The 285062-nt window shown below is 45.5% G+C and overlaps 6 protein-coding genes, 2 long non-coding RNA genes and 2 other non-coding genes across 21 annotated transcripts in view; 7 read left to right on the top strand and 3 right to left on the bottom strand.

Annotated features, from left to right (window-relative positions):
• Positions 1 to 29291, bottom strand: part of LOC127694632 (uncharacterized) — a 30048-nt gene extending 757 nt beyond the window's left edge. Inside the window, exons 1-4 of one of the 2 annotated variants that reach the window (XR_007979831.1) lie at positions 29046 to 29291; positions 19165 to 19275; positions 14125 to 14222; positions 1 to 3401 (exon numbers count right to left, since the gene is read on the bottom strand). The exon at positions 1 to 3401 is cut by the window's left edge and continues 757 nt beyond it. This is a non-coding gene — a long non-coding RNA (uncharacterized LOC127694632). Of the gene's footprint in view, positions 3402 to 14124; positions 14223 to 19164; positions 19276 to 19391; positions 19458 to 29045 lie in introns of those variants that run through there. The other variant, XR_007979832.1, reaches the window with a different exon arrangement.
• Positions 9305 to 20134, top strand: LOC127694631 (uncharacterized). 2 transcript variants are annotated; one of them, XR_007979830.1, is made up of 6 exons: positions 9305 to 11129; positions 15634 to 18628; positions 18763 to 18852; positions 19075 to 19244; positions 19375 to 19930; positions 20036 to 20134. It is a non-coding gene; the product is annotated as an uncharacterized LOC127694631 (long non-coding RNA). The 2 variants fall into 2 exon arrangements; XR_007979829.1 differs by having other exon boundaries at positions 15634 to 18852; positions 19775 to 19930.
• Positions 29292 to 37768: 8477 nt separating the features above from the next.
• On the top strand, positions 37769 to 37875 carry LOC127695635 (U6 spliceosomal RNA). Its single transcript, XR_007980018.1, has one exon. It is a non-coding gene; the product is annotated as a U6 spliceosomal RNA (small nuclear RNA).
• Positions 37876 to 41611: 3736 nt separating this feature from the next.
• Cdkn2aipnl (CDKN2A interacting protein N-terminal like) lies at positions 41612 to 49512 on the top strand. Of its 4 annotated transcripts, none has more exons than XM_052196985.1 (6): positions 41612 to 41917; positions 44196 to 44295; positions 44391 to 44461; positions 45384 to 45471; positions 46134 to 46242; positions 49214 to 49512. In XM_052196985.1, exons 1-3 carry the CDS (start codon positions 41622 to 41624, stop codon positions 44397 to 44399), a joined length of 405 nt encoding a protein of 134 aa, XP_052052945.1. In that variant the 5' UTR covers positions 41612 to 41621; the 3' UTR covers positions 44400 to 44461; positions 45384 to 45471; positions 46134 to 46242; positions 49214 to 49512. The 4 variants fall into 4 exon arrangements, with proteins under 4 accessions (XP_052052945.1, XP_052052943.1, XP_052052944.1 ...); XM_052196983.1 differs by having other exon boundaries at positions 44674 to 45471; XM_052196984.1 differs by lacking the exons at positions 45384 to 45471; positions 46134 to 46242.
• A 9831-nt stretch (positions 49513 to 59343) lies between these two features.
• Ube2b (ubiquitin conjugating enzyme E2 B) lies at positions 59344 to 73941 on the bottom strand. 2 transcript variants are annotated; one of them, XM_052196981.1, is made up of 7 exons: positions 73839 to 73941; positions 73454 to 73522; positions 71174 to 71254; positions 68419 to 68444; positions 64791 to 64880; positions 62054 to 62142; positions 59344 to 60597 (listed from the first exon to the last, which is right to left on the bottom strand). In XM_052196981.1, exons 2-7 carry the CDS (start codon positions 73495 to 73497, stop codon positions 60469 to 60471), a joined length of 459 nt encoding a protein of 152 aa, XP_052052941.1. In that variant the 5' UTR covers positions 73498 to 73522; positions 73839 to 73941; the 3' UTR covers positions 59344 to 60468. The 2 variants fall into 2 exon arrangements, with proteins under 2 accessions (XP_052052941.1, XP_052052940.1); XM_052196980.1 differs by lacking the exon at positions 73839 to 73941 and having other exon boundaries at positions 73454 to 73612.
• A 3803-nt stretch (positions 73942 to 77744) lies between these two features.
• Cdkl3 (cyclin dependent kinase like 3) lies at positions 77745 to 157022 on the top strand. 2 transcript variants are annotated; one of them, XM_052196825.1, is made up of 14 exons: positions 77745 to 78008; positions 78407 to 78586; positions 85086 to 85280; positions 91410 to 91588; positions 92864 to 92976; positions 95673 to 95812; positions 98506 to 98594; positions 99424 to 99583; positions 99674 to 99999; positions 101944 to 102037; positions 103996 to 104158; positions 105107 to 105204; positions 152156 to 152270; positions 156930 to 157022. In XM_052196825.1, exons 2-13 carry the CDS (start codon positions 78422 to 78424, stop codon positions 152222 to 152224), a joined length of 1791 nt encoding a protein of 596 aa, XP_052052785.1. In that variant the 5' UTR covers positions 77745 to 78008; positions 78407 to 78421; the 3' UTR covers positions 152225 to 152270; positions 156930 to 157022. The 2 variants fall into 2 exon arrangements, with proteins under 2 accessions (XP_052052785.1, XP_052052786.1); XM_052196826.1 differs by lacking the exons at positions 152156 to 152270; positions 156930 to 157022 and adding an exon at positions 109338 to 111214 and having other exon boundaries at positions 77829 to 77915.
• LOC127695767 (U6 spliceosomal RNA) lies at positions 150680 to 150786 on the top strand. The gene has a single exon (XR_007980114.1). It is a non-coding gene; the product is annotated as a U6 spliceosomal RNA (small nuclear RNA).
• A 9445-nt stretch (positions 157023 to 166467) lies between the features above and the next one.
• On the top strand, positions 166468 to 189855 carry Ppp2ca (protein phosphatase 2 catalytic subunit alpha). The gene is made up of 7 exons (XM_052194743.1): positions 166468 to 166828; positions 179868 to 180077; positions 183918 to 184091; positions 184623 to 184712; positions 185111 to 185272; positions 186978 to 187096; positions 188344 to 189855. Exons 1-7 carry the CDS (start codon positions 166727 to 166729, stop codon positions 188414 to 188416), a joined length of 930 nt encoding a protein of 309 aa, XP_052050703.1. The 5' UTR covers positions 166468 to 166726; the 3' UTR covers positions 188417 to 189855.
• Positions 189856 to 214698: 24843 nt separating this feature from the next.
• Skp1 (S-phase kinase associated protein 1) lies at positions 214699 to 229351 on the top strand. Its single transcript, XM_052197353.1, has 6 exons — positions 214699 to 214815; positions 220112 to 220208; positions 225116 to 225189; positions 226439 to 226582; positions 227660 to 227800; positions 228665 to 229351. The coding sequence occupies exons 2-6, from the start codon at positions 220112 to 220114 to the stop codon at positions 228698 to 228700; spliced, it is 492 nt and encodes a 163-aa protein (XP_052053313.1). The 5' UTR covers positions 214699 to 214815; the 3' UTR covers positions 228701 to 229351.
• Positions 229352 to 234556: 5205 nt separating this feature from the next.
• Positions 234557 to 264305, bottom strand: Tcf7 (transcription factor 7). 5 transcript variants are annotated; one of them, XM_052197350.1, is made up of 11 exons: positions 263862 to 264301; positions 263634 to 263700; positions 263046 to 263170; positions 244191 to 244302; positions 243136 to 243226; positions 241325 to 241417; positions 240190 to 240309; positions 239417 to 239579; positions 239205 to 239312; positions 238693 to 238741; positions 234557 to 236293 (listed from the first exon to the last, which is right to left on the bottom strand). In XM_052197350.1, exons 1-11 carry the CDS (start codon positions 264111 to 264113, stop codon positions 236214 to 236216), a joined length of 1260 nt encoding a protein of 419 aa, XP_052053310.1. In that variant the 5' UTR covers positions 264114 to 264301; the 3' UTR covers positions 234557 to 236213. The 5 variants fall into 5 exon arrangements, with proteins under 5 accessions (XP_052053310.1, XP_052053312.1, XP_052053311.1 ...); XM_052197351.1 differs by having other exon boundaries at positions 236208 to 236316; positions 263862 to 264302; XM_052197348.1 differs by lacking the exon at positions 234557 to 236293 and adding an exon at positions 236328 to 237476 and having other exon boundaries at positions 263862 to 264305.
• Between the last annotated feature and the right edge of the window lie 20757 nt (positions 264306 to 285062).

Raw genomic sequence — 285062 nt, 5'->3', positions numbered from 1 at the left:
GAGTACGCAGAGCACAGAGGTTTCTGCCTTTCTGAAGAAAGCGGAGAAGGGAACTTGAGTAGGCTGGTCATAAGATCCTGCTTCCTGAGGACGGGAGCTCATGAGAAGCCACAACTGGGAAATTTCCTATGGGGGTGCTGGGGAACAGCCATTAGAACAGGGGCCAATACAATATCAATTGTTATTTTCCATGGGGCGAAGTGGTGGCCGTATATCAGAAAGCCATTAATAGGACCCCAAGTATGTATGAAGTCAATCTTAAGACTTAAGGATGTGGCTTAGCTGGTAAAGGGCCTGTTAGCATGGATGGAAGCCTGGGTTTGATCCTCAGTATCTCATAAATGTAGCACTGTGATGCATCCTGTAATCTAAGCATTAAGGAAGTGATAGCAGGAAGAAGTTCAAGGCCATTCTTAGGTCATCTTTGCTTCATAACAACTTTAAGGTTGGCCTGGGATATATAAGACCCTGTCAAAAAAGAAAAAGAAAAAAAAGAAAAAGAAAAATGAAAAATAAGGTCAATTTGCTAATGCTGAGAGCTTTAAGAGTCTCAGTTGGTCAGAAGAGGTGCAAGTTCCTTGTCAAGGGTGGCTCAGCCCATGGGTGAACCTCCAGTTCCTAGCCCAAGTTTAGAAGTCCCCACCCTGACCACTAATACCAGAGACCCTGCTGAGTAGCCATTTTTACTGTCCGCAGGGCTTGGGTTCCTTGCCAGGATTTCTGAAAGCTTGCCCTGGGGCAAGTAATTTCCCAGGGTTTGTGTCTGGCATGAGGATCACAGCTCCTGCTTTCTGCCTCCCACCTCTGGAAGAATCAGAGGAAGCACCTCAGCTCTTGAGCTTACAGTGGGAACACAGGGGAGACTTCAGATGTGGGAGCAGTCTCCAGAGGTGGGATGGAGGACCTGCACAGACCTGAAGTGCCTGGGGCAGGAAGCTTCTGTGCTGACTCCTCCAACCCACACACCCTGGCACAGGCTGTCTGGGTCTGAGTATGTTGGGCACCAGGAGTTGGCTCGCTTGATAGTGGTCATGCAAGAAGTATGTCTGCCATTCAGGTCCTTGGCCCTTGCCCACCTCTAGTCCCCTGGTTTCCTCAGCACTGGGCAGTCCAGGCAGTAGGCAAGAGCGCTCCAATTACAGCAGGAAGTTCTCTGAGAGCTTTCTTTCTTTTTGTTTTGTTTGAATCTCATGTAGCACAGGCTGGCCTCAAACTCCCTATGTACCCAAGAATGACCTTGAACTACTGATTCTTCCTTGTACAAGTGTGTGTGTGTGTGTGTTGCCCATGCCATATGTGTATGCTGAGACCAGAGAACGTCATGTGTCTTCTCTGTGATTCTCTGTCTTATTCCCTTGAGACAGTTAGCTTGGAGATATTTTTCAGCTAGCTGGCTGCCAATAAGTCTCAGAGACCATCCGGTCTCTGCTTCTCCTCTCTACCTCCTCTCTACCCAGGGCCCACGTAGCAAAGCTTAGTTTTCTGTACAGGTTCTGGGATCCAAGCTCAGCGCGGAGATCCGCATGCTTGTGCAGGAACCGCTCTCATCTCAGCCTCTCATATTTCTTATTTTTAAAAAAATCTATGTATGAATATATATGTATATATATATGGTATACGTGGTGGTCTGCCTGAGAATGTCCCCCAGAGGCTCATCTATTTGAATTCTTAGTCATCATGGAGTGGAACTGTTTAAGAAGGATTAGGGGGTGTGGCCTTGTTGGAGGGGGTGTGTCACTGGGGGCAGACCTTGAGGTTTCAAAAGCCAATGCCAAGCCCAGTGTTGTCTCTCTCTGCCTGCTGCCTGTCGAGCAGGATGTAGCTCTCAGCAACTTCTTCAGCACCAAGTCTGTCTGCATGCTGCCACAGTCCCTGCCATGATGATAATGGATTCTCTGAAGCTGTAGGCAAGTCCTCAATTAAATGATTTCTTTTAGGTTTTCCTTGGTCATAGTGTCTCTTCACAGTAATAGAACAGTAGCTAAGATGTGTGTGGGTGTCCATGCAGAGAAGGCTATGTTGAGTGTCTTCCTCTGTAATTATCCATTTATAATTTTTGAGGCAGAGTCTCTCTCTAGACTAGGATTTGAATTTTTTCAGATAGACTAGAAGCTAGCAAATCCTGGTGATCATCTAGTTTCTAGTCCCTTGTTGCTGAGATTACAGGCATGCAAATTTGCTACACAGATGCTGGGATCAAACTCTGGTTCTCATAATTACACAGAAAGTACTCTTAACTGCTGAGCCATCTCTCCAGATCTTTTTGTTTTGTTTTGTTTTTTTCGAGACAGGATTTCTCTGTGTAGCCCTGGCTGTCCTGGAACTCACTCTGCCAGGGCAGAGGCAGGCAGATCCCTGTGAGTTCAAACCAGCCTGGCATACATAGTGGCTCTTTAGTTCTGGCAGACATCTTAGTAAAAATAGGGGGTTACAGAATAATTTGAATCTCTATAATCCTGGACACCCTAACCTGCCCTGTTACTCTCCTGTCACTCTGAGGTATAGTTATAATTAGTTCTATCTGCTCAAGGCAAACAGTTCTAAAGTCACCAACCATTGCTCTTCACTAAGTCACACAGCACCAGTCATCTGCAGTGATCCAAACACCTTGAAGCGCCATGGGGACTACTGTAGGAATAATCGCACATGTTACTTCTTCCCTGCTATTGTGCTTAGCCAATGCTAGAAGTAAACACCAGGAGGGATGCATGGTAAGACTGTGGCCAGCGTTTGCTTCTTTGTGGGTTCTTCTTTCTTCTACCCCTTTCTTCACTTTTTCCACGCTTTCAACACCCCTAAAGCTAGATAGCAGATAAAAATGGATAGAAAGGAACCTCTTGGGACTCCTAGCCTTAATATGCTTTCTGAAAATTTCCCAGGATTCCAAATGTTACACAGTCTCAGAAACTATCTGCCATTGGCAAAATCACACCCCTGCTAGAGCACAAGGCAAATCACAGTCAGCTGCTGTGGACAATCAGAAACAGTCCTGTATCTCACACCTGAGATTAAAATGAAAACATATTCTAATATTTCTGTATTTTTTAAAAAAAAGAAACCAAAATTTCAAAACTGTTAGTCCAAGACCCTGTCTCAATAAACACCAAAGCCTTGTCTTACAGACAGATAATGGACTGAGAGCCTGTGGTAGACTCCAGCTTTCTTTTTTTTCCTTTTTCTTCTTCAAAGATTTATGTATTGATTATCTGTAAGTACGCTGTAGCTGTCTTCAGACACCCCAGAAGAGGTCGTCAGATCTCGTTACAGATGGTTGTAAGCCACCATGTGGTTGCTGGGATTTGAACTCAGAAACTTCAGAAGAGCAGTCGGTATTCTTAACCGCTGAGCCATCTCTCCAGCCCCCAGGCTTCTGCTTTCTTTACAGCATAAGCTTCAGGACTCTGAAGGAGAAAGCACAGAAGAACAAGGCTCTTGACCCAGAAGGGAATGGACACCCTGATGTACTGAGAGGGAGAGATGGAAGGTCCATTCTAGGGGAAGTGAGAGAGGACCATGACTGGATATGAAGGAGAGAAGAGCAGGTCAGCAATAGACATGATATGGTCGTGGTCCAGTGTGGAGGTGAAAGCCAGACTGTTGGCAGTCTAGTGCTACAGACTGGCTGTTTCCTGGTCTCTAAAGAAGCTGAGTAAATACCCTACAGAGGATGCTTAAGGATTTGAGTTCCTCGTGCCCAGGTTTATGTGGCAAAAATATACAGAAAGTGAAAATTACCACTAATTTTTAAGAATTTATTTATTTTGTTTGTACACAAATAGTGTTCACAGGACAATTTCTGAGAGTTGGTTTTGTTCTCCCACCATGGGGGCTCTAGGGAATTAACTCAGGTCATGAGATTTGGCAGCAAGAGAATTTACCTACTGAACCATCTCCCCAGGATGATTTTCACTTAAAAATATTGATTTTTAAAATTTGTTCACGTGTAGTTTTGTATGTATGTTTGTCTGTCTGTTTTTGTGTGTGCTGTGTGAATGTGGGTATCTATGGAAGACAGAAGAGGTCATCATCAGATTCCCTGGACCTGAAGTTACAGGTGATCGTGAGCTACCAGATGTTGGGGCTAGGAGCACAACTCTGGCCCTAAAAGCAGGAAGTGCTCTTAGCCACTGAGCCCTTTCTCCAGCCTGTTTTAGGCCTTTGATCCGTTTTGTGTTAATACTTGCATGTGGTTTAGAATAAGGGTCCGATTTTGCTTTGTTTGTTGAAAAAGACTGTCCTTTCTTCGCTGAGTGATTTTGTCACTCTTATCAAAAATGGCTTGATACTAGAATCGTGTAATGGCTCACACCTGCACTCTCAGCACTGAATGTATAGGGTAGAAGGATCACCTTGCGTTCTACATCAGCCTGGGCTAGAGCAAGACTGCTAAAAACAACAAGAATACAACAAACCTGCTGTACCAGGCAATTTTCTGTTGCTGTATTAAAAGACCCTAACTGGACACAGCTTAAGGAAGACAGCTTATTCTTTCGGCTTATAGTTTCAGAGAGCTAGGTGATACTGTCAGCAGGAGTCCGAAGCTGGCTGGGCACATTTCATTCACACACACAAAGCAAGTAGGAGGCAGAACAAGGCTAGCTTTCTCAAAGCCCATCGGAGCCTGGACATTATCCTCAGCATATCCTCCAGTCACCCAGGCTCTTCATGTCCCTTGTTGGTTTATGGGAACAAGACCTTCCTATCCTAACTCTTAGGAGCAGTGGCTTCCTCAGAACTGTGACAGAGAATCCCACAGAAGACTTGAAGGAAGGGAGGGTTTATTTGGATTCATGGTTTAAAAGGGGATTGTTCCTCGGGATAGGGAAAGCACAGGAGAGTTTGTGACTGCAGGATCGTGTGACTTAGGTCCCTCATGTGTTGGTGGGCCAGGAACCAGAGCATTTGGGCTGGAGATGGGTTGGATCAGAACCCTTGAAGTCTTACTCTGAGTGGTCCACTTCTACCAACCATGCCTTCTTCTCCAAAAGTCCCACAGCCTCCAAAGCCAGGACTCCCAGCAGGGAACAAGTGTTCAAACACATGGGCAAGGCTTCACCCCACGAACACTAGCAGAGTTCTTGAAGTGGATGGACCCTCCGTGAAACCTCTAACCTTTAGGTAGGCCATTTCTGCCTCAGCCAGCTGTCTTGCATGTCTCCTCAGGATAATGGAAGAGGCTGAGGTGTACCTCAATGAAAGAAAGCTTGATCTACCTGTAAGAGGTCCTGGGTTCCATCTCCTGCATTGGATGAACACCACACACACACACACACACACACACAGTATTGTGTATTGTCAGCTCCTAATCCTGACAGAACCAGGAAGAACCACTTGCTGAAGAATTAGGTCATTGTAGCACTGTGTGTGTGTTTACTCCAGGCATGTAACCCTGGGCCTCTCACTTGCTAGGCGTTCTTTCTATTGAGCTCTGCACCCCTGGGGTGTCTTGTAGGATCTCATTAGATGAGGCTTATCTGCAGCCGTGGGAGCAAAGGTTGCCACAGGTGGCCTTGTGCACCCTGCACTCCTGAGAGATGACTCACCTAGACCTCAGGCGTGGCCTCAGAAAAGCTGCATCACAGCCAGGCGCTTAAGAGACAGAGGTCCATGACCTACACCGTGGGACTTGTTGTGGAACCCCAGGCTGGGGATCCGGCTCAGCGGCAGAGGGCTTGCCGGGATGTGTGAGGACCGGGCTTTCGGCGATGGAGCCCTAGAAAATTCCCAGTTGGGGGAAGAAACCTGTTCAGTTGAATTTCCTGTTTCCCTTCCTCTGTTCTTCTGCCTCCTCTCCTTCCTCTTTTCTTCTTCTTCTTCCTTCCTTCCATCCTTCCTTCCCTCTTCCTTTTTTATATTTAATTGAGGCAGGGTCTCTATGTGGCTGACCTGGAATTCACTATGTAAACTCACAGAAATCCACCTGCCTCTGCCTCTCCAGTGCTGAGAGTAAAGGTGCACACACCACACCCAGCCTCCTTCTCCTTCTTCCTCTTTTAAGCATATTTTAATTAATCCATTGAGAAATCTTGTCTCAAAAAAAAGTGTTGTTCTCTGAAAGTTGTTCTCTGACCTCCACACGATTGCTCTGGTACATGCACACTACCTTCCCTCCTGAAGAGGTGTGAAGGGAAAGAGGCAAGGCACTGGTGAACTTGGAGAAGCTGTGGTTAGGGTCACAAGGTCCAGCCAGTGACTCTTTAGCACAGATGAGGAAGGGTGTCACAAGTCCCCACCCCTAATCATGAAGTAATGGTTATGGCTTCTGAGGGAGGAAGTGTCAGTTTTCTTTGAGGATGTGGCCCCCTGCTAGGCCCTGCACACCGTGGAGGATGCTCCCCACTGAGGAAGATACAGGCAGCACAAGATGGACTCAATGGATTATTTTAAAATAGAGGAGACAAAGTTGGGGGTGGGGTGGAAGGAGTTAGGGTGACTATGATGAATTTATATACTATATGAAATTCTCAATGCCTCAATTTCCATGCCCCCGACAGCATCCTGGAGCCTCATTGGGTCACCATTGAACTCCTAGAGACCCAAAAGAACTCAGAGGTAAGCCAGAGTATGACCAAATATATTGAAGCTCTTCGAGCCCCTAACTGGCAGGGCCCTTCTTCTGCCTTGGCTGAAGGCTAGAAGAGTCTAGCTATGTGCCTGGGGCAGCCACTCCACATCTGTGGTGTCTAGCAGTGTCTCAAACCTGATGCACCCAAACAGAGGTCTGCAGCAGGTGTCTACTGCTTTCTGCGGACTAGATAGTCCCATCTGGCCTTAGCACTCAACACTGCCTTCATTTGAGGTAGCTCTCCACAGTGAGTCCAGCATACTTGCTTAATGCTTCTCTCTCTCTATGTGCATGTGTGTGTCCGTGTGTGTCTGTGTCTGTGTCTGTGAGTGTGTGTGTGTGTGTGCGCGCGCGTGTGTGTGTGTGTGTGTGTGTGTGTGGTGGGGTGCATGTGTGAGTAAGTGAGTGTGTGTGTGTGTGTGTGTCTAGGATCCACATCCTTGACCCTCAAGGCTCCCCTCCCCCTTGAATGCTATCCTGAATTATAAGCTGGGACCCTGGTCCTGGCCACCATAACCATCCACCTGAAGCCATTCATTTACTTCCTCACAACTTGTCAAGCTTTCTGTAGGTCACTTGGTCATTGGGACAAAGGCTTGACCTTTTGGCTTGACAGGGACGGTCTGCACACCCACATGACTACACTTCATCACATCCCGATCACACACTCATCCCGTAAGATCCTTTCAATGTCTCCAATATCTGTGGCCCCTCTGGCAGGGGCTGTTGCCCTCCTCTCTTCTTGGCCACTCTGCTTGCTTCTCTTAACTCTTAGTTGAGATGCTAACCCCTGGGGTGAACCATCATGGCCATCATGGGGTAGGATGACCTAACATGGCATTAATGTACTTCCATCTCTTCTGGAGATGGACATGCTTGCATAGCCCTGTTTCCTACATCCTCTACTTAGGGTTCACTTATCCCCAGACCCAGCCTTACTTTGGGTGACAATGGAAGGAGAGTCACCATTTTGCCAATAATGTCACGAAGCTCTGTAGTTTTCTGGGAGGTGGCCTCCCAGGCAGGGGACCAACTTGGAGGAAGAAAGGCCACACTACACACCTGCCTTTTCTACCTCACCAAGTGACCACAGACTTGGACTCAGCTCTGCCTTGGCTTGTTCTGGCTGGCTATGCTAGGCCAAGGGCATTCTCTAGAGACCTGTGTGCCTTTTGAACTTGAGTTTCTGGCTCTTAGGTGAATTAGAATGCTATTCCCACAAGAACTAGGAATGCCTCCCTGGGGCTCTGTGCTTTGAACTGTCTTGTAAAAGAAATCAAGAGGTCCCACACTGACTTTGGGGGTTTTGTTTCTAAGTAAACCCATATCACCACACTCTGAAAGCTTCTACTGTTCATTCCCAGCTACTCTGCCATCCTGCATCAAGCAGTTTGGGAAGGTGCCCAAGAGCCCATGGGTGCCCATGTGCTTGTCCAGCTAACTGCAGCGGGGTCTAGGAAAAAAGGCGGTCGGGATGACACACTTGTTTTACTGAGCACACATCTGTAATGTGGGAATGTTTTTACAAGCATGCACGGCTCCTGTAATTAAAGATGCAAATCCAATAAAGAGCCCCAGCCCTTAGGCCATGGGTTCAGAGTGCTGAAGTTGGGCCTGGTCAGGTGGGACACAGAGAGAGAACAGTGGGATATGGTGAAAGAGAAATCCTGGGCCCCAGGGGAGCATGGGGGATCTTTTTAGGGGGACAACAGTGAGTGAATGAATGAATGAATGAATGAGTGAATGCTAATGCCTAGGTTCAGTCAACACAAGCATGGGGACCTAAGTCCAGCCCTGGAGCACACATAACAAGCCAGGAATGGTTGTGTGTACTTGCAATCCCAGTGCTGGGGAGTTGGAGATAGGTGAATATCCAGGGCTGATAGGCCAGCCAGCCTAGCTGACTTCCTTACCTCAAGAAACAAGGAACAGGGCAGAAAGTGACTGAGAAAGCTGCTCGAGGTTGACCTCTGTCCTCTAAATGTGTGATTCCTCAGAAGCCTCATAGACAGACAGACAGACAGACAGATAGGCATGCAGGAAGACAGACAGGCAGGCATGCACACACTCACGCATGCATGCACGCACGCATGCACACACACACATATACTGGATGCAGAAAGAGAATATAGGGTACTAGTGAAAGGTTCACAGGACTTCAGGTAAGGCCATAAGTGCCAGACTGAGCCAGAGGGATGAAACCTGTCCAGAGCTGCCAGGAGACCCCTTGCACATCCCAGAGAGATGAGCAGTGACCAGAAGAGTGTCTTTCTATATGACCAAGGACAGATCTAGTCTTGCCTGCCCACCTTGACTCTGAGAGAACCTGGTGCCCTCTGACCTCACAGAGTTCATGCTTCCTTCATCCTATAGAATAACCCCAAAGGGGCTTTTCAGTTGAGACCTCAAACAGCTCAGCTTTTCTCCACCCCTTTTTTTCTGGGTCTTGAAGGGAGAGCATGCTTGCACAGCACACCTGCTTAGAGTGTGTCAGTATGAGCCTGGTCCCTTTTTGTACTGTAGAACTGACTGCGAGGGCTAGATGGGTGTTTAGGCAACTAGGGGGTTCCCATGACTTCTTAAAGGACCCAGAAATCTTGGGGACTGGGTCTGACGACAGGTCACAATAGGTCACCCAATACCCTTTCTAGATTCGTCTTCTGCCCCATTAGAGGTGGCTGTGCAGTCTGGGCTGAGAATCTACCCAGGTCACTTGGGGATGAACTTTATGTTATCCAAAATTCTCCAAGGGCAGATACATCCCACACTCCTCTTAATTTACAGGTCAGATACCAGAGACCCAAAGACAACAAGAAGCCCAGAGGATAATGGCATTGTTCTCAGCTTAGCAAGACGGCTTGATGGCAGGAGATGAAGGCCACACTAACCCCCAGGGAACCAGAGACTTAAGAGAGCAAAGAGCACAGCAGGTCTGGGATTCCCCTAACCTCTGCCCCAGGGAGTTCGCAGGTGCAGGGATGCATGCTTCCTCAGATGCCTGGTCCTTCCTGCAGGTGTCACCTCCTCTGGGTTTCCTTCCCTCACAGCTTCCCCAGGACGCATCCACATTTGGGGGTGGGGGGTGGGTGCACTCATCTCTGCATTTTACACTCTCCAGCTGCTGTTTTGCTTTGTCTGTGTGCCTGGGGTGATGTCAAAGTCTTCCTCTACTCTGGATCCCCGGGATGTGGGATGTGGCTATTCTATTGTCTTCATCATTGAGCAGGTGCTAGATTAGCGTTGGTACAACTGAGCTGTAGCCTGCAAAGTCTAGCCTGGGCTTGCTCTGCTTTCCTTTCTCTGTAACTCGGCCCCGCCATCCTCCTGTCTCAGTCACCCATCAACCTTCCTCATCTTCTCCTCAAGGATGGGGAGACTGGACTCAGTCATCAGCTGGACCGCTCTTTCCTTCTCTCTCCCTCCCCCACTCATCTCTCTGAAAGTATCATCAGCTCAGGTTGGTCTCAGACTTGCTATGTAGCCAAGGATGACTTGGCTTTCAGACACTCCTACGTCCATCTCCTGAGTACTGGGATTACAAGCATGCACCCCATTCATGTGGAACTTGGGGGAGAACCCAGAACTTGGGTTCACGGCCTGTGACGCAAGCCCTCCTCCAACTGAGTTTCAGCTCCAGCCACTGTAGGTATTTCTCTGAAAAGGACAGTCTACTGAGAAGCCCGCAGAGGTCCTCCAGACCTTGGTGACCACTGGACACTCAGCAAGACAGAGGAGAAAGGTTGGGAGAATGCTTGCTGTGGTGACTGACAGTCCAACGTGTTGGTAAATGTAAGTTCGGCCCAAGCAAGCAGGGGAACACAGGATCCGACACAGATGGTCAACTGGAGGATGCAGGACCCGAGACCTCATCCACTTGGGCCACCTCCCCTAATCATGGGTACAACCAGGTAGGTCGAACACCCCCACACTACCTTCCATCCCACAAGTACCACAGACTTCACTCTGTCCAACCTCGTCATCCTCATCTCCAGGGAGGTCCCAACATCCACGCTGTCTGTAGTATAACAACTAGCCATTCCCACCAAAAAGACCTCGCCAGGAACCTGCTATTCTTTGAATGCCAAGCCCAAGTTTTCTGTTTGCAGATTTTGCCTTCTTCTAAGGCCAGGGGTTCCTGCCACTGGCCACTCAGAAAAGTCGGAACCTGGTCCTCCTCCAGCCTCCAGGGAGACAGAGAACTAACTCATGCTTTGTGGGCCAGGTCTTGGCGTCTCACACCCTTTCCAGCTGAGTCCAGCTGTTAGGGCCCTGGCTGCAGACTCCAGGAGGTCTCAGGGCAACACCACTGCTCAGCTCTGAGCTCGCCTGCATTTGGTTTCTTCGGTTCATTGATCAGGAATCATACGATCTTTTTCAAAACACAGCTGGTGGAATTGCCCATCTGCGCCTCTGCATTTGGACCTGATACTAGGCAGCCTGGAATTTGTCTAAACCTGCAGTTGTGCGTGTACGAGGAAGCTGCTCTCACCAGGCCTCCTGTGACGGGCAGATGGGGAATCTGCTTCGTCTTCAGGACCACCCTTGGCTGGGCTTCAAGAACTGAGTATGTGTTGTTGTCGTTTCCACTTTGTGTGTGTGTGTGTAAGCCATAACACCCATTTGGAAGTCTAAGGACAATTTGTAGAAGTCAATTCTGTCCTTCCACCATTGGGGGTCTCAGAGATTGAACTCAGATCCTCAGACTTTTCAGTAATCACCTTTGTCCTCTAAGCCATCTTGCCCTCCCCTGACTTTGTAATGCTCATTTGTCTCCTGAGCCCCTCTCAGAACAATTTTCTCTTTACATTTATGTATATATGAGTCATGAGTTATTAATATGTACTTCTCAATAACACACACACACCAGCCAAGATAGCTCATAAGTTCTAATCCAGACAGAAACCCAAGGTCTGTGATGTCCTCTACGCCCCTCCTGCCCCCAACTTTATCAGTGTGGCAGAGACTGATGCTTGACCTCTAGTGTATGGCCGAGCAAGCACAGACTCTCCCAGAATAAATACTCAGTTTGCCAGCCTCCTTTGCAACTATGCAAACAAGTTCTGATAGTTCGACACATGTAGAATGTTGCATCCAACATCTAGAAAGCATCCTTAAAGGAAAAAGAGCATGCCCTGTCTCCTTTCTGGCCTCGAACTCAGAATTCCACCTGCTTCTGCCTCCCGAGTGCTGGAATTAAAGGCATGCTCCACCACTGCCCGGCTGAAGCTTCTTTTTTAAGGAGAGCAAATATGGTTGCCAGTTTCTAAGATGGCTCCCAGTGACCCTTAGCGCCCAGCTCCCTATACTTTTGCTGGTTACTTTCTCCCTTGCAGTAAGAAGGACTGGCCTGTGTAACCTACAACCTGAGCTATCATAGAGATGCAGCTATAGGAAGCAAAGCATCGTCTGCTAAAATGTCGTGAGGGACATGAATTGTGCTTTGCTGTCTCTAGGGTTGCTAGCTCCAGGCCATGAAAGGCCAGGGGCCCTGTGTTGGGTTCCTTTCAGTGACCGCATGGATTAAGGTCACAGTAGGGAACCCATGCTTCCTGTCAACACCAAAGGTCAACTTCTCAGCATGTTCCACCCGCCCTGCTCAAGCCTTCAGATGACCACAGCCCCACTGACATCCTGACTACCGCCTCTTGAACCATGAAGCTAAGTCACTTCCAGTTCTTGATCTACAGGAAGTGTGAGGTCAGTGATGTTTGGTCCTGTTTGGAGCCACTGAAATGCTCTTTTCTTTTGCAGACAGGAATGCAAGCAGAGCCTTGTGTAAATTAGGCAAATGCTCTACTACTAAACCACACCCCAAGCCCAAGCCAGAAGTGTTCGGGCCTCTGTAGCCTGGGCTAGCCTGGAGCTCACTATGTACCTGAGAATGACTTTGAGCTTCTGATCCTCCTGACTCTATTTCTCAAGTTCTGGGAACATAAGCATAGGCTATTCTGTGTGTGTGTGTGTGTGTGTGTGTTTGCATATGATGTGTGTATAAATGCATGTGTGTGTGAATTTGGGCACATGCACATCATGGCATTCAGGTGGAGGTGAGAGCTCAGTCTTGGGTGTCAGTCCTCCCTTCCCTTCCATGTTTGAGACATGAGGGTCTTTTGTTCCTCTCTGCAGATCCCCCTTTGCTGGCCTGTGAAGTTATGCAGACTCTTCCCCTCCATCCCCCCCCCCCCTTGAGACAGGGTTTCTTTTTTCTCTACCTCACATCTCACTCTAGGAGCACTGGGATCACATAGTCCTGTTACTACTGTAGCTCTGAGCAGTGTGAAGATTCTAGAAATCCAGACCCAAGTCTTCATGTTTGTGTGGCAAGTGCTTCATCCACTGAGCCATCTCTCCAGCAGTTTGTTTTTAATTACATTTGTATTTACTTGCTTGTTTGGTGCATGTGTGTTCATGTATGTACCTAGACACACACACACACACACACACACACCGCTCGCGGCACATGTCCTTTCTGTCTCTCCGTTTCCTATTGGATGATAGTCACTCTAACAGTCTACAACTGCAAGCACACTTTACAGCCTGTCTCAGCCATCCTCCTGCCCACAGCATGGGGAGGCCTCAGCGTTTCTAAGAGGATGGTCAATTTGTTTGTTTGTTTATTTGATGGTTTTTAAATCTGTAGTTGTGTACAGTGGTACACCCCTGCGTTCCTAGTACTTGGACAGCTGAAGCAAAGGAGTGATGAGCCGGAGGCCGGTCTAAACTATGTTGTGAGGCCCTGTCTCCAAAACAACTGGGGTGTTGCTCAGTTGGTAGAGTGCTTGCCTTGAGCATGCAAAGCCCTGGGTTCCATTCCCTAGCATTGCCTAAAACCAGGCACCAGAGAGTCTGCCTGTACTTCTAACACCTTAAAGACAGGAGTATCAGAAGTTTAAGGTCATCTTCTGATATAGAGTGAGTTCCAGGCCATCCTAGGATACATGAGACCTTGTCTCAAAAGCTAAGAACAAGGGATTTAAGGAGATGGTTTTGTAGGTAAGAGGATGTGCTCTTCAATCATGAGGACCTTGGTTTGAATCCTCAGTGTCCATGAAGAAAGTTGGTTATGGCTGTACTGGGAAGCAGAGACAGATTCTGAGAGACCCTGTCTCAAGGCACCAGAGCCAGTTCTAAAATCTTGTGAGATTTTTAGGGAAAAGTATACCAAATAGGCAAAACTACATCTTGATAAGGTGCTCCAAATCGGCCATGGCAGTCCCAGGGGACTGTCTGCCTTCTGGGGAGAGACTCAGGCGCTGGCCATGGACAGTAAGCCTGCTGAGTGAGCTACTGTGGTACCAGGAATTCCTCATTGCTCAGTACTGGCCTCCACAGCTCAGCCTGGCGACTCGGGGGAAACACCCCACCCCACGCCACAGAGGATCACACAGGAGTGGGAATATGATTCCACCTGCCCCTCCTCCTCTTGAAAGGCGTCCTGCTCTGAATAGCTTGCAGCTGAACCAAAGAATCACTGCCAAACCACTGCTTGCACAACAGCACACTTCCGAGGAGGTATACCAAATATTTGTTGACTGAGTTGTGTCTTCCTTCTGACTTACATGATGGTCCAGATATGCGCTGGCATCTGCGCTTGCGGGTGGGTCATCGGCTGGGAACGGCTCCAAGCACTTCCTATTCCTCCTCTTCCTTAACCAACCTACAAGATTTTGGTTTGTAAGGATAGAAAGGCACTGAGTCATGGGTGGTAGTGTCATCTTTCATCCTAGGACTAAGGAGGCTGAGTCAGGTGGATATCTGTGACTTCAGCATGGTCTACATAACAAGATCCAGCTAGGCTGACATAGGGTGATAGGGAGATCTAGTTAAAAAAAAAAAAGATTGAAACTTTCCTTCTAGAAATTTCTTTATTAGACAAGCTAGTAAGCTCTTTGTCTTCACTGTTTGCTTTGATTTATTTTGTTTATTTATATTTATTTTTGATTTTTTAAAGATTTTTCTTATTTTTATTTTAATGTGTTCTACCTGCATGCATGTTTGTATACCACTTGCAGGCCTAGAACCATAAGAGATCAGAAGAGAATGTGAGATCCCCCTGGATCTAGAGTTGCAGACGATTGTGTGAGCTGTCATGTATATTCTGAGAGTTAAATCTGGGTCCTCTGGAAGAGTAGCTGGTACTCCTAGCCACTAAGCCATATCTCCAGCCCCTTGTTTTATTTTTTATTATTTTTTTTATTTGGTTTTTTTTGAGACAGGGTTTCTCTGTATAGCCCTGGCTGTCCTGGAACTCACTCTGTAGACCAGCCTGGCCTCGAACTCAGAAATCCTCCTGCTTCTGCCTCCCAGAGTGCTGGGATTACATTACAGGCGTGCACCACCACCGCCCAGCCTTATTTTTAAATTAATTAAAAAATATTTATTTATTTTATGTATACGAGTACACTGTAGCTATCTTCAGACACACCAGAAGAAGGCATCAGATCCCGTTACAGATGGTTGTGAGCCACTATGTGGTTGCTGGGAATTGAACTCAGGACCTCTGGAAGAGCAGTCAGTTCTCTTAATCGCTGAGCCATCTCTCTAAAGATTTTCATTTGTTTTCAGGTACGAGTGTATATCTGTCTGTGTATGGTTTTGTGTACCCATGTGTAGGTGCCCACCCGTGTGCAAAGAGGCCAGAACCGACATCGGATCCCCTGGAGCTGAACTCACAGTTGTGGGTGCTGGGAACCAAACTTGGGTCCTCTGAGAAGGCAGAAAACATTCTTTAGTGGCAAACCATCTCCTAGCCACATCTCCTCTTTATGTTTTTGTTTGTCTGTTTTGGTTGACAAGGTCTCATGTAGCTTAGGTTGGCCTCCAAGTCCCTATAGAGTTAAGGGTGACTTTGAACTTCTGATCCTCCTGCTTCATGATGTCCGTGTCCACTTGGTTCAGGACTTCTAAGAATTCTACCAACTGAGCCACATCCCCAGTCCCTCTGCTGTGTTCTTTGTGAGTAGCATCTTGAGATGTGAGCTCTACCCTCCGCAATGAGACCACCACTGAACCCTCCCTCTACCTTTGTGTGGTGCATCCCCACCCACACTTGGAATCTCTGAACACAGGTACTTTGTTCACCAAGTCCTCCTGATCAAAGCAGACAGAAAAGAAAGAGGGGATGGACCCACAGCTTCCCCTTGCTGGCCTGTTCTCTCTGCTGGCATGAGCCCAGATCCCTGCTGCAGTGACCCACCAAGCACAAAGCTTCCATCACCTCCTAAGTCAGGGAACGGTGCTCAGAGAGGTAAGAGCTTCTTCCTGCCAAATGTGTGAAGAGGGTGAATCTTATACTCACAGACACTCCCAAAGATGCTTGAGCTCAGACCTCCCCCACCCCTCCCCACATCATCTGACCACTTTACTCCCTCCTCTAAGGCCCCCAGAGGCTCTCAATTGCTTCCAGGATGCAGTCCAAGCTGTAGGTCTGGCTTCCTTGCCTCTCAATTTGGTCCCAGCTATGTCTCTGGCACTATCTCCCTCCACCACTGTCTAACTATCCATTCACCCTGGAGTCCAACTCAGGCTTTGTCTAAAGGCTGCTTTCCAGCTCCTCGGAGCTGCCAAAAAATGCCTCCCTCCAATGGCAGCCTGTCTCTCATTAATGGATGCCATCAGGACCGCATTACGGAAGATGCTGACGCAGGCAGCGCCCAGCTGGTTCAAGCACAGGGCCTCTCCCTGGGGTTCGCACTGCCCCTGGGACTGCACCTGGACAGATCTCATGCAGATTGATTTCCAGCTCTCCATAGGAGCAGCTGCAGATCCCTCCCACCTCCCGAGAGCTGTGGCGCAGAGGCAGTTGTATTAGGACACATCACAGCATCTTGCTGCCAAAGTGACAGCTACAATTATGCTTCGGCCGACAGCTGGAGATGAGAGGATGTACAAGCAGCCCAGGCCTCACGAGCTCCCATGAATCAGCAGTTCGTGCTGTGTACCCAGCTAGAGGTGGGGTGGGCTCCTCCTGCCACTCTGCAGGGCCTCTGCTACCTGCTGCTGTGTTGCTTACAGAACTCAGAAAGCACCTGGAATCCTCACGTGAACAGTAGAAGCTACCCAGGATCCAGGGGAACAGAAGAGTCAGGTTGGCAGCCCCAGACAAGAGACAGCCCTGAGGGACTTAGTTCCTATGCAAAGCCAAGGACATACCAAGAAAGGGCCAGTATGCCAGATAGCCTGGCATGGGTATAGGGCTCAGGTCTCTGCTGAAGCCCTAGGGTTTCATCATGAAGCCTGACCCTGTGCAAGACACTCCCAGCTTACCGATGTTAATGTCTGTGTGTGTGTGTGTGTGTGTGTGTGTGTATGTCTGTGTGAATGTCTGTATGTGTGCGTGTGTGTGTTTATGTGTATGTATATTGGTGTGTTCATGTATATGTGTCCGTGTCCGTGTGTGTGTGTGTGTGTGTGTGTGTGTGTGTGTGTGTGTGCTTAAATGCACAGAGACCAAAGGACAGCATCATTCCCTAGCTCATCCCCTTGAGACTGGCTCTCCCCGTACCTGGAACTTGCTCTTTTCAGCGATACCAACAGCCAGCAAGCCCCATAAGCCTTCTCTCTCTCTCTCTCTTTCTCTCTCTCTCTCTCTCTCTCTCTCTCTCTCTCTCTCTCCCCATAGCTATGGGTTACAGGCATATGCAATCACACTAGTTTTTAATATGGGTCCTGAGGATTCAAACTCAGGTCCTCAACCCTGTGTGGCCAATGCTCTTCCCATGGGGCTGTCACACCAACCCCAGATGTTGCATCGTTTTCTCTTTGTCACAGGTTTTCCACTGTTCCCAGTGTCTCAGTGAAGAAACGGACAGAATCACATTAACTTGTCCAGTCTGGCCTTGAACTTGTGATCTTCCTGCCTCAGCTTCCTGAGTAGCTGGAATAGAATAGTTTTGTTTTGTTTTTTTTTCTAAAGAAAAGCTAGAGCTCAGCAGTGGTGACACCTTTAATCATAACACTCAGAAGCAGAGGCAGGCAGGTCTCTGAGTCCAAAGCCAACCAGCCTGGTCTACAGAATGAGTTCCAGGACAGCCAGAGATACACAGGAAAACTGTCTCAAGTAATGAAGAAGGAGGAGGAGGAGGAAGAGAAGAGAGAAGGAGAAGAAAGGAGAAAAAGAAAAAAGAAAAAATTTACTTTCACCTTGTAGATACAATCAACAAAAACTATGAGATTAGCTGTTCAAGTTTATTTTTTATTTTTTCTTTCTTTTTAATTTTTGGGGTTTTTTGGGGGGAGGGGTTCTTATTGTCTAGGCTGGCCTTGAATTCAGAGATCCTCCTGCCTCTACCTCCCAAGTGCTAGGACTAAGGGTGAGTGCCACTACTGCCCAGCGACTCAGTTTTTCTTTCTTTTTTTCTTTTTCTTTTTTCTTTCTTTCTTTCTTTCTTTCTTTCTTTCTTTCTTTCTTTCTTTCTTTCTTTCTTTCTTTCTTTCCTTCTTTCTTTTTTTTTTTTTTCCGAGACAGGGTTTCTCTGTGTAGCCTTGGCTGTCCTGGAATTCACTCTGTAGACCAGGCTGGCCTCGAACTCAGAAATCTGCCTGCCTCTGCCTCCCAAGTGCTGGGATTAAAGGCGTGCACCACCACCACCCAGCTTCAGTTTTTCTTAATGCTTTTCAAATTTATCTATATTTTATTTTATTTTATATGTACAACTGTTTTTCCTGCATATGTACATGTGTGTACCTGTGAGTACCTGGTGCCATTGGAGGTCAGCTGTCACCCAGAACTGGAGCTGTGGATGGTTATGAGCTGCCATGTATATTCTAGAAATTGAACTCAAGACGCTCTGGGTAAACAAGGTTCTTAACCGCTGATCCATCTCTCTAGCCCTCCAACTTTTCTTTGAAGCATGGTCACACTCTGGTCCAGGTTGGCCTGAGAAGTCAGGTGTTCCTCTGACTTCACCCTCCAGAGAGCTGAACTCCACAAGTCCAGCCTCTGTACCTAGCTCTAGGTGATCTATCTGGCTTCTGGGTTTGGTTTGTGACTCCTTATCCTTGTCCTTTGAATGCCATCTTGGCTACAGGGAAGGAGAGTCCTCCAATGCAGCCTCACCTTGGGTAAGAGGGGCCCCAGAGGACATTGGCTTGGGAAGGAGCTATCACTAAGGGCAGTAAACAACAGTTATTTCAGGTGACAGGCTCTGAGAACTGGAAGAATGCTTGGTATATGCCCGCATGTTCTGCATTTACAGGGGTCTACAGGAGCTGCTCTGTAGCCTGTGTTACCTGAGGGGACAGAAGACAGGAAGAGCCCCTTGCCCTGTCCATCTTGCATGAGCCAGGTACTAGCCCCAACCTCAGGAGATGGGCTGAGGTCAGCAGAGCTGTCCCAGCACTGTGCAGAGCCAGACACAGACAGCCTAGGTTGTAACAGGCTTGCAACTTTTCTCAGAACTCCCGATGGGGGTGAAAGAATGGGGGCGGGGGCAGCGGGAGAAGCAGGAACCTGTTTGTATTTCAACTGGCGGCTGCCGTGAATCACCAATTGCATTTTGTGCTTTCAGCCTGCAAAGGCATCATTTCCACCCAGCCTCACATGGAGCTGGCGGCCAGAGCCTCTTAGTGGGGCTATAAATAGCAGATCATCAACTCACCTCTTCTGAGCTCATCGTAGGCTCCGTTTACTGTGCGTCTTCCAGCTGCCGGCACGTCACCTGTCACTCAGATTTCCCAGGTGAAGCTTGGCTGAGAGACTGGGGCGTGCTCTGGGTGTGGGAGGCAGGGTTTGGGTTCAGGGTGACAGCAAGGGCAAAGGCAGACTTTTGAAGAGCTTGACATTTAAAACGTCATAATTATAATTCTAGGTCTGTGTGCTTCTCACCAATTAAATGCAGCAGCAAGGGACTGTCATTGCTCTCCAAGTCCTAGAAATCAAAGGCGGAGGAGTCTCCAAACTTACACCTAGGGAGGAGAGCCACACAGGCAGAGAACAAATGAAAGGGTCTGTACTTTCCTGAGGACTTGTCTCCTAGTGCTGAACAACATAGGCATGGCTGCCTGGCTTCTGCCATGACACATTTCTCAGAATTATGCCTAGCCCTTCCATGGAGGATGCTCCCTATAGGTCAGGCACCATGCCCAGCCTCCAGGCTGGCATCGCATGGAGTCCTTGCAAAAGCCAGATGAAGCTAACAGCTCGTAGACTTTGCATTGTGAGGGGAGGAGTCCGCTGTCAGTTCATACAGGTGACTCACTCACGCGCAGACAGCATTGCAATCCAGCTGCGGAGCTGCAGAGCCGGAGCCTCCAGCCTCCACCCTCACTACCTCCTGGGGATGAGGATTGTGTGTGTGCCCGCATGTAAGGAACTCCAGAGAGCCAAACTATAACCTCCTTTCTCGGCTCTAGACATTCACGACGGTGAGTGGGAAAGATGCCCACAGATTCAAGAACCCCTTTGGCCTCTTCAGTGTCCTACCTCATCATCTTATCCCACATATGATTTTCTTCTGCCTTCTTATGCAGGAAAAGCACCTGTCTTCCCTTCAGAGTCAGTCCCTGTGTTTGAAGAGACGTTTTAAAAATACAGATTCTGGGCTGGAGAGATGGCTCAGTGGTTAAGAGCACTGACTGCCAGAGTGAGCGGGACTGGAGCAAGCTTAGGTCTTGAGTTCAACTCCCAGCAGCTACGTGATGGCTCACAACCATCTACACAGCTACAGTGTGTGTACTCAGATACATAAAATAAATAAAGAAATCTTTAAAAAATGCAGATTCCTAGTCTCATCTCCAGACACCCACAAGGAAATCTCAAAGGAGTGCCAGGCAGATGTGGTGGCATAAACCTTAAATGTCACCACTCAGGAGGCACAGACAGGCAGAGCTCTGTGAGTCAGAGACCAGCCTGGTCTACATGAGTTAGAGGCCACAAAGCAAGTTCCAGGTCAGCCAAGGTAACACTGTGAGACCTTGTCTCAAATTTGTGTGTGTGTGTGTGTGTGTGTGTGTGTAGAAGAAAGAACAGATGGGGAAGAAAGGCTATAAAGGGTAGAAGCTAGAATCCAGATCCTTGTGTGTGTGTGTGTGTGTGTGTGTGTGTGTATGCATATGCTGATGTTTGGGGGATGCGTTAGTGCATGCAGGTGCACATGTATGTGTGTACCTGTGTGTATGGAGGTGTGCCACTCTCGGGAATCACCCTCCTTGTGTTTTTGTGACAGGTTCTCTCTCTGGGTTCCCTGGTTAGGCCTGGAGCCCCAAGGACCCTCTTCACTCCACCCCCCTACACTTTATAAGCATTCACCAGTCAATACACCTGGCTTTTCTCACACAAGCACTAGACATCAAACTCCCCAGGGCTTCCCATGCTTGCTCTTAGCAAACACGTGGCCAGCTCAGCTATCTAACCTCTGCCCCAGGATCTGGATCTTTAAAAGCCCTGTGAGCATCAGGCAGTGGTGGTGCATGCCTTCCATCTCCAGTAGAGGCGGTTAGCTTTCAAGAGTTCAAGGACAGCCTGGTCCACATACAAGTTCCATGACAGTCAGAGTTCATGAAGCCCTCTCTCAAAAACAAAACAAGACAACAAAAAACAGACCCATGAGCTGTCCATCAAGGAACCCCTTTATCTAACTGCCTTACCTCATCCAGCCTTTCCTATCTGGACTCTCTGGTCCAGCAGAACTCTCTTGAAGAACAGACTGCCTTGTCAAAAGCCTAGGGTTGCTCGCTGCTGCCTTCAGGTAAACCAAAGTCACTGGTGTGGCCTTGACATTGGCTTTGCTCGCTCTCCAGCACGCGCCCTGAGCTGGGCTCTGCACATCGGCCTCCCTTCCCTGTGCCAGCATGAGCTCTCCTTTCCTTCTTCGACTTCTCCAGACTCCAGGCTGCACCAGACGCCGTGATGTACAAGGCCATGGTGGTCCTAAAACTCTGAGCCCTCAGCACAAGGCACGAGGCACCCCGGCTGAAAAGGCTTTGTGCCGAGCACAGCGTGCCTGGGAAGACTTCATCACAGGGGAGTCTGAGGCAGGAAGACTTCCAATCTCAGGCCAGTATGGCCTACATGGACAGGGAGTTCAAAGTCAGCCTAGCTGAAGAACAAGACCCTGTCAAAAACAGAGGGAAAGTTCTATATAATTCTAGCATCAAGCAACAGAAGGGACTCCCATGGCAGACAAGGCACGGGAGCAGGGACCTGGAAGGGACTCTAGAGTACATGGGCCTTAGTCCCATTTCAAAGTCTTTCTCCAGGTTTCTGTTCTTCCTCTCCCCCAGTGGAAGTCACTGTAGGCTTTGTTGCTGTTGTCCAGAAGCTGTTGTCCAGTGCTTTACTAAGACCAGATGAACCAGGGGAAAGCCATGCTGCAGGATGGGTGTGATGGTGTAGGCATTTAATCCCAGCACTCAGGAAGCAGAGGCAGGTGGAGCTCAGTGAGATCAAGGCCAGCCTGGTCTACAGAGTGAGTTCCAGGACAGCCAGCTACATTGTGTGTGTGTGTGTGTGTGTGTGTGTGTGTGTGAGAGAGAGAGAGAGAGAGAGAGAGAGAGAGAGAAGCTTTCAATTGGATTTAACAGAAGTGTGCCCTGTGACTCTGTCTGTTCTGTTCCCACACCATATTGAAAGGCCATCATGGAGGATCAAATGCAAACTAAATCACATGATTTTTTTTTTTTTTTTAAGAATAGACAAGGGGATGGAGGCAGAGATGTCAACCCAGTCTTAGAATGTAGGAAGGGGGCAGTAGTGGTTACCACAGCGGCACAGGATGGAGCAGAGGCTTGTGTCCTGCAGTGGGGACACGGGAGGACTCAGGCCAAGCTGCCAGGATGATAGAGAGCGCGCGCGCGCGCGCGCGCGCGCGTGTGTGTGTGTGTGTGTGTACAAAGAGGACAGGACAGGTGGAGGCTGGGAAGGCCTCGTGCTTGCTGCCTGCTTACCAGGGCCTGGCCACACAATTCCCTGCTCCCCAGGGAACCTGGATTAGCATGCCAGGTGCTTTTTTGTGAGGGTGGGGGTAGGCAGGAGGGTAGGGGAGGAGTGGGAGCGGTGGAGATACTGAAAGCTCTCAGCTTCCGGCCCCGCCCCTCGACCTCACCCTGCTCCTAGACAGCTAGGCCCACGCCTCTTCCTTCGTGGGCTCATGCATCCTCCAGGCTGCAGACTGAAGAGCCCTTTTCTGCAAAACCAAGCAGGCTCCATGAAAGACCTATGGGGACAGATACTTGACGTCCCCAATGGAAAAGCCAACTGAGACTCACCGCCCTTGGCCGGAAGTCCCCGTCAGACAAGCCCCACCCAGGTATGCTAGCAGTCCAGTCATCTCTTCCTTCCCCACACAGTCCTATCATGTGGCCAGTGCTGGAATCCCCAGACATTTCAGGAATGCCTCAGCCATGAGACCCAGGGTTGTGCCTGCGGGCGAGCAGTGGAGGCAACCGCAGAAGAACTCATAAATTCTGGGAGAAAACCTTAACAAGGTCTGACATCCTCAGAGAGACAATCAGACATCTCAAGGTTCATTATCACAAACATCAGGGATAAAGAAAGAAAGGATCCTGGTAAACACAGTGAGTTCCAGGATAGCCAGGCCTACATAGAGAGGCCCCACCTCCAAACGGAAAGACCCTAAGAGAATAGAGAGAAAGAGAGCACATGGCAGATAGAGTTCTGAGGTCCCCAGAATCCACACTGAGACAGACATGGCATCTCTCTGATCCCAGAACTATGGCGAGACAGGATGCAGAAGGCCCTGGAAGCTCACAGGTCAGCCAGCCTGGTGTAAACAACAGTGAAGAAGAGATCCTGTCTCTGAACGATGTGAGGTGAGAACCGGCACGTGTCCCTGGACTAAATGTGAACTTTGTGGCTCACACCTGCACCCCAAATTCAAAGGGAAAAGGAGAGCAGGCATGCACAGGAAGGAAGCAAAGTGAAGCTGGAGAGATGGCTCAGTGGTTAGAACACTGGACGGGAAAGGATAGAAAATAATACAGCCTAACTCTAATGACCCCGAGAAGTCAGAAGTTTACAATGCTATCTCGCTTTGTTCGAAACTAGGTAAAAGGTCACATTCCAGAGCCTGCCCTTTGTTTAGAGCTAGCAGAAAGGCCTTGAATAGGTGATCCTGGCCCCATAAGGTAACTGGAAACGGGCTAAGCTTATCTTGCTTCTGTAAACTTACGCCATTACCCCTATGCAGGAGTTCACGCAGCTGTAGACATTATAGGAAACTAATTGGTCCACTGAGTGGGCTCCAATAATTTAAACTGATTGGCCTAAAAACTATGGAGTGGTACAAATCAATTGGCTTGCATTTCTCGGGCTCTCCATGCTAAGAAATGGTTGGTTTGTGATTTGCGGGCTCTGTTGTAAACTTATAAAAGCTGTCGCAATTCGGCACTCGTGGTCCTCAGCCCTCTAACCCTGCGTGGTGTACGGCTGTGGAACCCAGAATTCTGGAATAAAGAAAGAAATCCTCATGCTATTGCATCGAGACCGTTTCTCGCGAGTGATTTGGGTGTCGCCTTCCAGGGTGTGGGGTGCTGGGGCACCCTCGGTTTTTGGGGGTCTTACAGACACTCTTCCTGAGGACCCAGGTCCAGTTCCCAGAAACCACCCGGCAGCTCACAGCCCTCTTCAATAGCAGTTCTAGAGGACCGGATGCCGCTCCACAGGATCCCCCGTGCCTAGGAGACACACAGCCTCACATGCACACGCCATGAACGTGTTAACAGAAAACTGATCGTACTAGGGGCATAGCTTAGTGACATAGTGCTTGACTGGCATAGCTTAGTGACTTAACACTCGACGGGCACACACAAGTCCCTGGGCTCAGTCACCATGTCAGCACTGCCAACAACATAATATTGACTTCACCAAAGACCGCAGGAAACGGTGAGGGAGGGCTGGCAAAACGGAAACAGATCTCGTAGAGCGGGGCTGAGACTGTAACTTGATGATTGGGTTCTGGGTTCAATGCCCAGCAGAAAAATAAAACTTAAAGACAGAATAAATGGGTGAATAGTCTCATCTCCTATAAACTACCAGGTCAAAAAACTAGCAGTGTAAGAGCAGCATTCTAAAGCCAGGTGTCGTGTGCCTGATCCCAGCATTCTGAGGTGGAGGTGGGCAGATCTCTGGAATTTGAGGCCAGCCTGGTCTACAGGCCATTAGGACCACAAAGGAGAGCCTTGTTTTGTTGTTGTTGTTGTTTTATCTTTAAGCACAGAATTTAAAAATGAGAAGAGGCTGAAGCAGAGGGAAACGGTTGAGATGCTTGAGAGTACTGACCTCAGGATCTCCAGGGAACAGAGGTAGGACAGAGTTGGGGGACAGGGAACTGCAGTTCCACTGTGTGCTGTTTAGTGATGTTCAACTTTCTATGTCTTGTGCAAGTATTCAATATTTTCATTAAAATTTTTTTTTAACTTTCTTTCTTCACCCCCTGCCACCCAGTGGTAAAGATTAAGCCCAGCTTTGAGTGCACGAAGGAAACACTCTACCACAGAGGTCGCCTACAATGTCGGTTGTATACTAAAAATTAATATAAAATAAGATCTGGGTGGGTGGGTCTCGGGGGTTGAATATTTGCCTAATGGGCAAAAAGTCCTGGGTTCAATCCCCATCTCCCCCTCACTGTAATGAATTTCCTGAGGGAGGAAAAGGAGCAAAAACGAGATGGTTGTGAGTTAATTATCTCTTTTTCGGTTTTCTGCTGCAGACCTTGTCCATATGAACTCGTAGAAGAAGAAGCCACACCCACCTTAGGACTTTGGCAGGCAGACTGGTGGGTTAGAAGGAGATGTGCGTGGGAAGAGCTGGAAGGTCGCAGATGAGAAGCCAACATTATCCTGGGCCATCTGAAGTCCTAATAGCCCTTTATTGCCCCTGTCACTATCTAACCTAATATCCTTTTGACTATCCAGTAAAAATGTTTGGAATGTTTTCTGAGCAGACCAGTAGCTTCACGATAACATCTGTGGCCAGATGTGGTGTCTCAGGCCTACAACCCCAGCCCTTGAGAGACTGAGTCAGGCTTGTTGGTTGGAGGCCAGCCTGAGCTACAGAATGAGACCCTGCCTCAAAAAGACAAAACAACAACAACAACAAATGCAGCATCTGCAAGCCATGACCTGACCCCATGTCCCCATCAAGATATTTGATAAGTGCTTCTGTGTGCAGCCTTCTTTTGTCCTGTGACATAAAAGTTGCTGTAATTGCTCCTGCGGTGGCCTATGTTATTCAGAGAAACCCAGGTCTTCATTCAGGGGCCATAGACGCTCAATTCTGGCTCTCATATTCCCTTTGGGGGTGAGAACTGTTTTACGTCAACATCTCTGTCTCTGTTTATTTTCTTTCTTTCAAAGCCTAAATCTTGACTGGAAAATGTGGTAACATTGCCAGCTAAAATACACTTGGGATATTACTTACGCTAAAAAAAAATTATCACTGCTTATCTGAAACTCAAGTTTAACTGTGTTTCAGCACCATGTAGACCAAAATTGAAATGATACAGAGAAATGATCTGTGAAGTGTTCCATATTTTAAATTAACTGAGCCAAGTGTGTCTTTAATCCCAGCACTTAGGAGGCAGAGACAAGATGATCGATGAGAGTTCAAGGCCAGCCTAGTCTATATAATGAGTTCCAGGACAGCCAGAGCTATGCAGTGAGACCCTATTTTTGAAAAAAATAATAAATTAAATTAAATTAAATGTGACTTAGCCAAGCTTCATGGTGAGTTTAATCCCTGGACTCAGGAGATACAGGCAGGCAGTTATCTGTGAGTTTTAGACTAGCCTGGTCTATGTGGTAAAACCAACATGGTAAGACCTTGTCTCCAAAAGGAGAGGAAGAAGAAAGAAAGAGAGGAAGAAGGAGAGAAGGGGAGACAGAGAGAGAGAGAGAGAGAGAGAGAGAGAGAGAAGGAAGAAAATGAAATGAGTGGGTTTCTTTGGGGGTGGGGCTCTGGGTAGCGCTAGGGATGGCCTTGGAGAGAATGGTCTGTTGTCGAATAACATCCCTATTGCTCATCCTGCATCCGCACTGGACAGGCCAGGGGCTGTAAATGCAGGTTATGCCTCACTAGCCCCACAGTTAGGACTGTGACCACACAGCCAATGACAAACTGCAAAGTTCCACTGTAGCAACTACTCATAGACCGAGAGATTTATACAGAAACTAACCACACTTCCTGGTCATGTGCTGATGGCGATTGGGGATTGTGGCTGGAATATTGGGGATTGTGGCAGGGCTCTGCTGGCATTCTGTCAACAAGAGAGAGGAGCTGGGCGCTCAGGTCAGTGCTGGTGCACTTGCCTGGGGTGTGAGTCCAGACAGACGCTCCCCTGGATGTGTGGAGCCAGGTAGCTAGTCAGATGTCAGCAGTGCAGAGGTCTTAGGATGGCTGCTTTCTTTGTAATCAGTTGCTGCTGAACCTGAGGCCTGAAACAGCAGGACTTACTTGCTGGTCAAAACAGGGGTGTGTGGACTGTGTCTCTGGTTCTGGGTGGAGGTGTGTCATTCTGATCGGCCCTAAAGATTGGAGGTCAAAATCTAGCAAGAGGCTTTCTGGTCTAGAATGGAGACATACTTTTGTCTCTTCCCTTAAGTGTACTGGGGCGTTTGTACTCTGTATGCACGCCAAACACTCACGCGCATGCGCGCGCACACACACACACACACACACACACACATACACACACACACACACACACACACAACTAATTAATTAATTAATTGAAAAGGAGTTAAGGCAAATGGCCCTGTCAATCTCCTGAAGATGGTGGCAGACACCAGCAATCCCAGCGCTCAGGAAGCAGAAGCAGGCGGATCTCTGTGAGTTTGAGGCCAGCCTGGTCTACAGAGTGAATTCTGGGATGGCCAAAGGTACACAGAGAAACCCTGTCTCAAAAAACAAAACAAAAACCAAGACAAAACAAAACAACCCTCCCCCCCAAAAAAAAGAAAAAGAAAAAGAGAAGAAGAAAATATTTCCCAGGAAAGCTATGTATTCTAGAGACTTTAACAAAAATGTAAATACTACCTAACTAGGGTTGGCACAATGGCGTCGGCATTGTCCACCCTCACCTGAGAGCTTGTCTTCCACACTACACTTTGTGTAGCAACCTGGGCTTGTTTGTTTGTTTGTCTATATATTTATTTGGTTTTGATTTTGGTTTTGGTTTTGGTGTATTTTACAAGACAGGGTTTGTCTGTGTAGCCCTGACTGTCCTGGAACTCACTCTGTAGATCAGGCTGGCCTCGAACTCAGAAGTCTGCCTGCCTCTGCTTCTTGAGTGCCAAGACTAAAAGCTTGGGTCACTTCCACCAAGGTAATTAAAAAAAATTATGGGTATAATTGCCTCCATGTATGTTGATCACATGTGTGTGGTGACCTCGGAGAGAGTCAGATCTCCTGGAATTGAAGTTAGAGACAGTTGTGAGCCGCCCTGGGGGTCCTGGGAACCAAACCCAGGTCCTCCGGCAATATAGCTACCTCCCTCCAGCCCCCTAGATATCTACTTATATTGTGAATTTATTACAGAACTGGAGATTTAGCCTTTATTTGATCTTCCCAGGGATGGGGCAGTAGGGGAATGGGGAAGGGGGTATTGAGGGTTAAGTGTGTGAGTGCTATGTGTGGTGTGTGTGGGGGGGGGTTAAATTCAATGCAGGTGTTATTTTTGTATTTTCAGACGGCACTAATTGAGACTGGTCAGAGCTCTTTGCTTTGGGAATAAAGTCGGGGGGGGGGGGTGCCCTAGCTGTGCCCTCTTCTCTGCCCTCTCTGGGTGTGGCTGCCTGCTGGCTCAAGTGCCGTCTTGCAGGCTCCTGCAGAGGGAACACTTCGCCTTGCTGACATGTTTGGATAATGTCCTTTTCTCTGGACTCTGACCCATTTCTAATCATAGTGAGTTCAAGGCCAGCCACCGCTACAGGGAGAGACTCTGCCACAAAACAAAAGCCAGACAAGGTGACACACACCAGCGTTCAGAAAGAAGAGGCCAGCATATCTCTGAGTTTGAGGCCAACCTGGTCTACAGAGGAACGCTTGTCTCTAAAAATCAAACCAGTCAACCAGCCAACCAGCCAACTAACCAACCAACTAACCAAATAAACAAACAAAACCAACTTTCCCTGTGCTCCCCCTACAAAAAAAAAAAAAATGATAAAGACATAAACTACTCAGGGAGTGGGTATAGTGGCTGGTGGCAGAACATCCGTTTAGTATGCTGAAGGACTTTTCCACATCATGACCAGAAAGGAAGCAAGGGACAAAGAACAAAGAAAGAAAGGAAGGAAGGAAAGAAGGAGGGAGGGAGGGAGGTGGGAGAGAGAAGGATGAAAGAGAGGGAAAGAGAGAGAAAGAGAAGGAGGGAGGGAGGGAAAGAAACGAAGGAAGAAAGAGACAGAATCTAGCTTTGCGCGCGCACTAGCCCTACACTTGTCTTGAAAAGCAATAGAGAGCGAACAGCCCTTCACAGCGCTTCTCCTGGGGTCCTCTGCCCGTTTGTAAGCTAGCTCCACTTACCTCCATCTGAGTACTTCAGTCCATCAGTGCTGTGCTTAAAATAAGGCACTCAGTCTGAAGTTCCCGGGTATGGCCCCAGGCAAGCAGAACAGGAAAGCGCCTTCACTCCTTGTGATCTTCAAGATGAACGCGGCAAGCAGAAGCAGCTGCTAAACTGGTCTTCTAAGAACACGCTCTCGTACGGTTCTGGTGGAGGCAGTCTTGTCTAATGAAACAGAAAGACTGTTAAGCTTGTGTTTGCAAAGGCTGAGGCAAATATCCGCCTGATGTGATACTGAAAATAGCACCTTCTAAGAAAGCAAACGATGTTCTACAGGATGTGGCAGGCAGAGTTATCATCATTAGTGGACTAAAAACTAGCTTTCCATGTACTTGGGAAAACCCTGTGGTAGAGGTCTTGGCTGCTGGAGAAGCAGACGGAGGGGTAGAACCCTCCATATCGGTGTGTTGCTATAACCATTGTCTACTACTGCAGGATGGCGAAGTGGTCAACAGGGTGTGCTGCTCTCCCAGAGGACCTGGGTTCAATTCCCTCTAGCTACATGGTAGCTCGCAGCTGTCTCCAGGTCCGAGGAACCTGGCGTTCTCTCACTGCCTACATGGGCACCAGGGACAGTGCACAAACACGTGCGCATGCAGGTAAAACTCTTGTACACATAAAATAAAGCACATTTATTTTTTAAAAAATATATTTTTTTAAAAGCTCATTTAAACGGGGCTGTCAATCACCCAGACAGGAAAGCTCCTTATCAAAAAAAAAAAAAAAAAAAAAAAAAAAACCTTTAAGAAATAGTATAAGGCCCACCTGGAGAGGTGGCTCAGAAGTTAAGAGCACTTTACTTCCTTTATTTATGTGAGTACACTGTCACTGCTTCAGACACAGCAGAAGAGGGCATCACATCCCATTACAGATGGTTGTAAGGCACTATGTGGTTGATGGGAATTGAACTCAGGACCTTTAGAAGAGCAGCCAGTGCTCTTAACCACCAAGCCATCTCTCCAACTCCTCTCCAGCCCTTAAAATAAATCTTAAGACAGATTGAAAGCATATAAAGCCTGCCTTCCAGTGTCGGCTGTGTCTCTCTTGTCTTTGTTTGTCACCCTATGAAAGGCTTCCCTCCTCAATGGTCCTGCAGCTGTCGTCCACTCTCACGCTGACAGAGCGTTGTGTTTTATAATGGCCCCACTGGTCATGGCCCACTCTCGCCCTCAAGGACCCCACTTCACTCCAGAATGTACTCTTATTTGCCCTGTGTCGCATCTGAATGCTTTTGATTACAGGTTACAAGGAATGGTAAGCCAACTGGAGACCAAGAAGATCCTGGAGGCAGCTTCACATAGCGATTTTAATTAATTAATTCATTTATTTATCTATGGATTTTTGTTTTAGTTTATTTTAAAATTTTATTCATTTGTTGTGTATGTGGGATGTGTATGGACATGTGTGTGTGTATGTGTGTGTGTGTATGTGGGGTGTGTATGTTGTATGTGTGTATGTGGGGTATGTGTGTGTGTGTATGTGGAGTGTGTATGTGATGTGATGTGTGTGTGGGGGGGGGGTGTGTATGTGGGGTATGTATGTGGGGTGTGTGTGCGTGTATGTGGGGTGTGTGTGTATGTGGGGTATGTGTGCATATGTGATGTGTGTGTGGGGGTTATGTATGTGTGGTGTGTATGTGTATGTGTGGGTTATGTATGTGTGGTGTGTGTGTGTATGTGTGGGTTATGTATGTGTGGTATGTGTGCGTATGTGTGATGTGTATGTGGTATGTGTGTGTGTATGTGGTGTATGTGTGTGTATGTGTGGTGTGTATGTGGGGTGTGTGTGTGTGTGTGTGTGTAATGGATAATGCCATGGCACTTACGTTGAAGGCATTAAACAACATTCAGGAGTCATTTTGTCTTTCTACCTTGTGGAGGTAGGATCACTCATTGTTTCTGCCATTATGCAGCATATTCTGGGCTAGCGGGCCCAGTAGCTGTTGTGTAATCCTTCTGCCTCTGCTCCTATCCCACCACAGGAGCTCTGAGATTACAGATGCCCACTGCTGCATCTAATTTTTTACTTGAGTTTAGGAGATCAAAGTCGGGTCATCAGGAATGTATGAAAGCAGTTTAGCACCCAGCCATCTTGCTGGCCCATCACTTAGTATTTTTAATATTTATTTGTTTATTTATTTATAACAATAATTTATTTTTTTAATTTTATGTATGTGAATACAGTGATCTGTTGCTGTCTTCAGACACACCAGAGGAGGGCATCAGATCTCATTACAGATGGTTGTGAGCCACCACGTGGGGTGCTGGGAATTGAACTCAGGACCTTTGGAAGAACAGTCAAGTGCTCTTAAACACTGAGCCATGACTCTAGCCCTTTAATTTCTATTTATTTTCAGCTTTTATGTAGGCTTTCCCCCTCCTTGACCACATGGCCATGTGACACAGACCATGCAAATAAAAGTTACTTCCTGAGCTTGTCTGGAAACCGTGGGGTCCATGCTCCCAGCCTTCACCAGAAGGCTCCCATGAGCTGTGTCCGGGGCTGCCTGTTACCTGGTTCACCTCCCCTTCACATGGATTAAACCCAGTGTAGAGAGCCAGGCACCGTGGCACACACTTGTGATTCAAACACTCCGGATTGCAACTCCGAGGCCAACCTGGGCTATGGTGGTAGTTTGAATAAGAACAGCCCCCATAGCTCACAGATTTGAATTCAAAGGTCCTGAGTCACCGGGGAGGGGCACCGTTTGAAAAGATTAGGAGATGTGGCCTTGTTGGAGAAAATGTGTCAGTGGGGGTGGGATATAAGGTTTCAAAAGTCCATGTCAACTCTCTCTCTCTCTCTCTCTCTCTCTCTCTCTCTCTCTCTCTCTCTCTCTCTCTCTCTCTCTCATTATGGTTCAACTCACAGCCAGAGCTACTGCTCTTGTGCCCTATGTGCTGAGCTGCCACTCCCCCCCCCATGATAATGGACTACACCTGTGACCCTGTAACCCAGCCTCCATTCCACGCTTTTCTTTATAAGAGTTTCCTTAGTTATGGTGTCTCTTCACAGCATAGAACAGTGACCTAGTCAACCATGTCGCAGAACCCAAACCAGCAGTCATGGTGACTCCCACTTCATTCTAGTGGGTGGGAGGTGGAGGCAGGAGGATCATGAGCTCAGTCACCCTGAGCTACATCCCTGAGCTGGACGTCCTGGGTTCTATAAGAAATCACACTGGCTGGAGAGATGACTCAGCAGTTAAGAACACTGGCTGCTTTTTCAGAGGACCTGGGTTCAATTCCCAGCATCCACATGGCAGCTCACAACTGTCTATAACTCCAGTTCCATGTGCTCTGATACCCTCACACAGATATACATGCAGGTAAAACACCAATGCAGATAAAAAATGAAAATAAATAAATCTTTGAGAGAAAGGAAGGAAGGAAGGAAGGAAGGAAGGAAGGAAGGAAGGAAGGAAGGAAGGAAGAAAACAGGCTGAGCAAACCATGGAGAGCAAGTCAGTAAGCAACACCCGTTCATGGCCTCAGCATCAGCTCCTGCCTCCAGGTTCCTGCCCTGTCTGAGTTCCTGTCCTGACTCTCTTCAGTGATGAACAGTGATTTGGAAGTGTGAGCCAACTAAGCCCTTTCCTCCCAACTTGCCTTTGATCATGGTGTTTTATCACAGTAATAATAAACCTATATGAAGCAGATCCTGCCTCAAAAAAGTCAAAGCAACAAATTTAAAAGGAAAGCCATCCCCAAACAACCGAGACACACAAACAAAAGAGCAGAAACCAGAAGAGTTAGAAGTGCTGGGGTAGATAAAAATGAACTATGCTCAGATTTCCATGTCGGGAACTCTGGGTCACAAAGGGAAGACGGGCTGCTCCAGAGAGCTCCGATGGCCCTGGACCGTCAAGACTGTAAGACCAGTGTCTGGCCATTCACCAGCACCAAAGGCGAAGATGCAGCCCAGAGATATGGAAACATTGGTATCAGGTTTCTGATGAGGGATTTGTCAAAACATAGTAAAACCTTTGAAAGTGTATACCTTCTCTTGAATTAGAGAGAAACCAACTTTGTCAGGAGGAAACCACCTACTACATGTTCATGGAAATATTGCTGAAACTACGAACCATAGAGGCCTTGATAAGGGTGGTATGATGATGATGATGATGGTAGTTTCCATTATTACTGTTATCAGCAGCAGCAGCATTATTTATTTTCTCCAGTCCTATGTGCTGGGCATAGGGCTAGCCTGTGCTTCTGTTTCCAGCTGCTGACCCTATTTAGAAGGATGAAGAGATGGAGTCTCTTTGAAAGAAGCAGGTCACTTGAGGTAGACCTTTGAAGGTTTCATTAGCTTCTGGCTCTACCCTGAGCTCTCTGTTTCTTGATTGCTCAAGATGTGAAAGGCCACCACCACCCCCACCACAAGCTGCCACTGCATGCCAAGAACCCGTGTGCTATGCTTGGCTGACCCTGCCATCATGGCTGATCTGTGGCTCGCTGGAACCATGAACCAAAATAAGCCTTTCTTTCCAAGCTGGTTCTGGTGGGCATTTCAACCATAAGGATAAGAAAATTAACCAGTAATGTCCTTCGTCGACAACAGAAGATGGTTCTTTTTTTTTTTTTTTTTTTTTTTTTTTTGTATTTTGTTTTTTTCTAGACAGGGTTTCTCTGTATAGCCCTGGCTGTCCTGGAACTCACTCTGTAGACCAGGCTGGCCTCGAATTCAGAAATCTGCCTGCCTCTGCCTCCCAGTGTGCTGGGATTACAGGCGTGCGCTGCCACCACCACCACCACCACCACCCAGCTAGACAACAGAGGATGGTTCTTGCCAACTCAGGGAGACCAAAGGAATTTATTTCTTCCTGGGGCACAACAGCAGGCCAGGAGTTAAACATTACTAAGACCATTGCACGCTGTTTTTTTGTTTTTTAATATTTATTTTATATATATGGGTGCACCGTAGCTGTCTTCAGACACACCAGAAGAGGGCATCAGGTCCCATTACAGATGGTTGTGAGCCACCATGTGGTTGCTGGGAATTGAACTCAGGACCTCTGGAAGAGCAGCCAGTGGTCTTAACTGGCCGAGCCACACATTGCATACTGTTAACTGAAGCACAGCTAATGGTAATGATAGGCCTTCATTGTCAGCTCCCTTTTGAATACCTTTCCCTCTCTTCATTCTTTTCTTCCTCCCTTTCTCTCTCTCTCTCTCTCTCTCTCTCTCTCTCTCTCTCTCTCTCTCTCTCTCTCTCTCTGTTTCTGTTTGTGGTCAGGGCAATTTGACTGTCTAGCTGACAGTTGTTACAAGCTTCCCTTCTGCCCAGGCTGCCCTGAGCCCAGGCTCGAAGGCCAAGCATCCCCTCTCTGGCAGCCAGCTGGACAAAGCCAGCCCCTCATGCCAGCAGCCTGCTTTGAACACTTCGCGTCGCGGATGTCTTGAGAAAGCTACACTGCAACCACAGCTGTTTGCTGCCAAAGCACTACTCCAGCTCCAAAGGGCCCTGTTCCAGATACTTCTGTTTCAGATAGCTTGAGCCAGACTCTTTGCTATGGCAAGTCTTGGTAAATTTTCAGTTGTTTTCACCCAGTTTGAGCGTCATTGCCTTCCATAGTGGCCCAGAAGTGTGTGCTCTTTCATCTGAACGGTCTATACTGTGACCGGTGGAAAGACAGTCTTTCATTTGCATGAAGGATTATGCCAGCGCGCAAACACCCTTGTCTACCCACTTCTGGTGGTGCAAAAAAGACACCCTTCTGTGCTGCCCCCTGGTGTTGTGACATTAGGTCTATTAAAAGGCTTTCTCTCTCTCTCTTTTTAATTACTTGTTGTTTGTTTCTTTGTTTTTTGAGACAGCAACTCACTCTGCAGCTCTGGCTGTCCTGGAACTATACAGAGCAGGCTGGCCTCGAACTAGCAGAGATCCACTTGCCTCTGTCTCCCAACTGCTGGGATTAAAGGTGCGTGCCACCCTACCTGGTCTATTACTTCTCTTTTTAAACTTTAAACAGTTGTGTGTGTGTGTTGTTTACATGTGGAAGTCAGAGGACAACTCTGTAGAATTGGCTCTTTCCTTCCACCTTTGCATGAATTTTGGAGATGAAACTCAAGGGGCCAGACCCTCGGGGCAAGCCCTTTACCTGCTGAGCTATCTTGTGGGCTTCTGCAGCTTACTTTTGATTTTCCTCATTTGTGAAGCAAGCTGATCTGGGAGTAGACTGTGGGGACAGCCACAGGACAGTAGCAGCTGTGAAGGTGACAGCCTCTGCAGTGGCAGCCACAGGAGTGGTTAGAGGGCACCTGAAGGGTCTCAGAGAGTGCTGGGTAGGGGGAGCAGAAGTTACAGACATAACAGAGGCCATGAAGATCGGAAGGCAAGAAACTATAAGTCCCAATCACTGGACAATTTCCATGGAGCTGCTGAGCCTTAAGGCCTAAGAATGTCTGCACGCTAGGCTTGAGCTGGGAATCTCGAGCCCTGGTGGAAGCTGGGATCCCAGGACCAGAGCTGTCACACTCTCAGGCGCTGCTTACTGCTGAATGTTGCTGGCCACTGCTCCTGTTTGCCTTTGGCAGCCAAGGGTTACGATAGCAGCCACATGCCAGTGCAGCTGGTAGTTAAAGCCAGCACAGGAAGCCTCCAACCTGAAGAGTCTCTGGCTGCTGAAGTCTGGAGCAATAGGCCCCAAAATGTCAAGGTTTGGAGCTGTGAGCCTCTGGGCTAGCCATTGCAGGCCCCAGGCTTTGGACATTCAAAGGCATGGGAGTTTAGAAGTTAGGAGATAATTACATCACCTATTCAATAATCTCCAAGAGCAAAAGGGACTCAGCAGCCAGCATTGATCTCTGGCAGGAACAGGGCAGTGGGGCCAACACCTACATGACATTCAAAGGAAGGAAAATGTGGGTCAAAGATCCCATACAGTCAATGTACCTTCAAGTGTGACATACATATACCAACACAAGTGTTAATCCCAGCTCTCAGGAGGCAGAATCAGGGGGTTCTTTATGAGTTTAAGGGCAGACTCATCTATATAGTGGTTTCCAGATCGCCCAGGGATATGTAGTAAGAAAAAAAGAGACAAAGCCCCAATTTTTTTGTTCTGTAATCATAATACTTGAGAAGCTGAGACAGGAGGATTTAAAAGTCACCAGGTACATCGTAGGTTTGAGACTAACCTAGGTGACAGGAGATGCTGTCCTCAAACAATGGCAATATCAACAGAGACAGGCATGGTGTTTTCTTCCTGCAATCCCAGACCTAGGGAGGCAGACACAGTAAGACTGAAATAAGTTCAAGGTCAGCCTGGTCTACAGAGCAAGTTCCAGCTTTAGCCCATGTTATAAACTAAGGCCTTTTCTCAAAACCAAAACACAGTAACATGGGGACTATGGAGAGAAGGCTTGGCCCTGGCTGTTCTCACAAAGGACCCAGGTTCGGTCTCCATCACCCACATGATGCAGACTGCTGGTGACACTAGTTCCTGGGAACTGGTTGCCCACATCTGGCTTCCACAGGCGCTAGGCTTGGCAGGCACTACGCTGACATTTGTGCAGACAAAACACTCACACACATAAAAATAAACAAATGCATTTTTTGTTTATTTTATATTAAGGCCGGGTCTCCGTACGTAGCAATGGCTGTCATGGAAGTCACTATGTAGAGCAAGCTAGCTTAAAATTCACAGAGGTGTGTATGCCTCTGCCTCCTGAGTGCTGGGACTAATGGTGTATACCACGCACCACATTTGGCAATAAGACTTTTGTTTGGTTTTTTTTTTTTAATTGTGTCGCCTGGAGAGGTAGCTCAGCAGTTAAAGACACATGTTCTTGCAGAGGACCCAGGTTCGATTCCCAGTATGTCAACTCTCAAAACTGTCTATAACTCCAACTTCGGGGATCTGACATCCTCTTCTGTGCCAGGCATGCATGAAGTACACAGACATGCATACAAGCAAACACCTATACACACAACATTTTTAAAATTAAAAAAAACTGAAGTCCAAAACTTTTGTATTTTGAAGAAGCCTGTGTGCAAAATGCCACCAAATGGCAAACCCTACCATAAACAGTATGACACAGAGAGAGAGAGAGAGAGAGAGAGAGAGAGAGAGAGAGAGAGAGAGAGAGAGATGAGCTTCTAATACATCTTCTAGAATTAGCTCAGGGTTTCTAGGTTTTCAATCCAAAGAACTGGTAAGATTATTCCAGAAAATAATCTTGGGAGAAAGAGGAAGAGAAAAAGAGAAGAGGTAGGAAAAGGAAAAATAAAGAGACCCAACCAACCAACCAACCAAAACAAAAACCACAGCTAGTGAAGCCCAGAGTTCAGTGGTACACTACGTAGGCAAGAGTGGTGTGATGCATCTAAAGTCCCAGCTCTTGGGAAGTAGAGGCAGCAAGATTAGAAGTTCAAGACCACCCTTGACTACACAGTGAGTTAGAGGCTATCATGGACTACATAAGACCCTGTCTTAAAATAAAAATAAAACTTAAATAGGTAAAGGAAGTGAGAGGGCTTGTTTGTTTCGGTTTTGGGTTTTGTTTGGTTTTGGTTTTGAGACAGGATCTTACTAGAGATGGCTTTCTGGCCTAGAACTCTGTATGTAGATCAGGCTGGCCTCAAACTCACAGAGATCTCCTTGCTTCTACCCCCCAAGTGATGAGATTAAAAGGATATTTGAATATTAAAGTTTCAAGTATAAAAAACATGAAACCGTGTGCTGGCTTGGGCAGCACACTTGCTGAAGTCGGAATGACGCAGAGAGGATCAGCACAGCTCCTGTGCAAGACTGACATGCAAATTTGTGAAGGGTTCCATATTTTGTATTTGTTACTAAGGATGTTTCTTCCAAAACAAATAATGCTACTCTGTCTTAAGAGATATTTAAACCTACTTTTTTTCATTGATTTAAAGGAGCTTAAAAAGATCATATAAGAAAAGAACACATTACTGCTTTCCCTACTTTGATCGCTTCCAGGGAGTAAATGGATGTTTGGAATTAAAAAGAAAAGACAATGAAACACATGGTATAAAAGATATATAAGGAATAAAGAAAAAACAAAGTAGATAATGGGTAAGTCTCCTGGTTCATGGGAACTAAAAACACACTGCCTGTCTTAGTTAGGGTTTTACTGCTGTGAACAGATACTATGACCAAGGCAACTCTTGTAAGAACAGCACTCATTCTTACAGGTTCACAGGTTCAGTCCATTACCATTAAGGTGGGAACATGGCAGTGTCCAGGTAGGCATGGTGCAGGAACAGCTGAGGGTTCTACATCTTCATCTGAAGGCTGCTAGCAGAATTCTGGCTTTCCAACAGCTAGGATGAGGGTCTTAAAGCCCACACCCACAGTAACCACACCTACTCCAACAAGGCCACACCTTCTAATAGCGCCACTCCCTGGCCTGAGCATATACAAACCATCACACTTCCTCTGCGCCAGAAGACCAGGAGTCTTTCCTCACAGGGCCCTGGAGGCTGTGGCTGCAAGCAGCAGCCTCCTCAGGAGGTGCAGCCTGTACTGTATTTGGATTGCCCCAGGGCCTTCGAGATGGAGTTTTTGATGGACATGCTTGTCTCTGAGCTCATCCATCTGTACTCTAGGTTGCAGTCCTCCAAGCCCACCCACCGCCTTAGGGAACCCCCTGAACACAGTGGCCAGGTCCTCACAAGTCAGGAGGTCATCATGTCTATCCGCTTCAAGATGCAAAATAAGGAACATGTGTCTGAGAGCCTGGGAAAGGCCAGGTTCAAATTTACTGGTCACTAGAAGATCTACATCTCAAAGGACCCAGACTTCATCAGATTTAATGCAGATGAATTTGAAGTTATAGCAGCTGAAAATCAGCCTATCTCTGGTGTCTGTGGGGTCAAGTACACTGCCATTAGTGATCCCCTAGCCCAGTGGTGGCCATTCACATCTAAGGCTTTCTCCTGTGTGGACTTCCACATACTGCCAGTGATTACTAATACCACGCACTCACATCCAAAACAAGCAAGCAAGCAAGCAAACAGAAACAGCAAACCACAAAAACAGATAAACTGGCTCATGCCTGCAATCCTAGAACTTAGTGAGTGGAGGCCCAAGGATCAATATTTCAAAGCCAGCCTCAGCTATCAAAGGAGTTTGAGCCCATTCTGGGCTACATAAGAACCTGCTTTTAAAAAGCATGTACGGAGACTGGAGAGATAGCTCAGTGATTAAGAGCACTGACTACTCTTCCAAAGGTCCTGAGTTCGAATCCCAGCAACCACATGGTGGCTCATAACCATCCCTAACAAGATTTGACGACCTCTTCTGGTGTGTCTGAAGACAGCTACAGTGTACTTACATATAGTAATAAATAAATATTAAAAAAAAGCATGTACCACTCCCCCAAACACACATAGCAGCCCACCTGTAATCACAGCATTTAGGAAGCTAAGGCAGGAAGGGTGAGATTTCTAGGACTCTCTGGGCCACAGAAAGGGACACCATCTCAACAACTAAGTAGATAAAACAACAAAATGAAAGTATATGCACAAAAAGCCAGACTAATTGGAAAGATGCATCATTGCCATGTTTGTAAACTAGAAGATTCGCTAGTGATATGATGCTAATTCTTGTCAGACAGTGGTGGTGCACGCCTTTAATCCCAGCATTTGGGAGGCAGAGGCAGGCAGATTTCTGAGTTCAAAGCCAGCCTGGTCTACAGAGTGAGTTCCAGGACAGCCAGGGCTACACAGAGAAATCCTGTCTCAAAAAGCCAAAAAATTAAAAATAAAAAAAAAGTTAATTCTCCAATTGATCCATAGAGTCAACATGATCCTGTATGAAATATCAACAGTCTGGTTCTCTGGAAGTCAACAAAGAGATGCTAACATTTATATCAAAATTCAATAGCATGGCGGAATACACTTAAAATGCCAGCTCTGGGGAGGCTAAGGCAGAAGGATCTTAAGCTTCTGGCCTATGTTATTTAAAAAAACAACAACAACAAAATAAACAAAGCAACTGTGGCTGTAAGCCACAATGAGGGTGCTGGGAACCAAACCCAGATCCTCTGGAAGAGTACCCAGACCTCTTAACTGCTGAGCCATCTCTCCAGCCCCCAAGTTCTCATTTCTGGACCAACCACTGCAGTAACCAACTGAGGGACCAAGGATGTAGCTCAGCGAAGCCTCCAAAGTGTTTTTAAGAGACAAGGGTGTTTCTCTGATGATAGGATGGCAGCAAACTTCCAGGCTCAAATAATTCTCCTGCCTTGACCTGTGGAGTAGCTGGGACAAAAGGTGTCTGTCACTGTACCTGGCACATCAAAATGTTCTCAGAGTCTGGCCAGCTGAAGCTAGAATCAGAATCATTAGGAACCTTGACTCTGGGTATCCAGAGCTTCACTTGGAAACCTGCCACTGCAATATCAGTCAGAGTGTGCCGTCTACATCCCAGGGACGCAGCTCTGGTCACCGTTATCCAGTTAACGTGCTGACTGCTGGGAAAAGCTGTTTCTGTCTTTGGATTCTCATGTTTGGTTCAGCTGTTCCATGCAGGACTGTCAGTACCATGTCTTCCTGAGGTGAAAGGGGTGTCGCTCAGCACGGTCCTGATCTTCACTGCTCTGCCATTTCCAGACTGGATTGCGTTTCTGCCTGCTGGGATCCTAACACTGAAGTAGAAGCTGCAGAAGGGAAGCAAGCAATTGTAGGCCAGCTTGGCTGTGCAGTGTAAGACCCTGGGGGACAGGGATGATCTGCAGTAGCAAACCACATAGAATGAACTACCTTGAAGCCCACTCACCACTGCAGAATTCCTTATAGAATTGGAGATCCTGAGTTCTAGGCTTTCTTCTGACCCAACCTTACATTTTATATTTTTACATTTGTGTGTGTGTGTGTGTGTGTTTAGACACCCAAGTACCACAATTTGCATGTAGAAGTCAGAGAACAATCTTGAGTTGGTTTTCTCCTTCCATCATGAAGGTCCAAGAGGTTGAACTCAAGTGGCCTTCAGTTCCTCACCACCACTTCCATACCTCAGAGACTAAACCCTTGCTTCTTCAGCTTTGTGGCATTCTGAATTTTATGACTTGTCAATGTTTTTTTGACTTGGGCAATTCTTTCCCTAATGTCTACCTCCATCACAAAGTTCTTTAGAGTGCAGCATCCTGGCCACCAAACAAAATGCCTTGTAAGCCCTGATTGGATGATGAATAGATCAAGATGGGAGAGTACAACCTCAGTGAAGACTTGAGATCACAGTGGCTCCATAAAAGAGAACTCTTCACTTCCCAGGGAGATCAACAGAACGTAGGGCAAACCTCAGCTCTGGCGGAGGATAGGCAGATGCCTGGGGAACACCCCAGGGCAAAAAAAAAAAAAAAAAAAAAAAAAAAGAGCACTGCAGAGCCGGTTGGACACCCAGCTGTCAGCTCTATGCTGGAGGGCGGGCCCCAAGATCCCCAGCAGATGCAACACGCGATGGCTCGCATTAGACCTCCGAGTCCCGCGAGGGCGCTCCAAGTAAGTCCTCCAGAGCACTTGTGCTCAGCCGTGGTCGCTCTAGCCGCGTGGCGGCGGAGGCGCGGTGCATGTCGGGAAAGCGGCGTGCTAGTGCGATCCTTAGCGGCGGCTGCAGCAGCGAGACCATGGTAGGTGGCGAGGCCACCTCCGCGGTGGAGAAGCTAGTTTCCGGCGTGCGGCAGGCGGCCGACTTCGCCGAGCAGTTCCGTTCCTACTCGGAGAGCGAGAAGCAATGGAAAGCGCGCATGGAGTTCATCCTGCGCCACCTGCCTGACTACCGAGACCCACCCGACGGCGGCGGCCGCCTGGACCAGCTACTGTCCTTATCCATGGTCTGGGCCAACCACCTCTTCCTGGGTTGCAGGTGCGGACCCCCGACGGCTGGCTGACCTTGTCCCCGTCTGTCGACCCTCAACTGGAGCATATACATTGCTCCACGCCGAACTTGGCTCCAGCCTCCTACTGATCCCCTCTTAGCATTTCCTAGGGAAAGATCTCTCCTCCGAGCCTCGCTTTTCTCTTGTGAATGAGTGGTTGCTCTGCCTACTGCAGCTGAATGACAGGGACAGTGCAGGTGTGCTCTAAGGCGCCTGTATTGCAGTGGTCATTTTTATTACTGTTGATTAGCCCGGAGGATTTCCTTTTCAGAGCGTGTTTAAAGTCCATTAGCTCTTGTCACCCAGTGACAAAAGTGCAGACTCCCCCTCTAGATGACGCCACCCAGCAAGAGGATGTGAAATATCTCAGCATTGGTGGGTTTCGCAGGATGTAATCTTTCTCCTCCCGGCTTCCCTCTTAGGAAAGTAACCCATGCTTTCTTGTTGCTGTCCTAACACCCTGCCCTCCCCAGCCATTGCGATCACTCCAGGAAGAGCCTGGCCCTGAGACCTGGAAAAGACACCAGGTTTTTATACTCCCTTGTGATTTTTATTTTTTAAGGCAATCTTCCCTTATAACTGAGACTGGCTTCCAGTTTATTATATAGCCCAGGTAATCCTAGAACTCCGTCCCCCACCCCAGCCCCAGCACCTATGGACTGAGAGGCGTGCATCTCCTAGCTCTTACAGACTTGTAGAGTTTCTTGGAATTTGTGTTTGAGCAGGAGAACCTCGCTCTTAACTTTCTTGCTCTTCTCCCCCCTCTTCTCTTTCTGCTCCCACCTTGCCCTTCCCCCTCTCAATAAACCTCACATGGCACTGTTTAAAAAAGAAAAGAAGAACAGGAGAACCTCACTCAGACCTGATGTTTGTAGTGTCTAGCTGGTCACATGAACCCTCCCGGCCAAACTGCTTGGTTTACTTTTTGGTTTTTGTGTTAGGGATGAAACCCAGGCCTATACACATCCAAAATAAGTACTCTATCACTGGGCATCACCACAAGGGCTGAAGCTACTTGGTTTCAGATCTTGGGATATTTGTCAGAACAGGATGTGAGGACATTGAACCAGACACACCCATCACACACACAGGCCCATCCTCCCTCCTGCCTTCTAGGTGGCCTTTAAACTCTCAGTTTACAGGATCCAAGCTCAGACAATGACTGAGAACTGAACAAAAGGAATAAATGGTGTTATTTTCATGAGACCAATGTTTTGTGTGTTTTAAAAATAATCCAGTTTTTGGCCCTCAGATCTCATCCACAAATTTGTACCATCAGGTGTATGGTGCTCCTGTTTCTGTAATTTTAATTTACTTTTTTTGTTGTTTTGTTTAAACCTATTTTTAATTTTATATGTATGGGCGTTTTCTCTACATGCCTGCACCATAAGAGTGCCTCGTGCCACTGGAGGCCAGAAGGATTGGATTCCCTGGAATGGAAGTTGCAGGTGGATGCTGGGAATTGAAACTGGGTCCTCTGAGAGCAAGTGCTCTTAACGACTAAGTTATCTCTCCAAACTCCTGTTTTTGTAACCTTTTTTTTTTTTTTTTGGTTTTTTTTGGATTTGGATTTTTCAAGACAGGGTTTCTCTGTATATCCCTGGCTGTCCTAGAGCTCACTCTGTAGACCAGGCTGGCCTCGAACTCAGAAATCTGCCTGCCTGCCTCTGCCTCCCAGAGTGCTGGGATTACAGGCATGCGCCACCACTGCCCGGCTTTGTAATTTCTTTTTAATATTTTTATTTTATTTTATGTGTATGGATATGTAACAAATGTGTATACCCAGTATCCTCAGAGGCCAGAAGAGGGTGTCAGATCTCTGAGACCTGAAGATAAGAGCCATGTAGAAACTGAACCCAGGTCCTCTGTAAGAGTCGCAAGAGCTCTCTCAACTGCTGAGTCTCCTGCCTCTTGTTTTTGTAATTTTTGAAACATCTGCTATGTTGGCATTCTTCAAGGCTACGTCTGTGCTCACATGCAGGAAGAACTATTTATTAACCTGTATGCTGAGCACCGGTGGTTTCCCCTGCAGCATCAAATCAGTCTTTATAGAACTTCGTATGTATGCATCTGTATTCCAGCTACTGAGAAGGCTGAGGCAGGAACGTTGCTTAAACCGCAGATGGCATAGTGTGATCTTACCGGTGACCAAGCAGTCCGGTATTCTAGGGGTAGCGTTTACAGTCTATTAACTACACTTTCTTATTAACCCGTCATGACAGTGTGTCTTCTCAGGTTTTTACCTTACCGCTTTTCATTGTGCAGTTACAGTAAAGACCTTCTGGACAAGGTGATGGAAATGGCTGATGGGATTGAAGTGGAAGACCTGCCGCAGTTTACAACCAGAAGTGAACTCATGAAAAAGGTGAGAAGCATTTGCAAGTGTAGACATATCTTTGATTTTTGAGCATTCTTGTTTCCTGCTCAGCAATCTTAAGTCCTCTTGTTATTTCTTCACAGTTGGTGTAAACCTTTTCTTTACTAAATAACAAGTCAGCGTGATAAATTATGCATTGTCTGTGGAGTAACAGGTAGGCTGGTCTCTTTGGTTTGTCTACAACAGTCCTTTTCTCTTGGTGCCAGGGGTTGAACCACACTCCTTATGCTGGAAAAATTAGGAACCAGTACAAAGGGTCCTAAAAACAGACTAAAAAACGTTTCCGGGTTATACTGCTCCTGAGGGACTCTGAATGACTATCACAAACATTTTACAAATCCATGTTTATTGCTGCACCATTCACAGTAATCAGCCTTGACACCCATCAGTTTGTGCGTGGATGGTGAAAATGCAGTCCGTATACATCACGAAATCTTGTTCAGCTGTAACAAATGATGAATTTGAGTGTTCACAGGAAGTGGACAGAAATGGAGATCGTTATGTTGAACAAAAAAGGCTAGAAGGAAGAAAAACAAGCACCATGTTTTCTTTCCCAGGTGAAGTGTATTGTTTGTGCATTAATAAGAATTGAGGCAAGTGCTTTCCCTGAGCTGTGTCTCCAGTTTTTCTTTACTTTTTTCACTGAGTCTTACCCAGACTTCACTTTGATCTTTAGCCCGGCAGGCCTTTGGATCACAGTCCTGCCTCTGCTCCTTGGTGGCCTAGATGACACATCTCTGTCTCTAGCCACAGCTGTTTGGTTTATTTATTCACTTATTTTAGTTTTTGTTTTTTGTTCTCTTTCCTCCTGAGTTCTGGGATTATAGGCATAAACCTCCAGACTTGGCTTGTTTTGCTTATTTAAAAAAAGAGAATTTTGGTTAGAGTGCTAAAGTTAGAAGTACTTCATTTTAGAGTAGTTCATACAGGGTATCTCTGCCTCAGCAGGTCAGGGCTGGACCAGACTTGTGTGGACTCTGACTAGCTGATTAATAATGTGGTCGGGTAATGTCCAGACACCACAGCTTAGTTCTGGTCTTCAGGACTTAGTCTTACGGCTGCTACCTTGTCTGCAGTGAGCTTTGCCCTGGAGTCTTATGTCTGGATCCTGGATCCTGGATCCCTGGAGTCGGGGAGAGGCAGAGGAAACTGGAGAATAAGGCTGTGAGTCTTGGCTATACGCTACCCCCACCCCCATGTGTTTTTCTCACATCTGTCCTGGTCTCTTTAGGCAGCAGAATTGCTCCCTTGTTTCCTAAAGTTTGTTTGATATCTGTCTGGCCTTTGATATAAAATTTCAGATTCTTTATTTGGATAAAATATAAGATTTACTACTGAGCGTGACTCAGGAGATAGTGTAACCATGTAGAAGCCAAGAGCGCAGGGCCTGCTCTGCTCTGAGACCACAGACATAGGAGGCCACCTACTTCTCAGCCACCCAGTCTTCAGATTTGCTTGCATTCAACTTGGTAAATCTGTGGGATGTGGCTTTCTGGCAGCTGGTGAAGGTCAACTTGATCTTATGCGAGGGGTCCATCACGTGCTTCTTATTCTTAGCTCCGGGCAGATGTAGATGATGACCTAGCCAGTATGAAGCCAGGCCACCACGTCCTGGAGCTTCCCAGAGACATCTCAAATGTCTATCTGGAGCCCAGGCCAACAGAACAGCATCCTACTGAGATGGGTGATATGGAAAGGGTGGAGCTATGCTCAGTAGAGAAGCCATACTTGCTCAGATGTACTTGAGACTTACACTCCAGGGCTTTGAAAGAACCAGTGTGTACAAACAAAATAGGAATTCTTCCACTTTTGTCTTCTGGCCCAAGGCTCGGAGCAGTGAGATGGCTCAGCCAGATGGAGGTGTTTGCTGGCAAGCTTTAAGACCTGAGATCGGGCCTTAGAACCCATGGTGGAAAGAGAACCAGCTCCTGAAAGGTGACTGCTAAGCTCCACACATGCTCTATGGCCTGCTCACACACATGAGCACACACAGAGAAATCGATCACAGTGTAAACAACGAGATTCTTCCAGGAGGCTGCAGATGTGTGTCTGTGACAGTGCTGACCTAGGTGTGGTACCCCCAGGTATCCACAACAAAACAGACTCCTGTAAGAAAGCTGTTCACGAGAACAAGTCACCCTGCACTGAATGGTTTGTGAGTCGGCTGCAGAGAATTTGTCTTTGAGATAGTTTGTCCTTCCTGTCAGGTGAAGCTGAAGAGTACTAGACCAGACATCTAAAAGCCCTGTCATTGTGCCGGCCAGAACTGAGCCTCTAAACTTAGACTGTATTTGGGGTTTGGAGTTAGCTGGGACGTGGAAAGGAATCACTCAGCATTGTTGGCGCCTGGAGACCAAACAATGATGATGACTTTGACATAAGCTCTCTGGAGTAAAGTTTTAAAAATACATTTTGCCCTCCTGCAGCTTTTGGGCAGGTGTATCGCTTCCCAACTCCTCCCTTTGGTCAGAGGAATGAGTGTGACAGGTGGGATTTGGTCAATAGTTGGGAGGAGTATGTGCTCTCTCCTGAAAAGGGGAATTCAGCACAAGCATATTGAGAGAGAATGAGAATATTAAAAAAATGGATGTGACCCTGTGGGCCAGTCCTGTAGTCCAGAGTCCAGGAAAGGTGAGTCATCCACATGTATCCACGACTCAGTGGGCTGAGTGTCCACTTGACACTCTGGAGGGACTGGAGAGGTGGCTCAGTGGTTAAGAGCACTGACTGTTCTTCTAGAGGTCCTGAGTTCAATTCCCAGCAACCACATGGTGGCTCACAACCATCTGTAATGGGATCTGATGTCCTCTTCTGGTGTGTCTGGTTGAAGGCAGCTACAGTGTACTCACATACATTAAAAAAAAAAAAAAAAAAAAAAAAAAAAGCCGGGCGTGGTGGCGCACCCCTGTAATCCCGGCACTTGGGAGGCAGAGGCAGGCGGATTTCTGAGTTCGAGGCCTGCCTGGTCTACAGAGTGAGTTCCAGGACAGCCAGGACTACACAGAGAAACCCTGTCTCAAAAAACCAAAAAACAAAACAAAACAAACAAACAAACAATAGAGCACTAGTTGCTTCTCCAGAGGATCCTGATTCAATTCCCAGCACCCACATGGTGGCTCACAATCTCTAACCCTAATCCTGGGGCATCTGACTCCCTCTCTTGGGACTTCCTCAGGCGCCAGGTATACACTTAATGCAGACATACATGCAGACAACATACCTTTATGCATGAGTGTTGTGTTTAGTTTTTGTTATCCCACTTTAAGCTCTGGGCCCAGGTATCTTGGATCCGTGGATGAAACACACACACACATTATGTTATATTGCTTTAGCTCAGTGGCTGGGATCTTCTAAGCCTTCCTCTGCTATGCAAAAGCCCTTCTTTTCCCTCCCAGCTCAGCACCCGAAGTCTGCTTTCAGCCTGGTTATGTTTCTAATCTCATGCCTACCACCCCAGGCTGGTGGGGACCTCCTGTCCACCATCCCAGGCTCAGTGAGGAAGTGGCCACTCCTGGGTCTCACATGGCTGTGGCCTTTTCCCCCTCCAAATTATTACAAATCGCTTTCTCCTCTGCTAGCCTGCCTGAGGGAGAACTGGAAGTCCTGCCTATTTTGCCCAGCTCATTGGCAACTAGCATTGTTATTGATCAATCAAGAGCCAGTTGGGGAACAGGACCGTAGCATCAGACCCAACCCCTACATCTCACCTCTTCTGTCCAATTAAAAAAAAAAAGGCTCTTCTCTCAGACATAAATTGAACAAAACCATAGCAATCATGTACATTACAAATTATGATATAGTTAACATCCAGTCCATCATATTTGTCAGTAAAATTCTCTACCATCATCCCTAACTTAAAGACTTGCAATTCTATCCCTGGATTTTGTTTAGATATTAACCTGTAACACCATATGAAAACCATGTCTTCTACTCTGTAACCTCTCTCTCAGTGCTAAACAACTTGAGTTTGATTGTGAGACTATAACTAGTCTTCACCCCTATCAGAAATCTGAGAATGAATTAAATGTTGCCTGAGTATATAGGAAGCACTACACATAGCTTCCAAAATTTAAACAATTGTGGAGACAGTTGACTACTTGGACAGCCCCTAATTTCTACACATGAGATAAATAAATCTAAGTGAGGTGACTCAGGGATATCTCCCTGGACCACATTCAGGTGGTTTCTTGGTCACACTGCATTCTCCTGAGTATAGAAAGACTTGTATTTTATCTTTGCTGAGGGTTTTTGGCTTAACTAGGAAATAGGTCATACTTTGAAATCTCTTGATTACTAAAAAGACTTTCAGGTTGATTCACTCCCAGTGCTCAGTGTTAAGGGAATCCATTCAAACACAAGGTGACAGTCAGTGATTTCTTCACACCCTCCTTAAAAGTTTTCTAAAGCAGCATTTATATTTACCAAAGGTGCTAGAGCACCTGGAAGGAATCTGTGGGCTCTCGGTCACCACTGTTTGCAGACTCGCTTTTACAGTTGTGATCGTGTGAACTCCAGAAATACGTAACCTTCACTTCTCCTAAGTGCTCTGACTCAGTGCGGAGTACAACAAAGTACCACCTGAATCTTGCCGCAGCGTTGAATATAGCACAGTGAGTGTCTGAGGGCAGAGATTGGCGGCAGGCGTAGTATTTCCGTTGTCACTTTAAATTGTGAACACTTATAGACAGCAAGCCACAAGTCAGGGAAGTAAGGTTCTGGATTCCAAATGGATCATGTGGTCAGTGTGTGGCTGCATTTTCTGTATGTAGTAAAATATTAATAATTTTTGAGTAGACTTGCCATCTGGGTCGCACATAAATATTCCATCACTGCTTTATTTGAATGTGTGAAGATAAACTTGATTCATGGGACTTGATGGCTGTGTAACTTTCTTTTTTTTCTTCAGCATCAAAGCTAAGGCAGAGCTCCACATTTCCACTCTGGAGACAGAAAGGAGGCCGGGGTGAAGGTGACTCAACATTGCAGCTCTGAGATTCCTCGTATTTGCAAGCATAGATAGAGGCAGCTTGAAGAGGATGGGGCCCGAGGGCTTCTAAGAAGTCTCCATTCTTCCAGGATTGCTGTAAAAATACACACGAATATTTATGTATTCATACATGGCGAACTCTCAGAAATTTCATCAGGATTGTCAAAGCCAAACATTGTTTGAAATAACAATGACAGGTGATAAATTTTATAATTTGATTTTTTTTCTTTTTTGAGCATACCTGTTTTGCCATGCCCCTGTCCGTGTTCATCCTGAGGCCAGGCAGAGCCTCTGTGTCCTTATTTCTACCTGAGCCCACTGTATACTTGTACCTCACTGCTGATGGCCACCAAAGGACTGTGCCCTAACCAGCTGTGTCACTGGGGTACCCCACTGCTGGGCTCAGCGACCTTTGTGTAGGAAATGGGACTCCTGTCGCAGGCCTGAAGTAGCAGAGCTAGCTCACAGATAGGAGGCCATAGACAAAAGAGCATCCAGCCTCATTTTAAAATTCACTGAGGACCAGAGATGTAGCTCAGTGGTAGAGTACCCGCTTAGTGTGCTTGAGGTCCTGGGTTTGGTCCCTAGAATTTCACGGAGAGAAAGAAAATAGCTAGATTTAAAAATTGCTGGAAGCATATATGGTTTTGTTCAGCCAACCAGATGGTTTCTAGGCACTAGACACTCATGTGCCTGCATTTTGTTTGTTTGTTTGTAGAAGGCTTTCAAACTTCGAGAACTAACTGCCTTGCATATCGCCTCTGGATTGCAGTGCAGCCCTGCCTTGCTCTGAGACAGTGGTATTGGCATTCCCACTGACAGCTGGTGTCTGTGTTCTGATGCCCCTTCCAGTTCCCTGTATTTAGTCACCATGAGATAACTGAGCTGTGGGCAGCCGTGGAGCAGTGTACTCAGCAGGACTTATTAAAGGCAGGCCCATTATGGCCAGGAAGACAGTGGGGTCTGCCTTAGCTTCATTTACTGGATACAGGAAATTGGACATCCAGAAACTGGGGCTACTGGTGTTTGGCATCAGAGCAGTGGGACACATTCTTGTTTGTGGCTTGAGATAAAGGCCACATCTTCATGTGGCTTCAGCTCCAGTCCCCAGTGACCATTGATTTGATACCTTGGACAAGCTTCTCCAGGCAATGAAAGATGGCCTGTCACAGGGGAATGGCAAGGTGGTAACTGTTGGAGGGTGGAGCTCTGTGCTCACTGAGCTAGGGCCTCATCTTCTCAGACGCAGAAGCCTTCATCCATTCTAATCATCTGCAGATTTATGAGGCTTAAAAACAAAATGCACTTTCCATAGATTGTTGACTTTATTTTCTGTGAAGTTAGGTTTGCGTTGTGTGATTTCTTCCCATAAGCCTTCAGTTTACTTCAATGTTAGTATTTGGACAACTGGAATCAAGAAGTGAAGCTGGCCTGCAGGCATGGCACCTTGGGCCCAGTATGACATAGTTCTGTTGTCTTTCTGTTTTCTGTTCTCCAGCCTTTTTGCTTTTCGTTTTTGGTGTTTTTCATTTCCTCACCTAAGCTGCCTGCCTATCTTCTCATTTTTATTACCTGGTGGCTGACTTACCTATGAAATTAGTATTGTGTTTTTTGTATCCCTTCCCTGGCTTGTGAGAATGAGATCATATAGAGGGACTTAGGCACACCTCCAAGGCATGCCCAGGAGAGGACTTTGAAAAGTGTGTATCAGGCCATGGGAAGTGAGTACAGAAGCTTAAGATACGAGGTGCTTACATTGGTGATGCTATGCCCGGAAAATTACTCTCTGCAATATTCCTGAGAAGTTAATTTGGAAGAGTACACACAGATTTTTAGAGACAGTAATTTCAGAATTTAGAAACCACATTTTAGTCATGGAGAAATTGTTTCCTTCAACAAATACTGAAGAAAACTTCGTGTGTGTGTGTGTGTGTGTGTGTGTGTGTGTGTGTGTGTGTGTGTGAGAGAGAGAGAGAGAGAGAGAGAGAGAGAGAGAGAGAGATGAACTTCCAAGTTCTTTCTTTTTTTTCTGGAAGATCACACACTTGGGTCAGGTGGGGGAAGGGTAGGGTGGCTGCCAGCAGCCGGGCAGTCTGCAGCGTGTGTTTGTCAGTAATGGAGGGGGCTTGGTACCTACGCTCTGAAAGCCAGCTGAGGAAGCCCATTGCATCACCTAGACATACTCAAAGCCCCGCAGAACCCAAAGACTAGAAACTAATAATGGATCTGTTGCCTGCTTTAGATGTGGGCTCCTTTGTCCTGGAGATGAACACATGAGCCAGAGTCCTGACAAACAGGACTTCCCTTCTTGGAGAACTGTGGGAAGCTAGTGTCTGCACATGTCTGGCACAGCTGTGCCTGTGTCTTGTTCTGGGTTTTCTCTCTTAGAAGCTGGAACATGTTGGAACCAAAGCTTTTGACAAACTTGGTCTCACTCAAAAGAAAAGCAAGTTTCCGTAGTGCCCTGCTTTCCCATCCCACCACAAGGCTTCCTCGGAGATGGCCTTCCTATAGAGAGGGAGCAGTAGAGCATGTGGCCTTCAGACACCTGAGAGTTGAGTCTGACAAAGAGCAAGCAGGAGGTACTGAGCTGGAAGCTACAAATACAGATCCTTGAAAAGTGGTAGATCTTGGCTAAAGCTCTGTTGGCTACTTGCAGCCCCAGCCCCAAACCCTAGGTATCTTGGGACCCAAGAGCTCTGGGTCTGGGTCTTGAGCCCTTCAGTGTGTCAGTATGCTCCTGTCCTTCATTGTGTATACAGCCTGCGACAAGCCTGTCCCATTCATCCCTTTTTTTTTTTTTTTAGATTTATTTATTTATTATATGTAAGTACACTGTAGCTGTCTTCAGAAACCACAAGACGACGTCAGATCTCTTTATGGATGGTTGTGAGCCACCATGTGGGCTGGGATTTGAACTCATGACCTTCGGAAGAGCAGTCGGTGCTCTTACCTGCTGAGCCACCTCTCCAGCCCATGTCCCATGCATTCCTCTAAAACAGTAGATTCCCCTTTACTCTGGCTAGAGTTCTAGGCTAAGGTCACTACTTCCACTTAAACCTTAGGTTTTAAGCATCTCAATTGCTAAGTCGATTATTTGTGCTTCCCTCTACTTTTTGTATTCAATTATCTTTACAATTTGCTAAATTTGTTGTTTTTGTATTGAGACACAGCCTCACTACATAACCCAGGCTAGTCTGGAATTTGTTATGTAGACCAGGCAGGCCTCACAGAGATCTGTCTGCCTCTGCCTCCTGAATGCTGAGTTGAAGGGTATGCGCTGTAGACTCCACAGGCCCTCTGCTGTCTTCTGGGCTTCCTGTCCAGGGCTTTGCCTGCCCAGGCTAGCTGCAAAGACAGCAGTATTTATTTTCCTTTGGTATTGTGTGTTGCTGCTCTGATCACTAGATTCTTGATGCTGATTGTGGCTACTTCACAAGCTGTTCCACGCAGATGTTTGCCAAAGCATCTTTGTGGGGCTGGAGTTGAGTGCCTGCCTAAAGAGCATGAAGGTCTTTGTTTATCCCCAGCAATGCATAAACCATGTGTTGGTGCATCCCTACAATCCTAGCACTAGTGTTTTGGCTGACTTCTTTGGACTCTCGGCTGGTTGCAGGTGTGCACTGGCCTAGGAGCTATCTCGGATCCACAGATGAAAGACACACACATTAGCTAATTTTTTAAAGTGCCTTATTGGCTCTGTTGCTGGGCTCTTATAAGCCTTACTACAGCTAGTGTGCCCTTACCTTTATTCCTAGCTCAACACCTCTAAATCTGCCCTCAACTTAGTTGCCTGGTTACCTTAGGTGAAGCCTGGTCTTTCTGCCCAAGACACTTTCAGGCTGCCCTTCAGTGGGCCTCTTTTCCACATTTTGGAAGATCTCCCCTGTAGCTCTGAGTCTGTTCTGTCTCTCTGTCCCAAATATCCAAACCTTGGCCCTCTCTTTTCTCCTAGTCTGTGAGAACCTGGAAGTCCTGCCTTTCTTTCCTCCCAGCCATTGGCCACTGCCATCTTTATTGATAGATCAAAAACCAATTGGGGGCAAGGACCTTCAGCATCAGTAAACACAGATTCCCAGTTAAATCAAAGCATCAGAACCACCCTCTACATCTCACCTTTTCTAATTTAAAAAACAACTCTTCTCTCAGAACTAAATTGATCATAACTACAACAGTTATGTAAGTTACAAAGCATGATATACAATCAACATTCAGTCCATTATATTTGTCAGTTAGATAAAGTGCTCTTCCATCATTCCTGATAATTCTATCTCTATTCTGTTTTGATTCATCTCAAAACTACACTTTCTACTTTTATGTCTTTAATGCTAAACAACTTAAGTTTGCTTATGGGACTATAATTAGTCTTCAACCCTGTCAGAAATCCAAAAATGAAGTAAATATTACCTTTTCTATTTAAGCAAACTGAAAATACTTTATAATTAAATCAGAATCTAACAAAACCATGAATTTGCTATCTGACCCCTAATTTGTGCTACCTAATCATCTTCAACAGTTTCGGGTAGGACACAGTGAGAATCGTGAAGCGTGGGAGAGAGGCGGGGACAATAGCTGAGGGGATAAGACAACCAACCTTGTAAGTTTTCAGGCCACTTCCTCGACTGGGCCTGGGGTAGCAGGTGAAGAATTAAAGAGTGCCCAGTCATCGAGTTAACAAAGGCATATTAACTTTACCTTCAGGCCAGGTAGCAACAGGGCAGACATTGCCTATTTCATCTACAAACAAAATATCCAAAATGGACACACTATGCAGAATAGTCAACTGATAGCTCTGCCAAGACATGGTAAACAGTTCTTCATAATTCTGCTTAACAAAGGTTCTGATACTTTGATTTAATTGGGAATCTGTTTTTACTGATGCTGAAGGTCCTTGCCCTCAATGTCTTCTTTGAACTGTGAAGGGGGTACTGTCAGGAGCAAATGTGTATCTAGTCAAATAATCCTTAAAAATGAAATAACAAGAGGATTTCTGAGTTCGAGGCCAGCCTGGTCTACAGAGCAAGTTCCAGGACAGCCAGGACTACACAGAGAAACCCTGTCTCAAAAACCAAAAAAAAAAAAAAAAAGGCTGAGCTTTAGCCGGGCGGTGGTGGCGCACGCCTGTAATCCCAGCACTCCGGGAGGCAGAGGCAGGCGGATTTCTGAGTTTGAGGCCAGCCTGGTCTACCAAGTGAGTTTCAGGACAGCCAGGGCTATACAGAGAAACCCTGTCTCGAAAAACAAAAAATGAAATAACATTAAATGTCACATTCTGTGGCTTTCTGATGTTTTTGAAGACTATGTAAAGTATAACGGAACTGTTAAACCTTAACTACTCAGCCATTTCTATTTAAGCAAACTGAAAACACTTTAATAATTAAATCAGAATCTAACAAAACCATGAATTTGCTATCTGACCCTTAACTTGCATTACCTAATAATCTTAAAAAGTTTCGGGTAGGACACAGTGAGAATTGTGAAGCCTTGGAGAGAGGAGGGGACGATAGCTGAGAAGATAAGACAACCAACCTTGTAAGGTTTTTTTTGGGGGGTGGGGGTTGATTTTTTTTCCCCGAGACAGGGTTTCTCTGTGTAGCCCTGGCTGTCCTGGAACTCGCTCTGTAGACCAGGCTGGCCTCGAACTCAGAAATCCACTTGCCTCTGCCTCCCAAGTGCTGGGATTAAAGGCATGCGCCACCACTGCCTTTGGCCATTTCCTCAACTGGGCCTGGGGTAGCAGGGGAAGAAGAATTAGGAGTGCCCAATCATTGAGTTAACAAAGGCATTTTAAGAATAACTGGTGTGTGTGTGTGTTTTCTACCTGCAGATCTGAGATAGCTCCTGGGTGTGTGTGTGACCAGCCAGGAGCACAAAGCAGAGGAGACAAAACTGGCTACAAACTTTCTAGAGGATTACAAAAGAATCAGACATTTAAGGTCATCTTTGATTATGTACTAAGAAGGTCAGCCTAGGCTACATAAGACTGTCTCAAACAAAACATCATGGGTCTGGAGAGATGGCTCAATAGCTAAGAGCACTGGCTGCTCTTCAGAGGACCTGATTCAATTCCTAGAACCCACAAGGTCTGAACTCCAGTTCAAGGGGGATCTGATGACCACTTTTGACCTCTGCAGGGATCAGACATCCAAGTGTTACAAAGATATCTGTGCAAGCAAAATACCCATACTAGCACGATTATAAGTCTGAAGCTACCCTGGACTACACAGTTTTAGATTTGTCTGGGCTGTAGGAGACTAGTTTGTAGCACACATTTGTGTGTTGTAACCAAAGCCAGGAAAAACGTTTTACACCAAATTCTCCCAGCCTCGGTGCCAAGCTTCGGTGTTGGCCTTGCTTGTGCTGCTGGCTTGCAGAGGACACCAAGGAAGAGTGCTCTAAAGGAGACCTTTCACCTCACCCTGCCTCATACAGCATCTTTGTACCCATGGGAACATTTCCAGGACCAAAGTCAGTTGCAGTACAGTAGGTTGTCAACTTTTCCTGACATAAGCATGTAGCTGAAGCTGGTGACAGACCAGCATCCCCAGAGCCCTCCCTTATCTCTGCCAGTGTGATCAGTTACCAGGTCCAACAAACATTTTTTTTTTTTTTTAAATGAAAAGGGAGAGTATCTCTCTGGCTTTGAGTGAGGTGATAGGTGAAGGGTTTCCTGTTTCTTGTTTTCTTTGAACCAACCCTGTTATTAAAATTTCCAATTCCATTTTCTAAAATGAATTTATACAGGGTCAGTCGGTGCAAGCTCTTCAACACCCTTTAGAAGATCCATTAGGCCAATTCAGCTGGTAAGCAGTGGTATTCTTGGAAAAAGATCTTATTTATAAAGGGGGAACTTTATGCTCTGAGTTTCAGAAAGAAAGTAAGCATAGCAATGTCTTTGCTCCTAAGAGGGCAGCTAAAGTGCAGTGCCTTCTTTCCACTACCTTCCAAGACATGGTAAAGTCCTCAGATTCTAAGAATGAAGACTAATGAATTCACAGACTCTGATCCTAAGAGGGATTCATTTCCTTCTGAGACTTCAAAATCAGTTAAGGTCTCCAAAATAGTTAAGCAACATCTCTCTCTCTCTCTCTCTCTCTCTCTCTGTGTGTGTGTGTGTGTGTATGTGTGTGGTGGGGAGTTGTTTGCTGGGTTCAAATCCTAGTCCTTATACTTGCTAAAGCCAGGTGCTCTGCCACTGAACCACACACATAGTCATTTTCAACTGTGACTATGTAAATCCACTCCCTAGTAAGCTTGGCTATCTGCTCTCAGCAAGACACTGTCAGATGAGTGCCACACGGCCAGAGAGCATTAGTTACACAATAAATGGCAGTTAAATCCTTCCACAGGCAAGTTCCGCATCCAAGTCTCACCCTTCCATATACCAGAGGATGGCTGGAGCTAATGATGAGCTGTGGCCTGCTGATGAGCAGGTCCTTCTTATTAATTAAAGTTAATTCCCTAGCATCCTGTTGAGTAGAAGAAACATGAAAACCTCAAGACTTTTCTAAAATTATTTTTAAAAGCTATAGCAGTGATAGGACAAATTTACTAAAAATGGTGCATGTGTTCAATTATCTGCTCTTTCCTCAAAGGCTTTCAAAAGATTTCTAGTATCTTTGTTGTGTCATATACTTTGGTGGAAAATGACCTCTATTGGACAGTAGCTCATTTTCTCCCACACTAGATGGGAATTAAATGGAGCTCTGTTAAAGTCTCTCTTTGGACAATTTTACACCTCAACACCTTCAACTACTAGATTTCTCCTTACACAGTTAACCCAGATTCCACACCCCATGGCTGGACACAATAGAAAAGAACTGTGATCCACACTGTCTACTCCTAGGGTTTGTTATACAACTGGATGACTACATTTACCTAACGTGCCTGGGGTCATTTTGATTCCCAGCAACTCAAAACAGACAAAACTCTGCATCTTACCATTTGAGCCCAAATGCTTCTTTCTGGAGGCAGAGGGTCTCACTCTGTGTAGCATGGTCAGCCGCAACCTCACGGAATCCCCGTCTGGCCTCCAAATGCTGACATGCAAGCATGGACCACACCACACCCACATTATACCCGTGTCCTTGTAACATCTTTGTGTGTGCCTGTGTCCCAGACTGCTTGTGCCCACAGGTCAGTAGTCCCAGGTCCCCTGGAGCTGGAGTTACAGAGTGCTGAGCCCGACACAGGTGCTGTGAACTCAAGTCCTCGTCAAGAACAGGATGTGGTCTCAACACTGAGCCATCTCTCCAGCCTCCAGTGTTTCTTCTGTGACTGGGAGAAGAGCTCTTCAGTACAGTGCTTCTCTCACACTCCTAAAGACCTTGGTTCAACCCTCCTCCCACCAGCAACCAGCACACTGCAGAGGCAGGGCCTTCGTTTTCCGAGCACAGAACAGTCAGTGATCATGGCAGCACCTGGCTCTCTTCATTGCCTTCCACACATGAGGTTTAGATGAGATCTCGAAGACGTCAAGTTGCACTGGTTTTGTGGTTATGTGTATGGGATGAGAGCACATGTCCCATGTTGAGGTTGGAGGTGACAGGACAACTTATGGGAGTCAGTTCTCTCCTTCCATGGGTCCCAGGGATCTGATTCTGGTTTGATGGCTAACAACTTTACCTGCTAAGCAATGTCACAGCTGCCCTCTGGGAGTAACTTAATGGACCTGTTTTATTGTTAAGAGGGCTAGGCTTGAGGAGCTAGAGATTCAGGGGCATTTCCTGGATAGAAAGGGAAATGGTTTGTTGAGAAATCAGTCCTTTATATCAGAGAGCAGGAAGTTTCTATACCCAGTCTTTCTGATGTGGGGTATGTATGTGAAGGTGGGAAATGACGATAAAAAACTTTCCCACTGGAGTCTGTATGTATAACTCTACCAAATAAAGTAAAATCCCCTTAATATTCCTTATGCTTCAGAGTTCACACTACTCCCAAAGCTACCTCATTTCCTAGCTGGTTGACCCGAGACACCTCATCTCTCTAGTTCCCTGATCTGTAATAGAACAGTGCCCAGTTTTATGCTTAAGTGACACCTAAGTACTAGGAACAGTGCCATGTGGGCTGCTCTTTGCCAGGCCTGTCCCTGAGGAAGTGCATCTTGTGCACATACAACTAAGTCCTATGCATATCTATCGCTATATCAATGTCTTCTTAGTTCTAGCTTCTTGCTGTACAAATGTATCTAGATCAAAACTGATCATTTTTGTATGATAAAGCATATGAATTAAAGATCCAGATTAAAGAACATTTCTAAGGACTTTCTCCAAAAGTCAGACTGGCCAGATAGGTAGAAAAACTGAACAACTGGCTCACCATCTGACAAATACTCGTTTTAATTGTTTACCAAGTACTTGAAATGTTTGTTTTCGAATGGATGAAGAAAACGGCTAAGAATAAATACGGTGCTGACATACTTAGGATGCTGTTTAGTGAAACAGTAGAGCCCTCTCACAGGTATTGCTTATTTACTGTCCAAGTGACTGGAGGAGAGTTGTAGAGCTAAATAAACGGCAGAAGCATCACACGTCTCGCCATGTCCCTCAAGTGGCCTGGAATTCACTATGTAGACCAGGCTCAAAACCATGATCCTCCCAGCCTCCCAAGGATATAAGCAGGTTATGTGCCACCATGCTAAGCTTAATAAATTAGTATTTTTATTTTAATTATGTGTCTGTTTATGTGAATGCCAGTCTGATTTTGTCAGAAACTTTGGATCTCCCCCCACCCTCCCAGCTGAAGTTACAGGCTACTGTGAACTGTCTCAAGTGGGAGCTGAGCAGAGATTGGGTTCTTGCAGAAACAGTACATGCGGCAACCACTGAACCATCTCATCAGCCCTTTGGGGTAACAATTTCTAAGGGAAACTATCAGTTCTTATCCATCCCAGTTTTAAACTTTGCTTGTAAACAGAAGACATGGTCACTCTGCAACCCAATGTTCCAGCAGAGAGGCTACCAGAGCACATCTCTAGGAGGCTGGTATGGATGACAAGGAACTCAGGCTCACTGCAATAGCTGTTTCAACTACTAGAGAGACTACACAAGTGGTTCAACAGAATTTACTTGTATATTTTCCATTTTCTATACTATTTGAAGGCATAGGATAGCTTTGTATTAGCTTTCTACAATACTGTGTTTTAAATCTATCCAGTAAACTAAGATGCAGTACAACTTGTATACAACTGAGGAGGTGAGAAGCAACTTGGCAGGCCCTGGTGCTCAACAGTTCCAGAATAAACAGGTAGCGCGCAGCTGCATTAAAAGGTAGTTTGCAAATATTCAAGTTACACCAAGGTTCCTTCCAAATCTCTGCCTTGCTCAAACCAGCGCAACCGGCCATTGCTAATACTGCGGCACGGCGTTTGGTAAATGGTGATGGTTTTACTTTCTTCTTAATCAAAAGCCTGTGAAGGTGCTGCCACGAAGCAGAATAAGTCAGCTCTGCTCGTGATCGAGGTGCCAATTGTGAAGTCACAAAAGGTACAGTTTACATGAGAAACGCACATTAACAAGTGGCCCAAATACAGAGCTGGACAGAACCAGACCAGTAAGTCTATAGTTACTCAACTGAACTAACATAAGTACATTCAAAATAAAGCCGGAGATCAGAATTTGTTTTAGAATCAAATTTGCAGACTTTCTTGATAAAACAGAAGAGTGACCTTCTGCAGTTGGAAATGAGGCTCTCACCTGGCAGAGACTTCACAGTCCCTCCTGCACAGGTAAGGAAATAAGTGACAAAGTCTCTTGCACTGAAGTTATGTATTTTAACAGCTTTACATGTAATATTCATATATAAAAAACTTTAAGTGCTTTTCTCCAATTTAAAAATCTAAAGAATTCAAAAATAAGGCATTCAATATTTGAAAAAAGTACAGATTTACAAAATGTGTATATTCTGTCATGAAAACTCCACACCAACATTATACACTTGGAAAAAAATACAAACAGGATATATTACAAATTTATGCAGCAATAACTTAGTTCACACCATGCAATAAAAAGTACATTAATCAAGATACACAAGCTTTTGTAGGTTCTAAACTGAAGGACTTTTTGTTTTTTCTCTGCAGAATCCTTAAAACCCGTGGCACTTAAAACTTGCTAGCCTTTCTACTGGGAGGTAAATTATACACAACAACGATGAAAGATGAACAGACCAGGTGTCTATTATGAATCATTCCAGCTTTGCTCAACAATGGCCGAAACTCTCTTCTCATACTCCCGTTTGTTTTCCTGATAAAGCTGTGCTGCTTGGCTATTGGCTGGACTGTTTGGATTTGGTTCATCCAACAGAGACTACAAGACAGAGAGAGAAGAAAATGCTGTTCAGTTATGTGCTATTAACAGGACTCATATAAGGACAGAAAAATTACACAAAACAGAATTACTTAGAAGTTCCTATGTCATCTTTTAGGCCTCAAAACCTTCAGCAATGGCACGAAGCAGGTGTCTGCTGCTAAAGAATATAAGCTTCCAAAACAATTTTCAGTTTCCTTGAGACTTGCCATTTCAAGGAAATCAGCCACAAGAATATTAATTAGCACAAGAACTTCCTCACCATGAAACAACAGCTTAATCTGGTTAAACTATAATATCTGTAAATACCTTAGTAATTTAATTCAAGTATTTTTTTACTGCTAGTTTTCTCTCATTCTCATTTTCTCTCTCTCTCTCTCTGTAGCCCTGGCTGCCCTCAACATAGAGATCCATCTGCCCCTGCTTTCCTACATCTAGGATTAAAGGTGTGAGCCACCACCGCCCAGCTCCCAGATCCACTACTATCACTTTTCCTGGTGGTGCTCAGAAGCTGGGCATGCTGGGTCAGTGTTCTAGCCCTAACCACCGTCCCCCATCCCTAGGCCTAAATCTCATTACTGTGATTACTCACATATGTTTAGCAGGGAAGGAATAAAAGAGTAAAGTTGTGGGATGACCAGAGTGGGAAAGAAAAGTACAGGGCAATGAGCAGGCTAAGGCTAACAGTCACTCTTCCGTGTAGACCGTATCTTAAATATATGAGACATGGGACCAGAAGTAGACTATGACAGGGGTGGGGATTAGGGACACATAGGCATTGGACAGATGAACAGAAGATGAGCAGGATAGACAGACAGGTAGCAGGAATCAGATATGAACCAGTGTCAGTGATGTAGTGTGAAGCATTCTAACATTCCCCAGAGATGAGCAGAACAGGGCAGAAAGACTCACAATGATGGACAACATTGAACTGAAGCTTTATTTGTTTTTGTTTGTTTGGTTTTGCTCCTCTCAAATCAGCACAGCTACATCTGCCTCCCTAGACATGGACCAACAGTTACCGCCCCTCTTTCTTGAATGGAACAACACAGGTACAGGTTCTTTGTACCTGGCAGTTCCTGGAGGTCCCTGTGGTTTTCTAAGCAATCACTTTACTTCTCTCCAAGATACTATGTGGGCACAAACAAGCCTTACTTGGGAGACTGTAGACACATGATAAGGAAACAGGTTGTGATTAGGCTTGGTGGAACACGGCTGTATCTGAAGCATTTGGGAAGAGAGACAGTCTTCCATGGATCAGCCTGGGCAACGAGATCTCTGCCTTCCAAAAAACCAAGCTGTGGATTACATCTCAAATGTCAGCTAACAAGTGTGGAGCAGTTGGGGTGTTGTCCAAGTCATGCATTAATTACTGGGTGCTGGCAGGTGGTCCTGAGTAACTGGTTATATCCCATAGAATATGAAGAAGTTGTGGTGCATCTGAACACAAACTTACCTGAATTGAAGTTAAGATGGAAGAGACATCATATGTGGGACTCCATCGATTCTGCAGGATATCTAAACATATGCTACCATCAGCATACACTGCAAAACAACACAAGTTAGTTACAAGCAGCTCACATTACACTGGAAGAACTCTTCAGCACATTCAGTAAATAAACACCTCTGCCTTACTGGAAAACTTGTTCTGAAGTAACATCTGCCTTACTACCAGTTAAGGAAGCCATCTTTGGAAGGCTGAGGGAAATTTTTCTGAAGCATGCCATACATTCATTACCCCCATTTTGGGTCCAAGGTTGCAGCTCAGTGGTAGCATGCCTGCTTCCCATGTGTAAGCCTGGGCTCACTCCACAGCACCCAAACCAAAACTACTCCATCTTTCTTAAGTCTCAAACAAAGATCCTAAAAGAACCTCACTTCTAGAGACGATTCTCAGATTACATAATCTATGAGGAAAAAAGCAAACTCCTTTGTGGTCCAAAAAAGATCTGGCTAAACTATGGCATTCATGTCTGGAGGTGCAACTTGGTGGCGGAGCAGTTATACTCATGGACAAAGTGAAATGCCACCTGTCTACTGTGTTTGCCATGAAAATAAGGAGGTTTTTGTTTCTAAAGAGGTTCTCACTATTATAGCCCTGGCTGGCCTGGAACTCACTATGTAGACCAGGCTGGACTTGAACTCAGAGATTGGCCTGCTCTGCCTGAAAAAAAGCTTAAAGATTGTATCAAGTAGTTCCATATTTTGATTTTTAAAAAGTATATAAATACCATTACTTTGATTAAATGAGGACAGATATTTATAAAATTAATGTCAAAATATTTGCAGCTAATATTCACCCTTATAATATACATCCCATCCCTGAAACTCCTAGCTACACACAAATGGAAGAAAAAGTCAGGAAGAATGAAGTCAACGCTCAAGGAAAAACTTTATCCACTTAGGCCAATGTTACAGATATTGACAATGCATGTGACTTCATTCATTTAGAAGAGCGTCATGTAGTCAAGGCCTGGGACAGCACTAAACTCTAATACTCCTGCCTCTCTCTACCTCGGAAAGTGTTGGGAATATAGGCATGGTCTACTTTTGGCAATATTGCCAAACTGAAAACCCTCAGAATCAGAATATTCTCCATAGAAACAGGATTGAGGGGGGGAGAGAGACAATGAGGGAGGGAGGGGGGAGGGGGGGAAAGAGAGAAAGAGAGAGAAAGAGAGAAAGAGAGAAAGAGAGAGAGAGAGAGAGAGAGAGTGAGTAAATCCTAGGGTCTCTTCATTCCATCCCTGTTATTCACCCTGGGCAGTTGTACCTACCCCTCCTGGCCTCACTTCTTCTCTGAGCTAACAGTTAACCTTAATTCAGACCTTTTGGCTTGAGAGTGTAAGTCAGCCACTTCTCATCTTTCCTATAGAATCAAATGACACACACACACCAGAAGAACAAATAACATTTGATAATTTTAAAGTCTTGAACTAGTTCTGATTTTCTTTAGATGCCAAAAAGAAACTTGCATCTAAATGTTCATCAACTGATCCACAGGTAAATAGAATCTAACTAAATAGTAATATATTATCCAAGCAGTAGAGACAGAGTACAGCTATAATTATCACAACAAACAGGTCCAGAGTTTACACAGGTGAAACATCAGTAAGTGCTGTGTGCTCTAAGAACTTATCAATGCCAAGTGCCCAGACTATTTGTTGTATCTCTTAAGAGAAAAGGAAGCCAGCCACATTCACATTCTTGCTGTGTCTGTGACTACACCCAAACTACTGAACTGTGTAATTTTAATGTGCTGTACTTTTGTAGTATAGCGTAAATGTGTAATGCAGTGGTGGAGGACACTTTCAATCCCAGTACTCTGAGGCAGATCTCTGAGTTCATGGTCAGCCTTGTCTATAAAGCAAGTTCCAGGACATCCAGGGCTGCCTTGAAAAATCAACCAACCAACCAACCGGAATGGGCAAGTAGAATGGTGCATGCATTATACACATGAGTGTGTCAACCTGAGACTAGGCATGTAGCTCAGGCTGTAGATTGTTTGCCTGCTGTGTAAATTTCTAGTTTGATCCTAGTACCACATTAATTGGGCATGGTGGTGCCTGCCCATTAAGTACCTTGGAGATGATCCAGAGTTCAAAGTCATCCTTGGATACATCAACCTGACCGCCCTCATTTATCTGATCCCATCATTTATCTGTTTTACTCATTTGAGTGTGCACACATGTGTATGTGTGCTCTAATAACACATGTGGAGATCAGAGGGCAACATGCAGGAAGGGGTTTTATCATGGGAATCCTGGGAACCGAATTCAGGTAGTCACACTTAGTGCGAAGGTAACTTTTTACCTACTGAATCATTTTATTTTGTTTTGGGAGACAGGGTCTCATGAAGTCCAGTCTGGCTTTAAAGTTGCTAAGTATCTAAGAATGACATGGAATTCCTAATTACCCACCTCCTGGCTTGAAAGTGTGGTTTTAATAGCTAAAGAGGTAAAATTTGTGTTAAGTAAATAAATGTTTATTACTTTTAATTCGGATGTTATTAAATTACTTTAACTCCCACATGGAACCTATTAAGATTCTAGCAATGAAACTGTAGCTAACACAGGCATGGAAGCAGTATTCGAAAAGCAGCCCTAATTGTAAGAATACACTTTACCCAAGGGGAGGAACAAACCCTCCCAACCCACATCCCATTTCACAGAGTCTAAGAGGCTGCTACTTACCATTTGGATGAAACATTTTGGATAAAAACCTAACGGTTGGTGGTTTATTTGGATATTCTTCAGAAAATTCTATTACTAGTTTAAAAGTACCTAAATAGAAAACAAACCAAAGTACAATAAAGACAAACATTACTTTTAAATGTCTTTGTCAAATAATTCTTAATTCCATATCAAATTCTGCACAACCACACTTGTTAGCCCAAGAACTCTCACTTAGCATATAAAACATCTAAGACACTTCTGTTATAGATGATGGACAAGCAACGCTAGCAAAGCTCAGAGGACAAGCCCTTTTGTGGCCTACTGGAGAAATGTCATATCTGATTAACTGATTGATCAGTATGCTTTGTGCAGGCAGGTAGGCAACACACCTAGGATGTGTGTAGAGGCCAGAGGTCAATTTTGTTCTGAAGTTAGTTCTTTCCTCCCACCTTTACCTGAGTTCTGGGAATCAAACTCAGATTGTTAGGATTTGTGTGGGCAAGCTCCTTCACCCTCTGAGCCATCTCACCACTCCCAATTGTCTGGTTTTGGGAAGGCCCAGGCCCTAGCTACTACTATTTTAAAAATACACACGTAAAGAACTAGAAAGTTGTTTACAGCTTCAAAGGAGGGTGCCAAAGGATTCTGAGAGCTGACTCCCTTCTGCCAAGGAGAACTTAGGTGCTAATACTGATGGAAAAGGTAGTTTTATTTTCATTTGAACATGCTAAGAACCAGTTATGTATTTCACATCTTCACTTGTCATAGACTTAGAATAAAATCCACTTTGTCTCTTTTTGTTGTTGCTATTATTTGAAAACTTGGGGTTAGAGAGGTTGAAGACATAAGCTATACAGTGCTAAGTCCTATTTCATATCTTCATACACATTAATACAGGAAACAGATAGTTAGCAAAGTTAGTCTTAACTATTATGCTGAGATCAAACCACAAGGGTCTGATGGAGGTCTTAAGCATACCCTCTGCTAACCCACACCTCCAGCCCTTATGTGTTTCAACTCTACATTCTCATTCTGAAATTATAAAACAGCTGGACTAAATCAAAACAAAGCAAAAGCTGGACTATATTCAGTTTCAAGTAAGCATGTGAGGTGGTTGAGTTTTTTCTTCTCAGGAGCACTTAGTTCCTCAGTCCCACTATGGGTAAGCAGTAGACTCATGGAACTGAGAGGCACAGAGAACAGCACACACTATGATTAACTCACCATGGCAACAGACACAAGAACACCAAGAACCAGATAGAACCAAGTGCCAATACCAAGTTACAAAACAATTTTGTGGCCTGAATATTACCACTTTCTGATTTCCAAAACATTGTTTTGTTTTTTAAAATAGCATTTAATTAAAATAATGGTTGCAAAAATCTCTGAAATTCACACAGCTGAGATTTATTGGCTCTTGTGTTTCAGTACAGACTGCTTCCAATAACCTACTGGAACTTGTACCAGAAATCGTTAACTTGACAGCTGGGGACGTAGCTCAGTTATAGAACACTTGCAGAGCAAGCAGGTAAATAGCCTTGTCTCAAAATAAGTTAGAAAGGGTTGGGGCAATGGCAGCTCAATGGAGAGTGCAGGCCTGGCACACCTGGGGTCCTTCTCCAGCTGTCTAAACAGAGGACCTTTCTCCGGTCCTCCAATCCTCCAATTTATCAAAAAGTAACTGAGCCTTACTATATATTAACCTAAATAATACACTTAGGAGACATACTAAATAACATAAAGACTTGATAGTGACAAAAACACCACAATTCTGCATTTGTACAATTCTCCTTCACGTTTGGTTTAAAGATGATGCTGGGTTCTCTTATCTACATGCAATCTGTTACAATATGTTGGCTGACATATAGTACATGAAGAAAATATGGCTCCATACAATATGTAACTAAAAAGGATTTTCACAGCTCTTTCAGATATCTAGACTGGTCTGATATTGCACAAGCTTTTTTTTTTTTTTTTAAAGGTTTGTTGCAATGGAGCATCGGGGGTGGGGGGGAACACCTCTCTTTACTCAATTACAAGTTTAATGAAATTAAAAAAAACACAGAAATAAAAAAATGTAAAGTACAGCTGAATTTAACTGCTGTACTTTAAAGTTATATCCATTTTTTTTTTTGGACAATGCTACAGACCAGACCTAAGGCCATGCCAGGCACACACTTTACTACCAGCTACTTACTACTCCAGGCCTGCCAGTCATTCTTTCAAGAAAACATGTTTCATGAAAAAACCAGCAGCCCAAGCTCCAACTGACTTAAGCTTTTGAAGTCCTTCTGATGTCCCTTCATCACGCAGAGTATTAAGGAACAGACCGAGAGGTCCAAAAGTTATGACAGAAGCAATTTCAACTATTACCAAGTCCTTTTAACATGCAAAGAACACAGCAACTGTTAGCACAGCACGGGCCGGTCTCAGCTTGTTCTTAGACGCTCACATACTCAGGTACAGATCTAGCTTAGTTAGGCTGCTTTTGTCCCAGCAATGCAAAGGTCAACACAGCAGTGATATCATGATCACAGTCTCCTGAATGGGGGACTCAAGACATCATGAAGGGTTTGGGAATGGACCACAACCGAGAAGTCCTGAGATAGTTAAAGTTTGCTACAATCATTCAGTAGTTCCTGGGATTCCTCATTTGTACCTAGAAATAAGTAAGATGACAGTGTGGCATGTATCCCTAGATGTGCACACATGTTTAGTAAGAAAGAGGATAGTCCTAGCACTTGGAAGACAGAGACAGGAGACTACAGTAAGATCCATCTCAAATATATAGATGCGAAGTTATTCTGCAGCATTTTTGTCTAATACCTACATCTAGAACAGCCTTATTATTCTGCCACAGGTACTTAATATTCCAGAGTCCAATCACGGTACCACTTGCTTCTCAGGCTTACACGTGGTCCCCTCACGAATAGTTCACAATATTTATTGTCAATTATTCTGAATAGATGAATTCTTCAGTCATTCCAATAATTATAGCAAAGCTGTTTAATTTTTTAAAATCCACTATAATTAGGGAAAATCTTTCAAACTTGCTTGAAGTCAATTTAATAAACTTAATTGTGATTACAGATTAGAACCATCCTCCCATTTTCCTGGCTCTGTTACATAGACCCAACTTGAGACGCAAATGACTACACAGTGTTTCTGGGTGCTAAATACTGAGTACTGAAGCTCCTGGTAACTATGGACTCAGGACTCAGAATGCCTGGCAGCGCACTGCTTGCCTAGAACATACCAAGCTCTGGATTTGATCCCTAGCACTAGGTGAAAAAAGAAATGAAAAATTTTACCATGAGCCCCTTATCAAGGCAGACAATAAAGCAAGTAAACACAATCACCCACTGGTAGCACCCGAGGAGCACCCTCTATTAGGCTGCCCAAATACCAACTATTTTGTAACACAGACCACTGAAACCTGCAGCTCTATAGCCACCCATGTCACTGAGGAAAGTGGTGAGAGGTGACCAAGATGATCTGCAAAAAAAAGATCCTCATGAACTCTAACTTTTCATTTGCTTGCTTAGTATGCAAAGAGCTTATTACAAGTAGAGCCTGTCTTCAAATAGCGTTAAGAGTCTCTGACCAAAGGGCACCCTTTAATATGTAGATAATAAGAATTACTTACCATCTTCAAAGGGTGTCCCTTCTGGTCTGAAAACAAAAAGATCTCTGATTAAAAGAAGTTTTTTACTCTTCTTTCTCTGTCTTCAGGGAGGGAAGGATAAGCTGGGGAACTAGGAAGGATGGCTCACCCTGCTCCTGAGAGCTTCGTCAGAAAGCCATAGCCTTGACTTGAACTCAGGCAGCACAAAGGATTCTCAATGCTCAAGTTCTTTTTGAAAGGAAACTTGTCTATGGTTTTGTTGCAAAAAGAATACAGTAAAGCTGAGTGTGGGAGCGCACACCCAAGTGCAGCGGTGCTCACCTTTATTCCTAGCACTGGGAAGGAGGAGGCAGGTGGATCTTGAATTTGAGGCCCGCTTGGACACTGAGTTTCAGGACAGTGAGAGGCTACACAGAGAAACCCTGTTTTCAAAACCAAAACCAAACAACAAACAAAAACCCAAGAGTCTACAAGTGGGCATGGTATCACACACTTGTATTCCCAGATACTCAGTAGGCAGAAGAAAGGGGACGTCAAAGTTTGAGGACTGCCTAAGATACACAGTTTTAGGCCAGCCTGACTAACTTGGCAAGACCGTCACAACCTAAAATTTTAAAAAGGATGGTGCAACACACAGGGAAAAAAAAAAAAAAAAAGAGCAGGGTGTGTGTGTGTGTGTGTGCGCGCGCACACAGGTATCATAGGCCAGGCTTGCCTGACCATGCAGCAATCATCCTGCCTCAGATTCCTGAGTGCTAAGATTTATTAAGTAACGAGTTGAATTTTGAATTTCTTGAGATAAGGTCTTACTAAATAAATAACCCAGGTTGGCTTCGACATTGTGATCCTTCTGCCTCAGCCTTCCAGGGGCTATGATTACAGATGATTGAAAACAAGACTTCAAGAATCTTAGGCAAGCACTCCACCACTGAGCTAGCTACATTTCTGGTCCCGCACTAGTTATAAATGTAAACTCTTGTAAGACAGTTTCCTGATTAAGAGTACTTGAAAATATCTCTTGCAGGAGTTTGGTTTCTAGCACCCACGTCAGACAGCTTACAACTTTAGGATACCAGACACCGGCCTCTGGCTTCCACGGGCACCTGCTCTCTTGTACACATATCTTTCACACCCTAGTTTGTTTTTATTTGGTTAAGATACAAGATTTATTTATTCTATGTAAAGTACACTGTAGCTGTTTTCAGACACACCCATCTCATTACGGATGGTTGTGAGCCACCAACTGGGATTTGAACTCAGGACCTTTGGAAGAGCAGTCTTAACCGCTGAGCCATCTCTCCCATCCCAAACCCTAATTTTAATCAATTACCTGGGTTGACTGTAAAATCATACCATACCATAATCCCATATATAGACAAACACACATAATCCAAAATTTAAGTTTTAAATCAGAAAGGACGTGCAGGGCTAACAAGTTGGTTTAGCAAGCAGAAGTACTTGCCATACTATCTCTTGAACACATGATGGAGAGAGAAATGACTACACAGTTGTCATCTGACCTCTACACTGTTACAGACACCTACTCACAGCCAGCCAGCCAGCCAGCATGCGGGCGCAGACACTTGCACACACGTGCACAAATAATAAAAAATTAAAAAGGTATTAAATATGGTGGCCCATGCCTGTGTTCCCAGCACTGAGGATGTTGAAGGCAGTGGATCCTAAGTTTGAGGACAGTCTGGAAAATGCATGGAGATTTTTATTTGTTGTTTTATTGTGAGACAGGGCCTCAGTAGGCAGCCTGGACCTTAGCCTGCAAGTGCTGGATCAAAGGGCTGAACCCCACCCTTGTCACCAGTCCATCTCAATAAAATGTCAACAGTGCTAGGAGAGAAGCTCAGTGGTGGAGCATTTGCCTGAAGTGTGTGAAGATGCTCAGATTCAACCCCAGCATCACCCAAAGTAAACCTATTTCTATCAGTGGCTTCTCAGTGGGCCGTACATATATGATTTTTTGCTGAAAGTCTTGTCACAGCAAAGTTTTCAGTCCTTTTGGTACCAAGTGTTTTTATGACTCCAACAGTACGAGCATAAACACTTGCGCGGTACATTTTATATGGTGTGATTTACCTCATCTCCTTTATCAGCCCATTTAATTCAAGTATTTACTTACTAGTGTGGGGGGTCAGTCAAGCCCAGGACCATATGCATGGCAGTCGAGCAGTCTACCACTCAGAGGCAGGAGGATTTCTGAGTTCGAGGCCAGCCTGGTCTACAGAGTGAGTTCCAGGACAGCCAGGGCTACACAGAGAAACCCTGTCTCAAAAAAAAAAAAAAAAAAAAAAAAAATCCAAAACCCCCCAAAATATATAAATAAATAATAATTTAAAAAACAAAACAAACCAAAACAAAAAACCTTAGGATCAGTTACCTGGAGTGCCATAAAAGCCGCACCATAGCCAGGTACAGTGTCATACTCCCACAACCCCCGCTACTCCAGAGGGACTAAAGCAAGAGGATCACTTCAGCCCAGTTCAAAATCACCCTGAGCAACACTGCAACACCCTGGCTCAAGAGAAAGAAACCAAATTAAACATAACAGCAAGGAACAGACTACCTTTATATAACTGCCCAGACGCAATGTTTCAGGAGCTGGGTATAAGGCTTAGTGATGGGAGCATGATTAGCACAGGAGGCCCAAGGGTTCTCAAAAACAGTGCCTCCTACTCCACAAGTGAGTTTCAGACCCAACATCAGCCTCTTTCCCTAGTGCTTATATACTTACTTTTCCTGAGCATTCCCTAGTTCGACTCACCCAAATATAACTGCGTTCCACTGCATGATGTTGTTTTCAGATGGTGCACCACTGACCCCCACAGGTGGGTCCTCTTGCAATCTAGAAATCCAGAGTAGTCATTTTCAGAGTTGAACATAAAGGTCACAGAGGTCAAATTCTACTGAACTTATTCTGAGAGACTGGCTAGACTGACTTGTTATAGTTGGAGCTGAAATGAGCTACAATTCAAATAAATCAACCAGGTTAATATACTTATTAATATTACCAGTGATCTCTAAGTCCAAAGGGCTAGGAGATCGATCATCCTTCTTCAAGCAGCAAGATTTAAAATATGGTCTCTTGAAGAACTCCTGACTGCCCTCTTGACCCATTAAAAGTTTACAATTTTAGCAATGAAAAATACTTTTAGAGAACCTGCAACTACCAGGTGGTAGTGGTTGTCCACACCTTTAGACCCAGCACTTGGGAGGCAGTTGAATCTCTGTGAGTTGGAGGCCAGCCTGTTCTACAGAGTTCCAAAACAGCCAGGGCTACACAGAGAAACCTTGTCTCAAAAAACAAAAACCAAACACAACAAAAACAAAACAAAAGCCTACAATTTTCCTACCTTAATCATGGACAGAACCCCAGTCCTAACTACAGACACTGCACAACACAAAAACATAGGAAATCGTTATACACTAAATGACTGAAAAACATATTCAATTTAACTAGAAAGCAAGTCTTACTTTATGGCCTGTGCTTCAGACAGTGGCTTTCTAAAGCAGCCAGAAGCTTCAGCTAGCTTTTCTAGCAGTCTCTATTTTAAAGACTCTCCTCTCAGGCCAACTATACCTCAGGCTTTCATAAAAAGCTTCATACACTGCTTTCAACAGACGCCATCATCAATTTCATGTAACCTCAAGATCCTTGGAAAACCACCAAAGGCACCTTGTATTTAACTGGGAATCAAGTATAGAAATTGCAAAAACGAGCAAGAGATAAATAATAGATGATATATTATCCATAATGAGGAGTTTTATTTGCTTATCAGTTACAGAGCTAATCAAATAATGACTTGAAGCCTTGGGTGACTTTTGCACCAAAAAGGGAATCTCCTTGTCTGTCAGATCATAAAAACAAAAACAAAAACAAAAAACACAACTACCTGTCCATCACACAAAGTATGTCGTGATTTTTAAGTGGACACTTGGCAATCAGTCCACATAAGAAGTGTACTAAGCCACTAACAGGACTGAGAGGGACGGATTTACTGCTTGAATCCTCAATTTTAAGTGGCTAAAATCGGCAACAAATTAACAGATGAAGCTGTCCAAGTCCCAAGACAATAGCTTCCGAATGCCTCATAAAGGGCTTTATAAAGGCAAAGTTGAGCGGTTGCTTCCAGAGAGGCAAATCTAAGCTTTTATATTACAGATTTGCCTCAATCACAGCAGATCTCCCCAGAAAGAAAACTTGGGAGTATCTTGTCGCTGGATTTCAAGTTACTGTTTCTACACTTGTATGTTTCCAAGGAGAGGTAAACAACTGGCAGGGGAGGGAGAGGTCATTTTCTTCCTTCAAGTCCCACATTTCCTACAAACTCCTATTTTCCAAAAGGAGGCCCAGGTGGAGTATCAGATTAGCTCCCGTCTGACGGAAGGCTTTTTTCCAGGCTGGGGAGGCTATAGATAGGCCTTTATTCGGTAGCCAGATCTTAGTTCCAGAAGGCACTGGCTAGCTCCAGGCCCAGGTTTCCAGAGCCAGTTCTCAAGGTCCTTCCAGGTGGGCGGGGGCAGATCGGGTTTCGGGGGATGGGCTAACCACCTCCGGACCTCGCGCAGCAGACCCCACCCTCACCACTGCAGAAAGGGAAAGAGACGTGGGGCAATATTCACCCCAACCCCTTTATAATCAGGAGATCACGGGGCCCTGTAACAAAGCTGGACTGGTCCGCCAAGGCGAGGCCTGAGCCTCAGGGGCTCACTCGCACCACCTGCGGAGGGGACGCCGCAGGGTGCAGAGGCCGGAGATGAAGCGTCTGCATCTGGCCTAGGTGGGCCTCTGGACACCTAGGCCCAGCGATGGCCACCTTCCCATGGGGGGGTGGGCAGGAGTAGTACGGACTATCTTTACTCAGACAGAGGGAGGTATGAAGCAGAGGAGTAAGAGCCGCCGGTGAGCCGGGGCTGCCGCGGGTCCCCCAGGCCCACTGCCCGCCTCCTCAGAGTCACCAGGGGAAGATATCCCGAATCCCCGCCCTATAGTCCGTGGCTTCGGGAAGAGGCCATCATATTGGGCTAAAACGAGGTCCCTTACCGCTTGAAATCCCGCATGAGCCTCCTACGGGCCGGGGTCGACATGCTCCGCAGCTGCCCCGCGGTCAGTCTGAAAGAAAAGAGTCCCGTTCGGCCCCCCCACCCCCCGGCGCAGCGGCCGAATCACTGTGGGTCGCCGCCGCCACCGAGACTGCACAAACAACCCTGCAATGACGTCTCCCTCCGCCGCCTCCAGATCCCTCCGCCCTCCGCCAGTACCACCGCGGGAGGAGGGGAGAGGGGGCGGGGCGAGCGTGCGCGCGCGCGGCACCGGAGGAGCGGGAGGCCGTCTTCCGGGGCTTGTTGCTGTGGGGAAGCTATCGTGGGTCCGCTCCGTGCTCACACTGAACGCGGCCGGCCCAGCGCCGACGGAGCCCACAAGCTACCTTGCCTCGCTCCCCTCCCCCCGTCGCTAGTTTCAAGTTCGGCCGGACGGGGAGAGAGTGGTGCATCCGGAGCCTGAGATTTCAGGGAGAGGAGGTGGGATGACGTCAGATCACGTGACCGCTAGCGGTGCTGTCAACAATCCACCCATGAGGGGGAGGGAGCGAAGTATCTAGAACCACGTGTGCCTGTGACGCCATCAGAACAAGTCACGTGACGGCCCAGCCTGGCTCCTGGTTTCAGGTCTAACAAAGCAGGTCCTTGAGTTTAAGGAGTTGACACCTCTAGTCGTACATTATTCTTTTGGTCCCAAGGTACTGGGACTTTGCATAAGGAGACGTTGTGGAAGGAGCCGCTTGCGTTCTGAGTCTTTAAAACGGAACAAAAAGTCTGGACTTAATTCTGTATTTCAAGTGGCTTAGCAACTCTGGTACGTGGGACAGGTACTGAAAGTGTGGCAAAGCCTTGTAATGAACAGCTTTGAATGCTACGGTCGGTGCAAATGACATGGGATTAAGGGCATTTGGATCAATAGCCTGTTCCTGCTAATGGGGTTTCCGTACTTGGAATCTAGACGGAAATGAGAGTGGAATAGATTGCCCAAGCCTTAAAGACTCCATCCATGGAGTCTTTGAATTGGAATCTGTGAATTTGCCTGCGGTGGGGCACAATTGTATTTCTCAAGAAACGAGTGGGTGTGATTTTAGAGCATATCAATGGGCTGCTGGTTGTCAAAGAAACCTACAGAAATGATTCAGATCAGAGGAAAGATGCTGCAGACATGGGTGGGAGTTACATCTCGAGTCTGAGATAACTCATTACAAGCAAAGAAGCCAAATGGACCGGAAGTCGGGGGAGGGAAGAAATTCGTAGCAGGTCCATAATCACCACCACCACAATCCCCCTGACCCCTACCCTCCAACCCCTCTACTCCCAGCCTCCAGCAGGCTCCTGGAATTCCTGTGGTCAGCATCTAGCCCTGTTTTGAGGATTTGTTAGTTCTAGAGACCGGAACATTGTAGTAGACATTCTTTAACTCAAGAAAGGGAAAGAGCATGAGACTCCACTGCTGCACTCCTCATAGTTACATGAAACCAGGAAGGGTTAACCTTTTCCACTGTCCTTATCCCTCCTTTCTTCAAACAATTCTCTTGACTTAAAATGACCTTGAGAGTCCAGCGAGTCTTGGTGCATCCTGCTAATCCCACCATTCGGGAAGTGGAAAAGATCACGAGTATAAGGCTAGCCTCAGTGAAGCGGGATGGTAACCACCCTGGGCAGACTGAGAGTCTCATCCCTCCCTGAAAAAAAGTAACATTAAGGATTGTCTAACTCTTAATAGCCCCTGCTGTGTCCTCACAATGTGACTAGGCTAAAGGTTAAATATTCTTTTTTTTTTTTTTTCGTTTTTTGAGACAGGGTTTCTCTGTGTAGTCCTGGCTGTCCTGGAATTCACTCTGTAGACCAGGCTGGCCTCGAACTCAGAAATCCACCTGCCTCTGCCTCCCAAGTGCTGGGATTACAGGTGTGCGCCACCACACCCGGCTAAGGTTAAATATTCTTACCTTTATATTCTTTTTGAGGTATTCGCTAGAACCCCAGGGCCTTATGTAGCCCTGTAAGATTTTATTGAGGAGGATGCAGTGCACAAGTCAACTCCAGCACTAGGTAGGCAGAGACTATAGGCCTGCACATTCCACAGCACCTAGAGCACAGAGACCGACCAGTCTCCGGGGAAAGCCTATTCCCTAGGCTGGCCTTCAGCTCCTCTTTGAGTAGCTGGGATAGGTAACAAGTGCCTTGGCTTTTTTCTTCCCGCCCTGCCATACCAATCTTCCTCATGGTCAAGAAAGAAAAGTGTGTGTAGAAATATATACAGTGAAATAAGACTCTTTGTTTTTTTTTTTTTTAAATGTCATTCTGTGGCTTATCTAGCAATTTACTACTTTTAAAAATGGTCGGGATAGTGTTTTGTTTTGTTTTGTTTTTTTACCCCACCCCCCCCTTTTTTTCTAAAATGAAATGTTTTGATAAATTGAATGTGCTTCCCCAAAATATTAGAGGGCAGAATGTTAACAAGATCCACACAATTTCATGGCCAGGAGGCTTGCTGGAAACCTATAACTGCAGTCTTAGAACTATAATTTCACTTTTTAAAACAGGGTATATGTAGCTCAGGCTAGTCTGGAATTTGCTATGTAGAGCAGGCTGGCCTCCATCTCACATAGGCCTGACTTCCTCTCTCCTGAGCACTGGTATTGTGAGTTAATTTGTGATGGCAGAGACTCACTAATTCATGGTTTGTGCAGGTTTCATAGTATTAACTATGACATTCTTATTTATAGAGAAAAGAAAAAAAAAATCAAACCAAGTCCTCATCAAGCTCCAAAGTCCAGCTCTAGCAGTTAGTAGCAAAATTTGGTATGCTTCTAAACTGTTTTTTTTTTAACGATTTATTTGTATGAGTACACATACAAATAAAATATTTGTCTGTCATTGTCTTCAGACACACCAGAAGAGAGCATCATCCCATTACAGATGGTTGTGAGCTACCATGTGGTTGCTGGGAACTGACTCAGGATCTCTGGAAGAGTAGTCAGTACTCTTAACTGCTGAGCCATCTCTCCAGCCCTAAACTGTATTTTTATTTTTTAAAGCATACTAGTTTCTTTTTTACACTACTCAGCACACTTGTGCACATTCATTTGTGTGTATAGGTCACAAGGCAGCTTGGCGGAGTTGGTTCCCTTTCCACCATGTAGGTCCCAGAGAGTGAACTCTACTCTGCCAGCTTCGTGGTCTCTTCCCACTCAGTCATCTCGTTGGCCTACTTTTGTCTTGTTTTTTGTTTTGTTCTTTGGATTTGGTTTTTTGTTTTTTGTTTTTCTTTTTTTTTGTTGTTTTTTTTTTTTGTTGTTGTTGTTGTTTTTGAGACAGGGTTTCTCTGTATAGCCCTGGCTGTCCTGGAACTCACTCTGTAGACCAGGCTGAACTCGAACTCAGAAATCTGCCTGCCTCTGCCTCCCAGAGTGCTGGGATTACAGGCATGTGCCACCACCTCCCGGCTCCTTGACCTGCTTTTATTACTACAGTTAAATCAAGATCTCTAAAAATGGAGCCCCATAAAAAGTTCTGCGGATTATTTAAATGTACATTCCCAGGCGTCCTTGTACATTACTCGGTCTGTGACAGAGTCCGGTGAATCGCTTTCCTGAAAAGTTTTGTGTTTCACCCATCATGAGTGTTAAAAAAGTACTGCTAGGGCTCGATATGGTGGCACATAGCACAGCACTCTAAGCAGACGCATGATCTCTTGGGAGTTTAAGGCCAGCCTGGTGGTATACATAGTGAGTGCCAGGCCACCCGGAGCTACATAGTAGACCTTGTCTCAAAACAAAAAGAGATTTCTGGTCATTGGAAACAGTAGTAATTGCAGAGTGAAAATGCGTACAGAATTGGTGTTAGAAATAAGTCAGGCGAGTAGTGAACGCTGAGATGTGATTTCCCACTGGGCTAAGCCCCCTACCCAAGAACCATCTCGTCCCTACTTTAAGGATTATGTTAACTTTTGGGGTCGAAATAGGTTGTATGGACTATTAATGCAGCATTGGCAAACTGTAGGCCCCATAAGTCTTCCTTAGAGCAGTTATCTCCGTCAACCTCCTAGAACCAGGCACAAGTAAGGGACCAGCAATCACCCACGTGACAAAATGCTCTCTTGATGGGCGAAAGCCTCAAGGGTGTTCATTCTGCTATAAAATGCCCTGCTCTCCCTCATTCCTCATCACCTGCAAGCACGTGGGCCACCTGCGTTCCTCCCCCATCCCCTTGCAACTACCTTCCGCTTGGTGTCACTTTCCCTTCCGGGTCAGGACCCCAGCAATTTCCAGTCTTGCGTACTGTGCTCCGAACGCGGCAGGGCTCCGCCCTCACCGCGTTGCCAGGGCATCCGACTGCCCTGAGCGGGCAAGGTCGGCCAGGAGAGGAGGTGTGGTGGCCCGTGGCCGGCTGGGACTTCCACGCAGCCGGGCCGGCGGGACTGCAGGATGGGCTGAGGCGGCGGCGGTTCTCAGGACGAGGTCGACAGCGCGCCGAGTCGGGCCACTCGGGTTGGGGCTGCACAGACTGCGTGTTTGAGGAGAGGGCAGGACGTCTGAGTGACTAGGGCTGAGGTGGGGTCCCCGTGCTTGGTGGACCGTGACCTCTAACAAGGGACCCGCAGTGTTTGTTGGTGGGATTTTTTAGCTTGGCTTCCATTGTTTCTGACCTCATATTCTAAATCCCGTATTCTAAAAGGATACCTGAATTAAAAGTGTATCAGATCTCTCTTTTATTCCTCAATCCCCCTCTACGCAAAATGCTAGATTAATGAAGGCTATCCTGCGTCCTGGTGAAAGTTGGAGCTTCTCAGACAATTTAAGAGTTCCCACGAAGCGGCTCTGCTGTAGCTAGCAGTTCTAGTTTTTGTTCTTATACCCGAAAATAGTGGGGTTATCTCTATGCATTATCCAGCTTATATAATTGAAAGTGTGAACGTTTAACATTTTCTTTCTTTATTTCTGTGAAGTAGAAGCCAGGCTTGAAAATGGAGATGTATGAAACCCTTGGAAAAGTGGGAGAGGGAAGTTACGGAACGGTCATGAAATGCAAACATAAGGATACTGGGCGGATAGTGGCCATTAAGATATTCTATGAGAAACCAGAAAAATCTGTCAACAAAATTGCAACGAGAGAAATAAAGTTTCTAAAGGTTTGCTTCTTTTGCCTTTTATTATATATATATATATATATACTTAATGTTTTCCCATTGGGACCTAACTTACTATGCAGCCCAAACTATCTTGGAATGCTTTATTTTTTCCAGTGCTAAGATTTACAGGCCTACATTGAAACACCCATCATCTTTTGCCTTGATTATGTCAGTCAAAAGAGAAATTGCTATGGGAGAAAAATAAGATGTATGAAAGAATATTTCCATTAACATATATCCTAAGACCTGTCATAGAGAAACCTTCATTGGCTACAGTCTGTACTTTTTTATTGATAAAAGATTTGTGTGCTTGTTTATAACAATTATGCTAATATTGTAAAATCATTCAAAACTATTCAAGTATAACACTTAATAAGGATGTCTGCTTTGAACAAGGGATTGTGGAAAAAGCTAAGAGAAAGAAGGGAAAAATTGTTTTTTTTTGCCAGGTATTGGGGTGCATACCTTTAAATTCCAGTACTTGGGAGTCAGAGAAAGGTAGACCAGCCTGGTCTACAGAGTGCATTCTAGGACAGCCAGCCAAGGCTGTTAAACTAAGAAACCCTGTTTTGGAAAAAAAAAAATGTTCCTTAGTGGCATAACTCCGCAGCTGGGTATAGTAAAATAACCCCGATAAGAGTGGTTCATGCTGGGCCAGAGAAGGCTCTGTGCTTAACAGCACTTACTACTCTTGTAGAAGATAGAGTCAGTTCCCAGCACCCACATCAGCAGGTTCACAACTGCCTGTAACTCCAACTCCCAGGGATCCTGTACCCACTTCTGGTTTTCAGGGACACCTGCAGGCATGTGTCACAATCACATACCCACACAGGTTTTTTGTTCATTTGTTGTTTAATGTTTAATATTAAATTTCACAAATTCCTGTTTGATGGGGAAGGTTTTTTGTTTTGCTTTTTGTTTTTAGGGTATGTGTTTGTCCTTGAGTGATGCGCAGCGTTTGGGTAGGATGGCGATACTACTGAGTTCCAGATCAGGGGAACAGTATTAAGGTCAGAAAGACTAAAACAGGCCAGAGCAAGAATGGAAAGAAAACGAAAGATACTTGTCTATGAGTTTCCTGTATAGAATTAGAGAGAGGTGTGATTAATGTAGTAAGTTGGAAACAGATTTTAAAGTGTTTTAGGCTAAGAAGTCAAAACTTGGTTTGGGGGCTTGAGATGCTAGGTTGGTAGAGTGCTTGTCGAGTATGCCTGAAGTCCCAGGTTTGATCCCCAATAACATATAAAACTGAGAGACAGTGTATAATCCTGTTACTATCCTTGGCTACATACTGGGTTCCAAACCAGCTCACGATACATGACACTGTCTCAAAAAGCACAAAAATAAATTTTTTAAGTGAAGATTTTAGTTAATACTTTAATTTAGCAGTGGTCTATAGACTGTATTAGACTGAAAATTAAGGGGGTCTGATAAGAATTTAATCCCGGGATGCTGCTAGTATCATGAGGCCATTTTTAGAATTCAGCAGTGTAAATAGATACAAAGTTAAAATGATAGGCTGCAAATAACACAGGAGAGCATAGTGTGGAAAGGAGTCAGAGATGCCCTGAAGTCCAGAGAACACTACAGCTGATGTGAGGTGGAAGAGAGCTTGAGAACTGGGTGAGGTTCGGAAATGTTGACCTGGAGGGGACAGGGACATGCAACCGAAGACTATTAGGCTTTTACAAACAGCAGCAGTATTGGGAGCTCAAGGCACTGCAGGTGTGCTAGGTCTACTAGGCCAAAGCACTGAGGCAGTGTAAAGAATGTGAACAGTTCCCTGGAGAGGCCACAGCTAGAGACTGAAACTGGGTGGAGGGGGACAAACAAACCTCCAGATAAAATTGTCTAGTCACTGGAATCTAGGTGCATTCATTTCTCACCTTGAGACTGAAGTCTAAGTGCTTTTGAGTAATGGAGATCATAACTAATCCTGCTGTCTTTATCTGGAACAAAAGAAGTGTTTTCCTTCTTTTTTATCTGGGTTAGATAATATAAGTCAGTTAGCTTCTAACTAGGATATTACACTAGCACCTGTACACAGTCAGAACTTCTCTATTCTAGACTGTAGGAAGGAAAAATTAAAAGCTAGTAAAGAAATCACAATTTTATACTGTAAGAGACACCAGTCCCTGCCTGATGAAATGAAACAACACTGTCAGGCAATTTGTGCTCCTTAAGTGAGAAATAAAATTAGGAGAAAATTAGTAGACTAACAGAGTTCATAGCTAGAGACTGAAAATGAGGAGGAAAAAGCCTCCAAATACAAACTTTCTAGTCACTGGAGAAAGTTTCAGTGCATTAAGGTTTCTTGCCTTGAGCCTGGAGTCTAAGCAAACTGAGCATCCTGCCTCCTCTCTAGCACTGAGATTACATGCAGCACCATGCCTGCTTTGTTTACATTTATTGTATGTGTTCATACACATCAACAGCCCCACAGGTAGAGGACACAGGGTAACTTACAAAAATTGGAAGGCTCGCAAGGATTGAACCTGTGCCTTTACCCCTTGAGCCATCTAGCCACCCAGTTTTATGTGGTGCTAAGGATCAAACCCAGTGCTTTGTGCATGCTAGACAGCACGATACCAGCTGTTACAAATGCATGCAAGAGGTCTCACTCTATATCCCTATCCCTGGATGTTTTGAAATTTGCTATGTAGACTAGGCTGCCCTCAAACTCACAGATCTGCCATGTCTGGCATATGCAAATTATTTTAAGACACTTTTTTTGTTGTTGTTGTTGTTTGTTTTATAAGAAAGAGTCTCACTATGTAGCCCTAGCTGCCCAGGAACTTCTTTTGTAGAACAGACTTACGTCTAACTTACAGAGAGAGATCTGCCTCCCTCTGCCTCATGAATGTTGGGATTAAAGATGTGACATCATTAGCAAGACACTTTCAACTACTCTGACTGATTCCGATAGCCTGGTCCAGCTGCTTTCTGTCCCTCCCTACCTTTCTTCCTTTAAAACCCTGTTAGACTTAAAATAATTTCACTTTATGTTTATGGATGCTTTGCCTGCATGTATGTCTTTGTACCATGTTCACGAGTGTCCACAGAGAACAAAAGAGGATGTCTCATTCCCTGGAACTGGAGTTGCAGATGGCTGTGAGCCTGAGGGTTTAGACCAGAGCCCTAGGGACTGGAGAGTTAACTCGGAGTTAAGAGCATTTGGTGCTCTTTCAGAGGACCTGGATTCTATTCCTAGAACCCATAGAGAGAAATCTGATGTTCTCTTCTGACCTCCCTGCGCACCAGACATGAACCTGGTGTATGGACATACATGCAAGTAGAATAGTGAATTTTACACATAAAATAGTCAATACATGTAAAAGAACTAGAGTCCTCTGGAAGAGTAGCCAGTGCTCCGAGCTGCTGCTTCCTTTTCTTTACACAAAGTGTTACTGCATAGTCCAGACTAGCCTGAAACTCACTGTATAGCCCAGGCTAGATCACACTCTTCTTCATTCTGCCTCAGCTTCTGGAGCCCTGGGATTACAGGCATATGCTACCACCCACTACTTTTCAATTTAGCATAATCTAGTAAGAGATTTCTTAACATTTGTTAATATTCTTAACCTAAAATTATTGTCCAAATTACTCAATTTTAACTAAATTTTAGAATCTCATTAAACAACCAATTGAGCAGTTAGAACATCTATGAAACTGTTGTCTACTAATAGCAAAAAATATAATGAAGTACATTTAAAATGTGTGTCCCTGGCTGTCGTGGAAACTCATTTTGTTGACCAGGCTTGCCTTGGACTCAGAGCTCTGCCTCACAATCTTAGGGATCAAATTCTACCACCTGGCTCTCTACTGCCTCAATTGTTTTATCGTCTTGATAAAACAAGGCGAAGGGCTGGAGATAAGGCTTTTCGTGTTAGGAGCACATGTTCTTGCAGAAAACCTGGATTCAATTCCCATCACCCATATGGTACCTCACAACCATTTGTAACTCCAGTTCCAGGCTGGGTACCAGGCATGCACATGTGCACAGACATACATGCAGAGCAGACAGGAAGCCCATGGTTTACCCTAGGCGGCCATTCGTGTGGTGTTCCAGAGTACCCGCCCCGCACTGTCCCCTCTCTGCTGTCAGGGTTTCAGGGCTGAGCATCACACTGGGACTTCATGCTAAACACAGAAACTGAGAGCAAAAAGAAGGAAGGAATCTGGCATTGTATTTGGCACAGTTTTCTACTAGTCATGTAGAAGGATTTTAGTCTCGGTTAGTCGCAAAGAAGTAGAAAACTTGACATTGTGCCACTGGAGTAAAAGCAATATAAAAAAAGTATAGTTTGCTAATGAAGCTAATACTAAAAAATACCGTTTTTATCCAAATTAGTAAATATTTTTGATTTTAAAAATGACTATTTCAGAATTGATTGTAGTAAGGATAATAGACTGAAAAATAGAATAAACTACATAAAATATTAAGCTTCATTTGTTTCCTATACTGATACATAGCAATTTATTTTTGTCATTTTAAAATCATCAAATATTTAAAAGCGTTTGTTTGTGTATATGGAGTATATATGTATATGTTTAGGCATACATGTGTATCTGGAAATCAGAGGTCAATACTGGTCAGAGGGTATCTGCCTCATTTCCGTCTTCCTTACGTTTTTTGAAACAGTCTCTCACTAAATCTAGAGCTCCCTGACTGAGCTAGACTGCTGAGCAATGGGCCGCCCCTCCATCTACCCACCCCCACTCCGTTCAGAGCTGGTCACAGGCGCCCACTGCTGTGACTGGCTTGCCTGTGCTTGCAAGCACTTCTTCCCAACTCCTTAACACTATGTTCTGACCATGTTTATACCAGTACAAAAAGGATTTGTTTTTAAGATTTATTTATTTTATGTATATGAGTACAGTGTAGCTGTCTTCAGACACACCAGAACAGGGCATCAGATCCCATTACAGATGGTTGTGAGCCACCATGTGGTTGCTGGGAATTGAAATCAGGACCTCTGGAAGAGCAGTCAGTGCTCTTAACAGCTGAGACATCTCTCCAGCCTGGATTTTTTGTTTTTAAAATTAATTTTTGATTGTATGAAATGAGTGTTTCACTGTGTTGTCCAGGATGGCCTCAGATTCATCTTCCTGATTCAGCTTCCCAAGTAGCTGAAACAAAGGGTGTTTTGTTGTTTAGTAGAATTGTAGAATAGACAGTGAATAAAAAGACCATGAATACTTGTATGTTTGTGTCATTGCTGTATCATTTCACGTGTTTGCAGGTATTTTAAACATTTTGCTACTCTTTTTATTATGAAGTAGATTGATAAATTACACCTAGAACTTATGGTTTATCCTCTAGAGTTTAAGATCAAAATTAGAGAATAAGCTGTGTAAAAATATAGCACATCTTAACGATGCTGAGGTCCATGCTTGGGCTGGAGAGATGGCTCAGTGGTTAGAGCCCTTGTTCTGTCAGAAGTTCTGGGTTTGGTTCCTAGCACCCACACAGTAGTTCACACCCATCCTTGAATCCAGTTCTAGGAGACCTAACATCACCCTCTTCTAATCTCTGGAGGCACCAGGCATACACATGGTGTACATACATATATGCAGACCAACACTTACACATAAAGAATGTAAAAGCCCGTGCTCATGAAAACATGAGGACCTTAGTGGCTAGGTCTAGCTCAGCTCAGCTTGTGAGAAGATCCCACGTTCAGTTTACAGGAAACAAAACAACTGCACATTGAAAGTGGTAGCTCATATTTGTTCTAGCTCTCCAGAGGCAGAGACAGAGACAGAAAAGTTGTGAGTTCTGGGCTAGGTGGGAATACATAGCAAGCCCTTGTCTCTAAAAATCAAAATAAAAACAACTACAAAAATAACCAACATGAAATGAGGTACATTTTATTTTATTTATTAGTTTTTATTTTTTGATTTTTGTTTTTTTTTGGAGCTGAGGACTAAACCCAGGACCTTGGGCTTGCTAGGCAAGTGCCCTATCACTGAGCTAAATCCCCAACCCCTTGTTTTGTTTTGTTTTGTTTTGTTTTGTTTTGTTTTGTTTTGTTTTGTTTTGTTTGAGACTGGGTCTCATAGTGTATCTCTGCCTAGCCTGGAACTCCGTATGTCCACCATGTTGGCATTGACTTTGTGGAGACTGACCTGCCTCTGCCTCTCTGGTGCTGGGATTAAAAGCCTGTGCCACCAAGCCCAACTCATAAAGTCCTTTTAAATGTCATGTGTTAAGTACAAATCAAATTAAATTATAGCAAGACATTTCTTATAGCATTGTGGCACACTAGTTCTAAATTATTTTAATGAGCAATCAGATGGCAGCATCTTTCACCTTTTTCAGAGAAAGAAATGACTTAGAGTCATTTTTACACACTAAGAATGTGCCAAACCAATTGAGATACTCTGTTGAAAGAAAAGAAACTAAAACTGCTTTCGTTTCTTTTCAAAATGATATAGGTGTTTGTATGAATTACTATTTGAAATAATTTTATTTAAAACTTGTTTCTTTTGTCAATAGCAATTTCGGCATGAAAACCTGGTCAATCTGATTGAAGTTTTTAGACAAAAGAAGAAAATTCATTTGGTATTTGAATTTATTGACCACACAGTCTTAGATGAGCTACAGCATTACTGTCACGGGCTGGAGAGTAAGCGGCTGAGAAAGTACCTGTTCCAGATCCTTCGGGCGATTGAATACCTGCACAATAATAACGTAAGTGCTTTAGAGTGAGCCCAGCTGGGGCCAGGATGACTCACAAGTGCCACTGAGACAGCTCTATTTTTATGAAGGCTGTTAACATTTTTCTATGTGTAATACTAATAGACATCCTAACAACGAGGAGTGGGGTATTGCCTCTCAGTTTATTTGCAGAACCCAAAAAACATTTGAGTACTTGGTAATTGTAATTATAAGTAAATTGAGTCTGAGGTGTGGTTAGTTTCACTAAGCTGTGACCAGAATACTGAGAGAATACATAAAGGGAAGAATTATTTGTTTTGTCTTGTAATTTAGAGGTTTCGGCCCATAATTCTCTTGGAGCATCATGGCTGCAGAAGCACAGGACAGTGTGCTTGTCTCATGTTAGACAAGGGACGGAAAGAAAGGGTCCCAGACAGGGTGTATTCCCTAAAGGACATGCCCCACCTCCTCTAGCAAGACACCCATCTAATGTTTTCTGAGCCTCCTCCAACAGTAGCAGCAGTGGGGATGGCAGCAGTGGGGATGTATCTTTCAGTGAGCCTTTTTTGGTTTTTTTTTTTTTTTTTTTTTTGGATTTGTTTTTTTCAAGACAGGGTTTCTCTGTATGGCCCCGACTGTCCTGGACCTCACTCTGTAGACCAGGCTGGCCTCGTACTCAGAAATCCCCCTGCCTCTGCTTCCCAGAGTGCTGGGATTACAGGAATGCGCCACCACCGCCCGGCTTCAGTGAGCCTTTTTAATAGGACACTTCATATCCAACCACTGACAGAGACTGAAAGTAGTGCCAATGATTTGGCTTAAAGGAATTGCCAGTAAACTAAGGACCATCTCTGAGGAGACGCACGCCAAGGTTGACCGTCAGAGCTGTGCTTTCATAGAAGCATCCTTAAATGACCAGAGGCTTAGGGGCAGGGCGGTGTTAGACCAGGCAATGGCATTCTTTCAGAGTCTTTGTTTCTTCCTTTCTTTTATTTATTTATTTTTTTATAGTTGATGTTTTAATTCTTTTTTTTTTAAACATTTATTTATTATATGTAAGTACACTGGAGCTGTCTTCAGACACCAGAAGAGGGCATCAGATCTCTTTATGGATGGTTGTGAGCCACCATGTGAATGCTGGGATTTGAACTCATAACCTTTGGAAGAACAGTCAGTGCTCTTACCCATTGAGCCATCTCTCCAGCCCCTCTTTTATTTTTATAAGTCTTTATTTTGTTTTTTTCCAAACAGGGTTGCTCAGTGTAACCAGCCCTAGTTGTCCTGGACTCACTCCGTAGACCAGGATGGCCTCAAACCCAGAGATTCACCTGCCTCTGCTTCCTGAGTGCTAGGATTAAAGGCATGTGCCACCACACTCAGCTTGCTTTGACTTTCTAATAGTGCCTCATAGCTTCAAAAGCTATTTTGATAGCAATTGGAATTCATGTAGTAATGTCCTTGCCAGCTAGATCCAAGAGGAGGCGTTAGGAGCAGATAGAGCTGGGCCTGTGGTACACATCTGCATTTAGCAGGGTCAGGCCAACCAGGGCTACACGACCAGACCAAAAACAGCAGGTCCAGCCTTTGAAATCAGACCAACTGTGTTTTCATTGCAAGTTAGCTCTGAAAACTCACATGATTTGTAGAACTAGAGCTGACAGCACCATGATTCTATATGAGACATTCTATATGAGTTCTATATCCTAGAACTCATTCTGCAGACCAGGTAGGTCTCAAATTCACAGATATCTGCCTGTCTTTGGCCGTCCAAGTGCAAGGACTAAAAGCATATGCCATAATGCTTGACAAGATTTAACCTTCTTGTTTCTTTGTTTAATATGAGTACACCATAGCTGTCTTCAGACTCACCGGAAGAGGAGGTTCCCATTACAGATGGTTGTGAACCACCATGTGGTTGCTGGGAATTGAACGCAGGACCTCTGGAAGAGCAGTCAGTGCTCTTAACCATTGAGCCATCTCTCCAGCCCAGATTTAACCTTCTTAAGCTTCCTTATCTGCAAAATGGCAAGACTTTACCTCACTCACTTAAAAATGCCATGGAGGCCATAGATGGAAGATGACAACCTGCCCCCCCTGCGCTCTCTCTGTCTCTGTCTCTCTCTCTCTCTCTCTCTCTCTCTCTCTCTCAGCACCACAAAATTACACAAAAGAGTAATGCATGATGCCAGCAGGAGTGTGGGCCAGTAAAACAGTAGAATGAGCTACTGCTAAAGTAATGAATACAGCTAGGACTTCACTAGACAAGTGACACGCACAAAGGCAGACACTGTAAGATGCAAGTCATCCTGAGTAGGGAACTTCAGAGAGTGGCATTAAATCAGCTTCAGGGACCAGGAAGGAGGAGACATGGTTGCACAGTTGCCCTGCATGGAGTTTTTTCCAGAGCACACACACATGTATACAAAGTATATAAACATTTTAAAAGAAAAGTCATGAGTGACAGAGATGACTCAGTGGGTAGCTCTACTTGCTGCTAAGTATGACAACACCATTCCTGATATCCTCTCAGCTTCCCTCACACATTCACACACACAGAGAATGTCATGGGCCACACATGGTGGTGCTCACCTTTAATTCCTGCACTTAGGAGGCAGAGCAGGACAACCTCACCTGGTCTGTACAATGAGTTTCAGGACAGCCAGCACTTCAGGGTGAGACCCTGTCTCAGAAAACAAAAGAAAGTCATAATGAGACTCACTGTTTTTACACTAGTACTAAATGCTAACAGAGGGAATAAACAAGGTGATGTTCGGGCTGTGCTGCAAGCACAGTGCAGGCTTCCTGGAAGCATACGTACTGGTTACTGAGTGCCCTGTTTCCTGATTTGGAGCACTTTTTTTTTTTGCTCCTAAGTTTTTGTTGAAAATGGAACATTTAAAATAATGTGGAATTATAGAAATCAGAGTTTTCCATCTCTCTCTGTTCCTGTCTCAGACACAGACAGCCAGTGACTGACTGTTGTGTCTGAATGCTGAGTGCTGCTCTGTAGTGTGGATCCGCATACACTGCCTGGCAGGCGGTTACTTCTAGCTCTGGCTTTATAAACACTGCTGGCAGCAGCTCTGGTCTAGTTACTTTGATGGTTACTGCTGTTTTTAAAGAGACAGTTTTCCAAAGAGACAGGGTCATGTTTTGCTTTATGCTAGAGCTGGGACCCAGGGTTTTGTGAGTGTTCAGTGAGGGCGTACCACTGAGGTGCATGCCCAACCTGTGACCATCACTTTTATTGTAGTTATTGTAGTTATGGCATGGCATCATTTTTGAGATAGGTAAAGTACACTGTCTTTATTCATAGATAACTTGTTCATTTGCATAGAAAATTCCCACAGCAAAATAGGATACAAGATGAACATCCCAAATCTGTTGTTTTTCTATATATTAGGAACAAATCATTAGAAATTAGAATCTTTATATACAATTCATGGGCTGTAATGAGGCTTAATTGGTAGAGTGCTTGCATGTAGCTCTGGGTTTGATCCCCAATACTACATAAAATTGAATGTGGTGGCACACCCCTGAAATCCCAGCACTTGGGAGGTAGAAGCAGGAGAATCAGAAATTTAGTTTTTACTTAATTCGCCTAATTTTTGGTTTTTTGAAAGAGGGTTTCTGTGTAGCCCTTGCTGTACTGGAGCTCACTCCATGGACCAGACTGGCTTCAGACTCATAGAGATGAGTTCTGCCTCTGCCTACTAAGCTCAGGGATTAAAGATGTATATCTGTAAAAGTTACTTTTAGCCGGGGTAGCGCATGCCTTTAATCCCAGCACTTGGGAGGCAGAGGCAGGCAGATTTCTGAGTTCGAGGCCAGCCTGGTCTACAGAGTGAGTTCCAGGACAGCCAGGGCTACACAGAGAAACCCTGTCTCAGAAAAAAAAAACAAAAACAAAAACAAAAACAACAACAAAAAAAACCCAAAAAATTAAAAACAAACAAAAAGTTATTTTTATTCACCTGAAGTAATTGTTCTCTCCAAGGCTTACTCACTCAGTCTGCTAACCTAGACCTAGAATGTTTTCGGCCACTGAAACTTGTTATTCACCCTTTCTAGTTCTTTCTGATTCAACTTGGCTGTTCTGGCTCAAGCTCCTCTCTCCAAGCTGACTGACTGATTCAGTCTGGCTTCTTTCTCTGGCTCTTACTTTTTGCTCTGCATGGCCTCATATTAACTTTGGCAATCTGTTCTAATCTTCTAGCTCCTTCTCATCCTCTAGCTTGTTCTGTCTTCATCTGTGTCTAACTTGTTCTCTCTTCAATCTGTCTCTGTAAAACTTCCCTGATAAAACTGCTTTCTCATCTCTCTCTGTTATTCTCTTTTCAGTAGCCTCTTTTTACTATCTGTTCTCCTGAGAATTGAGCATATCCTGTTCTGTCAAATCTTTCTCTGATTCCTCACTTTGTCTGCCACTCAATTAGACATCACTTTCAAACTTGGATGCTTCCTACAAGTGTAATCAAAGATCCTTCAACATACACTACCAGCTCAAAAGATTATTTTTGCAACATTGTAACTATAGTTAGTGACTATTGTGTTATTTAAAATTTCTGAGAATACATTTTAAATTCTTTTTGTAAAAATGACAAAAGGTAAAAGAGTCATACCTTGGTGGGTTTTGGGTTTGTGTGTGTGTGTGTGTGTGTGTGTGTGTGTGTGTGTATCTATTTTGAGGCAGGATCTTTCTATCTGGTTGTCTTAGTAATCACTATGTAGACCAGGCTGGCCTCAAACTCATAGTCATTCTCCTATCTCAGCCTCCCAAGTGCTGAGATTAAAGCCATGTGCTATCACACCTCTCACAGTATTTTAATAAAAACATTTAATGAAATGTGTGCAATTAATAATTATATGAATATAATTTATGTCAATTAAAACATTTTTTAGCCAGCTGTGGTGATATGCGCCTTTAATCTCAGTACTCAGGGGGCAGAGGCAGAGGCAGACAGATCTCCTTGAGTTCAAGGCCAGCCTCATCTACATAGTGACTTCCAGGACAGCCAGGGCTATACAGAGAAACTGTGTCTGAAACAAAACAAAAAACAAACAATGAACCCACAACTAATAAAACAAAAAAACTTTCGAATTCTTTAAAAAAATATCTGAAGCTGGGCGTGGTGGCGCACGCCTGTAATCCCAGTACTTGGGAGGCAGAGGCAGGTGGATTTCTGAGTTCTAGGCCAGCCTGGTCTACAGAGTGAGTTCCAGGACAGCCAGGACTACACAGAAACCCTGACTATATATATTGGTATCTTGGGCTAGAGAGATGGCTCAGTGGTTAAGAGCACTAACTGCTCTTCCAGTGGTCCTGAGTTCAATTCCCAGCAACCACACGGTAGCTCACAGCCATCTGGGAAATGATGCCCTCTTCTGGTGTGTCTAAAGACAGCTACAATGTACTCATCATAAATATAAAATAGATAAAAATCTTTAAAAAGGATAAAAAATAAATATCTTAAAAGAAGACGTGCTGAGACTGAAATGGAGCAGTTAGTAGGGAAGAGATGCATGAATTTGTAGAACCAAGTGATAAAATGTCATGGAGAGAAACAGAGGAACAGAGCGTGTGTGTGTGTGTGTGTGTGTGTGTGTGTGTCTGTGTGTGTGTGTGTGTGTGTGTGTGTGCGCGCGCCTGTGATCCCATCAGACCAGGACTATAAGGATATCCTTGTCTATAGAGAGAGCTGAAAGCTATAGTGGATGACATGAGACCCTGTCTCAAAAAAAAAAAAAAAAAAAAAAAAAAAACCAGGGGAAGGAGGGGGAGCCTGATACATGTAGGATAAATGCCCTACATTTAAGGGACAGAAAAAGGAGAGGCTTGAGAGGTGTCTATTTGATGTGGAGCAGTTTCTCCCAGCATGGGAAGCAGGGGACAGTCTACAGTATTCTCCCAGAGGGTTGACTGTGGAGACAGTGGGTACCTGCTGTGTCAGTAAGTCCATTTGATCTTAGAGTCATCTCCCTTTCAGTGTCTGTTCTGGCTTCGTTTTGAAGTTATGGGTGGAGAATATCTAACTTTTTACTTGTGCTTAGGAAATATCTTCATGGTCAGCTGCAAGTTAGATTTTTCTCTGAATAGTTTTTGATACTGTAGAAAATGAAAACCCATCTTAATCCATCTTATTTTGTTTTGATTTTTTAAAGATTATCCATCGAGATATAAAGCCTGAGAATATTTTAGTCTCCCAGTCAGGAATTACAAAGCTCTGTGATTTTGGGTTTGCGAGGACACTAGCAGCTCCTGGAGATGTTTACACAGACTACGTGGCCACACGCTGGTACAGAGCTCCGGAACTGGTGTTGAAAGACACCTCCTACGGAAAGTATGTATACTCTGAGATCCCACCTGGCTTATCCCAGGTGTGCTGTTCTCCCTCCTCTGTTGACACTCTGCCCTCTGTGTCTGGCTCCAGTCAAAGAAAAGGGACACCTTTAAAGGTACCCGAAGCCCCTGTGGCACTGTGCTGCTGCAGCTGTGTCTGGGCTCACACCTGTGGGTTCAGTGCCCGCAGCTGCTGGAGGCTCATGTTCTTACACTGTATCCAGCTTGCTTTAATCTGTGCTGCTGCCTCTGTGGTTGTTCTGCTCCTGTGTTCTATAAAGATTAAACGAGTTTATATTTTGTTTATTTATGTGTGTGGCGCTCGAGGCATGAGTGTGGAGGTTAGAAAACAGAAATTAATTCTTTCCAATTCTGTGGGTCCCTGAGATCCAGCTCAGGTTGTCAGATGCAGTGGCAGGTGCCTGTACCTGCTGAGCCATCTTGTCAGGCCTCTCCAAAGAATAATTTACTATAATTCTGTGTTGAAATAGGATCTACTGGGGCTGGAGAGATGGCTCAGTGGTTAAGAGCACTGACTACTCTTCCAGAGGTCCTGAGTTCAATTCCCAGCAACCACATAGTGGCTCACAACCATCTGTAAGGGGATCTGATGCCCTCTTCTGGTGTGTCTGAAGACAGCTACAGTGTACTCATACATGAAATAAATAAATAATAAAAAAAAAAGGAAAAAAAAAGGAATAGGATCTACCAAGTTTCCTGTTTGTTGGGAAAAGTGACACGCCTTCCTTATAAAGACCGAAAGTAATGATTTATTTTAAACTGTGCTTTTCTAGATGGCTCATAAAGAATTGTCATCTCACAATTAACAAATATCCTGTAGTAAAAATTTGTAAATAATACCACTTAAACATTATCCTTCCCAGACCCCTGGTTTTGAGATTGTCTTACTGGTGAACTGTGACTGGCCTGGAAGTCAATATGTAGACGACACTGGCCTCCGAAAACCCCAGAGACCACCTGTTTGTGTCTAGCTGGTGCTGGGATTAAAGGTGTGCACAATGCTCCTGGCATTCCTGCTTTTGGGGGGGGGGGCGTGTATTAATCACATCACACATGTATTGGGACATTTTCTTGCTTGTATACACTTTGATCATGTTCATCTGCCCCTAGTTTCTCCCCTTCCCCACTTCCGCTGGCAAACAACCTTACTCTAGCTTTGATCTTATATAAAATGTTTCTAGACTGCTTATCATACATATTTGTGCCTGACAAAGTAATTTAATCTGTGTTTTTGTTTGTTTGCTTGTTTTTCCAGACCGGTGGACATCTGGGCTTTGGGCTGTATGATCATTGAAATGGCCACTGGCAATCCCTACCTTCCTAGCAGTTCCGATTTGGATTTGCTCCACAAGATTGTTTTAAAAGTAGGTAGGTATTACTGCAATCCTCTGCCCCATGTCTAAGTAACCACTGCAGATGAGTTATGCTTGAAGCCCATGCTTAGTGAATGAACACGAAGGAAAGATCTTGTCTAGACAGGTGATGGCAGATGGATGCCTGTGCTGATACAAGAGGTAGAAAATTCTGTTTTGATGATAGTATTTTCTTTGCAGAATGCCACATGTTTGTTAATTGTTGGTGCTAAGAAAAGTAGTTCAGGGTCTATGCCACTGAGTTAAATCTGCCGCTGCAGGGCTGCAAGCTTTCTAAAAGCACTGGGTTAAATCTGCCACTACAGTGCTGCAGGCTCCCTAAAAGCTGCTGTTCCAAAACTGAAAGCTACCCTCTGCTTACATTTGTAGTCAAGGACTTTTTTTTTTCTAAGAGAAGCTTCAATATATCTTTCATGAACAGATTTCAGTATCATAAACACAAAATGATAATTTAGGAAGAGAGCTATCCCAGGATTTTATCAGATTCCACACATGAGGGGCCCAGAGACACCAAAAAGCAGTGCAGTGTCCCCATTAATTACTAAGTTTCCTGAACTTCAACTTTCTTTTTATTTTCCATTAATTTATTTATTCACTTTATGTCCTGATTGCAGCCCTCCCCTTTCCCACTCTGTTCCTCAGAGAAGGGGAAGCCCCACTTAGGTACCACTCCACCCTGGGACATCAGGTGACGTCAGGACTAAGTGTATCCTCTCTCACTGAGGCTCAACCAGGCAGCCCAACTATGGGAAGGGAATCCAGTGGGGGGGGGGGGGTGTAGAGGGTAGGGGAGACAGACACAGAGACAGTGCCTGTTCCAATTGTTAGGGGACCCACATGAAGACCAAACTACACATTTGCTATAAGCTATGCATAAGGACTTTTAATAATAAAGTTGACTCAGAAGCCTTTTGAAACTATTAGAGGCCAGGCGGTGGTGGCACACACCTGTAATCCTAGCACTCGGGAGGTAGAGGCAGGCAGATCACTTGTGAGTTCAAGGCCAGCCTAGTCTACAGAGTGAGATACAAGACAGCCAGGGACTACACAGAAAAGCCCTACGTATTGGGAAAAAAGTGTATTGGAGATTGAAATTTAGTTATTTACTCAAATAACCCTCCTCTTCCTCTTCTTCCCCCTCTTCCTCCTCCTCTCCCTCTTCTTCCCTCTCCTTCTTTTTGGTTTTTCCATACAATAAAGATAATTCCCCAAGGCATACCCAAAGGCCTGCCTCCCAGTGATTGACAATTAACACTGAACACCACAACTACCTAAACATTTTGGTGGTTAGCCTTGTGAGTGGTATTTCATCTGCATGAGGGGCTTGAGGAGCCCAAAGTGAGCTGGGGAAACTCTTCATAAATGTAATTGCAGGATTCTGACAGAGGGTACTATGAACAGTCATTAAAGCAGTAAAGCCAGAATAGCACTGACTAAAGATGATCTAAGGGTCGCACTCTGTGTGCCTTTATTTCGTGCTTATTTTAACTTACATGGGAGGTTATTTTGTCTACATTCCACAAGTGTGCCTGCCAGAAGACAGTGTCAAAGCACTGGCGTTATGGAGGGTTGTGAGCTGTCATGTGGGTGCTGGGAGTTGAACCTGGATCCTCTGCAAGAACAGCAAGTGCTTTTAACCTGTGAGCCATCTCTCCAGCCCTTTATAAGCCTTTAAAAAGCCCTGTTCTGAGACTGTTGGATGGAAGCTTAGAAGTGACGGCATTAACCCTGTCATTTTTCAGAGGAAACCAAGGCACATAACCACGAATAGACGCACTCCATACCACAGTATTAGTTGTGGGGAAAGGTGCTGGAGCCCATCGTCTCCACTGAGTTCACAGTTCTTTGCACTCTGGCTGTTTGTCTGGTCTCTTCTTCTGTACCAGCCATTCTCAACCTGTGGGTCATGACCCCTTTGGGGGTTACATATCAGATATCCTGCATATCAAATAAAAATCAGCAAAATTACAGTCATGAAGTAGCAACAAAATAATGTTGGGAGTCACCACATCATAAGGAACTGTATTAACGGGTTGCAGGGTTAAGAATGTTGAGAACCACTGCTCTATAGACTACTTTGGTTTCTGAATTGCTTTACTATTTTAGCTGTTTTGTTTAAGGTTTAGGTCTAGAAGACTGATGGCTACTTGACATTTATGTCATTAAGATACAAATAAAGAAATATGTTAATAATCCCAGAACTCAGGAGGCAGAGGCAGGCAGATCTCTGAGTTTGAGGTCAGCCTGGTCTACTGCAAGTTCCAAGATAGCCAGGGCCACACAGAGAAACCCTGTTTCAGCCCCTCCCTTCCCCAAGTGTCAAATTTTAGTGTTTTTGCTGGCAATTATATATTATGTCCTAGAGTTTGGGGGCGAGGATGGAAGGACCATATGGTTGCATGTATTTTGCTTACTGGAAGAAACCTCAATTTTTAAGACTTAATAATTTTTAAGTGGAGCCAGATATTGAACCTAGGGCCTCACACTTGCTAGACAGGCTCTGTGGCAGAGCTGTGCTCTTAGTCCAGAGCCTCTAGTTTTATGGCATACTTAGAAATTTCCTTTCAACTCTAAGATAAAAACTAGTATTCTTTTTTTTTTTTTTTTGTCTCCACATCGATAACAGAGTGAACCACATGGGGATTTTGTCTGAGAGCAACTTCGTGACTCAGACATTTGTTCTCGTTTCAGGCAACCTGACCCCGCACCTGCACAATATCTTTTCCAAGAGTCCCATCTTTGCCGGGGTGGTTCTTCCTCAAGTTCAACACCCAAAGAATGCAAGAAAGAAATACCCAAAGCTCAACGGGTTGCTGGCAGATATAGTTCATGTATGTTGAGACATTAAGACTGGCTGAGAATTTGCAGAAATTATAATATAATGGGGTCTTTTCTTCTCTTTGGTGTTAGAGATGGAACCCACAGCTGAGCAAGTGTTCTCCACTGAGCCTCATTCCAGCAATAATGCAGTTTAAAATATGGCTTGAAAAAGATTCCAGAAAGACCCCTAAAGTGATGTTAAACTGTTACAAATTATCAGAAATTAAGAGAGAGAACTTAAAATTTAAGATACTGTGGAATAAACTAGGAACACTTGAAAGACTTTCCATGTTTTCCACCACTTTCAGCATCTGGTCTACCAGGCTATGGTTGATCTTTGTCCTGCATCATCCTAACTTTCTACAGAGGCATCTCTTGGCAGCTCTCATTTGAATGCACCAACATTCACCTTAAGTTAGAAAACAGTGAGGTGTATGTCTGTGTCTGTGTCTGTGTTGGACTGTGTGTTGTGTAAGAACAGTACTTGATAGTATGAGTAAGCATGCACATAGGTGGATCTTGCATGCATTTCTAGAAGCCACAAGCTGATGTCAGGTGTCTTTACTTGAATCCCTCATGTTTTGTTGTTGTGGTTTAGTCAGAAACTCTTTCTGGGGTATAGCTCCGGGATATAGTGCATAGTGAACAGGCACAGGTCCTGGGTTCAGTCCCACAGTGAGGAGGGAGACAGAGGGAACAGAGAGGGAAAGGGGGACAAGAGAAGGAAATCTCCCTTTCAGTGAACCTGAATCTCCTGGCCAGTGAGCTTCCATCCACCTGTCTCCTTGCTGGTTACAGATATATGCAACCATGGCATCTGAGCTCAGGTCCTCAAGCTCACCTGACCAACTGAGCCATCTCCCTAGCCCGTACATTTACTTTACATTTACATTGTGCTTATCGTAGGTAGTGCATGAACACAGCACAAAATTCAAATAATGTAAGGTGGGTTTATTATGAATAGCAAATCTTATTTTATTTCTCTAATCAGTAGTTTTCTATATCAGGAAGAGTGAAGAGACTTATTTCTAGTAAGGGTTGTATGATTGTGTTGTAAAATCCTTGTTTCTAATATACAGTTCTTTTTTTGGGTTTTTAATTTTAGATTTATGTGTACAGCTATTTTGCCTGCATGTATGTCCATGCACTATGTGTGTGCCTAGTAACCACAGGCTGGAAGAGGGTGTTGGGTCTCAAAGTTCCTGACAGTATCCATCTGCCTCTGCCTTCAGGGTGCTGGAATTAAAGACTGTACTGTTAGCATCTTCTTGGCTTTTAATCACTGAACTGTCTCTCCAGTCTTAATGTAAACTTCTGAAAAGAAACACAGTTTCTGAAATTTCAGAACAAGTATAATGAAGTATACTTGCAGATACTGGTAGACATGGAAACCTGAATTCCATCCCCCAGAACCTAAGGGAAAAGCTGGGCTCTGGTGTGTACCTGAATCTTAGTGTTAAGGAGGAGGGGAGAGGAGGATCCCTGGCTTCCTGCCAGCTAGTCTGGCTGAATTGGAGCTCCTTGTTCAGTGAAAAATAATCTCAAAAAACTCTAACATCAACTTCTGGTCTCCACACGTGTAAGTTCAGCTGCACACATGAGCCCATACATACACCACACAAACATACACAGTCTCACTTTATGAATGTCTACTATCACAACAGAATCAATCAAACAAAAGACGTGGCTTGCAATCTTCCCATCTTACTATTTGTAAGGACAGCCCTTCTAACCCTGTGAACACTGTTGTGCAGCAGAGCAATAGAACTGTTAGTTTATACTGTGCATTCGGAAGATAGCAGAAGCATCTTTTTATATTTTCATTCTGGTCCTTCTACATAAATTCTTAGACAAGAGCCAGTAAGATGGGTTGGCAGGTCTAAATGCTTGCTGCACACCTGGTAGCCTTAATTTCTTCCCAGGAACCCACATAAAGGTGGAAAGCGAGAACCAACTCCACCATGTTGTCTTCTAAATCCCACACATGTGCTGGGGCAAGCCTCCTCACCAGTGATAAATAATACTAGCCATCTGAAAGATGTCAGACAGATGACTTAACATCTCAGGACAACAATGCCTGTGACGTGAGCTATAAAGAAGTACTGGAAAAAGCCTTCTCTCCGGAAGAGTGCACTTTATCCAGCCAGACGCCTTTTATTCCATTCCTAACTTGATTGTTTGCTATAAAGACAGTTATAGATGGACCATTATCTGCAGCTTCCTGCTCACAGCCTGTCCAGGAGTTGACTTTGGTTATTGGTGGTTTCCTCAGCTAAACCATTCCGAGGGCAGAAAAACAGAGAAGAGCTGTTCATTGATTTTTATTTTTGCTTGCCTGCATGTGTGTGTACCATGTATGTTTGGTGTCTGCAGTGACCAGAAAGGGGATTTTTATGGAAGGCCTGAATTCAATCCCTAGATCCTACCAGGTGACAAGAGAGAACCCATAACATAGCTGTTTTCTGGCCTTCCTGTGTGACCATGGGTGCACATGCTGACATTCACACAAAATAGTAACTTTTAAAAGTTGCAAGAGTAAATTTCTTAGGTAAGTAAATGGTCAAAATTTAGTGTTAGAAGTCTGCTTGTTTACAGACTCTATTAGCTATGGGTAATAACTTTGTCACATGTCAAATGTTAAAGACTTGATTTTAGGGGCGGAGCCAAAAACCTCATCTTTTATTAGACTTTTTTTCTTTTCTAGGCTTGTTTACAAATTGATCCTGCAGAGAGGATATCATCTACTGATCTTTTGCGTCACGATTACTTTACTAGAGATGGATTTATTGAGAAGTAAGCATGGGTGGTCTTCCTAGTGTTTTCTGTCAGGGGACTTACTAGAAGGGGAATCACTAGATAGAACAATGTTACAAAACACAAATATTCATTTAACAGAAACCTAGTGTAAGTTACTGTGTCAGGTATTGACCAGATACATGGTAGGCAGCTAGCTTTATTCTCAGTGTTATAGGCAGTGTACTCGGATACTACAGCTGCAGTCTCACCCTCACCGCAGATCAGAGGACATGTTTAATTCAAGAGCTTTTTAAGGCTTGATTTCATTTACCTTTAAAGGATTTGTTTTTATGTATGTACATTTGCACGTGTGTAAGGATGACTGTGTAAAGTAAAAGAACAGTAGATCTCCCGGGGGGTGGAGTTACAGGCATTGTGAGCCACAAGCACCGTGACTCAAACTCTGTGTCAGTCTAAAGAGATGAAGAGCTTCTGTACCAGAATTCAAGTGACATTTCATTAGATTCACATCTCAAAGGGAATCCAATGTAAGTCTGTTTTGTAAGTTTTATGTGGTATATTTTCCTACCAAAATGCCTGAAAGATCTGCTGCCAGCACACAATTATTGTAGGGTAAATATTTACACCATTTTTGGCTGGATATGGTGACACCTGTCATCCTGGCACTCAGGAAGATGAAGTAAGGGGATTTTATCCTTGATACTGAGGTGGGCTACACAGTGAGAGCTTGTTACAAACAGACAAAAATAACACCATCTCTTGGTATCAGTTATGATTACATAGCATTTTTAATGCTTGATTGAATGATTCTATTATGATAAACCATATAAAAAAGATGATTGGTTAATATTGCTTGATTCATCAGATTCATACCAGAGCTGAGAGCTAAATTATTGCAGGAAGCAAAGGTTAATTCATTTATAAAGCCAAAAGAGAATTTTAAAGAAAACGAACCTGTGAAAGATGAGAAAAAATCAGTTTTTACCAACACTCTGCTCTATGGAAACCCATCGCTTTATGGAAAGGTGAGCACCTCCTTGCCTTTTGTTTCGGCCTGCATAGTTGCACACGCTTAGGGTTCTAATGACAGCATTCTCTACATCTCCTCTTTCCAGGAAGTGGACAGAGACAAAAGGACCAAGGAGCTCAAAGTCAGAGCCACTAAGGCCAAAGGGGGGAAAGGAGATGTCCCAGACCCGAAGAAGACAGAGTGTGAAGGTGAACACCGCCAGCAGGGCACAGCTGATGACACACACGCATCACTGGACAGGAAGCCTTCTGTCTCAGAAGTAACAAACCCTGTCAATCCCAGTGCGAGTTCTGACGGCGTCAAAGAAGACCCACACTCTGGGGCTTGTATGACAATGCCACCAATCAACCTGACAAGCAGTAATTTGTTGGCCGCAAATCTCAGTTCAAACCTCTCCCACCCCAATTCACGGTGAGCTAGTGAGAGGAGGCTTGGTTAGTAACCCGTCCTCCTGTGTGGTGCATTGCAGACACGTGTGGACAGTGTCCGTGTGGAGCGGACCTGAAAAGGGTCTCCTCAAGTTGCAGTCACATAGTAGCAGGACATTTGCTGAGGAGTTTTTGGGAATGTTAATGAGACATTTTTTTCTTCAGCTATATAGGTATTAAACTTTTTTTTTGAGACAAATTTCCACAGAGCCCAGACTATCCTGGAACTTGCTTTGTATCCCAAGTTGGCCTCCTATAGATGGTCTACCAGCCTCAGCCTCCTCAGAGATGGGATTACAGATGTATGCTATTATTGACCAACTTAGATATTTAATTGTTCACTGATACATTTGGGATAGCATTAAAAATATTTTATGTCTGTATGTGTCCTTAAGTATTTGTATGAGCACCACCACATTCATTCAGTGTCTGTGGAGGCCACAGGGCATCAGATCCCCTGGAGCTATGCTTACAGGCAATTGTGAGCCACCCAGTGTGGATGCTTGGACAGTACTCTCAATGGCTGAGCCCAGAATATCTTCTTAAAAGAAAAATATCTCGTATTTGAAGAGAAAAGGGATGATTTCACTTAGGTTTTGGCATCCATGTGCCTTGTTGTGTTAGTCTACGTAGTATTGCTATGCCAAAATAATTGATACTCTACTGACATCAGATACTTTCTAGAGTGTTGTTTGGCTTATGGTTGTAGTGGCCAGAGCATCCAACAGCATGATACCACTGCTCTGGCAAGGGCTCCTTGGCTGTGTCACAATCATAGCAAAGGAGGAGACGAGAGACTGACCACATGTAGGGAAAGCATGTGTGCCAATACAGGAGAAAGATTTCAGGGAGGTGCCAGGGTCCTTTATAAAGACCCACTTTTACGGAGTATCCCTCGAGTGCAAGAACGCCTCCTAAGGAAAAAAAATCATCAATCCATCTTGAGATCTAGTCACCTCCTTTTTGAGAGTCCTCACCACTTGCAGGCTCCACCCCTCTCCACACTGCACACTGGGAACAAAATTCTAGTATTCGGATCACTGGAGGACAAACCATATGTAACTGTAGCACTCAGTGCGGCAAAGTAAGCTCTATTTCTGCCTCATGCAGATTCTCTCAGTGGAGAAAAAATAGTCTAAAATAAGGCTTCATAGCAAATAGCTTTTCAGTAGTGTGCTGGCAGGAAATCAGTGTCCCAGGCCAGTTTTAGGTTTAGAATCTCTGCTGCAGATTGAGAGACTGATCATGAGACTTCTCGAGCTGGGGACTGGTGATGGACAGTGAAGACATCAGATCTGTTTGCAGATTTACACTGGAAGATACATTGGCCTAACCAGAGTCTGGCAGACTGATTTAGGCTACAGGTTGTGAGGATGAGCAGTCTTTCTGGATAAGCCAGTGGATTTGTCTGTGTAATTCCAAAGGTACATCAGACCATAGGTTGCGATAACCAAAGTGTTCTTGAGGTGATGCCTGCGTTGCACTGCCAGTAAACCATGATTGGAAGCCAGTCTCACACAAGTCCAAAAATGCAGAACTCCAGAGGTGAAATGATCCCAGTTTAGAATAGATACAAGGGAACAAATGGGCCCAGGAGTCATTTCCTGACATGTTCTCACCGGGGGTTAGCCATCCAGTGCTTGTCCTGTCCTAGAGTTCTCAGAACTTCAGCCTCGAAAGTTGCCTTTTGAGACTCAGTGTTCTAACAGTACCATGGTATTAATCCTTTCCTTTTTCATAAGCCAGGGTCTGGTTATGTTGCTTAGGCTGTCCTTAAATTAAAAATCCTCAGCCAGCCACCTGAGTGCCAATGTTATTGGTGTTTATAGCCTGGCCCACTGTTTTTTATAACTTACTTGTTTGTAACGCTAACAGAAGGACAATTCTGGGAGGTTCTAATAACTTCTTGTTTATTTTTAATTAATAGGTTAACTGAAAGAACAAAAAAGAGACGCACTTCTTCACAAACTATTGGACAAACTTTGTCTAATAGCAGACAAGAAGACACAGGTCCCACACAAGTAAGGCAAGATGCTAGTATTAAAGTATGAACTTTTGGGCTGGGGAAATGTCTCAGTCAGTAAAGTGCTAGGTGAGCAAGCATGAGGATCAGAGTTGGGATCCACAGCACCATGGAAAGAACTGGGCACGGTAGTACACGCTTGTAATCCTACCGCCGGGAGTCAGAGAGAAGGAGCCTTAGACTTTGCTGGCATCTAGTCCAGCCAGATGAGTGAGCTCCCAGTGGGATGAGAAACCCTTGTCTTCAAAAACAAGGTCAGAGCTGGGCGGTGGTGGCACACACCTGTAATCCCAGCACTCTGGGAGGCAGAGGCAGGCGGATTTCCGAGTTGGAAGCCAGCCTGGTCTACAGAGTGAGTTCCAGGACAGCCAGGGCTACACAGAGAAACCCTGTCTCGAAAAAACCAAATCCAAAAAACAAGGTCAGAGCTATCCAGAAAGACATCCAGTGTAACATCTGTCTTCCATAAGCATGTCCATGTGTATCCTCACACACATATACACATATTAGAACATGAACACACAAACATGGAATGAGTAAGTTCATAAAATATGGCCTCTTTAAACATTATCTACATTTTTTTTTAAGTTCTCACATTAAAAAAAAAAAAATCCCTCCCAGTGCTGGAGAGATGGCTCAGCAGTTGAGAACGCTGGCTGTTCTTCCAGAGGACCTGATGGCAGCTCACACCTGTCTGTAACTCCAGTTCCAGAGGATCTTACACCCTCATACAGACATAGGTGCAGGCAAAATACCAGTGAACATAAAATAAATCTTTCAAAACCATTCCCTCCCTCCTACCCTTTCTCCCTCCTTCCCTTTCTCTCTTACCTATGTTGGGACAAGTCTAAGACTTCGCAGGTGCTGAGTGAGCGCCCACTGAGAATCTCCTTACCAGCCCCTCTTTTCTTCCTGAAAGTAGACCGTGTTTCCCTGTGCGTCTAGCTTTTGGGTTGTCGCTTTATCTTTTTTTTCTTTTAGATTTATTTTATTTTATGTTATTACCTACTGGTACTTGTGGAGACCAGAAGAGGGCTTTGGTTCCCCAGGAACTAGAGTTGTGCATGGCTGTGAGCCACCATGTGGGTGCTGAGAATTGAACCCTGGTCCTTTGCAAGAGCAACAATTCCTCTTAACTACTGAGCTGTATCTGTATCATCTTATTCTTTATCTTAAATTGTTTACTAATGTATGACTTCCATCTTTACAAATCACAAGACTTGTGCTTTTCTCTTTCAAAAATATCTTTATGGATTAAAAACACTTGCCAAATAGATGGAGTTTTCTTGCTCTGGAAATGCTAGCCATATCTTCTCTCTCTCTCTCTCTCTCTCTCTCTCTCTCTCTCTCTCCTCTCTCTCTTTTCCCATCATTTTTTTACATAGCATAGTTTATAACATTCAAGGCACAGCATTATTTATAATAACATAAAATTGAAACATCCAGGTGGGGGTGGTGTATACCTTTGATCCCAGCATGCAGGAGGCAGAGGCAGGAAGACCTCTGTTAGGTTGAGGTCAGCCTTGCCTACAGAAGTGAGTTCCAGGAACAATCAGGGCTGTTACATAGAGAAACCCTGTCTTTAACAACAACAACAAAGTCAAGATTGTGATTCTCTAAATCAAGAACAGTAAATGGACTAAAAACCTCACTGGGAGTCTGGCTGCTTCTGTGTTTAGTGTTGTTCTAGTCTGTTGGTTTGTGTGTTTGTTGCTTTTGTTTTCTTAGGGTCTCACTATGTATCCTAGGCTGACCTTGAACTCGAGATCCTTCTGCCTGATTTCCAAGTGCTGGGACTGCAGGCATGTCCACCATACCTCATTCTGTTCTGCTTCTTGATTATTGAGATAATCTTCGAACTGTTTTCCATCATTCAAATAGCTGGCACCTGTAGGCTTAAGACTCTGTAGTTGGTCACTCACAGTTCTTCATACTAACTGGTACTTGTTTGTCTAGGTCCAGACAGAAAAAGGTGCATTTAATGAGCGAACAGGCCAGAATGACCAGATAGCAAGCGGGAACAAAAGAAAGCTGAATTTTTCCAAATGCGACAGGAAAGAATTCCATTTTCCTGAACTGCCATTCACAATACAGGCGAAGGAGATGAAAGGGATGGAAGGTACAGAGATGGTGTAACTGGCCGCTAAGGGTGGGGCTGTTTGTAAGAACACTTACCTGGGATCTTTGTAGAAGTAACCAGTTGCTTTGAAAAATTAAGCTAAGTAAAGGGTCAGACTTTGTTTTGTTTTGTTTAGTCAGGGTCTGTGTGTTTCTGGCTGTTCTGGAGCTCACTGTATAAACCAGGCTGGCCAGAACTCACAGATATCTGCCTGCCTCTTCCTTCAGAGTGAGTGCTGGGACTAAAGGTCCACTGTGCCCACCAAGGGTCAGACTCAATGCAGATAATTTTAAAGAAGGGTAAAGAAAACCCGAAAGGGTAAATGTTGTGTCAGCCTGATGTTGAGATGTTGGGGCAGCATTTGCAGATGACAAACTTGGTTCCATACATAACACGGGGTAAAGCACTTTCCCTGCTCAGGTGTTACAGATGTTTTGGGCATGCGGGGATTTGGTAGATTTTTTTCTAAATGTAGAATTTATCATAACCTTATCATATCTTAAGGGCTGGTGAGATGGCTCAAAGATACTTGGTGCTAAGCCTTAACAACCTGAGTTTGATCCTGGGATTTACATTGTGGAAGGAGAGGACTGGCCCACCCCAGTAAACAAATGAATAATAAATATATTGAAATAAAATCAAGCAGATAATTTATTGTAGTGAGCAAAAGTTTTTTTTCGTTTCCTTGGAAAATAGACACCTTGCAAAAATGTGATAAAATAGCAAGGTATAAAATGTAGAATGTGAAACTTGAGGGTCCCTCAATGAAAATTGAGACACACTCTTGTGAGATCTCAAAATAAAATTGTACCACATCTTACAGCTCACAGTACTCAGTCCCTTTGCGACTTGAGTTCAAAAGTGGACTTAGTGGCTATCTGAAGTCCTCTCAAGGAAAATATAGTTTCAAGGAAGGGCCAACAAATTACATTTTTTTTTCTCTAAAAGTTAAACAGATAAAAGTGCTGAAGAGAGAATCAAAGAAAACAGATTCACCTAAAATACCAACTTTACTTAGTATGGACCCAAATCAAGAAAAACAAGAGGTAAACACTTTATATTATTTATAGAATGTTGTTTTGTCTTTTACTGAGTTTTTAAATTTAGTTACTATTAGAAAGTTTGTAAAAATTAAAACTTTTATAATCTTTAAACTTTAGAAGCAGGCCTGTTTTTATCTTATTTTATATGTATATATATTTATATTTATATTAAATTTATATTATATAAGTATATATTATTATTATTTTTGGCTTTTTGATACAGGGTCTCACTGTGTACCTCTGGCTGTTCTAGCACTCGCAGAGATTTGCCTGCCACTGTCTCCCCAGTGATGGGATTAAAGGCATATAATACATACCCACTTATTTATGTTCTTATAACCAACTACTGAAAGATTCTAAGCGTTAGTTTTTGTAGTAGTAAGCGCAGCCTCTTTTGCATTATCAGTGATTAGAACACACAGCATCCAGGACAAAGAGTAGCTGTGGTGCGTTCACCCTCCAGCGATGCTCAGGTGACCCATGCCGTGGGACAGGTAGTGGCTGACTGCCCTGGGGGCGGCAGCTTGTTTGCCTTTGGCTTTCCCTTCAGTGTTCTTCCAGTTTACTGTCTGTCACTGTTCCCTGACTGTTGTCCTGTTTTCAAAAATGTCTGCTGCCAGCTCCAACCCCACCTACCACATCAATTCTTAGATTTTATTTAGAAATCTTTGTCATCAACATTCATTTGAATGCCTTCTCTTAACTAAACCAACACTCACTGAGTCCCAGCATGCATGTGGCCTCCGATTTCCTAATAAGGTCATCTGTGTGTATTATTTATCAATTTATTATTCCCATTAAAAATGAATTGACTATATTTTAATTCATGATAAAGTTATTCCTGCTTTATTAAAGAAAATTGAACACATACATTAAAAATATGGAAAGGTGGAGGGTTGTGTAACTCAGTTGGTAGTGTGCTGACCCAACACACAAGGCCCTAGCCCCAATAGTTCAGGTGTACAGATCTCTTATCCCAACACTTGGAAGTAGAGGCAGAAGGATCAGAAATTAAAGGTCGTCTTCAATGACTTTGAGGCCACCCTGGGCTATGAGACTTTGTCTCAGAGAAAACAAATGTATGTATGTATGTATGTATGTATGTGTGTGTGTGTGTGTGTGTGCACATGTATAGATGTTTCTGGAAATCTATAAGGCATTTTCATTGTGACATTTAGAGCTATAGTCCTGTTTTGACAGTCCCAGGACTACTTGTATATGTCACAGTCTATTTTCCAGAACCAAAGCTGTTGTTGACCAGGAAAGCCATTAGGGAATGTTTCTAGTTAATTATAAGTCACAAGATTCTTTAAGCTTGTGCATTTAAGAGATGTACTCTTGTCCTGGAAATCTGCATAGCATACCATTTGCAAATCTGTTGGCTCATTGGGTGGACTTTTAGGGATCTTGGGTTTGCAGAGAGCTGTGATGTACTACTGTGTTTATCCTGCTGTTCCATAAGAGGCCAGAAACCCAAACCACATATGCATGCAGGGGAAAAATAAAACAGTTCTCTCAGATGTTTACATGATGTGGAATTCCTGAAAAGGTAGTCTTGAAAAGAGTAACAGAAACCAGTTGTAGTTATTAGAAGCAACCAGGAGCTGTCAGTGTTGCTCAGAGCTTATCTGTCCTCCTTTCAGCAGCTCTAGCACATAGCTGAGACTGAGACAACACTAGTCTGAACACATCTTGGTGAGTTAGTATCAAAATTAAGAAAATGCCTGAGCTGGTGCAATGACTCAGTGCATAAGGGTGCTGCCAGGTCAGCAGACCCGAGGTCTAGCTCTAGAATGGGTATAGTAGAAAGAATGAACCAGGCCTCACAAGTTGGCCCTGACCTTTTTACATGAACATCATACATACACAACATACATCTGTGTCAAAATTTCCTTAGCCACGTATGGTTTCATATGCCTTTAATACCAACACTTGAGGGGCAGAGGCAGGTGAGTCACTGTGAGTTCAAGAACAGCCTGGTCTACACAGTGAGTTCCAGGCCAGCCAGAGCTTCAGAGTGAGACCCTATCTCAAAATCTAGTCTTATAAATTTTCAGTCTGTAGTTTATTTTTAGTTTGAAAAAATGTAACATTTTTCGAAATCTGGGGTAGGAGCTTGGAGTGCAGTGCCTAGTGTTTGCCCAGCCTGGGCTTGGTCCCTAGCACCCCAAGACAATCAAAAATCAGAAGACATGGAATAGCAACTTACTTTCATCTTAGCTCTTCCACTGCTTGGTTTTTAAATTACTTCCAAGCACTTCCTAGTTGTGTATCCAACTCTTTCAGGCGTCTTTGTTAGCAATCTACTGACGTGAAGGTACACACTGAAGGAGCTCTCTGACAGACAGAAGCCTGTGTGACTGTGAATGAGGGGCCTGGTCAAGAGAGGACAGAGCCCATGGGAATGGGAGGCCATGGGTAAGGAGCTTTGTTTGTTGAGGAGTCCTTTGTCACCAGTCTCCCAGTGCCCTTATGCGGCAACCCCTGCAGTAAAATACAGGTATTTTATCTCAGCCCAAGTTCTCTTAGCCAGTGACTCACCACTTCCTGTCTGTTTTTAGAATATAAGAAATGCTTCAGCTAAAGAGAGAGGAACCTGGTAGCTGTAGGCTAGAAAATGTGACAGATGGAAAATCAGGGGATCCCAGAATCATGTGTGGTTAAAACAACTCTCTTTTTTTTTTTTTTTTTTTTTTTTTTTTTTTTTTTTGGTCAATGTCTGCTGCACAGAAATGCTGATAAGCATGGAAGCCTGGGTAGCTGGGTGTAGTCTCCTATTTTTGCTTTTATAATTTATAATACTGTACTTGTTTTCTTAATTTGAACATTAACTTCACAAATGCCTGTTAATAGGAATACATTTCATATCAAGTCATGCAACCTTGTTTAATCACCTGTTATTTCCAGCATGTTGATTAGTCTTCCTTCCTGGGTTTCGTTTAGAACTTTATAATTATAGAAGGGAAAGTTACTAAATATGTTCCTGAGAGTTCCAGCGTAAATATGTAATACAGAGAGTCCCAATGTAAATATGTAATACAGAGCATCCTAATCTAAGTATAAAATACAGAGAGTCCCAAATTAAACATATAATATAGAGTCCCAAGGTGAATGTATAATATGGAGAGTTCCAATGTAAATACATAATACAGAGTCCCAAGATGTATATGTAATACAGAGAATTCCAATGAAGATACGCAGCACATAACATCCTAATGTAAATATGTAGCACAGAGGGGGCTGAAGAGATAGCTTAGTGGTTAAGAGGACTGATTGTCCCTCCAGGGGTCCTTAGTTCAATTCCCAGCAACCAAATGGTTGTACATTCATCTGGACATTCATCTGTAATGGGATCTGATATCTTCTTCCGGTGTATCTGATGACAGCTACAGTGTACACATATACATACAATAAAATAAAAAAATAACAGAGTAGGAGCTGGAGAGATGACTCAGTGATTAAGAGCACTGACTGCTCTTCCAAAGGTCCTGATGAGTTCGAATCCTAGTAAACACATGGTGGCTCACAACCATCTGTAATGAGATCTGATGCCCTTTTCTGGGGTGTATGAAGACAGCTACAGTGTACTTCTAAATAATAAATAAATAAATGTTTAAAAAAAACCCATAGTAACAGAGTTCCAATGTAAATATATAATACAGAGTCTTAATGTAAATATATAATACAGTCTCAATGTAAATACATAACAGAGTCCCAATGTAAATATCTAATACAGAATACCAATGTAAACATGTAATAAAGAGTCCCAATGTAAATATATAATGGAGAGGAGAGTTCCAATGTAAATATATAATACAGAATCCCAATGTAGATATGTAACACAGAATGTCCCAATGTCTAGGTGCCCAAAGAGTCTGAAGGCAAAGAAGATAAGCATGAGCAGGGTTTGGGTTCCACATCAACATTCTGGACAGACATTGGATCTTGGCCTGTATATTTTGGTTTAAAGGATGGGACTTAAGCTCAGTAGTGCCTATAGTGTAGGCACTATACTATAGATAGTATAGGCACTTAGTATATGTGCCTATAGTGTAACATTAGTACAGTCACGGCTTTGACAGCAGATATTTCCATTTCTTATCCCTGGTTCTTACTGGCTTGGTTTTTAATTTTAGGGTGGAGATGGCGATTGTGAGGGGAAGAATTTGAAGAGGAACAGATTTTTTTTTTCCCGATAGTGCTTTGTCTTTTAAGTAATCTTAAAAATACAAGCTTGACAACTCCTTCCTTTTTATTTTATATACAGTAGAATGTAATGTAGGGTGCTGCTAAGATAGTCCACCCATCCCATCTGCATCAGCATCATCTGCTTTTTTGGTTTTGCTAGCAAAATTTTAACCATTTTTCTCTTCTAAAACCTGTTATTTTGATGCTGTGATTTGAGATTATAAAGTCACCTTCCCTGCCTGGTTCCTTCCTTGCCATGATTACTGAGTGGGTAGTCACCTGATGTGCCCTGCTCACACCACTCTCAGACTGCTCACAGTCAAACCTCATAAGCCAGGGGTCTCCTGGAAAGCACCGGCCTCTTCAAGTGGATGCTCGATGAACTTCTTATCTGTTGTCTTAGTAACCACTTGTTGCCATCACATGATGAAAGACATTCTGTTGTCAGCAGTGAGGAATTTATAATAGTTAACAATTGACAGTGATATGATGTTCCTAGGTTAAACTTGACATTGTCTGCCTCCCATAGTCTAATAGTTCCATCCGTTTAGCCAGAAGAATTTCCTGAAGAAGCAATGCACAACCTGGAAAAGGTTTACTTTCTATCCTGGGCTATTTTCTGTTGCTGAATAATACAGACTGGGTAGTTAACATAAAAAAAACCCAAAGATTATTATAGTTCTGGAAGCTAGGCAGTCCACTGGCACAGGCCGAAAACTGTTCAGCATCTGGGAGGGTTTTGCTATAATTGACAAGGAGTGGAGGGCAGCACATGGAGTGGCAGTATGAGCCATTAAGACGTCATGGAGGTGCCATTTCATGACCTTGTCCATCATGAATTACCTCCTGAAGGCCCCAGCTGCTTGATGCCATTGACATATTAGTTTGAAGATTAAGCTTTTCTTTAAAAAAAGATTTATTTATTTTATATATGTTGTTAGTACACTGTTGTTGTCTTCAGACACAGCAGAAAAGGGCATTGGGGATCCCATTACAGATGGTTGTGAGCCACCATGTGGTTGCTGAGAATTGAACTCAGGACCTTTGGAAGAGCAGTCAGTGCTCTTAACCACTGAGCCATCTCTCCAGCACCAGATTAAGCTTTTTGTGGAGAGAATTTCTTGTGTATTGCATGGGTGCATCACCTGCCAACTGAAAAGCCTATAGCTTATTGCTTAGGCAGGAAATAGGAGTTGGGACTTCCGGGAGGCAAAAAGAATTCTGGGATAAAGCCAGGCTCAAGAGAGATCTGGCTGGAAAAGGTGTAAGGAGACAGAGGCATGGTACCTGAGCAAGGTAACGAGCCATGTAGCAGAATGTAGATTAAAAGAAATGAGTTCTTTTGTTATGATTCTAGTCAGAGAAGAGCCTAGCTATATGGCCAAGGTATTTGTAAATTTTAAATTTGCATTTTGAATCTGAGTTTTATTTTTGGGAGCATGGGGATGGGAGGTAGAACCAGGCCCAAACTTTACCAGCTTACAGCATATTAACTTCCTTTTAATCTGGGGATGCTGAGAAAGGAATAAAGAATGCACATGTGCAAGGCACGCGCTCTCCCACTGAGCTGAGGTACGGGCCTTTTGTTGTTTTAAGACTTTCTTATTATATATAATCTCAGCTTACTTAGTACTCTCTGTTTAGTCCAGGCTAGCCTCAGTCTTAGAGCAGTCATCCTGCCTCAGTCTCCTGATTACTCAAAGTATAGGCGTGCTCCATACATGAACTTTTGAAGGATATATTTAAATCAAAGCACTACCAAAATTCTAGATTGTTTTTCTCTCTGTAAAAATTATATAAAAAAATTGTCTTACTTGATGTTATACCAGGCTTCTGTCTAGTTTTCTAGTTACTAAATAAACATGAAAAAGAAAACAAAACAAAATTTTGTTTGTTTTTTAAGGCAGGGTTTCTCGATGTAGTCCTGACTGTCCTGGAACTTGCTCTGTAGACTGGGATGGCCTCAGACTCAAGAATCAGCTTGCCTTTGCCTCCTGAGTACTTGGATTAAAGACGTGTGTCACCATATCCAGCAAGAAACCACAACTTATTTAGTGCAACACTGTGCTGTGTTTTTAACATAGGAAAGTCTTTTCATATACTACTTTTATTAGTTCCGAGAGAATCTCAGGCTGTGTTTTGCCTATTTACTCATTACTCATTTCTATGACTCTTCCCAGACTCACCCCACTTTGGTACTGCACCCCCAATTTCATGTCATATAATATATCTTTTTTATTTTTAATAGCCTATCAAGTTCAATTTGTTCTGCCTATGTTCTCCTGGGGATAAGGGCATTCACTGGAGTGTGAGCAACCCACCAGGGGCCACACCCTTAAAGAAAACTGACTCCTTTTCTCCAGAAACCTCAGTTGTCCAAAGCTACACAGTTAGGGGTGAGGACTCATGAACCCTTCACCCTCATGCTAGAGTAATTGGCTTGACCCTGTGCAAGCAGCCACAGCTGCTGTGAGTATACAGGTTCCGGCTTATCTAGAAGACACTGTCTCACTCAGCTCCTCCCTGACCTCTCCTCCTCCAGTCTTTCTGCCCCTTTTCCCATGATGTTCTCTGAGCCTCCTGGGAGGCTGGATGGTACAGATGTCCTGTTCTTAGATGAGCAAATACTCACTGACACTTAGTCACCGCATTTGACCACCATCCATGGCTTAAAGAAATGTCTAATGAGTTCTGAGAGCCACACTAATCTATGGGTATAGAGGAATGAATTTAGAGGGCAGGTTGGATACTATGTGCACTTAGTAGAATAATGGGTTCGACTCTAGGATCTATGAACTCCTAAGTCATGGGTTCTTAGCTAGATTTACAGTACCAGGTACGCATTTTCTCTTTGCAGACCTTAAATGCAGTCACAAAGCAGTTATCATTTATCCCTACAACATTCATGCCGCCTTTGCAGACCTTAAATGCAGTCACAAAGCAGTTATCATTTATCCCTACAACATTCATGCCACCTTTGTCCTCACTGGCATCTCTTGCCATCCAGTCATTGTTGTAGTGTACAGGTCCATAGCTAGGTTAGCCTGCTGATAACTTTCCCCCCTCAGCAGTCTGCACAGCACCTTCCAGGACAATGCTAGCTAGCCAGCCTGAAAGAAACGTTCTTGGTAAGTACCAACTTGATTTCTCCATGACCTGGGACCAAAGTATGTGATTTCTTTAACAGTGGGGGCTCACCATTAAGTTCTAGTATGCAACAAGAGCAATGGCAATCGCCTATATGGTTTTTGGAGTTGTAGAAAAGTTTTGATTCAGGGTTAGGGATGGAACATAGTTGGTTGAGTGTTTGCCTCACAGGCACAAAATCCTGGGTTCATTCTTACCCTGCATAAACCAGCCATGCAGCACACATAAGGACCTACATAAAAAACACACCTCTCACCCCCAAAAGGCACGTGGGGGCCAAAATATGGCTCAGTGACTAAGAGTTCTTGCTGTTCATTTGAAAGAGCTGTCTTTGGTTCTGTGCACCCACACAGGCTCATAACTGCCTGTAATGACAGTTCCAGGAAATCTAACCCCCTCTCCAGGCCTGTGCCATTTAGTGCATAGACATAGGAACAGATTACACCCGTGTGTAGGAACATCAAGAGAAGGAAAGCTGCCCAAAATCAGAATCATGCTGTCTGAAGTGCAAATTAAAGACCCCTGCAGGGAAATTGGGTCACCTTACTAAAGCAGTCCACCAATTGTATAAGGAAATAATTGAGAAATCTTAGGTGAATGAGGAATTGCAGTTCAAGATGATTATAAACAAGAAAACATTCTTTCAATTTTTTAAATAAGGGTTAGGGAGAAGGCTCAGTGGTTTAGAGCACTGACTGCTTTTCCAGAGGTCCTGAGTTCAAGTCCCAGCAACCACATGGTGGCTTACAACCATCTGTAATGGGATCTGATGCCCTCTTCTGGTATGTCTGTCTGAAGACAGCTACAGTATACTCATATACATAAAACAATAGATCTTTAAGAAAAAAATTGTAAATAAAATTAGTTTTTTTGAAAAAAGACTACACATAAAAATACACACACATTGATGCTGGGCTATGTGATTTCAAGAAAGCAGCCTTTTAATGGAAGGTAAAGTACAGAAAGAAACTATTCTCTTATGTTGCCAATCTCCTAACAACTTTCTTTTCCTCAGAGGTAGGAAAGCTGATAAGCTGTGACCCTGGAGACAGGTCTACAACCATTCTTTTTTTCTCTGAAAAAGTAACCCTGAGGTTAGATAATGTAAGCAGTAGTGTGCTTCCGTGATGGGTGGCACTCAGGCCATATTGGTGAGAAAATCAGTTAACAAGCTCTTCAACCAAAGTCAGGTTCATCTAAAAGATTAGTTTTTATTTTAGAAGTGGTAAGAAATAGTTGTCATAGATTGTTTCATTTCTTCTCTCTGTGTTATTGTTGGCATTGTTTTGTTTTGTTTTGTTTTTTGAGACTCTCATGTATACCTGTAGTTTTGATTTCTTATTTGGACAGCCTGGCAAGCTAGCATATCATTCATCTTTAAGATGTCTTAGATTACAAAAAGAACAAATTTATTCCTCTCTAGCTTAGACGTCCCAAAACTCCACATTGAGATTTTCACGTGTCTAACAGTGCCACTAAAACATGTAAGAGGGTCTCCGACCTCCGGCCTCTTTCCCTCAGTCATCCCACAATCTCAGGTGACAGCAACTCCATTCTATTTGGTGCTCAGGAGAAATTTGGTGGAGTTAATTTCTACTCCTCTCTTCTTACCTCCATCCTTTCAGATCTGTTTTGAAGCAGTTTCAGGGTGTAACCACTGCATTCTCCATTGTTTTTCTGATATTCCTTGCCCAGACTTGCTAGAAGGCCTAACAGGCCTTCCTGCTCTTACTCTTTTTCAACTTTCAGTTTCTTCCCAATGCACAACCAAAATGCTCCTAAGAGTCCTCAGCTATGTTGCTTTGTCGGCACACAGAGGTTGCCTCCCCACAAGCCTGCCTCTCCCCTCTGGTCTCATTTGCCGCTTTCCTGTCTTCCACCCTGACCTAGAAGGTCAGCAGTCCAGGCCCTTGTCTCACTGCTTAGAGTTCCCACCCCCAGTGGTACGCCTGCAGGGTCTCCTCACCGACCACTCGTCCAGGAAAGCCTGCTGTCCATCTGAGCTTCTGTACAAGCAACACTGCTGCTTCCAACTGCACCCCACCCGCATATCCTGTATGATTTTCATATAGCACTCCAGTCTGACAAGCTCCTTTATGTTGTTTATCTTGCCTACTAGAATCTACCTTCAGACAAGCAGGATCTACTGCATTATTCACTGTTGGATTCCCCATGCCTAGAATAGTGCTCAGAATACATTGGCGCTCAAGAACATTTGATTGTGGTGAATGAAATGTAAGCACCACACATGCTAAGCCCTCGAGAAAGCAAAAAGAGCATGCCAGCATGTCTTTCTGTTGTTTGACTTATTTTACACAGGGTCTCCTGTATCACAGGTTAGTCCTGAGCCTCTGAACTCATGTAACTCTTCTGACTCCCATTCTTTGTAGCTTTTTACATTCTTTGTAAGCACATGCTACTAAGCCTCAATACAGTGTGATAGTATTAATTTCATTTTCTGCATCGCAGAATATAGATTAGAGTATGTCCTTAGAAGCTGTCAGATGGGCTCCATGTGACTTCCTCACAGAAGACAATCTCCAGAGTGAGCCCCAGGTCTAGCCTTTTCATGCTTCCCTGGTGGGAGGGAGGACAAGCAGTTGGGCTCCCTGTTGGCCTGGACTAGGTTCTAAAGATGGGCACTGAATCCATCAGTGCTGTTTGATTTAAGTCCCCTAAATGAAGATGCCATGAAGAGCCAGACTTTGGGATTGGTTTCTTCAGGGGAATGATTCCCAATCAAACCAAACCCTGGATCAGCTTTCACATGGTCCACACAGCATCTACACTTTGGCAACTCCTTTGGGTAATTTATTTTCTTTCTTTGTTTCTTTCTTTGTTTCTTTCTTTGTTTCTTTCTTTGTTTCTTTCTTTGTTTCTTTCTTTGTTTCTTTCTTTGTTTCTTTCTTTGTTTCTTTCTTCCTTCCTTCCTTCCTTCCTTCCTTCCTTCCTTCCTTCCTTCCTTTCTTTCTTTCTTTCTTTCTTTCTTTCTTTCTTTCTTTCTTTCTTTCTTTCTTTCTTTTTTGGTTTTTTTTGGATTTGTTTTTCTGAGACAGGGTTTCTCTGTGTAGCCCTGGCTGTCCTGGAAATCACTCTGTAGACCAGGCTGGCCTCAAACTCAGAAATCTGCCTGCCTCTGCCTCACAGAGTGCTGGGATTACAGGCGTGTGCGACCACTGCCCGGCTTTTTGGGTAATGTCTTTGCAGTTACTAATTATTACATTGAAATGGGTTGTTATCATGCTAAAATGCCTTGTGACAAACAAGGTTTATTTGGAATCATTTCACCATCAATAGCCCTTGGGTTGTTTTTTAGTTTGGAAAGCCATTTCCTTTCATCTCTCTTCTCCAAATCCATCTAGCAAGATCAGAACATTCATTGAAACTATTACACCTATACAATTCTGCAGATCCTTGCACTAAAATTGTATTGAACAAACACTCCTCTTTTATTAAAAGCTGTAACGATTGTAACCATCAGAGTCCAGATAGGCATCAGGATGACTGAGGGAAAAGGCAGGACTCAGTGCTCAGCACCTTCATCATTGCTTCTTCCCCTAAGACAGATAGATTTATTGATTTATTGATTTATTTATACATACATACATTGTTCTGCCTACATGTACACCTGCATGCCGGAAGAGGGTACCATATCTTAGTATAGATGGTTATGAGTCAAACATGTGGTTGCTGAGAATTGAACTCAGGACCTCTGGAAGAGCAGCCAGTGAGTGCTTTTAACTGCTGAGCCATCTCTCTAGCTTCACCTTTACCATTTCTTTAAATTTTATGTGTATGATTGTTTGGCCTCATGCATGTCTGTGTACTGCATGTGTGCCTGGTGCCCTCAAAAGCTAGAAGAGGGTATCTGATGCCCTAGAACTGGAATTACAGATGGTCAACATGTGCCTGCTATAAATAATTGAGCCCCAGGTTGTTAGGAAGAGCAGCCAAACTGCTGAGTCATCTCTTCCACTCTTTTTACCATTTCTGAACTGGGAAACTGTGTGTGTGTGTGTGTGTGTGTGTGTGTGTGTGTGTGTGCGCGCACACGCGCGCGTGCTGGCCTCATGCACAAGCCAGAGAGGGCATCAGGTGCCCTGGCACTGGAGTCTCAGACAGTTGTGAGCTGCCATGTGAATGGTAAAAACAGAGGCTGGGGCCTCTGGAAGAACAGCAAGTGCTTTTAACCACTGAGCTCCATTTTTTGGAAATATTGTGAAGGTTCCTGAGGTAAGGCTTAACAGACAGGAGACATAGTAGATTTGTCCTAAACAAGGTCAGTTATTTGTAGGCCTGTAGAATTCCTTTCGGGAAGGCGAGCTGTGCTCTTTGGTTTTGCTCTGATGTTTAAGTTGTCAGAGCATACTGTGACTTCTTTCCTTTGGGAATAAATTCAGCATGGACGTGCCGTCTGCTCTGTGGCGTGTTGAGGAGTTGCGTTTGCTTTAGACACGAGGCTGGGAAAGGTGATGACAACCCAGTGTGTGCTCTGCATGCACACGATGTTTTACTAGAAATAAGAAGAGACTCTGTATTCAGAGGGTGTTTGTGTGTTTGTTTCTTTGGTGTTAATTTTGTTTTCAGAGTCTTGTGTAATGTAACCCAGGCTGCCTTCAATCGTGTGGTGTAGCCCAGGCTGGCCTCTAACTCACAATCCTCCTACCTCACCTTCCCATGTATTTGAGAGCACGGGTCTAAGTTACCATGCCCATATGAATTTAGAATCTAAAAAGACATGGCTGGAGAGATAGCTTAGAGACTAAGAGCACTGACTGCACCTCCAGAAGATCTGTGTTCGAGTCCCAGAACCCACATGGTAGCTCACAACCATCTGTAACTCCAATTTCAGGGGATCCAACACTCTCTCCTGTCCTTTGCCAGCACCAGGCATGCAAGTGGTAAAGAAGTAAAACACACATATTTATAAATAATAAAATAATCCTAAAGATAAGCATGTATGCCTCCTGCTGTTCTTGGAAAGAAAGTCAATGTGGAGACACAGGCCCACTAGTGTTCCTCCTCTCACAGGGCAGTATTCTACAAGACCACAGGCCATAGGTTTGGGTTTCTTTCCTTTCTTTTTTTCCCCAAGATAACCTTGTTTTGGGTCTTTTCTTCAGAATTTTTGCAGATTTGTGGAGTTCATTGTTATTTTCTTGTCTCTTTACATGTTTTACAGAGTCTCACCCTAGCTGGCCTGGACCTCACTTTGTAGACTAAGATGCCCTAGAACTCACAGAGTCCACCTGCCTGTGCCTCCGGAGTACTGGGACTAACGGTGTGCACCACTGCCCTGCCCATGGAGTCCTTATGGTGATCTTACAGGCACCGCAATGGTGAGTGGATCTCCACTTACAATAGGCATTCCAGGCTTTACAGAGGTTGACACTTACAATGAGAGTTCTTTTTTGAGGAGGCTTTTAAATGGAAAATCACTAGGCTACCACTGTGGCCCTGGAAGAAGTATGAGCCAGGGATGGGTCACATAGCTCCTCAGCAAGTACCCTCTGCTGCCAGGGCTGCCACTTAAGTCTCTGGCCACCAACTCATCACTACAAGCATGCTGTACATTGCAGCTGAATCAGTCATCAGGTGCCTGGGTTTTGAAATCTGCAGTGTAGATATTCATAGGATGAGGCAGAAGCCCTGGCTACAGTCCTTTACCCTCAGTTGTCACAAACAGAAACGATGACAATTGGTGGCTCATGAGTATGACTGTGTGGGACCCACTTCCTTTCAAAGGGAAACAGAGGATGTAGTGGAGAGGAGAAGGCATACCCTACTGCATTAATGCCTTGAATAAAATGAATGAAATTTGGCCCATTAGCTAACTAGGCCTGGCTGCTGTTTCAGCAGTCAGGAAAGCCTGCTTTGGCTGGGCTCCACCTACCTCCTTAATCATTGCTCCCTGGCTTTCTTCCAGCCTTTTCCCCCTGACCTCTGTGTCACGTTTGACACTGTGAATCACCGTCCCTTTTTGGACCCATGCTCATCTTTTTTTGTCACATGTCCTCGTTCTCTTCTCACCTTCAAATGGTCCTCTGCTCTTCTAATAATTTCTCTTCCCACCTGCTTCCCTGTCCGCAGTGTCTGGAGCACACGTTTCCAGTTCTTTGTTCTTCCTGTTTCCGTGCTAGAAGCTTAGCTTGGTCACCACTTCCCAGGTCCTGAGAGCAGACAGACAGGTCTCAACAGGATTGGTTTATCCTAAGCCATGTTTTCCCTCTAGCTCTTGCTGTTTTTAAAAGTGGAGCTGCTGTGGATTCCTTGTGTGTAATAAAGGACCTGTCTCTGCTTAGTCAGCTTAACCCAGGAGCTTGGATGCTGGACAATTAGTGGTCACCAAAGCTGTCCCCATTCCTGCCTTCTGGGTGTTTTCTGTTGTGCCCAAGAATAATAAGGAAAGCAAACAAGAAATGAGCAGAGTGAACACAGATTTATTAAAGAAAATGAAAATGACTCCTGGGAATGGGTGCCACCAAAGGGGGGTTACGGCTATAGACATGCCTGGTGGTGTTCTGTTGTGTGGCAGGATCTGGCGGAGACTTAAGTGATCTTTCTTTTTTTTTTAAAGATTTATTTATTATATGTAAGTACACTGTAGCTGTCTTCAGACACTTTTTCTTCTAGTTCCAGGCCCACTGACTCTCTGTAGCTGTCTTTAGACACCCCAGAAGAGGGCATCAGATCTCATTACGGATGGTTGTGAGCCATCATGTGGTTGCTGGGATTTGAACTCAGGATCTTTGGAAGAGCAGTGGGCACTCTTAACCACTGAGCCATCTCTCCAGCCCCCTTAGGTGATCTTTCTTGAGATTGATTATTCTTGGCTGGTCATTGGTATCATGGGTGCACTTGTGAGGAGTCTGCACCCCTGTGTGGGTACACCTGTGAGGAGTCAGAGAGGTGACCGTTTGCTACTCGTCTAGCCTGGGGAATGGTTGTGAGAGGTGATCATTCTGTTTGTTTCCGAGCTGCTTGACTAGCTCACGGTCCAGAGTGGGGCCCCGCCTTTGAAGAGGCCTCTTGTCTCAGCCCATGGTTCTCCCTGGCCTGAAACTTGGCATCAACTTGATACTTTTCAATCTCTGAGTGTCTGATGGCCATTTGAAAAGCAGGCATACTTAGTTTATTCTTGGTGTAACATTCTGGTTCTCAAAATTAATGTTAAGTTTTCACGTCATCTTAAGGTTACATAGCCCCCTAGTCATCTCTTTTTCCTCCAGATTCTCAATTTTTTTAACTGATTCACATCTTGTTTTGTGACATGAGTTGCCTCTTAATTTATGTCTGTTCTCAACTAAACCAGCCTTGAATTGCCTTCTGTTAAATGTTGTTGATGCGAGGTAAACAACTACATTATTTCGCTCGGTTACTGTATTATCCAGAGGTCCCTAGACAAGTGGAACCAATAGGATGATAGGATGAGCCAAGAGCAGGCTTGAGGTTCACTCATCGTCAGGCTGAGCTGCACGGAGGCCTTGGGCACACTGGAGAGCCAGCGAAAATTGGCAGCTCTCAATCTAAGAAGCCAGAAACCTCAGCACAAGAGACATGATGCGCCTGAAAGTCCCTGAGGAGCCACTGGTGCAGATCTGTACTCAGAGGCTGAAGCATCTCACGTTCACAGGAGAAAGAAACGGCAAACCCACCTCCACTCAGGAAGAGTCAAGCACGCAATTGCCAGCTTCCCACTTCTGTCTCCTTTTTGTGTTGGATAGTATCTGAGTTCATGGTCGGTCTTCTCACAGCACCATCCTGCACACCAACCTCCTCCTCAAGTCAGATTGACAGCTATACTTGCCATCAGCATTTCCCAAAGAAAGAATATAGAAAATGAATGGACCACACAAAACAGTGACAGGAATAGATTTAATATGTCAGTAATTAAAAAAAATTACCTAGAGCTGACAAGTTGTTTAAGCAGATAAAGGCACTTACAACCTGAGGAGAGAACGGACTCCACAAGTTGTCTACTGACCTTCACATACATATGGTGATACCAATATGTGCACATGCACACATACACATATACCACACAATCACAAAATTATAAAAATGGGATAAAAATTTTACAACTCAGCTGGGTGGTGGTGGCAACATCTGTAATCCCAGCGCTCTGGGAAGCAGAGGCAGGCGTATTTCTGAGTTCGAGGCCAGCCTGGTCTACAGAGTGTGTTCCAGGACAGTCAGGGTTATACAGAGAAACCCTGTCTCAAAAAAAAAACAAAAAAAAAACAAAACAAAACAAAACAATAAAAAACAAAATCCAAAAAGTCAATAAATAAATAAATAAATTTACAACTAGCTAAGGTGTAAATATCAAATATAAGGAATTGATAACTGCTGCCACAAATAAAACATTTATTTAAACAGATATAGGGCAAATACTGAAGAATGTCAGGTTTTTGTAGCTATGTTAATATCAAGAAAATAATTGAGGCCAGAAAGCAGGTAAGGGCACTTGCTACCAAACCTGCTCAGCTGACTAGAAATGGATGGTGGAGAGGGAACAGACCCTTGCCATCTGTCCTCTGACCCCACACGTTACTACAGACACATGCACACACATGCACTGAGTCAAACAGTATACATTAGAGGTCCCTATGTGATTCATTTAAATGTTAAAAGGTTTTGTGCCAACAATCTGAAGACCTAGGTCAGTGGCAGAGCACTGGACGTATATCAGGCCCTACTTGTATGCTGGACACCCCAAAGGTCATGTATCTAATAGCACACTTCCAAAATGTGTAACAGACAAATTTAGCGAGTCCAAGGAGAACTTGAGAAGTCTGTTATTGCAGTAAGAGATTCTTTTTTGTTTGATTGTTGGGTATTGGGGTTTTTGAGGGGGGTCTCTATATAGCTCTGGCTGAACTGGAACTCATTATGTAGCCCAAGCTGAACTCAGACTCAGAGACCTGCCTCTGTCCCTCTGTTCCCTTTCTGCTCTATCCCCTGTCCCTATGCCTCTCTGTCTCTTTGTCCTCTGTCTCTCTGTCCTTCTGCCCCTTTGTCCCTCTGCTTCTGTCCCTCTATACCCTGTCCCTCTGTCCCTTTGCCCCTCTGCCTCAGCCAGAGCAAACAAATCAAAATGAAACAACAAACAAAAAGCTCATGTATACTGAACAAAACATGGCTTTGGATTTGAGTAATGCAGTGTTTAACTTTGCTGTAATAGACATGAAAGAAAATATTTTATCCAGAAATAAAAAAATAACCCATACATATAAAATTTTAAATGTATTTTCTAAATTTGTCAAGAAATAAATAATAATGAAAATAAGAACCATAAAAAAGGACATTAAATTAATGGAAGAATCTCCACACAGGAGACTGATGCTCCAGGTTAAAACTCAGTGTTTTTAGTAGAATTAATAACCAGCTGGGCAAAATACAAGAAGTTCTTTAAAAGTAAACTAGGCATGGTGGCTGGTGTCATACCCTCAGTACTTGGGGGGGGGGGTGTGCAGAGGCAGCAGAATCTGAAATTCAAGGTCATCTTCATTGCTATATAGTAGGTTTATGATCAACATGGGATACAAGAGACTCTGCCTCAGACCAGAACCCAACCACAGAGCTGACAGTGAACAGTACTTTGAGGGGATGATTACAGAGTTTGCATGATGATCTACATTCCCCGATCCTCAGGAATATATACTAATCTTGATCCTCAGGCTCCACAAAGTAGAAGGAGAGCCAACATCTGCAGATGTCCCTCTGAGAAAGGAGCACCATGGAACCCCACACACACAGGTGTAAAGTCAGGGGGCTGGAGAGATGGCTCAGTAGTTAAGAGCATTTGCTGTTCTTACCGAGGACCAGAGTTCAGTTCCCAGAGCCCACCTGTCACCCACCTAACTCCAGCTCCAGGGGACCTCCTTCTGGCCTCCATGGGTACCCCTAGCATGTGGCATATATTTTCAAGACATATATAAACATAATTTAAATTTTTTTGTTTTGCTTTTTGCGACAGGGTTTCTCTGTGTAGCCCTGGCTGTCATGAGATACTGAGATTTTCAGCTCTTGAGAAAGGGATACAACTTGAGAGAGGGTACAGAGACTGGCGGCATGGCTTAGGCTTCTTAGAACACTAGCATCACCCTCAGTTCCCTTTCAAGACTGTTCCCTAGTGTGAATGTAAGTAGGACTCACAAGGATTCACCCAGACTGACAGACAGATGGGCAGTCTGTGACAGGCACCCGTGACCCCAAGTGGGGAGATAAACAGAAATGCAACATGTGAGCGCCATAGTGAGACAGTGGAGCAAGTGTCAAGCCTGAGGGAGAATCTAAAAAGCAAGAGAGCAAACTGACAGCGCCTGTGATGCCTGACAAACCCAGCCCACACAAAGTGTCGGGAGGGGAGGGCTGCCCTGAGATTCTTCATCCAGGGAGGTTTACTTAAAGATGAGCGGAAGATAACAGATGCAGAGAGAATGGTATCAGCAGTCTGGCCCTAAGACAAAAGCTTCAAGGAATTCTTTAATTTTTTTCACTCTGTTAATATTTGTTACTTTACTTAAAATTAAAAAAAAAAAAATTTAAGCCAGGCAGTGTTGGCACACACCTTTGATCCCAGCAATCAGGAGGCAGAGTCAGGCTGATCTTTGAGTTTGAGGCCAGCGTGTTCTACAGGGCAAGTTCCAAGACAGCTTGGGCTACTCAGAGAAACCCTGTCTCAACAAACAAATTTTAAATTGTGTTTATGTATGTCTTGTGAATATATGCCACATACTAGGCGTGCCCATGGAGGCCAGAAGAAGGTCCTTGGAGCTGGAGTTAGGTGGGTGACAGTTTCCCAGTGTGGGCTCTGGAAACTGAACTCCCATCCTCAGTAAGAGCAGCAAATGTTCTTTTGTTTTTGTTTGGATTTGTTTTGGTTTTTTTTTTTTCCCCCGAGACAGGGTTTCTCTGTATAGCCTTGGCTGTCCCGGAACTCACTCTGTAGACCAGGCTGGCCTCAAACTCAGAAATCTGCCTGCCTCTGCCTCCCAAGCGCTGGGATTAAAGGCATGTGGCATGTACCACCTCTGCCCGGCCTAGGTACTCCCATGAGTTAATTTCCTTCCATCAGGTTCTCCCTAGTGGAAATCCACAACCATGCACCTCTAGCACAACTGACAAGACCAAATCTTTAAGCACACAGGCCTTTGGGGATACTTACAGAATTCACAGCATTCCAGGACCTAACTCTGTACTTGAAGAAGCCAGTCAAAAACAGTGAACTCCCAAAACACTGAATGATGAAAACAAGATAAAAGCATTCCTAAATTAAGAAAACATACATTTTCCTGAGACCAGGAAGGAGCTTTGTTTCTGCCATGAGAAAGAAACGACATGACACTCTTGCTTGGCAACTGAGGAACAAGACGTCTGAACTGAGTATCTCAGGCACTGAGTGGAGGGGAGTCAGCCTCAGGAGCAGGGGTGAGCCCTATGGTCCTAGAGGGCTTCTGCCTAGAGGCAGCTGCTGAACCACAGCAGTGAACTGAGACAGAGCATTCAGAAAGGGAAAGCTGTGCAGGGGTATGGAGACAGGCTTGTTCTTGAGAGTACGGCAGAAGCCTGGCTGGAATTGTCCTCATCAGCATTGCCAGCCTTCCTTCAAACTGCCCCACAGTCCAGGTCTTTGCCCTTCAACTTTTCTTTCCCTTACAGAGTCAGATGTGTTTTGCAATGCATTGCCTCTACCTGACACCCCAGCTTCTCTGGTTTCCTACAGATTTCCTTGGCAAATCTTCTGAACTGCAGGTTCTCACTTTCAATCTGTTTATCAGACTATGGTGCCAAGAAAAATAAATGTTAAGCTGGGATCTGAAACTGGCTGGCACACCTTGAGTGGGCAGAATGGACATCATTCTGATTGTCACATGAGCCATAAATAGATCCTGGCACAAACTGGAGCTTAACTAAGTATTTCATAGATGATGCCTGAAGGGTGTTATGTTAGAGAGGAGACCTGTGTTAGGTGTGATCAAGAGGCCTGTGAAAGACTGAGAGGGGAAAAGGAGAAGACCCACAGAGACAGAGCTGACGCCCACTGAGTTGTGCTGACCCTTGCCAAGGGACAAGAGACTGAAAGCTCTTTTGAAGATTTGTGCTGTCTATGCATGCAGGTGTCATTGGAGGGTCAAGGCTGGATGTCAAGGCTGTGGCCTCAGGTTCTTACGGAATCTCAGCAGAACAACTGAGCTGTGCAGTGTGGGAGGCGGGAAGATGTGGTTGTTAGAATTGTAGAACTTCAGAGGCTCTGAGTGCCCGGTGCACCAGAGGAGGGAAAGCCCAGAACTTAGAAACAGAATGGGAACATCTGGGTGGTTGTGTGCAAGGATGCTGGTGCAGCAGCTCTTGCCTCCTGTGGGCTCTTGAAGGGACCCACTTTTCTTTGCTTCAGCAGTTGCCCTGACTTCTTACTGCTATGCAGTGTCAAGGACTTAGGTTGAATCCAAGTGTAGCTCCAGTGAAAACATCCCAGCCTGAGGAGGGAAGAAGAAACAAGAAAGAATCCAGAGATGGAGCTTGCATGTGGCAGGAGCCAGGAAAAAAGAGCCTTGGGATTGGTTTTTTAGGGTGTTTAGTCAGAGATGAGAATGTATACCTAGATCAAGACAAATAGTTGATTTTTAACACATTTTCTCAAGATGCAGATGATAAGGCAGATTTGCCACTGAGATGGTTGTAAGAAACATGGGAAAGCTTCTCAACACTCAGGGAAAGGGGAAGGCCTGTACTGCATTTATAATGGCAGAGGAAGGTATAGAGTCAGAGCAGACATGCTAGAATAAATGCCCAGAGAACTGTGCTCCACATGAAGGTACAGAAGGCAGCACCCCTCACCATGTCCACTAAGGAAGCCCTGCCAAACAGTAGTGTAAGCTTTGAAAACCATAGCAACAGAGTCTGATGCTTTTCCAGAGAAGACCAACCAAGTCCTGCTTGTCAGCCTCCTCTGTCCTGGGAGAACTCAGATTTCATACTCATGATGATAGTATAGAGCCTGTGTGTAGCTGTGTCTACTGCATGTGAATTCTTGCCTGGGGTTATGATTAATCCTTAGACATGGAATCATACACTGCACAACACTGGACGCCTTCACAGTGCAGGAGATGGGGAGTGCTTTTGATCATGGAATCGACTGGTACTGTCACATAGAGTCCCATCCTAAAGCATCCAGCCTTTAAACATCAGAGAAAATGCCAAGAATGATGGGCTATACTGTGGGCTGTACACTAAGTCAGCAGGACTGGGCAGGACTAATGTGTACCTTTTAATTTTTTCATAGTCTACTTTTAATGATGGTTCTTAAATGCTTTATCCTCCCTTATAGTCTACTACCTACCAGAAGTAGTGGGAAAGAAAGGATACAGGGGAAGTGGACCTGTTTAGAAAGGTTCTTTGGAACAGCTCTTGTCTGTGTTGTCTGGAAATGGGCAGTTCAGTTCACAAGTCAGAAGTGGCAGCTCGGTCCCCTCACAAACACTTCAGGGACACACCAGCAGTCCAGTTCAGTAGAGTTGGGGTAGCAAACATGAATCAGCAGCAATGGCACTACCCAGTAGAGACAGCAGGTCTCAGCCTTAGCACGAATCAGCAGCAGGAGGGACCCAGAGGAATGCCAGGAGAAGTTGGCAGCTGTGCCTCTCTCTCAGTGAAGCAGAGATCAGCAAAGCCTCGAAACTCCCAGCAGTCCACAGCGTGCTCTATAAGCAAGCCTATCTCAGCCTCTGTCTGCAGTCTATCGAGTTCTGTTTATCCTCCCTCCAAACGTCATGTGTCCTCCACCGGTCTTGCCTCAGCACGTCTTGTTTGCCTCAGAATGTATGTCTCTCTCAGCTGATATCACTCTGACAATCAGTCTGAGTCCTTGAAGGCAGAAAAAAACAAACAAAACCCTGTGGCACACCAAGAAGTTTTCTGGTGCGTTTCTGTCTGGAGTCCCAGGAAATGCAGCTCAACTATGCAGTGTAAGGCAGACCAATACATGTGTGTCCTTACCAAAGAATCCAACACGTGTCCCTTTACATACTCGCTTTAGCAGAGGATCCTTTCACCTGTGTCTGCTTCAGTGAAATGTTCCTTCACGAGTCTGCCTTAGTCCACTTTGGAAAACACCCCTTCATGAATGAGTTTGCCTCAGTAAAACACCATCCAACACAGCTAACTCTCCTAAGAACCCTTGCATTTCCAGTTCATTCCTGTGACATGAGGAGGGCAGAGTGGTGTATGTGCTGAGCAAAAAGCCAGGCCAGTGTCATTCACTGTCACCTCACACTTCATTAACTGTGAGTGGACACATAAGGCAGCCTCTAACCGGGAAGATACGCTCACCAAGAGGGTCAGGTGACTTCCAAATGAAGGTTTCTGTACCATATTTGCCTTGAGAGCTTGTAAAGACACAGTGGAGTTAGTTCAGTGGGCCATGAGACAGCTGGGATCTGGGCTGCTGGCCTGAGATCAGCTGTCTCTTTCCTGAGTTCTCCCCAGGAAGAAAGAGTGATAGGGACCACGGAAATGGCCCTCTCCCATGTATCTCTTAGATCTGCGGAGAGGTGGTTTCTTGAGAGCCACAGTACTGCAGTTTCTTCAGGCCACACTTGCTGCGTTCATCTCTAACTGGCTCCTCGGGGACCAGAAGGTTCTCCTCCAGAGAACACAGGATGCTATTGGAGTCTCTCCCCTTTCGGATCTGCATTGCAGCCCGCCTTCTGGCTACCCTGGCTCCTTTCTCACTGTCTTACTGCAGTTCCTTGGACAGATGTCTTCTGTGGCAAGTCCCCTTCTTGCCATATGGCTTTTTGTGTAGTCAAGCTGACAGGCTATGCTGAGGGAAGAATTTACAAAGCCAACCAAAGAATCAAAGACTATGTTGGTCTTACATACATGATACCCTGGTCTGATATCCTCCAAATACCTCACAATCCAAACGGAAATTTTTAGAGCTAAAAGAAGAAATAATACATCTCCTTAAGACTGCGGTGGAAAGTACCCAAATTGGGTGATAAAGATCAAAATGAAATTAAACAACAAAACAAAACAGGAAAAGTGAAGTTGGGACTATATTAAGGGAACATGCTCTTGTGCTCCAGAAGGAAGAGAAGGGGTAGAAGAAATAATAGCTGAAATGTTATCAAATGTGAGGAAAACTATACGTCCTATACCTGGAGATATTTAAATTGCTAAGAATTAGAGCATTACGTCACAAGATACAGAGATGCTCACCAGTGACCATGTCACTATGAATGTGCCTGACCTCAGATGATGAGCAGTATTGGCCCTCAGTGATACTTGGATGGGTGAAAAGGACATGCCATCCACAATGAGGCATGTGGTGAAGCACCAGGGCTTACCAGGGGGGCTGCTGCATGAAGAGAAACCAGGCCAGACTGTAGACTGTGGCATCTTGGGAGGGAACAGGAGAGACAAGGTAAGAAGTTGTAGGGTGGGAGTTTGGTTTTGTTTAGGTATTGCTGTTGTTGTGCTGGGTTGGAACTCAATACACAGTCCACATTGACCTTGAACTCCAGTGTCCTCCAGTGTCAGCTTCCTGAGTGCTGGGAATACAGAAGTGTGTTATTACATTGGCTAGAATGGGCTGGCATGATCATTGTGGAGGTTTTGGGGTGAAGGGGGCTCTCCTGCATTGTCTCCTGACTGATGAGGGTGTGTTAGAGCAATGGAAAGTGCTCTGAGTGTATGGGGGTTGGAGAAAATGTGCATGGGGGATGGGCTGTGGGTAAGTTGTGAATGGCTCAATAGCAAGTGAGAGCTGTACTGTCTAGGAATTGTCTCCTGCTGGGGAGGGAGGCAAAGAGGCAGACGAGTCCCTTGAGGATAAGGAGGGCCCCATGTAAAGAAGTCTACAACTCAGTATGATTACCGTGTTAGCTGGTTTTTATTTTCAAGAGAGATTCCCTAGATCAGATTGGCCTGTGGCTACATTTGTAAGACACTGTCTTCATTGATGATTGATGTGGGGCCTAACCTGTTATGGGTGGTACCATTCCTAGGCCATTGGACCTTGGGCTAAGACAGCTGAATATGAACAAGCCAGTACGCTGCCTTCCTCCCTGATTCCTGCTCCAGGCTCCTGCTCTTGGGTTTCTGCTCTGACTTCCCTAATGATGGGCTATTGTCAAGAAGAATTAGCTGAAATAGATTCTTTCTTTCCCAAGGTGTGTTCTATCATAGTGTTTATAACAGCTCAGAAAGGAAACTCAGAGAATTTACCCAATTTTTAAAATGAGCAAAGGAATTTGTATGGGTTGAGTTGTAACCCACCACGCCCACCTTTGTCAGACTTACTTGTTGAAATCCTCATCCTACATGTATACTAGTTTTGAAGACATTTTTTTTAATTTATTTATTATTATATGTAAGTACACTGTAGCTGTCTTTAGACACACCAGAAGAGGGCACCATCACGGATGGTTGTGAGCCACCATGTAGTTGCTGGGATTTGAACTCAGGACCTTCGGAAGAGCAGTCGATGCTCTTAACCTCTGAGCCATCTCTCCAGCCCCTGGAGACATGTTTTTGCTAAAGTAATTAAAACTAACTGAAGTTGTAAGTATAGACCTTGATCTGAAGGGTCAGCATCTGGAGACTCAGGGTGTAGATTAACAGTAGAACCAGCTGAGTGTGCTCTGAGACTGGGCCATTTGCAGTGAACAGCGAACACCTGCAAGCCAGGCGTGCTGTCAGCAGCTCCTGCCCAGGCTGACACTGTGAACTTGGATTTGCAGCCTCTAGAGTTATGAGAAAATAAATGTCTGCTGAGAGATTCTGCAATGACATTTGCTTGTGGAAGCCCATTCTAATTAAGACAGGGTTTGAGTTCTCTGAGGAAGATGGCTAGTATCTTTAATAAGCTCAAAAGTTTTTAGTTCTCAAAAAACTCTTACATCAAACTTCAAATTAGATACAACTTTACTGTCCCCTGGGATAGACAGAAGATCAGTTAATAACAAACACCAGTTAGACCGTGGAGAAATTAGAATCTTCAAACACACACACACACACACACACACACACACACACACACACACACACACACACACTGTGGGTGGGGCAGAGGGTGATGGGAGCAGTTTTTGTAAAACAAAAGTGTGGTCAGTCCTCAACTGGTTACACAGAAGTTCTGCTCCTGTGTGTGTCCAGTAGAAATGAAACTGGACATTAGCAAAACTGTGTCATAGCCATGGAACAGAGTAACATTTGTTCATAAAAAGGAAAAGGGGGACTGGGGCCAGCTCAGCAGGGAAAGACGCTGTGCAGCCTGGGACTGAGTGTTGCCCCAGAGCTGACAGAGAATCAATTCTGCATTTGTCTTCAGGTCCCCAGTTACATACTGTGCTACATGCACCACCCCTTGGCATTATACATATGTGCATGCACGCAGCCATAATGACGGTACCATTTTAAGGAATTATGTACTGAAGCTCCACACAACGAGGAATAACCTTGAAAAACTAGAGAGGCAGGCTTAGTGATGCATGCCTTTCATCCCCTCACACAGGAGGCAGACTGCCAGTTGCAGCCAGACTGATCTACATAGTTCCAGGGCAAGCAAGACTACTTAGTGAGACCTTGTCTCAGAAAAACCAAAATAAAAAAGAAGTTACAAGAGCTACTTACATATATGAATGGTTCAAATATTCCAGTTACAAAACTGAAAATTATCCAGTTGAAAACCTGGACAACTCTACAGGAGAGGGAAAGGGAAGTGTGCAGTCAGTCATCGGAGAGAACTGAAGTGTCTCGTCAGACACAGTCAAGTCTGGACACAGGCTGCAGGACAGAGATTCTGTGATGATTAAGGAGCCTTAGGATGGTAAAGCAACAGCTGGTACACAAATTTGTAAATATAACAGATACTTCAGTTCTTTTCTGTGGTTCGATAATTGAACCCCCGGCCTCATTCATGCCAGAGACATGCTCTGCCACGCAGCGAAAACCCGGGACTCTTCTTCACTTTTCTTTTGAAACAAAATCTCATTAGCTGCCAAAGCTGTCCTTGAACTCACTCTGTTGCCTAGACAGGCTTTGAACTTATGCTCCTGCCTCAGCGTCCCAGGAAGCTAGGATTGCAGGCCACACCACTACCTTCAGCGCTCTTAAGTAAGTGACAAGATGGGTAAAAGGAAAGGTAGTAGGGACATATGTGACCTAAATAACACCAGCCAGCCTGAGTGACAGATGCCGCCAGAATACTACACACAAGAGAGCCAAAAATATTTATTCCTTAACTTTTATTTATATGCACTTTGTGTGTCTGTGTACATGTATTTGTGCATGTGATTGCTGTGTGTCTGTGTACATGTATTTGTGCATGTGATTGCTGTGTGTCTGTGTACATGTATTTGTGCATGTGATTGCTGTGTGTCTATGTACATGTATTTGTGCATGTGATTGCCCACAGAGGCCAGAAGAAGACATCAGATTCCCTGGAGCTAATGTTACACAGCCAGTAATGTGGATGCTGGGAATGGAACCCCAGTCTTCTGCAAGAATAGCAAGTGCCCTTTACTGGAGAGGAGAGGCAGCTCAGGTAGTCTGCACACACTTCACCAGCAGAGGACAAGGCTGTTTTCCAGCACCCACAGCACACAGCTTGACCTCCTCTGGCCTCCAAGGACACATTTCTGTGCACATAAAATTAAAAGTAAACATAAGTCTTTAAAAAACAATGAGCTGAAAATTCTGTGTAACTGGTTTCATCTCATTTCCATGCTAAAAACCCATCAGTGAAATAGATTCCCTCTAGGAAAGTCCCTCCCCACCCTCCTCCCAGCCTTCTCCCCATTTTCTCTTCCCCATCCCTTCTCTCACCTTCCCTCCTCCCCCACCTCTGTCTCCTTCCTTCTCCTTTCCTCCCTCATCCCTTCCCCCTCTCCCTTGTTTTCTTTCATTCATTCCTTTGATTTTATTTTCCTAAAGGATTTTTGTTTTCTGTGTATGGATATTTTGCCTGAACATACATGTGTGTACCACATGCATGCCTGGTGCCCATGGAGGCCAGAAGAGGGCATCAGGTGCCCTGGGACTGGAGTGAGCAGCCATGTGAGTGCTGGGTCCTCTGGAAGAACAGCCAGTGCTTTAACCTCTAAACTCCTGCCCTTTAGAGGTTGTTTTTATGGTGACACACCCATCCACCAGAACAGGTGATGTCTGGACTCTGAAGTGTCTGCTGCTTTTCCCCCTTTTCTTTTGATTTTATACACATTCATGGACTTTTTAACTACCCCAACGCTTTTCTAAAGCTTGTGTTAATATCACATAACTGTCTAAAATCCAATGATGCTGTGTTAGTAGCATTTGGCTAGCACAGCTCTGCTTGTTTTACAGAGTGAGTTCCAGCACAGCCAGGGCTACATAGAGAAACCATGTTTCAAAACAAAATAAAACAAAATAAAAAAGACCAACCAAAACAAAATCCCAGAATCTTGTAATTTGTAAGTTTCCTAATTTTTCTTTGACACTTTTTCTCTATTGTTCTCTACACCTTAATGTCTGCCCTACTTTTATTATTTTCTCCTACTATGTTTTAATACCCTACACACACACACACACACACACAAAAAAAAAAAGTCTTTTAATTCAGTGTTGTAAGACTGATGAGCCTTAATTACCCCAGGGACCTTCTGACCATGTAGAGCTGGGAATTGATGCAAAAGCAAGAGGAATTTATTGTTCCACCATGCTGGGGTCTTCCCAGACCCGAAGGAGAGGCAGCGACCCGGGAAGCTTGTTCAGCAAGTTTTTATACAGTTTTCAGGGGTAGAATAGAGCAATAGCCACTAGGCACAATGTGAGTGGCAGAACAGTGTGACTTTTAAACTGATTGGTCCTTAGGCAAGGGGTTCCCTTATCTGTGAGTGGCTAACAGTTGGTCTGCCCTGAGGAATGCGTCTGTATGCTCTGGACTTCCCTCATCTGCAGGTGGCCAAAGGTGGGGTCCCCCCTGTGGTCTGAGGAATGTAATCAGCCTCCCCCTTTTGGAGGGGAGGGGTGCCTATGCGCTCTATGACCTTTCTCTTCCAGGAGGGCAGGGGTCTGGTAGAATTTTCCACAGTTCCTGAGCTGATCTCTTCAATGTGTAGCCCAGGTTGTTGTAGTAAATCCCCAACCCCAATAAGCCCGTGCAAAAACTACACAATTCAGTTATTATATTTATAACCTATATGCCTGGATTGGGCAGATCTACTATTACACTAATCTATTCCACAGCTGTGAGATCCCTTGTTATTTGTGGCTTCTCTAGGCCATGTGATTTTGCTCCTTCTTCTTTCTCTAAAACCTCCAGCCACACCTTTCCCTTCCACTGCCCAATCACAGGTGTTAGCCTTTATTTGACCAGTTAGAATGGGGAGAAGGTTCACGTGAGAATCCCTGAGTAATCCACCCCTCCTGGGGGCAGCCCCTCTTAAGGAAGCAGAATTAACATCAGAATACAAACAGCACCAGAGCAATCCATAACACCTGGTTAGCCTCAGACTGGTGACCCTGACTTCAGAAATCGAAGGTACACACCACCTCACATAACTGTGCTTCTTTCTACCATAGTTCATTGAATAACAGCTGCTGTGCATTTCTGTTAATAAGAAGCCTGTTGATGCCACAAATCTAGGAACAACTTTAGCTTTATCAAACAAGGCTTAATATATGTTCTTTTCATTGTCGGTGTGAATATTTTGTAGTTTCTACTCCAGTAACTTCTCTGCATTATATGTTATTTATAGATGCACATTTCTTAACTTACAGCTACCTAGGCGCATCTGAAGTTGATAGTGTAATTAGAGGATGATCAGAGACTCTGCTCAGTAGTATTTTGCTCCTTTAAAATGTGTTTGATTTGGTTTAAATAGCAGCATACAGTGTTTGAATTTGAAACACACATGCATTCATATGAAACACACATGAAACACATGTTGCTGGGTGCAGGGGTGCAGTGTCCATTAGGTCAAGAGTGGACTTACCTTCTTCAGCTCCACATGTTATGTTTTGATCATTTGACATGTGCATAATCTAATCTAACAGTTTTTAGAAATAATTGTTAAAATTTCCAAGTATGATTTGTAGTGAGAGTTCTGGAATTTTGGTTTTTTAAACACAATACTATAAGAATCTGCTTTTGTTTTAACCCCAGGTGTGGGGATGTGCGGCTGCTTCAGACCGTTCACAGCAGCTGACTATGACTTGCCTTGTGCTCTAGCAGATAGTCAGCTGCAGATTGTTTCTGCCATTGTGTGACATATGGGATTCTGGGAACTGTTCAGAGGGTACTAAGTGCTAGGGCCCCAAAGGCAGTATTGGAGGTTGTTGGTCATTCAGGTTGCGGCTTGTTAATAGTCATACTCAAAGAAGAAACAAGAAGAAATTAGATTCAGGAATCAATCTCTCCCTTCTCTCCTTCTCCCCTTCCCTCTCCTGCATTCTTTATCTAATGATAAGGGATGAAACCAGGGGAATAAAGAGCGGAGAAAGAAGAACCCACAAAGTAGATGAGTCCAGAGAGAAAAAGTGGGGGTTTGTCTGTTTCTTTAACATTTTTTATTTTAATGTTGTATCTATGCAAATAGAGGCCCTAGACAGCTTGGGGCAGGGGGCTGGCTGGCTCCTTCCCCAGTGTGGCTCCTGGGGATTGAACTAAGATCATTAGACTTAGGCTTTATCCGCTGAACCATCCTGCTGGCTGGCTCTTTTAAGACATCCTTAAGGCTTTCGTATTGAGCTCATAGAATTTGCTATATTTTCCTGTTAACTTGTACCTCTTCATGTATGTTTGACGTACCAGGGCCTAAGCTAGTTTGTGTTTTATTCTTGAGGCTTAGTGAAACATCTCAGAATGCTCTCCCAGCTAACAGTGCCATGCATCTTTCTTATGCAGGTGTGGGTCAGCCCTGCATTACTGGTGTCTTACATGGTCAATTCCTCTTTGCATCTTCACACTCATATATGGAATCATTTTGCTCTTTGTATTAACATTTCCCTTACTGCGGAGTCTGATGACAAATCCATTCAAGTTATTGACAGCGCCCGCCCTGCCACGGTACCGAGTGTCGTGATTAACAAAAAACACAGACACGGGTCATTCTGCAAGGAGAATGCCAAAGCTTTACTGAGAGACCAGCAATATATATACTAGAGGCCAGGGAAGGAACAGGAGAAAACAATTACAGTCATAGGTCAGGCACCTGGGAAGTCCGTACCACACCGGGCAGGAAGGCAGGAATCAAGCTAAGCCACGGGATGTTTTGCTCTCAAGAAACCTGTGCAAAAAGCTCAGCTGGGGGTGTTGAGCCAAGCTCTCTGGTTCCCAACAAGTTATGTTTTTCCGAGAAGCCTTTCTCGGTCTGTGTCCCTGCTTCCTCAGCAGCACTTGCTATTGCTTGCTCCTTTGATGATGGCTGTTATGAGTGGGGTTTTGAAATGTCTTTGTCTTCCAAATAGTCAGAGGTGATGTCAGGTGTCACACCTCAACACTGCTTACAGAGCTTAACTGTCATTTTTGAAAAGTGTGGATCTGGGACCTAGGGAAATGATATTTCAGAGAATAGGACAGAGAATGATAAGAGGAAGACACCCAGACATACCCCTTTGGATCTGTATGTGTGCATGAACACACACGAACAGTACACACACAACACACAAGACTGTTCTCCTGCTGAGCCGATTTGTACTAGGCATGTGTATTGGTGTGGTTGGAATAAACTCTATGCAGAATACTAACAAATTAACCAAGTTGTTGACTAAAATAACCTCGCTGAGAAGAAAAAAACCAATTGTATATGGGTATACCATCACTGTCTCCAGACATAACAGAAGAGGGCATCAGATCCCATTACAGATGGTCATGAGCCACCATATTGTTGCTGGGAATTGAACTCAAGACCTCTAAATCTCTGAGCCATCGCTCTGGTCCCCTACCCCCTTTAAAATGATTTTATTCTTAATCTCTGTGCATTGGTTTCTTGCCTGCATTTATGTACCTCTTTGTCTGTATGAAGATGTCAGATCCTTGGAACTGAAGTTACTGACAGTTGTGAGCTGCATACGGGTGCTGGGAATTGAACCCAGAGGACATTTTATTTTGTGTGTGCCCATGTGTATGTGTTGTGGGCATGTCCCTGTCACAACATACATTTGTGCAGAGGACAGCCTGAGGGAGTCAGTTTTCCTCCCCCATATTTGGATCCTGGAGATTGAACTCAGGTCATCAGGCTTGGCAGTGCCTTTTCCCACTGAGCTATTCAGCTGGCCCAAAAGAGACTAATCTGAATTTGGGAAGGGGAAGTTTGCCTGTATAGTGTAAGGCTAAAACCAGAAAGAATAGCATGCCATTATTGCATGCTAGTTTGTACATTTGTTCCGCATCAGCACATGTTAATAATTCTGAAATTGCATGTATACTCTAGGAAAGGTTTGGGCAAATATATTGTGGAATGAAGTCATGTTTTTATTAGATGTAGAAATGTTTTGTGCCAGAAAGCATGAATAACTAAATAAATTATGCAGGCATATTAAAGGACACAGAAGCCAATGGGAAGAAGCCTCGAGTAGCCAAATCTGGGCACTAAAACAATTACAGTTACGAGAGTGGAGTGGACTGGATCCTGCATAACAGTGTCTGTGAATGCACACACACACACACACACACACAGAGTGATGAGTATCTTTGAATCCATACACACATGAGGATGAACGTCCAGTCCCTAGGCAGATGTAAAAGCATACATAGTTCATATATCTTATGATATTTTGCTTGTCTAAAACTGAAAAGTAGTAAGCAAAGGGGAACACGCAGCTCTGCCTATAGAATGATTCCAGTTAATGTAGAAGGAGCAACAGGAAAGAAAGTCACCATCACCAACTGACACACTAATAGATGACTCAGTGGCCCAATCAAGGCACCTGTCATACAAAACCGGCAAACTGAGTTTGAGCCCTGCAGCCCACGTGGTGGAACCGACTTCTGAATATTGTCCTCTGACGTCCACACATACCATGGACATGACTGTGACTCTCCTCAGCCACTAAATCAATAAAGTGTAGTCATAAACAAATCAGAAATCAGATGTGGAGATATGGTGGTGAGTATAATCTATGATCCCAGCGGCTGGGATTGGGAGGCAGAGGCAGGAAGGTCAGGAGTTTAAGTTCATCCTTGACTGCAAAGCAAGCCTTTTGCCATTAGGAATATATCAAGAACCGCCCACGCCCACACCCCCACCCCACCCTACCCCACACCCCACACCCGTCTGAACAACCATCCTCTTGTCCACCCCTGCCCCACCACCACTAAAAGAACCATTGATGACAATAAAGTGAAATAGTGTTTTCTTAGTTTTAGACTGTCTCCTCCTAAGGGGAGACAAAAGGAAAATTAGCTATAAAAGGGAAAAAAGGATGATTTGCTCAGAGACAATTAGAAGCCCTCTGTACCTATCAAAGTGAGCATGCTTAAGTAGGGTAAGCTAAGGGCTCGAGAGGTGCTCACTGGTTAAGAATGGTCCCTGCTCTTGCAGAAGACCATGACCTCCTCTTATGACCTCTAAGGGCACCATCATGCATGCAAGCAAGCACAATAGACAAACACATAAATAAAAATAATATTTTATATTATCTAACACTGAATAAATTATATAACATTGGACAAGGTGCAACAAGAACAGCCTTGTATCATTATTTCCCTGGTGTTCCTGCCCCCAAATAAGTGACTTGATGTTAAAGGTGAGAAAGTTATCAGGTGAAGGCTGTAATGATAGTGGCCTGTAACACTCTAAGGATCAAGGCCATGAATATTAAGGAAAGACTGGAGGACAGACAGTCCAGGACTAAGGGTATAACTCAGGGAGTGCTTGTTTAGCACACACAGGCCTTGGTGGTCGGATGTTCAACACTGGGGTATATACCATAATCCAAGCAATCAGGAGGTGAAGGTAGAACAATCAGAAGTTCAAGGTCATCCTTAGCCACTACCAGGCCAGCCTGGGCTACAAAAGACCCTATCGAAGAGAGGAAGAAATGGAAGGAGGGAGAGAAAGAGGCTTTAGGGCACATTTATATTAGTCACTGCAGAAAACAGATTTAATGCAAAATCTATTCCTGATTAAATGGGGGGAAAACACTTTTTTTTTTTTGAGACAGGGTTTCTCTGTGTAGCCCTGTCTGTCCTGGAACTCACTCTGTAGACCAGGCTGACCTTGAACTCAGGAATCTGCCTGCCTCTGCCTCCCAGAGTGCTGGTATTACAGGCTGCGCCACCACTGCCCAGCGAGAAAACACTTTTAAATATAAATGGAAGGAAACAACTATCTGAAGAAGGGATCTATGCTAAAATCCACTGAAATACCATTCATATATGAAGGGGCCAACAAGAAGATGGGACTCCCTCATTGTCTTCCTTCCTCTCTTCAGTAGGAACTCACTGTCAGAAAAGTGTCAGTGTCTTACAGGGCACGTCAGTAAACCCTGACAGTTTGTATGGGATCTGATATAATTATAAAACTTGCACATGACAGCCAAAGACTGAGAGCTACCAGCACATCATAAAAACCAGAGCAGAAGAACTTGTTTAGCTATGCCACAAGTGGTTTTAAAGTTGTAATTAAGACACTGCTGAGCTGATAAAAGGGTGAAAGAGAAGCCAGTGTAACTGGCCAGGAGCCTGAAAACAGGCCCAGCCATGCTCAGAAACCTCGCCACGCCACGGGAAAATCCCAGTCACTGAGGAGGCGCCACACCCTTCAAAGTAGGACTAGACTGTGGTAAAAGGATCGAGGAATTGGGCTCTTCCTGATTAGAAATACTAAGTATGTATTAAGAATTGTGAGTGGGGCTGGAGATGGCTCAGTGGTTCAGAGCGCTGACTGTTCTTCCAGAGGTCCTGAGTTCAATTCCCAGTGACCACACAGTGGCTCACAACCATCTGTAATGGGATCTGATGCCCTCTGCTGGTGTGTCTGAAGACAGTGACAGTGTACTCTATAAATAAAATTAAAAGAATTGTGAATGGAGAATCTTGAAAACTTTACAATGAGAATCAGGGCATTTTGTGTGTGTGTGTGTGTGTGTGTGTGTGTGTGTAAGAGAGAGAGAGGAAAGGAGAGTGTGTATGTGTGAGAGAGAGAGACAAAGAGTTTGTGAGAGTGTGTGTGTTATTTGTGAGAGAGAGAGAGAGAGAGAGAATCAATTGCAGATAGCTTCTGCGATTGTGTGATGTTTGGAATTCTGGGAACTACATCCCTCTCTATTATGTGAGTGTATGAAATTGTGTGTGAATGTAGTGTGTGTGTGTGTGTGTGTGTGTGTGTAGGTAGGTAGGTAGGTCAAAGAGAGAACAACTTTACTCCTACAGTGGGTTCCAGGTTAGACTTAGTCAGTCAGGCTTGCTTAGGAAGTGCTTGCTGCTCCTGCCAGGTCCTTTCATTGGTCTTAAAATACATTAAAAGCTCTGGGGCAGATATTTCCTCAAAGAGAAGGGAAAAATCATGGACAAATTGAACTGTATTAAAACTTATGGTTCTTGGGCTAGAGAGATGGCTCAGCAGTTAAGAGCACTGACTGCCCTTCAGGAGGTCCTGAGTTCAATTCCCAGCGACCACATGGTGGCTCACAACCTTCTGTAATGGGGTCCGATGCCCTCTGCTGGTGAGTCTGAAGACAGCGACAGTGAACTCATACACAAAGATAAGTTAATTCTTACAAACTCTTATGGTTCTCTATGGGCCCAGCTGTTAAGAGCACTGGCGTTCCATTCCCAGCACCAACATGGTAGCTCACAACTGTCTGTAACTCCTGTTAGAGGATCTGATGTCTGTTACCAGCTTCTGCAGCACTGCAGGAAAATGATGTGCAGACAGACAGTGGAGACAAAACATCCTTATACACAACAAAATGAAATTCCAGAACCAATAAAAAGAATGGGAAAGTTGTTCCTTTAAACTTAGAGTCAACACATTCATCTCTAGAGTATTAACATTTCTTTAACAAAAAGGAAAAAAATGATAGCCGGGTGTGGGGGCCTTCTCAGGGCTCAGTGGCAGAAGCAGGCAGATCTCCAAGTTCCAGGCCAGCCTGGTCTACATAGCAAGTTCAGTTAAGGGCTACGTAGGAGGCCCTTTCTTTAAATAACAAACAAAACAAAGCAAAAACCACAGGAAATAAGAGAAAGAAAATGACTAAATGATCAATAACAAGACAAGACTTTATTAGAAAGCAGAGAAGCAGAAGTGAGAGTGGCAGTCCCCACTTTTCATTCTCACCCACTTGGCAAGGACTGGTGACTGACACACACTGCCGGTGAGGAGGACACAGGGAGCTGGAACCAGTGGGTGCTCATGGGAGTGGAGCGGAGGCCCGCCTCTGTGGTAAGAATTTTGTTTTCTTTAAAAATCACAGATAAGAATATGTTTTCATTTTAATCCCAGGTGTGGGATATGTGGCTGCTTCAGACTGTCCACGGCAGCTCACTATGATTTGCCTGTGTTCTGACGGGGCATGATTTTGCCAGCTGCAAGATAGCTTCTGCGATTGTGTGACGTTTGGAATTCTGGGAACTACACCCCTGTCTATAAACATACTGGCCTAGTGCTAAAGCCTGGCATCTATGTTAAAGGAAGCCTTGCACATGGGCTTCAGATGAGACTAATTCCTGTCAGTGTTTGTTACAGCAGCACCTGTAAGTTTTGCAACAGTTCCTCAATAACTGTATTAATGAATGGTTATTTCTCCATAGTGAAAATGAACTGCAATTATGGTCATTCACATGGCTAAAGCTCACATTTTTTTTCATTTAAAAAATGTAGTTATGAGACGTGGGAGCTATGAAAATTGAGAGTAGCATAGTATCTCATCAAAAATATTTTACACTTGCAAATGGATTTGTATAAATCAAATCAGTGTATAGGAAAGACAACCTGGGCTGGGTGGCAGCGGTCTCTAATCCTAGCTCTTGGAAGACAGAGACTAGCTAGGTCTACAGAGAGAAACCTTGTGAGTGAGTGTGTGCGTGCACATGCACGTGTGCGTGTGCGTGTGTGTGTGTGTGTGTGTGTGTGTGTGTGTCTATGTGCCTGTGTGTCTGTGTCAGGTTGAATCTAGGGAGCTGAAGAGATGGCTCAACAGATAACATTCTTTCAGGGGACCAGTTTAAATTCCTGATGCTTACACAGTGTATGTGTATCTGTGTATCTCTCTCTCTCTCTCTCTCTCTCTCTCTCTCTCACACACACACTTATTTTTATTTAAAAAAAAAAGTATGAAAAGTATCCCTATAAAGATCCAGGGGATCCTATACACCCTCTTCTGAACTCTGAGGGCACAAGACACATACATGTCACACAGACATACATGTAAGCAAAACACATACATAAAATTTTTAAAACATCATCCTGGCAGCAACACAGTGTTTGCCACCAACCCTGACAACCTTAGTTCAGTCCTGGGGTCCATGTGGGAGGAGAGAAGTGACTCTGCATTGCCCTCTGAGCTCCACATGTGTGACATGGCACATTCATGTGTGCATGCACACACACTAAAATTCAATAAAGTTTGTTGTTGTTGCTTTGTTTTTTGAGACAGGGTTTCTCTGTGTAGCACTGGCCATCTTAGAACTCACTTTGTAGATCAGGCTGGCTAGCCTTCAACTCACAGAGATCCTCCTGCCTCAGCCTTCTGAGTACTGGGACTAAAAGCATGCTCTAGCACTACCAGGCTCCCTTGTTTCTTACATTCTTTTTTTTGTTCGTTTGTTTGGGTTTTTTTGTTTGTTTGTTTGTTTTTCAAGACAGGGTTTCTCTGTGTAGTCCTGGCTGTCCTGGAACTCACTCTGTAGACCAGGCTGGCCTCGAACTCAGAAATCCACCTGCCTGCACCACCACTGCCCGGCTCTTACATTCTTTTTACTCCTCCTTCTACAATGTTGCTCTGGCCTAGGAATGGGTCGTATAGATGTCCCACTGATGGCTGACCACTCAATATTTACTTATTCTCAGTGCTTTTGACCAGTTATGAGCCTCTGCAAATACTGCTGCTGACTACTACAAAACAAAAACAGAATCAAACAAAAAAAACTTCTCTGACCAAAGTTAACAGGAACATTGTTCCGTGGGCCCAAGCATAATTATTTAGAAGACAGTTGACAGCACATCATATCGACTTAGACAAAACAACTGTAGTGACTTCTCCACTAAGGCCTGAAACCTTCCCAGCTACAAGCATTTGACTGGATTCACAACACTGGGTCTGAATTCCCTCCTATGGAGTGGGCCTCAAGTCCGATCAGAAAGCACTTGATTGCCCCAAAACAGACCTGCCACTACTGCACCAGTGAACTCCCCTTGCCTGGCTGCCTGGTAACTTTACACACAGTGTCCATAACTTAGTAAGACCACTGAAAGCAGTTCTCCCCAGTGGCATGTATAGCACTCTGGTTCTATGAGCCAACAAGGAAGAAACTCCCATCCCATTTCAATTTGATTTCTCTTAAGTCCTGTGACCAAAGCGTGTGCTGTCTTCATCGTCTTACCATCTAGTTCTGGTGACAGGCAACAGCTGTAGCAAATTTCTGTATTATTTTGGGGAATCTAGGAGGCTCTCCTGATTAATAATTCATAGGGAGGAGCCATGTAGCTTTAAGTTTCAACACATGGTCAACTTTTGTCCCCTCCTTTCTCCCAGGCATTTCCTTCTCTCGTGTATTTTGAGGAACATCCTGGTATCATATAATTCTTCCCTAAATATTTCAAAACCTATCTCCAAAATTTTAGTGCATCTTTTGAAAATCAGCAAGTGCTTATCACAGCTACAAATTGTTTAAAACATCAGAACTCTAGTCAACATTAAGGTTTCTAAGTTTCTTGTGTGTTTAACATTCTGTTTGAATCAAGTGCCTTTTCATCTTAAGTTGGTGATGGGCTCTCCTGTTAAAGCACTGAATGAAATTCTGTTGAATATACCTGGGGCTGAAGATGTCAGCATGAGCACCAGGTAGCTTGTTCACCCATGGGAGTAGGTTGTGATTCTAGACTTCATAAGGCTTGCAGAAGCCAACAGCCATTTCCACAGAGGCCTGGTTTGTATATCCCTGCTATAATGTATATCAGACATTGTGGTTTGTATTTTCTTCTTTGGCCCTTGTATACATGCCCCTTTAATATCTTCCTTGTTCCCATATCATTAACTGTCTATGCAGCTTTTTATTTACTGTACCAAATAAGACAAATAATACTTGTTTATTGATAATTCATGGTAAGCAGATACTGATTTGCACAGACTTACCTTCCTGTTCTTCCATGAAACTAAGAAGTGCGTGGGGTGAGGTGAAAGACCGATGATGCCCTGACCAAACGAGATAACATCCTGAAAGTGAGTTGCAGCCTGTGAGCGCTTTGCAGGGCTGTTTTTAACAGGATGGGCAGCATCATTTCTCTCCCATTTACATTTGATGCTAACTGTGAGCAAGGAGTCTTCCCCAGCCCCTCTTCTGTTCAGGCTCTCACCTACCATTTGGGCTGTTTTGGTGGGGCCTTCTCTGCAGGCCCATGATCAGATCTTGCTAATTTGATCCTCCTGTAAGCACTGCGATGGTTTGTGGCAGTTTGGTTTGTTCCCTCTTGTTTGATAAAAACAAACAAATAGAAGGGGAGGAGAGGGTGATAAGGCCAATACAGGTGCAGCATCCACAGAAATGGCATGCTGTTCACAGAGACCCTCTCCTTGGAAGCCCTGAGAGCAAGGCCCTACAGTAGTGGCAGAACTCTTGCTCACAGGCTAGTCCTTACGTGTTCCATTGCTAAGGATGGAAAAATGAAAGCAGTCTAAAAGCATGGAAAGTCCATCGTTTGAGGCTGTAGGTGGCTCGGTTTGCAGAGTGCTTGACGAGCATGCAGGAAACCCTGGGTTTGATTCTCAGTACCCCGTAGATGAGGCATGGTGTCAGTCACCTGTAATCCTAGCTCGGTTATCCTTTGCTCCTTAGTTCTAGGCCAAACTAGACTACAGGAGCAGACGGGGAGAAGGGATGAGGAGCAGAGGAAAAGAAAGGAGAGAGAGATAGAGGTGTGGAAGGAGGGAACAGAGAGGGGAGGGCGGGAAGGAGAGAGAAAAGGAAGGCAAGAGGGAAGGCAAGCTTCTGCTTGATACTATGGTTAGAATGTGAGATGTCGTGAGGCTCCCCAGTAACTCCAGTTTTCTGAGAATGACCTATCCTGATAAGAGCTTATTGTTTGACTTTTATGTTTTAGAAATGTACTATGTTCAGAAACAGAACTGGCCATAATTAGCTAAAGCTCCCTCTCCCATGGTTCATGGCAAAGCTATAAATCTGGAGGAGTGAGGCAACTAGGTAGACCCTCCCACAAGGCCCCAGTGCCTCACTTCTTTGCTGCCAGCACAGGGTGGTAAGAAGTCACTTTAATGACATGTACCCAGGTCACATGGTCAAAATATGCTGCCCAGGTGCATTGTTTCCTCTTGCGTAGGCATTGTGGATGTCATTTCCTGGGATTTGAGTGAGGCAGGAGCTTGCAGTTTTGATGATATTGAGAGGCAGACAGTGGCAGGAGATTATCTAACATAAGGCTCATGACTCCAGTAGCAGGGAGGAATACTGGTGTGCTGTAGCTGAAGCCCAATTTACCTCATAATTTTGTCTACAGACAGGATGTTGGGATGTGAGGTACAGCATAGCTGTGTAGACGACACCACCTGTTCTCAATGTCATGTGTTCAGCACACATATCACAACCGTATCAGCAGGCAAGGGAGGCTGAAAGTAGTTTTAGCCCTCTGCCTGCTGTGTTGGAAGTCCAACACTTTGTGCATTTATTCTGGTGAAGCTTCTGGAGTAAGGAAGCCATAGTCGATAGCCTCCTTTGAACCTGACATTACTGATGTTGCTTTTCCCTTGACAGCCCACACAGCCTTTCTGCAGTCAGTTGTAACTCACTGTTGTTGCTTGTAGGGGGCAACATCTGCCTAATAGAAGGAGAAATGGAGCCCTTTTGACTCTAGCTCAAAATGAAACTGTGTCATAAAGAGGATCTCAGGACAGCTAAACCTCACTCACAAAGATAACAATGAGCATTGCCTCATTCAGCAAACTGGTGAATCGCGTCCTGGTGGCTAGTGTTGGGTTGCTAATTAGATCTTCTTAGTTAAGGATCAAAGTTTCCTCAACTTTTACATTCTCATAGCATGTAACAAAGGGCAGGAACTCAGTAAAGTTGTGTCTATACCAATTATAGCTCAAGGCAGAAAATAGGCTGAGAAAGAGGTCTGGAGGAGCCATGAGATTCTGGGCTGCTAGAGGCTCCATGGCGGAGCAGCTGACCTGGGGCTTGACCAGCAGGTGGACTTAGCAGACTGAAATACAGGGGATGAGTTACTGGAGGTTGGATGTTTATGTGTGGGGACATTGGGCTAAGCATGTACCTGCACCCTCCTAGCAACTCAAGAAGATGGGTGGTGCTATCTTAGTCCCAGGTTGGAGCTGGAGAAGATTGTGTCAGATTGGTGTTCTCAGAGACACACAGCTGGTAAATGACATAGGCAGGATTCAATCCAGTCTGACATGAAAGGTAACTTTTAAATACTGGGTTATCCTGTTCTTTGTTCCAGGAGTGAATTCAGTGGTTCACTTCATTGGGAAAACAGGTTCTGTTGTGAAAGCATTGTTTGTCAGAGGCTAGATTATGCAGTGGGCAGGGAGCAGTAGGCCCTTCTGTAAATCAGGAGTAGATCACAGTGGTAGATCACTTTGGGTGCTGTACTGAGGAAGTAAGATAGCCTTAGAAGGCAATGGAAGCATTAGATGCCTATTAATGAAGTGATAGAACCAGTTATGTCCAGGAAGACAGCTGTGGCGTGGAGGGCAGGATAGGAAGCATGACAAGCACTTAGCTACTCCACTACACAACCTTAAAACAAGAATCTGGGCTGGGACTGTGGCCTCTACCTTAGAAGACTACTAAGGCAGAAGGATTGTCATGAGTTCAAGACCAGCCTAAGTTACATAATGAGTTCCAGAGAAGCCTGGATTACATTGAGACCCTATCTCAAAACAAACAGTATTTTCTAGGGAAATGTTTGCACCGGATTTTCAGGAGCTCCATGAGCAGACCTGTGTTTATGTGATGATTTTTAAGTCCCACTCACCAATCCTTGCAAAGACTGTGGAGAATGTGCACACGTGTGTTACTTGTAAGGAAAACTGTTGATGTGTGTCTGTCTTCTTGTAATCCTCATGAATGGCACTGTTATGACGTGAGAAATGAGTGCATGTTCCTAGCTGCAAGGAGACAGAGACCAACCAGATTAGACTCCGGCTGCTTCCTGCGTGTGTCCTGGGTGCACATGTGACTCCCTTGCCCTCTGTATGGCTGTCACATTCCTGAGCTGTGTGTGTCACTCTGAGGTAATGTGTGCCGACATGGCATGACATCACAGGGGTTGCTCCTGAAGAGGCACTCTAACATTTTCATGGCAAGCATGTCCCCAGGACTTCCCGCCCCAAGCGTAGACCGTGATACACATTAGATTTCCTGAAGTCTCAATGCCACCCTGGGGTCTTAGCAACAAATTTGACATACCTTTCATTTAAATAAACCCCAATGGGAATTGTGACACAGTTGGACATCCTCACCCCAAAGTGCAAAATCGGGATATTTGTCATTTTTAGATTGGGGATGATCGGCCTGAACAGTGTATATAAATTTTTCAAATTGAAAAATACATGTTTGAAAATAGACATGTTTCCAAAGATCACTCTTTAGGCAGAGGGCAGGCTTTGTCATACATGGAACTCACAGGAGTGCCGTGAGGTAAAAGAGAACTCCTGGTGATTTTTCCAGAGACTCGTTTGCCCAGTAACATCTCGTCTTCCATATGACATCTCTTCACCCATCAGCCACCTCAGCCACTCATGGGCTGACCTAACCTGACTGAGCCTGACTGAGCGTGTGGGCGTTTCTCTGCACCTTCTGTCCAGGGCCTCAGAGCTTCGCCTCTGGCTTCTCTCCTTCTCTGCTCTCCTCCTAATCAGCCCGACATCCTGTGACACTGGCTATTATGGTGTCTCAAGGATTATAAAGTGATATATTAAAGAGGAGATCAGACATCAAAGAGTAGACACTAATGTTTCCAAAACGGTGATTACCTGGGCCTGGGATCAGTGTCCAAACCATCTGAGCTCACTCACCCACTGACAGCACACTGAAAGCTTGTAGTCCATCGTTCAGGAAAGTCAGGACAGGGACTGAAGGCAGAAATGTAGAACCAGGAACTAAGTGCAGAGGCCCTGGAAGAGTGCTGCTTACTGACTTGCATAAAAAGCAAGTCTTACTCAGCCTGCCTCCCTATATACTCCAGGATCACCAGTCAACCTCGGGGGCTTCTCAGAGGCCATGGGATCAAGTGAATGCTTGCTAGAATAACACATCTTAAGAATTAGGATCTCGGGGCTGGTGAGATGGCTCAGCGGTTAAGAGCACTGACTGCTCTTCCGAAGGTCCTGAGTTCAAATCCCAGCAACCACATGGTGGCTCACAACCATATGTAATGGGTTCTAATGCTCTCTTCTGGTGTGTCTGAAGAGAGCGACAGTGTACTCACATACATAAAATAAATAAATAAATCTTAGAAACAAAAAAAAAGAATTATGAGCTCTAGTGTGGGCTTAAAAAATAGTTTTGGAGGGCCAGGCGTGGTGGCACAAGCCTGTAATCCCAGCACTTGGGAGGCAGAGGCAGGCAGATTTCTGAGTTCGAAGCCAGCCTGGTCTACAGAGTGAGTTCCAGGACAGCCAGAGCTATACAGAGAAACCCTGTCTCAAAAATTAAAAAAAAAAAAAAAAAAAAAGTTTTGGGAGGTTGCTTGTGTTTTAAGCAAGCTGTTGAAACAACCAAGTGAATCACTCTGGGTAGTGGGTGATACTGAAGGCCCTTCCTGGTTCAAGGCTGAAACTGGGCTATGTCTGTGGTGAGGAACTACAGGAGGAAGCAGAGCTGACTCATTGATATTTCAGAAGCCTGGAATGTGGAGCTAGGAGCCTCTGGCTGTTTCCGAGGCAACAGTACAAAACTTTCTTATCCAAGAGCTTGACCCAAGGGGAGGGGAACGGCTGGTGCTGGTTGGCCACTCATCTGTGCACACTGAGTGGCTCACAGAACTGCAGGGAGGTCAGGTGTTCCCTCTAGTGTTATCTAGTTCTCCAGTATGTTGATTTTAGAGAGTCTCTAAATGGGACTACTCAGAGTGAGTGCAGGTACCCATGTAGTCTAGAAGGAGGTAATGATCTAGAGCTGGAGTCAGTAGCTGTGTGAAATGCTCAAATATAGGTGCTGGGAACCAAACTCAGGTTCATGAAAAGAGGGGACAAAAGCTGTGCCACAGCCACAGGAAGGCTAAATCACACTTGTAATGCTAGCACTGCATACGGTGAGAAGGGGGACCCTGAGTTCCAGGCATCCTGGGCTATATAGTAAACTCTTACCTCAAAAAACTAAAGTAAACTAATAAAAATATACCAAAAGCAGCTTTTGCCCGGCGGTGGTGGCATATGCCTTTCTTCCCAGCACTTGGGAGGTAGAGGCTGGTGGATCTCTGTGAGTTCCTGGTAAGCCTGGTCTACAGAACTAATTCCAGGACAGCCAGAGTTATTACACAGAGAAACTCTGTCTTGGAAAGCCAAACAAGTTAGAAAGTTTTCTTTATACTTAGGTATCTCATCTCCTTCATACACAGTCACTTTAAGAGGGCCTAAATGTGTCTGTACAGTCAATAAAATTTTTTCTGCATTTCAATCCTGACCAGTTTTAAAAGCTCACCTAGATGTGTGTAGTCAAGCTTCTGGTGTCCTAGGGTGGAAACCACCCTTATTTGTTTCCGTCACAAGACATTCACTCAGAGACAAACATGGGGTGGCTCAGGGCCAGGTCTTTACACTCTGGCAAAACCACTTGGAGATGCTGCTCAGGAGACATGACCCCCACACTGCCTGTGCTATAAGAGTGTGCAGCAATGGTATGGGGGAGCCGGTTTCTCCACTGTCTTCATGACAGTATGAGGCATGGCTGTACCTAAGCCCCTTGCCTCAGTCCAGGGGATCTAGAGCAAAGGGCCCTCTTCACCTGTAGCCTCCTGAGTATGGACCCTGCCTCAACCAAGTAGAAGGAGACAGTGGACTGAAAACAATCCTATGACCCCTCCACACACACTGTCGGCATGTCTACCCTCATGCACATACATGCACATCTGCATGCATGTACTGACATGCACATATACAGGATAATGATGGTAAGTTAGAAAAATTTTATTAAAGAGAGAGATTTCCATATGAGTCTGATATGGGTCACTCAGCTGGCCTCTCCTGGTTTGGGGAGAGAAATTGGAGGTTGCACAAGGGTGCCCATGACTAGGGAAACAGAGATGACAACTTGTCATGAGTACATACTCCACTATGCTATTCAGTAGTTGAGCTGATATATGAAATGTGTGGGTAGCAACATGGAAAGGCCTAGGAAGCACATTAAGGGGTGAAAAAAGGAAGACAGAATAAGACATGTAACACAGTATTGTTCATATAAATGAAAATACATGTAAACATATCACACACCTTATATGAACACATATAAGCCAGGGGCAGCAACTATATTGGTTCTAAGAGAAGAATGGAGAGAGGAATGGGCAAATACGTATGTACATACATATACACAGATACATGCATGTGCTCACACTACATATGCATGAGCATGCAGACAGATGCATATATAGGTACTACTACATTCATATGTACACATATGCATGCATATACAAATGTGTGCTACATAATACTACATGCATATATATATACTAACACATACACAAAAGAAAAACCTTGGGTGGACTGATTAGGGTATAATGTGCTATGAAAAAATGTGATTAATGCTCTCTATTGAGGTTTAATAAGTAAGAAAACATTAAAATTTAAAAGAAAAAATTAGGTGCTCAGACCATGCCATGTGAGGCTTTTCTCACGAAGATGTTATTGCCAGCATGGCTTCTGAGTGTCACCATAGCGTTTGATATTCTCATTGAGAGGAATTTAAATGTGGACTCTGTGGAGTGTTTTGGAACTTGCTTGCCCTGGTTAGGTGTGGGGTTTTATGAGGCTACTCTGCCCTATAAAATGCTTAGAAATTGGGCTGCAGCAATGGCTTTGAGGGAGCATGTATAGCTCTTGCTGAGAATCTGAGTTTGATTTCTAGCATTCATGTTGGGCAGTCCACAACAGCCCAGAGGATCTGATACCTTGCCTTCGTCTGGACTCTGAGGGATCTACATTCACACATGCTCCCCTCCCATAGTCACACAATTAAAAATAAAAGGTTTTTTTTTTTTTAAAAAAAAGAAAGATTTATTTTATTTTACATATGTGAGTACATTGTAGTTGTCTTCATGCACACCAGAAGAGGGCATCCGATACTATGACATATAGTTGTGAGCCACCATGTGGTTGCTGGGAATTGAACTCAGGACCTCTGGTAGAGCAACCAGTGCTCTTAATCGATGAGCCATCTCTCCAGCCCAAAATAAAGATTTTTAATGCTCAGAATTTTATTTTAAATTAAGTAAGTTATGTGTACAGGCATTTTTTGTGCATGTATGTTTGTGCACCACATGCAAAGGCCAGATGGTGTTGGATCCCCTAGAACTGAAATCACAGGCAGTTGTGAGCTGCCATGTGGGTGCTGCTGACCCAGGTCCTAGGGCAGAGCAGCTGGTTCTCTGAGGCAGTAAGCCGTCTCTCAGACCACAGGAAAATACTTTGTTTCCTGACACCCAGAAGTAGAATTAAATATTTGCTCTTGTATTTATCCCAAATGTAAAAGCTATGCTAACAATGAAAGAGAAACAGAAAAATTTAATAAAGGAAAGAAAACCCCCAATTCTGTTTGGCCTTGTTTTCTAAAAATTCTATGTCCATTTTGTGTATGTGTGTGAAGATAAGCCTGAGTGTAAATGGGTCAGGTTGGGGTCCCTAGAGGTTAGGACCTGGTGTCTCGGCAGCTGAGATACTGCTGTAGCATTCCAGACCAATACAACAATACAAGGACGAGCCCTACAAGCTAAAAGTGCATACCATTTAAAAACAATATTTGGTGCTCGCTTTGGCAGCACATATACTAAAATTGGAACGATACAGAGAAGATTAGCATGGCCCCTGCGTAAGGATGACACGCAAATTCGTGAAGCGTTCCATATTTTTATATATTAAGATTCCACTATATGTCTGTAATTAGTTTTGTAGCTTATGATCCTCACAGACACTTTTTAAGCAATAGTTAAAAAATAAAATACCAAATAATAAATTTATATTTTTTGCCATAAAAAAAAAAAAAACAATATTTGAGGGCTGGAAAGATGGCTCAGAGGCTAAAAATACTTGCTGTCTTATAGAGGACCTGAATTCAGTTCTCAGCACCTACATAGGAGGGCTTACATTTACAGTGCTTCTCAACCTGTGGGTCACTACCCCTTTGGGATTTATATACCAAATATCTTGCATATCAGATACATTACAATTCATAACAATACCAAAATTACAGTTATGAAGTAGCAACAAAATAATTTTATTGATGGGGGTCAGCACAACACAAGGAACAGTATTAAAGGTCTTAGTATTAGGAAGGTTGAGAGCCACTGTCTTAAAACCTCGTGTAACTTTAGTTCTCACGGACATGATACTCTCTTCTGGTCTTAGACACCTGCATGCATGCACAATCACACACATACCATTTAAAATGGTATTTCAACTGGGCGGTGGTGGCGCACGCCTTTAATTCCAGGACTCGGGAGGCAGAGGCAGGCAGATTTCTGAGTTCAAGGCCAGCCTGGTCTACAGAGTGAGTTCCAGGACAGCCAGGACTATATGGAGAAATCCTGTCTCGAAAAACAAAACAAAAAAACCAAAACAAAACAAAAAAAAACTTTATGGGTCTAGCTAAAGGTATATACGACCTAATGTGCTCTAAAGCAGCCTGTTCAATAGTTGCCGAATGTCAGGAAGATGTGTGCATCTAATGGCTGCAGTCATTAGGAAACTGCTGTTGGTTGGGGTCTGACATGAAATGAGGAAAGCCCTTGTCTTAGTTAGATTTTTATTGCTGCGAAGAGACTCCATGACCATGGTAACTCATAAATGGCAGCATTTAGTTAGGGCTTGTTTCAAGTTTCAGAGGTTCAGTCCATTATCATCAGGGCAGGAAGCATGCAGCCACAGGCAGCCACGGTGCTGGAGAAGGAGCTGAGAGTCCTACATCTTGATCCACAGGCAGCAAGGAGAGACTTGCCACACTGGGAATAGCTTTAGCACAGTAGACCTCAAAGCTCACCTCCACAGTGACATACTTCTTTCAAGAAGACCACACCTCCTAACTGTGTCACTCTCTATGGCCAACCATTCAAACACTCGAATCTATGGGGGCCATCCTTATTCAAACCACCACAGTGCTCTTTCCTTCTGGAGATGTGGACACAGTTCATAACAAGGTTTAGCTAAGTCAGTCCCCCCCAGTTGTCCAGGGTGTAGTGTGCACAACTGGGAGATGACCCTAACTCTCTGTGCTCTCCTCCAGCAGGTTCCCGCTGTTTGCAACATCTTTCCTGGTTGGTGCAAGAAAAGCAACCTCAACTGGCCATCCTGACCTCCCACTGGGTCAACCCCACACTGCAGATCGTGCTTCTCTGAAGGTAGAGTCAGACCCATCCCACTCGAGAGGGCTCGTGACTGTCACCCACTCGAGCACAGGGACATTGACTCTGGGAGCTTTGAGATTTGGTCAGAAAGAACAATCCAGCTTCCAGCTTGTTAGCTGAAAATATTTGATCCCAGAGCACATGAAATAAAACAAAGTCTGACTCTTTCCAAACCACCCAGCTGTTAGAAAACTAAGCCATAGAGAGTGGCCGTGTCAGAGTGCTGGCTGCAGCCCTTGTTTGGGGGTCATTAAGCCTCAAGAGCTGATAGATCTCAGATGTGACATCATTGCAGACTTGACTCTTCCCAAGGCGGCCCCAAATAAACATGAACCAAGGAGAAGCCATCCCTACAGTGCCTTGTTTGAATTCTTGCCCATAGAGTCCAGCGTACATGATAAACTGGTAGTTATTTTATACCAGTAAGTTGGAGCAGTCTGCTACATAGCCATCAAAGTAAAAGACCTATTGCTGTCGATACCACAGATACTACCAGAAAGTGCACAATAAGGAAGAGAAAGCAGCAAGCATTGTGCCTCCTGCCACTGATCCCAGTACTCAGGCTGAGGCAAATTCATGAATTTGAGGCCACCTTGGGCCGCAGAGTAAGACAGTCTCAAAAAGGAAAAAAAAAACAACAAATACAGATGCGTAAAGGCAAAAAAAAAACAACAAATACAGATGCGTAAAGGCAAGGGTGGCAGATGCTGCTACAAAAAAACTTTTTTAAATATAAACTGAAAGTTACTAAAACTATGAACAAAAACTAGAAATCCATGCAACTTCCTGCTCATTGCTTGGCTTTGTCAGTGAGATACATCAGTGAATGGAAGTGATATTATTATGTGTCTACATTTAGTTAGTTAGTTAGTTAGTTAGTATTGGGGTGTGGAGGTCAGAGGCCTGTCCTTCTATGCTGAGTTCCTCTGCTTGGCAGCAAGTGTCCACAAGCTATGCCCTCCTGCTTTTTGTTTTTGTTTGGTTTTATATTTCTTTGCTTGAGACAAATCTGGTCTGGAACTTGTTGTATATAGCAAAGGATGGCCTTGAACCCCTAATCCTCTTGCCTCTGCCTCCCAAGTGCTGTAATCCCAGGCCTACACCACTACACCCGCTCAGATGCCATTGTTTTGTTCCAAGTCAGACCAAATTATTGCAAGAAGTCAGTGAAGTCCAAGGAACACCAGGTCAGTTTGGCCTCTGACCGTAGAGGACATTATTGCATTACTCTTTTTTCAGCCTTAATGCAGTAACTGTTGAAATCTGTATTTCTTATAGGTATATATAAAGCACACAAAGATAAAAGAACTCTAATTTGTTTTAAAATAGAGATGTGGGAGGGCTGGGTATGAATGGAATGAGATTGATCTATGTCAATAATTGCTGAAACCAGACAGTGGCTACTCGCGTGGATCTCACTGTCATCTGTACACTATATACATCTGTACTTGGAACTTCCCATAAGAGAAATGAATGTGCTGCTCATCTCTTGCAGACCTGGGTTTGTGCTACCTGGCACCTACTTCATAGATCTGAATATGCCCTTTCTGTGAGCCTGAGGCTTCTTGAGACCCCTACTCCAGTATGGAGGCTTTGTCATACAGCAGCAGAAGAGCAGAGGAAAACCTATTCTTGGCTAGTGCTCAAGATACTCCTCAAATTACATAATTGTTGATGGTTAGAAATCTCTAAGACAGAAATGTCTTTGTTGGCAGTGCCTGTTGAGTGCTAGGGACAAAAGGGCCATCAGCAAATGTTTGCATTTGATTAAGAAATCTAAACTGAGCAAGGTGGCTCATGCTGTAAATCCTAGGACTGGGGAGGTGGAGGATGAAGAGTCAGGGAAGTGGGCGTGGCTGTCAGTACACGGTTACTCCCCCAGCTTGCTTTTAATGTTAAATAGTGTTTAGTTTTCTGTCCTGAAATACATCTGTCAGCAGAAAGATAGACAAATGGGCTGCGTGTTGCTATGCAGAAGACACACTTTGGAAGATTCTCCTTTTGCGTGTGGATCCTCTCTCCCCTAAAGAAAGCTATTAACTCATGCTGCAGCCGGCTGCTCTTGCTTGGTTTTGGCTATGTCACCGAACCCAAAATAGAAAGTTCTTTTACTGCAGAGCAAAGCAGAGGTTTAAATTTGTCAATTCAAGAACAAAGGATAGCATTATGCTGACTTTTCTAGGAGAGTGAGGAGAGAGAGAGAGAATGCCTGTTTCATTAGGAGTGATCTGACACTGGCAGGGGCTGGGACCAGGAGACAATCTCCCACTGTGGTAAGCTGGGCATGGTTCCCGACCTGCTCCCCTCGAAGCCTCCTCCTGACAGCATCACTTCTTTCAGGCAGCTGAGCCATTGGGAAATGGGCTCCAGAAATCACTGACATTATCAGACTGGGAACAATTTTCAGACCCAAAAACCTGTTCTCAGCTTTGAGAGGAATCAGCACCTGGCCACAGAGCCAGGGGGTTACCTTTGTCTGTGAGATGGTCAAAATGGTTTCCATGATCCTTTCATTAGGAAGAGTGTGAGAAGGTGTATATTCTCTTACTGGAGGAGCAGCCAACAGCTCTCTCTGTGTGGAGAGTGGCCGGACACCAAGACTGTCAGGCCAGAGGGACATGAACATTAGAGAAGAGTATCTAGAGAGTCTTGAGTCTATAGCTAGTGAAAGTGTAAGAGCTGTTGGTGACATCAAAGATGTGCTTTGTGGGTCTGGTGTTTGTTCACTCATGGGCATGAGAGGAGGAGGAACCATGGCACATGTATGCTTTGGATGACTGTGGATCCATCAACATGAATAACTGGGAGCAGTGTGCAGTGATGTGGATGGACTTTAGTTAGCTAGTAATAAACACAGAAAAAGTCCTAAATGATTAAAAATTCAGTCTTTAAGAATATTAATAGGGCCAGGCGGCGGTGACTCATGCCTTTGAAGCCAGCACTTGGGAGGCAGAGGCAGGTGGATTTCTGAGTTCGAGGCCGGCCTGGTCTACAGAGTGAGTTCCAGGACAGCCAGGGCTATACAGAGAAACCCTGTCTCAAACAAACAAACAAACGAACAAACAAACAGAAAACTGGGTAGTAGCTGAAAGTATGATTATCACATTGTAACTAAGTACACGAGGAAGTTCATGGTCTGTGAAAGGAATAAATGATCCATTGATAAAAGAAGTTATACAGTACGAACTCAGCCTTCCCAAGTATGTAGACAAATGTTACATGCACACACACATACACCCTAGGAAGGCGGACACAGTGGCAAAAACCTGTCATTCCAGTACTGACAGGCTGAGATGGGACCATTGCAAGTTAATAAGCCTGGTCTGTATAGAGAAACCCTGCCTTAAAACAAAGAAAAAAAACCCAAACAGACAAATAAAAACTAGAAAAACACTACTCTGTGTGTGTGTTTGGTGTATGTGTATGGGTTTTTTTGAGACTGTCTCAAAATAATGTTAATAACAGCTTATGTAGATGGAGTACCAGCTACATGCTAAGAGCTTCACATAGAGCTTTTTTTAAAAATACATATGTGTTTCTGTGTGTGTCTGTGTACACACACACAGGTGCCCTCAGAGTCCAAATCTCCTAGAGCTATAGTTGCAATCAATTGTGTGTTTGATACAGGTGCTGGCAAAAGTAGTATATGCTTTTAACCAGAGCCATCTCTCTAGTCTAGGCCATTTGCTTATTTATTAGTTTGTTTATTTGGGACAAGGACTCACTGTGTAACTTTGGTTGGCCTGGAACTCACAATATGGGCAGGCTGTCCTCAAAATCAGAGAGATCTACCTTCCTCTGCCTCCCAAGTGCTGGGATAAAAGGATTCACCACTATACCCAGCCAGGCCATTTATTTAAAAAGTAAACTAACTCTGTGAGGATGGTGCTACAGAGGAAATGTTGAAATCTATGACTAACCTTCAGAACACAGATATCATTTTTAAAAGTGCTTTGAACATGGCTTACAGGGGCTTTCGAAGTATAGGTCTGCTAGGATTCAGTCTCCCAGATCCAAAAATGTCTACATCACAGAGTGGTCTCTGTGAGAACAGAGCTGAAAGCTAAGCAGCCATATGGGGAATCTGAAGCCCACAGAGAAATAAATCCCTGGGGTGTCTCAGAGTACACACAAGGCAGCAGACACAGGAAGGACAGACTTGGGGTCAGGACACCTCTGGAGGGGTTCTGATGAGCCCATGAGGCAAAGGGTTAGGGTTAGAGGGCTAAGATGTTTTATTCAGTTTGGTCAGCTCTGACTCCCACCAACTGTTGAACGACCAGATTCCAAAGTCTTCAGACGAGAGGAGGAGGGCAGTGCAGCCATGAGGCAGAGCCAAGGGTGTAGCTGCGGTCTCTTTTCATCTCTCATGCTTTAAATATAAGCTCTGATGTGATCGAGGCACCAGAGATAAAATGCCTTTCTCAAGCTAAGCAGGCAGGATCTGGTGTCCACTTTGGACAAGATAGTGGAAAATGGACTTGGGGCTGGGAATGTCTTGGCCTCAGTACTTGCACACAAGGGTTGAGAAATTTGATACCTTAACATTGTAAACAAATGTAGACGTGGTTTCCTGTGTTCTCTCCAAGCACTGAGGACAGACTAGGTATGATTTCGGAGAGAATGCATTTTTAACCATTCTTTTCTTCTCAGCTAAAGAAGTCCGGATTATCCTTCAACATGGAGCTCACACACAAGCTTCTACAGAAAGACTTTCCAAATGTCACCAAGCAACGTCCTCACTCTTGAGAGCATGATTAATAAATTATTTGTTTTACCTGCTGTACTGTCTGCCTCCTTGCTGGAACCTAAGCTCAAGGGACATTACATGTGTGGTCATTACATGTCTTACACTATGATAAAATACCTGATAGAAACAATCCAAAGGAGAAAATATTTATTTGGGCTCATAGCTTCAGAGTTACATCTCTTATGGTGGGGAAGGCATGTGGCAGAGCAGGAGTAGCTAAAACCAGGCCTGGGCTGTTACTAAGCCCCTGCCCCTTGTGAGCTATACTAACTTAACCCACCTGCTAAGGGCCCTAAAGTCTTCCAGAATAGCACCAAGAACTAGGATTAGCCAGGCTTAGTGGTAGGTATAATCCCAGTACTTTGGGAAACAAAATCTCAAGAGCCTGTGGGCACATATTAGACTTAAATCATGATATTCTGCTTGGGCTCACAAAAGGTTATGGGCATCTAATACAAAGTACATTTGGTTCAACCTAAATATTCCACATGGTGTAACAGTCCCACCCACTACTGCTCAGAAATCCAAACTTTCTTCTTCTTCGACTCAAGGCAGCCTCTTACTACTGAGACCTTGTAGAATACAAAAGTATTTCCAACACACAGTGGCAGAGAGCCATTCCCAGCCCCAGAGGACAGAGCAGGAACTCAGCACAGTGCTGCAGTACAGTGAGCAGGCGTGCCGAGTCCTGCTGCTCCATGGCCACGCTTCACGAGGTCCTGAGGCTGGGTTGTCCTACCCCAGTGACACCAAGTGGAGACGGAGTGTTCAGATCCAGTAGCCTATGGGGGACATTTCTCACTTAGCCACTACAATGGTGGACCAGGTCATAGAGAAAGGCTGGAACCAGGGTCTGGGTTGGAATCTTCAAGGGTCTGTCTCTCGTGAGTTAACCCTGCCAGCTGGACCCACCTCCTAAAGGTTCTACCACCTGTCAAAACAGTACCCACAGCCAGTAAAGAAGCACTTAAAACAGGAGCCTGTAAGGGACACTTTGAATCCAAGCCATAGATGACAAGCTATGTATTGTGTCTTTGCATTTTCCTTCCTTTTCCCTTATCTTCCCATTGCCTTTTGCCCACCTGTACTCCTTGTGCCTGTCATGGTGGTCCACACCTGTAGCCCCAGGATTCAGAAGGCTGAGAAAGAGCAATCCTAAGTTTGAGTCCAGCCTGGGCTACAGAGCAAGTCTGAAGCTAGTCTGAGCAGGATAGTGGGACATTGTTACAGGGAAAGTGACTTGTCCCGGTGCTACCCAGCTACTCACTTAAGAAAATAAAACTCTTTAACTCTCAGGCTAATCATCTTACATTTCAAGTGGGTGGATTCTTGCCCAACAAGTTGGTTTGCCATCTGTTGTTGGAAATAATGAAAAAAGAACTGACCCGTTCCTGCGCTTGAGTCATCAACTCTTTGCCCTGGCAGCCTGGCCAGCCATGCACTGGTGGGCAGTGGCCAGCCTATTTTATCTTGTAGAGACTCTCTGGCCCAGAGCTCCTGAAACATCTCCACCCAGCTCACTGGCGGGTCACTACCATGCCAACCCCATGCTTCAAATCCCCCATAGCCTTTGTGGTACCCGTCAGGCAAACCCACACTTTGCCACCGTACCTTTCTCCCTCGAACCCAGACAAGCTGCTGAGTGAAGGAAAACACACACTCAACAGCTTGTTGTTAGTTCATAAACAAACAGTAATTCAGTCACTGGGTGCAACATCTAAAATGCTAACTTGTAAGCCTTATTAAATCTAAATCCTCCGGTGGCAAATCCCGAGGGATCCACCATTGAAACTGGGAGACACTCGATAATTACGTCTTGTCCTCATGCTATACCCGTCCAAATAGACCTAACTCTGTCCTGCGTCCGCTCTTCCTCTGTCCAACCCGGAAGTCACGCCTACTCACCCAGTGGTTGGCTCCTTTATTCATTAGGGGATTGGTTCATAAGAAGTCACCTGAGTATATGACTCACTCCTTGTCTACAGCCCCTCCCAGGAGATTGGAATTACCATCAAAATACAAACAGTACATGGCTCATCTACAAAAGGACAATGTCTCAAAATGGTTTGGGTTGATTATTGAAACAGAGGCTTATAGAGGTTTTGGGATCTGGTCTAGAATCCCCAAAGTTAAAAACCAAATCACTTCTTAGAAATCAGGAACTTGAGAAAATCCTAATTGTGAAGATCGAGGGCCTTTCTACCAAAAGGAAAAAAAAAAAAAAAAAAAAAAAAGAAGAGTAGTTGCAAAAGAAAATGCCAGCTGGTAGAACACTATATCCAGACTAACACACAAATGTGTACCTAAAACTATGGGAATGTGAGTCACACAGGCTGGCTGAGTCACCGTCAGTAGCAGAGTTGTAGATCTTATCACAATACTGCTAGATGTTGGTGCTGGGCAATGGTGATCTCTCCATATTATTTCTTTCAGCTGCATATAAATCTAAAATTTCTCAATAAAAATGACTATTAACTAACAAAAATATTTAACCAGGTGTAGTGTTGTGTGCCTGTAATCCAGCACTGGGAGGCAGAGACGGGAAGATCAGGAGTTCAAGGCTTTCCTTGGACATGAAGAGAGTTCAAGGCCAGTATGGCCTACAAGAGACCCCACGGAGAAAAAGAAGAAAGAAAAAAAAAGAAAAGAAAATTACCAAACATCTTCTGGGGGTTGAGAGACTATCTCTACATTATCCATGGATTCAGGACTGAGAATTTACATGTATATAGCCTTCACATTGTTAGATAGAAAAACTGGCAGGAAAGAATGAATGTAAAGTCATTCAACTTGATGGGAGCAGACAGGAGATAATCCCACCTTTTTTTTCTTCCTTGTAGGAGAGCTGGTTCCCTGAGGAAGGGAGTGCTGTACACGATGTGGTGTTTTCTTTTTCTTTCTTTCTTTCTTTTTTTTTTTTTTTTACTTTTTACTTTTATTTGTTTGTTTGTTTGTTTGTTTGGTTTTTTGAGACAGGGTTTCTCTGTGTAGCCCTGGCTATCCTGGAACTCACTCTGTAGACCAGGCTGACCTCAAACTCAGAAATCCACCTGCCTCTGCCTCCCAAGTGCTGGGATTAAAGACTTGTGCCACCACTGCCCGGCTGTGAAAGGCAAGGCAGACCAGGTCAGAGGAACTTCCCTATCTTGGAAGACAACAGTGTTGAGCAAACACAGTTTAATTTGTTTTCTTTTGTTTTTGGCGATTTATTCTAAGAACTCATTTCTCCCTCTCTTCTCTTGTACTCAGTATGGATGGTCTCCTTTGTAAAGCATGGTGACTTAGGAGTCTTAGCTTAAAGACTAACATCTGTAGTTGACAAATACTGGTTTTTGCTGGATATGGTGGTATACATCACTAATTCCCCACACTCAGGAGGTAGAGGCAGGTATCAAAAAACAAATGCTGGGGCTAGAGAGATGGCTCAGTGGTTAAGAGCACTGACTGCCCTTCCAGAGGTCCCGAGTTCAATTCCCAGCAACCACATGGTGGCTCATAACCATCTATAATGGGGTCTGATGCCCTCTTCTGGTGTGTCTGAAGAGAGCAATGGTGAACTCATATACATAAAATAAATCTTGAACAGAAAGTGTTTTTAAAAAAAAAAAAACAAAAACAAACAAATTCTGTCTCTTATTAGTCAGTTAGTTATTGACAAAGTCTCATAGCCTTTTGTCTATTCCCTGAAAGAAGAGGCAAGTAATTAGCATCTTCCTCTAAGAACTGGTCATCCACTTGTAGACATCAACTCAGCCATCACTTTTTTCTGGTCACATTACCTTGTCTTTCTTTTGATTTGGGACTAAACTCCATTGCCATCCTCCAGAATCAGAATGTAACAATGAACACAGAAAGAGCAGAGAGATGACTCAGTGGGTCAAGGTCCTTGGGCACTGAGCCTGACGACCTCAGGTCCACCCCAGGAACCCACATGGTGGAAAGAGAGAACCAACTTCTGCAAATTGTCCTCTCACTCACCCTCTCACACACAATTGAATTTAAAATAACAAAAAGTGTTCATAAGTAATCAAAGGGCCATCTTGCTGGCTAGTTCACCTGTCAACGTAGAAAATAAACATTGCTGAGAAGGGAGACAAGAGAGCGATATGGATCTATGAGCGGCTGAGCCACTCACCAACAAGGTGGCTTCTCCCCTGGGATGCCTAGTGAAGATGCAAATGAGAAGGCCACGAGAGAGCTGAGCCTCCTTTCCATGAGGACATAGGGGGCTGGATGTGTTGACATCTTCAGGCGCAGTGCAGTCCTTAGCTGGTCTTCTGGCTGTGCGATTTTGTTTCTTCTTTACGTCTTACTTTTTGTCTACATGTGTGTATCTGTACATGCTTTGTCACACATGCTCAGAGGACAGCCTTCAGGAAATCAGTTCTCTCCTTTTGTCATTGGACACCAGGATCAAATTTGGGTTATCAGGCTTGGTGGCAAGTGCTTTAACTCCCTGAGCCATCCCTCTGGCCCCGAGCTATGAGTTCTTTGACCCTATGACTCTCCTAAGAGATACTCTGTTTACACAGATATCCTAAATGTTTTATTTTCACAATCATGGAGGCAATATATATTTGTTACAGAAGAGTCAAATTAGTACAGACTTAATAAAGGTCACTGGGCAGTGGTAGTGCACGCCTGTAATCCCAGTACTCTGGGAGGCAGAGGCAGGCAGATTTCTGAGTTCGAGGCCAACCTGGTCTACAGAGTGAGTTCCAGGACAGCCAGAGCTATACAGAGAAACCCTGTCTCAAAAAAACACACATGAAATAAATAAACAAATAAATAAATAAATAAAAGGTCACTCAACTATTACTCCCTCTTCTGTAGTGTACTGATGTCTCTTGGAAGCAAGTATTTATAAGAGATGCTTCATAAAGCAGTGTACAAACGTATTGTTTGTTTACGTTGAGAAAGGCTCTCACTGTGCAGCCCAGGTTGGCCTCAAGCTCTCCATCCCACTGCCTTAGCCTCCTGAGTGCTTGGCAAACAGGTGTGTTCCACCACACCCAGATATATGTATTGTTTTATAATGTATTTTTCTGCACTATAAATAGTCACCTGTGTAATAAATAGACTTAGGCCAGTACTCCCGGGAACTGCAGGGCTGGTGGCAGTGCTCTGAGACTTGTCCTGCCTTCTGGATGGTGAACTTTGCCTTTCCTTTCCTGTGCTGTTTCCCTCTGTAACTGAGAACAGCCTCGACGTCATGGGCATCAGGCAGGGACGTGATCCTTCCTCTCTTTAGTCAGATGACAGGAGCTGGGAGGAAGGTCAGTCAATAGTGTATCTGTGACAAAGTTCCTGGCCACAAAACTTTGGCCATATCCATGAAGTTCTAAGCCTAGTGAAAAGGCACATGAGCTTCCCCCACCCCTGCCCCTGAAAAGTACAAAAAAGGAAGAGCTAGACATCACTGGTAGCCTTGGATTTGTGGAGTACAGAAAGCTGGTGGCTGGGGAGGCAGGCCCAGTTGATCAGAGCGCTGCAGCTCTTTTCTCCTGAGCAGACCAAGCTACGGTGTTGGCTGGGGTTTCTGAGGCATAGGAGACGTAGGTGCAAAGAACATATTATCCTTTTTGGGTGTGCTGCTCTTTTTAGATACAGGATTCAGTGCTAACAGGAACATGAGCCTGACAAAATGTATTAATTCTTAGATTTATTCCTAAGTAACTGTCACTGCACAACAGGTCTCCTGATGACAGGGGAAGAGAGGGAGTCTCTTTTGTTCTATTTCTACCTCTCTTTCCTTGCTTGAATTTCCTCTTCCATCTTCATTTCCTTCCACGATTTGATTATACCTGAGGGACTTTAATGGGCAATGGGCATATTTAAAATTGGACTTCCAATAAAAATGATTCATAAAATTGATTGGCTGTGCATTCTGTGCTGCTCAAGACTGTACATCTATAATCTCATTTACCCCTCAGAATAAACTTACTTCTCTATTATTATTTACCCTACTTTATAGATAAGAAAACTCAGACATAGAAAATCTACAGGAACTGGGTGGTAGTGGTACACAGCTTTGATCCCAGCACTCTGGAGGCAGAGGCAGGTGGATCTCTGGGAGTTCCAGCACGCCTGGTCTTCAGAGCTAAATCTGTTTGTTTGTTTGTTTGTTTGTTTGTTTTTGATTTGGTTTTTTTGAGACAAAGTTTCTTTGTATAGCCCTGGCTGTCCTGGAACTCACTCTGTAGACCAGGCTGGCCTCAAACTCAGAAATCCACCTGCCTCTACCTCCCAGAGTGCTGGGATTACAGGCATGTGCCACTACCGCCCGGCTCAGAGCTAATTCTGGAACAGCCAAGGCTACACAGAGAAACCCTGTCTTGAAACACCAAAATACATATAATCATATATTTATATATTATTAACAATATGTTTTAAAAATATATTATTTTCATATACTATTTAATGTTTAACTATAATATATTCTGATCTGTTTTATATATTATTACATACATATTATATTTTTATATACAACATATTTATTTACTTATATGACACTGGGTGCAGTGGTTATGCCTCCAATCCCAGCAGAGGCAGGCACAGCTCTCTGAGTTCTGGGCCAGCTTGGTCTACACAGTGAGATCCTGTGAAAGAAAGAAAAAGAGAAGGAATAAAGGAAGGAAAAGAAAGGGGGAGGGAAGGATGCCCTCTCTGGCTTGGCATCTGCAAAACGGAGATTCAAACCCAGGCCCACCGACCCCAGAGCTGGTCTTTACAATCCTCTTCTTCCTGTGACAGTTGGCTTAAGTCAGAGAACCAGAAGGATCAACAACAACGAAACTAATTTTAGTTAGAATGCTGGCAAAGTACAGCTCACTCCTTCTCTATGTTTAATGTCAATTCAATATCTTGGCTAAGAGTTCCTATTATAAAGCTATTTGTTCCTCTGGAGCATCCTCCCCCTACCCTGTCGACAGATGGTTTTTAATTTATAGCTATGTTTAAACATCCTGGACAACACAGATTTACTGTACTTATTTGTCATCTTATTTACTTATTTACTTACTTATTTGTCATCTAAGCAATGGTCCTCAAAATTGTCTTAAGGATTTGACAGAAGTTAAAAGGATAATTCTTTTTCTTTTTAAGTTATCTTTTGGCTTTCAAGACAGGGTTTTAAACTCTAACTCCCTTGCCTTAGACTCATTGTGTGGCCCAGGCTGCTCTTGAGATGGACACAAGCCTCCTGCCTCACCTTCCTTAGTGCTGCCATTACCAACATGAGCTATCACTTGCAGCCATTGTAAAATTTTTGTTCCAAGTATTCATCAGCTGTCAAATTGAGTCAGTTATGTCAAATTAGTTAAGACCCAACTTTCAGATCCTTTGATTATATTGAAGTTCTACAGAGTATGAAAGCATTCTTGGTCTCCAATCTGGAAAAGACACTCTGATTAGCATAGTTCTGTATTGTTTATGATCCCGGTATGCCTTACTCCACTGCCTGAATGCTAATGAGCGCTTCCTAGAAGTCATTCCTTAAGAAGTTCAGTTGCAGCATCTAATTATTTGGCAGGATGTTTAAGCACATATAATTATATCTTCCCTCCATTTTGTGAGCTGGTGAGCCAAGTAACCTGCATCAGGAGAACAATGACACATTAACGCGGCAGCAAGGCGGCCTGGCTGGAGCTGGTACTGTAGAAGGGCCGTCCTTACATAACCGTGGCATATAGAGTGGGCGGTTAGTACTTTTCAATCTGCCAAACTAGCATCTTCCTTGTCTTTGCAGGTGAAAAACTATGAAGGGATGAATATTGGTCCTCTTTGGTATCTTAGTAGCTACAAGACTCTGACTGTGACCTTGGTAGGATGAAGTTCTCAGTCCTGACCATCATCTTGAAGAAGCTCCTCCCCTCTTGTGTGTGCCTGCCTTCTTCCTGCCCTTCAAGACAGGACCAGTTCTTGCTGAGTTCGGGGCCTCGGAGAAGACAAGGCAGCACCGTGAACGTGGCTTTTTAACTATGGGCCCTGAACAGTCCTTCCTTTATTCATCTCACACAGTCTTAACTCTCATTCCTGTTTGTCATTCAGGATTGTTCACTGCAAACCAGAGTCAGGATTTGAGCTGAAAGGCCTGGCAGAACAAGTATGTAAGGAGGCGTCTAGAATAGTAGAGCTCAGATACTTTCTCAGGGAACACTAGTGGGAGGTACCCACTCGGGAAAGCAGAATAGGTCAAGCCAGTTCCCCTGGCCAAGCAGGTTGTCCTTGATAAAGGAGGATTTTCATCCGTGCCATTTGTGGATGGGGTCACTAAGGTCTTTAGCTTGTGAGTCAGGGTGTCTTCTGATCCTCTGAGCTGTGTCTTCTCCGGTGTGTGACAGGCTTGACTCTTCTCCACAGTAGAGCTAGGTCAGCTCTTGCCTTGACCTTCATGGATAACTATCCTTTGGTTTCTCTACTTCTCAGACGCTGGAGGGGGGCAGTGTTTAACTTCCATTCATTTCCAGCCAGGAAAACTCAAGCTCCACCAGGGTAGCAGCCCCTTTTTGTCTGTGTAACCCCTCTATCCCCTAAGCATGGGATCTGGTAAATGGCGCTCTGTGGAGCCAAATACCTCTCTGAAAATGGAGACAGTGCAATGTGAACACGTTTCGCAAGCCCCCGAAGAGATTCATAACCAGGTCAAAGGCCGATCATTAAAGAACATCAGCTTCCTTTACAGACCACACGGTAGCTGCTCTTACCAGCACCAGAACACAGCCCTGGCTTGTTCCTCTAGAATGTAGGACAAGATTATTTCCAGTGGGCACAGGACTCGGAGAAAAGTGCACACGCTGAAGGCCACAGGAGAGGAAACTAGGCTTGGGATGAGGCCAGGATCGAAGGCCTACTTCGGCTCCACCATCCTGCAGGGAGAGGTGTGTGCTGCGGGTGTCAGGTGCGCGGGCGACACATCCCAGCAGGTACACCTTCCTTCGCCTACGAATGACCTAATTATAGGAGCCTGCAACTGGCGGCCAGAGGTGGGGTAGGTCACTCCAGGCAGCCTGCCACTAGGAGTCAGTTCTTGTTCCCAAAGATGTGTGTGACTCCCTTGTGGTTCCCAGGGCTGCTGGACTAAGCGCCTTAGGGTTGCTTTTAGTCATCAGGCTGCCAGATCCCAGACCACATCTGAGAGCTATCATCCAGCGGCCTTCCAGAAACACCAGGTCACAGGGAGCCAGACCTCGCCTAGACGGACTGCTCATGCGCTGAGTCCGCGCAGGCGGCCTGCGGAGCTCGGGGGTTCCAGGATTAACCAGCACAGCGCTTGCTCCGACTCGCTCCTTCCCTTCCCCCGCCGCCCTCCCTGCGGAGGACCACGCCCCAAAATCGAAGCCACTTCCTTTGGCAGCCAGCTTCACTGCGCCTGCGCCCGGGCTCCACGGTGCGCAGCTCTGAGTCCGGGCCCCACTCCGTCGCCCTCCCCGCGGCTCCCTGACGCCGGCGTGACGTCACCACGCCGGGCGGCCGCCATTACAGAAAGCCGAGTCCCGAGCTAGGGCGAGCGGAGGAGGAGGCACAGCGGCCGGCGGCCGAGCACTGCGGAGCGAGCCAGCGGGCCGGCGCCAGCGCCCAGCAGCCGCCTGGGGCCGCAGGAAGCACCCCGGGGAGCGGCGGCGGCGTGTGCGTGTGGCCCGGGTGCGGGCGGCGGCGCGGGAGCAGCGCGGAGCGGCAGCCGGTTCGGGCGGGCGGCATCATGGACGAGAAGTTGTTCACCAAGGAGCTGGACCAGTGGATCGAGCAGCTGAACGAGTGCAAGCAGCTCTCCGAGTCCCAGGTCAAGAGCCTCTGCGAGAAGGTGAGCCGCTCTAGGCCCCAGGTGCGGCCTCTGCCCGGGCCCTCCTATCAGGAGCCCGCGGGGACGGTGCAACATGGCGGCACGGAGGCCAGACCCCTCGAACCTAGCAGACCGGCGCCCGGCGCTGCCTGCGGCGACTCGCGAGGGACCCGGCGCCCCCCGCCTCCCGCGCGCTGATTGGATGGCGCCGCCACCGCGGCCTAAAATGGCGCCGCGCGCCGGACTCCGGGCTTCGGAGCCTCCGGGCCCGACCCGGCCCGACACTGGGAAGCGGGGCGGCCGGGACCCTCCGTGGCCCGGCCAGGGACTGGCTGTGCTTTGCGCCCAGGAATAGGTTCCGGACTCTTGGAGTAAAGGCATTGCGCTTGCACTCGGGCTTGCTTCATGGAGCGGGCGCTGCCCACAGGGTCCCCCACAGGCGGGCTTCTAGGCCAGACCCCAGCGCCTGTGGAAAGGTCACATCGCTTTCCTGTCGGTCTCCACACGTCGGCTCCCTCGGAGCCCTGTTTAAAGTGTGCGTTTAAGGATTATGAAGGTAGTCGCTAACCCAGTTTCTACGAAGGTCACAGTGGTAGTTTGAAGGGAGGAATATAAAGTTTTCATAGTTGGACAAATGGAGGATTTGGTGAGTCATACTACACGAAGAACTTTGGGATTGGAAATCCAGTGTCACTTTAATTTATAGTGTATATGCTGACTCAAATTGGGTAGTGTGAAACCCTTCTGTGTGTAACGTACTTGGCATGGAGCCATTTATTTTTAGAATGAGCCACACAAACGGGAAGAGAGTCAAATTTTTTAAACTCTCTGGTTGCAAAAGTTTCTTGGATTGTATTTTTGTGGCTACAAGCAGTAGTAGAAATCCCCGTTTTGACCGATTTTTCTATTTCAGACATGGTGCTGAGTCCACTCTTCGAAGTGATAACTTGGTATCCCAGGTTATCTCATTCCATTGGTTTTCTGCAAGCATTTGGGGAAGCAAGTTGTTCCGGCTGTCGGTCATGTTGTATTTTTGAAGTCTTAATTATTGCAATTTTCTACTAGAAAAATGTTCGTCTCCATTTTAGCTTCTCTTCAGAGTTAATTTAACATTTAATTTTAGTACAGAATTATGGATTATGTTAGTAATTTGTGTTAGGCAGAATTTTTGGAGCACAGAGGATGCTCATTCTTTTGTGGTTTGGTGTAGAAAGAAGATTCTTGAGTTCGAATATTTCCTGATGACACAATTTTTCAGAAAATGCTGAGAACAATTTTGGTTTAAGTCAAATGTAGGTTTATCCCTTCCCCTCCTTCCTTCCCTCCCAGGTATCCCTGGCTGCCCTGGTACTAGTTATGTAGCCAGGGTAACTTTGAACTTGTGACAATCCTTGTGTCTCTACTTCCTAAGTGCTGGAATTACGTGTGTGTGTGTGTGTGTGTGTGTGTGTGTGTACATGCGCGCGCATGCCCCACCCCACATGAATTTCTAGTGTTTTGATCTTTCTCTCACATCAAACATGGTTGGTATTTTTAAGGTTTAGAAATAAGCCTTTAAAAAAATTAATAAATATTGCCAGGTCTTAGTCTCTAATTGCTGACTCGGAGTGAAGGGCTTTATATGAATATTGGATGACTAGTCATTTGTGTGACCACTCATTGGACTGTTTGTTAGACCTGGACACCATTACTTTTCATTTCCCAACTGAGTGATTGTAACTGGTTTTTCAGGTAAACCTTTTACTTGGTGCTTATTTCTGTACTTAAAAGTAGTTAAAACACATGCTCCAAGATTGCTCTTATGAAGGTAACCAGAAGACAGTGAAGAGTACCTTATACATATTCTCAAGGAACTTTTAATCTAGTTGGAAAGACTAGGATGGCATTGTCAACTTGACACTCACTTTAGAGCAGTGGTTCTCAGCCTTCCTAATGCTGTGACCCTTTAATACAGTTCCTCCTGTTGTGGTGATCCCAACTGTAAAACCAATTGTCTATCTAGAAAAGCAGGTTGGCCTGTGAGCATGTTTTAGGAGCATCTTTCTTTTGTTGAGATGGGAAGACACACCCACTGTAGATGGCACTATTCCCTAGATTGTGAGGGAGGGGTATTCAGTTGTGTAAGGGTGGAGGAAACTCCCAAGGGTAAAAGTCCCCAGTGACCTGAGTTTGACTCCTTCCTTATAGGACCAACATGATGGAAAGAAAATACTCCTTCATGTTGTCCTCTGAGGTATACACACAAGTAAATGTAACAGTGTGAACATGCAGTCATTGCTGAGTTTCTCATGAGGTGATGTGAGCACCTCCCTCAAATTCTTGCAGCTGTGACTTTGACTTCCCTGCTGGGATGAAGCTAGGCATAGTGGTATACTCCTTTAATTCTAGCATTCAGGAGGATCTCTGATCTACAGATTTGAGTTCAAGGATAGATAGCAAGGGCTACACAGAGAATCCCTGTCTCAGGATGGAAAAACAAAACTAGCCCCCCCAAAGTTACTTTTGTTGGAGATCTTTATTACCAACAAGAAGCTAACCTATGCAAATGAGCAGGACACTGACCATTGAGTAGGTTTGCTTTGGGAAGACTGTTAGAGATGCTACATTCAGAGGTGGGGTGAGGCTAGTCAGCGTAGATCTCTTTCTCAATATGTATGGATGTTAGGATTTGTGTGTGTGTGTGTGTGTGTGTGTGTGTGTGTGTGTGTGTATTATGTATGCAAATGTGTGTGGGGGTGCCCATGGAGTCCACAGAGGGTGTTGGATCTTCTAGAACCTGGTGGTTTTAATACACTGGATTTGGGTGCTGGGAGCCCAACTTTAATCCACTGAGCCATCTCGGTAGCCTAATTTTAATTTTAGACCCACATAAAATATACTTGATGTATATACTAAAATACACTTCAAGTAACACTTGAAGCCACTTATGGTTGTGCAGGCCTTTCATCCCAGCACTAGGGAAGCAGGGTCCAGCCAGAATTACAAGGTGAGACCTTATCTACACCCACACCCACCCCCCAAAAATAAATTTAAAAATAATTTTAAAATCTGTTTTAAAGTTGGTGAAATAGATTGGTGAACATTGTTGCCCAACTTACTTGCTTTTAATTGTACTTAACTTTTGTTAACTACGTAAACTTTCCAAACAATACTAAGAGGTTTAGACAATGAATTGGGTGCCTTGTACCTGTACAAGGTATACCACTTCCCACTTGTAATGTTTTATTGCCATTTCAGTGGCGACATGAAAACAACATTTGCTTTTGGTGAGATTGCCTTTTAAACATTTTTTTGTTCATTTATTTGTGAGACAGCTGTGTTCTGTAACTTCGAGCCAATCTCAGACTCATCATCCTCCCGCTTCTGTCCTGAATGTTAGAATTAGAGATATATGCCACCATTTTCAGCTTTAACAGAACAATAGAGCTGGGTGGTGGCACACGCCTGTAATCCCAGCACTCCGGGAGGCAGAGGCAGGCAATTTTCTGAGTTCGAGGACAGCCAGGGCTACACAGAGAAACCCTGTCTCAAAAAATCAAAATCCAAAACAGAACAATAGAAAGCAATCTGAGTTTTTCACCAATTCAGTGGTGCTTATAACTCCTGATGCTCTCAGAAGAAGAAATGAGAGCATCAGAGGCTTCCCTTATGTAAAGATAAATCTCAAGTGCTCACTGTGGTTAAATAGCTTGAGAACTCTGTTCTGGTACCTTGTCAACAATATCAGTGTTGCTTCCAAGCATAAAGGATCCAAATGTGTATCCCAACGGTGGTGAGCGTGGTTTTTATGTTGCTGACGGGCTCCAAGTTTGAACCCAGGCTCAGCTCACTGTGTGAACAGTGTGTGCCTTGCTGTGGAGGAGAGCTTGCTGTCTGGGTGAGCGTGTGCAGTTACATCCTAGGCACAGTTCCATTGACAGACTGAAAAACGGAAATGCTATCAACTTGTTGAGTGTGGTCATAAATAAATACTTGCAATCCCAGCACTCAGGAAGCTGATGCAGGAGGATGGCCAAGAGGCAGAGGCAGATAGACTTCTTTGAGTTCAAGGCCAGTCTAATCTATATAGTAAGCTCTAGGTCAGCCAGGACTTGGGAAAGAGGTAGGCAGATCTTTGAGTTTGAAGACAGCCAGGATTACGTTAGAGAGAGGGCCTGTCTCAAATAAGTATGGACATTATGATGTCATTTAGTTTAAACATTTGTTACTTGAGAATAGAAAAAAAGGAACTCCTTGTATTGACTTGATAAACTGTTTTTTTGTTTGTGTTTTTGTTTTCTTGAGACAAGGTTTCTCTGTGTAGCCCTGGCTATCCTGGGACTCTCTATAGACCAGGCTGGCCTTGAACTCAGAGATTTCCAAGTGCTGGGATTAAGAACATGTGTCATTCCCCACCCATTGTTAAACTAAACTTTTTGACCAAGATTACATTCTTTCTTTCTTTCTTTTTTTCTTTTCTTTTTAAGATGTATTTTATGGCCAGGAATTGGTAGTGCACACCTTTAGTCCCAGCACTTGGGAGGCAGAGGCAGGTGGATTTCTGAGTTCCAGAACAGCCAGGGCTACACAGAGAAACTCTTCAGGAAAAAAAAAAAAGATGTATTTTATGTGTATGGGTATTTTACCTGTGTATGTGTCTGTGCACCATGTACATGCCTGGTCCTCGGTCCTCTTGGAGGTTGATTGGAATTATGGGTGGTTGTAAGCCACCAAGTGGGTACTTGAAATAAAACCCAGGTCCAACGAGTGCTCTAAACTGCTGAGCCATCTCTCCCACTCCCAAGATTAAGTTCTTATATAAAGTAATATGTTAATTTAAAGGGCTATTTAGCTGTTTCCATAGCAGTAGTTAAAATATTAAAGACAGGTGGGAGAAGCATGTTAGAATGTTTTCCTTCTGTTGTGTGTAGTCACTGCTGTTGATTGTAGATACAAAGCAAGGGCTTGGAAAGGTTAAGTGGCTGGGTGGAGGGCTGGAGTTAGGTTGCTTGGGGTAATGGCTTCTGATCCCAATGTCCTCATCTTGCTTTCAGAGCCCTGTTGAGGTGGTATTGGTGCAGAGTGCATGCAGATTAGGCCAGCATGGATTGTGTGTACTCGGTGATTCTGTAAACTGAAGTATTGTGTTCCTACTGCTACCAGGCTCCATTCATGTCAGATAGTGTTGTTCCCACCTCTCTTGGAAACAGTGATTCTTTCATTGTCATGTGGCTAACTTCATTTGTCCCTCAAATAAGACTGGTGTGATGAAAATCATAGGTCATTTTATTTGTCACATAGTATAAGTCATAAGGAGAGACTAAATTATAAAACATTCTAATAAAGGTGGGTGGTTTTGTTGTTGTTGTTGCCAGGCATTTATAAAATGCTATTCTTTTAATCTCTGAAGCCTCCACACACCTATGAATGTGCTCCTGGCATAAAGTGGTATTGCATCTTGGATTAACTAAATCAGAAGTATGTTCACATGCTGATTTCCTAGGTCCTTCCTGTTCTCTGATGAGGGGTTCATAATTCTCTGTCTAAATAAAGGTGAATCTTGTGTAGTGGCAAGAATGATGGGCCCTGGAAACCACACCTGGTAGTGTATAGAGTCCTAGTTATTCAGAGGTTGAGGCAGAACAATTGCATGTTCAAAACCAGCCACATAGTTTTGCGACTCTGTTTCAAAGTAAATGAAGAGAAAACTAAGGATGTATAGTTCAGCCATATATATATATATAGCACCTGCCTGGCTTGCACAAAGCCCAGCCACAGAAAGAGGGAGTGACCCATCCTATAGGAATGAGTGGGATAACATTCGTTTCTATATTCAGTCTGGTAAGTCATCATTTGTCATGTTAGAGTTAACAGTGAAGTGTCTTTTTAGTGTGTGGAAAATAAGCACTGATTGCAAGTTCAGTCTTAAGGGTACCAAGGGGACCAGCACTTTGTTGCTACTGTGACTTTCTCTTAATTTCTTTTTTTTTTCTTTTAAAAAAAATAAAAACTCATTTTTGGAAAAGCCATCCCTCTTACTCCTTTGCTCTAACTAAGCTGGACTGGATTTAGGAGGGGAGTGTTTTGTTGGTGGTGTCATTGTTTTAAATAGCTTTCTTTATAGGAGTAGGGTAGGCTAAAGAAGGGAGAGCTCTCTGGCTGCCAGCTATGGGGGTGAGAAGTGACTGTTGAACAATGTGGGATTAGCTGCTTCATTTCTTCATAGTACAGTGGTTTTACCTATTTATTTTTATTTACTTTTAATTTGGTAATATATATTAGTACATTGTAGCTGTCTTCAGGCACATCAGAAGAGGACATCAGGTTCCATTACAGATGGTTGTGAACAAACATGTCGTTGCTGGGAATTGAACTCAGGACCTCTGAAAGAGTAGTCAGTGCTCTTAACTGCTGAGCCATCTCTCCAGTCATGTTTTACGTATTTATAAAGTGGGATTGTGTATTGGAAGGGTGAACACAGTAGAGAGAGTATGTTTCTGAGTCCTGGGTTTTTGTGAACTAGATAACTAGCTGGCTGGTTGGTCCTCTATCCCCTCTCCTTCCGGTTTCAGTCAATTCTAGTATAGATGGCATTTTGTTTTGTTTGGATTTTGGTTTTTTTGAGACAGGGTTGCTCTGTATAGCCCTAGTTGTCCTAGAACTCACTCTGTAAGACCAGGCTGGCCTCGAACTCAGAGATCCGCCTGCCTCTGCCTCTCAAGTGCTGGGATTACAGGTGTGTGCCACAATTGCCCGGCTAGATGGCATTTTTAAGTCCATATTTTTATGTTTTCTGGTTAATGATTATCTTGCAGATGGCAGTTCTTACCCTTGTGTTGGGACAGAGCAAAAAGGCTGCAGGCTTTAGCTCTAGACTGGCCCAAGTAATTTACCTGGACAAGAGAGGGCACTTGGGAAGTTGAGTTCCCAAAGGCTCTGCAGAGCTGGGCATGCTTCTGTTTTATGTTCCCTTGACCAGCCCCTTAGGCCTTCACTGCTGAATTTCATCTTCGTGGCATATTTCTACATAGACTTATTAGTTTAACTTTTCACTCTAATTAATAGTAAAGTTTCAGCCTTGTGGTGATGTTTTTCTTTAATCCCAACACAGCACTTGGAACCAAGAAAGAAAATTTTATAAGGCACTGACCATAGAAGTTGGTTCACTGTTTCTGCCAAATGGGGCCCAGAGATTGAATTGTTTGTTGGGCTTGGCAGCAAAAGCCTTTACCTGCTGAACCATCTTGCCCTGACAGGAAACATTAAAACTAACATTAGCTTTCTTTTATAAGATGATTGATGGCTAATGACTCCTTCCAGAGACTACCCAACGGCAGAATCTGTGAGATGCAGAATGTCTATAATAAAGCATATTACTGATCATCCAATCCGTTTAATTTCCCTCAGTAAAGACCTGCTTGGAGACTTTTTGTTAATATTGTTTGTTTTGAATGGTTTTATTGCTGCTTTTGTCTCACGAGTGCTGGATTTACAAAATCAAGTATGTTTCCCTGCACCTTGCAAAAAGTAGATTATTGTTTTGAAGGGAAGTTCCTATAAACATAAACTTTTTTTGTTGTTGTTTTTTTTTTTGGATTTTTTTTTTTTTTTCAAGACAGGGTTTCTCTGTATAGCCCTGGCTATCCTAGAACTCACTCAGTAGACCAGGCTGGCCTCGAACTCAGAAATCCACCTGCCTCTGCCTCCCAGAGTGCTGGGATTATAGGCATGCGCCACCACCGCCCGGCTAACATAAACCTTTAAGAAAGTGCCTCTAATACTAACAGTAAACATAGTGGGCTAAGGCTTGGGGGTGGGGTGAGGTAGATCTCTAGAGGCTTGCCCAGTCGCCTCAAGGCTCTATGAACACTTAGTCTCAAGGGGAAAAAAAGGTGTGTGTGGAGGGAGCATCTAAGACATGTGAGGCCAAGTTGTAGGCCAACTTATGTAAGTTCATTATATAAGGACGTCAAGACCTGCATGCACTGTTAGGGAAGCCCTGTGTCAGAAGTCAAAGGGCAGGTCCCTAGGCTAAGAAGCAAAGAAAGCTCTGCTTTCATCGTGATTTATTTGAATAGAACCAAAAATGAACATTAAATGATTGAGCCAGTATTGGAAACAAGGGATTTGTTTGCTTGGGCACACCTTAAGTATCAAGATTCGTGCTTTGCGATGCCTGGTTTGTTTTTTGTTTCTGAAACAGTTTTTTGTCTAGTTTAATTTTTGAGACAAGGTTTCTTCCTGTAGTCCTGGCTGTCCTGGAACTCAGATCCACCTCCTTTTCCCAAGTGCTAGGATCAATTAAAGGACTAAACCTAAGGACAACCTTTAGCTCCTCATCCTCCTGCCTCTATTTCCAAAATACCAGGCATTTGCAGCCACATATCCTCTACCTTTTGTTTTTAGTGGTTGGAAAACAATGTCTGCTTAAACTTATTTAACAGGGCCCCTCAGTCTAACACCAGAGCAGGAGGCAGCTGAGCATAGCCTTCCCTTGGTGGGGGCTTGGACTGGTTTGGCCTCCTGGTTTTGGATCTGCTGCTTAGTTGGGTCTTGACATCCATAAGTAAAGGGTTTTTTTTTTTTTTTTTTTTTTTTTTTTTTTTTTTTGGTTGGTTGGTTGGTTGGTTGGTTGGTTTTGGTAAGTGTTGCATCAGTAGAGAAATTTGAAGGCTGGGCTTTTGTTTTTCTAGACCTGGTCTCTACTGTGTAGCTCTGACTGTCCTGGAACACTTATATAGACCTGAATCACAGAGATCCATCTGCCCCTCCCTCCCCAGTGCTGAAATCAAAGGTCTGCATCACCACACCCTGCCTGGGCAAAATGTTTTGGTGGGAGCAAAAGGGGAGTCAGTGAGGTGGCTTAGTGGTTAAGGTGTCAGTTACCAAACTGGCTGCTTAGGTTTGATTCCCAGGCCCCACGTGGTGGGAAGAGAGACTTCTTCCCATAAATTGAGTGTTGAAATCATGCATGACTCACAGGTGTGCCCCCTCTGCTCCCACTACATAAATGTGATAATTTTAAAACAAGGTTTTCTTTTGGATATAAGAGTAAAAATGTCGGGGCTGGAGAGATGGCTCAGCGGTTAAGAGTATTGACAGCTCTTCTGGAGGTCCTGAGTTCAATTCCCAGCAACCACATGGTGGCTCACAATCATTTGTAATGAGATCTGGGTTATCTGAAGACAGCTACAGTGTACTTAGATATAATAATGAATAAATCTTTTAAAAAAAAAGAGTAAAAATGTCAATATGAGAATGGACCATTTTAAACACTCCAGTGTTCTAACACTGATCAAATCATATTACAAAGCTCTACAACGTTAAAGACTTGTAGTATGTCCAACTTGGAAAGCAGATTGATGAAGGCCTACAGTCTGTCCATGGGCCCATTAAAGGTCTGTAGAGGCTGGCTGAGGTAGTACTTACTCTTTTTTCTTATTGTTTTTTTTTCGAGACAGGGTTTCTCTGTGTAGCCCTGGCTGTCCTTGAACTCACTTTGTAGTTCAGGCTGGCCTCGAACTCAAAAATCCACCTGCCTCTGTCTCTCAAGTGCTGGGATTAAAGGTGTGCCACCACCACTGAGGTAGTACTTACTCTTAATCTCTGTACTAGGTAAAGGCTGAGTTGGAGGCCAGCCTGGTTGGTATACAGAGAGAGAGAGAGAGAGAGAGAGAGAGAGAGAGAGAGAGAGAGAGAGAGAGAGAGAGAGAGAGAGCTGGTTGGTATACAGAGAGAGAGAGAGAGAGAGAGAGAGAGAGAGAGAGAGAGAGAGGAGAGAGAGAGGAGAGAGAGAGAGACCAAGAGACCAAGAGACCAAGACCCTTTGACTTAAAAAAAAAGATCAATAAAACTGCTGGGCAGTGGAGCTCGCCTTTAATCCCACCATTCGAGAGGCAGAGGCAGGCGGATCTCTGAGTTTAAAGCCAGCCTTGTTAGTCTACAGAGGAAGTGGAAGTTTCAGGACAGCTAAGGGCTACACAGAGAAACCCTGTCTCAAAAAATAAAAATAAGTTAATAAATAGTGTAAAGATATAAAAGTTTATGAGGTTCTTCAGGCCAGCCTTCTGATACATACATGTCTCTTAGTTTCATAGTTGTACAATAATCTGCATCTACAGCCTTTATTGTTTTGGCATTTAAAGTAATTTATTTTGGTGTAGTAATTAGTGTTGATAAATTGAGACAAAATCATAAAGCACATACAACGCCAATTTGTAAGCTTGCTCTGTGTGTGTGTGTGTGTGTGTGTGTGTGTGTGTGTGTGTGTGTGTGTGTGTATCTGGGACTGAAGAAATGGCTCAACAGTTAAGAATATTTGCTGTTCTTCCAGAGGCTCTGATTCAGCTCTCAGTGTCTGTCTGGTGGCTCACTTCAATTCCAGCAGATCTGATGCCCTCTTTTGACTTCTGTGGATACTCATACATACATGGTATACAAACACAAAGATACACATAAAGATTACTTATTTATTTTTATGTGCATTGGCATTTTGCCTACATGTGTTGTATGTCTGTGTGAAGGTGTCGGGTACCTTGGAACTGGAGTTACAAAAAATTGTAAGCTGCCATATGGGTTCTGGGAATTGAACCCAGGTCCTAGAAGAGCAGCTAGTGCTCTATAACCATTACTGAGCCACCTCTCTAGCCCTCAGTAAGAAATTTTTTTAAAGCCTTATATTATTAAAGCATGAGAGTGTGTATGTCCCACACCGGTCAGAAGGCAAGACCCTTTGCTTTCATCATATGGGGACCAGATATGAAACTCAGGTCTTTAGGCTTGGTAGCAAAAGCACCTTTACTGCTGAGCCAGCTCTCTAGCCTTGTTAAAACATTTTTAATATGTGGCTTGATTACATGATATATACCACTGCTTTTTCCTAAGTTAAATCATACTGCCTTCTGAAATAAGGGCAGGAAGAGAAAGACCTGATTGGCTTTCTTAAATTTACTTACTGTTAAATTTAAAATTTGCTATGTTTAATCAAATTCAAATTATTGAGTTAGTGGTGAAAACTTTTACCCTCTTGAGCCATCATGCTGGCCTTAACTTCCCCAGATTTATAAGTTAAAGATTACCCAATGCTCATTCTTTTCATTTTACTGTGATAGTGCCAACACTAAATACCCAATTTACTGCACAACGTGAGAAGTTCACGTGTATCTGTTCCTGGGAGGAGCAAATCCTAGGAGACACATTGCTGTGACCTCTTTGTGTACCTCCTTTGACTGTAGTTGGGGTGGGTGGTGGGGGAGTGGGACTCTGCATTCACCAAGAATTCAACCAGCTCTGAGTCTGCATTAAGAACTGGGAGAGGTAGTGTTTGTTAGACAAGTAGGCTGCCAAAGGAGGTGGTTTTAAAATGCAAAGGAAACTACTGGTTTCTGTAAGCAACGTGTGTGATAAGTCGTAAATTTGAAAAACACCTCAAAATTCCACTGGTGGTTATTTCACCTCAGAAATGGGATTATGGTCTATAGAGATATTTAGTGTTGTGTGTGCCTTTAAAAACAAACAAATACATCCTTTCCAGCTAAGTATTTCTTTTAAACTGAAAATAATCTAATCTTGAGGGATGTCTAGAAATAGCTTCCCCAAAGTCTTTGGAGAGTAAAAAATAGTGATTCTTCAACATGCTTGTACTTAAGACAACGTGGGTAGATGTGAGGGGGGGACTTCAGATACTGACAAGACTCCGTTTTCAAAGATTCCAGCTTTTGGGAATAAAGACTTTGGGAATAAAATTTCAGATGTGTGACTAAGGTTGCCTTCATCTTAAATTGCGGTGATATTAAATTGTTACCAGTAGGCATCTTTGGTCTCTATGTGGGGGCAGGTGTTTCTTTTGAGAGAGGATCTGCATATGTAATTGTCCAGGCTGGCCCTGAATGCTGGGATTACAGGCTAGCTGAATTTCAGTATGGGCAATCCCTTGTGTGTCTAATTAAAATGGTCTGCCTTTCCTTCCTCATACTTAGTCTTCTTTGTTCAGTCCGTTCTCTTTTTCCCCTTTCTTAATTACAGCCTTTCTCTTCTCCTTTGCCATGGGAATGACCTGTTTTCGCACACCAGTGTCCAGTGTCTAGCACAGGATGGAGTCCCTCAGATGGCATAGCAAATAATTGTCTTCCAGTATACATTTTTTTTAGCATACGTAGTTGTCTGTTGGCTGAATGATAGTTTCTAAACGCAGCCTAGAATGCATGTGTGCTACATTCTAAGATAAGAACTCTATATTTCTTTATAAAGAAATAGAATGAAATGAGGGGAGTTAATTGTCTTAATTTCCAAAAAAAATCAAGACCAAGAAACCTCAAAGCCTGAGGAGGTAGCATTAGGTGCTCTTTTTTCCACCCTCTTCTAATTTACTTACCTGTATGTATTCTCTGTGCCGCATCTGTGCGAGCCAGAGTAGGTATTGGATCACCTACAAGTACAAATAGGTGTGAGCCACCATCTGGGTGCTGAGAATTGACCCTGAAAGAGTAGCCAATGCTCTTAACCACTAAGTCATCTCTGTAGCCCAGGTCCTGTTCATTTTCACTGAATGTCATCCTGATACATACTCTCTAGAACCACCATAAGGTAACTAATGGATAGAGTGTAACCATATATTGTCTTATGAATATAGCCAGTGGGCTAGTAAGGTGACTGAGTTAAGTTCCTTGCCAACAAACCTGAGAACCTGGATTTGATTATCAGGACACACATGGGTAGAATGTACGCACATGGACACAAAGTATAATTTTTAAAATTAAAAATGTTGGGGCTGGAGAGATAGCTCAGCAGTTAAGAGTACTAATTGTTCTTCCAGAGGTCCCAGCAACCACATGGTGGCTCACAACCATCTGTAATGGGATCTGATGTCCTCTGCTGGTGTGTCTGAAGACAGCAACAGTGTACTCAAATAAACCTAATATATATAAATTTAAAAGGTTAATATTGGTTTTGTGCTGCAAATGCATATGGTTTCATATTTTACAGGTTCTGTTTCTTGAACAAAAGCATCTTTGTTGGTGCTGTTTAATGCTGAATGTATTGCTTGCTTTTTATTTATTATTTTTTTTGTCTTTATCTGTAGGCTAAAGAAATCCTGACAAAAGAATCCAACGTGCAAGAGGTTCGATGTCCAGTCACTGTGTGTGGAGATGTTCATGGGCAATTTCATGATCTCATGGAACTCTTTAGAATTGGTGGTAAATCACCAGATACAAATTACTTGTTCATGGGAGACTATGTGGACAGAGGGTATTATTCCGTGGAAACAGTTACATTGCTTGTAGCTCTTAAGGTAATTTTTACTTTTTTTGTTTGGGACTTTTGACTGGGTGAGAACTGTCTGAAATGTTCTTTTCCATTTAATACATTAATCTGAGTGTTAAATTTTAGAACAAAATAATGTGAGTGTCAACTTAATAATCAAGTCTGCATTTGGAGCTAGGAGATGGTTCAGAACACAGTGCAATGAGATACCTTTTTTTGTTGTTGTTGTTTTTGTTTGTTTTGAGACAGAGTCTCAATGCATAGCTCTGTCTGTCCTGAAACTTACCATACCATGTAGTCCAGGCTAGCCTCAAACTCAGCATTCATAGCATTGTTTTTAAAGGTACTCATCACTATGCCCAGCTGTTTTTGTTTGTTTGTTTGTTTGTTTGTTTGTTTGTTTGATGTTAGCAAAGCAGTCAAGTAGGAGTTTTAATACATTAGCTATCAAAGTACTATAGCTTCCTTGACGTATTAGGAGAGCGTAACTAGCCATGTTGGATTATTTACATCATTTGGCAATACTATGAGAATTCCACTAAGGAATTAAGAGGAAAGGATCAGATTTCTGTGAAGAAAATATGTTGTCTTTAATATTAGAAAAGGAATTTGATCTAAATGTCCAAGCGTGAGCAAATACCTAAATAATAATTTATTCTCATGGAGTAATTTGCAGGCATTACACATCACCTAATAAGGACTAAAGGAGAACCAAAGTCCCAATGCTGGTAAGGCCAAGATAAAAGGCTTGAGAGTTGGGGCCAGCCTGGCTTATGCAATAAAAACCTTTTCAAATAAATAAATAAATAAACAAACAAACAAGGCAAGTTTTAGAATTCTATGTTGTCATTTATGGCTCTGAAGTGTAAAGGTTAAGAGGCCACACTGACACACCATGGCATTGACTTTTAAGGCATCTGCCTTAAATGTTGCTTGGCTTTACCTCAGGAGGGGGACAACATTCTCATTTTTATCACAGAATATTCTGAGCAAGAAGCTTGCTGTCGGTTATTTTCTAACATTAGAGAAGCTGTTTCAGCCAAAGCTGTCTTTAATTAGCATCTGCATTGCATAGAATTATCAAGTGGAGAGTTAGAATAGATGGTGGGCAGTTTGTGCGATGACTCCAGATACCCTGAAAGGAGCTGGCTGCCTTTTTTGTTGTTTTTTTGTTTTGTTTTGTTTTGTTTTTGGATTTATTTTATTTATTTATTTGGTGATTTTGGTTTTTTGAGACAGGGTTTCTCTGTATAGCCCTGACTGTCCTGGAACTCACTCTGTAGACCAGGCTGGCCTCGAACTTAGAAATCTACCTGCCTCTGTCTCCCAAATGCTGGGATTAAAGGCATGTGCCACCACTTCTCAGTGAGTTGGCTGCTTTTAAGAGGTCATAATGCTACTGGGCACTTCAAATACAGAAGCTAGCTAGTCTCTTAGTTCAATGGTAGCCTGATCCAAGATAGAAAGCACTCACCAGCCAAGACTCCATGGTGACCCTGTCTCAAAAAACAACAGAATTCATGTACCAAGTACTAAGATTGCACTGTTTTCGTAAATGTCATAAGGCCAAATCCTAATTCCTTACACGAGTGTAAGTGCACATCTATAATTCCAGCTCCAAGGAAGCAGAAACAGGAATTGCTGAGCTCACTGCTCACCTGACTTAGCCTGAAGCATTCCAAGCCAGTGAGACCCTATCTCTAAGGGGTAGGTGGCCATTTCTGGGGGCGACACCCAAGTTTGTCCTCTGGCCTCCAGGTGTACATGAACATGGGGAAGAAGATGGGAGACCACATGGAGAAAACAGCTGTCTATAAATGAAGAAGACCTCAGCTCTGCTGACAGCATGGAGGACAAGCACCTCTGTAGTGCATGGGCCCATTCCTTAGCAAACGAACACTGTGGGAAGGCCGTTCTTTCTCAAGTGGTCTGACAGAACAGATCCTTGGCTTCAGTCAGTAGCAGAGCTTGTACATCTAGGAGAGGAATATCTGCTCTTGGTCGGGGTCATACTTCTTAGCTGTGATTGTGGAATGATGAGCTAGGGCCGGGAATGCAGCCCAGTGTCTATAGAGTGTTTGGCTAGCATGCAAGAAGCCCTGGATTTGACCTCCAACACAGTATAAGTGTGCGATGGATCATACAAGTGTGCTTACAATTCTAACATTCAGGAGATGGAGGTAGGAGGAGCAGTTCCAGGCTAGCATTGAATGTATAAAACCCTGCCTCAAAAATTCATAAAAATCAAGAATTTTTAATTTATTAAAATTGAGATTTTCTTAAAAGATGCAGCATGGTTTATTTTTAAAAAAAAAAACAAAAAAACACTTGTTCAAATTGCTCTTTCTTGGTGCTTCATATTGGGCTCGGCCTCTTGCCTGCTAGCACAGACTCAGCACTGAGCTATATAGCCTCACTTCAAATTTAAACCATTTTTGCAGTTGCTTGTTAATTTTGCTTAACACTGTGTGGGTACAAACATACCACGAATTATGTGCAGTAGTCAGTTCTCTCCTTCTACCATATGGGTCCTGGAGATCAAACTGGCAGCTAACAGATAAAACGTAACCATGCTGTGTCTTACAACTTGGGCTATCCTGAGCCAGTGAGATGACATAGTGAGTAAAAGACAGTTGTTGCTAAACCTGAGGACTGAATTTGAACACTGGAGCCCACATGGGTGAAAGGAGAGGACACGTCTGTGCACTTACAATAAAGGAAATGTAATTTTTAAATCAGGCTTGATGGCAGGCATCTTTACTGTCAATCATCTCATAAGATAGGTCTTCTAATTTTTATTGTTGTGTGATTATTATGGGAAGTGTTGTTTTTTTTCATTGTACAGAGTCTGTAGCCAACGCTACCCTCAAGTCCTCAAGTTGGTTGCAGTCTTTTAGTGTTGGTATTATAAGCATGTGCAGCCATGTCAAGACAATTTCTGTAAGAAGCCTCAAACACTGATTCTTCGGTCTCTCCCAAATACTAGGATTATAGGCATGGACCACTAGGCCTAACCTTAGATAATCTTAATTTTAAGTGGGCAAAGTACTGAAGGGCTATTTCACCTTAAAGTCACAAGTGCCAACTACATGTATTTTACTAAGACAGTGGGTACAGTCAATACCAAGTGTACTGTCAAGAATGTGAAATGAGTTGGTCACTTTAAAGAATTGATAAAGTTGCATATAAATTGATCATGTAGCCCAACGGCTACATTCTAGGAATATGTTCAAGAGAAATGTAAGCACGTGAGCAAATGAACTCAGTAACTAAGAGACGGGGAAACTGGAGCAGGTCCAGGAACCATAGGATGTGGCTACCCTGAATGTTAGTGTGCTGTGAAAAGCCATTCTCAAAACAAAGTAAACCAGTGGTTGTCAGCAGCTGGGAGAGGGGGGCATTGCAAGTAATGCAAGATTCTAAAACTGGGTTGTGATGATTGTTGCATAACTAAATTTAGTAAAGGTCAGAAAAAGTATGATTTTTATTTCACACAAGATGGTGCAGGGAGTTTGGTTTTAATTGGGATGATATTGGTAAGCACTTTATAAACCTTTAAAAATGTTTATAATCATCAGGCCGTGGTAGCACGTGCCTATAATCTCAGAGCTCAAGAGGCAGGTGAATCTCCTTGAGTTCAAGAACAGTCAGGACTACACAGAGAAACCCAACTCTTGGAAAACAGCAACCACAATCAGCAAAGTTGATAGTTTAATTTCAGTTCATTGGAGTTTAGAGATGTGAGCTTCTTAACCCGTTCTCCTCTCAGTTGGAACTCTGGATTTCCCTAAAGAAAGTTGCATGAAACTATTGGGGGGGGGGTTGTTTTTTTTTTAAAGCACTAGCATCTGTCCTTCATTTTCTTTAGGTTCGTTACCGAGAGCGTATCACCATACTCCGAGGGAATCACGAGAGCAGACAGATCACACAGGTTTATGGTTTCTACGATGAGTGTTTAAGGAAATACGGAAATGCAAACGTTTGGAAATACTTCACAGACCTTTTTGACTATCTTCCTCTCACTGCCTTGGTGGATGGGCAGGTGTGTGCACATAAAACTCAGGGTTGGGTTTCCTTTTCCAATAATCTGTTTTCTTGGTGTTTAGCAGGCACTGATTTTCCATCTTTACAGCTTGCATCCCTTTGGGGATACATTTTTGGTAAATACTGATAAGTTTTTTTTCTATGTGGTGAACTGTCAGGATAGGATCATGGGGGTGGAAAATGTAACCCTTTCAGCTTTGGGGGCTGTTTGTAGAGGGATCTGGGAAATGTAAGGAGTTGTTTGCCAGTCCTGAATATGAGGAGGATGACTACCAGACTCTGGAGGGACTGTGGGTAAGCTAGAGAAACACTTTCTTGAAGGAACCTTAGTGATGATGGTTGGTCAGGAACAAGAATACTCAGTAGTTGGTATTAGGTCAGAACAATAGCTAGTTCTTCACAGTCCATCCTCACTGAAACAGAAGCCTAGAACTGAGGTAGCCAAATGGTGTAGGTTGCTGCCTAATGTGTAGTCCAAAGATTTTAGTTTCTCTTAGGTATAGTTACCATTTGTAATCAATCTTTTTAGATCTTCTGTCTACATGGTGGTCTGTCACCATCCATAGACACACTGGATCACATCCGAGCACTTGATCGCCTACAAGAAGTTCCTCATGAGGTAAGACTTTAATAAATTCTCAGAAACTCTTTCTTTAGGAAGAACAAAAAATGTTTAGCTGTAGCATAATTTATCATGTTCACTCAAGTTTTCAAAATGAAATGACATGAGCCCCTTACCATTGTTCATTAGATGTTTAGAAGCCTTCTTTGTCGTTACCACTAGCCCAGCTGTCTAATAATGAAACTCGGATACAGCGGCAGATGGGACACGTTACTGAGTGCTCTGTGCCTTGTGGGAATTGCTTCTCATTTCAGAGATACCTAAACTTCAAAGTTCAGGATATGTTCAGCACACATACTCAGAATGTGATTTTTGTAGAGTGTTGCTTCTGGTGAATTATCAAATGAAGAATTCTACATTTGGAAATCAGGTTATAACTTGTACCTGCTTTTTAGGGTCCAATGTGTGACTTGCTGTGGTCAGATCCAGATGACCGTGGTGGCTGGGGGATATCTCCTCGGGGAGCTGGTTATACCTTTGGCCAAGATATTTCTGAGACATTTAATCATGCCAATGGCCTCACGTTGGTGTCCAGAGCTCACCAGCTGGTGATGGAGGTATGTTTTCTTGAAACCCATCAAACTAACTGTAGCGACTGAAGGAAAGGAGTTTGACACTGATGTGAGATGTCCTTTATTCCTGTAGAGTCTGCCACAGGAGCTAAACCCTCTTCAGTAGATGGACAGTCAAACGAAAGTGATAGTGGGCATCCACTTAATAACTCGGAGGGACTTGGGATTTAATGATGAAAGGGGGGACGATGTAGAGCAGTGAAGAAGGGTTTAATATATTGCAGTGGTTTATTTCACATTTATATAGTATGTCTCTTTGTAGGAAAAGAAACATCAAAATGTTGATGCCCTTTAGATGACTGGCTTGTAGGTGATTTATTTGAAAGAAGCATTTCCTCTGGTTCTTACCCTTGAAACATGGGCTACCATACTTTGAGACTGAGGACATGGAACATTCAAACTATGGCAGTGGGCAATCTCTTCTACAAGAGTTTGTTATTTATTGATGGTCAGTCAAGCACAGTGGTGCATGCCTACTTAGTTCATTAGCTAGCTAATTTGCTGGTTGGTTGGTTGGTTGGTTGGTTGGTTGGTTATTTAGGCAGCAGCTGAACTGCCTTGTAATCTAGACTATACAGTGGGACCATCTCTCCCCCCACCCCACCCCACCCCCAAAAAAACAACGTTCAAGTTTAAGGTCTATCTTAGTTGGGGCTTTACTACTGTGAACAGACACCATGACCAAAGCAACTCTTTTGGGGGGGGGGGGGTTCCAAGACAGAGTTTCTCTGTATAGCCCTGGCTTGTCCTGGAACTCACTCTGTAGACCAGGCTGGCCTTGAACTCAGAAATCCACCTGCCTCTGCCTCCCAGAGTGCTAGGATTATAGGCGTGCACCACCACTGCCCAGCTCCAAAGCAACTCTTCTAAGGACAACATTTAATTGAGGCTGGATTACAGATTCGGAGGTTCAGTCCATTATCATCAAGGCAGGAACATGGCAGCATCCAGGAAGGAAGCATCCAGTTGAGAGTTCTACACCTTTTTCTGAAGGCTGGTAGAAGATGACTGGTTTTCAGGAAGCTGGGGTGATGTTATAGCCCACACCCACAGTGACATACCTACTCCAACCGGGCCATACCTGATAGTGCCACTTCCTGGGCCAAGCATATACAAACACCATCACAAGGTCATGTCAGTGAAAGATTTATAGATGCATTTGGTGATGGATAATATTTAAGTTGAGTTGGTTGGTTGGTTGGTTGGTTGGTTGGTTGGTTTTTGCGGGATATGGTCTCATGTAGATTAGACTGGCCTCAAACTCAGAGATTCACCTGCCTCTGCCTCCTGGGATTAAAAGTGTGTACCACCATGCCTGGCTTGTTTTTAAATGCTTAAGACAAAACAAAAACTGGACAGATGGCTTAGCAGTTAAGAGTACTGACTGCTCTTCCAAAGATCCTGAGTTCAATTTCCAGCAACCACATGATGGTTCACAGCCATCTATCTGTAATGGGATCTGATGCCCTCTGCTGATGTGTCTAAAGACAGCAACAGTGTACTTACTTAAAACAAGTAAATAAATCTCCCCCCATTTTAGCAACGCATTGTTCGTGTACATTGTATAGGTTGTGTGAAATACAGAAAATTAACCCCTTTGGAGTTTTTCTGTCTTGTATTTTTCTGTTTCAATGGGGTCATATTTTCCTATGTAAATAGGTAAGATTTTTTTCCTGCCTCTTTTTTACAGGGATATAACTGGTGCCATGACCGGAATGTAGTAACAATTTTCAGTGCTCCAAACTATTGCTATCGTTGTGGTAACCAAGCTGCAATCATGGAACTTGACGACACTCTTAAGTATTCTTTGTAAGTATCTACTCTGAACTAGCTTTGTGTTGTCCAGCTCTGTTTAAACCAAAGGACAGGCCGACTTTTGACTAAATTTTTGTGAGAACGGACCTACACATAACAAAAACTTCTCTTATTTGGAATCTGGTATGAATTACTAGGTCTTGTGCACACATGTCTGTGTGTGTGTATGAGAAATAGTCTCACCATATAGCTCTGATTGTCCTGGAATTCACTGTAGACCAGGCTGGCCTTGAACTCACAGAGGTCCCAAGTGCTGGGACTAAAGACCTATGCCACTGTGCTCATCAATCTTTTACTTTTAACCAAATATTTTTACTATGGAGCTAACAAAGAATATTTTGTTGAGAAGTCAGATCAGTGAGTGATCATTTAAGTGATCTTAATATAGAAGGGGCCCCAGTGTGTGAAAAGGTAGCCTCACAGACTGAAGTACAGTCATAACCCAAGTGCAAAGCTGTAATCTTAGCACTTGGGAGACTGAGGCAAGGGCAAAAGGATTGCAAAGTTAAGGACATCCTTGACTACTTTTCTTTTGATGTGGTAAAATTTGGCATCAGAAAACAACAAAGGAATAGGGAAATTTATAGTCCACCATTGAGGGGAAGTTGAGGCAGGAACTAAAAGCTCCTCAAAAAGCATCGTCAGTCTAGATGTAATGTTACATTCCATAGAGGCTGGAGGGCCTCTGAATTTGAGGTGAGCCTGGTCTATATAGAGAGTTCCACAGGCTCTATCAAGAAACCATGACTCAAGACAAAAAAGCAGAGATAAGTGTGTGGGCCCTTGGTTGCTCCTTAGGTTGAGTTAGCTTTCTTCATTCTTACACAGGTTAGGGCTCCCTGCTGAGGGAGTGGTAACAGCCACAGTGGGCAGGTGTTCCTGCGTCAGTTAAGACAGACTTCCGCAGATGCTCACGGGTCAACCTAACAGATAAATCTAGTCCTTGGTTAAGACTGTTCCCAGGGGATGGTTCTCTTGTGTCAGATTAATAGTTAACACTAACCATGTATTTGTAGCTCACGCTGATCTAGAACTGTGATCCTCTTGCCTCAGTTTCCCAAGTGCTACTGTTAGAGCTGTGCCCCGGTATAACTAGCTCTATTGAAGTTGGGTTCTATTCTTTTAAAATATAATGAAATTAGATAGGGAATAGACCATAAAATTTGAAAAGTTGAAGAACTTAATTTTGTTAAATACACAGGTATCTTCTTAGAAACAGTGAATCTTATTTTGTTTTTCAGCTTGCAGTTTGATCCAGCACCTCGTAGAGGGGAGCCACATGTTACTCGTCGTACCCCAGACTACTTCCTGTAATGAAAATTTAAACTTGTACAGTATTGCCATGAACCATATATTGACCTAATGGAAACGGGAAGAGCAACAGTAACTCCAAAGTGTCAGAAAATAGTTAACATTCAAAAACTTGTTTTCACACGGACCAAAAGATGTGCCATATAAAAATACAAAGCCTCTTGTCATCAACAGCCGTGACCACTTTAGAATGAACCAGTTCATTGCATGCTGACGCGACATTGTTGGTCAAGAATCCAGTTTCTGGCATAGCGCTATTTGTAGTTACTTTTGCTTTCTTGAGAGACTGCAGATATAGGATGTAAACATTAACACCTGTGAGTCCAGTTGACTTCCACTTAGCTGTAGCTTACTCAGCATGACTGTAGATGAGGATAGCAAACAATCATTGGAGCTTAATGAACATTTTTAAATAAGTACCAAGGCCTCCCCTCTTGTTGTGTTTCTTTCAGGGATACCATTAATTTAATTGTATGATTTGTCTGCACTCAGTTTCTCCCTTCTCAAATCTCAGCCCCATGTTGTTCTTTGTTACTGTCAGAAAACCTGGTGAGTTGTTTGAAAAGAACTGTTTCCCTCCTGTAAGATGATGTTACTGCACAAGTCACCGCAGTGTTTTCATAATAAACTTGAGAACTGAGAAAGTCAGGTTTGAATTGTATCAGTGGGCACGACTGGTGCTGTTTATTAACAAACAAGATAAATCTATTGATCAATTTCAGAATTTGTAGAATCCCAGGTAAAGAAAAATAAAGATCAAGGCCACTGTGTAACCTCTCTGGCAACTCCTTGGTGTTCTTCAGAAGAACTTGGGGACTTGTTTGTCTGACATGCTGCAGTTTGTCTTGTTGCTGGCCTGCGCTTGTGAAAGGAAATCTGTGCTGCTTCAGTAGGATTTGATTGTTAAACCATAGAACTTGAGAGTTACGTTTTTAGGATTTTACTTAAAATGGCATGTTTTCAGGTAGAACTTTAAAAACTAAATGATGTGTCTAATTAGTGTAGTTTCTGGTTACAAATATATTGCTATGTATATTTCATGGACTCTTTAAAATGATTGACAGAACGGTAAGTTCTTAACCAACATTTGTATATTTCTTGTCAAGTCATGTGATCTTAGAGTTAGTTAAACTTGTCTGGGGTATGCTGTTAGACCCTTAGCTCGTGTTCCTTACCTGGTAAATGAGTGACTCCGAGTAGGAACGAGGCTGATGACCGATTCTGTTTGTCCCACATCCAAGATTTGGGCCTGAGTGCCAGCGCTCAGCCAGCAAGTGGTGGGGTCTCCCTTCTAGTCTTTGACCTGGCTTAAAACCGAAGACAGTTCTTCTGTGGGGACTGAATATTTGCTATTTTAAGCTACCTGGGCAAACATCAGGATGCTTCATCATTACTGTGTGAGTGTAGTAAATAAATGTTTCCTTGCTTTGTACTGTGTTGAATTTGGAACCAATAGTGAAGTTACAATACTCCCTGTATAAAAAAGCTCGTTTATGAGTTAATTTTCTAAATCAAAAAACCCTTAGTGTTTGTAGGTGTCTCCTTTTCTCCTCTTTATCCTTTTCTGTGTTAGAAGAAGTGCATTCTCCAGCTTGCTGTTTGTGCTGCTCTGTCTTTCCTTCCTGGCCAGACAAGTAACATCTGTGTATAGCACTTTTTTTTTTTAATTAGGGTGGGTTTTGGGAAGGGTCTTGCTGTGTGGCCCTGAGTGGCCTGGAACTTGTTACATAGGCCAATATTCCAGTATCCTGGAATTCACGGGTGATCCTGCCTGTACAAGCCACTGTGCCTGACTTCTGACCCAGCACTCCAGGGAGCTGGATACCAGGCAGCTGCACTAGGAAGCCTGATGATGAAGAGGACTCTAATGACGTCTTTCCTGTAGTTGACATGTGTCATGTACATATAAATTCTCAGAATGGGGCTTGTGGCAAAGATTGATTGGTTTTAAAATCATTCAGAGGCAATTAGTGGGCTTCTATCTAAATTTGAAGATGATAATACTTTAACCTGATTGTAAAGTTAGTAAAAATATGTAAGTTTAATGATTTCTTCTAAAAATCAAATTATAGTTGGAAGGGAATCACTCAAATGAGAGAATTTTTTAAGCCTCTTGATTAAGAACAAAGAATTATCAAAAATGGGTGTTGTCTAGGAGTCTGGACAGGTGCTTAGCAGTTAATCTTTTAGCTCCCAGCTGCCTATAACTTGAGCTCCAGTAGCCCTGACACTCTCTTCTGGTCTCCACAGCATCAGGCACACACATGGTGTACGTGCCTACAGGCAAACCACTCGTGTTAATGGCAACAAATGTAGTTCATTGGTAGAGCACTTGCCTACCACATGTATTGTGCCCTGGGTTCCATCTCTAAAAGTTGTATATGATGGCATATGTGTGACCCCACACAGAGAAGTTTGCTTTGGAAATGGTAAGGTGACTCCGATGGTAAAGGCATATGCGCTTACCAGCAAACCTGAAGACAGAAGCTCAGTCCGTGGGGAAGGAGAGAACCAACTCCTGCAAGTTGTCCTCTGGCCTCCATACACAAGCGGTGATGTATATTCCCACATACACAGATGTTTCAAGGAAGATAACGTGGGGCCTGGAGAGTGAAGCCATAGTTAGGAACACACGCACCCAGCTCTGAAGCCTCACAGTAGCCTATGACTTCAGCGCCGGAGGATTTGGTGCCTCCTGTCTCCGTGGACGTCTGCATTCATGTGCACATAAATTTTTTTTAAAAGTTTACCTTGGAACCGGGCAGTGGTTACACACATCTTTAATTCCAGCACTTGGGAGGCAGAGGCAGGAGGATTTCTGAGTTTGATGCCAGCCTGGTCTATAGAGTGAGTTCCAGGATAGCCAAGGCTACACAGAGAACCCCTGTCTCAAAAAACAAAAAAGTTTATCTTGGCCAGCGTGGTGGCACACGCCTCTAATCCCATCACTTGGGAGGCAGAGGCAGTTGGATTTCTGAGTTCGAGGCCACCCTGATCTACCGAGTGAGTTCCAGGATAGCCAGGGTTACACAGAAAAACCACACAAAAAAGTTCACTTTGAGACAATTTATAAAGCTTATTGTTGGGTTTGAGTACTTGAAGATATGTATAATGTTTTTAGTAAAACAAAAACAATGTAATATTTAAAGGGTACCAGGTGATGTGTTGAGATTTGTACATTGTGTAATGTTTCAGTCAGGCTATGCATGCCTCAAGCATACATTATGGTCCTTCTAGCTATCTGAAATGAAACATAGAGTATGTAGTTGCCACCTGCCTGTGTAATGGCACATCAGGGCCTCTTGAAATGTTCAGTGACCACTGGGAGACGGTTTCCCCTTCAAAGGTTCTTGACTTACTATTTTATTTATGTGTGAGAGGCCCAGAAGCCTCTAGACCCTCTAGAGCTTCAGAGTTGTGAGCTGCTGGTTTGAGTGCTAACACCAAATTCATCTCTGTGAAAGCAGCAGTTATTTCTGTGGTATTCAATATTTTTTTAATTTTATTTTTTATTTACATTTCAAATTATTTCCCTTTTTCTGGCCCCCCCTGTGGTATTCAATCTTGACACCCACATATTTTACTTTGAATTATTTGGAGGCGGTCCTGGGCATGTCTAAGGTTAAGAACTGCTGCTTGGCAGAGCATCAGTGATTTCAGCCCTGTGGAGGCAGAGGCAGGTAGGTAAATTCCAGGCCAATCTGGAATACATAGTGAAGTAGTCTTTATTTTTTTTTTTATTTTATTTTATTTTTTTTTTTGAGACAGGGTCTCACTGTAGCTCTGGCTGTCCTGAAACAATACAGACCAGACTGGCCTTGAACTTCCTTCTGCCACCCAGTTGCTGGGATGAAAGGTATTTATTACCACGCCCAGCATAAGTCTGTCTTAAAAGTAAATAAGCATTGATCATTTTCTAACTACTACTGGGTTTTGTGGTGCTGGTGGTATCTTGTGGGGTTACTGGCTTTTACTGTGTTCCTGGAAACAGCCAATAGTTCATAGGCTTAGTTTTGATGTGGATTTGGTTCTCCAGACCTAACCCTGTTTTTTATCCGCCCCTTAATCTCAGAATTCTTTTACTATTTTTATATTTTATAAACTTAAATCTTTCTGGCTTTTTTTTTCCCACAATTGTGCCTATGTTAAAAATAACCTTTGCAGAGTTGTAAATCTGTTTGACCGTGCCTCTTGTCAGTCTCTATATGATAGAACTGTAAAGAAACTGATTCACTGTGATATTTTCACACGTGTGTGATGTGCTTTGATGCGTCACCATTTTTCTCATTTCCATTCTATACCTTGATGGTATGGATTGCTTTCAGTAATATGACTTGTTTTTCTTTTGAGACAGGGTCATCTTAGGTAGCTTGGCTCATCTGTTCCCAATCAGCTAAGCTACATAATGGGGAGGGGGAAGATAGACATGGGTCACTACGAGTGGTCTAACGTGACCTTTTTAAACTTTATTTATCTGGGTTTCTCTGTATATCCCTGACTATCCTAGAACTCTGTAGACCAGGCTGGCCTTGAATTCTGTGCCTGCCTCTGTCTCCCCAAGTGCTGGTACTAAAGGCATGGGCCTCCACCATCAAGCTACAGCAATCTTACTTGACAGGGTAGAACTTTGATTAAAGGATTCATTTTGCTTTCTTTCTTATTTGTGTCTTCTGATGGCACTTTACACACCTTTGGGGTATATAGGTCAGTCACATGTTTGAGACTGTTCAAGGTGTAACCTTTTTAGGATGGACCTTGAGGTTGTTGGGAAGTGTTCTTTTGAGAGATCTTGTACCAGGATCCTCCTCTGCTGCATTGGTGATGAGTGTGCCTTGATACTTTGTGTGCTGTGGGGCAGTGGACTGTGAAGGGTAGCTTGGTCCCTGGTTGAGCTAAGGCTGCCGTTCACAATCCACTAACCCACAGTGTACTTACTGTATTGGTGGTTTTCTGTAGGTTTCCCTTTTCTGGAGTTCTGCACAGTTGGGTGGTATCCAGTCTTCCTGCTTCTCTCTGCTGCTGCTGTAGGATGGGTGTCTAGCAGTGTATCTGAGCCCCATCCTCCTTTCTACTTTCTAGCTATTCCCACTTGGACCCCAGTCGTTGAGTTGGGATTTTATGTCACCTAGTCCTTAAAAATACTTGACATTCCAGCATGAAGCAGCCAGATCTCAACAACGACCCTATTCCTGCTTCGCCGTATTTGCTGTCACGTCTTTTCTTTTTCTTTTTCTTTTATTAAGTAACGAAACATTGGGGAATGTTGGGGTTTTGTCTAAGCTCCACCCACACCTACCTGGCAATAGCCAGGTATGCCCCGCCCCAGAGATCTGGCCCACTATAAAGGGTAAAAGGGGCTACTTGCTCCTCCTCTCTCTCTTTTGCTCTCTGCTCTCCCATACTCTCTCACCTCTCTGCCCCTGGGTCTCTTCCCCCCCCCCCACGTGGTCATGGCCTGCCTCCACTCTATTCTCTCTCTCTCTCTCTCTCTCTCTCTCTCTACCTCTCTCTACCACTAATTCCCATCCCCTATTCTGAATAAACTCTATTCTATAACAACAAAAAAAAAAACCAACAAAAAAAAAATACTTGACATTCTAGTGGAAGTAGTGTATGTCTTATGTAACTGTCAACAGATGTCTGACAGCATCTTAGGGGAGGAGAGGTTTATTTTGGCCCAGTTTCAGGGTTATAGTCTGCCATAGAAAGGAGCAGTGGAAGGGCTGCCTGCCCTGTTTGTGGCAGAGGAGGAGGAGGAACAGAGACAGGATGCAGAGAAGGTAGAAGCATCAAAGGCCTGCCCCCTGTGACTCAACTCTGCCAGCCATATCACAACCTCTCAAAACAACAGGCTAGGGCCACCTATTGAGCCATGGACTTGGGGATAATGTCCATAATGGGTGGTGGTATGTAGCATAAGGTGAGGCCTGGGAGCATGGCTAAGCGACAGAATTGCCCCTAGCAACCAAAAAGTGTCACAGAAGGGAGGGGAAAACAATCAAGATCACTTCAAAAGCAAGCAGATGAAGTGAAAAGCATCCACCCATGAGACCACCAAACACGACAGTAATGGCGGGAACAGAAGGAAGATGGCCAGAGAGCCACGCGTGAAGACAAGGGAAAGCAAAAATAAAGAGAATAGTCAAAGTGAAAAGAGGAGTGAATTTAAGCCAGTCAGGGAAAGGTGGAGGGTGGGGTGGGGGATAAGATCCCAATGAGTTGTATTCCTGTATGAAATTCTTAGAAAGTAAAAATGCTGGCCAGGCCCTATGCTGCAGGCAGTGCTCCAGTTACTGCCCAGCATGCTGCATTCCTATACTGTACTCAATAAACTGTAAACACACCACCTCCTGATGTCACACAGTCCCTTCCGTGGTGGTCAAACAAGGGTGACCTGACTCCTTGACAATCCTTCCTTAACTCCTGGGCTACTGACAAGAGTTAAAGGCCAGGTAATGGTTCACCCTGCTTTTGTCACCATTTGATCAGTGCAAGCAGAAACAGCTGTACTGAAGTTCCTTGAAGTTTGAGTCAAGTGCTGGGTGCCCTCAAGCATATGTTGAGAAGGGAGATAGAGGACCAAGGGTACCACAATAGGGCCTGTGCTTTCCATTATCCACAACTGCAGGTGTGTCAGTGGGTGTGTTTGTACACAGGAGTGTAGTAGCCACAAGAGGTCAAAATAGGTGTTTTATCTCCTGGAGCTAGGCTGGAGAGGTGGCTGAGTGGTCAAAGTTCAAGTCCCAGTAACCACATGGTGGCTCACAACTATAATGGGATCTGACGCCCTCTTCTGGTGTGTCTGAAGACAGCTACAGTGTACTCATATACATAAAACAAATCTTTTATTTTTTAAGTGGGTTGAGCTACCACGTGGGTGATGAGAGCCAAATTCAGCTCCTCTACAAGAGCAGCAGTTACTCTAAACCACTCAGCCATCTCTGCAGCCCCTACCACCGGAGTCTTGTGTGATGCTGCATGGAGCTCAGGGTCGCTGCACTATGCTTTTACACCAAGAAACCACTGTGTCCACAGCTCCCAGTGTGGCCAAACGGAAGGCTGCTGCTGCTGGCTGCGTCCACCTCTGCTCATTTCTTCTCCGTTGTGTCTCTTTCCCTGACTTTGGGCTCTGTAGGCCCATCGCTGATGCACTTTTCTCACCCTTCATGAGACAGCAAGTCTCTGGGTGTCTCTCCTCATGCGCAGTCGTGAACGTGTTTCCCCTTCACCAGCCTCACTAAGTGGTTGTCAGTTTCAAGTCTGAGCTGCTGGAAACTAGATGGTTGCTTAGAATCCCCATCTGTTGTTCTTTTTGGATAGACGTACCAGCTGTGCTGAGACTCACTATGTGGCAGAGGTAAGCTCTGAATTCTCAATCCGCCTCCACCTCCAACCAGCTAGCATTATGCACATCACTACAATTGGCCTCTCTTACGTATATATTGATGTACAGATAGGTGTTTGTGGCGCGTGCGTGTGTGTGTGTGTGTGTGTGTGTGTGTGTGTGCGCGCGCGTGCGCGCGCGCGCTTGAGCACACGTGTGATACACCAACCTCAGAGATTCACTGTGTAGCCCTGGCTGGCCAGGAAATTGGTATGCAGTACAGGCTGGCCTTGAATGCACAGAGATCTGTTCTGCCTTCCAGTAGCTGTCATTAAAGGCATGCACCCAGCCTTTTAGAGCAGGGAGGCAGTCGGGGATAGGGGTGGGAGCGTTGTGAGGGGAAGGTACAGTGTATTCCTGAAAGCCAGTATCCATAGAGGCCAGAAGAGAGCATGGATCCCCTTGGAGCTAGGGTTACAGGTAGTTGTGAGCTTCCAGGCTCTGAACTTCTAAAAAATGAATCAGGGAAGGACCCTGTAAGAGCAGTTAGCCGCTGAACCACCATCCTTCCAGCCTGTCTCAGAGGTTTCCTTAAAACAATTTTTTTTTAAGATTCTATTATTAGCCGGGCAGTGGTGGCGCATGCCTGTAATCCCAGCACCCTGGGAGGCAGAGGCAGGCGGATTTCTGAGTTCGAGGCCAGCCTGGTCTACAGAGTGAGTTCCAGGACAGCCAGGGCTATACAGAGAAACCCTGTCTCAAAAAAAACAAATCCCCCCCCCCCAAAAAAAACCACCAAAAAAAAAAAAAAGATTCTATTATTATATGTAAGTACACTGTAGCTGTCTTCAGACATTCCACAAGAGGGTGTCAGATCTCCTTACCGATGGTTGTGAGCCACCATGTGGTTGCTGGGATTGAATTCAGGACCTTCCAAAGAGCACTCAGTGATGGCTGAGCCATCTTTCTAGCTCCTTAAAACAGAATCTTAAGGATTGTCTTTGGAGGTCTTGAGTTTCCAAGTTTTTCTCAGATCCTCAGGGTAGAAGATGTGCAGAGCGCTAGAAATCAGAAGCCAGCACTTTTAAAATAGGGCTGTGGGTATGTGAGGTTTTTGACATGAGATTATTTGTTTAAGCCACCTTGAAACACAAGAACATTTCTGTCGTCAGCCTGAATGGCAGATGGCCCTGCACCATTCGGTTTGCCAAAAGTGCAGCGTAAGTGATTTGCCATTTCTACCAATTCTTCAGTTTGGTCCTGTGTTCCTGAGGCACAGCTGTCAGGATGACCCAGCTCATATCAGCACTCCATGCAGAAGATAGAATCCCTGCAGACGGTTGAAGTGAATGCAGAGGAGTCAGGATCAGTGATACTGCGTGTTTGGTCCTGAAACTGCAGCTGAGAGAGGAGACTGCCTAGCTCTGAGCTGTCACTGTGCCAGACACTTTGTGTGGCATACTTCAGTTGTGAATCAGCTCAGTCCAGAGCAGTGAGAAGCCCTGCTTCTTGAGCATTCTCAGGGGGATCCTGGATTTCAAAAGCCCTCGCCTTTGCTGGAATCATTCAGTGTGTTTTGAAGGGCAGGCACATAGCTTTGGAGTTTAGAGGACGTGACCTGTGTTTTGTGACTGGTGGCTTTTGCAAGCCAGCTATGTCATGGGACCTTAGGGAGACATGAAGTTTTGCAGGCTGGCTCTTTGGAGTATTGGCACAAGCCACAGATCCTGTCCTCAAGAGTTCATGCCCTGTACTCCCTCTCTCAATGGCATCTATTTGAACCAGGTTTTATTTATAGTTCCTTGTGGTGCACATGCATGGAGGTCCGAGACAACCTGCAGTACTCCTTTCCACCACCTGAGTTTGAGCGAAGGAGTTGAGGGCATCAGGCTTTGGGATAAGCACCCTTACCCACGGAGCCAGCTCACTGGCCTTTGGAACAGCATTTTTCATTTATTTTTATCTTATGTATATATGTGTTCTTGCTTGTCTCTATGTATACCATGTGCTTGCAGTGCCCAGAAAGGCCAGAAGACAATATTGAATTTCCCAGAAGTACCTAGTATGAATTCTGGAAACTGATTTGAAGTCTTCTACAAGGGCAGCAAGTGCTCTTAACCACTGAGCCATCTCTCCAGCTTCTATCTCAATTCAATTTGTGTGTGTGTGTGTGTGTGTGTGTGTACATGCACATACAATCCATGCACATGGGAATGCTGTTGCCTGAGGAATCCACAAGAGGGTGTCTAGATTGTGAGTTGCCCCATATGAATGCTAGGGACTGACCTTGGGTCCTCAACAAAGCAGTGTGTTCTCTTAACTTTGGGGCTGGTCATTGATTAATATTGCAAAACACAATCAGACAGGCGCCTCTCTGTATCCTGCACTCGCAGCTATCAGTCTGCAGCTGCAGCACCTCTAACCTTGGCCTGTACTGGACTATCCTACCCGCATGCAAACGCAGCTCTCTGTGTTCCTGCAAACAAACTCCACTCCTCCTTGAGTGCCTGCCTCTTCCTGTGCTCCCATAAGCAAAGCCTGAAAGAATGTCTTGGGGCCTGGAGCTGGGCCGGGCCTGCAGAGTGCTGCCCAGTGTGTGCAAGGCCTTGGTTTCATCCCCAGTTCTGGGGAAAGCACATCCCAGACACACCTTGTTGTCTTCTGTTTGTTCTTTTAGATTTATTTTTACTTTTAAATTTATATTTGTGTTTATTTGTGATACAGATTTGTATGTGTGGGTGTGTGCACATACACTCAGATTGCCCACAGAGGCCAGAAGAGGGCATCAGATTCCCCGGAACTGGCATTGCAGATAATTGTGAGTCACTGTGAGGAATAACAGCCAGTACCTCTTTCTTCCTTCCTTCCTTCCTTCCTTCCTTCCTTCCTTCCTTCCTTCCTTCCTTCCTTCCTTCCTTCCTTCCTTCCTTCCTTCCTTTCCTTTCTTTCTTTCCTTTTTTTTTTGTGAGACAAGAGTTTTTTGAATAGCCCTGGCTGTCCTGGAACTAACTCTGTAGACCAGGCTGACCTCAGACTCACAGAAATTCGCCTGCCTCTGCTTCCCAGGTGCTGGGATTAAAAAGTCTGCACCACCACCTGGCTAGCAGCCTGTACTCATAAGCCCTGAGCCAGCATGTTGCTACCACACACTCTTCTGTGAACCTGTGAAGAGATGGCCAGAGAATCCCAGCATGTGGCCTCAGACCAACTTCTACTGTGAGCTTCTGAGCTATGTAACCAACTGCCAATTTGATGTGCCTCTTTTGACCAGCATCTTAAAGTGAGTTCCTGGGGCCAGCGAGCTGGTTCACTGGGTAAAGGAGCTTGCTGCCGAGCCTGGTGACTTGAGTTCGATCCCCAGAATCCATGACATGGAAAGCAAGAATTGATTCCCACATTTGTCTTCTGAATTCTACCACAAGCTGAGGCTCACCCAGGCTCAAAAGGTAAATATTAAAGAAAAAGAAAATGAGATCCTTGTCTCCTCGCATTTTGTTTGCCTTTCATGCAGCTACGCCTCCTCCACAGAGGTCTGGCAGGGAGCCATCTTCCTCCTTATCACCTGTCCTAGTGTAAGACCCAATAAAAGCGGGTGCCCCAGTGCCCCACGCCTCGGAAGGAAGGCGACACCCAAATCACTCACAAGAAACAGTCTCAATGCAATAGCATTGTAAGACCCCCCAAAATGGAGGGTGCCCCAGCACTCCACACCCTGGAAGGTGACCCCCAAATCACTCAAGAGAAACGGTATCGATGCAATAACATGAGGATTTCTTTATTCCAGAATTCTGGGTTCCACAGCTGGACACTGCGCAGGGTTAGAGGACTGTGGACCACGAGTGCCGAATTGCGACAGCTTTTATAAGTTTACAACAGAGACCATGAATCACAAACCAATCATTTCTTAGCATGGAGAGCTCGCGAAATTCGAGCCAATCGATTTGTACCACTCCATAGTTTTTAATCAGTTTAAAATTATCAGAGTCCGCGCTCAGTGGGCCAAGTAGTTTCCTATTTTCTTGAATGTCTATAGCTGCGTGAACTCCTGCATAGGGGTAATGGTGTAAGCAGTTTACAGAAGCAAGATAAGCTTAGCCCATTTCCAGTTACCTTATGGGGCCAGGATCACCTATTCAAGGCCTTTCTGCTAGCTCTAAACAAAGGGTAGGCTCTGGAATGTGACCTTTTACCTAGTTTCTAACAAAGTGAGATAGCATTTTAAACTTCTGACTTCTTGGGGTCTTTAGAGTTAGGCTGTATTATTTTCTATCCTTTCAGCATGAGGGTTTCTTTTATTCCAGAGCTCTGGGGTCCACAGCCGTACACCGCACAGGGGTAGAGGACTATGGGACTTCGTGCAACTGAAGTCAGGGGTATTTAAAGGGGAAAAATCACAAGGCAAGGAGTGGAGGACAAAGTGGAGGACAAAAATCCCAAGCAAGGCAAGGGGGGGGGAGGACGAATTATGTGCAGAATGGGGAGGTACAGAATGAGGAAGTCAGGCAATAATTTATGCCTTAAGGAAGGTTAGAGATTATCTGGAGCAAACGTCCTTGGGGCATTGTATAGTTAAACATTGGAACTAGAACAGGGTGGGCTATCTTTCTCTCCAGCTGAAAGCAGAAAAACAAGTTACTCTGTGCTGGGCTAGTTTTTTAGGGGTCTAAAAACATTGAGTTGGGGTCTCTCACTAGCTCAAGCCTCCTAAGAAAGCCCTCTTGCTCCTGCTGCTCAACCTAAGGTGAACTCATTTCAAAGAGGGGGCACTGGCCCAGTGCTCACTGGAGGACAAGTGAGCTAGTTGGAGGCCTCTGCAGGTCAGACTGGCTTAGACCGGGTCAGCCAGGCCTTCTGAACAATAGGACCCCTTGGAATTCTAGATAGGAGAAGCAAAAGAGAGGGAAGGCAGGGGTGGGTGAAGAGGGGGTGGTGTGCTCTGTGACAGACAAGTGGCTCTCTGGCACCATCTGCTGGGCAGACTACTGAGTGACGATGGTTTGGGGGCATTAGCTAGGATTAAGCTGTACAGCCACAACTGTCTCCGCCTCTGTGAGCCCTTAGTGTGTCCCCATCTGCTCCATTGGGTTCCCCATTCTGGGATGGAGCAGAGCAAAGTAAAGGCCGTTCTCTTCTGACAGGTCTTGGCCTGCGGTGACATAGCCATAGCCAGGTTCCAAGCCTGTACCTCACTTCTCTGATGTGTAACCTGGCACAGTCTATGTGGCCAGGTACAGCTCTGCCATCTTGCCCAGTGTTGCAGAGCTGAGCTCCTGCCTGGCACACTAGTTTACACAATGCCATTTCTCAGCTCCCAACTTGAAGGGAGGCCCACAACCTGGGCCTCTGGTAGTATGGGCTATAACTGTGTGTCAGCCACCTTTCTCCTCTGTCACTCAGATGTGGACACCGCTCTTACCTCCAGCTTCTGACGACGCATCTTGAGGAGAGGGATGTCACCTATCAGAAGGCTCTGCATAGCCCGGCAGTGGTAGCACACGCCTGTAATCCCAGCACTCTGGGAGGCAGAGGCAGGCGGATTTCTGAGTTCGAGGCCAGCCTGGTCTACAGAGTGAGTTCCAGGACAGCCAGGGCTACACAGAGAAACCCTGTATCGAAAAAACCAAATCTAAAAAAAAAAGAAGGCTCAAGTAGAGGCAAGGATGTACGTTTCTGGAGCTTTGTCCAAGGTCAGGGCCAAGGCTAGACCTGTGCACTAAGCCCTCCTCAATACAGGGACCTTCTAGAAACTTCCCTCTGCACTGCTCCCAACATCTCCAGCCTTGGCACAGAGTGATTGGGCAGCCATGAGAATGAACAGCTGCAGAAGCTCCAGGTAACAGACACTGTCACAGTGCAAGGCAAACATCGTGTATTATTGCATTTCCATGCCCTGAAAAAAAATCCTTTAGGGTCTGGAGGAATGGTTCAGCTGTTAGAGCACTTCTGGGGGATCTGGGTTCTGCTTCCAGCACCTATATCAGGACTTTACAACCTTGGCCACAAACACTCATAACTCTGGTTCCAGGGGATCCAGCACCCTTCAGAGAACATTGGCATGGATATGGTGCACATGCATACATTTAGGTACATACACATAAATATAAAACAAATCATACATTAATAATTTTAACATTTCTTTTAAAATTTTTTTCTCTCTCTGCTGGGAAGTGGTGGTGCATACCTTTAATCACAGCACTTGCAAGGTGAGACAGCTGGATATCTGTGTGTTCCCGCCCCCAGGGTTTGAGCTGGGTTTCGAACCTCTGAGCTAATCACTAGTTCTCAGCCAGGTGAAGTCCCTGGCCCTTTGTTCTTTTTTTTTTTTTTTTTTTTTTTTTTTTTTTTTTTTTTGGTTTTTTGGATTTGTTTTTTGAGACAGGGTTTTTCTGTGTAGCCCTGGCTGTCCTGGAACTCACTCTGTAGCCCAGGCTGGCCTCGAACTCAGAAATCCTCCTGCCTCTGCCTCCCAAAGTGCTGGGATTACAGGCATGCGCCACCACTGCCCAGCTATGGCCCTTTGTTCTTAATAGAACATTACAGCTTCCTGTTTTTCACCTGGGAGCCACAGCTAGCCTGCACCTAGAGATAGCCTGGGGTGGAGTGCTGAAGTCTGCTCAGCTGCCTGACCTAAGAATTCCTAAATTAAGCAGGTGACCCTCCCAGCTTCCTGAGCTGTGGAGCCAAGGAACTGCTAGACCACTTCTCTAGAACTCACCCGGGAATCTGGGGGGAAGGGCTCGCCCAAACTCTTTTTTTTTTTTTTTTTTTAGATTTATTTATTATTATATGTAAGTACACTGTAGCTGTCTTCAGACACACCAGAAAAGGGCATCAGATCTCATTACGTGAGCCACCATGTGGTTGCTGGGATTTGAACTCGGGTCCTCTGGAAGAGCAGTCAGTTCTCTTAACCACTGAGCCATCTCACCAGCCTCCATCACCCAAACTCTGTCAGACCTCCATTAAACTTGGGCCTTGATCAGCAATTGGGTTGTCCTGGCCTCTGTTCTTTTCGCTGCCCCCTCCCCCCACCCATCTATTCCCAGCTTCTCTTCCAGGAACCCAGTTCACAGTAGCAGCTGGCAGCAACATCTGTGAGTTGAGGCCAGTCTGGTGTGCAGAGTGAGTTCCAGCCACGCACAGAGAAACCTTTTCTTAAAAAAATGATAATTTTTCTCTCTCTCCTTCTCCTCTCCCTCTCCCATTCTCTCTCCCATTCATTCTCCTCTCTCTTGCTCTCTGTATGTGTCTATATGTGTCTGTATGTGTCTATATGTGTCTGTATGTGTCTATATGCGTCTATATGTGTGTTTCTGTATGTCATGCCAAGTGTGTGGATGTCAGAAGGCTGCTTAGTCATCTTGCTGGCCCTATTTAAGATTTATTTTGTGTGTATGGTGTGTGTGCATGGCATATGTGCTTTTGGAGTCCAAAAGACAACATCTGGGAGTCGGCTCTCTTCTTACATCATATGGATACCTGGGTTTGAATTTGGGTTGACAGGTTTTGTGGCACTGAGCCATCTCTCCAGCCCACATGCTACTGTCTTTTGTTTGTTTGTTTGTATTGTTTTGTTTTGCTTTGTTTCTCAAGACAGGGTTTTTCTGGAACTCACTATGTAGACTAGGCTGACTTCAACTTCACAGAGATGCCCCTGCCTCTGCCTCCCAGAGTGCTGGGATTACAGGTGTGCACCACCACCGCCCGGCACATACATAACTTCTTTTCCCTCTATTTATACATGAAACCACCACCTGGATCAAGATAGAAAGAACCCGATCCCCAGAGACCTCCCTCAACACCTGTCAGCTGCTCAGCAGCCATCGTTGGCTTTGTCTTCTTTTGTGGTCTTTGTTGAGATGGATTCACACAGTAAGTCATTTTGCACCTAGTGGCTTTCATTCAACATTGAGGTTCATCTATGTTCTGTTGGTTTTCTCTTTCAGTTTAAGTCTATGGCATGAATATCCTGCAGATTATGTATACAACAGATGGTGTCTTCTTTCTTTCTTTCTTTCTTTCTTTCTTTTCTTTTTTCTTTCTTTCTTTCTTTCTTTTTTTCTTTTTCTTTTTTTTTTTTTTTTTTGGTTTTTCAAGACAGGGTTTCTCTGTATAGCCCTGGCTGTCCTGGAAGTTACTCTGTAGATCAGGCTGGCCTCGAACTCAGAAATCTGCCTGTTTCTGCCTTCCAAGTGCTGGGATTAAAGGTGTGTGCCACTGCCCAGCTTGGTGTTGTTATTTCTAACTTTTTTAAAAAAAATGTACTGATTTATTTATTTATTTATTTATCATGTATACAGTGTTCTGCCTGCATGTGTGCCTGCACTATAGAAGAGGGTGGTGCCAGATCCCATTACAGATGGTTGTGAGCCACCATGTGGTTGCTGGGATTTGAACTCAGGACCTCTAGGAAGAGCAGTCAGTGCTCTCAACCTTTGAGCGTCTCTCCATCTCTCCATTTCTAACATTTGATTGATGACTAAATCTGCTGTCACGGCTCTCGGCAGTGCTCTGAGCATAACCACTAAGGATTCCCATCCTAGAGGCTCTGTCTCAGTGCTGATGAGGAGACAGAGCCTTTAAATGATTCCTATCTCTTCAAGTACCTACTTGGAGGTAATTGTGTCACGGGGTACTGCCCTCGAATGTGGCTAACACTGTTCTGTGGAATAAATTAGTCCTTGACAGAAAGTGTTTGTTTGAAAGTGTCCTCATCCTAGGTGCTTGGCCCCTAATGCAGTTGTTATGAATATTGAAACATAACCTGTGGAACACATAAGCATTTATTTCTATTGCACATAAATTCAGTTCTGGAGTTGCTGAGCCACTGGGTTTCTTTTGTAGATTTTCCAATTAGTGGAGTTCACCAACGTGTGCTTCCACCAACGCTGTTTGAGAGTGTCAGTTGTTCCATGTCCCTGTCAACACTTGATACTGTCAATCTTTTAAGTTTAGCCATTCCAGTGGCATAAATAATTTTGCCAAAAACCGATGGCATCTCTCTTAACTGTTATCAGGGTCTGACTTGTAGCTGAGGAGAGCGACAGCCTGGGAAAGCGCCTTTCCCAAATTACATGAGACTTTTTTGTTGTTGTTGTTCTTTGGATTTGGTTTTTTCCGAGACAGGGTTTCTCTGTATAGCCCTGGCTGTCCTGGAACTCACTCTCTAGACCAGGCTGGCCTTGAACTCAGAAATCCTCCTGCCTCTGCCTCCCAGAATGCTGGGATTACAGACGTGCGCCACCACGGCCTGGCTTTACTTGAGACTTTTAAAGCAGGCGAGCAGCGGCAGATCTGCAAGGCTTCTGCGCATCTGTGTAAGGCAAGTGGGCCAGACAGACATAAGGACTGCTAAGGCTGAGCGAGCTCAGACCCCAGGAATCTCAGAGATCTGAGAGCACTCCATCTTCTTCCTGCCTGTCTCTGTACCTTCTCTGGAACACATAATCACAACAGCCCACTAAGAGGATCATGCGCAGTCGGTCACAGATCACGGAATGTAGCACCTGGAGTTCTTCCCTATGCAAATAGAGCATCACCAACATCTCAAATTCAGCCAATAGGAAACATCTACCCCTAAGTCCCTGGCCACATGGAATAAAGCTCACAAGTTTTTTCACCGAGGATCGAGGATCACCTGAGAGTGGCTGTCTTTACTGAGTTGTAACACTTGGGGGAAGCGTTCTCTCTTCCGAAGCATCCATTGCCGGACCTTGGACCTGCCTGGCTGGGCAGGCTCCTGCCGCTGCCACGCCTACTGCTGTCGCTGTCGCTGTGGCTAGTTAAGCCGCGACCTGGGACCTTGGCTACCTGCCCAAACTGCCTCGCTTCTCTCTTAAGAACTCTAACACTTCCGCATTCCCGACTGTACCGGAAGGGAAGTCCTGGCTCCCCTCCCCCCTCCACGTAGCCAGCAAACAGCACACCTGTAGCTCTATGAACTCGAAACTACTCTTGACTTGTATATATCAAAATGGCCGCTCTCTTATCATACTACGCTCCCACAACAGTTGAAATCAGAGTGTGGTGGTTAATGTCCACTTGGCAAGATCTAGAATCACCTAGGAGGCGAACCTCTAGACCAGTGGTTCGCAACCCCTTGAGGGTTTGGAATGATCGTTTCACAGGGGTCACCTAAGACTATGGGGAAATAGAGATATGTACATTACGATTCATAACAGTAGCAAAATTAGTTATGAAGTAGGAACAAAAATAATTTTATAGCTGGGGATCAACTCGATGTGAGGAAACTGTATTAAAGGGTCAGCTTTAGGAAGGTTGGGAAGCACTGCTCTAGACTCCTGTTAGGGATTATTCAGATTGGGTATATTGGAGATAATGGTATTAATGGAGATAAGAAGAGCACTCTACTGGAAGGCCACACCATTTATTCTGGGCTTGAGGCGTAGACTCCATAAAGAGGAGAAAGCTGAGGATGAAGAGATGGCTCAGTGGTTACGAGGGCTTGGTAACTGCTCTTGTAAATGACTTGAATTTGGGTCGCAGCACCTACATCTGGTAGCTTACAACTGCCTATAAGTCCAGTTAGGCATCTGACACCTGTTCTAGCTTCTAGCTTCTGAGGGTGTGTTCACACCACACACACACACACACTTTTTAAAATAAATGTTTGTTTGTTTGTTTTTTCTAGACAGGGTTTCTCTGTGTAGCCCTGGCTGTCCTGGAACTCACTCTGTAGACCAGGCTGGCCTCAAACTCAGAGATCTGCCTGCCCCTGCCTCCCAGAGTGCTGGGATTACAGGCGTGTGCCACCACCGCCTGGTTGTTTGGTTTTTTTTCTAGACAGGTTCTCTGTGTGGCCCTGGCTATCCTAGACTGTCTTGGAACTCATTCTGTAGACCAGGTTGGCCTCGAACTCTTAGAGATCCACATGTCTCTGCCTCCTGAGTATTAAAGTGCTGATATTAAAGGCATGCACTACCATGGCATGGCTCATAAATTTTTTTAAAAAAAGAAAACTGTAAGCTGGACAGTGGTGGTGCATGCCTTTAATGCCAGCACTGGGAGGCAGAAACAGGCAGATTTCTGAGTTGGAGGCCAGCCTGGTCTATAGAGTGAGTTCCGAGACAGCCAGGGCTACACAGAGAAACCTTGTCTTGAAACACCAAAAATAAAATAAAGTAAAAATAAAGGAAAAGAAAAATTGTAGAATGCTAACTGAACGTAAGTGTTCATTGTTCTCTGTTCCTCGTGACTGTGGATGCAGTGGGACCACCTGCCTCAGTCTCCTATCACTGGACCTACTATGAGCCAAGATAAATCTTTTCTCCCTTGAGTTGCTTTTTACAGAGTGTTGGGGTCTGAAAGTCGCTCCACAATTACATGCACACCGATCTAGTCAGACAGGAATGGTTTATTGGACACACCCCCTAATACTGATCAGATGAGGGATGTAGATCAGAATTATCTGAGTTTCTGACAACAAACATCTCTCAGGCAGGCTTATAAATGAAAAAACTGGGCTGAAAAGATGGATCAGAAAGCACAGACTGCTCTTCCAGAGATCCTGAGTTCAATTCTTAGCAATCACATGGTGGCTCACAACCATCTATAATGAGATCTGATGCCCTTTCCTATAGGGCAGGCATATTTGCAGTCTATGCCTGAATGCTGTACCATAGTAAATAAATAAATCTTTTAAAAAAGAAAAGAAGGGGTTTTGGATTTAACTCAGTAGTAGAGCGCTTGCCTAGCAAACACAAGGCCCTGGGTTCGGTCCTCAGCTCTGGAAAAAAGAAAAAGACAAAAGAATAAAAAGAAAAGAAAAAGACGCCGGGCAGTGGTGGTGCATGCCTGTAATCCCAGCACTCTGGGAAGCAGAGGCAGGCAGATTTCTGAGTTCAAGGCCAGCCTGGTCTACAGAGTGAGTTCCAGGACAGCCAGGGCTATACAGAGAAACCCTGTTTCAAAAAAAAAAAAAAAAAAAAAAAAAAAAAAAAAAAAAAAAACAACAAATCCAAAAAACAAACAAAAAAAAAAAAAAACAAAAAGAAAAGAAAAGAAAAAACCTCAATGAGCTCATACGTAAGTTCAGGAAGTGTTGCCTGGTGGTCAGCTCTGACTCAGGATACTTTAGAGGTTTTTTGGTTTTTTGGTTTTTTTTTTTTTTTTTTGGTTTTTTGGGGTTTTTTGAGACAGGGTTTTTCTGTGTAGTCCTGGCTGTCCTGGAACTCACTCAGTAGACCAGGCTGGCCTTGAACTCAGAAATCCGCCTGCCTCTGCCTCCCAAGTGCTGGGATTACAGGGGTGCGCCACCACACCCGGCTACTTTAGAGGTTTATATTAGGCCTTTATTTAGAGGTAATAGATATCTAAAAGAACATTTTGACCTTTAACTTGGTGGGTCCTATGTATAAAACTTTGTGGAATTTTTTTTTAAGATTTATTTATTATATATAAGTACACTGTAGTTGTCTTCAGACACACCAGAAGAGGGCATCATCTCATTACAGATGGTTGTGAGCCACCACGTGGTTGCTAGGATTTGAACTCAGGACCTCCGGAAGAGCAGTCAGTGCTCTTATCCACTGAGCCATCTCTCCAGGCATGGAATTTCTTTTCTTTTTTCTTTTTTCTTTCTTTCTTTCTTTCTTTCTTTCTTTTTTTTTTTTGGAATTTCTTAAAATTAACAAACCTCATACAGAACATACAGGACATAATAGGGATGTAGTCGGCATGACCCTGCTCTGAGTCACGTGACTGGCAGGCATATTACAGCAACAATATGAAATAGCTGGTGGGCATAGAACAAAATGGCTACAGCTGTGCTGGGGGAGGGGTGGGGCCAAGCCTCAAAACAGGGTTTTTTAGCATAGCAACAGGAGAGGTAACTAATACACTAGGTAAATAAATATTCCACCAACTAGCTTTTTAATTTGAGATATGGTTTCCCTATATAGTCAAGCTAGTGTCAAACTTGCAATTCTTCTGCCCCAGCCTCCTAAATCCTGGGATTGTAGATTGTTACCATTCCTAGCAAGAAAAACTTGGTAGCAGGACCCAGGGATAGTTCTCCCCACTTTTAGACTCCCCAAACTAATCTGGAAGTTTTGATCAGTTCCTGTTGTTGGGTTGAAGAGTGGGGGAGGGAGATGGGGAGTGTCTCCTCTCAGATTCACACTGGCAGTTACTGCTCTCTCTTGGGGCTCAAGTCTTCCAATCCCAGCCTTTTGGCAAATGGCCACTGTCTGGCGTCCTCCTTTTCAATTCTTTAATTCTTCCAACATAGGTGAGAGAGGGAGAGAGCAGGGCTCAGAGGAAAAAGTAGTTCACTAGGATTATATAACAGAGGCAGGTGGTGAGCTGCAGCTTGGCCACCTAGAACCGGACAGAGAGGCAACACAGTAGGTGTCTGCAGTCAGTCAGACCTCAGAACAAGCACACTGAATTACTGCTGTGGTAGGACACTGTTCCTGGAGAGATGTGAACACTGTCTAACCATCCCCGATAGGGAACAGAAGGCAGAGGAAAGCAAGCCTCCACTAGGATCATCCCAGCGGGCCAGTGAGTTTTACTAGGGTTGAGCACAGTTGAGGGGTTACTTATAAGAGCAGAAATGTCTCAAAGACAGCTGTGCCGCCAAAGCCCACCCCAGCATGGGTGACAGCTCATAAAAGCCAGAAACCAGGAGCACACTGCACAGTCTGCAGGCAGCGCAACAGGTTTGAGTCGTTTCCTGGTCTTTTCCTCTTCCAGGCAGCTGACAGTTCTCTGATAAAGTCTTTGTGTTCCTGGCTGCATGCATGCACTCAGGGAAGGGCAGAGCCTAGTGACCCTGGCCAGTCTGGCTAGTCTCAGGTCCTTTCTGAAGCTATTGAATTGTTTACTTCCTGAGTGTTGAAGTACTTCTCAGGACAGAATTCTTCACCTTCCATGGGGGGGGGGAGGGGAGGGTCATCAGGAGCTTCGATTCTAGAAGAAATGCTTGATCTCTGAGGAAATTGGTACAAAACAGTTACTTAACTTAGATGCTATCCTCTGACCTAGAAGGCACAGCGAGTGTCTTCCATTCTGGATGGGTGCCTGAGAAAGGGAACAGGAACTGAATTCTGAGCTGCTGTGTGTCATTTACTGGCTGGCTTATTGAGACAGGGCCTCATGTATCTCAGGGTGGCCTTGAACTTCTGACCCTTCTGTCTTTAGCTCTCAAGTGCTGAGATGGGAAATGTACACACCATCTCTAGTCTGCATAGTTTGGGGGGTGGAGTTCAGGGCTCTGTGCTTCTTTGTACTCTACCAACTGAGGTAATTGCTAACCCCAAACTTCTGGTGTGTTTGTTGTTCTTGTTTAAATATTTTTTTATTTCTGTATATGAGTGTGTCTTAGGGTTATTATTTCTATGATGAAACACCGTGACCAAAAGCGACATGAGGAGGAAAGGGTTTATTTCACTCAAAGTTCCATATAACAGGGCTGGAGAGATGGCTCACCTGGTAAGAGCACCGACTGCTCATCTGAAGATCCTGAGTTCAAATCCCAGCACCCACATGGTGGCTCACAACCATCTGTCATGGGATCCGATACCTCTTCTGGTGTCTGAAGATAGCTACAGTGTACTCACATATCATAAATAAATAAATTTTAAAAAAAGTTCCATATAACAGGTCATTACCAAAAGCAAAGCAATGAGGGCAGGAACCTAGAGGGAGGGGTTGATGAAGAGGCCATGGAGGGTGTGCTGCTTACTGGCTTGCTCTCTTATAGACCCAGGACCAGGACTGGAGTGGCATTGCCCACAATGGGCTGGGCCCTCCCCCATCAATCATTAAGAAAACGCCTTACACTAGGATCGTGTGGAGGCTTTTTCTCACCTGAGGGTCTCTCTTCTCTGATGACTCTAGTTTGTGTCAAGTTGACATCAAACTAGCCAGTACAGAGTGTTCGCCTACATATGTGTAAGTACACCGTGTAACTGCAGTTACCCCTGCAGGGCCCAGGTCACTAGGTCCCCTGAAGCTGGGGTCACAGGCAGTTGTGAGATACCTAACATGGGTGCTGAGAACAACAGCAAGCGCTCCTTAATGCTACCATCTCTGCAGCCCCCAAATCCTGTTTTAAACCCACTGAGAAGGCTGGTCCTCGTAGGAATCTTTCTGTGGTCATTTGAAGGCAGTGGAGACTGACTCACTAAGGCCAATCCTCTCCAGAAATAACTTGTCAAAACAACTGCTTTCCCCAAGGGTACTGCCTGACCCCCAGGCTTCCTTCCACTTTGCCTAGAGGCTGTATCCTGGGAAACAGGTGTGTATCAGAGCTTGTCTGGAGCACTGGGGGGAGGGTGGGGGGGGGATGGAGAGGGGCAGTGCTGAGATTCAGGTTGTCGTGGTATGTGTGTTGCAGCCACAGCTCTGCTTCTCAGTTTGCTACTGGAAAAGTCCCTCCTCTTCAGTTTTCTTGCCCTCCTGACAAATGGTTTGTTACTTTTAAAAATTTATTTATGTATATGAATACTATATTTACTTGTATGCCTGCATGACAGAGAGAGCATCAGACAGAAGAGGGTACCATTTCATTACAGATGGTTGTGAGCCACCCTGTGGTTGCTAGGAATTGAATTTAGGACCTCTGGATGAGCACTCAGTGCTCTTAATCACTGAGACACCTTCCCAGTCCTGTCATTTTTTTTTAAAAGTAACTTATTTAATTTTATATTATGGGCATTGGTGTGAAGGTGTCAGATGACTTGGAACTGGAGTTACAGTTGTGAGCTGCCATGTGGGGGCTGAGGGCTGAATCTGAGACCTCTAGGAGGAGCACCAAGTGCTCTAAACCACCAAGCCATCTCTTTAGCCCTCATTTATTTTCAAGGCAGAGTATCTGAGAATACTCCGGCTGCTCTAAAACTCATTATATAATCCACACTTGGTTTCAGATCTGTGCTTCTCTTGCCTCTCCCTGAGTGCTAGGGTTCCATGTCTGTTTTTCTTTTTCTTTCTTTTTAAGATTTATCATATATAAGTACACTGTAGCTGTCTTCAGACACTCCAGAAGAGGGCATCAGATCTCATTACAGGTGGTTGTGAGACACCATGTGGTTGCTGGGAATTGAACTCAGGACCTCTGGAAGAATAGTCAGTGCTTTTAACCGCTGAGCCACCTCTCCAGCCCACCATGTGTGTTTTTCATCAGGCCTGGCCAAACAAGGGGTTTGGATTTCACATATGTGGAGAGAAGGTTGACACAGCTTGGAACACACACACACACAGGATGGAGATGCACTGCTCTCCATCAGCCTGCCAGCCTGGCTCTTAGGCAGGTGTCTGGGGAAAGTGGAGTTGATTCACAAAGTGTGGCACCACTCCAGTCTTTTCGGATAGATATTGCTGGCTCCTTCCTGGCAACCTGTTATCACGGAGGCCCCACTGCAGAAGTCTCTCCACTTACCCTAAGACTCACTTTGGATAGTTCGAAAGGCAGAAACCTGCTCCCAGGTTAGATTCCATCACACTGGAAATGGACTCCGCTGCCTCTTCATAGTGACTGGGGCCAATTACTGTATCATTTACTTAAAACTTTTTTTATTTAGGTTCTTGCTCTATGGCCTTGGCTGACCCAAAATTATGTAGACCAGGCTATCCTTGAACTCACTAAGTGCAGAGGATGACCTGGAATTTCTGATTCTCCTGCTTTGATCTCCTGAGTGCTGGGGTTACAGACCTGTGCCATCATGCAGTTTATGTGGGTGTTGGGAATCAAACCCATGGCTTCACACATGCTAGGCAAGCATGCTACTAAGAACTACATCCCCAGACCCATAGAATAGACCTGCAAAAGAGTTGCAGTGCTGTGTTCGATTCAATGCAGAATAATAACATATAACACATGCCTATGAATCCACATCCAAATGGCAGAAAAAAATATAAATTACTCAACTTTTGCCCCAGCTGCTAGTTCCATTTCTTGTAGACAAAAGATTTCTTGTGCATCTCTTGTGAATTAATTTGTCCCTTAAATAGTCTGGGCATGGCAAAGATTGAACCCAGTGGCCTGGGCATGCTAACCTTTGTCCCCACACCAAAATCTCCATTTTCTCCTCCAAGCATTTGTTAATTTCCTATATTGGAGGCTCTTATTCCTCTGGAAAAACATATACCTTGTGCCAAGCAGTGTGCTGACTTCTTAGGCTAGCTGTTTGACCCAGGACTGTTTAAGGAGCCCACCAAGTTTATGCCGTGTGCAGGAAAAGGCGCTCCAGTGGGCCTTTCCCAGGAGGTCCGAAGCCGGAGCTGCGAAGGGCAGGCAGAGTTGCTGATAAAAAGCCTGAGAACTGTGGGCCTTTCATCTTCTGTCATCGGCTGTGGCACCTGGCAGACATTGGATACCATAGCCAGCAGACAAAGACCTGGTAATTCAACCCATTGCTTGGCCTCTCTGCCCTGTCTTGTCCTAGAGAAACTGTAGTCTCTGGTTTCTTTAGGAGGCCCTGTGTGGAAATATCTTTTGTCTTTGTGGTGCCAGGAGTACCATCATGTGCTCATTGGCTAGGTGAGCCTGGCGCCTTGGTGGGGAGAGTGATGCTCCCTAGACACAGCAGGGCAGGGCAGGCTTGCCCAGTTCCCGGCTGGGCTGAGGCCAGATAGGTGCTTTCAGGCCTCTCCCTTTACTTCAAAGCTGTTTCATTCCTGCGACCTTATCACAGCCTTCTGTGAGCCGCCCATACAGCATAGTCTGTTCAGGTTGGGCCGACTGTCCTGGTTCACTGGTGGATGAATCCCCAGCACTGGCTTCCCAGGCCCCACACTTAGGCCCAGAGCATGGTTACCCAAAGAAAGTAGTTAGCCTCCACGCCACATCCATGTCTTCTCTCCCCAGACTTGGCGCTCCACTCTAACAAGGGCTATCTCGGGTTTGGAAGCCTCTTCAGAGTTCAAAGGGAAGAAATAAAGGTTAAGATTATCCAACCAGGTGGTGCTTGCTTCTAATCTCAGCGCTGGCTAATGGCAGGCATACAGATCTGAGTTAAAAGCCAACCTGGTCTAAATAGCGAGTTCCAAGCTTGGTTTACATTAAGACCCCGTCTCCAAACAAAATAGAACGAGTACCAGGCAAGTATATGTGGTGGGAAATGCCTGTAATACCAGCGCGGGAGATGGAAGATCATGAATTTTAGACCAACCTGGTTTACATACTCAATTTGCAGCCATTCTGTGCCAAACAAGACCCCGTCTTTTTTTTTTTTTTTTCTGAGACAGGGTTTCTCTGTATAGCCCTGGCTGTCCTGGAAGTCACTCTGTAGACCAGGCTGGCCTCGAACTCAGAAATCCACCTGCCTCTGCCTCCCAAGTGCTGTGATTAAAGGCGTGAGCCACCACCGTCCGGCTGACCCCGTCTTAAAAAGCACAGAAAATAGAACTTTTAAAGTAAAATAAGCAGGTGTACCAAGTCAGGAGTATTTAAGAATTCTAAGCCGCCTAGGCTAAAGAAACACCTTGTGTATCTCTCTCTCTCTATTTTTTTTTTTAATTCAGTATCAGTGGAGTAAGGTTCAAGTTCTGAATCCTTGGCCGGCAAACTTAACCTTATTTCCTTAGGTTATTAGGAGATTAACGGTGGTCAGGCTCAGGTGACTCCTTTAAGTAAAACACACACCCACTACCGGTTTTGCGGGTTGTTGTTTCCAGGCTTTTCCAGGACTGGGGTCTTTCAAGCAGTTTAAGACAGCCCCTGCCTGAAAGACCCTTCGGGTCGCGATGGTTCCCTAGCCGGTGCCGGCGTTCGCGTTGAAGGAGAGCATGGCACTGTTTAGGACAGCGGAGTAAGGCGGAAGCCCCTCTCCTGCCTAGTCACCCCTCCAACCGCGGCCGCTCAGCACCTCTTCAGGAGACCTCTGCGGAGCTTAGAACCTGCCGCCCACTTTCCGCCTGCCATCAGGCGATCTCAACGGCCAGTCCGGCCCGCTGTGTGACGTCACGAGCTCGGGGTCCTCCGCGCCCGCCTCCCGCTTCTATAAAAGCCGACGCCGCGCGGCACTGCTGTAGTGGCCTTGTTCTCGATACTTCTGTGCGGTTGTGAACTCTGTCCGGCAGCCTCGGGCCTGCGGCCTTGAGACCGAGCACGGTGAGTAGCAGCCCGCGAGCCGGACTAGTTCCTCGAGGGCGGGGCTGAGTGGGAGCCCCGCGTTGGCTGTGGCCTGCACGAGGCGGCGAGGCGGCCTGGCGTATCCTGAGGCGCCGTGCGGCCCGTTGCCGACCCCGGACCGCGGGAGGCACGAGTCGGCCGAACCAGGCCTCCTAGGGTCGCCCATCCTTTCGGCGCTCGCTCGGAAAGAGAGTCGAGCCTTGTGGCAGGCCTGTCGCTTTCCGAGCGACGTCAGTCGTCCCCGAACGCGGCTGCAAGGCCCAGGTTTCGTCCGGGGCCTGCTTTAGCTACAGGCTTCGCCGCTCCGCGCTCCAGGGCGGGTGGGCGGCGAGGCTTTGAGTAGGGGTCCCGGGCCGTCCAGGTGGTGGCGGTCGTTGCCACTCGATTCTTGGCTCCCTCCCTTTTTCCTGTCTGGCCTCATTAGCTCCTTATTGATCTTACCTGTTTAACCACCGAATATGCAGGTAACAGACTCCCGATATTTCCTTGCGTTGTTTTGTCACGTTCTCCGGTCTCTGAACTTATTACTATAATAGACTCTGTTGTCTGAGGTGTGTGACTTTTAGGAGCCCTTGACGCTAAAACCTGAGGTGTTTGGGTTTTTTTAAGGGACAGTGTTAAAACCTGCCTTTTGGTTCACTTTTCCATGGAGTCCTCAGGTTTGGAGACTCGGTTTTTCATCAGAATGTTACAGCAGACTGTATTATGGCATAGAGGAATTGCAGTCTCTTCCGTCCTGCAGTCTAGTAACAAGTGTCAGAATTTCGGGTCACTTAAAACAGGTTTGTTTTTAAAGTCTAGTATACTAGAATTCTCACGCTAGACTTGGATGGTGGTTTTAATTTCCAAGTTCAGGAGCTTCGAGAACTGAAGGTTTTTTTGAAAGCATATCAAATCGAAATCTCATACATTATTGCTTAAAAATTTTGCACTTAATTCCAACACACCAACAAAAGTGAAGTCTAGGATTACAGAGTGCATTGAATTACAGATTAACCGATTGCCTCCCTGTCATTTAATAAGATCCTGGCTCTCTTGCAAGTAACTTAATACCTAAATTTAACTATGACTAAGCATATCTTTTATTATGAATTATTTCAAGGAAACACGGAATGGTCTTTTAAAGTAATTTTATCAGCCACATAGAATTGTTCTGGAGTGCTCATTACTAGGGACCATAAAGAGAACCTAACGTTTTGCTTTTAAAAACTGGCCTCTTTGTTTTATTAACTTTTATTGTTGCCTTATCATAGGGAGGGTCCGCTGCTCTGGGCTTCTCTGTTCTGCAGACATGTTTGTGAGTTGAAAAGTGAACTCTGAGTCTCTTCAACCATGGATGAGTGGGAGCTGGCAATTTCAAAGGAATATTGTAAAACAAGCTTTACCTCCCCTCACCCCCTTTCTCAAAGCTTGTTTACTTGAGGAATGGGAACAAGTCTTGGAAAGCTGAATGAATATTTTAGATGTGCTGAGTCCTAAGTCTTTGACCCTAAAATAGGTGCAATAGTTAATTTAAGTGCTAAACCCTATACTTTCGTGAAAATTCACGTTAGTAATACAACGAAGATCCAGAAATGCTTAAGAAGTACCTTAAACAGTAACATTGAAGGATTGTATCTCCCTCAGAAGCACAGACCTCCAGAGTTGCATGTGGGTTAGGGATTTTGGTGCCCTCCTTTAGTCCCTAGGACAGGAGGCAGAGGCAGGTTGATAGCTGAGTTCAAGACTAGTCCTTGCTACAGAGTAAGTTCCAGGACAACAAGGGCAACACAGGAACCCTGTCTCAAAAAACAAAACTACCACAAAAAAGTTGCTTCTGAATTTAAAAGAAGTCTTGAATTAATCCTCTTTTGGAGGAATGAGTGGGAAATCTGAAGATAAGTTGCTGGCTTAGAACTTTTAGTATTAATACTGATTTGTTTTTGTTTGGTTTTGACTTTTCCTAAAACTCAAATTATGTTAGGAGCTAGTTGCTTGCATTTATGTATATATATTTATTATATATTTTATATATATGTATATTTATGTATATTTCCTATTGACTCATTTTATCTCAGTTGATGCATGCTTTTGAATTTTGGGAGGGGGTTCAGTTTTTTGTTTTTTGTTTGTTTTTTTGGATTTGGTTTTTTCGAGACAGGGTTTCTCTGTGTAGCCCTGGCTGTCCTGGAACTCACTCTGTAGACCAGGCTGGTCTTGAACTCAGAAATCCGCTTGCCTCTGCCTCCCAGAGTGCTAGGATTACAGGCATGCGCCACCACTGCCCGGCTGGGGGTTCAGTTTTTGAGACAGGGTCAAGAAAACCAGGCTAGCCTTAAATTTATTTCCTATGTGTCAAGAAGATGGGTGTGAACTCCTGATCCTCTGTTTTCCAATTTTTCCAAAATGCTGGGATTATGGAATGTACTTATACCCTGCCTCACCTTTTGGGCAGTGTTGAAGATTGGACTAGAGTTTTACACATGTTAGGCATTATGCTAAGGAGCTATATCACCCAGCCTCTTTTGTATTTCATTTTAAGCAGGCTCTGAGTTCCACCAAGACTGGCTTGACCTCATTATGTAATGGTCCTTGAAATTATGATCCTCAGCCTTCTAAAAACTGGGTATTACAGAACTGGTTTCTCTGTGTAGCCCTGGCTGTCCTGGAACTCACTCTATAGACTGGCCAGAAACTCACAGAGATGCACCTGTGTCTTGACTCCCAAGTGCTGGAATTAAAGGCATACACTACTACCATGCCATATTAAATTTATTTATATTTGTTTTTTAAGACATTCTTATGTAACCCAGGCTGGACTTGAACTTGGCTGTGTGCCCGTTGTATGAATTCCTGCATCTCAAGTACTGGGTTTATAGGCACCTGTCACTATGACTTAAATGCTTTTTGTTGTTTTGTTTGCTTTTTTTGAGACAAGGTTTTTTTCTATAGTCCTGGCTGTCCTGTATCTAGCCATTTTAGATGCTGGCTTCCAACTCTGATCTGTCTGCCTCTGTCTTCCAAGTGCTGGGATTAAAGGCTGGTGCCACCACTCCTGGCTTTAAATGCATTTTTTTTTTTTTTTTTTTGGTTGTTTGTTTTTTCCAAGACAGGGTTTCTCTGTGTAGCCCTGGCTGTCCTGGAACTCACTCTGTAGACCAGGCTGGCCTCGAACTCAGAAATCTGCCTGCCTTTGCCTCCCAGAGTGCTGGGATTACAGGCGTGCACCACCACCGTCTGGCTGTTGTGTTTTTTTTTCTAGACAGAGTTTCTCTGTGCAGCCTTGGCTGTCCTGGAACTTTGTAGACCAGGCTGATCTTGATGGACCTGCCTCTGCCTCTTAAGTGCTCTGATTAAGGCGTGCTCCATAACTGCCTGGCTGAAGCAGGTCTTTTTATTTTGTAGGGACTTAGTCAGAAGATCTCAAAGTTGGACACTGAGTGAGTAATAGGTAATGAAAAATTTAAAAGGAGCTGGGTGGTGGTGGTTTACTTTTTACCCTAACCCCAGCACTAGGAGGCAGAGGCAGGCAGATCTCTATGAGTTGAAGCCAGCCTGGTCTACAGAGTGAGTTCTAGGACAGTCAGAGCTACACAAGGAAACCCTGCCTGGAAAAACCAAAACAAAAAAAGGACTCTTCTAAATTTAAGCTTATGGGTTTTAGGGATCATATTAACAGGTCCCTATATGTCCTTTATTTTCTTGTATGTGGTCTTGCATTTGTTTAGAAGAGAGCATATCCTAGTGTTCTCTTTGGAGTGGCTTACTTGTTTTTTACCGGTAGATTTCATTGTAGGAAATTTACTTTTATTTGGTAGCTTTGTTTATTTTGGACTGACTTTGCTCAGGTTTGTTAGTAACTGTGGCAGTTAATTTTTCAGATTGTTATTCACTCCATAAGAGCATGTATTATATGGAGATTTCTTGGACCTGCCAGCAGATGAACAATGCTACAGAGACTTTTTTTATTATAGCTTAGGCTACCTCCCAGCCTGCTCATCTAACTTAAAAACCCCAATTACCTCTCTCTTACTCCAGCTTCCTCCCTTCTGATTTCTTCCTCCCTCCAACTGATTTCTCCCAGAGACCCTCTCTGAGCCCAGAAGGCCAGCCTTCCCTTTTCTGCCTAGTTATTGGCTGTCAGCTCTTTATTAAACCAAACCTTCAGCAAGGAAGGTGAGGAACCATAAGAATAACAATACCAAAATCCCAGCCATACTCCGCTCTCTGCCAGTACAGTACAGAATTAATAACTGAATAGCACAAAAGACAACCTTCACACACTGTGCAAAAGTCACTCCAATAGTGTGTCTTAAATTTTTAAAGGGCTAGCAAATGGTTGGCTACTAAGCTTAAACTTGATCCCTGGAACCCACACAATGGAAAGAGAGATCCACCGTCCTGCAACTTGTTCTTTGACCCTCACATGTGTGCTGAGGTATGTGCACACCCACACACATTCTAAAAGTAAATGTCAAACAAAGCTTTCTTTTTTTTGTTTTTTTTTTCTTTTTTGGATTTGGAATTTTTGAGGCAAGGTTTCTCTGTATAGCCCTGGCTGTCCTGGAATGCACTCTGTAGAGCAAGCTGACCTCGAACTCAGAAATCCGCCTGCCTCTGCCTCCCAGAGTGCTGGGATTACAGGCGTGCGCCACCACTGCCCAGCTTGAAACACAGCTCTTAAAACCAGTTGTAAATTCAGTACTGCCTTTAAATGGACTTTTTTTTTTTTTTTGGTTTTGGTTTTGGTTTTTTGAGACAGGGTTTCTCTGTATAGTCCTGGCTGTCCTGGAACTCACTTTGTAGAGCAGGCTGGCCTCGAAATCCGCCTGCCTCTGCCTCCCAGAGTGCTGGGATTAAAGGCGTGCACTACTACCACCTGCCTTAAATGGACCTTAAAGTCTGGGAAATATTCCTCCCTCATTATCTTCCTCCCCACATCTCCATTTTCCTCTCCCATTTTTCTCTCTCTAAATAAAAGCAGAGCCAGGTAGTGGTGGTGTACACCTCTAATCCTAGCAGTTGTGAGGCAGATGCAGACAGATTTCTGCATTCAAGGCCAGCCTGGTTTACAGAGTTCCAGGACAAGGCTGTTACACAAAGAAGCCCTGTCTCAAAAAAACACATACATATACATACGTATATACACACAACTTCAAAAATTACAGGCTTGCTTGTGAAGAACTTAGAACTGTACAATAAATGTAAGTTACTGCTTTCTGACAGACTAGTTGATGAAATAATTATGGAATGGAATTAATAGCATTTAAATTTCTATTCATTGTACCTTTTTTAGATGCCTACGATAAAGTTGCAGAGTTCTGATGGAGAGATATTTGAAGTTGATGTAGAAATTGCCAAACAATCTGTGACTATCAAGACCATGCTGGAAGGTAAGTGTATGAAACCTTGTGTGAAGAAAGGAAGTATATATCGGGCAAGTATTTTCTTGAGCTAGTCTATTATAAGCTTGAGAAGGTAATTTCCTTTCTGCTTTGTGTGAATAAAATCATAAACTATTAAAGTGTGGGTTTTTGTTGTTGTTTTTAAAGATTTACTAGGCAAGGTGGCTCACACTTTTAATTCCAGCACTTAGAGCAGAGACTGGGGATCTCTTGAGTTCCAGGCCAGCCAAGACTACATAGTTAAGACCCCCGCTCACAAACAACCAAAAAAGATTATTGTGTGTCATCCCAGATAGGAGTCAGTTTTCTACTTTCACCTCTCCTGTTCTACTTTATTGGCATTTGTTGTGTTTTGAGATGAGTCTCTCTTTGTAGCCCATGTTGTCCTGAAACTCCATGTAGACCAGGTTGGCCTTGAATTGAAGGAAATTCACTGTCTCTGCCTTCCAAGTGGTGGGATTAGAGGTGTGCTCACTATACCTGGCTACTTTGTTGTTTTTTAAAATTTTGTTATTATGTGTGTTTTTAGGTATATTCATATGTTTTTAATTGCCAGTGAAGATCACAGGCATTGCGTTCAGCTGATGCTGGAGTAACAGGTGTTTGTAAATTGCCCAATATGGATGCCAGAAACTGAACTGGGTCTACTACAAGAGCAGTACACTCTCTTGACCACTAAACCGTCTCTCTAGTCCCTACCCCTTACCTCTCCTACTCCCTTTTGAGGCAGGGTCTCCTGTCTCTGCTACAACACACACCCTCACCTCTTTGCTACAAAGAGTGCTTAGATTACAAATACAAGCTACCACATCCAGCCTCTTACAGTTGGTTCTGAGGATCAAATTCGCCTCTTCTTGCATAGCATACTTATTCTACTGACCCTAGAATCTTGCTGACCCTAATGTGACTTTACAGATCAGACAATGGTTCCTTTTTGCTTGTTTGTTTGTTTTTTAGTTTTTTGAGACCAGGTTTCTCTGTGCAGTCCTGGCTGTCTTGAAACTACCTCTGTAGACCAGGCTGCCTGGAATTTAGATGACTTGCTTCTGACTGAGTTCTGAGTGTTGGGATTAAAGGCACATGGCACCATGCCTGACTACAATAGTTCATTTCTGTTTCAAGTAAATTGGATATTAAAATGTTGGTGTTTTTTATTTGTTTGTTTTCCTATTAATAAAAATAACATTTGGAAATGGGATTTTCTTGCTGCATGGCAACCAAACAGAACTGCTTGCTGTTTTATTGTAGAAAATAAGCTGTATGGATTGGATGTTGTTGAAGACTTTCAAAAAGTCTACACCTGAAATCTATCGGCATTTAATTTTTTTCCAAAGATTTGTTTATTTTATGTAGGTACACTGTACCTGTCCTCAGACACAGCAGGAGAGGGCTCTAATCCCATTACAGACGGTTGTGAGTTACCATGTGGTTGCTGGAATTTGAACTCAGGACCTCTGGTAGAGCAGTTAGTGTTCTTAACTGCTGAGCCATCTCTCCAGTCCCTGCATTTAATTTTTTAAAAATTATTTTATGTGTATGGCTGTTTTGCTTGTATGTGTATTGTGTACCATGTTCATGCAGAGGTAAGAAGAGAGCATGGGATTCCTTGGAACTAGAGCTGCTGGATGTGGGGGCCCAACAAAACCCAGGTCCTCCGCAAGAGTGACAAGTGCTCAGAACTACGGAACTGTCTCTGCATTTAGTTTTTATTATGTGTCCCTCTGTGTGGGATGTATTTGTGCATACCTCAGAACAACCTTTGGGAGTTGATGCTTTCCTTCTGTTGTGAGTTCTGAAGATCAGGTTTCCATGGTAAGCACTTTTTACCCAAAAAGTATTTTTTAAACAAGCTTTTCTTATTGTCTACTTGTTAACCTGAAGAAACTGCTGCAACACATTTGTGTGATTGGATAAAGGTAGGATAAGAATGGGCCTTGATTGGGCTGGCAAGATGGCTCAGTAGTTAAGAGCACTGACTGCTCTCCTGAAGGTCCTGAGTTCAAATCCCAGCAACCACATAGTGGCTCACAACCATCTGTAATGGGGTCTGATGCCTTCTTGTGTGTCTGAAGACTGCTACAATGTATTTACATATAATAAATAAATACATCTTTAAAAAGAAAAAAAGAATGGGTCCTGAGGGTTGGAGAGATGGCTCAGTTGTTAGGAGCACTGACTGCTCTTCCAGAGGTCCTGAGTTCAATTCCCAGAAACTACATGATGGCTCACAACCATCTGTAATGGGATCCCATGCCCTCTTCTTGTATGTCTGAAGAAAGAGACCATGTACTCACATATATAAAATAAATAAAGCTTTAAAAAGAAAAGAATGGGTCCTGAAACTTTAGTTATTAATAGTATATTCAGGAAATCTACACACCAGTGTTTAAAGTTGATAGGAGAAATAACTTAGTAAGAATATTACTCTCTATTAGTTACAGAGTTTTACATAGGAAAGGTCTGCAACTTAGAAATTCTTAAAGGAAGCTAAGAGTAATACAGGTCTAGTAGTCTAATTTTAGCACTTGGGAGGTTGAGGCAGGACCCTGGAACAGGTTTGGGAGTATATTAACTTTAGCTATAGGATAGTTAAAAGGATGTGAGACATAATATTTGCTCATAAAGAATTTACAAACTACAAAGCATACCAGATACTAAACAAAACTGCCAGTTTTATGGCGAATGATGCTGCAGTACCATCTTGAGTGGTATAAGTCGTTCTAGAACAACTACAGTGTGTTACTAGTGAGACGGATTTTTAAGTTCCATAATTTTTGAGAAATCATGCTGGGCTAAAGTAAACAGGATTATTAAGGAAAATTAAGCCAGTTACAGTGGTGCACGCCAGTAATTAGAGCACACAGGAAGATCAAAGTCAGCTTCTGCTACATAGAAAGTTTTAAGGCCATCCTGAACTGTACTCTCAAAAACAGAAAATTGATGGGGCTAGAAAGATGCTTTGGTGGTTGTTATTGTCCTCTCCTCCAGAGGACCCATGATCAATTCTCAGTAGCCACAGCTCACATACATAGAGCAACTCACTACTTTCTGAAACTATTCCCAGGCCATCCAGCATTCTCTTCTGGCCTCCACAGGCACCAAGTATGCAGTGGTGCATGGACATATGCAGGCAAATAGTCATCCACATAAAATAAATATATAGTTGTGGGTTTTTTTTCTTTTTTGGTTTTTTGGATTTTTGGTTTTTTCGAGACAGGGTTTCTCTGTATATCCCTGGCTGTCCTGGAACTCTGTAGACCAGGCTGGCCTCGAACTCAGAAATCCCACCTGTCTCTGCCTCCCCAGAGTACTGGGATTACAGGCGTGCGCCACCACCGCCTGGCTTGTTTTTTTTTTTTTGAAGGGAGAAATTGATATTTTTAGTTGTCATTTTTTAGTAGCCATTTGTCTAGATGGGTTAGGATTGTATTACTGTAATTGGTAAGGATGTAAATGAATTTGAGAGGAATATTGATTAAAAAAGTGAACTTGAATTGTGTTGAAGATGCCTTAGAGGTAAGAAAAGACATCTATCGGTGACTGGAGTGCTTGCTAGATTGCATAACTAACAAAGGACTTTTTTTTCCCTCTTAGAATGCTGGGGATCGAACTAAAGCTTGTGCATTATTAGACAAGTGCTCCTCACCTTAGGTAGAGAACTTGTAATGCTGATTGCACAGGATATGTCTTCTATGTGACTTTTTTTTTTTTTTTTTTGGTTTTTTTTTTTTTTTTTTTTTTGAGACAGGTTTCTCTGTATAGCCCTGGCTGTCCTGGAGCTCACTCTGTAGACCAGGCTGGCCTCTAATTCCGAATTCCATCTGCCTCTTGCCTCCTAAGTGTTGTGATTAACAGCATGTGCCACCACTGCCTGGCTTCTATGTGACTTTTTAAAATAAAAGCAGGACACATTCTTTTTGGTAATTTGTACACGTCTTAATGGCAGTTGAAATCCTGTATTCTGGTAATAAACATTGTAGATCCCTTCTATTAAGTCTGTAGTCAAGCATCTGTTGAATGATGGAGTATTGAATGGTCACAATAAAGAGAAAATGGTTCAAGTATTTCTGTAAAGATAGATAAGTAACAGCAAATATGCTCCTTGAGTACTTGTTTTGGCCACGGAAGTATTTACTTGATCTTAGTGGTTGTTTGATATGCTGATCTGACATGTGCTGCTTCAAAGAAGCATTTGCCATTTTAAAGAAAGCATTAGTTGCCTAGAAACTTGTATCCTTTGTGGGCTCAAAGCAGAAAGGTTTTATCTGAAATACCTGTAGCTTATCGGATTCTAGCCTATTGAGATCTGGAGTTCTTTGAGTTTGGCATCTTACTGCTTTCTATGTTTTATATCTGCAGTGTCCCTGGTTAGAATTTCTTGTGACTTTAAAAGACAAACTTTTTAAACTCAAGATAATCAGAAGTGAAAATCTTGATAAATGTGCATGTGGATTGGCTTATTTGTTCAAGTCAGGAAGTGGTATCAGATACAGGTATCTGATCTGATACCTCTGTCAGTTTAAAGCATCGTGTTTTGCCGGCAGTGGTGGCACACGCCTGTAATCCCAGTACTTGGGAGGCAGAGGCAGGCGGATTTCTTAAGTTTGAGGCCAGCCTGGCTACACAGAGAAACCCTGTCTTAAACCAACAAACAAACAAACAACAAAAAAACCTGGCTGGGCAGGCAGTGGCTTCTGTTTTAGTTCTTGCCTTCAGGTTTCTGCCCTGGTTCTTCAATTCCTGTCTTGGCAGGCTGTTACTTGGAAGCATGAGGTGAAATTAATTCTTTTCTCTCCAACTTGATTTTGGTGTTTTATCACAGCAATAGAAATCCTAAATAAGACAGTATGTTACAGAATTGAGAAATAATGGCTTCCCTCTCCTGGTTTTCTTAGATTTGGGAATGGATGATGAGGGAGATGACGATCCTGTTCCTTTACCAAATGTTAATGCAGCAATTCTAAAAAAGGTAAGTGATTATTTTGGTTTTGTTTTGCTTATTTTGGTACTGGGGATTGAATTTAGGGTTTCAAACATGCTTAAGATCTGTTACTAAGGGCTGGAGAGATGGCTCGGTGGTTAAGAGCACTGACCGCTCTTCCAAAGGTCCAGAGTTCAAGTCCCAGCAACCACATGGTGGCTCACAGCCATCTGTAAAGAGATCTGACACCCTCTTCCGGTCCATCTGAGGACAGCTACAGTGTACTTACATATAATAAATAAATCTTTAAAAAAAAAAAAAAGATCTGTTACTAAACTAAGCCCCAGCCCAGGTAAGATCTTTTTTGGGAGTTTATTTTTTTTTTTTTTTTTTTTTTTGGTTTTTCTTTTTTTTGTTTATTTTTGATTTTTAAGACAGTTTCTCTGTGTAGCTCTGGGTGTCCTAGAACTCAGTCTGACGACTAGGCTCTCTTTGAATTCAGAGGTTGACCTACCTCTGCCTCTCAAGTGGTGATATTAAAGATGTGAGGCACCACCTCCTGGATTGGTTTGTTGAGAGTCTTGTTTGATGGCTCAGGCTGGCTTTGAACTTGGAAGAAATCCTACTGCTGCCTTGTGGTTGCTAGAATTGCAGGCATGTGCCACCATACCTGTCTAGACTTTTTAATGAATTTAAGTTATAATCATTTCATTCTTTCTTTGTATAAATGAGTAATTTTGTTTGTGGTAAATGTGCACATGTCTTTTGGCTGTGAACCTGAAGCCAGAGGAATACATTAGGTATCCTGATACATTCCTTCTCTGTTTCCTGAATCTAGAGCTAGACTGTTAACCAGGAAGTTCCCCATACCACCAATACTAGGAGTTGCAAGTTGAAGCTGTCACACGTTTTTATGTAGATACTGAGGATTCAAAATGGGGTCTTTATGCTTTTTCAACAAGTGCTCTTACTGACTGAGCTATCTTACTAGCCCTGGAGTGATAGTCTATGTGTACATGATCATTAAGATTCTTTTTAAAAGTTGATGCCGGGCAGTGGTGGCGCTAGCACTTGGAAGGCAGAGGCAGGGGGATTTCTGAGTTCAAGGACAGCCAGGGCTACTCAGAGAAATCCTGTCTCTAAAAAACAACAAAAGTTGATGCTTAACTTTTTGTTAGACAACCTTTAGCTAGTTCTAATCACAGTGTAGTGATGAACTACACTGCATTCAGTTCAATACCCCTAGCATTGAACTGAAAGTCTTGTAATAGAATACCAGAAGAATTTGTTGTTGTAGGTCATTCAGTGGTGCACCCACCACAAGGATGACCCTCCTCCTCCTGAGGATGATGAGAACAAAGAGAAGCGGACAGACGATATTCCTGTTTGGGACCAAGAATTCCTGAAAGTTGACCAAGGAACACTTTTTGAACTTATTCTGGTATGTTAATGTAAGAAGTAGTTCTATTACACAGCCTTCACATATTAAAGGATTGAATTGGCTAGGTGTGTTGATCTTCAACTGTGGATATTCTCTGTACTCATGCAATGTAGTAGTTACATTAAATGTAATGATCCAGCCACTTCTGAGAGATAGGAATATCAGGTCAGATAAAGTGAAACTAATTTTTGCTTCCTGTATGGAAAAGAGTATGCTAATGCAAATCAGAAGAAAGGAGTGGTAATATTTTGAAGTTAAGAGGGCTGTTTTCATAATAATCAAGGGGATTGGTTCATTAAGAGTAATAGTCATAGATATCTACCTAGAAGCAGAACTTCAAAAAGTGAAAAAAGGAATGAAGCACAAAGGGTTAATACATAGTTGTGCAGGCATAGAAACTGCAGTGTTGCTTCTCAGTAATTATAACAAGTGGACAGAAAACCAGGTCAGGAACACTGCTGAACAGCTTGTTTTAATTTATATGTAGGATGTTACAATTAATTATGGCCATATAAATCTTGTCAAGGTAGACTTAAGTTCTGGGCCATGCAAGTCCCAGATGTGAAAGTATTCAAGATATACAAAGTGTGTTCTCTGACCTCAGTAGTAGAAGCATGAAAAATGTTTGAAGCTAGGTATTGTGGTGCCTACATTTAATATAGAATGTAGGGGGCAGAGCTCTGAGTTTGAGGCCAGCCTGGTCTACACAGCATGTTTTAGGATATTCAGGGTTACATAGGTGAGGCCTTGTCTCAAAATAAAGTAAAAACCTGTGGGAAAAATGTAAATGTTTGAAAATTCAGTTATTTCTTAGTAATTTGTGAGCCAAAGGAAAATTTTAAATTAGTATTTTTAATTGAATTTAAATAAAAAAATTTAAAGTCCAGGATAATGGTAAAGCAACATATAAGAAGAAAGCTAATGGAAGGTAAAGTTACATTGAAAATAATCAGTATTAAAGGGCAGAGAGTTTCATAGAGTTCATTAAATGGGATATCATTTTAAGCTGAGCTTGATATAAATTGTTAATCTCTAAATATTCAGTACATTTGACTAAAAGCCGGCTATCATTTACAGGCTGCAAACTACTTAGACATCAAAGGTTTGCTTGATGTCACATGCAAGACTGTGGCCAATATGATTAAGGGGAAAACTCCTGAGGAGATTCGTAAAACCTTCAATATCAAAAATGACTTTACTGAAGAGGAGGAGGCCCAGGTAGGTAGCACCCGCCTATCTTTAATTACTTTTTTTTTAAAAAGAAACTGGAACCCAATGCCAAGACAAGGAAAAAAAGCCCATCATAAAGTCTTGGGCTAGTGCTGCAGCTGTCAGTACACTTACTGGGAATTCTTTTAAAATTCCTTGATACCAGAAGGGCATGGTGGCAAATGCCCATTATTCCAGTACTTAAGAAGCTGAGGTAGACTGTGAGTTCCACAGACACAGAGCTACACAGACAAACTTGTTTCAGAAATCAAAAGAACCAATAACAGCAAGTCTTGATACAGAGGCATAATTGTGCTCTTTTGTCTCCTGTAGTCTGTCTTTGGATCCTAAGCACTTAGGTGAGAGAGTTCTTGAAGACTTTAATTTTAATTCATGAGTGTGAGCATGGTGCCCAGAAGGAGGGCATCAGATTCCTGTGTGTGTGGGTGGGATAGAAATTAAGTCCTCCAGGATAACAGTCATAACCCGAGTTATGTCCAGCCAGATATTGTTCTTTTATAAACAGAGGAAAAAATGGATTTTGAACTAAAGGGATTTTTCATTATCAGAAATCCTCTTTTTTAAACCTATGACATTTGTATAGGTCATAAACCGTTGGCTTTAGAAATCAGGGACTGATAACAAGAGTGGATGAGTTGGGTTTTCTTGCCAGCTTACAAAGTGGGACTAGAGCTCTCAGTTGCATGTGCTGTTCAGTGTTAGTCATCAAGTCTGCTTTTACTTAGCCTAGTGTTTTCCTGGCTTACCATTTTCCTTTCTCACATGACATAGGCTACTGATGATACAGTATAGGTAGTACTTAGCCATCTCAGAAAAGACCACTCAAGGTCCTACCTTCTCTGTCTCTTCTAGGTACGCAAAGAGAACCAGTGGTGTGAAGAGAAGTGAACTGCTGTGCCTGTCACTGTGTAACACTAGAAGGGTTGTTCCAAAAGCTAGTTGCACTGCTCTGTTTATAATTGTTAATATTAGAGATCAGTAGACAAACACAGCCTTGTCCTCACTGCATGTGTAGTTCCAATCCAGATCAGACCTGTGGCTGGGGTTCTTCTATGAGCAGAAGTTTCCTTTTCCCCCCCATTACTCTGAATAAAACTGAACTATGGGTTCTTTGCGGAAAGTGGCATTTTGGGCTTTCCCTCTTTCTGTAAAGTGATTTCTGCCTCTAGTTCATTGTCCAGTTAACTTCAGTGAGCCTTTCAAAGTTGGCATTGTAAATAAAACAACTTAGAAGTATGCTGAAATAGACTTAATAAAACATGATATTTGTTCATGAATGGAAACTGGAACAAGGCAACTTGAAGTTAACCATGTGGGTGTCTTCCGACCTCTCAATGCTGCTGGTAAGCTCGTGTGCAGCTGGGCTCTCATAATTGGATCTGAGGCCTTGTTTTGTCCCTTTTTTTTTTTTTTTTAAATCTTCTCAGCTTTGAATATGTTGCCTAGAGATTTAGTTTACTACCCAGTTTGTGGTTTGGGAGGGGGAGACTGTAACTCAACAATTTGTTAGCTTTTCAATTAAAAAAGACACTGACTTCATGTGTTATGTCATCTTTTTTATCATCATTGTTCCCACGTGGGGAAATAATACTTGCATGTAAAAGTTAATTTAACCTTTAACATTAAAGTGTATGGTGACACTCAGAAAACAGCCATCCTAAGTGCAAGATGCTTTTCAATAAAAAGTAGAACAATAGGTAGTAAACAGTTGTTTTTTGGATGTAACTGTGTTTCTTCACTTAATGAATTAAGTTTGGTTATTTTTTAATTGAAGAGAATCTTGCTGATTGGTGGTGTCCACACTTTAATTCCAGCACTTGAAAGGTCAGCCTAGTCTACAAAGGAAGTTCTAGGTTATCCCAGGCTACAATGAGAAGCCCTGTCTCAAAAAGCAAAAGAAAAAAAATTCAAGAGATTGTTAAGCAGTTTGTCTTTCACTGGAGGCTATCATTTATGCTACTCGAAGCCAATACCTAGTCCTTCTTTTCTTTTTATATTAAAATACTTAATTACATTAAACTTTTTATTTTATGTGTGTGCGTGCAGTACAATTTTAGGCTCTCTCCTGCCACCTATGTGTCCCAGGAATCAAGCTCAGGTTGTTAACTTTTACTTACATTTGCTTAACATTTTCTTGGCTTGCATCTCCCTCTTAACGTTTTGTTTTGTTGTTTTAGACAGTGCTTAGTTAAGACATAGCAGCTCAGCCACTATTTTTAGCTTCCTTCCTTCATAGAATATAGTTTTTTTCCTTATTTTGTAATGTTGAACATTGAACCTGGGGCTTTGCAAACATTAAGTGCACTCTCCCTCTGACCTACATTGCTACACATTGTCTTTTCCTGCTTGGGCTCCCATTTTCTTTTTGCTAGCTAATGACATAATAAGTACATAGTTATATTACATTCTTGTCACAGTTGCTGTGAAGTGTGCTGTCCTAGATTATCACTTTACACAGCAACTTGACTCTTCCCTAGCAAAGTCTTAAATGTTGCCTTTTAATTCCCATTTATTTTCTTTGTTCTCAGGTTTAGCTGTGTATACCTAGGTTGGCATTGACTCAGAGTAGGGTCCTCTTGCCTCATCCTCAAGAGCACTGGGAGTTTTAGATGCACTCCGCCATGTTTGGTTCCTATTTGTTTTCTACACATAGATAAAACACCTCATGTTATCTTGTTTTAGTTTGGTTCTGCCATCTTTGAGTGTAAGATGGTCTTTACATTTGAATTTGAAACCTTTGTTAAAATATTAAAAATAGAGCCAAGTAGTGATGGCACATGCCCTTAATTTCCAGTACTCAGAAGGCTGAGGCAGGCAGATCTTTTGCAAGTTGGAGGTCAGCCTGGTGTACAAAGGGAGAATCTAGGATAGCTGCAGCTACACAGAAACCTTGTTGTGAAAAAGCAAAAATAAACTAATGGGACCTATGAGATGGTTGAACAGATAAAAGTACTTGCCCCCAAGGCTGATGCAACTGAGTTCGATCCTAGAAACCTACAGAATGGAAGGAGAAAACTTAACCCTTGTGGGTGCTCTGTCACTTGCATGCATGACACAAAAGGCCCCCCCACACACACACACTAATAAAAAATTTAAAATAGCCAGATGGTAGTGGCATATCCCTTTAATCCCAGCACTCAGGAGGCAGAGAATGTGGGGATCTCTTAAGTTTGTAGACTGTTTGGTCTATAGAACTAGTTCGAGGACAGCAAGGTTATATAAACCCAGTCCAGAAAAACAACCCCCCTCACCAGAAGAAAAGCCCAATATATATATGTCAGAAAATATAAAATGTTATCTGGCTCTTTTTTGGGGGGGGGGATTGTTCCCTGTGATTATTCTGAGGAAATTGAAGGTTCCCCCAACCCTACCCCATTGTGTTGGTTTAGGTCCAGTGTTAGCTGGAGTATTTCACTTGCCAGTTACTATTAGAATAACACATTTTACACAGCTTAGTAGCCCTGCTTGTGTTAGGACAGACCCAAGACTTTACTAAAGCTCTAGGGCTACTGTTACATACTGTGTTTATAAAGCAAGTGTCAACTTCTAGGAAAAAGAGCCTGTTGATGAGCCTTATTTGAGGCCAGGTTGGGAAATGCCAGGTCTTCCTGTATGGCCCAGGCTGATCTCAACTCTTGGCCATAGAAGACATCTCTAAGGGCTGGAATTTCTTTTATGTGGCTACCAAATGTTTGTTGTTTTTATTTTTTCCGAGACAGGGTTTCTCTGTGTAGTCCTGAATGGCCTGGAACTCAGAAATTGAGAAATTGCCTCTGCCTCCCAAGTGGTCCGGCTCAAGTGTTTTTCAGGTTTTCACCCATTACCCATAGCAGCTAGTCCTTACTCTTTGGGGTGCATTTACTCTTTGCTTCTTTCCTCTCTCTCATTAGTTTGAAGACAGCCTTGGCTGCCCTGAAACATGCTGTGTAGGCCACCACTGCACTGCTTCCTCTCCCTTTTAAACATCAACCGTGAAGGCTGACTTGAGTGAGGCTGGAGTCTTGCCTCTCCACTGCTTCAATCCTTCATGACCCTGAGGAAGTGGAAAACTATGTTATGGTTTTAGCCTTTCAGTCTGTTTTTATGATAGTTGATCCAGGACTTGTAGGCCAGGACTTGATGGCAGAGTTTACCATACTTAGCAGCACTGTTCCTCAATATGAAACCTCAAGAAGTACATGAGTTAGGTGCTGAATGAGAATGAGGGGAAACTCATAGCCTTGTATTTGAACCCCCAGGGATTTTTATAAGCCAGGCAAGTAGTCTACCAAGGGAGCTACATCCCCAGACAGGGAACTTGTTCTTGAGCAACCTTTGGGTTTAGGGGAGTGCATTTTATTGTGTCAAATTGGTGATTGCCAGCTAGAACTGAGGAATGTTAAGTTTTGTCTGTACCCATATAAAGTGCATAGCTGCCACTCAATGCAGTGCTTTTCAATGCTTCAAACTCCTGCGACTGTTTGGCCTGTCAGCCTTAATTTTATGCATACAGCTCCTCCAATCCCCTACCCCTTACTGAGGATTTGATCCCAAGACCTGTACATTAGCTCTGCTGATGAACTACATCCTTAGCTCTTCTCATAATTTTCATATCCTAGAAGAAAGTTACCTTGGAAGCACAGTAGTGTCTTACTTCACAGCTCTTTTATTTTAAAAATTTTATAATTGTGTGAATGTAAAAACATGTACATTGAGGCACTTACAAAATGAAGGCCAGAGGACAACTTAGTCATTTCTCACCAGATCATGCTTGGCATGATCTTTGTTGAGTCAATAGGACATTTTTATTGAGGTGTACGGTCTCACCACGCACTTGAAGGCCTTGAACCTTAAATCCTATGGAGTGTTGTTGGTATTACTGACTCTAAACTCCTAAAGCCTGAAGAGCTTCCCCTCATCCTGTGATCCTCCCTCACATAGCCAAGGCTAGCTTCTAGTTCAGTGTATATCCTTGTTTGTGTGTTCACCTTTGAAGTTCTGGGATTATAGGACCAGAGGCACTAAGGAACTTTAAGAAAGCTCTGAAGAGACCCAAGGAAATTAGCCTAGCCTTTCTAACCACAGAGAAAAGCCACCTCAGCTTTATGTAGTTAATTTAGGATCTTCAATGTTTTGATACAGGTTTGTCAAGTCGGATTCGACATGGTCATGTAATTCTTGCCCCTTGTTTTCTGATGATCAGAGGCAGGAAAGAGAATGTAAAGTGCCACTCCATTCCTCTCTACGAGATTAGGCCTTCCTATCCGTGCCTGTTTCCTGAACAGAGACAGGCAGAAATTTGGCTTGGGCTTCCACACCCAAAAGGAACTTGAGATATAGGTGTATCTCAGAGTCCAGTCAACTGGGCTTGGAAAAGGAGTAAACTTCTGCCTTCAAATTGGGAGACATGGCTTCAATTGAAGCCTTGATAGCTTGCAGGGCTCAGCTCTCACTGTGTCCATTCAGCACAGAATGGGAAGCAGTTGTAGCAGAGGGGAACAGTTAAGATAATGTATTGCAGGGAAGTCCTAATTATTGTCTTGGAATGGGTCACAAAGGCTAGGGGGATCTTGTTCTCTAATGTCTTAGGAAATTGGGTTGGTTCTTGGCTGGTTGTGTGGTGAGATTGGTGTGGTATTTGAAGTTGAATTGGGTTTCCATTCTCAAGTCCTTAAGACCTCCTCAGGTCTCAGGAATGTAATGCTGTGAACTGGGAGGATTCAGATTTTGTTTTTGGAGTCTGTTTTTCTAAAGGGTTGCTTTAATTCTAACAAAGTTGCCAATGTCTTCTCCCCACCACACACACACCAGCTCTGCCCTCCACAAAGAGTGTATTGTTCATGTACCCAGTGTACTCTAGAGGATACACCAGATCAGATACAAAACCCCCAACTTGGACCTGTAACAATGTAAGGGTTTTTGTTGTTAAACATCTAGGCCCACAGCCAGAGCAGAATTCTTTAAAACAGGACAAGTGCAAATGTCCCAAGATTGCCTGGTCTTTAGCATCCTCCCAGAAAAAGGTTACAGTCCAAGACTTCAGTTTCCAGTGTCCTTTATAAGTACTTTGAGAACTAAAATCTGAAGTGCAGGATAATGGTCTGGTGGCTGTCCTTGAACATAAAGTATCTAATGGGTGACCTACTGAGGTGGTGCTCTAGAAGTTAGCAGCATAGTGTGCTTTAACATAATGTACCTACATCTAAAATAGTTACCATTCCAACTTTATAGGTCTTAAGTGCCTTAAAAGGCAGTCCTAAGAATTGAGCAGTCTTTGTGTGGGTCTTTTATGACATCAAATTTTAACACTGGACTGCATATTTTTCTTCAAGTAAGTTTCAAGTGTTTTTCTTCTCTCTGTCCTTAGAGGAAAGTAGATCCTGAATACATTTCAGTTGGACTGTTCAATGTCTGAGTGGCAACCACCAGCTGGCTCTTTGGTGCACAAGGGTATTGGGGAGTAGGCCTGTCTGCCTTGATTGTAGTGTCAGGATTAAAAGCAGAGCTTGGAAAGTGACCTCAGCTGGGGTGATCAGGACCAAGCCCCTGTCAAGAGATAACTGATTATGATTTTTGAGGTTGGCAGTCTTGGAATATTTATTCATACTAAGGGATATGCTCCAGGTTTTGTGACAGAACATTAATAGGCACTGTTAATTGAGAGCTGCCATGCAGTTGCTGGGAACTAAACCTGGGTTTCTCTGCAAGAGCAGCAGTACTAAGCCACTTCACTGTTAATTGAAACAGCTAATTACTCAGTCAGGCTTTGAAAAACCAAGTATAAAGAATCTTTATTCTCACGTTTAAAAAAGCTTTTCTAAGGTAATGCATTACAATACAAAAATATTTTGGATACAACAGTTTTTCTTTTTGAGAAAAGTTCTGTACAGCCCTGGTTGTCCTGGATTTCAGAGGTCCCTCTGCCTCTGTCTCCCAAGTGCTGGGATTATAGGTGCATACTGCCACATGTGGCCAGACTTTCTCAAGACTTTTAATACTACATGATCTTTGGATTGAGAAATGAGTGACTAAAGTAGGAACTAAAGGCTTTTTTTTTTTTTTTTGGGTTTTGTTTTTGTGTGAAATACTTGGATAACCCCTTTTCATTTTCTTTGGATTCAGGCTATATACAGTGAGAATGCCAAAAAAAAAAAAAAAAGAAAAAAAAAAAGAAAAGAAAGAAAGAAAAATTTAAGTTAAAACAAAAAAACACTTGTTTTTCAAGGCTCAGGGTTAAGTTTGGCTCAAAGAGTTTCTAGAATGTGGCAAGGAACCATGTCCACCACAGAGAGGTTTTATGGGCTCCTTGCTTTAGTTGTAACAGATCTCTTCCTGCAGCCCCACAGAGAAACTGAAGCTGGCCAGTTCTCAAGCTAAAAGACTGGCTCTGGCTGTTGGGATTTGTCCTCTCACAGCTGCCCAGGAGCTGACTCAGCTGACACAGATGAGCTGGAAATGCAGCTGAGAAGAGCCCGAAAGGGAAGGGTGCACACTGCAGTTAGGCCAACTTTAATTTATTGACCGTAGGTTTTAATGCTGGTGAGCTTCTCAGGAAAGACTGAACTGAAAGCTGACTACTGCCCACCAGTAGGTAGGTCGGCATTATGTTGCCAAATTTGAAATTTGAAATTTGAAAGGTTCCTATAACCTCCTCTTGCAAGCTCCTGAGAACACAGTAAGACGCTTCCTCTGGCCCAGCTTATGAACAGCAGCTGTTTTTTGTAAACAGAGCTTCTCAGTTTCCTTAAGAGAGAAGCATTATTGTTTAAACTTGTGGCTGGTCAACCACAGAGATGCTTTGTGTGGCAAACCAGGTATTCTTGGTCCTAGAAGTATTGGTGTGGGGAAGGTGTGGCTGAGGGCAAGAGAAGCATTTGTAGAGTAGGCAGCTGAAGAGGTCAGCCTAGCCCGCCTGACCTATAGCAAAAACAAAACCTACTAGGACAGTAGGGGTGTCCAGTCAACAATAAGAGATATGGCAGTCATAGGCAGCAGGATCCCCTAAAGATGATACAGGTACATAGATCTCACCCCCACCTCTTGAATTGATGGCCCCCGATTCAGGGAGTTGTGCAGCCTTTGGAATCTTCACCACTGTACGAGGACCCCTAGCTGGTTCCAAGGGAGCTGGTCTTGTTGCCTCCTTCTGAGTTAGGTGGGCCCCTGGAGCAAGCCAGGTGTTCTGTGCCTAGCAACCAAGGCTGTTAGGCTGCCTGTCTCTGAGATTCTTGTTGCTGTATTTGTGTATTCTGGAGAGTGCTGTGGGGGGTCTTTGGAGACTTAGGGACTGGAAGAGTGAGAGCTGCAGAACGACCTGAGAATGTTGGTGCTGGCTCCACTGGGCTAGCAAGCAGTTCTGTGGGGAAGGAGGGCAGCAGAAGATATGAGGGCGAGTCCTGGGGAGCTGGGGACCGGGGACAGCCTAGAGCACTGTCATCGGAAGGAACGGGGCTGGGGCAGCGGCCTTCTCCGGGTAAGTACCGAATGCATTTCTTTTTCCTCCTAGGAATAGTGAAGAGAGTTATCTGTAAACAGAGGGTGAATCCATAGTCACACATCACAACCAGAAAATGGCTGTCCTTGAACAGGCCTGGCTGTCCACTTTGTCCTCTCTCTCCATGGCCTTCAAGGAAACTGCCCAACTTTCAGCCCCAACTGGTCCAGACCTAGGACAAGGGCAATAACACAGAACAGCCACAAGGTGGCAAGAGAAATTTAAATTTGTGTGGGCTGCTTCCTGTTTTCAGGGGAACCATCTCTGAGCTACTGTTCAATGCATATTCATAGGGATTAGATAGGCATTATTAAGACAGGGTTGACTGTCATGCTTGTGAGCAAAATTGGTTCTCACAACCAAGGTAGTAGAAGAAATGCAAAGTAACTGTTGCTTATTAATAACTAGCTCTAGTACTTTGGGAGCAGTTTGTCTTTTGCTCTTTGTTTTAGACAGGATCTCCCAATGGTGCTGGCTGGCCTACTTCAGGCTCCTGAGTGCTAGGGTTCTAGGTGTACCCCCAGCCACAATCTGTCTTAAGTAGCACACATGGGAAGAATAGGACCTCTTCTAGGAGTGGAGTCTCCATTTCCTATTGTGAGCACAACACACATACACTTCCTCCTTGATCTTGGATACTTTCTCCCCGTATCCTCTGTCTCCTCTTTTTGGTGTTACAGATCTAAGATTATAAGTACACACTGGTGATCAGACTATTTCCAGGAGTCTCTGATACCATCACCTTGTATCCCTTAAGCAGGAATTCTATTTTAAAGAAATGAGGGAGTTTGTGGAACTTTATCACTTTGGAGCTAGGAGTAGGGGCTTCAGCTACCTAAATGTGTGACAGATTTGTTTGCTGAGGATTTGGTGAACCTGGCTGGTCTGAGACCCCCTGTGCTTATGCATGACTCTCCCTTTCTACTTGTCTCCCCTTGACCAGTCAGCTCCACAAGCTGTGCTCAATATTGACTTGAACTCAGTAGGAAACAGGGGCTCCCTTCTCAGGGCTCGCTAGGGGACTGAGGGACCAAAGGAAGGGCTGCAGACCCGGCAGAACATGTGCAACAAGGGAAGCAGCTTGAAGCAAAGGGAGATGATGGTGGGGACAAACCCACCTGCACGGACCACACCAATCCGTCTGCTGGTTGAGGCCAAAGCGAGCACGACATTTCTTAGGCGAGCCAGGGTCTGCTCACACCCATGCCAGAGGGGCAGAACAGGGCAGAGGGCGAGCAGGCAGGCAGCAGGGCAGAACAGGGCCCAGAAAGAAGAGGTAACATCAGTGTTAGCCAGTTACAGACACCCCATAGCCCCCACAGGCAGAATGGACCTTCCCATGGTATAGCCAGACCCAGGGGAAGCCTTAGGACCCAGAGCAAGGGATGAGGAAAGGCAGTCACCCAGTTGGGCAAAGAGTCAGTGGGAAGAGTGGTGGAGTGTGGCGTGGTCTTCATGCTGTCCTTCCTTTCCCTGGGCTGGTCATTCTAGCATGGGGCTCGGAGCTGCCCTTAGAAGACCTTTAGGCCTTCTCATTTTCTATGTTGGGGCTGTCCTCTTTTCCCAACTACCTACATGTTTTATGCAGTTTTTCTTCATTCTTGAGAATGTTCCATCTCCCTCTGGCCCACATCCCTTTTTTCCCCCTCCGAGAGAGGTTTCTCTGTATGGCCCTGGCTGTCCTGGAACTCACTCTGTAGACTAGGCTGGCCTCAAACTCAGAAATCTGCCTGTCTCTGCCTCCCAAGTGCTGGGAGTGTATGTGCCACCACTGCCCGGCCTGGCCCACATTCCTAATAAGGCAAGGTATATACTGCATAATTATACCTAATGTTCCACACTTACAGACAGAAGGAAATACCTGTTCTATCCCCAGAGAAAGGCCTAGGAAATTTTTCTCCTGTCCTGACCCAGTCCTAGGCTCCAGCTTTTCTGTATGGGAGCAACACAGCTGGGAATGTACATCATAGTCTGTCATCTAAATCATCAGAGTTGGGGACAGTAAGGCCTTTAGCAGGATGGGTTTTCCGGGCTCTCTGCAGCACTATGTACTGCCATGAGAAATGGGAATAGTGATGAAGAAATCGCCTGGCACCTGTCAGCAGGCTGTGTGATTATTATTGGGTCCTGGCTCACACTTTTGGATTACACATAGAACTTGAAGATCAGTTCCTCGTTAGCTTTTCTGGTGGAACCTAGCTGTGAGCAAGGCTGGCAAAGGTGGCATAGGGTGTCTGGTGCTTCTGCTGGTCTGTTCCTACAGTTAAGCTTTTACTTGCATGGAATTAGACTTAAGAGATGCAGATTTGTGTCCAGAGGGCTCAGGCACTGAAGGTTTGCGGCTGAGCATTCCACCCCACCCTCTGGGCCAGAGCAGGGCTGCTCTTAAACTGAAGCAAGGCCTCACCTGTGGTGGATTCTTGATGCTTTTCCCTTGACCGCCTCTTCTTCTTTCCCTTCAGGAACAAGAGAGATGGTCAGTTCTGGGAGGTAGACAGTGGGCTATCTGCAGCCTACTGCCTCTAGGATATAGACCTCTCCTACTTTGGGACTCCTCTTTCTTGACTTTAGTTCTTGTAAGGCTACAGTAGACAGTACAATTAGGGAAGGTTCCTCTCTCTCTCAATCTTATCTCCCATTTGAGTACAGGAGGGATTTCCAGGTCCCTTCCTTCCCCTTTTCTTGTGGCCAAACTAAATACTGAGCAACAGTTCCATAACTGAATGCATTCTGGAGTGGAGAACCATCTTTAAGGGACGCTTTCTTCTTCTGATACAGTCAAGGGGAGTCTTGGGTTTCTGTGTTACTTGGCCTATACAATCAAGACAAATTCCCCGTCCTGTGTTGAGGGTCTTGTCTTGGGTATGGTATCTCAAAGGTTCCCCTATCCAGTCCTATGCTCTATTGCTAGCCACTTACGTAATTATCCCGTGCTGACCAGCCTGGGTATAACTGCATGTGCAGCTGCCTTTCCTTGCGGGCCAGTTCATAGTACTTGGCCTGCTCTTCTCGAGATAGTGCATGCCACTGCAAAAGAACCGGGGCAGATGGATGCATCAGGGAATTAGGAAGCCGTACCAGGGTGAAGGGGGTGGAGGCAGTCCCTGCCAGCCCACTGCCAATGGCCTCACCCTGCGACCCAGGATCTGGTTGATGGCAGCGCTCTCCTTGAGTGTGCACTCTGCAATCACCTTGGCTCTCATCTCCTTCATGTAAAGCATGAAAGCGTTGAGGGGCTTCTTGATGACGGGCTTCTTAGCCTCCTTCTCTGCCTTGGCTTCTGCCTGGGTTTTCCTGAGGTACACAACCGGATTACATTACTTGGAAAGTAGCCTCCCCCTCTCAGCCACCCCACTCTCACAGAGAACACAACCTAATGCCATCACTTTTGTTCTTTGGAGGCAGGGCTTCTCTGTGTATCCCTGGCTGTCCTGGAACTCGCTATGTAAAACAGGCTAGCATCCAACCCAGAGCCGCTTGCCTCTGCCTCCCAAGTGCTGGGACTAAAGGCTAGCTCCGCCACTCTTTAATGGTTTGTAAGTAGAATTTTCTAATTGCTTCACACGAGTGAGCAGAGAGTAACTGTCCCTTTCAAGAATTCTGTAGCCTAGTGTGAAGAGCACAGAGATTTATCCCCTTCGTTCTTGGCTCAAAGTTTTTTTTGTTCCTTATCCTTCCCTACCCACCATTGCTTTTGAAGAATACAAAGCACAGTAATACCAGCCAATGCCAGAGCCACAGATGTGCTGGGCAGGGCCCTCTAGGCAGTCCTTTGAGGTGCCAGGAAGGGGGCCCTGGACCTGGTGGGAGGCATGTATGTCCTGCCCTGGCTGACCAAACCACCCTGCTCACCAGCCGGCTCACACATTCTTGTCCCTTCCTCCCAGCCTGTATATTAACTCACAGGGTTCTGTCATATGGCTGCAGCTCCTGCTTCCCTGAGGAGGGCACAATGGCCGGGTGAGGGATTGCTGCTGGGTGTCCAGGTACACCAGATCCCAGCATCAAGGGTGGGTGGGTGAACCTGAAGGCAGGAGGAAAACAACACTAAAGCAAAAATTTGGGCTAGACTTTGAAGACATATGGAGATCCCTGCACAGAGGACACAACTGACATACTGTATACTCATTGGTCTGGACACAGGTACACATATATGTATGCATAGACACTGCAAAAGACTCACATGTGTTCTTCAGATGGTTGTTAATCCTTCCCCTATGACCAAGCTTGGGAGCTTATGGCTACCTGTGGGCCTGTTTGCTCTCCACGTCAGTCCTCCAGGCTCCCCTCCACGACAGACTGACTTTTTAAAAGAATGCTTCTGGCTCACCCCAGCTCAAGTTCTCCTGCTGTATACAGTGGGATAAAACTCAGCTGCTTCCTGCACGCCGACTACGTATCTCCCCATGCCCCAGCCAACTTCAGCTCAGTCTACCCTCTTCAGGAATCGCTTCCCACAATCCTCTCTGACCCATCATGCCTGGCTGGGTCTCCTTAAGGCTTGTCTTCAGCCCAGCTGATCCATTCTGCTGTTGCTGCTGTCTCTTTACCTCCTAATCATGGCATGTCTAGAGCTAGGTTTGTCCCTAGAATGAGCTAAATGAAGGGGCACACACACACACACCCTCACCCCAACCCCTCTTTCCTGCTACTGTGTGGAGACTACTCTGCCCTTTGCTGCTTACAGAGATCTAAGAATCCCGAGCAGGCAGGCTCTAGAGGAGAGTGCTATCTAAAAGGTACTGCTATGGCATGGGTGGAGCTCAAGGGATACCCCAGCAAGGATGAGCAGCAGAGCTGAGCTAACCACACATGCATTGCTGCCTTGGCTGCTCTGGGATGCTCTGTCCAGTGTGTCTTAGGCTGAGACATCTAGTTGAATCCTCAGGCACAGAACAGCATGGGACTCCAAAGTTACAGACAGACAGATGGACAAACAACTAACATAGGGTAAGCACTGTCCTGAACACAGCCCTCTGTGGGCATTGAAGCCTGGGCAACAGGAAGCAGGAGCCTGGCTGCAGGGATAGGGGACTCACCTGGGATAGGGGGCGCCAGGGGCTGCAGTGGGGGCAGGGAAGTGCTGTCTATATCCGCAGGAAGGGGACAGGGGGTAGAGAGGAGGGCTGGGCCTGTGGTTGGGAGAGACAGCTGTTAGCAGTCTGACTGCTAGCCAGACATGGGGAAGGACTTTCGTGCCTTGTGTGGTGGGACTCATACATAGTGGGCATGTATCTGGCGGCCTTCTCTCTGAAGCTGGCATCGGTATCCTTCCTCTCTACTGTCACTGTCTGGATTGCTCCTCTATCCCAACCTGCTTCAACTTTTTTATTGTTGTTGTTTTTTTTGGATTTGGTTTTTTCAAGACAGGGTTTCTCTGTATAGCCCTGGCTGTCCTGGAACTCCTGGAACCAGGCTGGCCTCAAACTCTGACATCTACCTGTCTCTGCCTCCCAGAGTGCTGGGATTACAGGCATGTGCCACCACCGCCCAGCTTGCCTGCTCCAACTCTTAAGTTTTATTATTTTCTAATGTATATGAGTGTTTGCTCTGCATGTACATCTGTGCACCACATGCATGCCTGGTACTCTAGGAGCTCCACAGAAGGGACTGGATCCACCACGGGGGTGCTAGGAACCAAACCCTAAGTCCTCTGCAAGAACAGCCAGTTCTCTCAACTCCTGAGCCATTTCTTCACAGCCCCTACTTCAACTAAAAGCCCAGGGGCCCCAAGGAGAATGAGGTGTCTCTCTGGGCTCCTAAAGTTCCAAAGCAGGACAGTGTCAACAGTGCATCATAACTGCTGGCTTCCTGCTTGTTTGTCCACTAGGCAGACTTTACTTTGAAAGAGCAGAGATGGAGGGTCACAATCAGCACCAGCAGAGTTTCTCTGGCACCAGATTCCTTGCTAGCACATAGGGCTCAGCGCAGAGAGCGAGAATGCTCCGTGCCTCACCTGGCAGCAGCTAAGAATACAGAGCTACCATTCTCTGGAGGCTCAGCTGATTCAGACTACCTGGCCTTTGGAGCTGCAGGTCTAAGAGATTTAAGAGGCTGTCCAAAGAGTTGCCTATTCAGAGCACTGGCCTGGCACCATCAGGCTGAATGCTGAGTCCCACCTTGGTCCTGGTGACTTGTATTCAGAATGGAACTTTGTCCCAAACAATCTGGAAACGGAGAAGTGCGATCATGGATAAGAAGCAGGGAACAGGGCAGGTAGGCCCGGGTGCAAGGTTTGCTTTGCACTGCCTTCTTGGGAAGACAGCCTTTCCTGCTGCTGGTTAGAGACCTGCTCAGGTCACAATGTGGCTAATGAATAAAAGGCAAGCCAGTGGCCTGTTGAGACCCGATTCCAGCTGAGAACAGACTCTGGCCAACAGTCAGGCCTGGTCCAGCCTTAGTAGACCTTCCAGTAGGCTGGTCACAAGTGTGGCTCAAGCAAGCACCAGCGACCAGGAAAGATATATTCATACAGCTCCACCATGGCTGGGACAGACTAGCAGCACACAGGCCACCAGGAGGTTAGCTGCCGGCCCCCCAGGCAGCTGTGAGGCAGTGGCCTCTCCTTTGGTGGTGGGTTACCACCTCCTCGCTCAGGACGGCTTTGCTTCCTCACCTTCTGGAGAATGAACTGCAGTCGGGTTGAGACCAGTGGCCAGCACTCCTACCTCCCTAAAGGAAGTATGTCAGGTGCCCTGGGGAATGCTCACAGTCACAAGGTTTGCTGCTCAGAGCCAGGTTAGGCTAAAGCTACTGGCTACAGAGCTAGCAGCTCGGGTCTCAACAAGCTGGTGGAGGGGGAGCACAGGAGGGCGGATACAGAGTCTCCTTTTCTCTGGGCCACACTTACCAGCTCACGGTATGGGGGAGCTGTCCCATGCTGCCCGAGGTCAGAGAATAAAATCCAGAGAGATCGGGGGTCTGCAGCGGCCTGTGAACTCCTGTAGTGAAAGGGGCCACGTCAGCACGTCAGCCTGACCTGGGTGGGAGGCTGGAACAATTACTACTCCTTGGAGCCTTTATGGAGGCCTCCAATATCCCCCGCCTCCTTTTACTAGAGGCCCAGATAGATATCAGCTGGTTTGTTTAGAACTACCCTAGGGTAGTAACAACACCCTTCTGACAAACCAAAGGAACCAAGGACGAGGCGCTGAGTGGCTTTGCCTTGGGACACTGGTTGGACAGAGGCAAAGCTTGGTGTCTGGGGAATGCGAGGTCAGACCTCACCAGGTCCTGATGCACTGCTGCTCGGCCTTTGGAGCCTCTGCTTAGGACTCTTGCCTGGTTCTTTGGATAGAAGGCAGCCCCTAGCCTAGAAGAACCTGGCCTGTGGAGGCAGGGTTGCACCCAGCCCAGGGTTGAGTCAGCAGGTTTCCCACAGCTGACAATGGTGGATTTCAGAATGACTTTGGCTGAGGCTGAGGTGAATCAGCCATCACAACCACCACTTTCCATTTTCTCACTGGGGAAAGGCCATGGGTTTTACATCTGCAGCATGCACAGATGCTGCTCTCACTGCTGCAGCATGCACAGATGCTGCTCTCACTGCTGCAGCATGCACAGATGCAGCTCTCTGGAGTGGAGAGCCTGCAGCCTCATTCTGATTGGCTCCTCCTACCCGTGCCCTCAGACTCAGCCCCTTTCTGACTGTTTTAAAAATACCTCCAAGGCAGGATCTTGTTTTGTAGCCCAGGCTTGTCTCCAACTCTTGTGTAGCCCAGGCTGGCTACACCTGCCTCTGCCTTCTACACCTGGTTCCTTTCTGACCTTTTCTTTGGGCCCTGGGTTTGCAAAGTCCGGGCTTTTTCTGTTATAAAATGTGGGTCAGTCTATGTGGTTTCAGAAGCCAGGAGACTTGACCGTAAGTTCCCACCTCAGTGGCCTTCTCCTACCCCTGGCCCATACCTTGCTTCTGGCTGATGTCCGCTGGTGCAGGGCTTGGGTGTGGACTGCTGAAATGTTCATAGAGTGGAGAAAGTTGGGGGACGCCATGCGGGGGCTGGCCGGGCTTGTTATGCTGGAAAAGACCAGGAGGCTGGTGAACATGGAGAGTTCTGGGGCAGGGGGTGCAAAGTCGGGGCATGCGGAACTTGAGTTCTGTGGTCATCCTGACAGAACTCACAAGTCGATGGGAAGGATGCACACTCCTTGTGTCCTGTGGCACTGCTTTCCCGCCTCTCCATGCCTCTAAGCAGTCCCACCTCCTAGGAGCCTCTTCTGGGACACTCACTGTTCCTCCTGTCCGGAAGTCCTTCCTCACCTCCTGGTTCTATGAAGCCTAATGGCTGTCTGCAGCCTTTTCCTTCTACAGCTCCCAGATGTCCCCCCTGAGCTCTCATGGCACGGAGAAGGGACCTCCTTTGACCCCTGACTTGGGTGATGTCAGGTGGTCCCTGGCTACCTCTAGGGACAGTCTTTCCAGACATCATTCTTCTGGTTTCCTTAGCACTGCAGGACTCTTACTTTTCACAGTCAAATGGTTCTATGTCAAGAGATGACTCAGCAGGCCAAGAGCTCACAGCCCAGCCACAAGGAGGCGCTGCCAGGCCTGGTGCACATGCCCTTGCAGGCCAGCGTTCTGTGGATATCTACAGCCAAGGCTTAGCTGCCACCCAGACAAACTTGTCTGATGAAATGCTGTCGGTGAGAGCACACGGGAGTGACTGCTCACCATGGTACAAAAGGAAGAAATGAGACATCTTGGAACAAGACAGTAAAGAGAACACCTAGGAGAAATGAAGCAGATGGAGTTGGTTGCACGCACTTCAGCGGAACAATCCTCAGATCTTGGGTGTCTTCTGGAAGTAATGGCCTGGCACAGGTCCAGGCTATTGTAGCTCTAGGGGAAAGCCAGAGGGAAGCTGGGTGGGCATGAGCCTCTCGTCGGGCACAGCTCCAGTAGACCGCAGACATCCTGGCCTACCAGGATTCCCTGCATTCCTGTCTCCAGCAGTCAGCTGCACCTTGCCCTCAAGTCTTGGGCTACCTCAGGCCTCCCTGCCTTAGATAAAGAGAGTTAAGGCCAGCCTGGCCTGCACAGTTCCAAGCCAGCAGCACCCAGAGCTACACAGTGCCAAGCCTGTCTCCTGTCTGTGACCCATCTCCCAGCTGTCACCTCACGACTTCCGTCTACAGAACCCTTAGTAGGTCCAGCCTCATTGAGTGACTCCAGAGCTCAGCTCTCATCTCCCCTCAGCCTGGCCTGTCTCTTGCCCCAAGAAGAACTGTCAGCATCCTCAATGACTTCCAAAATGCTGAGGTCAGTCACCATGTCTCCAATCCTTGGCCCTCATGGGACACTGATTCCCCCTCTTCCTTAAAACCCGGTCTGCCACTTGACTTTCAGATACTCAGTTGCTTCATTTCCCCCCAGCCTTAGAGGCCACTCTTCCTTAAGTCCTGGAGTTGATTCTCCCAGCCACGTCGGTATGGCTGTACACATCTTCAGGCTGGGGGCTGGCGAGATAGTTCAGCTTCAGTTAGGAGCACTGCTGCTCTTTGTAACTAGAACTGCGTGGAATGCGACGGCCTCCACAGCACAAACACAATTACAAACAACGTTTGGACAACAGAACAGCATCTATCTGATGACTCCACAGTTCCTCCTTTTTTTCCTGAGACTGGTTCTTACTATGTAACCCTGGCTGTCCGCAAAGTCACTCTGTAGCTCAAAATCAGGTTAGCCTCCAACAGAGATCTGCCCGTCTGTACCCTTGAGTGCTGGCATTAAAGGTGTGTGTTACAGTGTCTAAATGACTCCACACTTTGCTACTCTCCAAATCCTACTCAACTCTAGGCCTAAAATGTCTCCAAACTCCACACTCCCATAAGTGCTCTATTACCAAGCTGTATTCTCAGTCCTCAGATCCCAACCTCGGACTCTGCCGGCATGCTGTGGACGTCCTCGGTTACTGGTGGCTCCGTCCTTCCGTTAACTGAACTCCAACCACTTCCTATCTCCTTTCACCCGGTCTGAGCCATCATTCTCTCCTGGACCTCCAGGCCATTTTAGAGCTGCCTCTTAGCCAGTAGACACAGAGATCATGTCACTGCTTAAAGCCCCCCTGACTGTCTCCTTACCTAGTGACAGCTCTGTGTCACCACCCCCAGCTCCCTAACAGCAGTATCACGTGCAGTGTCCAGGAGGTCCACTGGTTAGGTTTTGAGGTACATGATGGTGTGAAGGAAGCTTGGAAGCTCCCGGCCTTCTGACCATTTCCTGGTCCTGGCACTCCAGGATCCTGGGGTGCCTCTCCCGCCTCCTGGCAGGAGTGACAGTAGCAGTCCTGCCTACCTCTCGGTCTTGAACCATGCTTTGTTCTAATTTTAAGGAGCACCTTCTGAGGCCCTTTATGATAGGAAGCTTCCTGACATTCTTTAAGGTCTTGTTCAGCCTCAGATTCCAAGACAGTGGCAGCCACAGCCTCGTGGCTGCGCCACTCCTTCAGGAGTTAGACCTCACAGCACTGCACCCCTCACAGCCTAAAGCCCAGTTTTGCTTCCCGAGCCCCAGGTTGCAGTGCAGCTCAGGCTGGTTGGGGTCCTGAGGATGATGGGCCTGTCCTACCTACTTGTGTTTCCTGGTATTGGGGGGCGGGGGATGGGAAGCCTTATCAATCAGAAGTCTGCAGACAGACCACAGAAATACTGGGTGGGCAGGGTCGGGCGAAGAATACACCAGCTGCTAGAGGTCCTGAGAGATCAGGGCTCCAGGGCGAGCGCTAAGGGCCGGGCTGGCTCCTCCCAAGCTTGTCTAGTCTGCCTCCTCACCATACTCAGCCAGTTCAGTGCTCAGTGGTGCCAGCCAGGGGGAACCGTCTGGCACAGGGCTCCCTGCCCCCTTCAGTCAGTAGAACGTCCTGCTCCAGGGCTTCAGTACAAGGCTGTCTCAGTGCCAGACTTCCCAGACAACAGGGTGGAGTTGCCTAGGGCCTGGTGTATGCAAGGCAAGTTCAGGGTCTGGAGCCCTCCTCCCTCATCTGCCTCCAGGTGACTGTCCCTAGCCTCCAAGGGAAGGAGGCAGGTCTGGGTTAACTGTCCCCACCAGGCACTGAGCACCTCGCTCACATCTCCTTACTAAGGCAAAGGGTACAGTGGGACATCAACATGCCAACAGCCGTCAGAGACCCAGCTCCATGCTCCACCGCATCTGACACTTCATGTCCCCTCCTGGCCTTGCTGGAGCCCTGGCACTCTAGGACAGTCCAGGACTCTGGCCCCAGGGGTACCTTAAGCGACCCTGTATTACTGCCAGGGCCTAGCCAGCCTGCTGACCACCTGGTGACCAGCTCCCCTCCCAACAAGGAGCTCCTTCCTGCTGCTGGCATAGACACTGTTCAGACTGCCCCACACCTACCCGCAGCTACTGGCCCAAAGGTATCTTCTGAAGTTTCCCAACTCCACTGCCTTAGCCTGGCCCCACCTCAGGGCAAGGCAGTGCAGAGTGGAAGTGAGGCCCCTGAGCAGGTCTCTGCTTCAGAGCTGAGCTTGGGCCCAGCTAGCCTGTCCCTAGCCCCCCACTTCCTGTAGGGTCAGGTAAAAACAAACACAGTCGGCATTTTCCCTGCAGACCGCAGCGCTCTGCTCACAGGGCCGAGAGCGTTCTGAGAGCCCCTGTCACCACCAGCAGAGAAACTCCCTTGCCTCTGACGGTTGACTCTAAAAACCCCCAAGCTCTTGAGCCCCACAACACTTTCCCATCGAAGAAAGTTGCTATTTCCTCTGGTCTCAAGCTTGATGGGGGTAAAAGAACAAGCCTTCTTCAGAAAGCCTTGTGGCAGAGGCTGAGCCTAAAGAAGCACCCCTGAACACCTGGAGCTCATAAGCGCAAACAAGAATCAGGATGTGTCCCTGAGCTCCTAGCTTGTGTCAGGCAAAGAACATCTGAGGCTGCAAACACCATCTGCTAATGACTGAGTGTGACCCCGGGCAGGCACAGTTCTGTGCACCAGACACACCCCTTCAAACAGACCTACCATTTGCAGGCACAGTGACTATCACCACTGGCAGGTAAGGAAACAAGCGTAAGGCCACAGCCAGAGCTCAGCTGGCAATAGCTACAGTGCAAAGACCTGTGATTAGTATGGACAGAACAGGAGGCTGGGGTGCAGAGGAAGCTATTCCGATCTCTCCCCTCAGTCAGGCTAGCTTACACTGTGCTGAGCCCGGGTTCCCCTAACTCTAAAAGGAGTCACCAGAAACCAACCTGAGGGTGAAAGCTGGCCTATGCCCCTGCGGCCCTAGCCTATCTCTGTGCCCACCTAGGGCATGCGCCTGGTCTACTCAGACACCTAGACATCCGTCTCAATGCCTCTTCCCACCCCCAGGAGACTCCACAGTTCCCTCTGCTCCTTGCCCTGCCGGCTCCTATGACACAGACCTATGACACCGCTAACCCAGGCCAGGGTCTGCCAGCTGGGCCTGAGTGGGGCATCTCTGGCTGCCCAGGCTTGGCACTCACATAGTTTCTTCAAGACTCAGAACAAAGGCCTGGGAAACCTTTGGTGCCCCAAATTTCTGCACATTCTACCACACTTGCCACTGTGGCTGGGACAGGGGGCTGTCTCCAGCTCCTACTACAGAGCTGGGAGTGGCCCTTAGGGACCATCTGAGGCAGGCATTGAAGCCAGGCTCTGTGAGGAGAGGATGACATCTACGGCACAGAGCCTGTCGGACCCCTTCAAGGATTCTTGTCACCAAGGATGCTGGCTGGCCACGCCCCTCTAAACTTTCCTTTTCTGCTTGCACCAGCCACAGAAGATGGAGTGCTCTTCCCCTGCCTCACATCACAGAGACTGCTTCTGGGAGACCTTTCCAACCCTCCATACATGGCTGGTTCCTTCTTGTGTCCTTTCCTGCCTTCTCTCCTGCCTGTGTTCTGGGAGAATGCCTTTAATTTCTATCATTGAACTAGAGCTGGTATCCAGGTTGGTTCTCCGAAAGTGATGCGGATGAGCACACGTTCAAAGAGGCTTGCCGCCCTGGGGAAGCGGGGAGGCCTTCGGGAAGGGTTACGGCAGCACACAGAACCTGGGACTACCTTAGGTTCAGGGCTCCATCTGGCATCCGAGGTCCTTCCTTTTCTCTTTTCTACACCCCTACACACCTGAGGCACTCTGAGAATGACAATGACCACAGTCACAATCAGACTAGTTCAGATGGTGTTTCTGATCTAATAGAAAAGGTGCACATGAACAGATGCCCAGGTCTCATCAAGGGGAACACTGCAGGCTGACTTCATCCTCAGAGGCCACTCAAACAGTTCCCTCCAGTTCTCTTCTTGTCTTCACACTCAGTCACCGTCCAGCAGCAATAACCTGTGTGTACTTGGGAGTCTGCCTAGCTCTTGAGTGCAGTACTCACTAGTGCCGAACCCATGAGAATGAACTTCCCAGCATGCAGGGCTCCTCTAGACCCTCTTCTGCAGGCATACTTCAGACTGGCTGAAGGTTCCACTGCCCAAGGCGCAGTGCTCTCCAAGGAACGACAACCTGTAAGTCTCCCCAACATACTGTGCCAGATGCCTATTACAGAACCAAGGCCTTAGGGCGAGCAGAGCTGAAAGGGCTGGGGGGACAGCTGGGCCACACCCTAGACCAAGAGGAGGCTTTAGATTCACCTGTCAGCAACACGGTTGCCATGGTTGCAGGGCCCTGGCAATCGCATGTGGCTAGTCCACTAGCCTCCTGGCCCTGGCATCAGATAATGGAGCTGCCTCACCGGAGGTGAGGACCAGAGTGCCTGCACGCAGCCTTGGCAAACCTGTGGTTTCTCTACCCAGCCCAGTGGCACCCTTAGACTGAGCTGAACCCTCATAAGCTGAGCAGCCTTGCCCGCGGCTTCTCGTGGTTTCTATGCCATTTGTCTGCTTGTGTTTTCCTTCCTCCTCTTTGAGGTAAACGCCCCTCAGGACAGGATGTTTTTAGAGGAAAATATAAGCTTCCGGGAGCTGCTGCAGCTGAGCTGTTAGCTAACACTACAAACACCCTGTCTGGGGATTCTGCAGGCAGCGGAGGGCTGGGCATGCCCCAAGCACAGGCAGTTGCTTTGTTCCTCCAAAGTGTCTAACGTCAAACCCACCGTGGATGTGGCCTCGATCCTGTCTGGGCTTAGCACCAGGGAGAGGGAGGCGTGTTAGCAGTTTAGAGGCTTTATGCCCTGGGGACACAGCTGCAGGCTTTGTAGCTGTGAAGGGCCCAGAATAGGAAAGCAAGGAGAAGACTTGGAGCTGGTGGTCCTGGCCAGTCCAGCCATGGCTGGCTGTGTGTCTAGCAGTCTACAGAGTTCCACCTTGTGCCAGACTCCTACCAGTCTCCCCAAGCCACTGTGCTGTTCACGAAGATTCTACAGATTCGGATGGTGATTCTACAGATTCGGAGAACAGTCTGGGGAGCTGCTCAAGTATCACAGCCAACGGTGACCGGTCCGGATCTAAGTCCAGCCCCCTGCACTCGTGGCCAGCAGTTTTGTTACTTGGCCAGAGTTCAACATAGGCAGTACCTATGCTGGCTGCCAAATAAATCTCAGTTGGTTGCTTTAGAGACAGGGTCTTAACTCTGGAGCTCAGGTGAAGCTGACGGGTACATGGTCAGCAGCAGTTAGAATGTGGGAGAGAAGAGACCTGGAAACCTCGTGCCCCAATTTAATCCATGACATCATGGGGCCCTCCAAGTCACCTGGCCTGCCGGGACCACCTCAGGAAGACAGTTTTGCCTGGAGGCCACACAAGGATGCTCCTTCTGGTCTGACCCTTGAAGCTGCTTTTGGGTTAAGGCCTGGGAGCTCTGTGTAGACTAAATCTAGTCATTCACCCACAAGGTCACAAGACAAGGTGCAGAAAGACGTTGCTAGAAGCAGGCTTCCAGCCCTGGGGTGCTGCCATAACCCCTACACCAGTATAAGCAGAGGTACAGCTATGCCTTTCCACCCGCGGGGCTCCTGAGCTGAAGGCCCCTGAAAGCTGAGCTAGGGGCTCGTGTAAAACTGCACTACAGCACACCAGTGGGAAGTGTGCCTACACGGGGCAGGGAACACCAAACTCCCCAGGGCATGGAGGCAAAGCCTGGGGGAGCTGAGAGCACTCAGCCATCTGTACTAAGAATGTCCCTGACAGAGATGCAGGCCACTGTGGAGGAGCTGGGTTCAAGTCAGCCCTCCAACACTCATGCAGGGCAAGTCTCTTGGTGGCCACACTTCATGTCTATGGGATGTGGGATGTGTCAAGGCCTAGGTGAGTTCTTATATGTGTTCACTGATATTCTTTTTGTACTTAAGATTAGTAGGAGAACGAAATGACAAAACCAAGCCCTGTCCCTAGACAAAGGCTTTTCAGGAAAGCCAGCTCCGTGCCAAGTTGGGAATGCCGGCCCTCAGTGTCCTTTGGACCACTGCCTGGTCACAATCAGGCCAGGCTTCTGAAGTCCTTTCTGTCCTGCAGCAACCACAAGGGACAGTTAAAAAAACATTGTCCTCAAAATGCCCCCATGAGGCTGGCAGGAGGCTCTGGCTCCCAAGGGGTTTGTCATAGGTGTCAGCCTCAGGCCTTGGGTTGCCCACTAGCTCCTTAGTCAGGCTTTTTCTAAGGACTCAGAGCCTAGGGAACTCTTCAAGCTGATCCTGGATATTCCAGATGAGGGTACCTTGGCCAGGCAGGCCTAGCAGCAGGCTTTGGGCTAAGTGAGGACCAAGCTGGCAAAGAAAACTCCACAGCAGACCATTTCTAACCATCTTCTGCCATACACCAAACCTGGCTCAACCTTACAGGTCATTTACAAACTGTTTTTTATGTAACATTTTCTTGGGGGGTCGGGGAAGGAGGAAGCCCCAGACTCACGTCTCTCAATCAAGAAATGCAGCTCCCTCCCCAGCCCCCTGGGAGGACTGACCTTCCCAGGTGCAAGGAGAAAGCTAGCTCGGCCCCAGAGCCTGGAGGGGCAGGGAGAGCCCAAGTCTCTTCTTGGGGTCAGAGGAAGCCATGAAACTCCACAACCAGCACTGTTCCTGTCCCTCTCATTCTAGAACAAAGGGAGACATGCAGCAATGCTCTGTGTGTGTGTGTGTGTGTGTGTGTGTGTGTGTGTGTGTGTATGCATCTATGCCTGTGTGCAGGGAGGACAGTGTGTATAGATATATGCATGTAGATTTTCTTGTTTCCTATTTTCTGAGACAGGGTCTCTCTCAAGAAAGCCAGAGCTCCCCAGCGAGTCTGACTGGCTAGAGCGCTCCAGGATCGGCTGTTGTCGGCCTCCCTGGCACTGTGGTTGAAAATGTATTCCACCAACAACACAACACAACACAACACAACAGGGCCTTGTGTAGCCTTGGCCTTAAAGTCACTATATAGTAGAGAATGGCCCCGGATGTCTGACCCTCCTGTCTAGGGTCAGAGGTATCTACCACTCTACCCAGGTTATGTGGTGCCAGGAACAGAACCAAACCTAGGGAAGGCTTCCAGCATGCCAGCCAAGCCCTTGGAACCTACAGGTTTGGGGTTTGTTTATTTTCAGTTCTGTCATAAAGGAAGACACATCTAGACACATGAGAGGTTCTGTTTTCTGAGTACCTACTGAGTGTCTGTACCGAAAACCCCCGTACTAAAAAGAACAGATACAGCTGACTCTCTTCTTCCAGCCATTTCTGATCAGCACTTCCTACCGTCTGCATGTTTCAGCTGATGCAGCCACCAACCTTCTGGTGTTGGATCTCCCTGCTCCATCTGTTCCCTACATCCCCACCCACGGGGCTGCCCACCACAGCGGGCAGCTCCCAGGGCCTACACTGCTTCAAAGCCTACCATCACGCTCTGGGGTGGCTGCCGCAACCAGCACATCCCAAGCGTCCAGCCATGCCTGGCAAAGACCCCACTGCTTCCCACAGGCCGCCTCGAAGCATCAGAGGCCCACCCACCCTCTGCCTGTCTGGCCACCAGGAGGCCACAGAGCCATCTGATCTGAGTGAAACTTCAAACTTAATGACTTTCATGCTGGTTATTTAAAACGCAATGTAATTTTCTTAAAACACCCTATTATTTCCTTTGATAGCTACAAAGCTTCCCCCAATCCCATAAGCATGTTTATTTTTAGAGAAAAGAGTGGCTTGCAGTTGGTCACAGAGACCATAGGGAGAGGGAAGCCACAGAAAGCAGGGCAAAGAGTCAGCACTAGCAGCCCGGGGCCCTTCTGCTGCGAGCTCTCCACCCAGCCCATCTGCCATCAGACAGGCCCACCCTTCCCTTAGCAGCTCCTCAGTCAGCGACCCTTCTGTGCCACACTAGACAGTGACCAGGTCAATGTTAGGCTGGGTCTCCGTGCCCCTGGTGGTTCCACTTGCTGCTCATGGGGCCTCCCACAGAGTCTGGGCCAGGACGAGCCTGGGCGAGGGTCGGCGGCACGCCCTCCGGCAGTCTTCCTCCTGTTCCAGACAATCCGCCTAAGGGAAGGCCGCGGGCCTGAAGCCATGGCCAGCAGAGTAAGAGCCATGTCTAGATACAGCAGCCTCAGGCAGTGGCCGCCCACAGCGGGTGGGTGGTGAGTGGGTATGTGCAGCCCTGCCACTCGGGGCTGCCGGGCAAAGGAGGTGGCACGGAGGAGAGTTTGTGTGCAGAGGTCAGCTGAGCCCCACCAATGCGGGGCGTCCTCTGGGAGCAGCTATTTTTAGGTCTGAGGCTTTCATGTGGCTGAATGATGGGAGTTTACAAAGCATCAGTAATGCGTTTCAGATGGCGGCCCAGCAGGCCAGGAGGCTGGGCCCCTGACACCAGAGACAAGTCAGAGTTACTCAGCATCTCCATTTTGGGTTCCCATCACCTGTCCTTCCCTCTCCGTGGCCCGTACTACCTAATGGCGAGGCCGGTCCTTGCAGTGGCCAGCAAATCCCATGCTGTTACTAGAGCTTTCCAGTTTATACCTATCTGAACCTCCAGAATCCTGCTTGGTTCCCACCCACTGAGAGGATTCTGAGACCCAGAAAACCAGTCTGAAGGGAGTGATCTACCACCATTGGCCCCCAGGCCTGCTCACACTTAATAGGGTCTAGGCAGCGCTAACCATTCACATCCTGAGCCCACACCCACTGTTCCCTAGGGCCAGGACCTGCCCACCCAGGCCTGGAGTCTCTGCTATACACACACGTCATCTGGAAGCAGACAGTGTGGGGCCCAGACAGCTTGCCTGTCCTTGGAGAGGGAGGTGGCTGTTTTAATGGGGGGTGAGGGGTTGAGAAGGAAGCGTATTTATTTGACAGCGTGTCTGCCTCCTCTGATCTCCAGGGAGTTCTGGCTATAGAGTCAGGGCCTCGAGGGAAGGCTGTGTCACCCGGTTGGCTCTGGCTCTAAGGCAGAATCTGGGTGCAGTCCAGGGAGGCAGTCTCCATGGGTGGGACAGGCCACAAGAGCAGCCTCCTGGCAGGAGAGACCCAAGCTCACACCCTTCCCAGCTCTGCTGAGGCAAAGGCCCCCAACAAGTAACAGACGTCCTCCATCCTGAGGGCCTGGGTACCAAATGGAGGAGCGGCAGTAGATGGGGACAAGAGCAAACCCTACGGCGCTCTGGTGGCACAAGCCTGCCTGTAATCCCTACTACTTAGGAGGCTGAAACGGGAGGTTCTCAAGAGCCGCAGTGCCACAGGGCAGGTTCAAGGCCAGCTTAGGAAACAAAGGGAGACCTCACCTTAGGAAGTGCAAGTGAGAGGGCTGGAAAGATGCGGTTAAGAGCACTGACCGCTCTCCCACAGGACTTCGCCAAGTGAGTGGGAGAGAAAGGGAGTGTCTGCTGATACAGTTCCATCCCCAGGACCACCAAATAAATACACAAGAGCAGATGATGGGCCCACCTGGGCTAGAGAAAGCTCTTCAACCTGAGGCCAACTACCCAAACCATGTTTGCAATTGTTTTTGAGACAGGGTCTCATGGAGCCCAGGCTGGCCTTGAACTCAAGGATCAACCCCAGGGCTTTGTTCTTGACAACTAGGTTCTACCAACTGAGCTACAGCCCCAGCCAGTATCATCTCTTTAGAGACTGTTTTTTTGTTTGTTTGTTTGTTTGTTTGTTTGTTTGTAGGTGGTTTGTAGTTGTGGGTTTTTTGGTTTCTGGTTTTGTTTTGTTTTGCTTTGAACTTTTTGAGGTTGGATTATTTAGTCCTGGCTGTCCTAGAACTCTGTAGACCAAGCTTGCCTTCAACTTGCATCAATCCACCTGCCTCTGCCTCCCAATTCCCTGGGACTAACGGCGTGCTCCACTAGAGTCAGTGTGTGCGGAGAGGCCACAACTGCCTGAAAGAGGTGGCGAGAATGTTCTAGGTTCCAGAGGCCTCCTTAAGTCCCTTGGACCCTCTGAGCTTTGCTAGATGGAGTCTGACCAGAGGTCCTTCCTTCTCCACCCTGTGGCTCACCAATGGTGTGAATGACAGTGCCCACCTTGGAGGTCCTCTGGTCTTAAGCTGGCCCCTCATTTCTCCCCGCCCAGAGCTCACCCCTCCCTCAGTCTATTCACATTCCTCCAATCACCATGCCACTCCCAGCGTCCACCCTGCCCCAGCTGCCAGCCCGTCTGCCACGGTCCTCCGCCTCCATGTCCAACCCAAACCATCTGTGGTGGGCACCGCCCTACCCTGCCAAGGCTGCCAACCGAACGCATGTGCCGACCCACCCCTCCCCAGATCTAGAATCAATGAGGCCTGGGCCCCAAGGTCACAGGTCAGACCCTTCCTGGCAGCACTGTCCCCACCTCATCTCATATTCCTCAAGGACCCCAGGGGTTGGGTCTGTCCAGGTGATGAGAAACAAGCCCATCTAGGTCTCTCTGTCTGTTCTGCTGTGCCCCACCCAGGACGTCCTCCCACTCAGCCCTGCAGACGCTTCTGTCAGGAAGCCTCCCCAGCTGCCCCCGCAGCCTCTTTGTCTCCTATGCACTTTACCCAGCTGAGCAGCACGCAGGAGAGGAGCTGGGGTTCTCGGGGGATCTGCTCTTAGTCTTTCCAAGGACTGAGTTCTGATGGGCACTGGTAACCTCCCTTCCCTGTGGCTCAAAAATCCAGAGTGTGGAGCCAACGTTCTAGCAGGCACTGCTACTAGGGGATGACGGCTGCCTGGGGGACCCCAGCCCAGCCTGAGGTACAAGGAGCCACAGCTGCCCTGTCCCAGTTCCAGGCCTTCAGTCTAGCTTCCACTCAACCTCAGACTTCACATAGAATCTCTCATCCCCCAGAGAGCAGAGCCCTCCTATCCTTGCTTTCAGAGGGTGGTGGATGACATGCTCAGGGCTGTCCAGCTGGGAAGCAGCATAGCTATAGCAGAGGATGGACCTTCCCGACTAAATGCTTTTCCTCCTCATGCTAAGGCAGGATCCTCCCCACCTGGCTCCCCGTCCATCCCCACCTGCAGAGGCAGAAGGGTGTTCCTCGCGAATCTGAGCACTGTACGGTTGGGGGTGGTGACGCTCGTGTGACCTGATAAGACACCTGTTTCCTCCAACACAGCCTTGTTTGTACACAGTGGCAGGAAACACCAGTCACAAGGTGTGAGGAGGTGTGACTCTACAGCTCTGGGACCACAGCAGACCTGAGGAGGTTCAGAGGGACTGCAGCTGCTTCCCTACCCCTACCCTGCAGGCTCTGGGCCCACCCTGACCTAGTCTAACCTCAGCAGTTGTAAGACTTTGAACTGGCACCCCTAGAACGCTTTAAAGTTCAACTCAACCCTGCTCAGGGGCGGGGGAGGGTTGTGGTCTCTACAGAGTGCACCCCCACCCCCGTATGCCCCTTCTGTGGCTACCCAACCCCATGGCTCAGAGTAACCGGCAGAGCTGGGACAGAACACTGGGTCCTGGTGGCCCTAGCAACCATCAGGGCTTTGTGCTGACCTTGGAGCCTGAGACCATCTCTCTGCCCTATGAGCTAGCTCATCCTGTGCTTCCAAAGGAGTCACAAGCAGACCTGCAGCTGTAGCTGTCCTCCCTGGCCCTGGGCAGGGTGAAGCCGGAAGGGCCAGCTCTAAGCAGGAGTCTGAAAGGCAGGCTTCCTGACCCTGCCAACAACAGCAAAGTGAAAGCCACCCTCAGATTCCTAGCTGGGGACAGAGGAGAGGCAGCAGATAGTCTAAATGCTACCAATCCCTCACTGCCCTCCCAGGCTTCAGAGAAATGCAGTTCCTGGGAACTTTCAACCCTACTGCCCAACCACTAAGTGGCGAGCAACACAGATAAAATATCCCTTCGGTCCAGGAGCCAGCTTTATACTGGGGAACAGTCATAGGCTCAAAACTCAGTGAGTGACCCGGAGCTGCACCAATCTCCCGGCCCAGAGTTACTCTGGATGGTGTATCCAGGCAAACCCTCCAAACAGACACTGAGGTAAAGAACTGGAAAGAGATCCGTGGGTGCTGCCTGGGCTGCACTTTATCAGAGTCCCACAAACTGGGAGCCTCTGGGTACAATGCCAGGGAAAGGCCTGCAGATGGCTCAGCGGCCAAAGACATCTCCGTTATCCTTACAAAGCCCGATATCCTCACGTTCGGTATAAGGGCTTCGTATAGACTAAACCTTTGTGGTTGCAGGCATGGGGTGGGGGTGACTTAGGAATACCGCACCCTACGCGAAGACCCCAAGGGCAGGGCAGAAGCCAGGTCAGAGCCCATGAGCCACCCCTGGGCCCAGGAGAACCAAGACCAGCCACAGCCAGTGCACACCACCCCCACTAATTGCTCTGGCACCTCTCTTGCAAAGTTTCAAACCCACACCCTACTTCTAGCGGGGTGCTTGCCAGTCCATAGTTGAGAAGGGAAATCAGGAGACATTAAAAGAAGAGTACAGGAAGTGCTCTGGACAGCAGCAGGCCGGATGAGCTGCCAGGGTGAACATGGTAGCCAAGGCCCGAGGAAGACCGGTGGGAGACTCCTCGAGCAGACACCTGAAACAAGCCCTGTGCGAGGAATGAGGTAACATTCCCGTGAAGAGCTGAGGACACAAGTGTGGAAGTCTGAAGGGGGGTGGGGGGGACCTTGTAGGGCTTGTGTTGTAGGGGGAGGTATTGATTCCCTAATTGGTTCTTGATTGTGTCAATAAAAGAGGCGGAACCCAATCACTGGGCGGAAGGGGAAAAGGTGGGACTTCTGGGTCCCAGGAGGAAGGGAAGGGGCCACAGGGAGGGGAGAGGCAGTGGAGTGGAGGAAGCGTCAGACGTGTAGGTCTTGGGCACCACTTGACCACAGGCAGAGCCCAAGGAGGATGGGGCAGGATCTTCATCGCTTGGCCACTGAGTTATCTGGCTAGTTTTAAAATATTCAGGCTGTCTGGTGTTTTCCATCTGCAGCAATTAAGGTGGGCTGGAGAAAGGCACAGCGGGCGGTCAGTTGTGGGCAGCTAGTTGGAGCTAGCCGGGAGAGGGTGGAGAGCTCTTGAGAAAGAGCTAGCGTGTTTCTACAATTCCCCACAACACATGGTGCTGGCTAGTTTGAGGGGTAAGGAGAAGTCGGGGAGCCTCAGTACTAAAGCTGTGGTTGATGGCTAACTTTCCCCCCAAGAGCAGTGGAAGCCCTAGTGTTTTGAGGCAAAAGACATCATCGGACCCTGATTCAAGTTCCTAAGGAGCCACTGCGTGATTGTGGGTTAAGGTATGGGTCTGGGAGGGAGACAGAGGCAAGGGACCCTGGAGGAGGCATCTGCTGACATCTTGAAGACAGCAACTGTATGGGTGCTGGGTGGGTGGCATAACAAAGGGAAGAATAGGAAGCTCTGGGATGTATCTGGAGACACGTCCCTGATCCCACGGCTGTCCAGAGGGAGGCCCCGGTGCATGCTAGACCCTTCCGTCTTCATCCGCTGAACCAGCAGCTTACAACGCTGCTTACTGGAACCCCCCATGGCCCATGCTGGGGCTGGCACTGCCAAGCACATAGATGGGCCTTCTACAATAACTGGGCATTTCCGGGGATAACCCTGCTTGGTCACATGGCATCCTGGAGCCAAACTCTAAACTCCCTCTAACCAACTTCCTTACACTTCTAGAAGGCTGGTGCTCAGCTACCATTGAGACTTAGAGCAAACCCTCTCTAGGGGAAGGCGGGCCCTCACCCAGCTCTTGACAGGCAGCCCACAAGGCAATAGCAGGCCCTCCTTGGCTCCCAGGAGTCCTGCTCTCTCCTGCTCCCTTACAGGTTCACCGCATGGCTTTCAGCCTGGACCTCAAGCCAGGAATACAGAGGGGAGCCTAATAACCGGGGTCCCAAGCACGAGTCCTATGTCTCCCTTCCGGAACACACAATCAAGTACCAGAGGGCTGTGGGGACTAGGACAGAGATATGTGGCCTCTGCCACGGCCAAAAGCCTCAGCTTAAAAAACAAAAGGTTGAAACATAACTCTCAATTACAAAAGGCTGAGACATAACTCTCATACCATAGAATACACCACTTTAAAGTGTCTAAATCCAAGGCTTTTAGTAGCTATGTAAGGTAGTGCAACAGTCACCATGGTCTCATTGTAAAACATACTCATCACCCCAGAAGAAACCCCACAGCCACTAGCAATCACACATACACACACACACACACACACACGCCCCATTCTCAACTACCTACCACCCCTAAGCTGTTTTGTCTATCTGGTCTGGATATTACCACTGTATGATTTAACATTGATCGAGACAGTAAACGGCTCTTAAACCTTCCAGGTCATAGGCTCCAAGAGCCCACAGAAGAGGCCAAAGACTCCTGTTGTCTCTGTCCTGTTGGTGATTAGCATTGTCATACAAAGCCACTTGCCTGAGTTTCCTTAAAGAATACCTTCCTCACGCCAGCACCTGCCCCAGAACCCAGCCAAGCGTGCCAGCTAGGTCCTCACCCCGGCTCGGTTCCGAGACTCAAGTCAGAGGAAACAAGAAGCGAACCAGGACCTGATGCCAAGCCTGAGAGGGCAACCTGAGTTTGATCCCTGGAACACACATGCTGGAGGGAGGAAAACAACTCTGATAAGTTGTTCTCTGACACCCCTACCCCATGCAGCTGCTTGTATGAGTACACACACATACATGAATGCAAAACCAAAAAACCTCCCACATCTATGGCTACTGGCCTAGGCCACTAATTGCCTAAAACCTACAGGAGATACCCTACCAGCACCAGTTAGGGGGTCAACTTTGACCAATTTCCCATTCCCAGGGAAGGTGTAAAGGAAACCAAATACCAAAAAAAAACTACTTGGGCCAGGGGTGAGTCCACATTCTGGGACAGCTGGCTACGGCCGGTCACTTGGCTCTCTGCTCTGGGCAAGGCGCAAGCTGACCTGTTTAGATAAGTATCTCTGATGTAACCCCGTGGCAGTCCCACTTACAGGGCAGAGAAGGTCCCCGAGCAGACTTTCCCTGATACCTAGGAAGACCTACCCACTGGTTTCAGGCATCTCAGCATAACTGCTAATCTCCTGTATGCCCTCAGGCAAGGCTGGGCAAAGTGAGAGGAGGCCTATATCCAAGGCCAGTCAGCAGAGAATGATTGGCATATGGTCTGTCTTCCTTCAGAGGAGTATGGCAAAAGAGTCCCTGCCCCCAAGGTCCTTGCAAGGCACTCCTTACCTGTTGAGAGAATGAGGGTGTCTTTCCCAGCACCACACGTGAGCCTTGCAGTCGGGCGACAAATGTGCTCCCCAAAACACAGGAGGACCAACTTTGCTTTGTAAAACCAAACTACACTTGAAACACCCACACAGTTCTTCACGAGCTGCAAGCTACTTTTACTTTTTCTGACTTATTTGTTGTGCGTTCTCTCAGGTTTGCTAAAGAGACTCTCTCGAGGCAGAAAGCCGGCTTGGCAGCTAAACCCGCTCGTGTAAGCCCGATGGTCTGAGTTCCATCCTCAGAACTCTTGCCACAGTGGAGAGAGCCAGCTTCAGTTACCACTGGGTGTGCTTGCTCTCATATACAGTACACACACACACACACACACTGAATAGTGTCTCTACATTCCTGCACATCTATGTCCCTAAGTCAGCATCCCTCCAACACAGCCCCTGCTTCTGTCTTTATTTCTTGCCCTGCTCGGCAGCTGATGCCATAGACAGGAAAGTCAGTACCAGAGCCTGCTCTCCGACTCCCACGTTACCAGAAGGCAGTGGTGAGGGCAGTGGCTGAGGAGGAGGGCTGAGGGACCGTGACACATAACTATCTATCAGTTGTAGCTTAAAAAGGATCGCCCCCCAAAAGCAAACTATGCAGAGCCCTAAACCAGTGAGCCGACTGTCCTGACTGGGAGCCCACTATTCTCCTCCTCTTGGACCTCTCTGAGACCCATCTCCCTCACCCTTAGGCTGAGTAGTCACGCTGCTAACCCACCCCCACCTCTGGGCATCTTTTGTCTCTGGCAAAATCTGTGAGTAAACCTCCAAACCACACTACCCTTTCCCTGTCTTGCTGTGCAGTCCTCAAAGTCCACCTTGCCAGCAAGGTTCTGGGGGGCTCTGCCTTTTGTCTAGTCACAGTTACCACAGTGAGCCTAGTCCCAGCCCAAACAATGCTTGCCAGTGACTTCAAAGTGTTAGGTGATGCCAACTGGCCCCGAGATGGCTTTACACCCATTAGGGGATTTTAAAAGGTTATCTTTGTTAAGCATTGTTTGTACAGGGCACAAGTCTCTATCTAGAGCAAGTGGCACTGTCAACTGGCAGTATCAGGAGACAGCCACCTCTTCACATATAAGAGAAGCACTTCATCGCCCAAGCCATCCCAGAGCAGAAAGGCAGGCAGACAGACAGACCACACAGTCAACATGCACAGCTTAAAGGTGAAGAATGGATTCCGGAGTCCATTTCTAAAGTCTACCAGGTCTCCCTCCGCTAAGTGGCCTAAACACCCTATCCCACGCCCTACCAGGGGACCTGAGCCAAAGCTTGTTTCTAGAGAATAGCCTATGTCCATCTTCTCACCTCCCACAAGCTTCAGTAGGAAGAACCATGACTCTTGGAGTCATCTGAAGTCTTCTGCATGGGCCTGCCACTAGCCACCCAAACCTCCAGCCTGGGGCCCCAACCTGCACTGCGCTCACAGCTACTCCCGACAGACCTCCATGCTTTCTGGACACCCTAATTCCCAACTGAGGACAGTCTGCAATCCCACTAGTTTTCTGGAATCCCAGAACTTTTCAAAAGTAGTATCTGGTGGCTACCCAGCTCAGAACCAGCTCTTCACATTTTGCCTTGAAGGGCCAAAGACATGTTTCATGATGAGTACGGCATGTCACCAAGCCTTCTCTAACCAAAACCCTGTAGTACATTTAGCAAACCCTTCCTGTGTGTGTGAGACCAGCACAGATGGCTCAAAACCACGCGGCAAGGATCCTCGGCAAGGGCTGATACGTGTGTCCAGTAAGGACACAGTGGAACTGGGAAACGGAAAAGATGAGGTCTCCTACCCATTCTTCTCCGGAGAATGCTAACCCACAATGCTCTTGCCCAGAGCATGCACATCCCGCTAGGGAAGGACACGGGCTCAGCGCAAAAGTTTTCAGAAGACTTCCATCCACAACCTCACCGCGGTCCAACACAGGCACCTGCTTGAGCAAGTTGGGAAGACAGAGGCCAACAACAAGTGAGAAAGATTGGAGCCCAGGCGCTCCCTCAGAGTTCTCCTTTTAGGGCAGACTCCTCCAGGTGTGAACTGGGTGAGAGCATCTAGAATTCTAATCTGGGCAGAGAAGTCCCGTTTCCTTTTTCCTCGCTTCACCTGTGTAGACAAGTAGGCAGCCAGCCCATTACAGGGCCTGGCTGCTGCAGTCACTTACCAGCGGTGGTTGAGGCTGAGGATGCTGCCCTGCTCCGGAGGCTGACGGGTAGTGCATGAGCAGATTGAAGGCAGAGTAGACGGTCTCTTTGTACATGCCACTGGCACACTCCGGGGCCTTCAGGCCTGGAAAAACCACAGCTGGGTCAGACACCAGCCCAGCCAGCTGCTCCGAAGGGCTGAAGGACGTCTGCTCCAGAAGGGGGTAAAAAAACAAACAGAAAAACAAACAAACAAAAAAACTGCCAAGGGGGCCCCTTCAAGTTCGTGACTTGACAGGGAACAGTGACCTCTGAACCGGTGGGAATATCCGCAATGCCAGGTTTTTGAGGAAAGACCTCCACTTAGCGGCCAGGACTTGACTCCCTACCCCACCCTCCTGCTTGGGAACCTTAGCCAAGGCTTGCTCCTCAAGGCAAAGGATTAGTCAGTCACCTGGGCTGAAGGGGAGGCGGAGATGGCGGGGGTCTGTTTACTCCTATAAAGGTCAGGGCACCGGAAGTGACTCCGGCTCTGCGGCGCCCGGGAAACCCGCCCCCCACACCCCCACCCCGGGTTCTAGCGCCTTCCCCAGCAGAGCAAAACTCACCGTCCTCTAGGGACTCGGGAAGTTTGTCCTGGAAAAGTCTCTGCGAAGTGTGCTCTCGTCCCAGGGCCTGCAGAGCGAATCAGAGGGGGCCATGAGGGACGGAGGGGACAGGAGGGGCATCCAGAGATGGGTCCCACGAGGGCCGTGGTGCGGGGGTGGGGGGGCGGGTCCGCATGATACCAACTCTGGACGAGGTCCTCTGGGGAGGGAGGAGCGGGCCGGGCTCACCTCGGGTGCTCCCTCCGCTTCTCCATGTACTCGGACGCCGGGACCCGGGACCCCGGTGCCTGCGGCCGCGCCTTCGGACTCATTCACCAGTGAGGATTTGAGCTCCGCCAGGTCCCGCTCGGGGCCCGCGGTGCTGTCGCGATTCTTATCGTCCTGTTCCTCGCCTTCGTCTTGGAAGGCCAGCAGCTCGTCGGGCGCGCCGAGGTCGTCGCCCGCGCCCGCTCCGCCCCCGCCCGAGTCCAGTTGCGGCATGGTGCGCTGCGCCCGCCGGGGCGCCGGGTGCGGGGCGCGGAGCCGGCCCGGGAGGCGGCGAGCCCAGGGTGCGGAGCTCCGAGCCCGGAGCACGGCGGGCGGAGCGCACGCTGACTCCGCCTGAGCGGCCAGTGGGCGCGGGGCGAGGGCGCGGGGCACAGCGGCTTTGGGAGCTGGCGGGTCGGAACATCAAAGGCACCGCGGGCAGCGAGCCGGGGGCGGAGCGGGCGCCGGGGCGGGGCCACGGTGGGAGGAGCTAGTGCCCTAGACCCCGCCCTTCTCTCCCTAGAGAGACCGGGACAGGCCCACTGGGCATAATCTTAAAGGGCTCGCTCTCCTCGAGCTATTCTCTAACTTGAAATCCATTACTAAACTGTGGAACTCCATTTCCTTAACTATAAAACAGCTACAGCTTGCGTCCAAGTTGCGGAGAAGGTGGATCCTTAGACCGGTGGAACCTATGGGTGGCTTGGAACTTTGGTGTGAACAGCATCCTTTGCTTTATCTGGAGGCTTCCTACGTCACCGGGGATGCTAGGTGGACCCTGACACACACACACCTGCCCCTTTCACCATCCCTGTGCCGACTAGGGACCTTATTCCAGACCGCCTGTCCGCATAGGCACAAGCATTCGCGCCTCACACATTTATTGAGCTCCTGCCTGTTGCATGTGCAAATCAAACACCGGTAAATATATGACATGTGGCGGCCCGAGGCGAAGAAGGATCGTGGCCACTCACGTGGGTTCTCCAGCCCGCTATGACTTTCCCAACTAAGTTCGACACCTAGAACCTGTTGTCCAGGAACTGAGACTTCCGGCGGCCACGTGGGCCACAGGATTCAGTCTTGGGGTCTTTAGGCAGCTGCTCAGTCTGGGAAGTTGCATCCGGAGCCCACTGACCCTGACGCTAGTTAAGGCTGCGTCTTCAGTGACATCTCCTTGGCACCCAGGGTCGAATCCACGGCAACCGGCCACTGTTTCTGTAAGACACTTAGGCCCTTTGGATAGCGATGCAGTAAACCGAAGGCGGCACACCTCCGCCCCAAGCACGCTTTGGGGTTGGAGTCAATGTGGACTTCTTCCACCTCTTGAGAAAGCAGTTGGAACAACAGTGGGTAATTTGTGAAGGAGGACACTGGCCGCCTCTCCGACTCCGGGCCCCACAGGACCCCTGGCAGCGGCGCAAAGCCGGCCGGCCGGAAGACAGCCGCACCGCCCCTCCCGGTCCAGGCCCAGCCTGCCTGGCGGAGGATCAAAGAGACCGGGCCTTGCTTCTCAGCGCTCAGATCCTATCAGCGCCCTGCCAGCGGGGCTTCTGGGTCCTCCAGCTCCCAGCCCGGGATGCCCGTTTCACCTCCTTCTCAGCGATGGGGGACTTGGCCATTAATGCTCAGCTTGGCAATCGAGATGCGGTGCAGATCCTGCCCTTGGCGCCTCTAAAGTCCTCCTTCCGCAGGTGCCAGTTTGCTGCTGATTTTGACCCCATCTTTTCTAGACTGGGGGCAGGGCAGGGGCTCCAATGGAAAGCTACAGGAGAGGAAGGGCCTAGGGGCGAGACCTCCCACCACCACCACCTCAGCTCCGAGGTTGTCTTTGGGGTGAGCACCTCTCTGAGAAAGTTGCACAGAAACTGAGATCATCCTAAGCCAAAGCGCAGCGGATCCTCCTGTGTTTATAAACGACTCCAACTTTGGCAAAGTTGCTTCCATGCTGGTTGGCAGACCATGCGGTTCTAACTGACCACAGGCCACTGGGGGTCGAATTTCTGAAGAAAAGTCAGGGCAGGGAGGTGTGATTCTGCCCTCCGGGGTAATTTTTTTTCCAGCTTGGTTGCCCCTTTATCAAAGAACAAGGCCTCTCTGCTTTATTGGTACAAAAGTAGCCTATCCTCAAATGTGAGTAAGGATCTTTTTAAATATATATCCTTATTTGGCAAAAGAAAATATACTTTTTCCTGATTTGGTCGCCCTCCCACCCTCCAGTTTCTTTGGATGACTTTATAGATCTGTGAAATCCTGCCTCCCCCCCCATCCTGGGAGCCACTGCCCCGAGGCATCCTGGGTCCAAGCCTCACCTCATAGGGATGAGCAGTGAGGGGGAAGCAAGAAGGGAGAAAGGGAGCCTGAGGAAGGGGAGGGTGGGGGCGGGCGTAGAGGGGTGAGACTCCGCCTCCAAGTCCACCCTGAGCAGAGTATAAAGGCTCACTGAGTAACAGCTGCTGTGCACTCACGCAAGAGGGGAGGCAGGAGGAGTGCCCGTCCGGGGGTCAGGAGACCCGAGTGGTCAGCGGGGCTTAGGGATGGGGAGTGGGAGGGAAGTGGGAGTGGAAATCATCCGGCTGTGGAAAGCCTCCAGGGTTTGGAGAGCTAACCCAGCCCCGGCTACATAGTGACATTCTATCTGAAGAAAAGTAAAGATAGATAGATAGATAGATAGATAGATAGATAGATGAATAGGCAGGCATCTCCCAGCAGAAGCCTAGACAGCACCAATTCTGTGACCATCCCTGGACAGATGATCTCATGCACTAGGTGATTACAGCATGCTAGCACCCTTGGGAGCTTCACACACATCATCTCATTTAATCGTTACTAAACTTCGATATGGAGACAATCGTACCCATTTTACTAATGAGGAAACTGAAGCTCAGAGAGGTTGTGTGAGTCACCCAAGGTGGCGCGGCTTCAAAGTGAGGGTGCTGAGCTGATGAGTTGAGCTACCAGCTTCTGGTGGTCAATCCCCAGACCAATGCCTAACAGCCACACTCATAGCCCAGTCGGACCCCCCCCCCCCCGCAGGCTTCCCCCAACCCCCATTAAGGCAGGGTTTCTCAGTCCTGGCTTTCCTGGAACTTCCTGTGGACCATGCTGGCCTCAAACTCAGAGATCTGCCTGCCTTGCTTCCTGAATGTTGGAAAGGGACTTATTTTGCTGTGTGGCATATGCAGACAGAATACTGAGGAACCAGCTATCACTAATAAAAATCACTAGACCTGATTTGGGGGAGTGATTCTTCTTTCATGGAGGGGATCTGGAGGGCTGGGGGACGTGGGTCAGTTGACAGAATGCTAGCCTAGAGTGTGTGAAGCACTGGGCACACACACACACACACACACACACACACACACACACACGGCTCTCTCAGTTCTAGCTCTCAGCAGATATAGGCAGGAGGATCAGATGTGCATGGTCATCCAGGGCTCACTACAGAGGACTGCTGTCTCAGAGCTGCGAGAGATCTTTCCCAACCATGGGTTCCGGGCGGCCAAGCCCTGTGGTGGCTACGCCCCTGGAAGGTCCCAGAGAGTTGGAGGACCAGAACAATTGTAGGGGAGATCCAAGTCCTCTGTGGCCAGGCCACAGGTGGTAGGCTTACTGTTATGCAAATGAGCCAGGTGACTGTGAAGGTCCTCGGTAGGCTAGGGTGGAAGGAGCCCTCCCTCCAGCTTGCAGTTGGAGAAAGGAAGCCCCTGAGGTTTTCCCCTGTGGGACCTAGGGCGGGGTCACTGGCCTCAGCCTCAGGCCCCTCACGGATGGACTGGCTGTCGATCTGGGCCTGCTTCTCCCTTCTACCAGCATAAAACTGGATGAGTCACTGTCTCCCAGTAAAGAGCAGCACAAAGCCTGGCACATTCCAGCACTCTAATAAATGGGTGCTCTCCAGCCCGATATTTTTCGGAAGTTGTTAGGCTAATTGGCTCTTCATGTAATGCCATGTAAATCATGACTGTTCTCATGGCCTGAGCCCACTTAATCATAGCTAAGGCTGAAAACACACATTTCCTCTCCTTCCCTTTCAAGTTCCTTTAACATGAAAGGCCCTCGTGAACTCTCTGACCTTTTCTAACAGGGAGATCCTTGAAATGTGGCATTTCCAGAAAATGGCTCAAAGGAGCCCCAGATGGATTGAGTAAATTACAGCAGAGAGAGAAGAGACTCAGGAGCAAGCAGAGAGCGGCCCTCTTCCGGCCTGCCAGCCCACTTGCCATCCTGTCAGGACTTGCCAGAACCGCCTGAAGGGTGGCTGCGGGCTCTGGGCAGGCTTCTTCTCTGTGGGTGAACTCTCCACACACAGAGCTGGACACCATCCCTAGAAGCTGTGTGCACTCGTGTGTGTGTGTGTGTGTGTGTGAGTGTGCATGAGTATGTGCATGCTTGTGTGTGTGTGCATGTGAATGTGTGCGTGAGTGTGTGAGTGAGTGTGTGAGTGAGTGTGTGTGCATGCATGTGAGGTATATGTGAGTGTGTGTGTGAGTGAGTGTGTGTGAGTGTGCATGAGTATGTGCGTGCTTGTGTGCGTGTGTGCATGAGTGTGAGTGTGTGAGTGAGTGTGTGTGAGTGTGCATGAGTATGTGCGTGCTTGTGTGTGTGTGCATGTGAATGTGTGCGTGAGTGTGTGTGAGTGAGTGTGTGTGCATGCATGTGAGGTATATGTGAGTGTGTGTGAGTGTGTGTGAGTGTGCATGAGTATGTGCGTGCTTGTGTGCGTGTGTGCATGTGAGTGTGTGCATGAGTGTGAGTGTGTGAGTGAGTGTGTGTGAGTGTGCATGAGTATGTGCGTGCTTGTGTGTGTGTGCATGTGAATGTGTGCGTGAGTGTGTGTGAGTGAGTGTGTGAGTGTGTGTGCATGCGACTGTGTGCGTGAGTGTGTGTTTGAGTGTGTGTGCATGCATGTGAGGTATATGTGAGTGTATGTGTGTGTGTGTGTGTGTGAGTGTGTGAGCATGGCACACACCAGCAATGCTACAGAGGCATGATGCCGCTGTCTAGAATGTAGTCACAAGTGTCACAGAGCCATTTCTTCCTCCCTAGGGAAGGATGGGGAGCTGGGTTGGTGGAGCGCTTGCTAAGCATGCGTCAGGCTCTGGGTTTGGTTGCCAGCACCACGTAAACTAAATGGTAAGCCATTCTAGTTCAACTGGTGAGCTTCCAGACCGATGAGGCATCCTGTCCCTAAGAAGACTGAGGGTGCCTGAGAATGACCTCTGAGATTGTCCCCTGCCCTCACACACACATGATGCAAGACAGATCATTATTCTTTTATCATGTGTACCAGAGGAGGTGACATGCCATGCAGTCATAGGACAATTACTCATATTTCAGTTTTCTCTTTTCACTCTGGCTTTTATTTGAGGTGGAGTCTGTCATTTCTGCTGTTGTGCTATACTCCAGGATGGGCTAGCCTCGGAGCTTCTCACTCATCCTCTTGTCTCTGCTCCCTATTTCCCCACAGGAGTCCTGGGGTCAAAGATGTGTGCGGCCACATGTGGCTTTTGTACGCGTGTTCCAGGATTTAAGCTCAGGTCGTCTGGCCTGCGTGGTAAGCACTGTACCCATGGAGCTATCGCACTGGTTTCCGTGGCTGTTTATATCATTTGCTTGCTTGCTTGTTTTTTGTTTATTATTATTGTTATTGCATTTGTTTACTTATTTATTTTGTGTGTGTGAACAGGGCCTACTACTGTTCACATGTGGAGACCTGCGCATAAACTGCAGAAGTCGATTCTTTCCCTCCACAGTGTGGGTTCTTGGAATTGAGATCATCATCATCATCATCATCATCATCATCTGTGTGTGTGTGTGTGTACGATGATGCACACTCAGAGGTCAGAGAACAGCTCTGTGGAGTTGATTCTTTCACATTCTCTGGGTCTCCGGGATTGAATTCCAGTCACCAGGTATAGAGAGTAAGTGTCTTTGCTGGCTGGGCTATCTCACTGACTCTAGCGGAACTTTCGTCTGTGCCTTTTCTGAGTGTGCATAGGATCCATGCATAGTCTGGTGGTTAATACACGCCCACCACTAGAAGAGGTAGCCATTGCCCAAAGGCCCGCATTGCTCCCAGGCTCCTGGAGTTCTGTGACAGCCTTACAGTTTGTTAGTTGTTGTCTCCGTGGTGTCTGAGAGGCCTTTATATTGTTAAGGCTACAAGTCGGTCTTTCCCTAATCCAAAAGCACCTCCGCCTTTGCAGGTCTGCAGAGTTCCTCCTTCTCTTTGGGGCTCCCATGGCCCTGAGCACTGACGCCAGGCAGGTCATCCCAGGCTCTCGGTTGGATCCCTGTGAGTCCCCCGTCCGCTGGTCACTGTCTTTGCCTCTTAGTGATTAAGAGCTGGACACTGGCCTATCACAGAGGAGACACAGGTCCATGACCCCAGCTACAGAAGAAGTTGGTGTGGGAAAGTGTTGAGTTCAAGGCCAGTCTGGTCTATATAACAAGTCCAAGGACAGTTTTAGGTATAGAGGAAGCCACTGTCTCAAAAGAGAAAGGGGGAAAAGATTTAAAAGAGTGGAGCTGTAGCTCAGGTGGTAGAGTGAGTGCTTACCTGGTGTGCACGAAGCCCAGATTTGATCCCCATGGTGGTGCATGTATTATTACTCGAGAGGCGGAGACAGGAGGATCAGGAATTTAAGGTCCTCCTCTACTATATATTTTGAGGCCAGCCTGGCTCAAAAAAAAAAAAAAAAGTAAGATAAAATTAAAAAAATTTAAAAAAAGAAAGAAAAGAAAAGGGAAAAAAAGAAAGAAAGAAAGAAAGAAAGAAAGAAAGAAAGAAAGAAAGAAAGAAAGTAAGAAAGTACTGGAGAGACAGCCCAGTGGTTAAGAGCATTTACTGCTCTTGCAGAGGATCTGAATTTGATTCCCAGCATCTATATTGGATGGATCACAACTGGCTATTACTCTAGCTCCAGGGGGGTTCAACATCCTCTTGTCTTCCTAGGTACTCAAGGGCACACACACACACACACACACATACACACACACTAAAATGCCTCAAAAATGCTTCAGAACAAAACAACCCTAATAAACTTTTAAAAAACCCTAGCTGCTTTCTGAAAGAGCTCCAACTTGTGTGTATTGTGGGCAAGACCTTCTGGAACCTTCTTCTTCTTTTTTGTTTTTTGGATTTGGGTTTTTCAAGACAGGGTTTCTCTCTATAGCCCTGGCTGTCCTGGAACTCACTCTGTAGACCAGGCTGGCCTTGAACTCAGAAATCTGCCTGCCTCTGCCTCCCAAATGCTGGGATTAAAGGTGTGTGCCATCACTGCCTGGCCTATGGAACCTTCCTAAGTGGGGATGAGGATTATACTTGTCCATTAGAGATAAGGGGATAGAGTGAGTTCTTGCTGGAGGCATTACTCCCCGCCTGGTTCAGGGCAGGTGCACACAAAAGTAGTTCCCATCAGTGTTCCGAGCCATCAGGGATAAACTGAGGCAGGGTGAGCCCCTAGAGGTGGCGGCACAGACTGGGCGAGTAGCTGCAGTGCTACGACGTGGGTGGAGACAAGGTCAGAGGGACAGGAGACCTGTTTCTGCCCCCAGCAGAAGCATCCAGAACATTCTGAGTGCCTGGAGCTTTCTCCAGCCAAAAGTCCGGTCTCCAGATGTCTGCAGGCTGGAGGAGCACTGGCCCCGAGGGTACAGACAGGACTAATGGGAGGAAATTACTCCAGAGATTTCATCTGGACCCAAGGAAGCATACCAACCAGTTAGAGCTGATGGACCATGGCCGCCTAGGTCAGCTGAGTTCTCTGTCGGCAGAGGCAGGCGTGGGAGCAGAAGCAGGGCTCTGCAGGCCCGGAAGCTTTGCAGGTGCTGGTGTCTTTACCCTCCCCCTGCAAGGGCAGCCCCTCTATTTCCCAGGTAGCTCTGCTCTACTTTGGTCCTAGGAGCCTGGGCAGACATCTGGCCAGATGTAAAAGTTACTGTCTCCAAATGGGTGTTCAGGTTGCTTTCAGGGTGGGTCCTCCATTACAGCCAGCTCTAGGGGGTTTAGCCAACAATGGCACCTTTGGAGGAGAGACAGTTTGGTCCAGTGTAGAGTTGGAGCCTGCCAGGTTTGTGCCCCAGTACCCTCTCTACCCTACCAGGGTGAGAGAGCAAAGATTTGGAGGTAGAATCCCCCTCTTCCGCTTCAGTTTGTTCTGGAACTGGAGATGGGAAGGAGAAAGCTGAGAAGCAGAAGGGCAGAGCCACTGCCTCAACTCCACACTGCCTGTCTCAGCTCCACGCTGCCTGTCTCAACTCCACACTGCCTGTCTCAGCTCCACGCTGCCTGTCTCAGCTCCACGCTGCCTGTCTCAGCTCCACGCTGCCTGTCTCAGCTCCACGCTGCCTGTCTCAGCTCCACACTGCCTGTCTCAGCTCCACACTGTCTCAGCTCCACACTGTCTCAGCTCCACGTTGCCTGTCTCGGCTCCACACTGCCTGTCTCAGCTCCACACTGTCTGTCTCAGCTCCACACTGCCTGTCTCAGCTCCACACTGCCTGTCTCGGCTCCACACTGCCTGTCTCGGCTCCACACTGCCTGTCTCAGCTCCACACTGCCTGTCTCGGCTCCACACTGCCTGTCTCGGCTCCACGCTGCCTGTCTCGGCTCCACGCTGCCTGTCTCAGCTCCACGCTGCCTGTCTCAGCTCCACACTGTCTGTCTCAGCTCCACACTGTCTGTCTCAGCTCCACGCTGCCTGTCTCAGCTTCCCACTGTCTCAGCTCCTGGCTTTGCCATTGACTTGGGGAGGGAGAGGCCCTTAACCACTCTGGGCTTGTGGGTGGTGTGATCACACTTCCTGTCTCTCACAGGTGAGGATTAAAGGAGTTAGCACAGCTGGTGAGAGAGCCTGGTGAGAAAAGGGCTTGTCCTGCAAGCCTGCCTACCAGAGTTCGGAGTTCGGTTCTCCAGAACCCACGTAAAGGAAGGAGAGAACCAATGCCATCAATGCCATAAAACTGCTCTATGGCATAAGTGCTACCCCCATGTCTCACACACACACACACACACACACACACACACACACACACACACCGCGCGCACGCGCACATGCGCGCGCACACACACACACACACACACACACACGCCACCACCACCACCACCACCACTACTACTACTACTACTACTACTACTACTAATGACTAATGGATTGGTTTAGCAGGTAAAGGTGCTTGCTACTAAACCTAACCACCTAATTTAATCCCTAGGACCCACTCGGTTGGTGGAAGGAGAGAAATGACTCTTTGATGTACTCTGATCTTCAAAGTACACTCCAAAAAAAAGTAATAAAAAATAAATAAACAAATAAATTTGTTAAGGTTATTGTTTTTTTTAATATAGTGCCATGTTAAATAAATAGATAAAAATTAACTAGACAGCTCACTTCTACCCAGGACTGTAGGGGGGGGTGTCTTACACCAATTATCTTGTTTAGTCTTCACAACAACCTTAGAGAGGAAAGATCATTCCTAGAAAAACTGAATCTAGAAAGATCAGAATCACATGCCTTGTCCAAGATCAAGCAGCGAAAGGAAGCAATCAGTTCTAAAACTGTTGGCTCTCCGGCCTTTCGAAGGACTGGAATTGTCCTGCATAGTGGGTGACAATATACCAGCCATCCCTACAGTTGGAGAACTTCCTGTCTGGAGACTGGATTACAAATTTCATTCCTGCCGAGCAATCTTCCCCCTAGGGGCCAGAAAGTAGGGGTTTCTGGGCTGGATAGTCCCAAGGTCAAAGGAGGAGCTGACTGTGTGTCCCTTGGAGGTGATGTTGCATAGGGAGCTGGGCCACCATAAAGAGTCTGGAAAGAGGGGTCCCAAGAGCCGGAAACCCTGGCCCCCTTCTTAGTATCTTTAGACACTGCACTGGGGCTGCTCACTTCATTTTGAGTTCCTTCATTGGCAGAGAATGGCTGCACAGTATGTTCTAGCTGGGCAGAAGGATGACTCCAGACACATGCCCAGCACTTCACTGTTAGCCAGTGCCTTCCTGTCTGTTATCGCCTGAGCACAGCAACGCTGAGAGGTCTCAGCCCATTTTACAGACTGAGGAAATTGGTTGCTCAGAAAACGGAAGTGAGTCACCCAAGGTCACACAGCTCAGCTGTGGTCCTTGTACTCCAAGTTAATTCTAACTCTGCAGCCCGAAGACATCTTTCGTTGCTAGTGTAAGAATGCTAGAGGGTGACAGAAGCCTCCAGGTCAAGGCCCCTGGTCTCCTTCAACACACGGGTGCTCCCTGATGGTGCTCCTAGAGAGAGTGATGGATACCAGAGCCACAGCCCCTAGGTATTCTGATGGGACAGGGTGCCTCGGGGGTCCCATGGCCACTTGTTAACCAGACCAGCTCTCCAAAGCTTCTTCCAGATACTAGGACTAGATCAGTCTAGTTCCTTCCTAGTTCTCACAAGGGATGTGGGTTTGATAGGTCCAACCATTTTCCCCCAAAGCCATCCAACCTCTTCCTCACATAGTTAGGGGTCCCCTGCCTATGCCTCCCGGGGGTCCCTGAGTGGATCTGTCTGGGAGCAGGGTGGTGGCTGGGTGCTCAGAGTGCCAGCAGCTCCCACAGTGAAAGCAGCTCCTTTACCTGGGGTCACTGGTGGCCTCTGCTGACACTGCGGTTTTCCTCAGCGTCACCGAAGCTTTTGTTCACTGCTCTGTTATTAGTGACAAAGGGATTCCCCTCAGGGTCAAGCTTGTCTTTTTTTATGGCTTTGGAGTCTCTGTCCTCTCCTTTATGACTTTTCCTATTTGCTCTTGTGAAGCAAAAGTTGGTAGGGGCTGGTTTAAAAGTAGCCGCCTTTATACCCCTGTCTTCCTGTCCTAGATTCCAGCTGGCCTGAGCGGTCCCCACAATATCTCCAGCTCTGAGAGCCTCTAGGGAAGATGATGCCTTTCTGAGCTGGGGAGTGAAAGATTTGTTTGATTGTTTGTGTGTGTGTGTGTGTGTGTTTGAGATAGGCTCTCTTGTAGCCCAGATCCTCCTGCCTCTCTTCCCCAAGCACTGGGATGGTATTCTGTTTATGTGGGGCTACAGTGCAAACCCAGGGTCTGTGATGCCAGGTGACTGCTCTACCAACTGAGTCACACCCCCAGACCCCCAAGATTCTTTCTCCTGCTTTAAGCAGCCCATTCATTCCCACTCATTCTCCTTCCCCCCAACTTTCCGCCAACCTAAGGCTGCTCCCATGACCTAAGGCTGCTCCCATGACTGAGGGAAGCATCTGGCTCAGAAGCCTGTTGACCACAGACAAGTCCCTTTCCTTCTTGGGTGCACAGCAGAGAAGACATGAGAGACGGTCAATCCCCTCTGTAACTCCTGATTCATTGTGGTACTGGCTCTGTGGCTTAAACCCTGCTTTCTGAAATCCGCAGCCTGTGGGGCTCCAGCGGGGTCTTGATTGTTCATTTGGATTCAGAAGGGCTCTCAGTCCTGACCCTGGGCCTCATTCTTGGCAGTTGGATTTTAGGAAGGTACGAACCAGGACTGAGGAATGTCCAGAGATTAATCCCAACTCCTTCATCTGCCTTGCAGTCAGAGAAATACTACCTGCTCTTTGGCGGGCTTGTTCTGAGGACCCCAAAGTGGGATGTCTATGTGACAATTTCAAGGAATCTATTCTAGCCTTGCTTTTGTAAAGCAGTGGGTGCGTGCATGCGTGTGTATATGTGTGTGTGTGTGTGTGTGTGTATGTGTGTGTGTGTGTGTGTGTATGTGTGTGTGTGTGTGTGTATGTGTGTATGCCAAACTACTCCTGCCTGAGTGGCTGCTCCCCTGTTGGCTTTGAGGAAGAGATGCAGGCCTTCGGGGAAAGCCCTCAGCCCCTTTGGCTGCTGAGAATCTTGTGAGAGGCTGACCCACAGAGCCTCTGTGTTCCCCACAAGACCTTTCTTTTGCACCCACAGAAAGTCCCAAAGTTGCCCCAGGCACAAACTCTCAGGCTGGTTGGGAGCTCAGCAGAAGGGTTAATAGGGCCTACTTGTCACCCAGGCTGCCCAGACACACAGAACAGGGAGCTAGGAGGCGGCACTGTATGGATGGGTGTGAGCGGCCAGGCGGATCTCAGAGGGGGTTGAAAACAACCAGGACCAATGTGACCAGGGAACATGAGGTGACAGGGAGTAAGGGGCTCTGTGGAGCACAGCTGTAGGGACTCCCCGAACACTGAAGAGAAAGACTGCTGGACTTCAAGAGAAGCTAGGACAGAAGCGCAGACCCGGTGGGCATGCATGTGCCCGGGAGAAACTGAGGCCCACAGTCGTTGAGATTTCCTCTACCTTATGGATACCATTCTAAGACAGGGTCTTGCTCTTTAGTCTAAACTGACCTGGAACTCCATATGTCACCCGGGCTGGCCTCAAACTTCTGACAACCCTTTTGCCCCAGCCTCCCCAAAAGGCTGGGATTGTAGATGTGAGCTACTATAACCAGCTCTAAGGGAGTCTTGTATAAGTTTGAATATAAGACAAGCAAACTAAAACCACCATTTCATGTAAAAAGCATTATTGCTTTTGGAACAAAACCCAAAACTATTTAATATCATTTTTTGTTGTTTTTTTTTTCAAGACAGGATTTCTCTGTGTAGCCCTGGCTGTCCTAGAACTCACTCTGTAGACCAGGCTGGCCTCAAACTCAGAAATCCGCCTGCCTCTGCCTCCCAAGTGCTGGGATTAAAGGCATGTGCCACCAGTGCCCGGCCTATTTAATGTTATTATTTTAAAAAAATTCATGGCCCTGACAGTGGTGGTGCATGCCTTTTAATCCTAGCACTCAGGAGGCAGAGGCAGGTGGATCTCTGTGAGTAAGGACAGCCTGGTCTACAAAGTGAATTCCAGGGTAGTTAGGGCACAGAGAAACCCTGTCTTGAAAAACAAAATAATAATCATAATGAAAATGATGTATACTAAACATATGAAATAAAAAATACATGAGCTGGGGTGTTGATTCAGTGTGTAGAGGCACTTGTCTATAACTCCTGCTCCAGGAGATCTGACATCTCCTTCTGTCCCCACAGGCTCCGGCACATGTGACATACACACATCATATATAAAAAAAATTCAAGTGCAGGTGGAAATCAGACCTTCAGCTGTGGGTATTGGGGTTGAGTTCTTTGCATTACCAAGCAATCCACTTGTTCACTGGCCTGGGCCAGCCTTACCCAGGGCCCCATTCAACAGCCCCCTGCTCTTGCAGGCTGTGATTCAGTGCAGGCAGTAGGGACTGTGCATAGGCGCCCCCTGGTGGTTGTCCCCGGAAGAGGACGATCTCTGCCCAGCGTCAGTGTGAAACAAATTCTGATGTTCCAGTGCTGGGTCCCTCAAAGGAGAACCCATTCCCCTTTCCTTTCCAATAGTGGCTACCTCTGCATTCTGAGAAACTCTGTCTCATACAGGTCTTCAGGGGCTGTGGCAATTGTGTTCATCGGGGCTCTGAAGCAGGCCTAGTAGTCAAACATCTTGGATTCCACAAGAATCTTTTGTAATGGAATTGTTATTACAGGGCTTGACAGAAGTGACAGGCTGTGTCAGAGCTCTAGCAGCTTCTCAACTGTCACCAGCTCTCCTACAGTAACCACATCTACAGTATTGATGACTGGTCGGTGACACAGCTGACAAGGACCCCAGCGAGGGTTGGTGTGAGGTATTGCTTGAGAGTAACCCTGGCTCTGCCCTGGCACAAGATCCTTGGGTTAGTAGGGCTAACTCCAGCTTCAACAGTGACAGAATTCACTCCAATTTACTGAACACCAACACCCTTTGACACCCTTCCTCAGAAAGGGACTCTGGTTTTGGTGTTTTGAGACAGGATCTTATGTAGCTCAGGCTAGCCTCAAATTCACAGTGTAATTAAGGACAGCCTGGAGCTTCTGCTCTTCCTACAAGTTCTGGGATTGCAGGTGTGGGACATGACCCTGGGTAGGTCATTTCACTCTTAAACGTTTAAATATGTATCCCTAAACTTTTTATTTTACTTTTATTTTGCTTTATTTGAAACAGTCTCTCTAGCCCATGCTGGCCTTGAACTGACAATGTAGCTGAGAATGACCTTGAACTTCTGCTCTTCCAACGTCTATATAGCTCCTGAGTGCTGAGATCACAGAGTTGCCTGATTTAAGAATATAGACATTTTCAGCTGGCAGTGGCGGCTCATGTCTTAATCTCAGCACTTGGAAAGCAGAGGGAGGCGAATCTCTGTGGGCCAGCCTGATCTACAGAACAAGTTCTAGGACAACTAAGGCTGTTACACAGAAAAACCCTGTCAAGAAAGAAGGAAAGAAAGGAAGGAAGGGAGGAAGGAAGGGAGAGAGGGGGGGGGAGAGAGAGAGAGAGAGAGAGAGAGAAATATATGATCTCTTGGCCCATCATGATGCTTCATCTGATAAAAGTCTCTTAGTACCAAACCTGATGGCCTGGATTTGATCCCTGGTAGCGAGAGGGAACCAACTCCTACAAGTTGTCCTTTGACACATGTGATGACACACAGGAACAGACACACTAAATTAATGCAATTAAAATTTTTTTTTCTTGTATGGCCACAAAGCCATGATCGCATTCTTTGAAATCAAAATACCCCCTGCTTAAGGCACGAGGAACTAGTCATTTTCAGATCAAAGACGTGAAAGACACAGATAATTGTGCCCAAGGTCACATAGCTTCAAAATTCTGGCAATGGGATTTGAACCTGCGGAGTTGGTTTGAAAGCCCCTCTCTGGGCCTCAGCTTCTCAATCTGGTTTTTTGTTTGTTTGTTTGTTTGTTTGTTTGCTTTGTTTTGTTTTTTCGAGACAGGATTTCACTGTGTAGCCCTGGCTGTTCTGGAACTCACTCTGTAGACCAGGCTGGCCTCGAATTCAGAAATCCGCCTGCCTCTGCCTCCCAAATACTGGGATTAAAGGTGTGTGCCACCACCGCAGCCGCCTGCCACCACCACCACCACTGCCCGGCTCAGTTTCTCACTTCTTCTGAAGTGGACGTCTTAGTGATTTGCTGCCTCCTGGGCAGTGGATGGTGAACCAAGATCCTCTCCTCTCGCTTCCAGGAAAGATCAATGGGACAGGGCAAGCCAAAGGCAGAGTTCACAGAAATGAATATAACTGAGAAAGAAAATACGACAGCTAAGAGGACCCAGGTGTGCTGGGCCGGCCCCATACGCTTTACCTCAGCCGTCTGAGCATAATTAACAGCTTCATTTTACAGGTGAGGACTCAGAGGGAGGACGTGCTCAGGGTTGAGGTGGGGTCTGGCTAGAGTGGCGTTTAAAGCCGGTCTGTTGGGAGTAGAGCGAGAAGATGGCAGAAAACCCAAGGGTGTGTCAGGAGCTGAAAACAGCCTTTGTCAAAGGCTTCGGGCCAGGCTGCCACCCTGGGGTGCGTGTTTTTGGAATTATTGCTTCAAGGCTGGAGAAGTCAGCTCTGGTGGTCCTGGGCAAAACAGGATGTCATTGGAAGCATGTGGGACTGCTCGAGGGATGGACTAGGAGGAGGAAGCAATGCTGAGAGACACAGGAGTGTGGTACAGGCCCTGGAGTCTGAAGTCAGCTGCTGGACCATCTGGACCCGAGTCTTGGCTTGAATCATCAGCTGTCTGGTTTTCTGTTTGGGAGTAGCCGTGAAACATAGAGCAAGCCTGCCCATCACAGAAGACCAGAGGCCCAGCACTTTCTTGGAAGGTTCTAGAGCACCATGGCCATGGGAGGGTGTTTTAGGGGAGTGAAGCAGCTTGAGTTGGAGGGGATTCCCCACCACTTTCCTCCCCATCCCAGCCTCAGCTAGCTCTGGTTTTCACACTGTAGTCTTGCTTCTGGTCCTCTGGGTGTGAGTCACACTTAAAAGTCTCTTGTTTTGCTCTGCCTGTGTCTATTGCTGCTGCCACCTTCACCGCAGCTGCCACCTTGAGCTAGGAGTGTGGGTCCCAGGCTGCACAGAGCCTGCTTCTAGATAAAGGGCAGGATACCCTGTCTACTATTGGGCGGTGTAGTTTTGAGAGCCAAGCCAGTGTCAGGGGGAATTTTCCAGCCTTTGTGTTACATGCAAATCGGATGCAAATGACTGGGGAAGAAAGGGTGTCTGCCCTAGAGGGCTTTGGAGAATGAGGTCCTGCTCTGGCTTGGGGGGCCACCTGGTCCCCCAAAGATTCTCAACATAGCTCATTCCCTGAGAGAGAGCTCCACTTCTTCCTTCTCCTGGAGACCTGGCTCTGGCCACTCTGAGCTTGGCATCCTTAGGATATCCTGAGGGCCTACATGTGAAGGCTAGGTAAAGAGAAGAAATGGGGGGAGTTCATTATATGCATAAATGGAATTTAAAAAATTAATAATTTAAAAGTGGTCCCAGCTGGCTTGGTCGTGGTGAGCAAGCTTGAAAGACAAGGAAAATTCTGGGAAGATGGGGAAAAAAGGGGTCCTGCCCCTCAGGGTCCTGTTGACGCCTCCTGTTAGCTAAGGACGCCCAGTCTTTAAATTGCTTTTTAACTATTTATTTATTTATTTACTTATTTAATTTTGTCTTAACACAGCAGCCTTGGCTTCTCCCGTCCAGCCGTCATCTTGTAGTTCTCCAGGACTCTCTCCAGGGACACTCTTTACAATAAAAGGACATGATCTAACCCCTAGTATAACCCCAGTGGAGCCCCGTTTTATCTTATCAGAGTGTTACCCCATCTCCAGAGCCACCCCATCTCACTTATCAAAAAGAAAGAAATGAGAAAAAAATAAGTAAATTTCTTAGTAACACGGAAAGCAACCCAAATAGCAAATGTGTGTTTTTTTAAAAGATTTATTACTATATGTAAGTACACTGTAGCTGTCTTCAGACACTCCACGAGAGGGTGTCAGATCTTGTTATGGATGGTTGTGAGCCACTATGTGGTTGCTGGGATTTGAACTCAGGACCTTTGGAAGAGCAGTTGCTGCTCTTAACCGCTGAGCCATCTCTCCAGCCCCCAAATAGCAAATGTGATTAAGGCTAAAATACTGCCTTGAGACTACTCCCAGGAGTAGAAGCCCACACCCATATTTGGGGGTGTTTTGTTTTGTTTTGTTTTCTTGAATGCCTTTCTCTGTTTTTGATCAGCTCCTGCTCTCATACTGGTCTTCCTGAAATTCTTTTCTGTGTTGAAGTCAGCTATCCAGCTATAGCTGAGTTAGGTCCTCAGATGATTAAGGACAGTCCTCTTGCTGCTGTGGAGGATAGCATCGAGCTGTGTCTCCTGCTCTGCATCCCTGCTGCTGTGGCCAAGGACAATGCACGCTTGTGGTCTTGTGGCAGAGACCCGTTCTGTAACCCTGGAAGTGTGTGTGTGTGTGTGTGTATACACATTATATAAAAATGTATTTATATATATATATATACATATACATATGTATGTATGTATATATTTGTGTATGCATGTGCATGTGTGTGTGCCTGTGTGCCTGTGTGTGTATTTTGCCTATATGTATGTTTCCATACTACTAGCATGCAGTGTCCTTAGAGGCCAGAAGAGGGTGTCACAATCCCTGGAGCTGGATTCATATGTGGTTGTGAGCTGCCTGAGGTGGGGAACTGGGAATAGAACCCAGGTCCTCTACAAGGGGACAAGCATCCAGTGCTCTTAACTCCTGAGCCACTTCTCCAGTTCCCAGAAAATATTCTTTTTCTGTGTTTGTTTGTTCATTTGTTTCATGGTGTGTGTGTGTGTGTGTGTGTGTGTGTGTGAGCGAGCGCGCACACACACACACAAGTGTAGGTTAGAGGATAACCTTTGAAAGCCAGTTCTCTCCTTCCACCAAGTCAGCTCAGGTTCCCAGGCTCCATGGCAGGTGTTTTTACCCCTGAGCCCTCTCGTTTGCTCTCTCAGAGGATATGTTCTAAGGAAATCTCAGTCCGCATGCCTTAGCTTCCCTGAGTGCGGGGATCACAGACACGAGCCAGAATGCCTGACTGCTTGCTTTGCATATGGGGTGGGGGTGAGGATAGTTTATTGGCTCCTGTAGACTGATCTCCATGTCTGGGCCCAAGTTCCTGAAGGCTGAAGCTTACCGGGCATTGGGGTCCAGACTGTGCCACACGGTGGAGGCAGGAAGGCTAGAAGGTCAAAGTTATCTTTGGTTATTATATAGTGAGTTCAAGGCCAGCCTGGGCTACATGGAACCCTGTGATAGAGGAGCACATAGGGAGCAGGAGAGATTGTGAGAGAGGAGAGGGAAGGAAGAAGAGAGAGACTTCCCTCCCTTTGGCTGTTGAAGCAATGGGCCTCAAAGAATTAACATTTCTCTAGGATTCCCAGGCTGGTGAGGGCCAATGCCCAGCTAGAGGAGGAGTTCCCTTGAAGGAAGAAATTTCACAGTTCTGACTCTCACAATTCAGTCAGTGTCTGCCTAGTTCCTGGATTTTTTTAAATCTTTTTTTTTAATAAGTCTGTAATAGTTTTATATAAAACTGCGGTAGGGAAGATAGAGAAAATCTGGAGCCTTTCTCGTTCCCACCTCAGTCAAACTGTATCTTAACAATTTTCAGACTCAGATTCCTTTCACCCATATTCCACTTATACCTGGGCAGGAGGAGAGGGGGCCCATCCAGCCTAGGTTGGTGTTGAGTGTGTGCACATTTAGGGGAGACTCCTCTACTTCCCCTCTTAAGCATAGGCCTGAGTGTGCATGTGATTAAAATCAGGTGCATCAGCTGGGCGGTCCTGGAGCACACCTTTAGTCCCAGCACTTGGGAGGCAAAGACAAGCAGATCTCTGTGAGTTCGAGGCCAGCTTGGTCTACAGAGTGAGTTCCAGGACAGCCAGGCCTACACAGAGAAACCCTGTCTCAAATAATAGCCCCCCCTGGGGAAGAAGAAGAAAAAGAGAGAGAGAGAGGGGAAGAAGAAGGAGAAGAAGAAGAAGAAGAAGAAGAAAAAGAAGAGGAGGAGGAGGAAGAGAAGGAGGAGAAGGAGAAGAAGGAGAAGATGAAGAATATGAAGAAAAAGAAAAAGAAGAAAAAAGAAGAAAAAGAAGAAGAAAAGATGAAAAAGAAGAAAGAAAGAAAGAAAAATCAGATGCATTATGGGAAGGATAATGCACAGTAGAGAAATGTTTACTTAATCTGTCAATCAAAATAGAGCCCCACCCAAACTATGATTCTAGCAACCAAAAATCTCCTTTAGAACCCTATAAAAGGAAGCCTGCCCCAAACAATAATCAGAACCCAAGTATCCTCACTCCTGTGGTCTGATGCCATTTTTTTTTTTTTTTTTTCTTCGAGACAGGGTTTCTCTGTATAGGCCTGGCTGTCCTGGAACTCACTCTGTAGACCAGGCTGGCATCGAACTCAGAAATCCGCCTGCCTCTGCCTCCCAGAGTGCTGGGATTACAGGCGTGCGCCACCACCGCCCGGCTGCTGTATGCATTCTTAACCACTGATCCATCCCTCTGCCCTGCGCTTGCTGTCAATCCCCACAGTGTGCTTTGATCTCTACTAGCAATTTGCTTTGAATAAAGCTTCTTTTATAAACCTATGCAAGCCTTTACTTCAGTTCCCTGAATAAGAGACCAAGAATCTGAGGGTTCATTAAGAGAGTCCTAGGATGTTGCAGCCCTGGGTGAAGTTGTGGACCGTCTGATCTGAAAAACCTCTTTCCCCAGGACCCTTGGTGATCTGCCACAGGGCTGAGTCTCGGGCTGATGAACTCTGTTGGGACTTTTTGTTCATGAGTGTTTTCTATTCATACTTTTAATTAGAGACTTTATTTAGTGTGGACTTTTCCTTTCATTGTGTGTTTCTTTCCAAACCAAATTCTGAGGTTAACTAATAGATGCATTTGTTAATCAATCCAGCCTGGGTTTCCAAGAGAAAACAAGACACCATGATCAAAATGTTGGGCTGCGGGTAGGGATGTTTGAGACCTTGGGGTATTCAGTGATTTGATCTCGGCCTTGTGAAGGGTCCTGAGGGTCTCTGGTCAGGACTCCCAGGTATTGATGGTGTCTGGTTGCACAGAGATGTGTTTGCAGAAGCAGAAAAGCTGGAGCTGCTGTTGGAAAATGCAAATTCGGTCCAGTTGGGGAGCTTCTATCGTGGGCTTTGGTGTGCCTGCAGGGAGCCCCCATAGCCTATCTGAAGTTGTGAGGTAGAGAAAGGATAGCCGTCAGGCTATCACTAAGAAAGGATAGCCGTCAGGCTATCACTAGGCCGCAGACCAGGCCAAACCAGCTCTTAGAATCCCTGTGAAGTTTTTTGTTGTTGTTGTTGTTTTGTTTGTTTGTTTTTGGTTGGGGCTGTAATGCCTTTTCTTTTCTTTTCCTTTTTTTTTTTTTTTTTTTTTTTTGTTGTTGTTGTATTTTTGAGACAGGGTTTCTCTGTGTAACCCTTGCTGTCTTGGAACTCACTCTGTAGACCAGGCTGACCTCGAACTCAGAATTCTGCCTGCCTCTGCCTCCCAAGTGCTGGGATTAAAGGCATGTGCCATCACGCCTGGCTCCTGTGTGTTGTTTTTAACAAAATATCAAACATTCAATTTTGCCAATAATGACTCAGGAGCCAGATGCTGGGGTGGAAGCCTGCTAGCTCAGAGAGGCAGAGAAAGCGCCCAGCTGACCTTCCTCCACAGCCGGTGTCCCAAAAGGAAGTTCTCCTTCTCCAAACCAACTCAAAAACGTCTTAAACTGAACTCTTTTCTACTTCCTGTGTGTCTGTCTTCCTGACTTCTCTCACTCCCTATGTTTTTCCCTATATTCACTCCCTGTCAACTGGTTGCTTGCTCTGCCTCTGGGCCTGTGGTTGACTTTATTTAATCCTGTTTACAATAAACAGAAAGCTCTTGGTCTAAAGGTATGCTCCAGGGCTGAGCCACACCACAACTAGAAACAGGTTTTCCCAGTAACTAACACAACCTTGGGGTTCACAGTGTGATTAAATATTCTACAACAGCAGTGTCTGTTAGAGTGAGACTTCATGTTTTGTCACGGTGTCTCAGTCTTGCCATTATGAACATTTGGGACCAGGCGACTGATATGCTGGTGGAGGTGGGGATGAGGGCGGGTAGGTGCCTATATATGGAGGAGGGAGGTGGGGGAAGGAAGAACATGTGCATATATGTACATGCATGTGGAGGTCAGAGGTCAACCCTGAATGCTGTCCTCTATGGTAATCCAGATGACACCAAGGTCATCCGCCTTACCTTTTAAAGAGGTTGTTGACAACTTCATT

Source organism: Apodemus sylvaticus, chromosome 10 (genome assembly GCF_947179515.1).
Source record: "Apodemus sylvaticus chromosome 10, mApoSyl1.1, whole genome shotgun sequence".
Classification (NCBI taxonomy): domain Eukaryota; kingdom Metazoa; phylum Chordata; class Mammalia; order Rodentia; family Muridae; genus Apodemus; species Apodemus sylvaticus.
This window is presented reverse-complemented; position numbering and strand designations above follow the sequence as displayed.

What these genes read in the sequence shown, in the direction of transcription:
- Cdkn2aipnl (XM_052196982.1), top strand. Translation starts at nt 41,622, where the DNA reads ATGTCGGGAAAGCGGCGTGCTAGTGCGATCCTTAGCGGCGGCTGCAGC. An exon ending in CACCTCTTCCTGGGTTGCAG is followed by an intron (nt 41,918 to 44,195) that starts GTGCGGACCCCC and finishes TTCATTGTGCAG; the next exon opens with TTACAGTAAAGACCTTCTGG.
- Ube2b (XM_052196981.1), bottom strand. Translation starts at nt 73,497, where the DNA reads ATGTCGACCCCGGCCCGTAGGAGGCTCATGCGGGATTTCAAGCG. An exon ending in CTCATGCGGGATTTCAAGCG is followed by an intron (nt 71,255 to 73,453) that starts GTAAGGGACCTC and finishes CTGGATTTCTAG; the next exon opens with ATTGCAAGAGGACCCACCTG. An exon ending in CAAAATGTTTCATCCAAATG is followed by an intron (nt 62,143 to 64,790) that starts GTAAGTAGCAGC and finishes GTTGTTTTGCAG; the next exon opens with TGTATGCTGATGGTAGCATA.
- Cdkl3 (XM_052196825.1), top strand. Translation starts at nt 78,422, where the DNA reads ATGGAGATGTATGAAACCCTTGGAAAAGTGGGAGAGGGAAGTTACGGA. An exon ending in AAAGACACCTCCTACGGAAA is followed by an intron (nt 91,589 to 92,863) that starts GTATGTATACTC and finishes TTGTTTTTCCAG; the next exon opens with ACCGGTGGACATCTGGGCTT. An exon ending in CAAATCAAGAAAAACAAGAG is followed by an intron (nt 105,205 to 152,155) that starts GTAAACACTTTA and finishes GCTCTCCTCCAG; the next exon opens with CAGGTTCCCGCTGTTTGCAA.
- Ppp2ca (XM_052194743.1), top strand. Translation starts at nt 166,727, where the DNA reads ATGGACGAGAAGTTGTTCACCAAGGAGCTGGACCAGTGGATCGAGCAG. An exon ending in CATTGCTTGTAGCTCTTAAG is followed by an intron (nt 180,078 to 183,917) that starts GTAATTTTTACT and finishes CATTTTCTTTAG; the next exon opens with GTTCGTTACCGAGAGCGTAT. An exon ending in TACAAGAAGTTCCTCATGAG is followed by an intron (nt 184,713 to 185,110) that starts GTAAGACTTTAA and finishes CCTGCTTTTTAG; the next exon opens with GGTCCAATGTGTGACTTGCT.
- Skp1 (XM_052197353.1), top strand. Translation starts at nt 220,112, where the DNA reads ATGCCTACGATAAAGTTGCAGAGTTCTGATGGAGAGATATTTGAAGTT. An exon ending in ATGCAGCAATTCTAAAAAAG is followed by an intron (nt 225,190 to 226,438) that starts GTAAGTGATTAT and finishes TTGTTGTTGTAG; the next exon opens with GTCATTCAGTGGTGCACCCA. An exon ending in CACTTTTTGAACTTATTCTG is followed by an intron (nt 226,583 to 227,659) that starts GTATGTTAATGT and finishes TATCATTTACAG; the next exon opens with GCTGCAAACTACTTAGACAT.
- Tcf7 (XM_052197348.1), bottom strand. Translation starts at nt 264,113, where the DNA reads ATGCCGCAACTGGACTCGGGCGGGGGCGGAGCGGGCGCGGGCGACGAC. An exon ending in TCCCGAGTCCCTAGAGGACG is followed by an intron (nt 263,171 to 263,633) that starts GTGAGTTTTGCT and finishes TGGTTTTTCCAG; the next exon opens with GCCTGAAGGCCCCGGAGTGT. An exon ending in ACCAGATCCTGGGTCGCAGG is followed by an intron (nt 239,313 to 239,416) that starts GTGAGGCCATTG and finishes GTTCTTTTGCAG; the next exon opens with TGGCATGCACTATCTCGAGA.